Raw genomic sequence first — 256,422 nt, forward strand, 5'->3', positions numbered from 1 at the left:
TCCGGAAGGTGCTTTTAGGTATCCTAAATGGAGTGAATAGTACTTCATTTCTTGGAGGAGTTCTAAAGTATTCAAACTGGAGCGAATTTCATATGTAGCAAACATTGCTTCATTTCTGGAAAAGGTTCCTGAGGTGTTTCAATTGGAGTAAATACTATTCCATTTCTAAAGAGAGTTTCTCAATATCCTGCTACATTATTTGTATCTCTTTTTTCCTGCAATAAAATAAAGGTGCAGGTTTCGTACCGTGGTTTGAAGACACTTATTATTGAGCGATGAAGTGCTGCAGGTGCAATGTTCTGTACCGGTAACAACTTTTACCGTAACTTATTTCGTTTCCCACCTTTTTAATAATATTTTCTTAGAAATTGAATTTATTTGTCATACTTCACTGGAGATTAATATAGAATTGAAGTATAGTAAGAGCATTTATCTGCCCATCTAGTTGACCGCGCTTTCTCAGCTAGACAACGTTGTTCAATAACATAGATCGAGACGTGAACTCGGCACAAATATAACACTCGCATTTGCGCTTTCACGTTCTCGAGAACATGTGACCTTAATATGATTCAGTTTCGCACGACGAATTTTTTCTTGACACCATTAGCGAATAGAAACCTTAACAGGAATACATTCTTGATTATGTATTTCATGTTAGCATTTCAAATTGTGTTGTGATTTAATGAACAAAATAAAACTGACGGTTGTTAGGATAGTTGTATGAAGTGTATTTTATTATCTGTTTAGGGGAGCATTACAACATCACACGGGGGACAAAGCAGAGAGGAAAACATAACATTAAAGGAAAATTACGCATAATAAGAATGTGTTATTGAAAATTATGCATATCATTTAGCAAATATATAAAGTATTACCCTATGCCAGCAAGGCCAAAAGTTCAAAATGCGGCATATTCAATAAACACGCGCACACAAAAACAACACAATGCAGATGTACTGATAAAATGAAACGCTGACTACATTGAACGGAACGATGCGAAGCCAACTCTAACATTTTAAATACTCGAATGAACCATATAAAGTATCGCCCTCCTTAAGTTTGGGGGAACCAGATTTACATTAAGAAATGTCATCCGTGGATGAGAATTTTTCTTTTATATAGACAGCCTAGCGTGGCAGCCGACCTACAAACTTTTGCAGGAGATTTTTACTCAATATGCGGCATTGTGAAAAGTCCGTAGATCATCCTGCATTTCAAAATTGGATGGAACTTGAGTCTCCCTAAATCATTGACGACAGAATTACCGTAACTCCAGCAAGTGAACACGCTCAAAGGGCACGTACAGAAAATGTGACTGCCTAACCCAACATTACTAGACTATTCTAGTAACATTGGCATAACCGACGTTCGAGTTGCGCATCGCTCCCATTGGCCATACCGTTTTTAGGGTGCTTAAATGGTCGCCTCCTTGCCGGGTGAGGGAGAACGTGCAGGCACATCCTAGCGACAATGGCCACGCAGCATTCCGGTGGAGTCATTGTCCACAAAACCTGCCAAACGCGTGTCAGCAAGACGAGATACTACGATTGTTCCCGCCTCCGCAACTTGCTTGCAATCCCTGCGCCTCGCGTCGCCATGAAAGTGGCGCAGCTGTGCCTATATATGTCAATATCCCACATGCAAGTGCCAATACCCCGCAATGTCAATACCCCACAAGCAAGTGCATGCAAGCGCTGCTGCAACGAAACTACATGCACACGTATACACACATAAAAGCTTGTCCGGTATTCTATGGTATTCTTAAGTTGAATCAAATTGCTAAGGTAAGCGGTAGCGCCACAATAGGTACCTCCTCCTCTTCGTGTAACATATGTAACGCGACGACCGGAACGGTAAGGCTTATATACCTGATTCCCGCAGCATCGCCCGCCCTTCTCGCGTGATATTATTACGATAGCAATTATATAGACGCTCCAGGCGCACTTCTGCCGGTCGTCGTCGCCGTGATGTTCCGTGTAAAGTCCCAAGGCGATAGCATAGTCGCCGCGCTCCGTATGCTGTGTGTGCGAGTGAAAGCGTGCTAGGGTGAGCCGACGACGCGGCTCAATCTACTCCGGCTGCTGCGTATGGCTATTTTGAAAGCGATCTGCGATGGGAGCAGAGTGCGCTGAGTGCTGATAGCTTCGTGTGCGCTGTGCTTTCGCCGCTTAGTTCGCTTTGAAGCGAGAGGCCACACGAAGGTCAATTCGTTCGCGGCTGCTGCCGCGCTTTCTCACTCAAGCGTTTTGACAACGAGCTTCCGCGATCATCGAATGAGATGTGTTCATGTTTACTTGTGCGCGCGGGACACCATGCTTGTTAATTTAGTTGATAAGCGAATGGTTATAAGTGTACACGGCCGATAAAACTAGTATCCTTACTTCATATAGTTGTCTACTAATTTGCTATCGCAATCGACGCTTCGCCTTTCGGGCGAAACTGCGACTTTTTATTTTTGCACGCAAAGGCCAAGGCGTCCATAAGAGCACATAAGTAAACGACACAACTCCGAATGTAGGTGCCACTATAGCTATAGTAATCGCGCATGAAAAATCGTTTCGCTGCTTTTCACCTTAGGTGACTTATGCGAGGTTGGGTCCGCTGGAAGAGTCTCGTCGTGCGTGCATGACATTGCTGCTGACTGGCCTGGAGGAGGTGTCAATAGATGTTAGGCCTAAAATCGCGTCTTCGTGCCGTCGTCGAAGAGGTGGTCGGAATCCCCTTCGTGTGCGGCATGCTGAGGAAGACATCGAGATGTCATTGCTGTCATATAGTGACTCCGAAAGCTCCGTTTATTTCGACATGATTTAGTACACCTACGATTGTTGGGAATGGATTCGGGTTTTATATTAAGTACGCTTCCGGTGATGAAGTAAATATTTTGCGCCGAGGAGTTTAAATACGTTGTGCGTCGTATCTCGTACCTATACCGGCTATCAATTGTGTTTACAAGTGCACGGGGGAAGTACATTTTAACAGCGGAGCTGTTCTTAGTCGACGTCAATGACGGCGCCGTCACGCGGGAGCAGAGGTCACGTGATCCGCTCGCCGGGAGGAGAGGAGCCAACCAATCGGAGCGCGCGCCGGGGGTGTTGCAGCAGGTGTTTGCATGCGCCGCGCGCTCTTCGCATGATGGACGCCGCTCGTCCGCTTGGCTACAGTGTACTAGTACATTGTAGCTTGGCTATAGTGAACTATAGTCGGGTACAACTTAAGAAGACAGGAGAGGCCCCGCCCAGACGACCGAAGCGCGGCAGCCGATTGCCTCCGCGACTAAAGAAATAGTCCCGCTAACGCGACTCGGCTAGACTCGGCCCAGCTCGAAGCGCGGGCTGCATGCTCTCCGTCGGCGGTGTCACCGGCCGTGCGGCGCATGACGTCAGTCTAGAGTGTGCGCCCATTGGTGGAGGCTCGTGTGCATCCGCCTTTGAGGAGCAAATGCCGCTGCCTTCTAAAGTTGTACCCGACTATAGAATTCTAGCACACTGTAGCTTGGCTCCCGGTCTAGCAGTAAAGACCGCAAAACAGTTCATAGTTGATTCATTAACTTGGTTTGAATTGAAGTGCTATAGAAGCACTCCATTCATCCTCGTTGGGGACTCCAACGCGGATCTAGTTAAGGAATCTTGGCCTAACCGAAAAAAGAAAAAAAAAGCGCGAGAAAGAAACGTACGCGACAATCGCAGAAACAGAACGACCACAGCTCCGCTGTTTCGACAGATTTCACTTCGTGGAACTGGCTCCATCTTTTTTTTTTTTTTCACTCCATTTCACGGCGCAAAATTTTAACACTAATAAACGCTCTGGAGCGCTTAAATACCTAATTTGCTGTACAAGCTGTAACACGTTGGATTGTGCCTATACTCATACCGTGGGTACCGCTTATTTTCGCCCAACTGAAACTTTGTATAACATGTAATTTCCTCTGGACGCTGGGAAACATAGAGTATATGTATATCGGCCACATAATGCGTTCAAGCACTTGCTAAAGGGAGTTTCCGCAAAGGATGTATTTGATCCGCATACAGTTAACTTCGCACACGGATTAACCATATAGCCCCCCCCCCCCCCCCCCCCCCCGGTTTTTGTTACATATTTGATCTTGGTGGCGTCCGTAGGTCTGTCAAGGAGACGGTAAATTCTGCGTGTTCGTAAGACGCACTCATAACACTCGGATGCGCTCGCATGCGTAATTTACTGCAAAAGTGGCAATTAATCCATCCACATTGAACTTTGCCTAACCATCACCCATTGTATCTGGCTGTTATTTTCACCAAACATAAACAGAATGTTTCGTTTAGTTCCCCGAGGACACAGGGCGAGCCATCGTATAACGCTATTCTTTAATTGGAGTTCAGTAATTATTTGTAATGCTTCTACTTAAAAACGTTAGAACTGCGCTACATATCCAACTTCAGATGCTTCCCATGTCCACTGAATATAAACTTTGCGTAACGCAGAGTTGTTTCGGGTCATTAGGAAACGTAGCTTGGCCACGCGTAACACTTTCAAACAATTCATTTCGAAATGCTTTGCAAAAACTGCAGTTTATTCACACGTATTTAACTTCGTACACACATTTACCATACTCGCCCACCCTCTATTGCCAAGTTCGATCTTAGTGGCGCTTGTGGTTATTTAAGCGGGCTGCATGGTAAATTTTGCGCCACTCGTAAAATTTAGTCTGGAGCGCTTGAATACGCAATTTATTGCGAAGGCCTTAATTAACCCCGCACTTAAAATTTTGCCTACACAGAACCTATAATGTTACTCTTATTTTCGCTCAATACAAAGTTTGTGTAACGTAATTGGTTCCCTCGGGACACTGGGAAACAAATCGTAATAGGGCCAGATCGGTGCAGTTCATCTTCGTATAGAGGAATGTTTTACAAAGGCTGCATTTAGTCCATATGCATATAAGTTCTCACACATATTTTCCATAGCGTTCTCCTCATGTTCGCTAAATTTGACGTCTGTAGTTATGCCAAGGCAGAGGGCTAAATTTCGTGCCCTTTAATTTCGCCAAATATAAATAACGTGCCTTATTTAGTTCACCTAGGACACTGGAGTAACTCACTACGAACTTTGTATGACGCATGAAAATAGGGAAAAAAAATGAGGGTTCGGTAATTTTTTGCAATGCTTTTAATTAAGCAAGTGACGTGATCGAACGCTGCGCCACACTTACTCTTAAAATATCAAATTTATTTTCACCAAATGTTTGGTGTCTTATACAGTCGTTTTAGTATGGTGGCTCTGGTGCTATGGCGGTTCCTAGCCATCATAGTTTTGGGACTCCGAGAAACATAGAACCAGCTAGAACCCAGCTAGAACTATACAGGGTGTTTCAGCGAACACTTTCCTTTTTTTTTTTTTTTTATGGTTGCCTGTGGCAGATAGCACAATTCTAGTTCATGAGCTGGTCTACTCGAAGAGGCGGACGTTACTTGCAGAAAGAAATTGAATGCATAATCGACTAATTAACAAACATTCACTAATTAAGTTTTTAGCTAATTAACTTATGGCCCATATTGCAATTTACAAATTATAGCAGTGGAGTTCGCAAAGCGGATCCACTTGAAACGAATTCTCAGGATGACGCCACTTTCGAGATATTAATTCCCGAACTTTGCGGAGAACCTCGGCTCGAATTTGTAAATTGCAATATGGGCCATAACGTAATTAATTAAAAACTTAATTAGCGAATGTTTATTAATTAGTCGATTATGCATTTCACTTTTTTGTGCAAGTAACGTCCGCCTCTTCCAGTAGGCCAGCTCATGAACTATTGTGTTGTCTGCCACAAGCAACGTTTAAACATTTTGAAAGTGTTCGCTGAAACACCCTGTATATTGTGATGTGTCAAGTGCGCGAGTGCCGTGATCGGAGCGAGTCAGCCATGCGAAGATTACGGCGAGACGCTGCAGTGGTTGCACGAGCGCGCCGAAGCAATAATTCGAAGACGACGACAACAACGGTGGCACGCGGCGTGAAGTCACAAAACAGGAAGCGTTCAACCAATGAGTGGCCTACACGCGAGTGCGAAAAGATAATTAAGAGAAGAATCCGGGGAGTTCGTAGGGAGACGGCCAGCGTGGCAGACGTGGAGCAAGACGGAGAAGAAGGTGCCCAGGGCGCGGGAGTTGCGGCCAGTACAGGCTGCTCCAGGCTCCAACCTGGGCTCGACATCACGTACAACTTGTTCCTGCAGCCTACGGTTTGCAAATGTCGGAAGGGCGTCCGATCCAGGCGGCCCAGCGTCTCCAGCGCCGTGCCCGAGCTCGGGCTGGCGAACGCCGCAAGGGCGTCAAGCCGTGGTGGTCCGTCTCCACTATGCCTTTCTTCACAGCAGCGTCGATCATCACCGCCTGATGATAAGGAGCCTACCGACATGGGAGAAATGAAGCGCTTGCACCGAGAGCAGAGGTGAAGCCATTGGACTTGGTGCCCGGCGTCGAGACCTGTACCGTACCAAGGCTACCTACCCATGTTCCCAACGTCACAACGGAACGTCCTCCTGCGTAAATGGTTCCTTGGTGTTCGCTTGGGAGTGACCAGGATTTTTCTTCGACGGTTTCTAGTTTCGCCACCGCTACTCTACTCCGAACACCGTCTCCGTCGCCGCCTCTAGTCCATCCCGTAGCTCCAGTGGAGATCGCAAAACTGTAGGCCCTTTCTGAATTTGATCCTTTCCATATGTATAGCATGTTGGATTTTTGAGTATTTTGTAGAGTTTCGTTTTTCTCACTGTGCTGTATTTTCTTAAATGAATGATTTCTTGTGTGGTAATGAACTACTTCGTACCTTCAAATTTCAAGTTGGCCCACCCCGAAATTTAAGTTGGCCTACCCGAAATTTCAAGTTCACCCATCGCCAAATTTCAAGTTTGCTTCCCCATGCATTTTCTATGGAGCCCTATCTATTCGTACGAGTATTCTCTCTGATGAATTTTTATTGCTTTAAGTTGTTCCTAATCGTTTATAAAGTTTTTATAAAGTTCTTAGTCGTTTATAAAGTTACCAATCATCTACATTTACACTATTATAACGATGAAATGTTTTCGCTAATTACGTATTTTTATGCAGATCTTACTGTGACGAAATTGCCTCATGGCAAGTAAGATATTTATGTAAGATAAACAAATATATTTTTGTGTAATATTGATCGGGGAACCGAAAACGCACTCGAGTGCCGCGCGTAATCCGCGGTCGCCAATAATATGCTGTGCTGGGCCCGCCCTCTTTTGCCCCTGGCAATATGGTCACTTTTGTCTTCTCTTTCGTAGGCGGCCACCACCCTAGCCGCAGCGGCTTCCGCTCCAGCGCTTTTTTTCGTACGTGCATAAAAATTTGGAGGCGTTTGCGGGAATTTTTTAAAGTTATGCGGGGAAAAGTCATGAATATAGGCAATTTTTATGTCTAACCTATTTTCTTCCCTGAAGTACGGAACATCCCTCACTGACGCGAGCACTAGAGTGTACTCTAGCGAGCACTATTCGGTGCTTTCATCGACATCACCGACATGGCGCTGATCGCCGACGCTGTTCCTAACGCAGAATGTGTCAAATGTGTTACAAGATTTCTTTTTCTGTGAATGGAGTGCCCTTGTAATTCGTACTCGAACGTTTGATTCTTTTCTTTTTATCGGGTGCATTATTATTTACCCTCTATGTGGATTGAGCCGTGGAGTCCTCCAGCTAAAAGGCGAGTCGTGCACGGACCGTGCTCATCGCAGAGCTTTTCGACAAAGTACTGCTTGCCAACTGCATGTCTAACAGCGCGCTCGTTGTTGATCTTGAATAAAGTTGAGACGCGAGCGACGTGGCGACACAGTAGTTTCGGCGACCGACAGACGTCTTGCCTGTCGACCATCTGTTGTGCGATTTCCGTGCGTCTCTGTTCCGCGAATGAAGAAGCTGCTACGTTGACTGTCTCGGCGCGCGTACAATATTAAACATAACTTCTTGTGATGCTAAACGCCGGTACGCGCTTTGCTTCCGTTTCCCTTAGCTCTTGTGCAAGCATGCAGGACGTAATACCAACTCTTTTCAATTAAATCGGACACGGCGGGTTACCTTTCTTACTGGAAACGTCGCAGTATTTCGCTCACCTAAGGCAGAACAATTAAGTGAAGGCCACAACGAAGGGACTCCAGCGAAGGTAGTTAAAAACCGTTTCTCTTGGGTCACCAGCACAGGCGTTCTTAACCGAAGATGCGAGAGAATGTATGTGAAGTTGTCGCTGTAACAGCAGCAACTTTCATGTTACTGTAGCACCATTTTCTTGAGGGGTGAACTGTTCTTGTTTATTTATCCACACGAGGCTGCCTTGATCACGGTTTATAATAAAAATGGCAGATGCATTGCAGCACGAAGTGGCCTCTTGTAAATTCATAAAGTAATTAGCTAAAGACCAGTGGCGCAATTTATATTCTCAGTGGGTTAATCGTTCGAACTATGTGTTGTTAGTTTCCAGCTTTCATAAACCATTCATTTGTGTATCTTACGTGGATTGATGTGCGTGTGACGTTGTGACCTTATACATGTATAACCATGTTTGCTTGTGTTGTGAACAAGTTCGGTGAAGAGAGTAGTAAGTGTTTAGATGATGAAAAAGTGTAGCAGCTTGCTTCATTATTCGTAGAACTGGTCACTGACCAAAGTGACGCAAAGTTTGATGGTTTAGATCCCGAAACTGCTCAAGCTGTGTTTTTTTGACATTGGTCATTGACCTGTTGTACGAATAATGTATTTACCTGACCAGACAAGTGTTCCGTCAAATTCTCGATTACAGCTTGCTTCATGTGATTCTTGTTCATTATTCTTATATCTACCATGCTTTTCTAACATGGACGAAATTCAAGGTTCTTTTGTAATGAAACTTGGGTTAGTGTAATGTTCTATATGCACTGTGGCTGCTTTTGTTTGGTGTTTACATTGAATCTGTCGGTTTCTGTAAAGGTTTCTAGTACGTGAAAATGCAGGTAAACATCTAAGTTACACACCGCTAAGTGTTTGATGCAGCCGTAGCTCATCACGTTTATCATTGCACTGGCAGAAACAGCTACTTGAATACTGCTTGTGAAAATCCGTAATGATGTTAATATCATTACAGTGCATGAACAGTGGTGGGGAACTCTGGTTTTGCAGTGTGCAGGCCCATTCAGGACTTGTGATGTACTGGGCTCATAAATTCAAACGTGAACAATTCTTGGAACTACTCCAATGCATTGTTTCAATTCCAGGTTCACCAGCATATATAACAGTGGCCTAATTCAAACTCCAATATGTACACTTGCGACTACTCCATGCTTAGAAACCAGCTGCAGAGCAATTAGATGTTGCACTTCCATGTAATTACGTGCAATTTACATTCATTGCTATTTGTGTTTCAGTTTATGAACAGCGTACTTACTGCTTGCACTGGTTCATAGAGCCTTTTGTGTGTTATTTTGTCTTTTAAAATGTGTAATCGTGCAAAATTTTATTGACGATAGCAAGTTATACTTTGTGTTTGCACTGGTTCATTTTTCGTGTCGAGCCTATTGTGCGTCATATGTCTATGCCATCAGAAAAGAAAGAAAGGTGGAAAAAGGCACCAACGTTTACACCGAAATATCACAGGCAATAGCCTCCATTTTCCATGCACAAGCTAGATCGTCCCACCATATTGCATCACAGCTAACACAAAGGCTCCAAGGCATGTGGTATCTGCATCTTGCCCACGCAAATTCATGAAAGTGCACATAAAGCAGCAGTTGATAAGCAAGAGAATGTATGTACAACATCGTAATCATGTGCAAGAGATGTAGCTTGAAAGCTCTTTCAGCCACACTTGTGTGCGAACAGTCAGTTTTTTTTTTTTAGAGAACGAGTTTGTAGCACTTGGTATAAAGCAGTGCATGCATAAGAACATGAAGCATCACAGATGCCCAGCTATGTTACATGTTTAATGAAATCATTCTGTGGTTCTTTTGCTTAATGAAACGCAGCTGAACTCCAAGGCAATACTTTCATGGCTTTGGTGCGCTGATAATTGTAAAGCCTGGGATGCAACTAATATAGCTTGTAACGGTTATTTACACCTTTGCTGTTGTTGTGTACCATTGTAAAGCATTCATATATAACTTTCCACAATTGTTGTGTGACTGGTGCTCAACTTTCTGCTAATGTGTTCTTGTAAAAGTGAGATTGAAAATGTGTAAGCTTGGGAAGGGGGGACGTGAAGTGGCTTGGTAACTCCTCTTGTTTTTTTACTGTGTGTGATCAGACTTTTTCTTTAATTTCTTTCTTTTTTTGCAGCAAGGACTACAAAGAAGAGTCTATGAGGATTACCACTTTCTTTCCAAGCTGACCTCTGCACATCTTTGCGGCTTTTTGTGCCTTATTTAGTATTTGTGCCTTGTTCGCGGGTGGTTAGCAACTACTGCGCAGTCTGTTACTTATCACACAAGCTTGACCCTAAGGTGTTCAATGAGTGTGTAATCATATAGTGTGCACATACGTCATTCTCCGAGTGCCAGAGAGGTGAGAAGTGCTGAAAAGGAACACCTCAGTGTAAATTACAACCTGAGAACGCCGTGCAAAAGGAAGGTTGCATAGTAGGCGCAGAGAAACCAAAATTAACAGTGAAATGCCATCATGTCAGATGCAAACAGTGCATTAGATATACATGTTGTTTAACAAAATGTGTTCCACATAATGAAAGACGGCTTGTTTAATGGCACTCAGGGTAAAACAAAAACCACTGCGATGATGAAGGAACTGAGGAACGAGGTAGTCTTTTTGTCTGCACTCATTTTGTTTCTGCCACCACAAGTTCAACTGAACTCGCCCAACTTCCAGGCATCATTTCAAATTTTCTGTGCATTTTGATATCGTGTTCGAAGGATGCTGTCAGCTGGCTCACATATGCAATTAATCCCTTCCAGTTCCAGAAGGCAACTAGAGGTTAAAAGTTAGGTTTCATGGTGTTTAAATCGGTAACATTGCTTCGCTGCTTGTCCCAGTATGGTAGGAGGATTGTAAACAAGCTTTTTGATATGTGTTTGTGTGAATAAGGGACAATGTGAAAACAACAGGAGATGACCGGACAGCAAGAGCGCAGACAGGCAACACATGCACTCGCATTGTGCCATCCCCAAGTATTCACATGAACCAGTATGGCTATGATCTAGCTGCTTTGGCATGTTGGATGAGCAAGAAGTGCTTGGTTTATGTGTGACATGTGCTTTGTTATACATCTGTTTCATGTGCAAAATACCATGTTTTCGCTGTAGTAGAACTCATCTTCGCCATACTTTTGCAATGCGCCATTTTTTTTACTACTACACATGTGGCTGGTTCATTATCATACGTACTTGTATAATGTTTGTGCATAAACAAGCCAGTTCTTGAGCTTGCATTTGTGGTGACCTGATAGTGTGTGTATAGCTGTTCTGGTTTCTGTGCAAACGTTCAAACGAGTGGGTGTATGCCAGGTTACTTATATTGATAGAAACATACTTACGATCTGCTTCTCAGCATGCTATTTTCAGCGGTTATCTCATGTGCACTTATTAACACCCTCTTTTCTTCATCAGTGCTGATAGCAGTGTTGCAGAAAGAGAATATATTGTCATCCAAGCTGCAAAGGAAAGCCAATATGGGTTTTCTTTGCAGCTTCATGCTACTGTTGGGTGCAGTACAATTTTCCTTTTCATGAACCTTCTTTCACCTTGCAGGCTTCCGCAGAACTGATTTGTCATATTCAGTGATAGCACACTGCAGATATTGAAAATGTATATATTAAAACTGCACCTTAGCATAGGATATCTGCTAAATGCATATTTCTGCTCGACTTGTTGGACATGGACTCAAAAATTAATTACAAAGGCTAATTAAATTTTGATTATTAGCTAACTCTAATTTGTCTTACAAGCAGCATTCGCTTCTTCTAGTAATCCAGCTGGAGTGGCAGAATTGCCATATCTTTCATGGCAGCTCAACAGTCGCAGCACTGAAGTTTCATTTCATAATTTCAGTAGGAAACTATGCATTAAGCATTGAAGCTGAGTGTCTAGCAGAGGAACATGTGTTTATTTTACTCTGTTTTAACGAATGTTGAAGCTGACGAGCGGTGGGTTTCTTTAAAATGTGATGCCTTTCTGAGCAGAGCACTTTTGTCTGTCATTTCCAGTGATTACAGAAGCCTGGGCTGCTGACGAAAATCCATGGAGCACCAGGGCCGAGGTGTCTGATGACTCGTCATCGGGCGTTCGGAGTCCCCCAACGCCACCATGGTCAAGGGTGTCGGGACTCTGGCGATGCAACCGATGTATGTACACTGCCCCTGACATTTATCGGATCAAGCGACACCAGGTGACGCACACCGGTGAACGCCGCTACTACTGCCCCATCTGCCAGGCAGCGATTCACCGCAAAGCAGAGTGTCAAGATTCACATGCGTCGGCACACAGGCGAGCGGCCATATGCATGCACCATGTGTCCAGCACGCTTTACACGGCAACAACGTCTGGCAAGGCACTTAGAGACTTGCGGTAGTATGAGCTTTGAACAAGCTGTGTGACATGGACAAAGGTGGCCATGACGTAGCTTGTCATGTGGCGCATTAGTGAAAGAAGTGATTGTAGTCAGCAAGCAAGTTGGGACTTACAACGCCAACTGCAGTGAAATCTCACTTGAGCTCAGCTTGTTGAAAACGAATTGTAGATGTTTATTAGGCAGTTTTAGTTTAATCTTGGCGTAATAGCAGGGTTAAGAGAAATAGCATTACCATTCAGCAATCGAACTTTGCAGAAAGTGAGTTTTAGTATAGCGTGATAGCTATTGTTTACGTGCAGGAGGCTATTCCACTACGCTTTGATTTCGCATACATAGTGCGCCTAAGTGATTCTATCTATTCACCAAACTTTGTGTGTGCGTCCGAAAAGTGCGAGAGGCAGCGTAGCGAAAGCAGGGAGTGCGCTGTATTTGTACTTTCCAAGTCTGCCGATCCGTGGCGAAATCAGTGCAAGCAGTACAGGATGTCGACCATAGCCTCCAAGATCTTAGGATCTCAGAGACCATATGCTGTCGTGCCAATCTCCCAACTTCACCAATAGGTGGTGCCTGCCGCCTCTGAGGTTTTGTCGTTAGGCCTCGACATGTTCGAAATGAGAAGCAATCTTGAAAACACCACAAAGTTATTCATAATACAGTACTCTCTTGTCGAAGCGACCTGAGACTATGCGAAAGCCATTTACACATTAATTTGCTACATATGAAATGAAATCTACAAAAGCAACAACAAATTCAGTTCAGAGCGGGTGGCTGTGACTACCGCCATGTTTTACGTAAACTACATAAACCACCCAAAAATGGTAATGTTAAATCTGAGAAAGAGCTTGCGTTTGCAAAATGCTGGTGGTCGTTTAGCGTTCCACGCATGTGCATTTCGATCCCGCTATTCCGCTAAGCCCGCTATTACGCTAAACTAAACTGTCTATGAAGTATTTGCAGCTGAGCTATGAAGGTAGTGGTTATCTGGTCATGTAACGTGTTAGTGAAAAAAGATTTAGGTTGTCAGCAAGTCAAGAGGAGGCCAACTGCAACGAAGCGTCACTTGAGCTCAGCTTGTCATCAAAGTGACTGCGAAACAACTGTAAGGCTAGCACTCGCATGGCTTATTAATCGATAGTGTCTAGATTGCCATGTATCAGTTGACACATGCTCGTAATGAGAACATCACATGATTTCTTCGTCGATCAACACACTTTGGCGCAGCCATGTGTTTCAACTGAGCTCCTTGATGGTACTCCGCCGTCCCCCTCGCGGCTGCCAACCGAAACCTGACCTACCTCCCCATCTCGGACTGCAGAAAGCGGCAGTAGTTGTTGAGGGTGGCTGAGCAGGTATGCTGAAGGATCGGCATGCCGACAGCACGGACCCAGGAGACCAACAGACACCAGTCACATCCAGTGTGAGACCTGACTGCGCCTGCACGGGATCTTGCTTTATTACAACAAACCATGATAGACTGCCCTGACGCCATCTATGTTAAGCGCAGTACACTACAGTTGTCTGCTCACAGGAGCAGTCCCTAAAACACCTGGGCTCCTAACATAATACATCCTCGCATTATGCTGATTTCTGATGGAATCTTTGAGCCAGCAGTGTGGTGGCTTACTTTGTTAAGGCCAGTCAGCAGCTAGTGAGAGCTTGAGTAGCTCGAGTGGTGTAGTATTCCATTGTTTTACACATGCCTTGTGTCTTCTCATCCGTATTACTGCACTGTAGTAGCCACTCTTGTCTCTGTGCGATTGTTCTTCGTTCGGAAAATTGTGAACATTTCCTACGATACGATGAGTTATCGTATATGGTCCATCATACCAGGGTTCAAATTTCTGTTTTTGCCAAGGTCTCATGCCATACTTGATTGCCCACTTCAAACAGTGCTGGAAAGTTATACTTGGTTTTCATGCTACTCGACTGGTCTTTTACGTTGCTCAACACTTCTTGTTTGGCCATGTCGATGTCTTCTTGGGCTTCTTGGATGTTGACTTGCAGTTAGTTTAAACAACATTTCAAATTGTGATGTCTTGAGTCCAGCATGTTGACTTTGAATGTAGTTCTCGCCTGATATTCACTTTCGTGGTCGATGTCTCCATCTACATTCTTGCGCACAGGTGGGAGGATTTGAACGTTTTCTATGTCAACAAGTCCATCGGTCTGGGGGGTGTAAAATGCTGTGAGGATCTGTTCAATGTGACGATGCTCATTGTGGTCACTGCTTGCTCTTGACATGAGTGCTCTGTCATTATCACTGATTATAGCTCTCACAATTCCGAATTTCGTGATGATCCCTTCCTCGATGAACTGGATAACATGTGAAGCAGACTTGCGCAGCGGTACTGCCCGTGTTACAATGAATCTTGAAGCTTACTGCTGTGATGAAGTGCTTGTTCTTGTCCGCTGTGTTGATAGACTGTACTTGGTCGATGGCCAATCTATGGAAGGGCATTCAAGACGCTTCCCTCTGGTTGAGTATTCCTGGTTGCAGTCCACTTGCATGATTGTTTTGTTGACATGTGCGACATTTTCTGACATATTATGCAATGTCTTGGTCCATATTCTGTGAGTAATATTTTTACAGCTTGTATTTCGTTCGCATGGCATCTCCGTGGCCTACATTATCAGGGTGACTTTGCATCAAGGTGTTTTGAAGTGATTTGGGCAGCACAATGTAGTCGATTGGGTACACCAGCATGGCGTTGAAGATCTGGTAACTTCCTGGTTGACTACCTGGTAGTGACTGTTTGGTTATTTTCCGAAGTTGTAATTATTAGAACTCATTTCTTATCACTACGGATGAACATGTTTCTATGACATGTGTGCTGGATGTACAAGTGTCACTCTATCCCGGTATTAAATCATCGTTGGAAGTTAGCGCTGTGTGTGTGCCTTGTCTTTCCCTGCGTCCGTGTAACAGCTGCACCACACCGAAAAGCCTTCAAGATGACGTACCAACAATTACATCTCCACACTGGTAACCTTTCTCAGCTTCTCTTTGGCCTGCTGTTTCACTAGCAGTCTTGACTGTCTGTGATGATGACAACCACTTCTGTGTCCTTGTCCTGGGCGTTGCACAGGCAGAATCATTTGCTTCCAGCGTGTACACTGCATTGATTCTTGGTAGCACATCCGCCACGGTGTTTGTCTTGCGAGATGTATGGCGCACTGTGAAATGGTACGAGACTAGGTCAAAAGTCAGGCATCTGAATCCCCTCTTGGGGCTTATTCCTTCAACGTTATGTGCACTATGGCACAGTTGTCTGATAAACACTAAGCGGTCTAGTCCTTGCAGATAAGGATGAAAGTTTTGCATTATAGCCCAGTGAGCTGCCTCAAGTTCCGTAGAGAGTTTGTGGCTGTCGCTCTCGGTGACCTTCTTAACTTGCGTATTCCACTACTCGAGTGGTGTCACTTCGCACTTGAGTGAGTACTGCTCCAAGCACAGTGTGGGAAGCTTCGACGTGTACTTGAGTGGGTAGGCCTGGGTCGAACGATGCCAAGATTGGTCCCTTGATTAGTTGTTGCTTGAATGCACCTGTAGCGACAACGTCATCGACATTGTTGCTACCCGACAGCGTCCGGGCCAGGCCACGAACATGAGCGCTTGAGCTGGCGTGCCAACACGAGCACATCAAATAAAAAAAGAAGTGATTTATTCCCGGTACTGAACGAACGTCTTGTTGCATCTGTCTCGTTTGAGCGCCACAGCTGCTGACTGCGGGAATGTCGATCGAGGCTCAGCTTGTGTCCAGTATTAATGCGCAGCCGAAGAGTGAGGTGGAGCCATGCCTGGCACCGAGAACAAGAAGTAATTTATATTCACAGATGTCTCATCGCGTCTCCATCTTGCTTGAGCTCCACATATCCATGGCCTCTTGGCATTCTGGTGTCCACCAAGCTATTGCTTCTTTCTTCGTAAGAAGTGTCAGTGGTCATGTGATTCTTGCACAGCCTTCGATATATTTTCACTAATGTGACTCAAGCTCAAGGGATGATCTCAGCTCACTTTGATCTGCGGCACAATGCAGTTCGATATCACTGCGATGCGCCATGGATCGATCATCTCTCCTTGTGATATCAAGAATCCAGAAAATGGTATCCGTTGTTTTACAATCAACCAGAACTGTTGTTCAATCAACTGGAACTTTTGTGCAGCCATGCGCTCTGGCTGAGCTCATCAATGATTCTCTCCGCCATCCTGCAACCGCCGACAAAAACCTGAGCTGCTTCTCATCCTTGACTGCAGATGGCAGTAGTTTGTCTGCTCACTAACACGGTCCCTAACACATGTAGCAGACAAAGGGCACCCCTGCTGGAGATATGTGCAGCTACACAATAAAGGATGTGTGATGTGAATTCCAGTATTGCATGCGGCACATTGGGCGGTGTCCCAGCGATATTTTTTGACCTCAAACCCTGGGTTCTCGGTCACTTCAAGTGAGCTGTAACAGCCGCATCTTTTTACAGCTTTGGTACAGAAAGCGAGAATTTGTTCAAGTTGTTTCTGATGCATCGATTTGCATTTTGCGAACAGAATTCTGCACCAAGCTTTCTCTGTAGCTACAGTACCGCTACAACTATGTGTTACGCAGAGCGAAATTTCGCTGCAGTTGGCCTTTAATTGACGTTTTAGCTGCGTCCTGTATGGGTCCTGAAACATAGTTTTATAATAGTGACCATGATTACTTCTCTCCAGTTTGTTCGACACATGTGAAAGTTTAGTACGCTAGAAATGAGTCTTGAAACAGTCATTCATTAGCTGTTTTTCTTGATGAGCTTCAGCGCTATCCTGGAAGGTGAGCACAGTGCTAACTGCAGGTTAGGTTGTTCAAGAAAAAATAAGAAACCAAGATGACAAGAGCGGCAGCAACTTCCAAGACATTTCCAGAATTATGCTGCTGCTGGGTTGAGCGAGATCTGTAATCTGAGCATGCAGATAGTGAGTGTTGCATTTTAATCCAGTAGATGTGCTGCTTGGAAAGAGAACAGAGCTTTGCGGCATAAAATTGAAAGAAGCAATGTCTTCGAACTGCTCCAGAATGTAACTGTGCCACTGTCTGCTCTATATGTTGGATTGCAGAGTTGCAGCTCCTGGTATCGCAGTGATTCAGATGAAACCTGCTACATTGATAAAGTTTTACTTGGTGTGACCAGTGAAAAGGGTGTACAACTTGCTGAAATTGCTGAAGTGGATTATCTTCAAATGCTCAGCTTCATATCTCGGTGCTAACTTATAGTCTCGAATAGCCTCTGATACTGTTTTCTCTCATCCACATAATTAGTCTGTTGGAGCCATTTGACGTGCAGGTAGGTAGCTGTGCATCACAAGTACTGGCTGACTGTGAAAACATTCCTATGGTGATGAATGTGCGATGAGTGAAGTTAGTCAAAGTTGTGCTGTGTTTGCATGTTCTGCTGTTGTTTGTTAATACTGCCTATTGTTAATTGAAATTGACTGAGCTGCTATTTTGTGGATTATGTCCTCTTATAAGCCCTATGTTGATTGCCCTTTGTCATATTCGCCGTGTATGTAATGAATTGCTTGGCCGGTTGCACAGGGTAAATCAATGTGAGATCTCATAGTATACTTGTTCAGAGAAAAGAATTTAACCTAGGGCTTGAACTGTGTGCTTTTTTTTACAATGACGTTTTTCTTCATAAATATAAAACCACTTGGCCCCCAAGGCTTCTTGAACGGCTGTTTGCATGTGGCAGCTTTCAGAGTTTTACTCGAGTTTTCAAGTGTTTCACTTCCAATTATTTTGTCTGACCCCTTGTTGTTCACTGTTGTCAACTCAAAAGGCACAGGTCCTCAGATGTATTAACATTCACCGACCGATAATTCAGACTCAGCGGGAACCACCGAAAAGTCAGAATTATTGAGAGTCCAAAATATTGGATGTGCCAGAAAATAAGTGACTATTTCACGAGTAGCCAAAAGGGCTCATTACCACAGTCCTGCACACTAATACACTTGCCTGCAACGTGGTCAATCCATAGTTCGACCATTATCATGCTGTCGCTACAGATAGATGGAAGTACGGTCAGCGCATACACCAAATCTCCGTCCCCTGATAACATGACAAACGTTGATTGCGCTGCGATAGTCGAATGATCGCAGGTTTCTTTGCAATGGTCATTGTCTGGCACTTCCCTCACTTAACTGTCACCCTCGTCGGTGCAGACATCGAAGGTAGAGTCTGCACCACTTGAAGCTGCTTGATGACGCTGAGCGACAAAAATTCACAATGGCAATCAAGGATGTCGCCCAAGACAGTGCTGCTATTTAAAACGTAAACAAGCGAACACTAGACACTTGGAACTCGTGGGACTACTGAATCGACTAGGCTTCGGTAGATTTGATGACAAAAAAGCACATAAGACCATGCTGGCGGCATATCAAAAATATTGCTCTTTCTGCTTGACTCGATGGACACATGGTCGTGCAGGCGGAGTTTGAATTACTGAATGGCACACATAAAGGTGTCTGAATTTTTCGGTTGTTCTTGTTCCTGTGGACAGTGGCAGCGCTGCGAAGTTGTCCAAATAATTCATGTCCAAATTATTGGTCGGTGACTTTATTGGGGTGTAGTGTAATGATGCAGCTTTAATAAGACATTTGTGAACCTCATTTTGCGGGGAAAGGACTTCTACACAAAATGTGCACTGTTCCTGCACAGCTGTGTTGTCTGTCAGCTGTAGTTATCTCTCTTTATTAACTGTTTTGTGTTAGCTTAGATTAACAGCCTCACTGTTAGAGATGCGAGGTTCATAAAAAGCAATGCTGGCATACACGAGACTGTAGGATAAAGCTGCAAAGTAAACTAGTAGGACTTCTATTGCATGAAGAAAAATTTATCCTGGTGCAGGTATTCAACCTGGGCCCACAACCAAACTCTGTTGCAGATGTGAGATTTGCCTTTTGTGAACTTTGCGGTCTAGACTGAATTCTTCTAGTCAATCAATAGACAGCTTTAGCTTGACGCTTACCGCTCGCTCCGCTCACCGTTCCGCTTAATGTTCGATCCTAACAGTGCACAGAAATGCTTAGCGAGAAAGCTTAGTGCACATGTGTACAGCACTCATGCCAGCCGCAAAAGGCAGAACGCTGTACTCGCTCCTCTACAAAGCTGGCCGAGTGGATCGCGAAGATGCATCCACCTGGCTTCTTTGTCATTTCGGAGCCATACTGACTTCACATTTCTTGCGTCTCAGTGAGGTGCGTTTATAAAGAAATGTGAAGTCAGTGCAGCAGTTGAGCACATTACGTGGATGCGAAGCAGAACGTATGTGACGCTCAGCTAAAACTGTTGAATAAAGGCAACATGTGTGGAGTCAAGTCTGTATCTGTGTACAGACGTGAGTAGATGGTGATGAACACTGCTTATCCATTAAACTGTTTAGTTGCCCAGCCTAAATGTGAATACACGGAAGCACAACAATATTTGGGTTTGACAGGAAAATAAACTTGCAGGCCTGTTTTTCCTTTGATGGAGGTGAGGGTGCGTATGTCATTCTGGTGTTAATGGAACATTTTATTTAACCTAGAGATAGTGTTTCCGTGAAGGCGAAAAGATAATCTCATTCGGAGGTTGCTGAATGAGTTTGTAAACCTTGTATAGTACCTTTGCAGCAAAATTTAAATGCACAATAACAAAAAAAAAAAGATAATCCCCTCTTACAAAAAAGAAAAAACACGGGTGGGGAGAGGGTGGGGTTCCCTAGGACCCCGACGTTACTCTCAAATTTTTTGTTTTTTGTTGCGGATTACATGTGCAAAAATATGATATTCAATCATGAAAGGGAAAATTTTCAGCCTTCTGAAAATCCGTATTGGGTTCCTGTGTAGCTTTGTGGTACAGTCGAGTGGGTGACAGTTTTTCCCTTTCATGAATCTTTCACCACTTAGCAGGCTTCCGCAAAACTGGTTTGTAATATTCAGTCGTATTTAATACAGATTTATTATAAATCTATTTTCATGATTCCTGCCTGCTGTAGCAAATGGACAAGATGATGAGCAACAGTGTCTTGCTCTTTGCAGTCCTGACTGAGTTGTCACGTTGCAGTATGTCTATCTGTACGCACCCTTAGACGCACGTTTGTTACATTCTCGCTGTATACATACCGCGTGTTCTGTGTCATTCATTGTGGAAGGTTGTGTAACAGTGTTTAATCCTGCACAAAAAAAAAAATTATCATTCTTTGTCGCAGTGTGTTGCTGGAATAAAATGTTCTGCAGCTCCTCACATGAATCGAAACATTTCTTTACTAATTGAAACTCGTTTGAAATCCTGACAGGCACATTGTTTGTGCCACCATTTATGCAGATGCATTAATATATGCCACTAAATTATTTTACCTAGCACATGCGTCATTGCTCTCATTTGTCTGGAAGTGCTTTTGTTGTTTGTTTGTGTCCTTCATCTCTTTTTTGCGTATTTTGTTAAATGTTCCCCAGTTATGCTGGTTATAGATCGATTACTGGTGAGAGTTTTGGACTAAAATAAATAAATCTAACATCTAGTAGCCTGTACTTGTTTCCAAAACACTTGCTTGACTTGACGCCTTGGTTCGTTCATCGAACTAAATTCTCAAAGCTTGAGAACTGCAAGTTTCGAGTTTTTATCAAGTGTTAAGTCGAAACCATTATTATTATTATTATTATTATTATTATTATTATTATTATTATTATTATTATTATTATTATTATTATTATTATTTATCCCTTTTTTCCAGAGATTTTTACTTTTTTGCCATTTACTGTCATCTTCTTTTATTTCACAACTGATTTCACACAGCATATATTTCATAATTTTTCTATGGTTTCCTGCCACATTGTTGATTTATTGTGTTGGCCACTTGAGAAAGTTCTAGAAAAGTAATTATAGCAAAGTGATATTGTTTCCATCTGCAGTGCTGTGGAGAAATTAGCATGCTCACTGTGTGTTGTGTAACTTCCTTGGCCACTTCTGTGCTGTGTTGTGCATTGTTTGCTTTTTTTAAATTTAGATTTTAGCTCTGTTTTGAGAATACAGTTTTGAGTATGCTAGTCATTCAATAGACTATGCTATTCATTTAGCCACATTTTGCAATTTCTGAAATGCTTTCAACTAATAGTTTCAAATCAGCTTGAACTGCCATATGTTTTTGAGGTTGTTGTACTATTTTAGTGAAATTCGTCACATTGAGGTGGAAAAAAAATTATACTGAAGTGAATGGTACTAGCAGACTTTTACTCTATGCTTTAAGCTTTCAGTGTTATGTAAGGAATTTAAGAACCACAAAACTTGAAAGTACTCAAAAACTGTGTTAAGGACATGTTTAGAAAGTCTGTCGTGATACTAATACATTTAAACCAAAGAATATTGGCATTGTAAAATTACGCTGTGATTAGGACAGATGTGTCACTGTGTGAGTTTCGCCTTAGTTTAATTTATAAAATTTTCGTTTAACTTTGAGCCAATATTTTAATGTCAGATTTTTCTGGCCTGAATGCTGTTATCACTGCTCTATCAAGTGTGGTTTATTGAATTTCTGTATCAATTATTGCTGCATGAAAAGGAGTGTTCTGATTTGGTGTAAGGAGTGTTCTGATTTGATATTCAACTCTTCCAATTCTCAATGGCCTCTCATGGAGTGTTTCGGTTGTTTTGCAAGTTACTGTTCTTTATTTATTTAGAAGTACCAAATTTCAATTTAGGTTGGCTTAGTGGTTAGTCCATGAAAGTATATGAATGTCCTTTGGGGGCGGTGTAGAAAATGTGTAGTTAAGGTAAGTATATTTCCTATAACTTGCGTGCTGACATAATTAAAGGGAAGTGTGCTGTATACTATTTCAACCTGCTTCATGAGTAGTAAAGTGTAAGGGACAGTATTTATTACATTCTACAAGACAGTTTACTAAAATGTGCTTGTTTCTGTATTTGCAAACCTATGGCATTTGAAATTTCAGACTAATACATAGAATATAGCCCTGTTCAACTCGGTCTCAGAGTCAGATAGTCGTCATTCGCAAATTTGAGTATATTTAGAATAATGTTGGAATACGGTCACATCATCGAGTTGCGTGATCAAACAAACAAGAATGCAATTGCTTTCATGCTGGCGATAACGGCCGCAAAACATACCGAAATAAAACAAGTACTTCATTATTTGAACACTATTTGGAAAGTGTTTGATTTGTTTCTTAGCACTATTCAATTCTGTATCAAAATGTACTATCGACCAAAAAAGTTTATGGACCATGGGATCTCAGAAAACGCTAAATATCCGAGCAGCCTTTAAAAGTAGCCAGTGAAACCGTACATCACAATGTTGTTCGCATATACCAGTAGAGGCTGGAAATAGGAATATTAGGCTGTGTTTTGAGGTTGTGGAGATACTCAGCTTTTTGTCAGATCCCTTGGTCCGTAGACTTTCTTGGTCAATAGTACTTTTAGCACACCTTTCTAGTTGCAGCTGTATTTTACTACAAACCTTTGCTTGATGTAAGTTCTCTGACTGTATATGTCCAAAACTCCAGTAGCATGGTGAAAACATGCCAGCAGTTCTCACTGGTTATAATCGGTAAATTAGTTCTTCAATTTGCCTTTTTTATTTGGCAGAAGTCTCATGCAAAAATGTGTCTGAACATAGAATTACGGCATGGGAAGTCAGAGATAGTATTCGGCCTTTTCGTAGGATAAATAAATGGCACACATTGTTGTCATGTGTAGAACAAATTACATCAAAAGGCAAATTTGTCGAAAATAATGCAAGTGATTGAACTGGAGTGTTAGAACACGTCTCCTTAATTTCTTCACCACCCTTCACCATTTTATCCAAGCAAGACGACCGCAACCGATTTGCGAAAGAAAAAGACCCGTCTGTGCAGTAACTTTTTGGTAAATTCGTGTGGTATTGTTTTTTACCATAATGCAGGGGGCCACAGGCTCTCGTGATAAAAGGCAGACAAAGTTACAGTGGAACTCAATAATTCCTTCTTTCCTTTGTTCCAGGATAAGTAAAGCTGGTAATTATTTTTTCTCCAGCAGGAAGTTTTTAATCTTTAACAAGATCTATATTTTATCTCTAGCACGAGTTGCCTTGGTTCCAAAAAAGAAAACATTGAATCCAGCTCTGCAAAATCCTTTCATTATGCACATTTTCATGCACTAAATACAGAAAGTCAGCTGAAAAAGTTTACAAGACGTGAAAAAATGTTTAGATTTTTGCTCTGTTAAGGCATGCCGATTCTAATTTAATGGGACATTGTGTAGGTTGCAAAGGCTACTACAGATTGAAACTTTGAATTCAAGGCTATGTATTACAGGCTTCACTAGATTTCAGCACTTTTTGAAATCCTGTGTCTCATAAATTCTTGTGGCTGTCTGTACATTTTACATATTGTCCCAACGACAAAAGCTATTGACAATGAACGTGATAGTTATGTGCCTGGGCATTGCTAGTACTCAGCTCTTCCTCAGATTCTTTGTCCTGTAAACTTTCGTGGACGAATGTACATTTTGCGTCTCATCCAAACAACACAAATGTTGACAATGAAGGCAATAGTTAAGTGCATAGGCTTTTCTGGAATTAGGCTCTTTCTCATGTCCATGTCCCCTAAGCTATTGCGACTGACTGCACATTTTGTATCTTATCCAAGCAACAAAAGTATTACCGTGAAGGCGATAGTTATCAACAGTACTCTGAGATAACATTAAAGCTTATCAAGATTGTATCTAATGTCGACAACTGTCAGTGTTGATTTTTGTTGGAGCACATTTCGCTAGCAAGTGTGTTGCGTTATCTCTAGAAAATGTCTCTCATGCCTTCATCCTCTTTATCTTGCAGCTGGTGAAGCCAGTAGCGAGGCCAGGGCAGTTGTGTCTATAAAGCAGGAACCGTCGTCAAGCTCGGCACCTCTGTACAAACTGTGGTATCGATGCGAGGCGTGCACCTACGTGACCAACAGAATGTGGCACCTAAAACGCCATCAGGCTCTTCACACGAGAGATAATCGATTCGCCTGCCACCTGTGCCCGATGACTTTTGACCTAAAGGAGGACATGGTGACGCATGTGCGGACACACAACATGCAGCGATACCAGTGCAAACTTTGCCCAAGAAGCTTCAACCTGCTGAGGAGTCTTGCAAGGCATGCAAAGTGCCACACATTTCTCGAGTTGACTCCATAACTGCGAGCTCATATCTGGAAACTAACACCTGAACCTTGGCAAGTCTTCCCCCCCCCCCCCCTTTTCCCTTTTTTTTAACTCTCAACTCCCAAGTTCTTTTGGAAAAAAAAGTCCACAAAATTTACTGTTTCCTTTTTACTCCAGCAAATTATTGCATCTTATATCCCGATTTGATAAAGGTGTTACACACACGGTTTATCTATTACAGTAAACTCTTGTTGTAATAAGGTCACTTGGACAGGAAATTGACTTCTTTACGAGTGGTATTTCGTTAAAAGCAGAGAAGCTGTAATAGTCAGTAGACTCATAGTAATGTGGGAACATGAAAAACTTTATATTTCGAATAAAGTGATTTTGTTGAAGTGGCTGTTTACTGTATATTAATCCGAAATATTAACAAAAGACTTCTGCTCTGAGACAGACTTTCCTTCACCATGCGTGAAAGGTTTGAGCATAATTATCTGAGCAAATAACGAAAGGAATCGAACGCACCCTGGAATAGTGTGTTCAAGTGCCAGTACTCAGATGCATGACGCGAATTGAGTACAGCTTGTCTGGCAGTATTGGTATAACAGCTAGGACAAGTACAGTTCTGGATTGGTAGTTAAATGGTTAAAGAACATCGACACATTTTTTTCAAATCTGTAGAGGCTCTGTCACACGATTCTCATATGTGAAAGGCGTTAAGAGGCTGACACCAACTGCGAACGTAGGGAAGTACAAATTTGATATTAAGGTTGTCTGTAAACACCAGACTTTGCATCATCGACATTATCGTAATGTCTTGAGTCGGAGCAAAATTTGATGTCACGTAGCTGTAAGGCTAGGTGTGCTGATGTTGCTTATGAAAAATAAGCAAGGGTGCTGTGCATGGATCTTTTGGCTTGCGTGTAGAAACCACAACGGTTGCAGGAACGAAGCGAGCTAGCGTATCATGACGTGATGCATCCACCTCCTAAGTACTGGCACTGAAGCTGGTTTATAGAAACAAGTATTAAGCTACTAAATTTTTAAGAGTGCTTTGACAATTGCCAGTAATCTCTACAGTTAACTTCTGTTGTTCCTTTTGTTTTTAGCAAGAAAAAAAAAACACAATGGAAGGCCCGTGACAATATCCACCTGGCGTGCCAGCTGGGCTCTGCACATCTCCACGCACAACTGATGCCTAGTTCCACTTTGTGGCTTGTTCCGCAGTGTGCACTTTTCTTATTGAGTGAAATTCAGAAATAAAGAAGTAGCCCAAAGAGATTTTGGAAAGGAGAAGTTGTCAACTTTATTATGATCTTTGTTCCTTTATCATTTTATGCCTGACACTTGTCTTAACATGGCTGTTCTGGCAACCAATTTCGTAGATATGTTTGCTTGCAATTCTGACAGCAGTCCATTCTTTTGTCTGTTGTTTTTTCTGCAAGATAAGCATTCTTCATTCCAGTCTTCATAATCACTGATTATTGCCCAGTAATCATTGCCCAGTGATTGCTTCCCTCAACAAATGCTGATGTGTAGATGTGAGCATCCAGGGGATGATATGCTGAATACCATAACCAGGCTTTCCCACACATATAACTTGTCCTAGCAAAGATGGCCGCATTCCAACTAGTAGCCCTGTTAAAGGGCTACTAGTAGCATTTAAGAACTATTGACAGTGCAGGGAACAGAGGGCAGCAGACACGATGTCAGCCTGCATGTTGACTCTAGAGTAAGTTTATAGCATGGCATTCACCATCGTGGTCAGATCAAATGAAGTATTTGGAGAAGTTCACTTACAGGTTTAGCATATAGTCTAATCTTCACTGCTGGGTCATAAGCGCCCTTTTTTTCTCTCCACGATTTCTCGAGCAGAGGCGTACCCTTGCTTTCTTTTTGTCATTTTTGCTGCAACAGCCAATTTTACCCAACATATGTCTCAAAATTTTCATTTGTGGTTTTCTGGTATATTGTTGATTGTTTCACCGCCTTCAAAACATGCTGCAAAGCAACATTGTTCCCAAATCTCAATGCTTGCTTTGTTTTGAGTCAATCTTTTATGCTATCTTTCATGCTGTGCTAGCACCATGTTTGCCTTCTTAACAAAGTTCTTTTTTATATTTTTGTTGAATTTTTTATTTTTTATGCTGAAGATGGTGTGTAGGTATCTTTCAAAGTTTTCTTCATGTGCATGTATGTTATACCTATGACATAAAGTATCGGGAATGAAAGTTGATGTTCTTACATGTCATTTGGTCATGTAGGAAATTCATGCCATAAAAACAAGGCAGGACACCATCGAGAAAAAATAAATTTATTATACCATGTAGACTCGTGTAAGGGCTTAATTTTTTTTTTTTTTTCCCACTATTTTGTTGAGGTGCGGCTCGTACAGGGGACTGAACCTTTTGGTCAAAATAGTGCCAGTGCAGCCAGTAACTTGTGCACACCCTGGATCCCTGGATGTACCATTGCATCACAGGTCAACGGGCAGCTCTCGCCATCTAGTAGTGGCATGCGGAAGTACGCAGCACGCAACCATACACACGGCATCAAGGCATCAAACGCGATTGCTTCTCCATTGTAAATTGTGCTTTTCACAATATTGGGCTGCCATGTTGGGGGTGCGGCCCTTAAAGCGGCCCTTGCACGAGTCTTTACGGTACATCTCTTTTGGATGCTGCATGCCAAGGTATTGCATCAAAAACAACAAAACGCTGATAGAAATAATCTTATTTAAAATGTTTCACATACATTTGAAACGCTTAATACACCTGTTCTGCAAGTTTTAATAATATTTATAGTAAAGTGTGTCCGTAAAGTGACCTGGAAGGCTGGGTGTTTGCTCTCGTCCCATTGTATTTATGTAGTGGTTTAACTTCTTTCATTGTTTCTCAAGTTTTCCGCGAGGCGTATTGGTCACAGGTGCTTTCCAGCTATCCTTCATCTAACTTTCTTGCAGAGCGTTCCCTCACGGAGACCACATTCCGTAAACTTGGCAAAACTCACTGAAGAATTGAAAATTCTCAATTCATTCTGCAGTTGTATGGTTTTTATGGTTCTGGAGGTGCAAGAAATGTACTAGAACTAAATTTTCAATGAACAGAAATGTAATTGACACCTGAAGTGTATGTGTGTGTGCAAGTGCGTGGGTGTATGTGTGTGTGTGAGTGAGTGACATCCAGGTATTTGTTCTGATGAGAATGAAAGGGATAGTTGCCAATAGTGCATACATGCTGATGTACCTCAAAAGCTTGTCAAGTTTGTCTCTTTAAGAGGATGCTTTATCTCATGGAGCTCATATATAAATGCATAGAAACGTAGATGATGTCTTGCTTGGCATCTACTCTACTAGATTTGTTAAGGTTTGGTGCATTCAAGAGAAAAAGTTTAAATCTTTTGACTGAAGCTAACGCAGTTACAATTTAGGACGTCACTTTTTTTTAAACAAAAATTGTTGCAAATCTCAGAATTTAAAAATACTAAAGCATCCTGCTATGCCTCTGTAAGTAAGCTATAAAAAATTATTTTAAAAATTCTGGTTCTGTAAATCTATTGAGACAATGAGAGTGGACAAAATTTTGAGATAATATGCAGTGCTCTGAAATACACCAATGTTTTTATGAGTATGACTTCTGCAAGAGTCGCCTAAACATTGTAACAGTTTGACGAAAGCTGTAAAATCATACATCGCATGCTTCTTATACTGTGATATCTCTTTGATGTAGAGTGACAGATTTGTAATCTTTCTGCACCATTGTCAGTTTTTTTTTCCTTTTCTTTATCTCTCTCTCTCTCTCTTTTTGTCTTTTTCTTTTTTTGCTTACTAATATTCGGCAATTTCTTGCATAAGCTATGAGGCCTCGGACCAAAATTCTGCTCATTGCAGTTGTTAGAAATCGGATTTCTCTGTTAAATGCAATGAAGTTAATTCAAATCAGTTCGGTAATTGTCTAATCAAATCATTTGCACGTTTCGCATGTATTTGAACCAAAAGATCAAAGTTGGCTTTGAGCTAAAGTCTCCTCCTAAAGACTATCATAGTTCATTGTGCCAGAGCACCATTTTGTTGGAAGCATTTTCACTAGCAATCCACCTCTCACGTCCATGTAATCTTATTTCACAGCCGGTGGCACCATTGGTCGAGTAACGGCGATGACAACACGAACGTCGTTTTCGAGCTTGGAGGACTTGCGGCGAGACCGTTTTTTTCGGTGTGAGGTGTGCCATTACACGAGCTCCAGGTGGTGGCACGTCAAGCGCCACCAGTTGACCCATACGGGCGAGAAGCCATTCAAGTGCCACTTGTGCCCTATGACCTTTGCTCTCAAGCAGAACTTGGCAATTCACTTACCAACGCACACGCACCAGCGGCTCTATGAGTGCAAGCTTTGCCCGCGAACCTTCACCCGGCAACAGACCCTCAGGAACCACGAAATGCAGCACGAGCATCACCGATCAAATCCAGCGGTTTGAGGCGAGAGCAAGTGAGGAACATCAAAGGCTAATCGTTGCTGTTATCAAGGTCAGATGCCGCTAAGAAATCTTCGAGTGCCTGCACGAGACATTACGTTTTCCATGTGGAACACCCACAAAGTTTTCAAATGAACCAGCTGCACCACTTGGACTTTCTTCTCCACTTTTGTATGCCAATTGGACTCTGCCAATACGAGACCACCCAGAATTGTCAGATATGCTAGGCATGGCCTTTACAAATTCTTTTGCTTTTCGCACTGGAATGGCCAAAAGCTATTGGCCAAATAGTGTATTGACTGTGCTCACGAGGAGACCCTTCAACACAGTCTTTGTTACTGTTCTCACTGCAGCGTACGGAGATAAGGTCAACAGAAATGTGCAATGGGCTGTAGCCTGAATTGGTGTTCATTGTGCTTGCTGTGCTATGATAGTGTGCAGTGATCATGTGTCTCTGCTCTCTCTCTTGCTGTACATTCTTCTATCCATAGCCTCCCCGGTGCAGGGTAGCAAACCGGACTTTTCGTTCGGGTTAATTTCCCTGCTTTTCTCCTTTCCTTTGTCTCCCACTACACATATGTCCTATAGAAGGAATTTTGCCCAAAGATTGACAGGTGGCAGCACTGTTTAGTTCCTGCTAATTTGATATGAAATACACTTTTTTTCTTGCGGCATCACAGCAGGTCAGATACTTCTGGTTTATTCTAAACGGAACAGACAACTGATGGATGAAAAATTATAGTCAACATAACAAACACGGATATGTAACAAATTTTCAGATATGAAGAAGAAAACCTAAATATTTTGTACCAAGTAACTCACGAATATGCACCATCTGCTGCGATGTTATACGAAAAGAAAAATGGAAAATTTTAGGCACTTTCAGTGATGCCGTCTGTTACCTTTAGGGCAAAATATGGTGAATGTTGTGTTCGTAGTAGCGCAATCAACTACGACTGTCCCTTCTGTAATGCTAGCTTCATGAATCTCGTGATCTACTCAGTACTGTGCTTGCTTTGGCAGTAAGTCGTACATCTCACTGAGCAGTGTTAGGCAGAAACGATTGACTTCACAGGCATGAAACAACAATGTAAATAAAGCATGCCATTGGCGTAGCAGCGCAGGAACAGTTTGTCAACTGAAAGTTTGCATTTTGCAACATGGAAATGACAAATAATCACGAACATGCTCTCTAATATAAACAAGATTAATTGATCAGAGGAAGACGAAGTGATCATCCGGTGAACTTCGAAACCCTCAGGCGCTGTTTTGACTAGGGGATCTGGGGATTTGTCGAAACTTTTTGAAGGCCACTCTATAGTGGCATGTTACCATAACCACGGCAGTACAGACAGAAGCAACTTGTATCAAGTAATGAAAGCTCTTCAGTTCAAAATAGAGTTGTGTCAGTATAACGAACACAGATGTAAGAAATTGTTGAATATAATGAAGTATGGCTAGAGTGTTTACGGCTGATTGTGTGTAATGAATATACCAGGTGATTATTTTTAAGTTTTACAGAATTGGTTAAAAAATTACCCTGTGGCAGATAGCATGATATTAGTCCTTGAACTGGATTATTTAAAGAGGTGGGCATTATTTGCATGAGAAATTGATACACATATCCAACTAATCAACCAAATTCACTAGTTAACTTTTCAGTTAATTAATTTACAGCACATATTGCAATTTACTTAGTGTAGCTGGTGAGTTTGCAAGGCCACTTAGAATTAATAATCAGGATGACACCAGCTTTCAGATATTCATTGCCAAAGTGCAATGAAAAACGTGGGTGTTCCAGTGAACTTTGTGCTTCTATGCATAAAAGAGCATTTTCTTTAAAAATTTGGTGGAACAACAGTGCATTTTTACCACTAGTTTGGTGGTGCATATCTTGAAGCCCATGCTATCCTCAAAATTCGTTATATTGCCTTTTAAACTCGCCGGCTACAATGAGTAAATTGTGATGTGCCGTAAAGTAATTGATAAAGATAATTAGTGAATTTTTGTGAATTAATTATTTGTTTCAATTTTTCATACAAGTATAATGTCCACCTCTGAATAATTCAGCTCGAAGATTAGAATTATGCTACCAGCCACAGGTGACTTTTTTTAATTCTGTAAAACTTAAAGGTGATCGCATTGTATATCTCATGATAAATGTTGGATATACTGAAATTATTTTCGTGTTGTATGTGACTTTGTTATTGTGAGGTTTCGACTGTATTCTCACACACATTTTTTTCTTTAATTTACTGAGTGTCACGTTCGAGGAGGATTGTGTTTTTGGCTTGCTATTTCATGGTGGTTGTACTTTTTGTTTCTCGATTATTTCCTACAAATAAATCATAACAAACAGACGTGCGGTCTTTGACCTGTTTGTCGGACCACCTTGTCAAATGTGTCCTTGCTAAAATAATGAATGAAGCTTTACTCAGATTGCTAGTAAATTCACAAACATACACAAGATCTTTCTTCGGAACCGAGGTTTCTATGCATTTACAGCACCAAATGTTATTCATTCCACTGTCTGAAAATTTTATTGCCCCAGCAAACAAAGAACACACTTTCTACTACAGCAGATTACTTATGTATGTTGTAGTGTCCACTAAAAAGCAACTCAACATATCTTCTGCAGGATTGTCTGAAAACTTCGAAACAACTTTTAAAAAGTTATTCACAATCCAAGCAGCAAAGGCTAATGCACATTTACGCCCGAGTTCTTCAATGATCAACGTCAGGGGGCACTCGCATTAATGTAAACCTAAATGTAAACCAACCTTGAAAATAATAATAATAATAATACTTTATTATTTCTAGAAAACACAGTACATTCGTCAGGCCTGCCAAAGCCACATTGGGCTTGACTGGCAGAGCGTGACAGGCAGCATACAAACAGTTACACAAAATAGTATCTTTCACCATAAAAATAAAGAAAAAAAAAGAACAAAGTAAGGATAAATCCGCGTATATACGCCAATACACACAATATAGCCATGAATATAATACCTGTACATACATATAAATACAAGCATGTTTTGCAATGCAAAATTCGCGCGTACAAATTTCACAGTACCATATAGTTAATTAACATGGCACAATAGAAAGGGGATACATGATTACAAACATGAAGATTGAGAGCTGAAAATGGTCCTTTGACAACCTTTCGAGAAGCAAGCTTTTAGATCACATTCCTAACGCAAAGCCACTCTGCAGGTGTAATACCGAAAGGGATAAGTAATAAATGTTTGTTTAAGTATTGTAGGTACTCAAATCCGTATGTTTTAGTGCTTTCTTGAGCTTATATTTTGTTGTGGACTGCAGCACATTACAGGGTAAGTTATTGAACAATGCCAGAACGTAGTATTCGCGCATTCTTTTACGGTATTTCGTAGCTCATCGTAGTATTTGATAATGCCATTTTGGCTTAAGGCAATGGGAAGTTACATAAGGCACTTTAAAACGATTGTCCCAGAAATGTCTCGGCGCTATTGTATGCAGCAAGACAGAGGGAAAGTCCGGCATTGATAACACTTTAAAAATATCGGTGTTGCCTTCGAGACACAGGTCGTAACCTATAACCTTTAGAAGGGAGCGCATTAGTGAATTAATTCTTTTTTGCAGACGAAGAGAGCAATGACCGTAAGCAGTAATCCCGTATTGAACTACACTGTAGGATAACGCATGCGCTGTGGTTTTCCTTACTGATAACGGCATGAGGTGGTGGATTTTGTAAAGTAAGCACAGCACTGAGCGAAGCCTTTGACAAGCATAAGAAACGTGCAAATTCCATGAAAGGTCGCTGTAAAAACGCGAACCGCCGTAATTTACAGATGATGTGTAGTTGATAGGGTGGCAAGAATATGGATTGCATTGCGATTTGTGTAATATTATTCCACTAGTCAAGTGAACTTTCTTTAAGGGGCTTCGAAATCAGATGAGTTGTGTTTTTAATATGTTAATGTCAATTAAGTTTGATGCAAACCGCCATCCTTGCTGATTTTTGTAAAAGAGAAGCTGCATGAGAATAATGATTTGCACGAGAGACTAGTACTGTATTGTCTGCATACTGAAATATTTTAATGAGGATTGCATTAGACAAATCGTTGACGTAAATGTTAAATAGGAGGGGGCTTACTATTGAACACCGCTGCGAAAGTGCAAATGCAATGCTTGTGAGAAAGAAAAAAAATTTTTTAAATTGGACAAGGTGCAAGTGTGCGAAATGTAATATTGAGCAATCCGGTCCACAAGAATTGTGCAGAAGTAGCCCAAACGAACCGAGCAAGCGATAGTCTTCCACCATCTCCGTAACTCGCTTGCTAGGGAGCACGCTTCCTTTCTCGCGCTCCCTAAAGGGCTGCAGAAAATAGCGCCTCTTCCTCTTCACAACCGCAATCTCTCTACCGCGACGAGCGAGCGAGAAAACGAGCGACAGTGTGCACCCTAGAGTGTACTAGCGCACTCTAGTGCACCCCTAATGGCCCTCCTCCACGCCACTCGGTTACGCGAGAGCTCACTATTTCATAGAATAAAGAACCAACCATGAGCTCACGGTGGCTCACGCGCGGCGTCCCACTTCCACGTTTCCCCCCGTCCCCTCTTCACAACTTCTAAGTGGTTCGTTGAGAGAAAGGAACGTTGGCGCTATCTTCTGCAGCCCTTGAGGGAGCACGGCTCAGCGCCAGCAACTTCGTTGCCCCGAGACCCCGAGAGCACTCGCCCTTTCCCTTGGCGCCTTTTGTCGCTTCCTCCATGTCTTCTCTCACCCAATCCCGACCCAACGTTGGCCCGACCAAGGAGGCATTGGTCCTACCATCGTCGTACCGCGTACCACCCGTAACACCACTACAGTGGTTAGAACACCACTAGCCACTGTAACACCACCCAACCATACCATAGAGACTCTATACATTTACCAACCACGAGAACGGCCGAAAGAGCCAAACAAAGGTATTCGCTTTAAAATGCACGATTATAGCAGCGGCACGTTGGAAATATTTTTCTTAATGTTGAAGTACACCCACGCTAGGACGCCAACATTAAGGTCCCCACATCAAACAAGTTTTATGTAGGGACCTTTAGTGACCTTAGTCCTTAGCCAGCATTGGCCAGCACCATCACCCTCTTTCATAGACATCACCGACATGGCGCCTGCGTTGTTTTACGAGTTTCGCTGTCGCAGAGAGTGCTACAAATCGTGTGTGAAACTGGTGTCTCCTCCTAATTGTGCTCCCGGATCCAAACGCGTGCATCACTGATCGAAACGTTTGATTCACCAGGCGCATTATAGGGCTTTGTGAGCATGGAATGAACCGAAAAGGCCACCGGTTAAAAAAGGCGAGTCGGGGAAGCTTGCGATCTGCTGGTGAAACCTGCCCTAAGCTCTTAGCAGAGCGTCAGCAAAGACGCGTCTTGCGTAGTATAAGTGCTTGTAAGCAGATGCCTTATTGTACTCTCGGTATGGATCTTGAATGAAGTCGTTCATATGCAAGCGTTACGGCCACAGTATATAGTTCTTGTGAACGCTGACGTGCCTGTCAACAGCTGCTGTGTAGTGGCTGTTTATTTGCGTGGGCTGTTTGTAAGCGTGTTTGTCCCGTTTTAAATGGAGCTGTTTAAGAATGTTGTTGAACGTCGGTAGGTACTTTGCTGCTTTCGTTACGTCAGAACCCATAAAACGTCGTAGCAGCTGTTTTTCAATGAAATCGGCCCCGGAAATTCCCGTCGGGTCTATTTTCGCGCTGGAAACGTCGAAGTAGTTTGCTCGCCCAATGGCATACCCTTCAAATGAAGGCTACAGCGGAGGAATATAAGTGACTTAACTGTAGAAAAATATGGTTTTTGTCTTGTTGTAGCCGAGAGCGGTACCTCCTAATGACGTTATTACCGACGTGAACTGAGAGTCAGACGGTGCGTTTCGAATTGCGGTCGAAAATTCACTGTGCGACGCACGTATTAGAAAACATCTATGTGGTATCGCCGCTATCATACCAGCATATTTCATAATCCAGCGTACCATTACCATGAGCGGTCAAATGTGCTTGCGTTTAGTTGCTTGTTGCTGCTATTGCATGGTCAGAATTTGAGGGCGGAAGTAGTAGAATTGCTTAAGTGCAAGATAATCTAGTGCAAATGCATGCAAAGAGAGACAGATTCTCTTACATTACCAGTGCATTAGAGATTCAAACGGGCAGCATTGTTAGTTTCCAGCATCCATCAATCATTCATCTGTCTCAAGGTTACAGGAATTGCTGTGTGTGCACTGATGTGACATAATGCATGGAGCTAGACTAACCTTCTTTGCTTGTGTTGCTATCGAAAATGGTGAAGGAGATATTCAGAGGAATTACATTTTTTTTAGAGGCTGCTGGTGAAGACGGTGGTAAAAGCCCACATGGTATGAAATCCTAGCATCTGGCTTAATCTGGCTCTTGTCAAATATGTTTATATTTGCTACTTCTGTCTGAGAAAGAGGGGACGTTGGAGGCTTATATGTTCCTTCAGAAATTAGATATATAGATAAATTAAGGCTGCATTCATTTGGTGTTTAAAATGCACACATTTGTTGTTCCAAGGACACACTTATTCAAGTTCACCTGCACTTGCATTCAATATAGAATGCAAGTGCAGTTAAATATCCGAAGCTCTGCAATTATAGTGACCAGCAGTTATGATGCAGTCCGCTCTTGTGGGGTCTTACATTGCACAGGGAACAAAGATTTTAAAGATACTTGTGCTAATCTCTGACAAAGTTCAGATCTTTGCGAAACATTAAGCATGTTGTGGAAAAAGTGGCACTTAATTCTGCATGCCTGTTCATAACATTTTTTTCAAATTTCTTTCAGGTAACAAATTGCCAGACTGAATGACAAAATGTGCTCACAGGAGCCCACCTGATATCATTAACTCTTTGTATACTCGCCATGAGGGAAAGTGCCTTTCAGTTTGAACCGATGTTGAGTATATGTGTCAGCTTCTTCCTAGTTCCATTTTTCGGGAATAGATGGCGGTGATTGTCAATGTTATGGCATTGTGTGTAGTTTTTCTTTTTATTATGTTGGTTTGAATGCTTAATGCTTGAATACTGTAAATAGCGATACCTAATTAATCATTCAGTGCTGTTGCACAACTGGTATTCAGTTTGCCCGCTAAAGTGTGGTTTCAAAACTGAGGGAGTACTCGTAAGCTAGTCAAGCCTTAAACTGGTTGCAATTCCTATTTGCTTTGGCCAATGTACCATTAGTGTCTGTCTTCACTTTCTTGTTCTTTTCGCTTTCAGCAAGGAATGCAACAGAGAGGCCACGAAGATTACTACATGCCTTTCCAAGCTGAACTCTTCGCATCCAAATGTACATTTTGTGTCTTGTTCCATGTTGTGCTTTGTTCGCTCATGTGTGCATGGTAGTTAGTGGCTCAGGTGCTGTCAATAACGGATCACACCGCCAAGCTGACAGGAAGATGAATAATGAAGATGTAAGCATATGGTGTGCATACATATTTATATCTAGGTGTCATTGGGTGATGAGAAGCACTGTTGCTGTTGTGGCACAAGCATGTTGTTAGCATACGTGTCTACCAGAGAATGTTACATGAGGAAAGCTTTGTGTACAAGTTGTGGAGGAAACAAAATTGATGGTGATATTCCATTGTGTGGAAATACAAGCACTCTCAGTTGTCATGGTAACTGTGATGTGGCAATTTCCAATATCAGCCACTTGGTGGAACTAGTAGACGGTGCTGCTTCTACCTTCTGTGAGGTCCAAAGCTAATGGAAGCATAAACTTGCTGTCAATGGAGAGACGATCGGAATATTGGTGAGAAAAAAGAGCAGGAACAAGATCAGAGTGAGGTCATCATAGGCATAGATAACTTTACGAGATCAAGCAGGAATAGTCAGAATGCTAGAGTACTATGGAAATAGTAGTAACACATAATTATCTCATGCAAGCTAGTTGACTGCTTGTAGCCACCTCGATTCAGAGGGGATGCCACTAGCAATAATTGTCACCACTAGTGGCCATTTTCAGAAATGTGCATTGATTAAAAGCTGCTCCATGGCTCTGCCTAGTGTAGGAGTTAAGTGCTTCCACTTGACTAAACTACTTTAGTGTCTAGGCTTTGTGGTCAATCTTATGTAATATTATAATTAGACAGTTTCAGCAGTAATATCGTGGAGAAACACTTTCCCAGCCGGTTCTCATCTTGTGATTTTCTAAAGAGAGTGTCGCTAAAGTGAAGTGAATAGTGCGAAAAAGGTGTGATGTTAATTGATTCATGTTAGTAGGCGTGGGAACAGTGCAAAAGACGTGGTGCCTTTCTTGTCCACGTATCTTGCACTGAGGATCCCATGCCTTCTAAGAATAGTGCAGTCGATAGAACAACGCTACCCTCCACTAGGCAGAGCTGGAAAGGCATATAGAGTCAAGCTGTGCTTCTGAAGCTACATGCAAGTTGCCTCAACCATTTGGAACATCAGGCTGTTTCCCTGATTTTTCCAGTTCTCCTAAACGTCTCTTCTTCTGTGGAAAATGGCTGTGCCGCTTGTCTTTATTTGTACCAGCCACAGTGGCTCAGTGGCTATGGAGAGAGAGAAAAGTGGTAAAGTTAGGAAAGCTAACCAAGCTAAGCCCAGTTGGCTACCCTGTACTGGGCAAGGGGTAAAGGGATCATGAAATGAAAACCTTGGCCCTGGCTTCTATATCCACTTTTGGGCAGTGTGCTAAAATGTTTATGTACAGTCAACCACAAAATATTACAGGCCATGAAATCTGAGAAAAAGCTGAATATTGACCCGCATACATGTTTGTCTTTCACCGGTGGCCGCTTTCCACTGGCTAACAGACGTTAAACGTTATCGCTCGGCAGCTTCACAATGCAGCCTGGTTTTTGCATTTCGGGCTTTGACTAGAATATGCTAACAACATTGTCATATACAGTTTTACTGGCTACTGCTACAGGCTGCTCGGGAATTGAATGTTTACCGAGAATCCCATGGTTTGTAAACTTTTGTGGTTGACTGTACTTGCATTGTTGCGAGTATGTGAGTGCTTGCGCAAAGGGCAGGGGTTATGGTCCACTCATCTTCGATGCCACGCTATTATCCCATACTCTGACCAAATATGGTCAAACTATTTTTAAAAGACCCCCAGTCGCCAATGTGTTTTACTTCCTTCGCCAAAATAAGCTCTCTCCTGCTTGCACTGCCACTGCGGATGGGGCGCTGCCATCTACCAGAAGCACGACAAAGCATTGAGACAAAACTATCTCGTCCATGGCATTGCTAGAAATTGAAAAGTACCGTCGAGGAGCTGAGCTCGTCCTTGGTCATTTTTTACCAGAGACCCGTGGGCGAACCCATCTCGTCCATGGCACTGAAGGTGTTAAAGGAGTACTCGCACCACTTTTTCAATTTCAAACCCTTTAAAACCTACATGAATATTGAGAAATGACAGAGCACTTTAAATAATTTAGTATAATACTTTCTTCTATGAATCCATTTTGGTTTCACTACCAAGGAGGCAAATGTGTCGTGATATCATTATACAGTGGCTCGATTTGTTTCTGCATGTGCCAAACACAAGCGTAGCCTGAAAAAATGTGCGCAGCAATCTTGTTTATTATTTATTAATGAGCAGCAACATCATGTCTAGCCTTAATTGCTACACAGTGTCTGCTTTTCTTGTTTGATTTGAATACAATGGCACATATTGTTAGGGTTCTTTTTTTTATGCAAGACCAGTAATCTTTGCTGAATTTATCATGTTCTAGACTTCACACCTCTGCAAGAACATTGATGATTGTGTGTGTCTGTCTGTATTGTCTGGAGTAGAGCTGAATACAGGGTGTGTCCGAATTGTAATAAGACTTCGTTTTTCCTGCTGAGCGAAACAGCTGCATGGCGGCGCCGGCAGGTAAAGTGGGTAGAGGGGAATCGATATGCATGCGTGTCACAGCAGGTGGCGGTGAGGTGTTACAGGGAAAAAAGATCTATTGCTAACTTTGGTCGAAGTTGGAAATGGAGCACAACGTTGAGTATGCAATGAAGTGTTATGTCGAACTTGAAAAATTGGATGCAGAAATGCTTGCCATGATCCAAAAGGGAGGAAGCCTTGTCGAAGGCACTAGTTTACCACTGCTTCAAATTGTTCAAGGAGGGCAGGGAAGATGTTGGGGACGACCAACGCTATAGACAGCTGTCAATGAATCAAATTCGAGAAGATGTGGACGAAGTGCAGGTTTGAATACCAATTGACATGTAAGTGCTTGAATGGTAGCAGAAAGGTTGGGACTTCCGAAAACAGTTGCGCACAAGATCATGACAAATGGGTGAAAGGTGTGTGCCTGATTGATTCCCAAGGTTTTAACTTGGTGAGCAAAAAAAAAGAAAAAAAAAAACATTACTTTCCGCAAACTTTTGAAGCATGTGCAAAGTGACCCTAACTTTTTGGGCAGAGTACAACGGGAGATTATGGACGTGAACCCTAAACAAAGTTGAAGCAGCTGCAACGCAGGTTCTAAAAGATGTTCCAGCTGCTGCCTATCGGGAGGTGTACTACTCTTGGCAGTAGCGCTGGCAACGGTGTATCGATGCCAAAGGTTCATATTTTGCAGATAATATTAAGTGTTTGTATTAAGTTAATATAAATTAGTTTCCTGGCAATAGTCTTAATACTTTCTGAACACACCCTGTATAATGCAGATGTGCATTTCGAATTAAACTATTGCATTGTGTTTTACTGAGAAACTGTGTCCAGAACAAATGCTGATGCCTGAATGTAAACACCCGAGTGCATTCCCGAAACTTGAAAATTGCAAGTTCGAGCCTTTGTAGTGTTAAGCCACAAGTGTATTTCCATCTTCAGTACTGTGGATAAATCACAGTGCTTCCTTATTATTTCTTGTATTTAACTACTGTATTTTACATACTGTCTCGCACTATGTTTCTCCTTTTGGCATATTTTGGCCTTGTGGTCAGTATCAAATTTAAAAGAGAAGTATCCATTGTTTCTAACTGAGTGATTTTGACTTAGGCTTTCAATACTTCATAAGAAACTGCGAAGACACCTTGACATATTTAAATACAGTCAAACTTCGTTATGACGAAGTCGCATCTGATGCAAAAATACCTAAGGCATATTCTCTATTCATTATAAGCTTATGTTTATTGCATGCTGATATCAGCAAGAAACATTTTAGATTTACTTTGTTAATTAAATCCATGTTTGTTATATTGATATTTGACTATTGAGTCCAGAGCTTTCTAGCTCTGCTGTGAGAAGTGATATCAAAATGCCGTAATGTGTACACGTTTGGTTTGTGACTTCTTACTTGACCCACTTTACAGAATAATAGTATGAAAGTCTTGACCATTTTTGCATAAGCAAGTGTGAGGTTTACTTTACCAAACCATACCCTCCCGAATGCACATTCATTTTTTCCCCAAACATTTCAGTCTCGTCCCCAGCTAGTCACGTCACCGGCCGGGCCGAGGCAATGGCGAGGATGCGGGCGACGTTCCCGAGCACGGCGCTGCCGCGACATCGGCCGTTTCGGTGCGAGGTGTGCCACTACACAAGCTCCAGTCGTTGGCACCTGAAACGCCACCAGATGATCCACACGGGCGAGAAGCCGTTCAAGTGCCACCTCTGCCCCATGACCTTTGCCCTGAAGCACAACATGGCGACCCACATGCGAACTCACACGGGGGAGAGACCCTTCCGATGCGAGGTTTGCCCGCGAACCTTTAGCCAGCAGCAGGGACTCAAGAAACATGCAATGCAGCACACGTATTTTGGATTCAGCTCGTCGCTGTAGCGCAAGGATGCTGCGGGGAACTCTAGCATGGTACATAGCTGTTCTTATTTATTTTCTCTGCTGCAAAGAGCAGTTTATGAACTATGTACACAGTTTCACACATAGCGGGCAGTGCTACGAAAGATAGAGAAAGTTCCCTTACTGCTGGCATTCGCAACCCAAAAATACCAGTGCGTCACATATAAAACAGCTGTGCGTCACATAGTTCGATGTAATACTAAGTTTTGTACTTTTGTGTCGCCAAGTATGATGCGTTTGTTACTTGGAAGGTGTCACAGATCGAAACTTATTTTTCACCCAAACGAGCGGAGTCACGCGTCTCTGTGACTAGCGGCCACAGTGCGTCGTTTGCGCTCGCGACCAGAACATAGTGCGTCGCATACTGGGAGCACCAAGCCATACAAATACTGGCAAGTGGTTTGACGTAGCCTTACGCCCACTTGTTGTAATTGTAATATTATCATCATCAGCCTATATTTATGTGCACTGCAGGACGAAGGCCTCTTCTTGCATCTCCAATTACCCCTGTCTTGCGCTAGCTGATATCAACTTGCGCCTGCAAATTTCCTAACTTCATTACCTCACCTAGTTTTCTACCGTTCTCGACTGCGCTTCCCTTCTCTTGGTATCCATTCTGTAACTCTAATGGTCCACCGGTTATCCACCCAACGCATTACATGGCCTACCCAGCTCAATGTTTTCCTCTTAATGTCAACTAGAATATCGGCTATACTCGTTTGCTCTCTGATCCACACCGCTCTCTTCCCGTCTCTTAAAGTTAGGCCTAACATTTTTCGTTCGATCGCTCTTTGTGCGGTCCTTAACTTGTTCTCGAGCGTCTTTGTTAACCTCAAAGTCTCTGCCCCATATCTTAGCCCTGGTGGAATGCAATGATTGTACACTTTTCTTTTCAACGACAGTGGTAAGCTCCCAGTCAGGATTTGATAATGCCTGCCGCATGCACTCCAACCCAATTTTATTCTTCTGCATATTTCATTCTCATGATCAGGGTCCCCTGTGAGTAATCGAGAAATCTGCAGAGTACAATCATCCTCTCTATATGTCTTTCATTGATTATGAAAAGGTATTTTATTCAGTAGAGATACCAGCAGTCATAGAGGCATTGCGTACTCAAGGAGTACAGGAGGCATACGTGAATATCTTCGCAAATATCTACAAGGTTTGCACAGCAACCTTGGTTCTCAACAAGAAAAGTAGAAAGTTACCTATCAAGAAAGGGGTCAGGCAAGGTTACACAATCTCTTCAATGCTATTCACTGCATGCTTAGAAGTATTCAAGCTCTTAGACTGGGAAGGCTTAGAAGTGAGGATCAACGGTGAATATCTCGGCAACCTTCGGTTTGCAGATGACATTGTCCTATTCAGCAACAATGGGGACGAATTGCAACAAATGATTGAGGGCCTTAACCGAGAAAGTGTAAGAGTGGGGTTGAAGATTAATATGCAGAAGACAAAGATAATGTTCAATAGCCTGGCAAGGGAACAAGAATTCAGAATTGTCAGTCAGCCTCTACAGTCTGTAAAGGAGTACATTTATCTAGGTCAATTACTCACCGGGGACCGTGATCATGAGAAGGAAATTTACAGAATAAAATTGTAATACATGAAATAGTTATTCTTTAGGGAAACACGCGGTATGAGACTTCTCTGACCGCACTACTTGCATAGCATCTGCAGCGTTGCCTGCTAAGTATGAAACTGAGTACTATAGGAAATGGGCCAATTGTGTTCGGTTGTGCGTTCTCCACAGTTTGGGTCAGGCATGGCTCATAAGAAAACATATCCGAGCAGGCGGAATCGAACCAACTACTGACCATTGTGCTGTTTTTAAGAGGAGGCCTTACTGCGGTGGCCACCTCTGGTATCCCTATTCAAATGCACGTGAAACGTAGAAATGCTCTTGTTGGACAACCGCTGAACCGGTTCGAATGAAATTCGATGCATTTAAGAGAGAAAGCCAACTTCTACCAACTGTAGGCAGCATAATTTTTATTGCAGGTTGCATAGTTCCATAAACCACACGTTACATCATATTACAGTGTTGTCACAATGCTTACGAGGGCTTTGCGGAAGCCCTACGTGTGAATTAGTGGTATATTTCATAGTGGTGTATGGTACATCAATTTAGATGTCTCCATAGGTGGAGTTTACGGAATTGTAATACTGTTGGCATCAGAAGTTTACGGAACATGTGGCGCAGTGAAAAATGGATGAGACATATGCGACTTTGCTGTAATCATTGACGAAAGACCAGTGCTGTTGCTTGTTTTCACTGCTAAGAATCTTGCCACCATGACGCGATGCGCTCTCTGGCCATTGCTTCATTCCTGTGACTCACAGTTGCTCACGTGATCTCATCTGGCACTGCGGAGTGTATACCGCCGTAAGTAACGTGTGCAATAAAGCATTTAATTTGTAAAGCAATTTGCGATGCCCACATTGGCTGATAGAGGAATGCAGCTGTTGACTGTGACAGTCTAAGAAAGCAGTGGCAAACACACCGTTGTCCAATTCGAAAAGAATTTGTATGAGCACACCAGCAAAGTACGTTCGCTCACTTCCGTGACGTCACACCGCACGCAAATTTCTTTAATTACCGACATCTTGTGAGAACTGTGTTTTGCCCGTGAAGACTCTGGCATCACCTCAAAATTGCATTAAAAATTTTTGCAGCCATTTAGGAATTAGCTGTCCTGCAATGTAGAGACACAAAGGACAGGCACAAGTGTGGTTTTGTGGGCGCAACCTGTGCTTCTTAGGTTTTCATTGAGTATGTACCTTGCACAATGATTCAGATCCAAGTACTTATATTCCTGCTTTAGTGATAGTTCTTAAATGAACTTCACCCCTTTGCAAGATGTTTTAGTGGGCCCTGCAGTAACTGTATGTAATGTTCCATGCCTCGCAGAATTAAGCGATACACCTGAGATCTTCCGTGTGATGATGTGCAATGTTTTCTGTATTCCTGCAACGTTTTGTTGTGGTCTGACTTTTTATATCTTTATATGCATATTTTATTGTGTCTGCGTGATCTGTACATCGCACTTCCCTACTTTGTTTTCTCCGGTATGTCCTACAAAGTACGCACCCTACATTTTCCGACTTCTATTTCTGTAACGGTAATCATTCCAAGCAGCCCACTGAGTGTTCTTTTCAATTACTGAGGCTTTAATAACTGATTACTCCTCCTGTAATTGACCTGCGTCTTTACAGCTTCCTCTGTAGGTGAAATGCAGCGTCCACTGTATTCCTCCAGTGTTTCACTCTGATTCAACTTTTCGTTGTCTTGCAATTGGCTTGCACAATTTTCCAAGCGGGAAAAATTATTTTAGTAGCAGGAACAGTTTTGCTGTAAAGACAGAGTTTCCTCACCGCCTCGGCTCGCATCATCGAATTGAGTGATGCAGTCTGTCAGTCACACATCCAACTGAAAACTGCAGAACTCCGATTTTATCCTTCTACATGCTTCCAGACTGGTTAGAAAATTTTTATTTGATACACGTCCCTCGACTTGCAATACTTTGGTGAAGACAGCACACCCGGTGTCATACCTTTATAAACTAGCTGCAGTCATGTAAAAGGGAAACCTAAAGGTGATGGAAACTACTTTTTCTCGCATCTTAGGCACACGGTCTGTGGCACATGACCATTGAAAGCGCACTGCTCGTGCTGTGTTAGTGTGATGTCCCAAGCTATTGCCATTTGCCAACATGTGTGGCACATCCTGATGACGACATGCTGGCGGCAACATTTACTGAAGCCGTGCAAACCTTGAAACAGTGGAGCATGAACGATGCAGCTTTTTTTTTAACAACATTAGTACGTATTGCAGAATGAATTGACACACATTGCGCGCATATTACAAGATGGATTGATACACATTGTTAATTATGAAATGCTCATTTTTTCATTGACTACTGCTTTAAATATATGTTTAGTATGTCCTAGAAAGCGATATTACTCACATTATCTCGTCTTGGAACATTTTTGATTGAAGGTACTGTGTTCTCCCTTTGGCATGTCTCAAAGATGCGCAATGGCACGCAGCTGCATGGCCTTAGTTTTTCCTATAAGGGTATGATCCCTCACACTTTTTTACTTCTTATTTTGAAATGTTGTGACTCCTCAGCAGTAACCTTGAAAAGGTTGCAAATAGCAGCATGTTCCCAGGTGAAGGCTAGTTGCAAAACGGCCACGCAAGAACCACTGTGGAACTCCTCTTGACAGCTTTGCTGCAAAAACATGCATTTCATAAGTCGCATGAATGCCAGCATTCAGTTTCATTTTTCTGCATGGCGCTTGGTGTGGAACTTTAGTGGCATGGTGATACCATACCTGCCAAGTCTCCCTGATTACCCGGGAGACTCCCGGATTTGGACCATTTCTTCCGGTTGTACGGTTGACAGGAAAATCTCCCGGAAATTGCACTTGTGTCCCATTTCTACCCGCGTCCAACGCCTTGTCAGGTCACATTGGGAAAAAGAATCCAACCCAATCCAATCCAGTTGGAAGTTCTTCGTGCAAAACATTACGAGCACATCATAATTGGATTAGTAGGGAAAACCCTATACATGCGCTATTTCGTTAACCTCGGAGCCGCTGACGGGGTTGTTGGGTGCCCTAGTGGCCCTATTCTCATTAAGCTAGCGAGCGAATGCCGCGTTCCGCAACTAGCAACTCTCGACTCTCCATCGTTCTCCTCGGTGTTAGCCGCTCTGGCATTGCGTACGCCTACTGTCAATCATGACTTTAAAATCAAGGAGCACTAGCGCAAAAGGTATTTTCGAGTATTTTAATGCAGTGTTCAGCCGAAGTGACGCTGGGTATTTTGTTGATACCATAGAGCAATGCAGAGTGCGAGCGGCAATTTAACATCGGGAAAAATACGAGTGCTGCTCGTCCATGTGTTGCTCGTCTAAGACACTGGGAAACGGCATCCTCGCAAAATGTGAAAGAAATGGAATTTATTACAATCAAACATTATCTGCAGAATTTTGGAACACCCGCCATTGTGGCTTTGGCACCCACCCGCCTCAGTGGCTTTTGCATTGCGCTGCTAAGCACGAGTTCGTGGGATCAAATCTCGGCGGCGGCGGCGGCGGCGGCTGCATTTCGTTGTCGGCGAAATGCAAAAACGACCGTGTGCCATCCATAGGGTGCACGTTAAAGAACGCCAGGTGGTATAAATTAATCCGGAGTTCCCCACTACGGCATACCTCATAATCAGATGGTGGTTGTGGGATGTAGGACCCGAGAATTTAATTAAATTTTAAAGAATTTTTGAAGGCTAAATTAGCAACAACAAAATGCTTGCAAAAGTGAGACCTTGATGTTCATTTGGTCACTTGTATATCCGTAAATAAAATTATAATGAAGTTCCCCTGTCAGTACTTGAAAATATAGACGTCGGCGGGGGTAGGGCGTGTTGCGTAACTGTCGGTCGGAAGATCTCCCGGATTTAGTTTCTTGGAACTTGGCAGGTATGCGATCCAGTCGAACTCAGTTGTAACGAACAGGCATGTGCGCTAAGAATAGTTCGACATATCAGGCTATTCGATTTACCCAAACTCACCAATAGAGAACACAAAATTTTGGGAAACATTCCTTATATACAAATTTGTTATCTCCAGTGGAGATGATAAGCGAGGAAGGAATTCATTTGTTAAAAGCAAAGCTCTGCTTAGCAGGCAGTACTTTTTTCGTGTGTTTTTAAAGTGTACCTCAGTGTCACTAAGAATGACGTTCTTGATTAGCAGAATTTTGTAGACCTGTTCTAGTCCACTTCCCTTAATATTCTTGTAGTATTGGCGCAGTAAATCCACTGCAAAAGTAAGTTCAGAAACTTAAGGCGAGGCGGCTCTTCACCTGGCAGTGAATGCCCCCCCGAGTTCGATACGTCCAATGTCCATTTCATTGTGAGGGAGATATTTTGTATCTGTCAGTAAGTTTCATGCATTTAATGTAATGAATAATTTGCTTTATCCAGGTTTGTTATACTGTATTTGAGTTCGACTGTATTTAGGCGGTGGCACTCTCATCGCATTACTCACTTGTTTTTACTTTTTTAGGGCTAAGTGTAATGTTCTCCAGTCGTTTATTTAACCATAGTTTAGCCTGCAACTGCCTTTGTGGCTGTTGATATTATCTCAAGCAGATGGTACAAGAGTTGCATAACAGTCGTAGCACACATAATGTGATGATTGTGCATGTGGAATGTGAAATCCTTGGTACTTGTAGGTGAAACGTGATGGGGGAGAGTGATAAACTATCTCAATTTCGTTTGAGAGTTTCCTGATACACTTTTTAATAGTGTGTGCTGTTGTCTGCTGCAAGGTGGCTAACCTAAGCTTTTGTAAGTTTCTGTATCATATTAGTTTTGAAACTGCATTTAAGCCAGAGCTATTCCCCGATGTCGGTTTGTAAGGGTCAATTGACTGACACATCAACAGGGTGAGACAAAAGTAAATTTTATTTCGATGTGGCTGTTGCAGACATTGCCTATTGTCTGCTGAAGAGAAAGTGCTTGAAGTGGCAAATCTCACTCATCAAAAACATCTTGACTGGACAGGTTGATTATCTTGTTTCACTTAACTGTGCATGCATAGAGCTTTTATTATGTATATATTTTGTTATTGTTGTGGTGCTCGGTGAAGTGGTGCAGTTTTGCAGGAATGGCAATTTGAAGTTAGCTTTGTGCCCGAATATTGGCTATAATATAAGTATTTTCGTGTCTTATGGGTTACAAGGTTTGACTGTATAGGGAATCTGTAGTATTGCAGCTGCTCTTCAAGGGCTGCACTGCAGTTTTTACTCCATTGATGGTTGACTCACTACATTGTTCGCTTACTGGCTGAAACAGGGCAACAGGTTGTGGTTACTTCATTGTGATGGCCGTGGACAGGCAGAAACTTCCGACCCCCATTCTTCACTTAGCCCACAGTGTGCTTTATTTATGAGGGCTATGACTTTATAGTCATTGTGAATTATGAGTGCTATAAAGCACAAGTCATCTCAGCAGGAGTTTTCAAGATGGCTACTGATATAAGCAAGAGGAAGGACATTAAAGCTTCCTTCACAGGTACTCTTAGAGGTTGTAGTTTAGCTTTGTGTGTAAGAGCCTACAGTTACATCCTTGTGAAGGGTTTACAAATCTTGACGTAGTTGGTGTAATCTTGTCGCTCTTTTTTTATGCATTTCCTTACGCTTTTTGTTAAAGCAAAGGTTAACGAGGCTCCGCTGAAGCTTTACAGTGACATTGTTGTGTGAACTGTGTCTGGCCTCACTGATTGGTTGGCATTACACCAAAACTTTTCATTTGACAGCACCACCACACTTGTTTGTTCCATTTACTCCTCTGATCCCAGTGCAGGGGGCCCATATTTACCACATAGGTATGTTGCGATGTGTGCGTTGTGGTGATGAGCTACCATGACCTCTGTACCGTAAAACACTGCAGATCATCATTGACCTGCACACAAACATTAACCACTGTGATTGCAACCGAGACAGTGGCGTGGTGAAAGGCCAGGCACTAGCTAATCGCAAATCACACTTTGGTAAGAGAAATTGGGGAAATCTGGGCCCAGAGTTCAGGCCTGTATACATACACTTCTTCACGAAAGTTTAAGACACAGATTCCAAGACAAATGTGAATTTATGCTGTTAAAGGGACACTATAGACAAATATTAAGTCAAGCTAAAGTGATCGATTAGTACTCAAGAATCTCTAAGGCGTCAATATTATTGCGAACAGAGCCTTAGTAATCGAGAATTTGAGGTAAATGCAGGACACAATTTAGAGACTCCCTTGGGACATTCAAGTACTTGCACGATGATGAAGGCACTCTTTTAAATTCTCTCACTAGTACTGAACCACTCATTATAAAAACATAATTTTATTGCATTATGTAAGACGAAAGAAAATGCTGCTTGTTCAGTTCTATTTCATTTTTAGGAAAAACAACTAATTGACATTACCCTTGACGACGACATGGGCGGTCGAAAGGTCTCGTTTTCCTTCGACTGTGCGCCGCCCGCACTTTTGCGTTCCAGTAGTTTCGTGATCGCGTAGTGCTATGCTGGTTTCGCTGGATCGTGCAACTCGCACAAACTGCAAGTAGTGGAGAATTCCACTTCCATGTGATGTCGCGGGATGCCCAATCGATTCACGCCACTTGACCAAAAGCAACTGCAGCGGCAAATCCACTGCTCTTTCTTGGCTCAGTTTCTCCATGGCCGGATGTTTGCATTTTGTGCAAACAACCGTACCGCCGTCTGTCGGACACCGTTTTACTCACCGACGGCAGTAAAGGGTGGTGATGGCATGTGCAACATCACCACTCAGTTGGGTGACGGGAGATTTGAATTGTGATCAAGGTATTTAAACCTTCAGATGCAATTTCTCGTTAACTAAGCCTTTTCTTGGCACGAAACAAGCGTTGCAAGGTTTCTGGAATGGTATTTAAGAAGTCCACGGCGACTTAATATTTGCCTTCAGTGTCCCTTTAAGGCACGGTGCTACTAATTTATTTAATCGCTAGTGTAGGTTGTAATACTATTACAGATTGACACTTTGAATTCAAGACAATGTGCCATGGCTTTGCAGGAATTAAGGTCTTTCGCAAATACCACTGTAACTTCTGTGGCCGATGACAGAGCCCTGAAACTGGCCATATTCTCGTTTCGTAGGTGGCATGGCCACACATTTCTGGCCACATCTATGCTCAGCTGTCTTTTTCCATCTTCATATACGAGGTAGTGAAAGCGTCCTCTAATTGACTTCAAATGTTACTGTCTGCATGTTGAATGTATGAATGCCATTCTGATACGATTGCCAATGGATTAATGTTCATTCATGCTCTGCATTGTTTGTACCATGTACAAGCACACAATCATTTAGATGATTCCATGCTTCACTTCCATGAATTGTGGCAATCCTAAGTAGTATTTGAATTGTATAAATAAACCCTCCCCTGTTAGCGTTACAATTTTAATACTCTTGTCCCTCGCAAACTGCAGGACATTTCGCTCATTCTCATGCTAGAATGACTCACTGTGTAGTTGCTGGTGCTTTATTGGCCCTGTAAGAAAATGCATATGGGTCACTGATTCTGCATTTTGGAATGTTTTGTATAGTTATGATCTACTCACTGCTTTTTCTTTTGAGATTGTGTCCCACAATCTGTGGAAGACAGATTAAGACAGAAAGCCGATGACTTCGTTGGCATGAATATGTAAATACAATGTGCCACTGGCAAGCTCAGATCACGCCAACATTTTTTAAACTTAGTATTTGCAGCTTACACTCTCATGAGAGATGGAGAATATTTGCAAATGTATCTACTCTATGTGGTGACAATAAATGATAATAAAACCTGGCAGTTCACTGAAAAGAAACTGGAGTCTCGTGATGAAAACTCTGTCAGTTCAAGATGTTCTCATTTTCAGTCTTTGCATGTATGGTCACATTGAAAGCAGATCTTGTTTCCAGGTGGATGTTTCTTTGTTGTCATGCCAAGTGCTTCTTCCTTGGTCATTTGCTACAAATAAAAGCACTACAAATAACATGCAGCTTCTGTTCTATCTGTTTCAAGCCACGTTGTTCATTGCGGTCATACTGGAACTTGGCTCCAGTAATGGATCAAGCTCTAATGGGATGGCCAATGGTCTCGAAACCTTACAAAGTTCTCATGTGATTGAACCAAATTTCCACACGGTGGCATAACTGAAAGTATTGAAAGGAAAAGATTTTCATCTACCTGGGAGTTGCATGAAGCATGATTTTAAAGCTGTCTTTCCCTAACCCACCACAGTTTCATGCCCATTGGTTGGTTCATTGGCATGCTGCAGGACGTGTGTGGATACTTTAGACTTCCTATATGTTGACTGGCAAAGTAATGCAAGTGAACGCACCACTGTTCTGTGAAAGCAAACAATGTATCATGACATGAAACCTGTACATACAGTCAAACCTCGATATAACGAACCTCGATTTAACGAAATTCACGATGTAACTAACTTATTTTTATTTCCCCATCTTAGTTCTTTTGAATTAACGAAACCTCGATATAACGAAATTCTCGATATGACGAAGTTTTTCGCTGCAAGTACAACTTGTTATATGGAGGTTTGACTGTATAATGTAGCTACATAGTTATCTCCAAAGCACACAGACCTCTTAATGAAATAGCGCATGATATTGAACAGGTCATTTGATTTTCTTAATTTTGGCTACCTCTTTCGTAAACACTGCTGCGTGCCATGGGATGCTCCAGATTATATAGCACGGAATTTTGAGCAAAAAATTGGTGCCAGTGACTGCAGCTATGTTCTGCATTTAAAAAACAAAAAAGAAACTAACATAAAGCTTGCAAATGTAGTATTGGCTCATAGCTGTCTAAGCCCACGGACCTCTTTATGGAATAGCACAATTTTCAATGGCTCCTTAATGTTTTAAAGCAAAGCATTGTATAGGAAGCTCTCGGCAAGGTCATGCAAGGTCATTTTAATTTCTTGGTCCACCTTAAAACATCAATTTCCCACTTACAAGTCTGACAAAATAATGCTACAATATTAAACTAGACCTCATAATGTCTATAATATCCAAAAATTATGAGGATATATGGGGTAGGTAATAAATTTTTAAATAAAACTCATTCACGAGACCGTATTTTGGTTTTTTGAGGAGTGTGAAGTGATAAGCTAGCTTTGGAGTTTGAAAATAGCCGATCTGTATTTATCTAGTAAGGGTTCATTTAAGGCGAGTCACGTGAGCATAAGATAATTTGGGTGTGCAGGGTTCTCTGGGCACAAAGGCCACGTCACCTGCAACAAAGTCTAACGCTCTGTGCCATTCAGGTGCTCAATGGTGCAATGATTGGACAATAGGAGAGGAGGACGCCACTCTCCACAGCTGCTCCTGCTCTCAGACTCCTTAGTATATATATACATATAGATAGCTTGTATGGCTTTGTATGGGCAATACCATTTGACCCTTTCATATTATGTTTGGTCATTTAAATAAGGAGCCACTATATAATGTGTCGCAGCACAATACAGTAAAAGCTCGATGATACGATCACGGCTAATACGAATTTCCGGATACGAAATTTTCTGTGGTCCCGGCCGAGCCCCAATACTTTGCAACGTGCTAGAGAACGGTTGTTACGAATCGATTTCCGGCCTGCGTCGGTTGATGCGAATAAACGCCGCCCCACCGACGGCCGCGAAAGAGAACAGTGCGTAGTCACGCGCTTTCTCCCGTTTTATTTTGGTGCGGAGGCGCGGACGCGGCGCCGGACAGCGCGGACTCCGCGAATGGGCGCGAAGAGTTTGAAGCGGTGGCGCTTTTGTACTTTTCCTCCTTTTCGGCGGCCGCCCATCGGACGGAGTGGCTGCTGTGTTTCGGGCCGCGTTCTTTGTGTTTGCGCCATTTTACCTAGTCGCAGCGAGCTATGTCTACCGAGATAGGTTTGTCTACCGAGATAGAAGGACATTAGAGACTTTTCTTCAAGAAATAAATGTTTTTTACGTACATGTGCCTGAGTGAGTTCACCTCTGACTCTTTAATTTAGCTACAGTCGAATCTCGTTAATTCGAACACGCTTATTTCGAACATACCGCGCACCGACAATGCTCTTAGCAGCGCGCCAAATCACGCGGCGGCGCCTCCGACCGGCATTGCTCCGACACCGCCGTAGAGCAAAAGCTCAGGGGAGACCCCTCAATGCCGCGCGCGAAGGAACGGGGAAAAAAAAAAAGAACCCGCGGCGGAAATTTCACCCTCTCTCAAATTGCAAGGTCGCCGTTTCTGCATCGCACCGGAACAAGCGTGTTCGTGCCGACTAGTGTGTTCTAGACAACCGTATTCTAGCACACACTAGTGCCGACGTCCCAGCCACGGGACGTCACGCGGATAAAATGGCAGTGAACCCTTCTCCTCTATGCTTCCTCTATTTTCTAGTCACATGTTGACCTTGCACGCTGCGGCAGCAGCGCAGAGGGAAGCAGCGGCGGAGGCGCAGTCGGGCCAACGAAACTGCCCACGCCCGCAAACGCTCGCTTCCCGATAACGGCAGAAAACGAAACTTCAGGGAGCGGCTAAAATAAGCTGGCGCCAGCACGGCGGCGGGCGCGCACGGAGATGTGCGCACGGAGTCGAAGGTGAGAAAGCTGCGAGGGAGTTGAGAGCACGGTGGTTGAGAGGGAGGGCGAGGGGAGCCACAGAAGCGGCGGAGTTGACGCGGCCAAATCCGCTTCCCTGCCGCCCTCCTCCCTCACCTTCGACGGTCTCCGCGCGCACCCGTGTGCCGGCGCCGCCCGCTCCCTGAAGCTTCGTTTTCTGCCGTTATCGGGAAGCGACCGTTAGCCGGCCTGGGCAGTTTCGTGGCCCGCGCTTGCTATGCGCTTGCTCGCCGCGATATTTCACGACTCGCACCGTTCGTGCATCGTGCTATGGTGCACGAATACTTCAAAAATACGTCCTTTTAATTCGAACAAATTTTCGGGCCCCTTCGAGTTCGAATTATCGAGATTCGACTGTAGTTTTAATTGTTTCGATTATACGAATTTCGGCTAATACGAATATTTTTCGTGACCCCGTGAGATTCGTATCATCGAGCTTTCACTGTAGTTCCCCTTAAGTTGCGGCCGTAATTTCTTTACATTTCCTATATTTGGCCTCCCACATTCTAGGGCCTCTGGGTATGTCTCTCGTAGAAGCGTAATACAAGCCTTAAATGTATTTACTCGGGGTGGACAAATATTCGTCGTATTTGAAAAGTAACTAGTATTTGGCATTTTTTAATATTCAAAGCTAACTGAATATTTTGTAACAAACGACTGTTAAGGTGTGGTTGCTGTCTGCTAAACAAAGTATCGCTAATTATCAAGTGTGATGACAAAAATGTTGAAAGCAATGCAGAAACAAAATGGGTAATGCAAGCTTTGTTTATGGTTCATGGCAAAAGTCTACTACTTGACAACCTGCTATTTTCTCTTGTAGTCTCCAATGAGTGCTTCTGGCAGTACGGCTATGTCGCAGTTTTCTTTTACGTTACAACCATGCAACCATTTCCTTGCAATGAGCCATTTCACGTCTATGGCACAGAAGTCCTTCAGCAGGCATTATTTTTTTTTGCGCAACTCCTGGTCTTTTTTTTTTTTTGCCACCATTTATGTAGCGTTTTCGCGAAAGCTAGTCATACAGCAGCCATTCATTCTTGGAGAGTTTGTTTGCAACCAGGCACTAATGTTCATGAGGCTATTCATGTAGTTTTTTCTGATGAAAGATTGATGACCTTGTGTTTAAAACTGATTGTCCCTGATGGGCGTCTTTGTTGCACTAACCCGTAAAGGCGTGGACCCAAATTATACCGAAATGTATATTCCTGCTATAAATATGTGCGTCTGCATTAGGATGTTGTGTATTCAATGCTTACTATTCGTATTTGATTCATATTTGAAAAAGTTGATATTCGCCCACCTCTACTCGCCATTCTTCCCAACGCAAACATCACCTTCGTCCTCTCAACATTTCTGCATCAACCTCGCGCTGTGCATCCGCCTGATTTGCTGTTTGCATTTCGGTATAGCGCGTTAACGGTGTACATAATTACTTGGCACTAAAGTTGCGACCCGTTTGGTGCATAAACATTGCATGAGAATACACATTGCATTAATGTTGATTCCGACAAGCACATTGGATGTGCCGTAATTTCTTTTACGCTACGATGCCATAGAATGCTGGAGGGTGTCCGATGTTGCGATCGGTAGTCCTGCGACGTTGATGGATTCTTCCATGTGTCACTACCACAGCCAGATTTGTTGCAACCACCCTTGACACGATCACTCTCTGCAGGGTGCAAGGCAACCAAAAGCAATGCATTTTTTTTTTTTAATGTGCATGCAGCAGTGCGGAAGGTACTGGAACAATCACCACCCATCAGAATCAGCATTATCACCGTTGTCATCACGAAATAGCAGCAGAGCAAGTTTTTGTTTAAGTTGGAGACAACGCATCATTTTATTACAAAAACTCATAAGCAAAGTTATGTTACATGCTAAGCTAAGATCAATAGAGCCACATCACGTTTCCAGCTAATGATAGTCGTGTGTACGTCACAGGACAAACAGGTGAAGCAACTAGTCTAGGCATGGGTCATATCCCTGCTCCCGATAGTTCCAGTGTTGCTTAATAAATGTGGAATATCAAATACAGTGGTCCTTATGAAGGTTCACATGCGGCCATAGCAATGAAGAGCTGTCGGAGAGACGATGACTGACGTCAAGCATAAATTTACATTCAACAAAGGTAAACTCTGCAGGTATCATCCTCTTGCAATTACTATAATGGAAGGCATGCCACATTCATTTTGAAAATTCAGGTGCACATTACGTTTAAGTGTAGATTGTTTCCCGACTTGAACCGATAAATTATGAGTGTGCATTAGAATAAATACTGCAGTGGTGTTTGGGTGTTCTGCTTCCACTTGAATTTGCCGAATAATTCGATCAATTCCACTGCTTGCGTCAAGGTCCAATTGATGAAAGTCGGCTGTTCTTCAACCTAAATTTGTTTGAGGCCACCGTGCTGTCAAATGGAACTGAATTTTGCTTACCACTGCACTGGCTTTGCCACATGTACGAGTATGACCTCTTGTCATTTCCAAGTCTGGTCCAGACACTATGCAATGGACAATTTTAATGTTGAAAATATACTTTGCTTCAGAAGATCAACCTTTTTCAAAACTGAAAATTTACTGACATTTCTAACATTGCTCTACAGGAAGAGTACGGTGCACGAGGTCGCGGGATCGAATCCCGGCCACGGCGGCCGCATCTCAATCGGGCGAAATGCGAAAGTACCCGTGTACTTAGATTTAAGTGCACGTTAAAGAACCCCAGATGGTAGAAATTTCCAGAGACCTCCACTACAGCGTGCCTCATAATCAGATCGTGGTTTTGGCACGTAAAGCCCCGTAATTATTATTATATTAGGAAGAGTACGGTGGAACAGGAGAGAGAGAGAGAGAGAAAGAACTTTATTGAAGAAAAATAGGGTTAAGGGGGCCGGAGGTTGGGTAGCTCCGTCGATAGCTCGGTTGTTAGAGCGGTGGACTGTAGGAGTGCTATTGGAGAAACAGAGAAGGTGAGGCTCAGCATTTCACTGCTACTGTTGTTGCAATTAAATATTTGGACAGCCTTGACATACTATCAATGCAGTGTGTGGTGCCACAAAGTGTGTTCCAAGTCGCCAACAAGGAACAGTAAAACAATTCCAAAACAAACATCATAATTCATTTTTATTAAGTTTTCAGGTGCTTGCAGAACTCAGTCTATATCATCCGTGTGAATTGTTTGATGCTCTTCCCAGTCTTCCACTGTAAAAGATGAAAGGCAAAGGTAAAATTGCAGGTTGTCGTCACAACCAGTTCACGTGCTGAATCTTCTTCGGCATAGTTAAACCTTGTTAATACCGACGTCACACATGACAAAGTATTTTCGTTGCACCAGATGTTTGTTGTAACTGCATACACCGATATTGGCTGGAAGAAACCATTGTGATCAGGTCTATTCGAAAGAAACAAGCATGACGACTCCTCTGACAGGCCAAATAATGTCTCCTGTTGATTTTGATCTGTGTTGGTACATCAAACATGAACAACACTGAATCGCAAACACATTTTGCGCCATTGTGAATATTTTCATGCTATAATAATGATGATGAAAAATGGGAATATGCAACCGTGCGATTGCACAGGATCATCACGTTGGCTTGCCGGTTATGGACAAGCCATGTCGATCGGTATTAGGCAAAACCTGCATGCGCATCAAGTTGCTCTTGCTGCTACTTCTTTCTGGGGTTTTACGTGCCAAAACCAGTTCTGATTATGAGGCACGCCGTAGTGGAGGGCTCCGGATTCACTTTGACCACCTGGGGTTCTTTAACGTGCACTACAACGCAAGCAGACGGGCGTTTTTGCATTTCGCCTCTATCGAAATGCGGCCGACACGGCTGGGATTCGATGCCGCGATCTCGTGCTCAGCAGCGCAATGCCTTAGCTGATTGAGCCACCGCGGCGGGTTGCTCTTGCTACTTAGCAAGAGTAACTTGATGCGCGTGCATGTTTTGCCTAATACCGTATTTAATTTGACAAAAAATTTGACATTTTTTAACCAAAATGCATACTTTGAGCTGTAAGCAAACAAATACTTGCTTCGCTGTAACTGATATTGTCTCGAGTCTTCCATTTTTTTGTTTCGTTATAGCAGTAGAATACTCACTGAGCATGACCAAAAGGTTTACTCTGTTACACTCGTGTTCATTGCATTGAGGTTTAACGGTAGTGGAGAGGACACCTTAAACAAAATTGTCAACAGACTGTCCAGCAAGCAAGTACAAATGCTTCATTTGCATGGATTGATCAGGGTAAACATTCAGAGATGTTTGTCAGCGATCACCTCTCGTGAAGAAAACTTGAGTTGGTGATGCCTCTAGTTAGAGTAGTCTTCATTTGCATAGGTGGCACTCCCTGGTGGTGAAGCAGAGGGACATGACTCTCCTCTTTTCCTATCCTGCCTTTCACTTCTTACCACTGGCTCCCTTATATTCTTCCACCTCCACACTGGTTTATGGATAAGCTGTGTGGCATCAGCCAATCATTTTAGCGGGTGCTCAAGAGACCAGGCACAGTAGGGTTAACTCTTAAAGGGAACATAACAGCAACACTTGTTCTACTTTACCAAAAGACAGGGTCTCATATAGATGCCAGACAGATACCTGTGGATATGAGTACAGCTTGCACACCTTCATGTTACATCTCAGCTACAGTCTGGGATAGACTGTACAGTACGAGCTGTCCAGCAAAGTGACAGAACACTTACTTTGGCACTCTCTCGAGCAGTAATACACCGGGTCCATCTTCTGCTGAACACACCTGTCAATAGATGGATGACACATTTTAACCATATTGCAGCACAGAGACAGAAATGACAATGACGGCACTTTCCAAATAAGAAAAGCTCTCTAAACGATGGGCAGCACTAAGTTCACTTAGACAACTCCAGTGGAGTTTCCTGCGTTCTTTTACAATGTCATCATACCTCACCTTATTGCTATGCAAAGTCGGGAAATTTGGCTGTGTCATGATGTCATACGACAGGTGTCACATTTAGAGACCAGCTTTGGTACCGAACTAAAATACCATGATTGTTTCCCAACTTTCACTCTTTTCGAGTGACACCTTCGTTTACGCGGGAAAAGCATGCCCCCCCCCCGCCCCCAGCAGACTTTCTACAACTTCAAAACGCATGTCAATGCTCGTTTAAAGCAAACTAAGCCAACCAATTTCGAATTTCGCACTCAGACAGTGGTGCAGGAAAGACCACGGAGGTGCATCGCTGCAGCTGCCTGAGCTCCCAACGTGGCAAGCACTTACAGCGAGCACTTTTTGAGCTTGACGCCTTCGCTCTTGCTGCAGTTGGCACACTTTCGCTGCGTCGTCTTCGACACAGCGGCAGCACCATTGGCCGACAGCTTCTTGCCCGCAGCCTGGACTTCCTTCGGCGGTGCCGCCTTCGGCGGTGGCCGAGACTTGGCTCTCTCCTGCGACGTTGCTACCTCTTGAGGCTTCTCGGGCTGCTGCGGAGCGGGAGGCGTCCCGTTGCTCTCTATTTTTAGTTTGAGTCGTTCTAAGGCAGCAGCAATCTTGCTGGCCTTCTCGTCGTCGTCCTCAAAGTTGATTATCTCGGGTTGCAACTTCGACTTCGGCGGCGGCACTGCACCATTCTTCATGAAGACAGGTTGCGGTCGCTGCGTCGCCTGCGTGACATTGATGGAGAGGGTGACGCGAGGAGTCTTGCGCGTCTTTCTGTTCTTCCGCGAGGAGGCAGGAGCATTTGCAGCGCTCTCGCCAGTGTGGGTTTCCAAGGCGTCGTTCAGCATTCTCTCCCTGTACTTTCGCTCCGCGGCGTGCAACAGGGATAATACCTACCGGAAAAACCAAAAGAGAGAATTTAAGGTCACCACTTTGTGGCATTAGGTAGCCATCTTATGCTCTTTGCTGTATGCAAATGAGGTAAACTACATATGCTTGCCATTGTATCAACATTGAACTGTGATGCACAACTTTGAGCAGTAGTTGACAGGCATTCTATGTTACATTGCAAGATGATTAATTTTGCAAAGGCCTTAAGATTGAACAATACTGTGACATCGTAGGAGGAATATGCTGAATGCAGCCAGTAGCATCTACCTAAAGCTTTCAGTGTAGCCATATTGCCTGAATCAAAGTGAGTGTTAATTACTATGCTTGCTCAATTCAAATGCACAGATTTTATTTTTAATTTTTTCTACGAAAAGGGATTATAAAGCTGCCTGTACGTTAAAATCGAATACAAAGCCAAAACGTTTGCGGCGTCGACTATTGCCAGAGTTAGTGTCACCACATGATGATGACAGAAGTTCTTGCGCAGGCTGGCAGTGATGTTGTGCCACTATCATTTTGAGAGCTCATTTAACTAAGGTATTTTACATGCTAAGCTTCCAGTGACAGAGTTGTGTTACACGTATTTGGCATTCTGGAGACTTGCACGAGTCACAGGACAAACTGGTGAAATGCTTAGTCAAGGCATGCGCCACCATCTCGTCCGTAAATTATGCAGAGTCGTTAAAATGCGCAATATTAAATGCAGTGGACTGCATGGAGGACAACATGTGATCCATAGATAGCGATAGAGAGAAGTCCGAAAGACTGCAAACTTAAGTGTGGATAAATTTTCATTCCATGAAGGTAAACATTGCAGGCTTTTTATCTTGCTCCGATTGCGAAAATCACGTGATATAAGATATTACCTAAAAGAAGAGTGCTCGGGCTCTGCATAGGGGCGTGCGAGCACAGTCGAATCCACATATAATAACATTCAAGCGGCAAAAAAATTATATTGTTATATAGCCTATAATTGTTATAGCTGGGTTATACGGACATCAAAACATTTTAATTAGACAGGAAGAAGTACAGTCGAACCCTTGCAACATTACTGGCACGCTCGGATGCAGCAACGAGTAACCGCTCGTTGTATGTGGTCTATGGTAAAATAAACCACTTACTACAATGTTCCCATGCTGCGTTATTGGTTATAACGCTTAAGTCTGGCTACTGGGTGTCTGCGCCACAAGAAAAAGGAACTAGAAATCCTGGAGAGAAAAAAGAAAGAAAAAAGCAAGCCGTTGCATTTGTCTGCATGTCGCGCACTCCGCACGGCTTCACTTCATCGCCTGCCTTGGTTGCCTCTCTCCCGTCTCCTGAAACACAAGATGACAACGCCGATGGGCACCGCAAGGAAGGCCATTGGCGCAGTCGACTCGTGTTTCGGAGGAGTGGAAAGGAGACTGGAGTGGCAAAGCCGAGGCACAAGCGGCAACGCAGCTGGGTGCAACAGCACACATCTTTTTTTTTTTTTTCTTCTTCCAGGATTCTGTTTCTTTTCCTTTCAGCACAGACACCCAGTATACAGACTCAATTGTTATAGCCAATAACGCGGCATGAGAAAATTGTAGTAAGTGGTTTATTTTACCACAGTGCCACAGGCTGCTTACTGTTATATATGATATATTGTTCAAACCGGTATTGCTACAAGTGGGTTTGACGGTATGTGAAAATGTTTTAATAATGAATCAATCCAGCCTGCAAACCAAATAGTCACTATATTCATGAATAAGAATATGTTTTGAATAGTTTTAGAATATTTTAGTATCTTGAACTGTGCACAACGAAACATAAAATTGAAGCAAAAGTACGATAACTTCTATTCTTGTGACCATAGTAGACGTAGAACACGAGAGTATACGTAGCGGAGCAAGCTATGTCACTCAGGGTGGAGCCACATTTTACCGGCTAAACTGCGATCATTCCCACTCTCCGAAGAGTCCTGGGTATGCGAACAGACTGCGCATTTGTTGCTAATGCTTAATTCGTGAATGTGCAATGTAAGGAGAGAAACATGCTAATTACTAATACTAGGATGCAAACACTGTTTTATAATGGTTCATTATTCAAAAAGACTTCGACGTCCGATTCAATGCACTTCTGGCACCATTCGCATAGTACTCAATTTGGTCTCAAAACATTACCATTCACACACACCTTTATCCTGCAGTCACCACCTACAAGTCTAAATGACAGCTCTTGACCTGTTAGCTTAACGGTTTAAGCATATGGACGGGGCAATCGCCACACACCTTAGGCTGGTGCCAAAAATTATAGTCCTCCGATGCAGCATCTTCAGAATCGGAGTCTTCGTAATCGCCCCTGACAGAGATGGAATCGGCTGCAACAGCAAAAGAATGCATAGTTCGGGGTACAAGTGAATTGCGCTTTCTGTATGAAATCATACCCGGACACTGAGCACTCGTATATAAAAAAAACTTGCAGGTCCAATGCAATATTGGAATCTAAAACGATACAAGGCTCGTTTGAGTTGACGAGCTAGTGGCAGCAGCGGATGACTTGAGCACAGCCTCGTCGTCTGAAGCTGTTAGAGTCACGAAGAGCAAAGTGATCTATGATACTTGTCGAGGGAAGAATGTTGAAGAGATGCGTATGTGTAGAGAAGTACAACACAAATCTATACACTAAAGGCTTCATGCCCTTTGGGTCACAGTGGCACATCCATTCTGGGCAATCGGCCAAGGAAGGAAGGAAGGAAGGAAAATAAGAGGTGAAAGGCAAAGAGGTTAACCAGGTTAAGTGTCCGGTTGGCTACTCTGCACAGGGAGATGGAGTAGGGGCAGAAAAGATTAGAAAACAAGAGAAGATTAAAAAGAAAAGAAAAAGAAACGCATCAGTCCGCACATTGTATAGTTTTTCACTAAGTCCTGTTTCTTTAAAAAAGCGTACTAGCGCTTTTAAAGCAGTTCGTTCCGACGTCGGCTGGGACCAGGGACCAAGAATGGACACACACCCAGTAGTCCAAGTTTGTCTATATCATCATCATCAGCCTATATTTATGTCCACTGCAGGACGAAGGCCTCTCCCTGTGATCTCCAATTACCCCTGTCTTGCGCTAGCTGACTCCAACTTGTGCCTGCATTTCCCAACTTCATCACCCCCACCTAGTTTTCTGCCTTTCTCAACTGCACTTCCCTTCTCTTGGTATCCATCCTATGCATTACATGGCCTGCCTTGCACCATTTTTTCCCTCTTAATATCAACTAGAGTATTGGCTATCCCCGTTTACTCGCTAATCCACGCAGCAGTTGTTTTGTTTGTGCTCGGTGCAAAGCTTGTTGAGGATGAAGAGCACCGTCTACATGGCGATGGACGGACCATCTGTTGGCGATCAGCTCACGGGCGAAAACATAATCGGGATGTGCGCGTGGCAGTGCAAAGCGTGTCGCAAATGAAGGCGCGTGCCGCGAAGCAAGTCACGAGGCCTCGATCGCCGCTGCGAGAGCCAATGAGTCACGATACGACGAGAACTTCAGCTTCCACTCTGCTTTTCTGCGAAATAGCAACATGATTTGCTCCTTCATTCACTGAATATAGGTGTGTTGACGTAGTAAGCATTTGCTTATTGTTTTTTGGATACCCTCAATAATTCGACATTCGGTAAATTCAGGCATTTCTTTCGGTCCCATGAAATCCGAATTAACGAGGCTTTACTGTATAGTCCAGAAAATGTGGTAGACACAGAAAAAGAAAAAAAAAATTTAGGTACTTACATTCATCACCCGAGTTGTTCGAGACATCACCCAACATGCAAGTGGCACATAGCTGCTCAACATGAAATGGACAACTGAAAATGAGGTGGTCGCTCACGGCAAACATGATGTCATGCCAGTTCTTGATACCGTAGTCACCATCACTATCATCACTGTGCTCGCTACTACTGTCGTCCCTGCGTCACGAGAAAGACAAAAGAATATGGCAACCATTCATTCACTGTCTGGACATGTGATCGGACCGCTTACTTTTGAACCTCGTGGCGCATTTTACACCATGGGCTGGCAAAACAGAACTCGCATGAGAGTCACTAGCAATATAGTATTTATACCCTTTAACTTAGGAATCAATGACTCATTGAAATGATATTCAAGCTGGGATCTCTCGACTGGACTCAAACGCACAATATCAGACAGGGACAGACTCACTAGACATCATGGGCTAACACTCGCTCGAGCTCACTGTGATTCACGCAATCACGCACTCGACTTGGACTTGTGCAATCATGTGCTCAATCCTGCTCCTGGACAAAGTCGGATTAAACTGAAATCATGCATACTGACTGGGATGTAGATTCACTGACACTGGCTCTGACTTGCGGCTGCTTCAGCTCGCCTCGAATACTCTGATACAGATTTACGCTAGTGACGATTTGCCTCGACTTTGTGGGCGACTTTGAGTACACTTGTGAGTGAGTGTGCTGGCATACTTTTTTTGCGTGCAAACTACGTGAGCGTCCACCAAGCAACACTTTTCACACCGGCCAGCATATCTAGTTACGTTGGAGACAAATACACAGCTAACAAGTTCCAGACCTGTAAATTTAGGAGACTTGTCAAGCAGAAAATGGGAGAGGGATAACAAAAAGCAATCAAGCAGGCAAAAAGAAAGAAAAAAAAAAGCGATCAGGGTGTTGCTTATTGAACAGCTTAGATACCTTGTACTAAACATTTACAATGAAGTAATCCCGTGTACTGCCATCACAAATAATGAAGATAAACAGATATAACGTGGGGTTGCATTTGATAGCTTCCTGGTAGACATGCCGAGATATGCTGCTGGGGACACTTATTGGCTATCTCTATTTGTTAGTGCTATGAGACATGTGGGTGCCAGGACACTGTACTGGCTACACGATCGGCACACATTGCAAACTACATAAGTACTTTTGAGAGGACATACATTGTGCACTGGTATCATGATCAGCCCAGCTTCGATTACACCGTCTCTGTGATTGGCCCAGTTTTACTTGGCTGGATAGCCATCCACACAAAATGATGGGGAAGAGGCCAACGAAAACCTGGCCATAAAACGAGAGGTGCAACTCACAGATCGGCACCGCTGAAATCCATGAGATCACTGGGCAAGACTGCGACAACGTCCACAAATTCCGTCTTGCGGTCGGGCGCCTGGATCATGACCTGCTCGACTTCTTCACAGTCGGGGCTCTCCCATCCGTGACAACTTTCCTCGAGGAACTTGAAGAATATCTTGCGAGGGCAGAAGTCATCTGGGTAGGGCCAGTAGGAATTGGAGTGGAACTTTTGATAGAAGTCCTTCAGGGAGCAGTCGGTGGTGTGCACCCACTGCTTAAGGATAGCCACGACGCCCGCGGCGAAACGCCCGTACAGCGGGGCGGATATGTAAACCTGATGAGAGAGAAAGAAGACGTTTTCACCAGGAACTCGTTCTGGTTACCAATTCCCGATTCAATGGATCTCTTAGTTCCTTTACAGGAGGAATGTCAGAATTCATGGCAGTTTTTGCGGCAAAATTTTAATTGTTTTGAAATGTTTTCAAGGCCCTGACAAAGCATTTTCGAGAATTAAAGCACCACAATGCCTGACAACTTGAAAACCCCACACTGCCTTAAGAAATGAACACGCATTTTTCAAATGTAAAAATGTGCTCACTGACCCTTTTTCACATAAGCCATTACCCACCACACAAACAAGGTGGATCCCTACCACAAAGATGCTAATCTGATCAGATTCGCTTGACTCTTGTTTTGCGTAAACCTTGCGGTGAGATACACAAATCTACTAAGGTCCCCTGTTCCTTGTCATGTCAGTTGGTTTTTTCTAATTTTTGTGTTCACAGGTTGGCATGTATACATTTAAAACCAATGTAGCTGGCATGAAATTGCATGCGTTGGCACATAGCGTGCAACACACATGCATTAAAGGCCGAGAAGAATCCTTGGGAGCTACTGCAAAATGAAAGGGCAATATTAACAGTGTGCCGTTCGATAATTTGCACTCCCCTTGCAGGACTGTGTGGTGTTCAGTTACCGACTGGAGCCGTAAATTTTGACAAGTTGTCGGCGCCTCCTCCAAACCAGAACTAGCAAAGCAACAAGCGAAGTAGCCATCGACCACGTCCAAACCACAAAACAAACTAGTGGCAACATTAACTTTTTAATACTTAACATAGCTAGCACCATTAAGAGAGTATGACATATAGTGTTGCAACTGTGCACATCTTGCTATGTAAATGAAACTCCGGTAATCAGAACATATTTCTTCGGTCCCTCAATTTTCCATTTAATGAGATTCTACTGCAGGTCAATATGAAGTAGGGTACAACAAATCCACAACATGTCAGCAACCTAAGACAGACTTGCACAGATCTGCACCCAAGCTGGCTATCAAAGTAACGCACCTGTAATTGCATCTTGATTGTGGAAGTAGGTTGGCCAAATACTGTTCTATAAGAATCTCTGCAAAAAAAGTACACAGTTATTAGAATTCACATGCAAACTTACTAACCCTTTCTGGTCCAATGATTCCTGTAGGAATCACAATGCCTCACAAGGTGCACCTGATCTAGGAAATAGTCAAAATGAAAACTAATGTGAGAAATAACAGGCCCAACAGCTCTGATGGCATAATTTGTGAAGACTTGCCACAGACCCCTGGCTTTTTCTGGAATTTTGGAAATGTCCACATGTTGCGGCGCACTGCAATTAGGCCTCAGCACTGAAGCCTATGACCTAAGGCCGGCTATGTGACTCTGGAGGAATGCAAACGGTCTTCAAATAATTTGGGACCATAACGGCACACACTTAGGACTGCAAATTTTAGGCATCTGATATGTCACAAGCTGCCTACTTATGCACTTATAATGTGCAGAGTTCATGATAGCTGTAGGGGTGTGTGAAAATTCAGAACTTTCCAAAAATGAAGTGAATATTAGTTTTTGTTTGTCCGTAAGCATATTACTGTTTGCAGAATGCAGAATACCAGGTTACCAGAGATGTGTATGGCATCAACAATGCTGGTAGCGAAATCTTGTGACGCAGGGTTCAACCAGAAAGCATAGAAAGCTAATGCTACAGTGTGACCTAGGGTATTCTACTTAACTGCTGGTGTAAAGTGTTCGTAGTGACATTATCGTTAATATGCAGTCCTTTAACAATTTTTCCTTCCTTCAATTTTCCTCCAACAAAATATATTTAAAAATGCGCTGAAGTTGGACAAAGCGTCACAAGATGTCGCTACCAGCTGTACTACTGCCGTCCATGGCTTTAGTAACTCGGTAATCCGTAAACGGTAAGAAGCTTGCAAACAACCTAGAACTCTCTATTGGCCTATTCAATTCAGTTTTCCAATCATATAGTCACTATTTATATATGCAAATATTCTTGAAATAATTTTCTAATATTTGAAATTGTCAACTGTGCACAATCGAGCAGGGTGTCGGAACGAAATGTTCTGGCTTATAGTTTCGTTCCACTGAAAAAAGTTCCGTTACGATTCTGCTCCACAACGAAAAAAAAAAAAAAAAAATTATCCATAATGGTTTTGGTTCACACTCAAACTTTTGAAGCAAAATAACGATAAAAACATCGTATTTATTTTTCTCAATAAGTGAATTATGAATTCTTAGATCATGCTCAGTGCCTTGACTCGAGTCAAGGCACTGAGCATGATCTGAGAAACGGCACACTCACTGAAATGCAAGAGCACTATTCCAATGAAACGAAGTTGAACGAATGATAAAACTTTGGTTTTAAAGGGGCCCTGAACCACCCCTCAGGCTTGGTGAAATAACATAGTTCGCGGGTAGCATATAACATCTCAGCCAAGTTTTACTGTTGTAGGCGGTGCGTGGCGCTTTATTACGTAATAAAGCACATTCCACAACGCAGCTGCTATTGGTCGCTGCGGTCGGCTGCACCGCGGCCACTGCCACAAGTCCACTGGCTGCTCGCTGTGGACAACCACGTTCGGCTTACATTTAGTGCGTCGTAGGCACCAAAATCTGAAGTCGCGTCTATGTTAACATCCAAAATGAAATTTGAACTGCGTGCCACAGTGACATTTCAAAGGCGGATCATTGTGGCTCCGCCCCACTCCGCCGTAGCCTTCGTGCAAGGCATTGAAGGAGGAAGGGGAGCACAGCGGAGGCCGTGTTTGATTGCCAATAACTCCGCTTCTGCTGAACGCGTTTAAGTACTTTTTGCGGCCAGGTATTTCTGAAATAGCCTATTTTTTCACTTCAAATGTCTTTCTCCACTTGGATAAAAAGTGGTTCAGGGCCCCTTTTACTGCGGACTTCTGATTTGGAGCAATTTTTCGAGCATCAGAAATTTCATTTTGGAGCACTTTGGAGCAGGCAATTTGGCATTTGGGAGCAGCTAATTTTTCACATCCTGAAGTATTTCGAAAAAGCGAGTTGCAATTTACATTCAACGACCTGAATAATTCGTACGTTCTTACGAGAAGCTTGGTAAACATTTCCATCCATTGCAGATCTCGTGGAGAAAAAAAATGCTCTTCTGTGCATGCGACACACACAAATTGATATCGTTTCATATATTGCTAGTTTTGCCAGATGTCATTCGGTATATCCAGAAATAGCAATGATGGACACATTGGCGGCATGCAGTTATAATCACATGGCATGCTGCGCTTTAAACAAGCTACAGTAGAACCCCACTGTTACGTTCCCGGGTGCTGCGTTTTCCCGCCTGTTACGTCGTTTTCGGCCGGTCCCGGCATAGGACCCAATGCATTGGTAACCCTGCTGTTGCGTCGCAAATGTGGGACCGTTCCCGCATCACTGTGAACTGCCACCCCGCGCAGCCATTATTACTTTTCATATCGCTTGGCTTGGTAGCTTGACGATGGGATTGGCTGACCAAAGTGACGGGGGCGACACCTATGACGTATTTTCGGTTTCTGCCAGCAAAACCATGGCCTCTGAGATCCGTATTTGCTATCTAAAGATGGCGTCTATGACTCGTTGGGGCCCTAAAATTGGTTTTGGCGCATAGATGTTCCGTATAAAGTCCAAGGGCGATAACGCTGTCGCCGCATGCTGTATGTGCGAGTGAAAGCGTGCGAGGAGAGCCGATGACCGCGGCCAAATCTCGCGCGCAAGAAAGAAAAACAGGGAGGAAGCGTGCCTTCTTCCGTCCAGTTCGAGGCACCGGCGAGGGAGTGAGGGGGAGGCAGGGAGAGCTGGCCGTATCTTGAAGGCGATCTGTGTTTGGGGCAGAGTCTAGGCAATGTAGGTGCGTCGGCGGCTCGTAGCTTTGTGCGTGCTGTGTGTTCTCGGCGTTCAGTTTGCGTGGAAGCGATAGACACCTGTAGGAAGGTCACTTCGTTCGCTGCTCCTGCGGCGCATCCTCACGCCAGCGTTTGACAGCGCGTGTCCGCGCTTATAGAGTGTGATGTGTTCATGTTTGCCTGTGCGCGCTGACACCATGCTTGTTAATATAGTAAATAAGCGAATGTTTACAAGTTTATACGGACGATAAAACTAATACTTACTTTGTATAGCTGCCTACTAATTTGCAATCGCAATCGATGCTTCGGCGTTCGGGCGAAACTACGACTTTTTTTTCACACGTAAGAATTAAAATAATATTGTGTGCAGTTCAACACTACTCTCATTTCTCAATTTTTCCTGTTTCTCGGCTATTACGTTTTAATTTTTTTTTCTCGGTCCTGTGAAAAATGTATCAGCGTGGTTCTACTGTACTAGCTGCGTTTCAGGAGTAGATTACGTCCGCCGATGAATTGCCAATTGACCTTGAAGCCACAAGCCTCAGCAGAAACTGCACTTTGCCGTCGAGCTGCCTTGCAAGGCAGACGCTGCGTCGGCGTCGTGCGTGGCGCTGTGGCTTAATTGGGACGCACGCGCTAGTGCTGTTTCATCTCCTGTTCGCAACTAAGGCTCGCCCTATCATCACATTGCACGATTTAATTCCCCGGTGGTGCAATTGTCCGGCGATAGACACTGTCAAATCCGAGACTGTTTGGCGCAGTTAGACGCAATCTTCGTCGATTGTATCAGGATGGTGCAGTAAATCCCATTTGGCGCACTTTGGCGCAGGAGTGGAATCATTGCTATAGTATAGTTACATTTTCGTTTCGTTCTGACACTACAATCGAGTATGATATTGGGTCAAAAGTGCGCTAAATTTAATCCTGGCATGGCCCACAGTAGACATAGAAAGCACAAGAAGTTGTGCAGTGGAGTGCACTATGTTGTTCAGGAAGCCAAACTTTTCCTCCTAAGCTGCTATAATTTGCAATTCACTGAACACTCCAGAGTATGCTAACAAACTATTTGTTCTCAGAAATGTATGTGCACTTTTAATAAACAAAGCCTCATGATGTGCAATCTAACAACAGACTCTAGCTAACGTTGTTCCGTATAAAAAGCTGTGAACTTTGTTTTATAATAGTGGTGAACACAGCTCATTATTTGAATAATACTCTGTACTCTATTGCACTATACAATTCGTATTTCATTTTGTCTAAAAAAATTACTATCCACTCACCACCAGACAGAAGGCACTGGTACATTACAAAACTACACTGAAATTTTTTATGGTCATTCTAATGCACAAAATATACATTTGTGAAGACAAAAACGAAATCTGGACCAGGAAGGGTTAATTAAACTCGTGTTATCAATCAGGCATTAAGACAAAAAGATTGCGACAAGAGCAAAACCGTCACGACGAGCCACAAACTTTACGTACCTTGTAAATTTGTTGTAGAACGGGTCATTTGCTGCATAAGAAAAAATTTTGAACACTTCAACACTCACTTCTGAGTTCCGACTATATTTCAGCAAGCAACTTTATGAAGCAAAGAAAAAGCCACATGCTGAACTTACATAGGGGTCGTGTTCCTATCTGGCCCTTCATATCTTTGCTTGCCGTAACACTTATAATGGCCATTAGGAAGTCCTTGGCTTTCCCAAAACTATCTGAAAAAGCACATGAATAAAAATTGTTTTACAAACTACGCAGTATGGGAATCGACATTAGTCACTTATTTAAGAATACCTTACAGGCCCCCAGAGAGGCATTCAGTAGTGAGATCATTTTGTGGGTAATCGTCTGTATAGTCTCTTTTGGGATTTCACAAAATGTTACCAGATGGTGCAACATGACCATGTAAGGGGAGCAATTGTTTGCGTGATGCAAGTGTGCGCGTGTGACGACAATGACAAGATAGCAATTGTACGACGACGCTTAAAAAATGGCAGGGTGATGGGATTGATGACAAGAGCGTAACGACAGCAACATGGCGACAACGAAAACACTACGGCATGACGGATGATGACAATGGCAACCCACAAATCATTTGAGCATGGCTCAGATGATTTGAGCACGGCCGTTTTCTGTTCCACTTTTTTCTTTCATTGGTGTTCTACTTTCCTTTTCTATTCTTGTATGACTGTCGATTCTTTTTACTTGGCCTTCTCATTACATGCTTCAACTAGATTTTTTTTACTCGTGTTTCATACCTAAATACTATGTACTGACATATATGAATATATTCTGTATTGACAGCGTAGCATCACAAGGAACAAACACAGACGGGTCAACACAAGCGTTGCCTTTCAACTAAAGGTTTATAACCTTTTAGTAATAAACCTTCGTTGAGAGACACCGTTTGTGTAGTTCCGTCTATTCCTGTGTGTGTCTTTTCTTTGTGCTGTTACACAGTGAATGTAGCCCATCTTTCCCAGCTTTGTATTTTTGTGCAGTATATAGTGCATTGCCCAACTGCCATTCTCTAAAATGAGAGTCGCAGTATTGTAAATAAATAAATTTTCCACTATCTACACTAAACTCTATCTACTAAGTAACTTGATACCTTGTTATCTACAAATGGTGCATTCGACAGGTCGCTATCAAGCACTCCTGCAGTATGCTTTAAGTTCGGCTGGTCAAAATCGAATACTTGGAACATATTCTATTGGTTCCTTTGGAGTTCCACGCTCCAGCTCAGAGCCCTCAGATACGCACGGGCTCACCTTCAAGCCGGGACCATGACCGAGATACGACAGAATAACTTTTGTCACATGGCCCCTCAGACTGTTTTGAGAGCGGCTGATCATCTAGCTAGGCCAGGCGTTCCCTGGCTCCCATCCTTAGAGGGGCTCTGCATTGTTACTAACTCAGCCGGAGCATGGTAGACGCCGGTCAAATGTGCCAATTTTTCAGACTTTGAGGTCAACAACGCAACCAGCAACACCAGCAGTAATGACTTTTCAGCACAAATTATGTTGCTAACCTCTTCAGGCAATAGGAAAACCAATATGGCAGGCGTCTCGCACCTGAAAGCTTCAAGAAAGCTAGGCTACACAAGTATTCTCACTGTGGGACAAACCCAGCTTACAAGATTATTGCACAGCAGCTGACGGCAATCTGCCAAGGCACAGGCTTGAAAGAAATACTACATCTTCAGGCGGCAGTAAAATATGTGTGTTGCGACTCGGGCATTACGTCTCCGCGAGATTTCAAAGACTTTGGGACACCGGAATACCTGATGCTAATAGAACAGGCGCCAACACCGAGACTCAAATTTGTGCTTGAGGTAACAACTACTGCCGGAAATCGGAAGACTTAAAAGAAGAGAGCCTTCACTTACCTTGCGTAAAATTGGTGCAGATGTTTATATATGCATATTCTATTAACATCTCGAAGATTTCTACAGGAGCACCGAGTCTTTCCTTGAAGGGGCAAGAAAAACAAGCATGACATTTTCCGCATGTAAAGGCAGTGCGCCAGAAATACAGAGGAAATGGCAACTTACCAGGGATTCATATGTGAAAATGTGTTTTTTTACGTATTCTCTTAGACTTATGACCATTCGTACCCAGTAGTTTCGAGTCTAGGAAGAGAAGATGCGAACGTGTGTGAGCAGACGCCGGATGTAAACACGAGAAAACGCGCCACGCTTTCACAAGATGTAAAAGGTCAAAAGAAAGAAGAGAGAGTATACAGAATTCAACATGAGGCGAGAGCGACAACGTATTAACAAAACAAGCTGTGACAGTGTGAAATAAAGTACTAGTACTGCCGATAAACATGCGCACACAAAGGTATACATATAAACACACACACCTGTTCGTGCCACATACACTTGAAGGTGTCAATGTGTGAAAGTAAATATTCGCTGTCTTCGGGACACACTTCGCGGCTGAACATTCCGCCGACGGACGTGTCAAACTTGATCCAGCGCATCTGCGAGGAAAACACCAACTCCCGATAATTATACACCGCGACCGAGCAGTTGTTGCTGCAACTAAAAAAGGCTGCTCGAAACTATTCGGGCATCTTGACAAGCAACAAAAGGCACACACTCACAGTGACCGTGTAGCGTTTGCAGTCTCTATTTTTTTCCCCAGAAAGTTTAAACAAACAGCGATAGCAGGGGACAGTGTTGGTCCCGTAGGCGCCTATCCACAGATGTCAACATGCGGACCTCTGACAACGCAAGATCGACTTCACAGTTAAACTCGGTCACAATAGGTGGCGACGAAAACGAGCTACCTAATTTACGGCCTCTGACAAGCTGACACAGCAAATTCGTCGATTAAACAGACAAAACTTGTCGAGGAAACACAACAACTACGGTCGCACAACGAGTTGGACGCACGTTGAATCGGTTTTGATTTGGTGCTGTCACCTGGTGCTAACTTCCAGAATAGAGACAGTGTAATACAATGCCGTACTGCTCCGTTGTTCAATATTTATAACAAGCATTATAATAAATAGTCATTTGTTTACTAATGATAAACAATGCTTATCACCAGTAAACAATAAAAAAAAAAAACTTTTCAGCTAGCGCCGCCGCTAAAGCGTCCGAAGCGTCACATGACCCTTGTCACGGAATTGTCAACATGGCGTCTGCTGGTTGCGTGGTATGCATCGGTGGTGTCAGCGTAAACCCATGTTTTCCAAGCGTGCCGGCGTTCCAACCCTAGCGACAATGGGTTCACCGCGCCAGCCGTCGCAAATGGACGTCGTCAAGACGTCCGACCTTCAGGGCTTGCTGGAGTTTTGCACGAAAACCGTCTTCAGCTCGACGACGAGCAACGCGGAACAGGTGAATTGAACACTGCGACACGTTAATCAAAATATTGCTGCCGCAATATGTGGCTAGGGTTCTCTCGACCGCTCGCGGTCCGTGGTTTAGCGACTAACGCGCCGAGTCACCCCGTGCAACCGCTCCGACAGCAAACGTCAGCGTGCGCGTGACAATAGCGAGGTGTTGGCGACGTCTGTCATCCGCGGATCAAAATCGCTTTGCGCACATCTATCGCCATGTGGCCGAGTATTCGCGTGTATCAGTACATGATACGCGACCGAATACTCGTTACGCGTCTCTTCGTTCCAATCGGGCTCGCATCTGCCGTTGTTTTTTGCGGTATCGCTTCGTGGAGTTGGGTGTCGGTGCACCGTGAATTGCACATTGCGAACTTTCCGAAAACTGCGTTGGCAGCTCGTCGCACGGAGTTTCACGGAGCTAAGAGACGTGTTTACTCCTTGCGAACGCCGAAAACAATGATTCAAAGCCGCTATTACGTGTCAATTCGTCGCACAGCCTTAGCAGCCGGTGTCGATCGGTGCAGTTGAACCACACGTGCCACGATCTACCGTTCGATGGCACGCTGCCTCGAGGTCGAGCAACTTTCGTCGCTGGAGCCGTCGGTTAAAAAAAAAAAAAAAAAAAATGCGACCCCTTGTTAGCCTCTCTGAAGTTTCTGTTTACTTCGTCAATGCTTGACGCCGAAAGTTACTGTTGCCGCTTGCGTTCATATCTGGAATTCGGTTCGACTGTTTCCTTGTTGTTCGTTTTGCTCTTGTTTGTTGGTGTCATATTTTGTTTTGCTTTCTTTTCGCTGAAGCGGCGAGTCGTCGTGCTCGCGTTGTCCATTGTCGAATGTAGGTTATCGCTGCGGAAGGCACGCGGAGCGTTTTAATTTAGACCAAAACGAGTTCCTTTCTGGCCCGTGGGGCGTGCGCGAGAAAATAATTAAAAAAAGTGTACTGAGGCTTGTTAAAATGTTTTAATGCCACCCCCCCCCCCCCTTTTTCTTGGTACAGCTGTTTTCGTTTTTTACTTCGCCAGCCGCGTAGCGTATCCTCCCTCTCCCGTCTATTCGTTGTCACGTGACCTAGAAGCCCTCCTTGCTTGCGAACGTGCTTGCGAAACTACTACAGCAAAGCAGACGGATCAAAACACTAAGCAAAACAAGAAAAACGTCACATTTGCCTTTTCTCAAAATCATGCATTTTTATTCCCTTTCGGCCTTTTTGCTGTGGTTTTGTTATGACTCAGTTTTCATTTTTCTTTATTTGTGTCTATGAAAGCTTGCACAATGTTTTTATCTGAATGTGGACTCCCTTGTGCAACTAGATCATTATTTATATCGTGTAATAAATGTGCATAACTTGAGACTTGGTGGGGCGCAGAAAATATGTATTTATGGTTGTGAATGTGGCTGCAGAAGTTTACCGTTGTCAACATATGAAGCCAGAGTCACGAGACTCCTCTCACATGTGGGCGTTCTGTGATTCACTGGTGCCTCGTTTGTCGCATTATCAGTGCCTTTGCTATCATACTGGCCAGTGGCTGTTTGGAAACTGGCAGCCAATCAGGAGAGGTTTACATGTCATAGATTTGTGATTGGCCTGTGGACTTTAGCACGTTGCATAAAACTTTAGTGTACTTTGACTGGTCTGTATGTGCACAGACTCCCATGTTTGCATAAAGATGCAAGGAACTAGTTCACCTATCTAATCAGCTAAGAAAAAAATGTTCATAATTGCATTCAACATTGCCACATAAAAGATCACAAATATTGATAATTATAAAGGCAGCACTGCAAGAGAAAAGGCTTTGTATAGGCGAGCAAGCCCAGCACTTAAATTTTGTGTCCTATTCTGCAGTGTGGCTGCGTGATAACAAATATCACAACTTGTTATCTGTCAGACATGCTGGCACTTAGCATTCCCTTATCCTGTCCGTGTGTGTTGTTACTGGAAATTCGGAACACTGCAAGCATGTTTTTTATTTCATTGTGGCAGTTTTTTTTTTTTTTTTTTGTATAATTAGATGCAGAAACGTCGGGTAGTCACGTAGTATCTTTGGTTTCACTGAGCTTGAATCTGAAACTGCGTGAACACTGTGAATTTGAATCAAGTATGTCAATCTGTTAAACAAAAAATGTTTAGAAAATTAATTCTGAAGAAATAGGGCTATAGGTACAGCAAATGTTGATTGAAATTGTACATCTAAAAAAATGTTCATCGGCTGCTTCCATTTCCTTTTCTGTGCTTCGTTTATAATCAAATTTATTATTCTCATGTTTTCATTATACATTTTTAAATACAGAAGGAGGTCCCAGAGTCATGGGCTAAGTTAACCTCAGTTAATAGCAGCAGTAACAGAACAAACTGATACATATAGAAAATCAAAGATATCCAATACAGCGAAATATAAAAATATATGACATAAGATAGTGAACTTGAACGCAAAAGGAAAGAGGAAGAAAATAAAACATGCTATAGTAATTATACACATGTAGGAGCCTAAATACATAAAAAGAAATCTATGTTAGTGCAGAGTTTAAGCGCATATTTACATTGCTAGTACATGCTGCAAAAAAATGGGATGGATCAGATTGATACTTTTGTTTTTTAAGGCACATAATGGAAAATTTTATCTCCAGTGTAGTGGAACTTTGAGCGTGGAGGGTCATTTTGAAAAACCATTAGCACTTATATTGCATTCAAGATCAACTTTGTTCAAGTTACCAAGTTTTTCTCATTGTCTACTGTATTGGAAATCACCAGAAAGATGCGCATCACAACTTCCACTGAGGGATGAGGCAAGTGCGAACTGAAATGAAAGTTCAGTCGAGTCGAAGACGTAATACGAGAGTTCAGCAGTGCCAGGGGTTGTTGTAAATGTCTGCCGAACCAAATAGTTTCTTCGAGTGATGGTCAATCAAAAGGCAATTTGCCGTATTTTTGTGCCCTGACAGTAGAATTCTCAAATCCGCACACGTGATTGCTGAGGAGTCCCATGTTGCTTCTGTACCGTGACCTCATCTGTCGTGGTTGTGTTGCACAACAGGTGACCCTCAATGTGACAAGTGCAGTGCTGTTTTTGTTTTAACTCTAAGTCATTGTTCTTTGTCGTCCACAGGCTCGCAGGAACGCTGACATCCAGCAGAAGTGCGAAGACCTTTTTGCCAAGGACTATGTGCTCAAAGTAAGTGCCAACTTGCTTCTATGGGTCGTGTGCTTGACATCGCTTTGTTTACTGCGCTGTACTGTTCACACAAAGGACAAAATAAATGGAACGGGCACACATGTGCGCAATTGCACACGTGTGAACAGTACTGCGCAGTAAACAAAATGATGTCATGCCAACTAGCCCCAGTCGAAGCTTTATTGAACATATGCTTTGAATTTTCCTTGCTTGCAAAACTGGCGTTGTGTAGGCTTCTGTGTTTAAGGGACGTTAAAAGCAAATATTAAGTCAAGCTAAAGTGATAGATTCATGCTTGAAAACCTCTACGGTAACCATAATATAGAGAACAGAGATTCAGTAAGCGGGAATTGAGGTAAATGTAGGACATGATTTGAGACTACCGGGACATTCTAGCCCAGGGACATCGCCGCTTCTCATTGTAGTTATGTCACTAGTACTCAACCACTGATAACAAGAATATCACTGCGTTGCATTGCATTATAAGATTGAAGAAAATGCAACTTGTCCTCTTCTATGCGATTCTTTAGAAAAAAAAGGACTCTGACGTTACCCTTGACAGTAACATGGGCGGTCAAAAGGTTTCGTTTTTTTCTCAACCCCCTGCCACCTATGCTGTCATGTTGTGGTATGGTGTAATGCTGGGCTGATTTTGATGGCTAGCAAAGCTTGTGCCAACTGCAAGCAGAAAAAAAAAATGTTCTGTCCACGTGGGGTCTTGGGATGCTCTCGCCTCTGTCTTGGCTTGGTCTCTAACCGTGCTTTCGCGTTTGATGCTAAAAAAACTGTAGCGCCGGCTCTCGGGTGCCGTTTTACTCATCGATGGCAGTAGAGAGGCGGTGATATATATGCAGCATCATACCGCCTCACCTGTGGCGGGCGATTTGAATTGTGCTCCAGGAATGGCGGCCCCTTCAGTCACCATTTTCTCTGGAACCAAGTCTCTCTTTTTTTTTTTTTTTTGGCACGAAACAAGCTCTGCGAGGTTTCTGGAATGGTGTTTCAACAGTACACGTTGACTATAGTATTTGCCTTTAGTGTCCCTTTAAGCCTCGCATAATGGAGTTCTTTCCTAATAACCAAGTTCGCCATTCTACATTGCACTTGTTGTCATATTAGTTAGGACTAATACTGCGACAAAATTTTGCTTTGGCTCAGTTGGTCATGATTGAGTAGCATTTACCATTGAAGCAATCTTAGCAGAGGTATTGGGCTGGTATTAATTTTCTTATTAGCAGCCTCTAAATAGCACATGGCACGCGCACTTGGTGGTTAGCAGATATGACACTAATCCTAGACCATGGCCTCGAGTTTTTCAGCGCGCCGTGTGCGTCATCTAATCTCGGAGACCATGCCCAGGTGCCGCGCTGGGGTCTCAGCATATACTAGGTTTCTACGTCATTTCCAGAATGTGGTGGTGTTTTTCCGAGTTTCGGTATTAAAAAAATTTTTTTTCAGTGCTTTTAGTCATACGTTAATTTATTCATTGATTGGTTTGTCTGCCTTTCAAACTTTTTCCATGCAGGCTGTTCTGTACCTGCACTATCTGAAACTACTTTTTGTGAGGTCCAAAGTTTTCTTTTGGCTGGCCTGTAAGCAAAAGCAAAGTGCAAACTGTGCATTTTAGCGCCTTGCTGTTGCATGAAATATTATCATGGAAGCAACTTTGGTGCCTTCCACTTCAACTAATTGCGTAGCTGTGCATAATAACTCCTCACTTAAACATTGCCATCAGGTTGGGGGAAAGCTGACTGAACAGTTAGGAAAATGATTTGCTTTGCTGTGCAAGTGGCTCCTACAGCTTGTAGCTTTGTCAGACATATGGTGACTTGGCTTTCTCTCTTAATGAACTCATTGAATTTGGCTGTTTTCCTTGTTACTTTCTTGCAATGATAGTAAGATTGTTATATGTGTGCAGTATCTTCCACTTTTATTTTGCTCATTTGGATGTTTCTATAAAAAAAAATTAATTCCGTTTTTGAGTGTACTCACGCTAGAATAGCACCCTGCTATGGTGAATACTTTTCCAATGGTTAAATATTTACTTTTAGTGTTACTTGTGGATCACCCTGTGTATCGCTGCGAGTTGTTTCAGCAACATTCTTCTTTCTTGTGCAGGTTATTGAGAATGAGCAGGGTTCCATGAGCAGCACGTACCCGAACAGGATCATCCTTTTGGAGCATCCCATTGGTAGCCAAAACACCGACACTTCTCCCAGGCACGTTTTGTTCCTGATGCATGTGGTTTTAGAAAAAGCTGTACCTCAGGAGCTCCTATCTAAATCTTAGCCTCCTGCATATTCCGTGCGGGCCGGATCATTGGCGATCCAACGGGAAGCTGCCGTCGTTTGAACAATGCGGTGACGCCACTTACATAGTGTTGCCTAGGGCGCACTTTCTACGTTTTTGGTGCTGCCTGCTGACAAAAACAGCATGAGCATCAATAAGAGGGTGGTAATGTTGAGCATAGCATGAATTTCTTGCATATAGTTGCTTTTCAAGACGACATCATCTGTTACATCTCCTACTGTCACAAGGAAACACTATTGTTTTCAGAGCACGGACAACCTTTGCCCTCCACCGCCGATGGTGTGTGATAGGGCGATGGCAAGGTTTGTTGTTACCCTGCCCAAAATATCATGACTCTCGCCCTACGTAACTGGCGCCTCCATAGATGACAGCAGTTTTTTTTGTGATCCAGCAGGCACGTAGTGTATATAGGAGGCTATGTCTGAATACATGGGGGAGGAGGAGGAAACGAAGAAATAAATTTGCTTGGCATTCACTGCTTTGATGAGGTGTGTTGCATTGCACATTTATATTTTCAATGACAGTGGTAAGCGTCCAGTCAGGATTTGGTAATGCCTGCCGTATGCACTCCAACCCATGTTTATTCTTCTGGGTGGGAGTGTATACGGCAGTGTGAGGTGTTAATTCATGTTTAGGAAAGACAAGGACACAGGCAAAGAAGAACACGACATGACCAGTTGCCAATGTCGTGCTCTTCTTTGCCTGTTTCCTCGTCTATCTTGTGCTGTTATTTTCCTAAACATGAATTCCTACCAACTCGCCCAAGTTTCTCTTCTAGTGGGGTGCTAAATCAAGATTCTGCTTCCTACAGCTGCTAGAATTCAACTTTATCTCTAAAATGCAACAGATTTTATTGAAGTCGGTCTCGTGGTTGTCTCATGAGAGTATAACTGCATTTTAAATGCATTCTAATTGGGAAATCAGAGTTGACCCCGAGCTAAAGTGACCTCTCAATTGTATTTAAATATGTGGCATGCTTCTCTGTGTAGACAGCTCTCATGAACGTTCTTTTCTCGACAAACATCATGCATCGCCTTTGTCCTCTAAGTGCTAACAGCTACAGGCGACTAGGACTGTGCTTGTGTCGTCCATGACTGCTGCTGCCTCACTAACTCGAACAAGCTTCGCTTGATTCAGATTCTGACATTGAATTGTATCTCTATGTATTCTAACTGCAGCATGTGTTTTGTCTCGCCTCATGTCACTTTTGTGTCATCTAGTGGTGCGGTTTACATTGCTGATGTGTTTCCTGACGTCCTTTTGAAAGACAAGGTTCAGTACACTTAGCGTGGGAGTCTCACTGCTCAATTTGTCTTCATGAGTTAGAACTGGCTTGAATTGGTTTAAATTGTGCCTGAGACATAAACTAGTTGGGATCTGTTGTTTCTTGACTGGCATTGCACTTTTCTTGAGCAAGAGTAACTTGATAGGGGAAATTTCACTTTTGTGTTTGCGTTTCCTGGCAGCTTGCCAGTCTGCTTTGTAAGCTCTACATGTGCCAAGCATAAGTGTGACTGTGCTGTTGTTTATTATTCGCATCTCGTAAGCCGTCTCTGCCTCTACTGTATTAGGCGGCAGGATGGCACTTTGTCGAAGATGTTGTGACGAGGGAACAAGGCTTGCCAACCTCATTTGGAAAATTCCCAGACTTGCTTGCAGCTTACTTCATAACGCATTAGTGATTCCTCATTGACGTGTTTTTTTTTTTTTTTTTTGCAGGCCGGCCGGCGGGCTCGGGTCGCTGCCCGACGTGCAGGACTTGCGGGAGCAGATTCAGAAGGCTCGGATTGCGAGGTGTCGCACGCGGTTCCCGGTCCCTGTTATCCTGTATGAGGGAAAGGTATGGTGCAATGTCTGTTTGTTCTAATTTAACCCTTTCCTTGGCAAAATTTTCTTTTTCGGAAAACCCAACAAATTTTTACAAATGATGTTATAGCTGATTCATTGTGATTGTGTTGTTATTGTAATATCAGCAGTTCGCTATTTTATGTTGTCTGTTACCATCCATCTTTTTTTTTTTTTTTTTTCATTTTCTGAGCTACAGATAGGTGTGTCACGGAAAGCGTCTATGTAGGGTTTGACATTTCTTGGAATAAAAGCCAGGCGTGATTTTGTTGTCCTCACGCGATGCACCATACCTGGCGCTGCGAAGAAAGGCAGTTGTAGAGGCGCAGGCGGCAAGGTGCCTTCATCGAGCCGTGTCCATGCGAGAAAGGCTCCAGGAGCTCAAACGACTTCTTCGCAATCGTTGGAACTAAGTTGAAGCTCCAAACATGACTCGCTAGAGCTTTCCAGGGCTACTTCCTTGCTTTAGGTGAATAAACGGCCAAAGGCACCACGTTTCTGGCGTTGAAAAGGGTGTACGTCTTCATCGCAGCCGCTTAAGTCTACGCCACTATTTTTAAAATCAGGAGAGCCGTACTTTCGCTGCGCTTATGCCAACAACAACAAAAATCAATTTTCTGGGAAGCTTGCGCCATCTGGTAGCATGACATTTACATTGAAGTGATAAGACGACTGCCAGTTGTTTGTGGCATTCAACAGACGAGACGAAATCCCTGCGCCAGTGAGACTCATCACTTTCATTATGTTAGAGAGAATGTCAGCAAGAGAGACTTGCTCATGGCATGGAAAGAGTTAAGCGGTTATTGTCACTCTTATCACACCCTGCATGTGTGTCACACAGGCTTATAATGCATAGTCAGCTCGCCTTTATCAATAGAAAGCTTTAGTTTAACTTTGGTGTAATACAGTAAAAGCTCGTTAATTCGAATTCCGCGGGGATGCTACGAAAACTCGAATTATACAAAATTCCAACTAATGAAAGTCGGAGAAAAAAACGCTTGGTTAAGGAGCGTATATAGTCCGACGTAGCGTGAGCACGCACACGCTACATCACGTTGGCGAGAACAACAATGTCTATAGTTAGACGCACTGGCTCAGCCAAAATAACTGGACGCGGCCAACGTGTCCGATGTCGAGGTGGCTCTTGCTCTATCCTGCGTTCTTCTCGTCAACCCACAATGCATTACGTGAAGCGCAAAAGAGGTCGACGGTTGCAGACAGCCGTTCAAAGCGGAGCGCAGGTTCGGGATCATTCTACACAAGCTGCCGAAGCAAGCAGCCAGCTGCGCGCGCGTCAAAGTATAAAGGGGACGGCATTTCAGTTGGAGCAGTTTAGTATATTAGTATAGTTTTAGTATATTGTGATAGCGTAGTTTACAGTCTGGAACGCTGTTCAATTATACTTTAAATTTTGCAGTACGTAGTGCACGTGATTTTATCTATTTGCCAAGCCTAGCGTGTGAAAAGTGCGAGAAGTTGCGCAATGAAAGCCGGGAGAGCATTGTAATTGTACTTTCCATGTCTGCTGATCCACAGCAAAATCAATGCAGGCCTGTCCATGGCATCCGAGATTGCCCAATATCAGAGCTTAGCTCTCGACTTCGCTGATATGTGGCGCTGCCATGTTGGAAGTTTCTCTCATTATGCCTCGAAGCGTTCGAAATGAGAAGTGATCTCGAAAGCTCCACAAGGTTATCCATCATACTTTGTCGTCGAAGTGGCCTGAAACTAAGCTAAAGCCGTTTACACAGTCATTTGCTACGAACAAAGTAAATTCTACAAAGCAGTGCAAAGTTCAGTTTGAAGTGGGTGGCCAGGACCACCAACATGTTGCCACACTATGTGTGCAGACCAGCCTGTAACAATAAATCTGCAAAATACCGTTCATATGATAAAGGTTATGGGTCGTTTGCGCTTCTGCACATGCGCATTTCGAACCCGCTATTCCGCTAAGCATGCTAAACTAAAGCTGTCTAGTGTTTTCACGGAGCTGCTTGTAAAATTCTCCAGTCCCTTGTTGCATTCATGGGGGCTTGTTATCTCAGAAATGGGCACTGCTCCATAAAATGGGTGAATTCAAAATTGGGAGGCTTTTTTGTGCCATTGATGGGTACCTGACAGTAATTCTCGCCTTCTTGAGTCTTTTCCTGTGGTCAAATTACCGGTGTAGTCTGGACAGGCATATTCTTTTAAATTGTGTAAGTTTTGGCAGACATAAGAAGAAATATCTGTGCGAGAGCAGTCACCCTCACTACATAGCGTAAGGTAGCAGCTTGTAATTCACAATTATGACCAGTTTCCAACCATTTCTATCTTAGTGCTTCTGACACTTTCAGACATCTCTTAAGAAAAGACAAAATATTAAACATGTTTTGGGGTATGTTTAATTCTGAGATTAGGAAACTTGCTGTTGAGGGTGGGCTTGGTTGACGCAGAACAACAGTAACGGTAGGTCTCTTTGAGAGGCCCTTGAAAGGACACCATAAAAATAAATATAATTTGAGCTGTACTAGTAAATAACTCTCTACAATACCAGAAAAGCCACTCTTATCGCGAGAGTAGGCTTCGTAAGCCAGAAAAAAAATGAAAATACAAAAGATGGTTGATAATGCTGCCTTCATCTGCCCCCACCAGCTTATGTTGTCATCGATTTTAATGGCATCTACTTGGGCCTAGTAAATTTTTTTCTTTTTGAAGGTGAACTACATTGCATTCTAAAAGAGCCAGAGACTGAATTTTGCAAGTTTCGAGAACTTTCGAGAACTTTGTTTTCGAGAATTTCATACTCTGCCATAATGGCCCGAGTATGAAAGAATACTTTGAAATCTGTGATGTAACATTGACCTATTTATTGGCTTTGGGGTGCTGGCACACATGTACAATTTAAAAAATGAAACTTTGGCCTTCGTGTTTCCTGGGTTATCGATCTGTCATCACAAAATGAATGCAGAAAGAGTTTCTTAAGAATCAGTCTAAACTGATTTATTTATTGATTCTCTGTAGTGTCCCTTTAACCTACAGTGGACTAAAATGTGCTTATGATGATGCTACTGCTGATGATCAAATATTCAATTAAAATGACTTGGTTTGTGGAGTAGATCTTTTTTTAGATGAAATATTTTGCTTATTTCGGGCTATCCGCAGACTCTGTGAATTCAGGCTTGGTTTAATTGCACTTTCACCACTTGGCCAAATTCATCCCCAATGCTTGAGCACTTTTTTTCCTTTGGTTCCCAGCACATATGCAGGTCAGCGACGCTTGCGGGCGGCGCCGAGATCTACAGCCGCTCGGGCTTCGACTTCCTCTTCTCCGGTGTGTACTGGGGCTTTGTTTTTTGTCTCGATTCACAATCCAGGCTTTATCTCTATGCTCTCGTGTTACTACGTAAAGCGGTACTGACCTATAGACAAGTAGCACACTATACTCTTTTGCTGTAGAATACGTGGTTGTGGTCTTGGTTTTATGCCTTGACGGCTGTATTTCAATGAGTGCAGCATGCAGAAACACTGGCCTTTGTTGCGTGTCGAAGAATTTCGTGTTTTTGCGTTTAAATACAATTTAGAGGTTATTCTATTTGCAGCAAGCAATTTGTTGTGCTTAATTTTGAGTTACCGACCTTACGTGTCTTCACCAGCCAAGCTAATCCATGTTAGGCCTACAAGCCATGAAATCGACAATCGAATTTGGAATCAGTGGCGTCTAATGAATCAATCTTCATTACATACGTTAGTTGAGAGAAAGTTATAACCGCAGTCACTTCTCCTAGCTTACAAACTTCACGTGTTACCACGAATCGAGCCCAGTTTGGTGCTCGGCTAGAGCCGTCGCTTCGATGGGTGCCGCCATGTTTGTTGACGCAAAGCTTTTGGGGCTCCCACTAATACGGTGAAATAGCATGCCCGACGCAAAACCCAAATGCAGTTTGCGGCTCGCGCGTGCGCAGTGGCTTCAACGCTATTTCTTTGGGGCCCCTATTCTAAAGCTCTCTATTGGTAAAGGTAAGATGGTAGTGCTATGCTAAAAACTCTCTCCTGTCTGCCACCTTTAACTGCTGTCTTTATCAGCGAGTGTTTGCTAACATGCCCTAAAGTATTTTGGTTGCCAGGAAGTGGGGTCAGCCAGGTTGTGTAACCTGGCCGGTCTGTTATATAACCGGTGGCCTATTAGAGTGGCCGAATGAGGTGCCACTGGAAGAGGCATGGGATGTAATTAGCCGACGTAAAACAGAGTATGTATTTGGGGACCACTGGGAGAGGCCTTTAGCCTGCATTGAACGTGAAATAAGATGACGATGGTGACACTGCAAAATTTTTTAAGGTTTACACGGGAGTCAGCTGATTACAGTTAACCTTGTTACAAGAAAATCGCATTCGGCAGAAAAATACCTTCATTACATCCTTATATTGGCGGGCAATATTTTATATTTGCTTTGTTATATGTAGTAATTCGTTACATCTGCGTATCAAGGTTCGGATGTTTATCCAATGCACACACTTACTCATAAAATTATGTTATCATGCAGTTAGTCCTATTCAGGAGTTAGACAGCACTATAGGCACAACTAAACTGCAGTAAGCCAGCATGCAGCACGACATAGGTTTAACTGTACAAGCAAGTACAAATAACTGCACAGTACAAAGGGATCAGAGGAAAAAAAAAATGCACTGAACACACGGAACAGACAATATGCAAACATATGCACCTGCAGTAGGGCTTGCAACAATGCCCAGCAGAGTTGATATTCAAAGTGTTATGCGGTGCTTGTAATGAAAACATACTAGCTCTGTATCTGTGAGAAATGTCGACACAGATCCCAATTTAACAATGTTATTCCAACTCCACTGACCTCAAAGAGATGCAAAGTATTGAGCTGCTTTGGCATGGCAAGAAAGTTCGGTTAGCTTTTCATGACTAGTCATACTATATAGTAATTATTGTTATTCATGATTAGTCACAAGAGCTACAAGCAGTCATAAACAATAAGCTTGTCTTCTGTTTGTGTGGTTCTATCACACATTATGCAGTTTTGAACTGGAAGAAAAAAGATGACTGTTATCATTGATGGCGCATTTTGACTTGGTTATGTGCTATCTTATCTTGCGTGCATACTTTACCAGTTGCGAAAATAGAAATTGAGAACAGTAAAGTTAGGACTGAGGACAATGGAGAGTGTTCCCTTTTCTTTAATCTTGCTCGCTTTGGCAATCTCAAGAGCCTCGTCTCGTGCGTGTTGGTGTGCTTTTCCAGATAAGCGGTCGACAGAGAACAGGAGAAACGTGGACAATGGAAACACGAGAGCATCAAACATCACGGAGCCTTTGCAGCCGCACTCTTTAGGTAAACTGGCTCCAACGTGTGGGTCAAAGTCTATTGTGCAAATGTTTCCTAAACCAGCGTTTTACCGTGTCTGGTTGCTACTGTACATGCATATCTTGACGTTGGGTGGCGCGAGACTTTAAAAAACACGTAAAGTTACAGGCCACTGTAGCCCAGTGGCTGTAGCATTGTGCTACTGGGCTCAAGATTGTGGGTTTGATGGGGGCGAAATGCAAAAATGCTTGTGCAATTAGATTTAGGTGCAGGTGATCAAAATTAATCCCAGGTGATCAAAGTAAATCAGGAATCCCCCACTATGATGTGACTTATGATCAGTGGTTTGGGCATTAGAAGCTCAGCATTTAATTTTATATTTAAATAAAAATAAATGCTGCTGTGGTCATTTAGCTACCATGGGAATGTTCATCAGTCCAGTGGAATCCCTATAATTCAAAAATTCTTAATTTGAATTGAGGGATAATTTGAACTGCTTCTGTTGGTCCCGACAAAGTCCTGTGTATTTGAACAGAGAAGAACTCTCACGAATTCGAATTCCAAGAACCACACAACCACTATTTCGAACAAAAGCTCTCGCTCCCATGAACTGCTTTTCGTACACATCTGAGTCAAAGGTGAAGGTTCGATGTGTCGCTAGCTACCATAATTTCACGTGCCGTAAAAGTGACCAGGAAAGACGCGTGGGAAGTTTTAAACAGTCATTTTGTTTTTAAATTTTTAGTCCATAAAAGGGATAAGGCAGACTCTGTGCATACGTGTAATTATTGTAAACTGTTGCATATTATGCAATATTTCGTTGAATATGATGAATTTGCAAAATCACAAAGTCGTTTGAAGCCAGAAGGATGTACCGGTCAATAAAAACTTGTATTCAAATTTTCTGATAGTCGCATACCCATACATACTTTTTTCCTCTTATCGGTTGTGGGTGTTTTTTCGTTGCCATGGCAGCCGCATCTAATGGGGGGCAAAATGCAGGGACACTCGTGTACTCAGATTCAGGTGTACGCAAAGAACTCCAGGTGGTCAAAATAATGCTGAGTCCCCACTACAGTGTGCCTTATAATCAGATCATGGGTTTGGCATGTAAAAACCCAGAATTTTTAGTTTTTAGATTAATTTTTTAGATTTAGTCATCAGATGCTTGACGACGTGTGGTGTGAATGTCTTCCAGAACAAGAGATGTGCAAGTGTTTTGTAATGGCTAAACAAGGCGAATTTTTATGCTTTGTCCTTTCCTTGGTTATGTTCTGTCATTTTGTGCAGTTCCTTTGCGTGAGATAGATTCTTCCTACGACCCTTCCTTTTCACTCTGCATCACAGGACTGCCCTCGGACTATGCGGACACAGAATCCAACGCCAGTGTTGCAGCGGCTGATAGTCTTGCGGAAGACGAGAACTTCATCGATCTGGCAAAGGACAATGCACCGCCGGCCACTGCTGGGTGAGTGGGGGAAAATTTTTAAAAAAGCAATATGACGTGCCATTGTCTGACGTTTCATCTGTGCGTTGTTCAGTAGTGGTTGTGGCTTGTCTTTCATCAAAATGGGTGCAAAATACACCGAGAGTAAGGATATTCAACGAAATGAAAAAAAATATATATAAATAAATATTGAGTGGAAACGTTCTCAGGCGGTACCCACAGGTTTGCTGCCTGTGGGTACCGCCAGATAGAACACTAGAAGGGCGCTTCACCCCAAGCCATCTATGGTCTTCATGTTAAGCTTGCACAGTTGGTTTTCGTCGGGTGTGAAATATAGGTGTGCATTGCATTTCCTCTACATTACCTGCATGATGCCATAGAAGCTGGGGATCTTGCATCGAGCTTTCTTCCCTGACCGTGCTTTCAAAAGAGAGCGAGTTCTGTGTCCAACTTCTTTCTTGTCCTCTGTTCCTGCCCCAATCCAACAAATGACACTTGCTGCTTATCATTCTGTGTCAGCCAAAGACACTTAGCCAGACAGTTTGTTTTGAGAGCTTAAACTCCACAAGGAAAACATTTTTTTCTGGTGTGTTGCCGATAACACTTCTCCATACAGGGTTAACAATGTTGGTGCTGTTTCTTTATCTCTTATTTTGTTTATTTCTTGGTGGGGGGTAGTAGGGGGGGGGGGGATAATCATGGCAGCTAATTTGATACAAAACAAACCGTTAGTGCTTGCCTATTGCATATTCTTTTCCTCCTAGATGTACACTTCCTCTTTCGTGCTACATCATCAGGCACGCTCCATTCTGCCCTCAAAGCACAGCCATTGGAAGTTTGGGAGGTAGTGGATCAGTGGTTAGGGTGCACTTGGCTATTAGCATCCCAGTAAGCTGTTGGGTCAGCAGATTGAATCCTGCTCGCGAATGTTATCACTGCAACAGCAGTCAGCAGCTCAAAACACCTGTGGCTACGACACTGCACTTGTGAGCACAAGGTCATAGGTTTGATTTCCGACCATCACAGCCACATTCTGGTGAGGGGCGGAATGTAAAAACCTCCTTGTACCAGTGCTTTGGTTACTTCTTTAAGGGCCGGTAAGGAAAAAAAATATTAAGTAGAGGTAGATTGAAAGATTAAGCTTCTGTAATAACGAATTCATCGTTTGCAGTGAGAAACAAAGCTTTCGTAAGTGGTAAAATGATGAAAACGGAAAAAATTGGAGTGGCGCCACCTGTTTTGGTTTATGGTACCTCTCGTGTGATGTCAGCACTGGCTGATTCACAAAAGTGGGATCAGATGTACTTCTGTAGTGGCACTTCTTTATACATCAACCCCCGTGGTTGTGTAGTGGCATTGGCGTTGTGCTGCTAAGCTCGAGGGCGCGGGTTTAAATCCTGGTTGCGGTGGCCGCATTTCAGTGGGGGGTGAACGACCCTATTGAATGTAAACACCCGTGTACCGTACATTGGGTGCACATTAAAGAACCCCAGGTGGTCAAATTAATCCAGACTCCCTCCACTACAGCGTAGTACATCATAATCATATTGTGCTCCAGAATTTAATTAAGTTTAATTTTGGTATATACGTCACAAATGGCATTCATATAGTTTCAGTGTGACCTTAAAGGTCATTTGTGGATCCGATGTCTCAATTTGAGGTGCTTTGCGATCATGTCTTCGCAAGGGCTGTAGACGCGTTAAATGTCAAGTGTACATACATTTTGTACTTCTCAGTGCATATGCCAATATTTTCAGTTCTACCTGTACTGCAATGCCAACAGTGTTTTGGTATTGACAGTGTGACAACAGCCGTTGAGAAGCTGTCGTGTCCTCCGATTCCTGCAGCTCGTGGAATCAGTGTAATTTTCTGTCCTTGTTTCCTTCTTAGAAACTGGCCGCTGTTCAGCACTTTGCGCATGGAGGACATCCGGTTGCTCAGGCTGCTCTCTGTCGACCACATTTGCGACTTTATGGTGGAGAACAAGAAGGTCAAGTTCTTTCTCAAGTGAGTGTTCCAGTGGGCTGAAGTTACGTGCACTGTGGAGCGCACGCAAGAGCTGACTCAGGGACAGCTGGCTTCAAACTTTTCACAAACCAAGCGTTTGAGGTGGACAGAATATGATTTGGATAACTGTTTCTTCGCAGTGTTCAATATTTCAGCACGGCATTACAGTCGCCGACTGATAGTTCGGGGCTCGGTGAGAACTCCCTACAGGTCTGAATAATCGGGAGCCTGAAGTGTTGGATTTGCCTGAAATTTCGCGAATTTATTCTGCAACTCGCGAAAAAAAATTCCGGCAGAACCCGTCTCGCTGTGAATGCCGACATTAGTGTGATTGGCAATGAAGAAACGTAGCGACAAACCGTATTGCCAAATTATTCACTGACGCGTAGCCGCCTTCTTCTTTTTAGGTTACCACCATCTTTATTACCACCATCTGGATTTATTGAGCTTTGCTGCTTTTGATTTCAAGGTGGCACCTGCCATGTATCAAAACAAGAACTGCTCTTTCTGCTTGACTCGTTGGCCGATTCTGCACGTGACCGTGCAGGCGGCGCCTGAGTTATTGACCGGCACAAAAATCGGTCATAAATTTCGTTTGTCCACGTGCATTATGTCTGGGGCAGGTGGCGGTGCCTCGAAGCTATCCTGAGCATGTCTGAATAGTAGTTTTTTGGCGACTGTGCTAGCATTTTCACAAGTTATGCAAAGTCTGAGCAAGTGATCTTTACCTTTGCTTTTATATTCTTGCAAAACAAAATGTGGTTTGGCTAAATATATCATAGTGCTTGCTGAAGTTTAAAAATTTCATGCAACCGATTTTTCTTTTCCATTATCTTTATTTGTTGCAGAGTAACATCTTCTGAAAAGGTTGACAAAGAAAACAGGTACAACGGGTTCACCATCTACAACCTTCCTTACCCAGGTATAATATCTAGTATTTTGCCTAGGTTTATTGTTATTTTTTTTTTAAGATCTCTGCGGCTGTTTGTCAGTATTTGGTGGCCTGAAGACACGTTAATGACATTTGTGAATATTTCTCAGGTTGTGAGTTCTTCAAGCACTACCGAGACAATGACTATAGTGGAGAGGGACTCATCTACGACTGGGATCAGGTACGTTTAGATCTTTCGCTTTTGTTGCTCGTAATGTGTTGTGAATTCTCCCTGCCTGCCGCTTTTCGAAGCCGGCAATCCTAAGTATTGTGGTCTGACAAGTAAATTTTGTGGAAGTCACGCTAGCATTGCCAGATTCCAACAAGGAATCACGCATTCCTAGGCAGTGCACTTATTTCCCGCTTGTTATTTGCAGCATTTCGTGAATGCCCCCCTCAACATTCCCGACGACGCGATCACCTCTCAGCTCAACATTGACTGGCCAATGTACAAGGCAGGTGTCTTTTTGTAAAGGGCTTTTTCCTAATTGGTGACAGTACTTCCATTTTTGTTGTGCAGATGATTCGGCACTTGGGGCATGTGCAAGTGTTCACGTGGATTATTGCATGAACTTCCTTTTCTTTAAAGCCATTGTAATTTGCTGCTGCGAGTATTTACTTTTATAATACTTCGTATTTGGGAACCAGACAAAGGAGGCTGGCACATTGTGAAAAAATTTTATGTCTAGCCCTCAAGAGAAAGAAGAAAAAAAATGAGGCATAGGTCATGTGCGTGGATCTCACATGCCTAACTTGAAAAAAAGTTTTTTTAAAGTTTTGCATTAAGGTTTCCTGCTCTTGCATTTTGTTGCTGCTCTGTTGGTTTGTTCTCTTACTGATTGACTTTTTTCTTTTATTCATTTTCAGACATGGGACGTCGTGGTACTCACGAGAAATTACCTTAAGCTCCTTCTGAAATACACTTTCGACGGTGAGCTGTGCCTTTTGAAATGGTGCATGCCTTGAGCGCTGCATTACCGTACTGCGAGCAATTGTATTTAGCTCTTGCATGTATTGCTGTTCAACTTCGTGCATTCAGCGTGGGACTGCATAGGTTGTGGTTTTAGATGTGGCTGTGTTGCCTCCTACCATATTTACTTTATTCTAACGAACCTTGTCATTGTGGAAACATTCACTGAAATATGACACCCGCGTTAGAATCATCTACAAAAGAAAACGGCCATAGGTGGTGTTCAAATCCCACCCCTCCTTCTTGAAACCATCCTCTCGATTTCAAAGGCCATACTTTGCCATACTGTGAGTGCTGAACGCTTGTCATCTGAAAGCTTGTCGCCAGCTACAGATGTCCAGCTGGTGACGTCCGGTCCACTGTGGCTTGGGTGCAATAAGTTTAATATCTGAGAGCAAATCACCATTTCTCTCGTTTACCATGAAATACCTGGTGAGGGAACAATGAAAAGTATTGGTATTCACACATTTGTGCAAAAGATCTTGCTGGTGACGTGGCAAAAGATTTATATATATATTTTTTTGCTTCAAGCCAGGCTACCAACACAGCTTTGAAAACGCTTGAGATGAATGGAAAGGCCTATTTGTACCGTTTACAAACAGCTGTTCAACTTTGTAAAGAAAAGCCCACCAAATGAGCAGGCCCCTATTGGGGAGCTATCTTATAAAATGGATTAGCAAGTGCATGAGTTCGCCGAGTGAGTTTTTGATTTGTGAATGTCGGGGTGAGTTGCGTTATTTTTCAGGGAAGTTATGACTTTTTTGCATGCATGCTCACCACCCCGCGACAGTGTTTTGCAATGATTCCTACGCTGTTTTGCAAAACGTGCACGTTGATTGTGCAGCATGTGCTGCCTGCAAAAGCTGCTGTGTTTCTCTGCTGTTGCAATGCAGGCACGTCGGGGCTGCTGGTGCACTGCATCTCTGGCTGGGACCGGACGCCCCTGTTCATCTCGCTTCTGCGGCTCTCGCTGTGGGCGGACAACAAGATCCACCCGAACCTGTCGCCCCTCGAGATGGCGTACCTCACGGTCGCCTACGACTGGTTCCTCTTCTGGTGGGTCAGCATCCCCGGACTTTATGAAGACTACCTGCTTATTAAGAATTTAGACAAGGGGAAGAGGAGGAGGGGGAAAATGGCCGGGGGGGGGGGGGGACTTAGAGATGAGTGCTCTCAAATAATGTTGGTAGTGCTGGCACTGCTATGGGAGCCTGCCATAGTAGCCTTGACTTAGCTAAGCCGGTTATGCTTAGTGCAACCTGCATGCTTCTAACAGGAAGCTGTATTATATCCCAGTTCCCTTGCATTACCATAAAAAAAGTTGGATGCTGCATTCGTGCTATGATAGCGTGAATATAAATGGATAGGTAGTAGCTGTACAACACAAACTGACACATTGCTTGGTTCATGGTAGTGTGGGCAGAAGTGTTAAGCAAAGCTGAACAGCGTGACTCTGAACATGTATTTTACTCTGGACTTCTTTTGTTTTTGTTGCAGCCATGATTTGCGTGACCGGTTAAGCAAAGGAGAAGAGGTGAGTTATCCTCAAACACTACCGAGCACATTTTGTTACCTATTATGTAGATACCGCCTTGGCTGTGCAGAGAAATTTCCTGCATCGAGCGTACCACTCATATTTTTGCAGCAACCATTTGTGTTAGTAACTTGCTACATTCTACCTGGCTTGAATTTTCTGAACTTTAGCAGTGCGTAAGTTGAGGCTAGCCGTTGCTTTATGAACGCAAGCAGTGTAGCATGGAACAGACACAACAGGCGTGAACCAGGCACATGCAACGCTAACTTCCAGCGGAACTTTAATGATGATAAAAAGAGGTGCTGAAGTCCTAGAATAACAAAACTCGCACCAAAGCAAAAGATAGGTGGAAAGTTAGCACCACTTCGTCAAGGTTCACATCTGTCGTCTCTGTTTAGGTTACGCAACCTTTGCTTTTAATCCTGTAATGTTAAAACACAGTTCTACACCAAGGAAAATTAGAACAACTTGTCTCCCCTTATTTCTGGCTATGGAGACTATATTTGCACACACACAGAAAAATTAATTACTAATTAAAAAGTGTTATTTGAGTTGAAACTTTACAACAATAGTAACTAATTACTGTTTTTATTTGAATATAAGGCGAGGTTGCCCCCCAGAATTTTCAGCCTCAAAGTCGCCGTTTATACGCAAATTCTGCCTTTAAGTGTGGCTTCACGGCAGTGCAAATTTCGCCTTACAATGTGGCTTTACAGCAGTGCACACTGTGGTGCCGTGAAGCCACACCTAAAGGCGAAATTGGCATATTATCGACACTCCACGTGTCAAAGCTCTTATGGTCGCCATTTTGCGTTTTGGCTGTGTTCAGTATTTTAGGCGATTCTCGATAATCTGTCGGCTACTCTGTATTGCCTTGTATTGGTGTGCATACTCAATTTTTTTTTTGTCTCTTCAATTGCACCCTCACCTTATAATCACGACCGCCTTATAATCGAATAAATGCGTTACTAATTTGTTTCCTGAACTATTCATAATTAAAAACTTTCTCCAGTTTATCAAAAATGTGTCTATACTATAGACTATGCGTCAAATTTCTTGTGCTTGACTCCGAATGTTGAGGTGTCAAACTCAGCGTAGCATATATGATATGTTGGGCATTACAGGGTTAAACTTGCACGCTTTGTTTCTTAACATTTGCTTCTGTATCCATGCCCTCTTGCTGTTCATTTCCAGATTTTCTATTTCTGCTTCAACATGCTCAAGCACCTCGACACAGAAGAGTTCTCCGTACTCTCACTGTAAGTGCATCACTTTGGGTGACAGATGCAGTGTTCTGGTCGGCACAACTAAGGTTTAACAACTCGCTGCCCCCTTTCACATACCTTGCAGAAAAATGCCAAGGGAAAGGAGGAACACGTCGGAGAGCAACCTTGAAAGCATATTCCTGGGTAAGTCTAGAGCAAGCAGGTACTTTACTGTCACAACTCGTTGCCCCCTCAAATGCGCATAACTCGTCTGAAGAAGAGGTGTGTGTGTGTGTGAGATGTCTCAAGGGCAAGTGATGACTTGGAATATATACAGTGTTATTGCCTCAGGTTTTATAGTAGATTTACCTTGTCCTTGTTTCTTTGCTCTAAGGAAATAGTGCGCCTAGTTTTGGGCACTAAAGGGAGGAATTGCTGAAATTGTGTAGGTGTAGCGTCAAAAACAATGTTCATAGCTGATCCCGTCCAAATGATAGTACATAGCTTATAAAATACAGTCAAACCTTGTTATAACGGAATCTAATCAGACACAAAAGTACCTTCAACATACAGCATTTATTCATTACATGCTGTTAGCCCCAAAATAAATTTTATATTTACTTCATTATATCTGTGTTCGTTATTGTGTCGAGGTTTGGCTGTGTATTTTTCACTGGTGTCAAAATCAGTTCTAACTGTTCTATTTGATAACATTTTGATTTGTTGGACCTCTCAAGGTGTCTCAGTGGGTTATAGCATTCTGCTGCTGAACACTCACTTTTCAGTTTCAAGTTTCAGTGCATGTCAAGGAACCCCACCGGTTGGTCAAAATTAATCTGGATTCCTGCACTATGGCACATCTTGTAGCCCCATTGTTTGCCTCGGAACGGTAAATCCAAAGTCAGGCTTTGCAAACCAGCGCCTCTGTTCCCCGGATCCCCATCTAAAGCTCTGCCTTCTGCACGGCTTACCACAGTGGGAGGTAACTCTTGTTTGTCGTCTATCGATAGGAGTAGCATTCACTCCTTCCTCAAGTTTGTGGGTGCAAAAAGACGATTGTGCACCTTCTGTGCTACTGTCTTCATTTCAGTGCACAAAGAAACGTTCTCAGCACCGCGCTCCACAAGCTGGACAACTGCCTCCTTACAAAAACTACTCTTGGACCCTGCTGCCAGCCAACGCCAGCCCGAGTTGATCTTAACGTGCTAGTGTGCTTTTTAAAAGCGTCGTGACTGAATGAAGAACTGAATGCACTGAAATGAATGCATTTGCTGAGCTTGTGCTGATAGATTTTCTTGAACCTTCTTTTCTACTCATCTTTTCTGCCCTTACCCCATCCCCCAGTGCAGAGTAGCGAATTGGGCAGTTACCCAATTTATTCAAATATAAGGTGAGGTTTCTAAGAATCCTTGGCCTTGAAGTCACCTCCCGTAATTCATGCGAGGCTCGTAGATTCAGTTACTAATTCCAATATGGCGGCGGCAGCGCAGCGATCCAGGTTTTAAACGGCCGCGCAAATTGTACCAGCTAAAAAGCCTTGGCAAGTGAAGCAGTACCGTATTTTTGCATGTGTAACACGCACCGAGAATTTGAAAATTTTAACAATAAAGCGGGGTGCAGCATGCGCTACGCTTCAGGTGAAGGTGTGACTTCAGGTGCGAAGTCCCACCTGAAGGCGGAATCCACATATACCCCTGACTGGTTATTCTGATTATTACAGGGTTTTCCGATTATTCGGTATTTCAGGCAATCCCCACCGAGTCCCGATAGTCCATTGGATACTCTATGTCGTCTTATATTAGTGTGCGTATTTAAGTTCTTTTTCTAAGGGTCCCCAAACTGCACCCTCACCCCATAATTGTGACGGCCTTATAATCGAATAAATACAGTAATCTTGTTAACCTCTCTGCCCCTCACCTTTTATGTTTTCCTGGTTTCCTTGTTTTTGGAGGCAACGAGCTTTGTTCCCGGGTGCATTTTCCAACTTGCCTCTTATTGTTGAAAAATGAGAGTGCAGTGTTGAGTTTTCCATGTGCAGAGGAGGAGATGCGTGGTAGCAACACAAGCCTCAACAGCAGCTGCAGCAGCTCTACGAGTGGCTGGAGCCAAGATGTACCGCCGATGTACTTTCCAGTGCCTGTGGACTCTGGCGACGAGTACCCTTTGAGCAACGGGCAAGTTGATCTGTCTCTTTCTCGCCTATGTTCACTGTGAATTCACTGTAAACAACTGTAGTACCACGCGTCCTGGAATGTTCCACTTAGGAGTAACTAACTCGCCCTCTTCTCAAGTTGTACTGGTCTTGTTGTGATCAGAATTTAGGCAGCTGGTTGCCCATTTCTTGACAGCTTCTTGCACACTTGATGTTCTTACTTGTTCTTTTTGATTTTCGAAGTTCTGGCAGCCTGCTGGCAGCAATACCTTTGGCCAGACAGCAGCTAGCCAACAATGTCGTGGTCTCGTGGGCCAGAATTTCAAGACAACCCAAAGTTACCTGAAGGTTGCAAAATCGAACGTGGCGCAGCTGACTGGGATAAATGTAAACACGGGTGCCGGATTATATGGCAGCGGCCGGCGTGCTCGGCGTAGTCGGTCCATTTGTGCGTTGCCCGCTTGGCAATATGTTACATTACATCACTTTGACAAGAGTTTGCATGACTTTGGCACAATATGCACGCAGTGCCATGCTTATTATCTCTACAAAGCTCAACAAACTCTGTTGGAAGCATCCAGTGCCCAGACTCGAAATCTCACACAAGTGATCGATCCCCGAAAGCAATCGTGTAGCCCACTGGCGTTGATGAGTTGGTGTTCTGTCATCATTTGGCAAAACTGCAAAAGCACAGGATTGGAGCCGGGTATCTTTATATGTGTAAATTTTCGTGCTGACCTGCTTGGACATCAATTTCAGAAAGTCGTTTCAGCTTATGGTGCCTTTCTTCTGGCCCCTGTGCTGAAAGAGCTGGGGCTGTAGCTTGTATTGCATCTGTACTGTATTTGCTAACTATTATACGTACTGTATTTGCTAACCGCAGAAAGAGAAATAACCACCGCATAAGTGCAAGAGATACACGAGAAGGGGTACCACCACAAAAAAATAAACCCAAAAGGCACCGCAATGTGTGGGAATAAGCGTCTACAACCTGCGAGACACGGCACATAGCACGCATGATTGCACCGCATGCTGTTCAACGGGACGCAAGAAAACCATCTCGCAAGGTGGAACGGGCTTTAGAAGATAACGGCAGAAGTAATGAAAACCGATGGTGACTATTCCCAGTTGGCTGAGTAAGGTGAAAGTCACCAAGTGCCCGTGTTGCAATCTGTCCAGTAATCACAAAAATGGTGGCGAGCACTTGTCACTTCTTTTTGTAATGTGCTACTAACCAGAGAACTTCCAAAGAGCTGTCAGGTCAGAGTCGTTCTGGCAAGTTCTGGCAGCCCACGGGTAGCCAGAACCACCCAGCCCCAAAAAAACGAACGCGTGGCAGAAGTGCGCCATGCAGTGCGTGGCAATAGCTAGAGAAAAAACTCGCCGGTAATGCAGTTTCACTCAACGTGAAAGCTGGGGAAGTGCGGAGCAGTGATTTGCCAATGTTTCCCTTGTGTTTTCCTTGTGTTTGTCTTGTTTTACCCTGTGTTTATCTTGTGTTTAGCTATTCTTTTCACTGTGTTGGTATTAGCTTGTTTCCCTTGTGTTTGTCTTGTTTTATCCTGTGTTTATCTTCTGTTAAGCTATTCTTTTCACGATGTTGGTATTAGCTTGCCTGGGCTGGCGAACAACTTGAGCTTCTTGGGCGCGCACCGCTTGATTAGCCCTGCGTTTGCGCTGTCTTTCATGAGCGAGCGCTCGCTGTCGCTCCAAGCATGCTTGCTGCTCCACATCCATGGCGGGAAAGAGCGTCCCGGAGCACGGGAACGGCTCTCTTTCTGCGCACCCTAGCGGAATCTTCCCACTTGTGAGGCTGTGGCGCCCTCTCAACTCGTTTCGGTATCAGCTTGGCGTTTTCGATCTAGTTTTCATTCATTTGGTTTAATGAATGCGTTAATTCATGATGTTTTCCTTATTTTATTATATTTGATACTTATTTGGTTTAATTTTATCCATTTTTAGTGGAACTTTATGAAAATTTTATGTCTTACGTAGACCTTGTGTTGTGCATGACACGCACTGACGAGGGACGACATCCCGGGCCCCTAAAGTGCTCCACACTTAAAATCAATTTCTGGCTGCGACACTCTGACAGCTCATGGGTATCCAAAAGAGGGAAATCGAAGAGGCCCACTAAGTCTTGGTTCACTCTTCAAAAATACAGGCCCGTCCTGTGTTGTAAAAGGTGTATCTCTGTGAAAAATTTTGCACGGATGAAAACATTTGTTGTGTGCCATGCTTTCTTGTCTGTGTATTTTTCGTGCAACTCACAGTGGGAACCAGTACCAGCTCGCCGAACTTTCGGTTCTTCTGTTGAATCTCATTACAATTGGAACAGACAGCCTGCACAAAAGTGTCAAGACCCATACAGTTTAATTTGCAGTTATCCAGCACTGTACCTGTTATAGCCACTGTACTGATTTTATTTATTTATTTATCCTCGGAGCTGGAGCAGCATCACAGTTGAGGTTGCTGTTATAGTTGTCAGAAAAAATTTTTTAAAGGATACAAATAAAAACAGGAACATAAAAATACATAAAATAAAATGGATACTACCTAGATGGAACAGACAAGTGATAGAGTTGACCCATCGTGGTAGCCTAGTGGCTATGGTGTTGCGCTCCTGAGCTCAAGGTTGCGAGTTCAATCCCGGCTGTGGCGGCCATATTTAAGTGTGGGGTGGAAGGTGCAAAGTCTTTTGTACCGTGCATTGGGTGCTTACTAAAGGACCCCAGGTGGTCAAAATTATGTCGGAGTCCTCCACTACTGTGTGCCTCATAATTAGATTGTGGTTTTGGCACGTAAAACCCCAGAATTTAACATTAATATTTAATTTAGTGATAGAGAGCTGCAAGGTTTGCTTCAGCCTGTTTGTAAGGCCACGGTGTCTGCAGGAACTACGTGTGCCCCGGTACAAACGGAGCTGCCACACCTCCTACTATGACAAACAGCAGCGAAAGTTCGGCCAGCACAGTGACCAATGGCCGAGGCTCCTTGCCGCCCAGCAGCCCTATGGCGGTGCCTACGTCGTTGCGTCATCGGTCTGAGAGCTCCTCTTCCGTCAGCGCCGGCAGGTAAGGCACTTGATTTAGCTTCCATCAGAACTATCATTGCCTATGCGTCATAGGTTACCAGGGGCAGTATACTCAAGCAATCACTTTCGGGTATACAATCACTCACGAGATTTTGCACCGAATGCATCAGTGTTCCTGGCACTGTGCAAAGATAGTGAGCTTGGCACAGCACCCAAAATCAATGTTGGCTGCGTACCACAGATGTATCCGGTGCAGATCTGCACGAAATATTGCGAAAGGGATCGTATTCCTGAGAGTGATTGCTCGGAAGCACAGCCCCAGTGCTGAACGGAAAGGACGGGAAAGGAATTCACTGGACAATTGCCGATGCGTAGTTCTAATTAGCAGGACCACATTTCCGCTTTAGTTACGATGCTTTCTGGTGTAATGAGCCCTGTTGTTCTCGCTTTTATTTTGTGCGAGTCTTTCATCTAGCTTTTATCAGAAGAATTTCGTATCTGTCCAGCGCTTTCCTTCCTGTGTCCTATCTGTTTAACGTTGATTAACCATGATGTGTAATTGTTGTCACCAACCAGCGAAGCTTTCCGCCTTTTAATTACGTCAACGAGTTTGGAACTTGCGTAGTCCATGCAGTTATGACAACTAGATAAAGAGGAAGACCATTTTCCATGAAAGATATGAAAGAAGCGATAGGAAGGAAGATGAAAAAGGTTCATTAGATATGTTCATTTAATGCACTATATCTAGCAAGTCTTCGTGAACAGTTCTGCACTCCATGCGTTAAATAATAGTTTGCATCATTGGGCTCAATGGTGGTTGTATGGCAAAGGGCAGTTGGGGGTGAACTCATTGGGATGTTGTGCTAGCTTTGAGTGCTAAAGACGACACAGTTGTGAAAGAAAGCTTATGTCCAGTCCCCTTCTTCTTCTTCTACTTTCTAGGGTGTTAGGACTGTACATGTTTATGTCCAGTCCCCGTTTTTTTTTTTTTTTTTTTACATGTTATAATAAGCTAAACTTTGTTTGCACTGGTTTGTCATCTTGTCTGAAGCCTCTTGTGTGTCACATGTCTAATCATGCATAAAAAGAAGAGAAAAACAAAAACAAAGGTGGGCACCAAAATGTGAGAAGCAACAGCCATCACTCATATTTTAATTGATTGATCATTTACCAAGTGCATACTAGCCCAAGTTCGTCTATGTGTGCCTAAAGTGTCGATTGATGAGCAAAAGCTTGTACGTCAGTGGCACCATGCACAAGAGACACTTGAACTTGCTATTGCTAGTCATTTCAGTTGCAGCTTATTGCAAAGAGCCTTTAGGCTTATTTTTTTCCCAATTCTGCACAGCTTCATTGTTGCCTGCCAGCTTTCCTTGAACTGGTTTGCTTTTTTGTCCGTGCCTTTTCCCCCCCCGCCTCCCCCTATTTTTTGCCTCGCCAGTTGGCAGATCATCAACGGCACGGGCTCTGTGCGGAGCTCCACATCCACCCGAGACTCTCCCACAGCTTGGGAACTCAACCGGAATTCCTCGAGCAGCCGGAGTAGCCTGTGAGAAAGCATGCTTGCGCATCCACCTCCCCCTTCCTTCCGAGTTTTCCTTTCCATTTGTCTTTGCCCTTTCTCTTTATGGACTCTGAGCAGCAATCACAATCTTTCATCTTCATTGTCCTCTGCAATGTAGTTCCCGCTTGCCACTCTCTAGTTCTTTTGCTCTGCTTCCTACGTTGTTTCCTATGTTGTTTCCTTCCTTGTGCGCTATCTTTCTTCCTTACCCTCATGTTACTAAGTTGACTGTGCTGTTTATCCCAAGGTCATGGATTCGATTCAAATCCATGGAAAGTGCATTCCGCTGGCATGGTATGCAAAAACACCAGCATTACTTAGATTGAGGCATATGTAAAATACATCCATGTTAAGTCAAACGAAGTCAAGTGAAGTCAGGTGAAGTCGTATGGCTGTAGTAGAGCATTGTGATCTAATTTAATGAAGACCTTTTCGTTCATGGTCGGGCTGTGTTTCTGCAGACTGCCGTCACGACTTGTGCTTGGAGCGCTCAGCCCACTTTCATGACGCTTTCTATTTCCTTCCTTTCTGCACGCTTTTCTGTTTGCCTTGTTCACCCGTCCCCTTGGCATGTAACGACTTAGCTGTCTGCTGTCTGCGACAAGTGTTCATAGTTGTTCACATTGAACAACACAGTTGTGGTGCTTGCCATGGGAGTCTGTTGCCTGTGCAGCCACTTTGGCTTCTCCGAGTACAAGTTTTGTGATGGATATCTTGGCAGTTAGTCCTTGGCTCACTGGGTCTTGAGACAGTTTATGGGCAACCAGCACTGAAACTTTGCATGCCATGAGCAGTGCCATAGCACACAGCTTAGTGGGTGGAGGGAACAGTTTTCGGTAGCGTATGCTGCTATTTCGCATCAGCAAATTCACCACTTATCCTGAGGCCCATGTATCCAGCGTCTGACCTGATTGGGCACTGGTAAACTAGAATGTAGGAATGCAAGCGCTCATCGACACATGCGCATTAATAGACAGTGCTTGGCTGGACGTGTCAGGTGTTACCAAGCGTTGATACAGGCGCGTGTCTTATCGTTTGAAATGTCCTCCGTACTTGTGGCGTCCCTACCGGGCAGCATCAACTTATTTTAGTTGCATGCTCAGACTGCCGCAGCGCCTCCTAGGCCTGTACTGGTTCCCTATGGGCCTTATTTATTGTGCAGCATGCAGGCTGAGGATCTTCTTTCAGTTTACATGCCAGTACCTCGCATGTAATGCAGCTGCTCTCAAGGAGTGCCATTGAGTGCCTGTTTGTAAGTTTCTACGTCTTTTCTTAATTCACCTTCCAGAAGCAGCCGTCACCAAGACGCACCCGCAGATCTTCCAGACCGGACGTTACCGCGCAGCAAGTTCCTGCAGCGTCGCCGCGACCGGTTGCAAGAGGTCCGTCGCATTGTGAGCAACATCTACCTGAGCATCGTGGCAGACAGGCTCGCCACCCCAAGGACAGACGGCATCAGCAGAGTTTTACAGAGCTTCTACTCCTAGTGCTGCCATGTCTGTCACTCAGCGAAGACGCGTAGTGGGAAGACCTTCCACTTGGCAGTGTTATGGGTTCTGCCGTACGCTGTCCGCGGCCACACACGAGTGGAGGATGCGGTAGAATGTGGTTGTACAGCGCAATGTGCAGATAGCCGTTCGTCACTTGGGCTTCTAAGAAGCAGACTGGCATCTGCCAAATGAAAACCGGTGGAGTAATATGCAGGCCACCTTGTACAATTTCTCTAATAAGGAAGGACAGTCCTTAAAGGTGGCCTGTGTATGCATGTGTGTGCGTGTGTCTCGTGCAAGGACAGTGAAAAGAGACGTTGTTATAGCTTTGGTTGCATTGCGCGAATAGCTGTGCATTGATTGTGCTCCATGGACTGTGGTCCGCCGATAGCAGTGCACAGATGGTGGTGCACAGATTGCAGTCTACGGTCAAGGCTTTCAGCCAACTGCGAAACATCGAATAGGCAGAGTTTGAGAAATGTATAATAGAGTGATGCGTGGACCGCCGTTCCAGTTCTTTGAAGCAGTGTGCGGGTAAGAAAGATAGACTTGGAAAATGGAACCTGTACGTCTCAGACAGGAGCATCAGGAAAGTTTGTGGGCGTCTGTTTCTGTTTGTCCAAAGTTTGTGGGCGTCTGTTTCTGTTTGTCCAGCGGCAGACAACACAAGTTGCTTCCCATGAAATTGGGTTCTCGTCATTGGAAATTTGAAATAATTTTGTTTGGCTTTTGCCTTCAATGCTGCTCAATGTTATCGATTCATATGTGACATGGGTATGCGCCATCAAGAGAAAGGTGTTTATAGACCACTCAGTTGTACATGCCAAAGATGGATTCTGAATTAAGCAGGTGCAATTTATATAGCGTTTCTGCGTCTCTTTTTAAAGCTTTTTGCCAGACAATGCAAGGATCGTGGTAACCACTATCTTGAGAATGCTCGCTATTCTGAAAGTTTTTTCTATTTACATTTTGCGAGTTGTGGCATTAGTGTCACGTGTGTTTAGCTCAGTTGGTGCGCCCCAGTTTGCTGCCGTGCAGATATTCGTGACATTCGTGTGCGATGTCTGCCGTAACGTTGCGTTATCTCGAGAAGTTCTACTGTCTACTGCTCGTGATAAGTGGCTGGTACGTGTGTGTGATTTAGGGTGTTGAAGTTTGAACAAATGTATGCGTGCAAGTTTGCGCGTGTACACAGAATGTGCCAGAAAAGTTCTTCCCTTTGTACATGAATGAGTTTTGTAGTATTTCTCCTTTTTATCACACAATCGTCTCAGCCGGGCTGTCTTCAGCTGTGCAAGTATACTAGTTGCGTTGATATAAGTGTGCAAGGGATGATAGAGTCGGGGCCGTGAATCGTAGCGGGCAGTGTGCCCGTCGGCTTTCTCGTTTCGAAGACCACGCTGTTTGTGCTCAGAGTTTTGTATGTAACAGCAATGCAATTCCCTTGTTTGTGTTTATCTCGAGGACTGTTGATGAGTGCCAAAGGATTGCCCGGCTTCGGGCTGTCTATCGTAAGCCTGAGCCTACAGCTTGTGATTCTCGAGTGAAGTGTTCCAATGCTGGATAAGCCCATGCGTGTCGCACATGTTTTCCAGTGCGGTCCGGGCGGAGGTGTGATATGTCCTCGAGTGTGTTTTGAACTGCCCTTCTCCCCCCTCCATAGGAGCCTGTCTGTCCCACTTGGCATCTTAGTGTTTCTTAACATGGGTACGGTGTTTGCCGAAAATTCTGAAGCCGCTGCACATGTGACTATAGAGCTGTCGTCACGCGATCCCTGTTTCTTCGATATGGAGTGCTTGCTGTGAACTGATGAGAGCGAATTGCAGGCCCTTCTAGGCTTAACTACCTAACCATCAATCATCATAAATGCCTCTCAGTGATTGCTGAGCTATAGTTTCATCGCGGGGCACACTCAATATGCATTTGAATGCACTGGAGCAGAGTGGTGTTTCTCAAGCCACTCCTCTTTGGGAGACATTGCTGAGGGGAGTTCTTGAATTACCTGCAGTGTGCGTGTATTTGAAGGCTTTATAATCAATTGGTGCTTCCAAAGCTACTCCGCATCACAAACATCACCAAAGAACATCATGAAGTGCCTCTGCTATAGATTGGCATGGTATTTCTCAATGTACTACTCTCTTGGAGACATTGTCGAGGAGTGTTCTGGAGTGTGCACGCTTGAATGCTTTATAGAGGAGTGCTGTTTCTGAAGCTACTCTTCATTGTGAGCGTCACCAAGGAACATCACTGAAGTGCAAGGGCTATTGGTTCGAATGGCATTTGCCAAGCCACACTTTTTTTTTTTTTTTTTTTTTGCACATCGCCGGGGAGCGTTACTAAGCTCAATGACTGCTCGGCAAACACCTGAAAGTGCTGGAGTCGTTTGACCTTTTCGAAGGTACTTTTCATCGCTGAGCAGTTGTTACGATGAGCACGCTGACTACTCCAGCTCAAAGCGCACATGGAGTGGATGATCAGCAGAAGTTACAGCCAGGAGCCAGTTCGGCACATGCAGCGGCTTCCAAGCTTTCGACAAATACTGCACACCTGTTGTTTGCCATGTTGCCTTGACAGATGTTTATGGGTCCACACAAATCTCGCTTCCACGAAGGGGCCCTTTCCAAGAGGTACAGTGCCAGAGAATCATGGTTTACCACCAATCATCGCGTGTTTGTTATGCACATTTCATGTTCACAGGTGTCGCTGCTGCTACGTTGGTGCAGTCTTTCCTGCAGCGCATCTGGGACCGCCATCATTTTCATTCACGTTGCACATTTTCACACACTGCCATTTCGATATCAGAAGCATCGTATTTGCACAAATATGACGCAAGGGACAGGGGCATCGACTTTTTGACAATTCGGACATTGTGTAATGTAATATACCAGGATTATGTCACAAACTGACCGTATGAGATGCAGTCATGGTTGCAGGCTCAAAATGGACGTCACTAGAATTGTGTGTTGCAATTGCATAAAGTGCTAAAGTTCTCACAGGACCATGAGATCTCAGCCAATGGGCGTGCACCAGAGTAGCTGCACTTGCAAAAGTATCAAACCATGCAAGCGTATATGTAGCAATGGACCGCCTTTTGCTGTTCATTGTTGCTTTCAATTCCTTGACTGCCCCGCCCAACCCCCCCTCACGCACGCACACACACACATCTAGTGCACACATGTCTGTGTTCTCTTCTAGGACATTTGAGGGGCTGGCTCTCCCGTAAAACCAAGTCACTCAATGAAGCTAATAGTATTTTGAAGTACAAAATCAGAGGAAAATAAAGTGCCACATTATCTTTAAAACATGGCTTCGAACATAACTTGAGGTCGTTTCTCAGGCTCATAGTTAAAAAAAAAAAAAGCCAAGGGATAACTGTGCAAGTTTGAGCGATTCCACACCAGACACAGCACAGCTGCTGTCTATTGTCATTTTGACTACGTACGTTCCTTTGCTAGTTTACAATAGGGCCACTGTTAAGAAGATTAGGGTTTCAAGAATTTGTAGGCACAGATGGAAAGGGGACGGGATTGGTGCCGAGCCCACCAATGACAGCTTTCACTAAGAGACAAAAGAAAGTGTTGTATTTGTGCTTTTACGGTTGTCTGAGTGCTGTAATCCAGCTGCTGCCAGCGTTGTCGCAAGCTGCGTCGTTTTTCGAACGAAATTTGAGCGCCTGACAAGCCGTCTCATAGGAGTTGGCTGCTAACGAGGTTTGGCTATGTAGCACGTGCCTGGACTGTGCAGTTCATGCCTGGTCAGTGTGTTTTGATGTGCTTTACAAGCACCTCTGTTTAAACTGTAGTGTGGCTTGAGAAGCTGTAGGTTTTCATCATCAACCAGCATCGGTCGTGGCGATGCGCGTTGACCAAAAAAAAGTGAACCTCCCATTTGTGAATATGTTCAGTTCGACTTGTACCCATACATGCAAATTACCTTTCTGTGAGAAAGTTTGTCGAGCGACTTGTCACTAACTTTGCAAAAGTCTTGTGTGATGGTTGTTTTTTTACACGAGCGATTTGTAATAAAGGTGCTTGAGCAGTGGCTCACTTTCTTAAGAAATTGCCTGGCAGCCTTGTTTGTTTTCCAGTACAGTAGGCTTCCGTTAATTTGACTTGGGCTAATTAGATTTTTCGGTTAATTTGATCCTAACTGCTGCCCATGCATTTCAATGGCGGAGCTTAGGAAACAGTGAATGCATTGACCACACGTCGTCTCCCATTGGAAACGCCTACTTTCAGACTGCCCTGGGAAGATTTTCAAGCAGTAAAGGTAGCTCACAATGCCTCATTTCGGTATTTACCCAATTCTAATGCTCGCCTTTTTTTTTTTCCAAGAAAATAGAGCCGGGAATAGCCGGCCCAGTGTAGTCGGATACGAAACCTAAACCGCATTCGTGGCGTTAATATGCTTTGCCGCATAACACGCGGTTGTACTGCGGCAAAGCTGACCTTAAATATGACTGTACAGCGAAGCTGACTTTAGAAACCCGGCCGCCATTGTGCAACACATACCATTTTTCTTCCTAAACGATTGGGTGTGCGTTACATTTCTACTTTGTTTAGCAGCTTTAATAATAATAGTAATATTTATTTTTCATCATTGCACTGATAAAGGAAGCTGTAGGTAAAAGCTGCTCTTCATAGAGGCAGCTACCTTTGTACAATACAGTCGGCAGCGGCAATTACAATAACATGCAACATACAGCAAATCTTATTAAAAAAAAAAAAGAGGATGTGTTACTCTCATAAACAAAGATTTAATTTATACACCAGTTTTCTACTATAAACAGGAAATGGGCACACATTTAATACAGGGGCATGTTAGGGATGAGTAATTACGGCAGAATGTGTAGGTTTCAACGTTTTTATCGTTGTTTAATTCGACCCGCCGGTCGGTCGGTGCCGCAAGAGTCGAATTAACAGAAGCCGGCTGTACTACCAGCTTTCAGAAGGGTAATACAGAACATGACAATATCTTGGTCAAAAAGTGCATGGTCGTCATCATTTTATTGCGCTTCATTCACAAATATAGTTTTGCCGTTCCACTCAAGTATAAGCGCTTTCATGCAGGACTTGACACCAGTTGTTGATGATGTAGCATTGACATATAGCTGTACATGAAATTATATTAACTTGCATGACCATACTTTCTGTACAGTTTGATTCATACACGGGGTCTGAATAGTACATCCGTTTGAATTGTAGAAAAATTATACAGAAGAGTAGAAAAGAAAACAGAAGTGAATACTTTTCTACTTGAATGCACAACACATAGCCCTGAGAAGTAATTGACAATTACCTATAAAACGGAAAATCATTATAAATTGATAATGATCTGTACACTGTTGAACCTATTCTATATACATATATATATATATATATATATATATATATATATATACATATACATCCTTCCATGACAATGGACAAGACAATGCACATATTTTTCTTGTTTATTAGGTTCGCTTCTACGCAATTTATGTTTTACATAGTTAAGAAATTTGGGGGCTGTTTATTTTATTGAAGTAGCAGAAAATTAGAAATGATTCATGCTGTCCAAGGTTTCTTATGTTGTTGTCATTGGTAGCATGAAATTGTCACCCACTATAGCGCTGTGAAGGAAAGCAGGTACATTTCAAGTATTTTGTGATTCCTGCACAGTCATCTTTGCGGAAAACTGTGAATGGAGGCAAACTTTTCCGGCACTGGCATTCATTTGCAGTCGGTGCGATTAAAGGAAGCATGAACTCTGCTCTTTGGTTGCCAGTGGTGGCATGAAACTGCTTTGTAGGCCTGCCAATAGTAATTTTTCCGTACTGAATCGAATAGCGCCAGAACTAAATACGAATCGAGTACTTTTTGAATTATAGACAGCTGTTTTCACCAGTAATGCAGGGTTTTCTAAGCTGCACCAAATTAAAAAAAAATTGCCTGTGGCTAATAGCACAATCCTAACACTTGATCGAAATAACTCGTTGAGGCAGTCATTAGTTCTATGAGAAATCAAAATACTTAATGAACTAATTAACACAATTATGCTAATTAACTTTTAAAGAAATTGACAACATATTTCAATCTACAGATTGTAGCTAGTGTGAATTCTCAGGATTATGCCTGTTTCAAGGTACTAATATTGAAAGTGTTCGAGGAAATGCATTGACGCTCCAGTTACTTTTGTGTTTAAATGCATAAAACGGCATTTTCTTAGAAAAGTAAGAGGAACAACAGTGCATTTTTACAAGTTTGACGGCATATATCCAGAAACCGGTGCCATCCTCGGAATTTGTTCCAAGTCGATATGCATGCATACTCAATAGCTACAATTTGTAGATAGAAATATGTTCCGTCAAGTAATTACTTGAAAAGATAATTATAATTATGCTAATTATTCAAATAAACATTTTGATTTGTCATAGAAGTAATGGCTGCCTCATCAAGTAATTTAGATCAAGAGTTGGAATTGTGCTGTCTGCCACAGGCAATTTCTTAAAATTTGGTGTAGCAAAAAAAAAAAAAAACACCCTATGTAAAATGATATTTCTGCTCTAGTATATTCACAATGTTAGCAAGTTTTGGTCATCACGTCGCACGTTATGAAGTGTTGTTTATTAAAAAGCACAAATGTAGCATTAGGAGCAAATAAGCAGTTTATTTGCGTACACAGGACTCATTGGGGAGTGCGAATGATAGCAGTTTAGCTGGGAAAGTCTGGCTTCTTGAGCGATGTAGCGTGCTCCAAGAATTTTCTTGTGTTTTGAAATTCGTTGCACCAATGCTCCTATGTTATGCACACAGTTCATGATACGAAATATTGGAAAAATATTCGTACTTGCGAATAGTGTCCATCTGATTTGAAGACCGAATCTAATAGGGCAATATGGTCGATTTGTTGTTTAAGAGCTTCAAATATTCGCATGCCCCTACTGTTTTGTAGAACGGTGTTGCTAATTTGAAGGTAGTGTACACTTTGCTGTACGGCTGCCCCCTTTGTGAGAGTGGCAGTGAATCACATAAAAACTGGTTATTAAGGTATTCTTTCAAATCGTGTATATGAGTTTGATGGAAACTGGTCGATAGCTAGCAGAAAGAATGATGGTCAAACTCTTAAGCCGCAGCTTCATAACGTCAGCATGACGTAACGGATTTTGATGTAATTCCTCGTATTTGGGCCGTTTCAGCGCAGAAAAATATTAACAAAAGTCGTCGTCTTCTTTCTGGGGTTTTACATGCCAAAACCAGTTCTGATTATGAGGCACGCCGTGGTATAGGGCTCCCGATTAATTTTGACCACCTGGGGTTCTTAATGTGCACTACAACGCAAGCACACGGGCGTTTTTGCATTTCGCCTCCATCGAAATGCGGCCGCCGCGGTCGGGATTCGATCCCGCGATCTCGTGCTAAGCAGCGCAGTGCCTCAGCTGGAACAAAAGTCGACAAGACCTTGACATATACGTACATATATGTATATATATATATATATATATATATATATATATATATATATATATTGTGAGACGTCGGCCGATGCGATGCCTTTATTTCTGAGCAGCCGCCCGAGTCAGAGACGAAGCACCGCACGAGACAAAAGATGATGATGAGTCGTATGTACAAATGAAGACGACGATATGCACAAATAGCGCTCACAGCAAGATGATGAGTCGTATGTACAGATGACGACGACGATATGCGCAAAATGCGCTCACACTAACTTCCCCCCTTCAGGAAAGCGGTCAGCAAGACCGCAAGCTAGAAAGGGTAGGTACGGCGAATGTAAGGTTTCAGGCGAGAGACGTGAACGATTTCAGTAGAGCGGCGGCGGCGGTCAGTAGCTGAGCTGACAGGAGTGACGCGGTAGTTAACGGCCGAAGTTCTTTGCAAAACGGTGTAGGGGCCGAGATATCTCTGGAGAAACTTTTCACAGAGGCCCGGTGCGCGAACAGGTGTCCACAAAAGAACTTCGTCGCCTGGGCGGAACGAAGCAACGCGACGCGTCGCATCATAACGAATTTTCCTTTTGTCCTGAATGGTAGCGGTGTTGGCGCGAGCAATTTCACGGCAGCGGGCGATGCGAGCAGCAAATTCTTCAGGAAGAGACGCGGATGGAGCCGCAGGTGCTGAAAGGAGTGTAGTGTCCAAGACGAAAGACGGCGCACGACCGTACACAAGGAAGAAGGGACTGTAATTGGTTGTACGTTGGACGGCAGTATTGTACGCAAACGTCACGAAAGGTAGGATGGTGTCCCAGTTGGTGTGATCGGGTCGAACATACATTGACATCATGTCGGACAAAGTTCGATGAAAACGCTCGGTAAGGCCATTTGTTTGCGGATGGTACGCTGATGTGGTCTTATGGGTGGTGTCAGAGGCCTGGAGGACTTCACGAAGAACATGCGAAAGAAACATCTTGCCACGGTCACTCAGGAGGACACGAGGTGCGCCGTGGCGCAAAACGATAGCGTGCACGAAAAAGTCGGCGACTTCGGAGGCAGTACCAGAGCGGAGAGCAGCTGTCTCCGCGTACCGCGTGAGATGATCCACTGCGGTAACGATCCAGCGGTGACCAGCGGGCGTGAGTGGGAGGGGTCCGTACAAGTCTATGCCCACAATTTCGAAGGGGGTGGACGGGCATGGTAGAGGCTGCAGAGGACCGGCTGGAAGGGATGTCGAGCGTTTTCTGTGTTGGCATGACGCGCAGGAGCTAACGTATTTGGCGACAGAGACGGAAAGACCCGGCCAGAAACAACGCGTTTTGATGCGGTCGTAGGTCTTAAGAAAGCCCAAGTGGCCAGCCGTCGCGTCGTCGTGAAATGCTTCTAATACTTGGAGTCGAAGTGAGCGAGGTATGACTGGTACCCACCGGTTACCGGAAGGATGGTAGATTAATCGAAATAACGCTCCACCCTGAAGCTTAAAACGTGAAAGTTGTCGTCTTAAGCGACTGTTGGGGGGTCGTGCCAAGCCAGTAAGTCGGTCGATCAGCGTTCGGCAGTATGGGTCAGTACGCTGGAGTGAGACGAGGTCAGTGGACGGAAGAAAGTCAACTGAGGCAACCGCCTGTCCCGGGCTACTGGACGTGTTCTGAGACGTGTGGCTAGATGGGGACGTGCAGACCGAAGGTGAAGCATGGGCGTTTGGAGACAGCGGGCAGCGTGACAAAGCGTCGGCATCTTGATGTTGTTTGCCGGACCTATACGTGACAGTAAAGTCATATTCCTGCAAGCGCAGTACCCAACGGCCTAGGCGTCCAGACAAGTTTTTCAGGGACGACAACCAACAGAGGGCATGATGGTCGGTCACAATTGTGAAATGGCGGCCGTAGAGATAGGGTCGAAATTTTTGTATTGACCACACGATGGCGAGGCATTCCTGTTCTGTAATTGTGTAGTTGCGCTCAGCAGGAGAAAGCGTACGACTTGCATAAGCCACGACTTGCTCTTCAGATTTCTGATTCCGCTGCAGCAGGACAGCGCCAAGTCCATGCCCACTGGCATCAGTGTGTAGAATAGTAGGGGCGGTTGCATCGAAATGACGGAGCACGGGCCCTGACGTGAGAAGTCGTTTGAGGGTCTGGAAGGCGGCTTCACAGTCGTCCGACCACACAAAGGACGCGCTCGAAGTCAGAAGTTTGTGTAGAGGAGCGGCGATGGTGGCGAAGTCACGGACAAAGCGGCGGAAGTAGGACGCGAGTCCTAGAAAGCTGCGGAGTTCTTTAAGTGTGGTTGGTGGCGGAAATTGCAGCACTGCAGCGATTTTATCGGGATCAGGCTGGATGCCATGCTTACTGACGACGTGGCCCAATACTTTAATGCTTCGGCTTGCAAAGCGGCACTTTTTAGTATTGAGTTGGAGACCAGCCTTTGCTAGACACGTCAGAACTTGGTCTAGACGTTGTAGGTGCTGGGAGAAACTCGACGAAAAGATGACAATGTCGTCCAAGTAACAAAGGCATGTCTTCCACTTTAAGCCACGGAGTACTGTATCTATCATACGTTCAAACGTAGCTGGCGCATTGCACAGTCCAAAAGGCATCACGTTAAATTCGAAAAGGCCATCAGGTGTAGCAAACGCAGTCTTTTCTTTATCTTGCTCATGCATTGGAATCTGCCAATATCCTGAGCGCAAGTCGAGGCTCGAGAAATACTCGGCACCTTGTAAGGTATCCAAAGCATCGTCAATACGAGGCATAGGATAAACATCCTTGCGGGTAATTTTGTTTAGCGCCCTATAATCGATGCAAAAGCGCACAGAACCATCCTTTTTCTTAACAAGCACAACAGGAGAAGACCAAGGGCTTGCTGAAGGCCTTATAATGTTGCGTGTCAGCATGTCGTTCACTTGTTCTTCTATAACTTTTCGCTCCGAAGGTGACACACGGTACGGGCGACGGCGAATGATGCGAGAGCCGTCTGTTTCAATTCGATGAGTAGTTACAGTGGTCTGACCCAGGCCTCGCGAAGAAACGTCAAAACAAGCTGCATGCTTCATTAAAATGGTGAGGAGTGCATCCGTCTGGGCCGGATTGAGATCTCCACTCAAGGTGGCCTTAATAGCACCAGTGTGGCCTTCTGCGGGCGTACAATGCGCGGAAGATGTGGCAGGCGAAACACTGACGACACATACCGGCGCAGCGTCGGTGAGCTTGGCGACGGTAGACCCTTTGGGCAGTAGTAGTGGCTCAGGAGTCGTATTAAAGGCTGTGAGGTTGGCATAGCCACTCGAGAATCGGACCAAGCAAGAAGCGATGGCGAGTCCTCGAGAAATGCAGCGCTGAGAAGGTACAACCAATGCGTCTCCGTCGACAATGTCTGTTGACTCAAGGGTAAGAACACGTTCTTCGTCTGGTTGTATAATAAAATCCGCTGCTGCAATGAGGTTGGGACACGGGGAATCGAAAACAGGATAAGTCTCGGTGTCGCTGATGTGGATGCTTGGGTCGCCGCACGAAATTAGTGCAGAAGCAGCAGACAGGAAGTCCCATCCTAATATCATCTCATGAGCGCACGTCGAAAGCACCGCAAATTGCACATGGTGACGAATACCGTCTATCAGGACGCGAGCTGTGCACTGTCCGGTAGGAAAGATGGGAACGTCATTGGCACCACACAGGACCGGACCAACATACGGCGTTTGCACTTTTCGCAGACGGAAGCACAGTTCACGATGTATAACAGAAATAGCGGCTCCAGTATCTACAAGGGCGTCGACGGAAACACCTTCCACACAAACTGAGAGCAAATTGGCGGGGCGAGCAGGAGGAATTGGGACAGTCCGATACGATGCAGTTTCTCCTCCGAAAACTGCAGCCTCTAGTTTTCCGGACGGGTGTCCACAACGTGGGAAGCAGCACGCAAGGGCGATGAGGAACGGCGGTAAGGTGAAGGAGAGCGACGCCGGGGCGAGCGGGATGCTCGAGCCATGTCCTGGGAAGGTGAAGGAGAGCGACCGGAAGAGGTTGTGTACGGTCCGGGAACGTACGAATCTGGGCCTGGTATCCTTTCTCGCTCAAAGGTGTCATAGCCTCGCCTTTCACCTGGGTGACGCCCGGGAACGTAGGAGTCAAACCTATGTGCGCTGTCTCGCTCAAAGGTAGCATAGCCCCGCCTTTCATCTTGCTGACGCCGACGGCAGAAGCGAGAAATGTGGCCGCGAATACCGCAGTAGAAACAAACAGGGCGCGACGACCGCCACGGAGAGTAGTACGGCTCTGCAGGAGTATTCGCTGCCAGCGAAGCTAGGGGGTCGCGGTAAGCTTCGGCACGTGGAGACGGAACGGTCGAGGGAGGCCGGGAGGCAATTTCGGCATAACTTGGCGGACGAAATGGTGCAGTAGACTTGTCCATTTGGACGTTTGTCATCGACGCCAGTTCGTCCTTGACGATGTCACGCAGTCCAGGAGGAGCGGGGCGAACGGTTGCAAGCGTCGTAGGTCCAGAAAGATGGCCGTGAAGCTCCTCCCTGATGAGAGTGCGTATCAGGGCGCGCAGCTCAGCATCACCGTTGAGATGAGGGTCGGTAGAGGCGCGTGGCAGGCGAATAGACTGGAGCGTGTCTAGACGCTGGCAGGCCGTGATAATATCCCCAACGCAGTTTGGGTTCTGCATGACGAGAGCATTAAAGGCGACCGTGTTGATGCCTTTCAGTATGTGGCGAACGCGATCAGCTTCCGCCATGTCACTCTGTGCGCGGCGGCAGAGAGCGAGGACGTCCTCAATGTAGGACGTATAGGACTCGTCTCGCTCTTGTATGCGCGTTGCCAGCTTCTGTTTCGCGACGGCGGAGCGTCCAGAGGACATGCCGAATATCTGGCGAAATTGCTGGGTGAATGATGACCAGTCCGAAAAGTCACTTTCGTGGTTAAAAAACCATGTCTTCGCAACTTCGGTCAAGTAAAAAGCGACATACCGCAATTTGTGCGTGTCGTCCCAATGATTGGCGTCGCTGGCTCTGTTGTAGTGATCGAGCCAATCGTCGACGTCGTCGCCGCGGAGGCCGGCAAAGACGGGAGGATCTCGGTGTGTGGTGTTCACCGTCCAGGTAGGCCCAGCGGGCTGAGCAGAGGTGGTAGCAGCACTGGTGGACGGGTTGGTTTCTGCCATCACCGTGGTAGGCGAGAGCAAACGACGACCGGATCGGAGCTCCAGGGGAATCGGGAAAGTAAGAGGACGTGGGAATCGAAAGCACTCTCCACCACTTGTGAGACGTCGGCCGATGCGATGCCTTTATTTCTGAGCAGCCGCCCGAGTCAGAGACGAAGCACCGCACGAGACAAAGATGATGATGAGTCGTATGTACAAATGAAGACGACGATATGCACAAATAGCGCTCACGCAAGATGATGAGTCGAATGTACAGATGACGACGACGATATGCGCAAAATGCGCTCACAATATATATATATATATATATATATATATATATATATATATATATACAGCGCTTATATAGCCCTTGTGCACCGCAGCGCCCCTAGCGGTCTCCGTGCAAACCAGAGCTACGGACGACGATGAGGGACGTATAAGGCTCGGCCCTAAGGTGCTTCGCCCCTAAAACCTAAACTAGCTCTGAGCTCACGCTGCAAATTTCCGTCATGTCACGGGATGCTGGTGTGAGAGCTTCGAGGTGGCGTCGTCACCTGTATTGTTCTTTAGTCTTCTCAAATGGTGTTCTAAGTAAAAAAAATTGCCTCAATTTAGCTGCAGCTGGTTAATTGCTACTGTTTTAGTCGCGCATGAAAAAACAATCTGTCTGTCTGATCTGGAAACTGGGTGAGGTCGTGCTTTGAACCAATGTTTTGCAAGAACGTTGCTTTGTAGACATTCCGCAACTATTAAGACGCACTTACTATCGACCAAAAATGTTTACGAACCACGGGATCTCAGAAAACGCTAAATATCCGAGCAGCCTTTCAAAGCATGGAGTTTAAAAGTAGCCATTAAAACCGTTGTTCGCATATACACGTAGAGGTTGGAAATTGGGATTACCAAGCTGGCCTTTTGAGGCTGCGGAGATATTCAGCTTTTGTCAGATCCTTTGGTCCGTGAATTTTTTTGGGGGGCCGATAGTACGTTGTTGTTCGCCCATACCTAAACATTTGTTGTACGAGTTGGCGCTCTGTGAAGTTATTTCCCGCTTTCGTGTGAAAAGCTGGCGCGTTCGTTCAAAGGTTCGAAGTTACCGCCACGCGAATCGATGTTGATGTCGATGCAATATTCACAGTGAGGCATGAGCGAAAATTGGTGTTGCGTGATGCGTTTACCATTTAGGGTAGTTTAGGAAAAAAAAAATAGTACGCAGTGCGTCAATTAAATTGTGCATATTATTACAACAGAGTCATTGTAAAACTCATTTCGAATAATTGACGGTGTCAACTAGAGGGCGCTATACATAACTTTGCTTCGAGTGCTTTGAGGTTGTACGGAAGTGTGACCCGTAGATCTAGCGCCCTTGCATATGTGTGTCATCTCTCCTGAGCATCAAACATGGCAGACGCATTCCCTGTTCGTAGGATATGTTGCGGACTGCTGTGATCGTTTTATTGAAGCAAGTGCCTCGGAAGCGCCTTGACAGTGCCATAAACCGGCACGGATGTGACTTCTGCGAGTAATGACGAGGCCCGCAAGCGTTGACAAACGCATCGTTCATGGCGTCAGGTACGTTCGTGTTGCTCCGTTTTTCCGCGTATCTCGCCCTCTCCGTCCGTCCGTCCGTACGTGTTCGGCTGGCGATCGTCCTGTGTTTATATAATGTTATTTCCCTGGTGAGCGCCGTGTGGACCGGTCAACATAAGCCGGTGCGTCCCGCTGTGCCGTGCCCTTGCTGCTTGATTTTTGTCCGAGAAGGTCTCGCGATCAGCGTGGGGACTTGGCGCCTTCGAGCATTAGTCAACGGGACAGCTCATGCGACAAGTAGGTGTGATGTTCCTAGCGCGCGGATGTGTGCGGAGGGTGTCATCGCACAACCGAGAGGGGCGTTTTTCGAATCGCTGCTTTCGAATTCGTTCATGCGAAACGGGGAGGAGGCCCCGTACGTTCGCGTGTTTGTGTGCCACGCACGAACGGCTGCCGGAGATCGTTTCGAAGAGAACAATGCCGTTAGCTTAGCGACCTGTAGTCAAGAAGACATCTCTGTCCGCCGTTTGGCAACGAAAATTGCTGTCGTCCAACACACGCAGTGCTGCAGGTTGGGCGAGCCTTACGTAACCCGTTTCGACGACAGGTGTCCGACTGAACCGGAAAAGAAACACGAAAAAAAAAAAAAAAAATGTATAGAGAAACACGCGGTGTTCGCTTGCAGCGCTCTGGATCGTAGGACGGGCTGGGACAACTTTTTTGTTGCTGTTCTTGTGGAACTCCCGAAGTTTCGGAAGGGAACACCTGTGACTATTCCGATGCTTTATTACCATTTGTGAACGTTGAACAATGTCAGCCTAACGATATGTTCAGTGCATGTCCAAGGAAAAAAAAGTAAACGAGTTCGTGGATCGAAGAAGACCGGAGTTTCTAACGTCGTACGTACGTGCCGACGAGAAACCGAATACGCATGGTCTGTGTCAGCGTTTCTAGATATAGCTTGTCGAAAGCACACAGAGCGGCCGGCGATAGGGACCAGGCAGTTTGTTCGCGCGGGGGACGCCTGCGTTATCTGAGCTCTCGTTTTATTTAGTTGTTCCGCACTGTGATAAGTCGTGCAAAGGCCATCTCTCTCTGGCGACCTGAGGTCACGGCTTGCGAGAAAAGAGCACTGCTAGATAAAAGGGATCGAGACAGACGAATCCTAACTGACGATAACTTTAGTATAGTTCTCTCTTAACGCCGTTTTATTTCAGACGACTGTCAGAACTTTCACAGAACATCGTCCCGCGATACAGTGACTCGGCGGATGGACCTTTCGCGGAGTTAGAGGTGGAGTCAGTCGACTGTCATCTTCCGGCGTCTCTTTTAATGCGGATGAGATTGAAATTACAGCTGCTGTCCGGATGATTGGACGCGATGCAGCGTCCAATCATCCGGACATCCAACCCCCCCTCCCTCGACATCCTGTTTATCTGTCGATCGGCCTCGTTTGCTGCCTGCGCCGAAAGCGATAGTTCACTTCTCGTTACTATCAGTGGCTATTTAGAAGAGCACAAAATCACCTGTCCCGCGGGATTTCCCGGCGGTTTCCTCGCGCTCAAGTTTTTTTTTGCGTTGTGTTCCTCTGACGGGGGAAAACTTTTCGGCATTCATTTGCGTTCTTTTCCGTGTTTATTGAGTCTTTTAAAACAAACAAATAAATCAGGAAGTTTTGTTCCGAAGAACGTACGTACGTGCTATATATATATCTGATGTGCCCTTGTAGGTAGTACCAACTTCAGATACGTTGGAAGCTTTCCAGTCTTTTGTTTACTCGCATCGCACTTATCGCCATGCTGCTCAGCATTGTGTGGCGCTGCGTGACTCAACTTTTACTACACGCCCCGCTTCCATCACTGTCATTTGAAAGTTGTCACCCCTACCCCCGCCAGCGTGAACGCGAATACTTTTTTTTTTTTCTCAACTCAACTCGGATGATAATGAAGTTGCTTGTTAGTAGTATTTCGCTAAGTCGAGATCTCCTGCAGTGATCCTTGATTTCAGCGTAATACAACTCTCTGCTGAATTGTCACGCGTTCCTTTTTGTGTTAATAATTGGAGCACACTGTACCGACGTTACTACTAGTAGTAGGAGCGAGAAGGATCTAGTAACGTTGCGCTGTACTTCACCTATGACGTTTCTGTAGTTTCCGTCGGTTGCGCTCTTTTCGCGCGTGCATCGCACTCTCTCTGGTCGAAATTAAGGCCCCATCATCAGCTCACGCTTGGTAGTACTACGGAGGGTAATTAGCCGAAATATTCGCCCCCTCCCCCCACCCTTCCCTCTCTCCACACCTGGTTCCGAGAACCGAGTCCGAAGCTAACACACATCGCACGAGCACGCCGGGCTGTTGATCGAGCTTACGCTTCGTTCAAGTGCGCAGTTGTTACACCTCATGTCATTGGCCTGCTGGTCGGGTGGTACACACACAGCTGTCGCACGCCGCCTTTGTTGGCGGAAAGAGCGGTTTCTCCCTCTCTCTTTGGGGACGGACACACGCACTCACACACAATGGACCTATTGCGCAAGCGTCGTACAGTCGTCGTAGCTGCCGTGGATGTTTTATTGCTGTCTGGCGGGAGAGGAGGTGCGCGATAGTGAGGGGGACCGACCGCCAGGGGGTGTGCACCGACGAATCAAACGGTAAACTGCGCGAAGCGGGCACGAGCGCACGGCGTCTATTTTTAAGGCGGGCCTTCTGCAGGAGAAAAAAAAAAAAAAAAAAAAAAAATGCGGATAGCGCACCCAGACGGTTATGACCCCTCGCACTCCCCCATCGCAGTTCGTCGGCACGCCGTAGTCGTATTCTAACGTGGTGTTGGGGAGAAAGGTTCATTGCATTGATGATAAAGTTGTGGGCGAAAGTGATGTGACGTTCACCATCATGATATGTTTTTGGGGCTTGCAGCTGTTTCTTGGCCTTTGGTTTCGCCGGCAGTCTATTGCATATTGAGTGAAAATTGGAATAGCCACGCCTGAACTTGGGGCATTTGTGCATTCATCAAATATCTATTTCATCAGCATATATGCATACATCATGTACGCATATATATGGAATAAACATTCGACATCAGTGTTGGAGATTCAATGAGACAAACAGTATTTGTTGGGCTCCATTGATACATTGTTTGATCCTTTTCTACTGTTTAAGGTTCTCTCTCTCTTTTCATTACTAAAGGTATTGAGTGGCCACTTTCTTATTTTCTCCTTTTGAAACCATGGCTATTGGTGTGGTCTTTGAGGATATCAACACTATTAAACGATTAGCTGACCTGCTGGTTAATAACAGCAAAACAAAAAGTAGCCCTAGCTGTGGAAATGGTGCCAGGGGCAAACTGCGTGTTGTGCTTTCCAACCATTCAAAATCAACCACCCCTCGCCCGTGTTACGTAGACATTCCCGCATATTCTCACTGCCTCGAGCGTGCCGCTGGCTTACCTCTGCGCCCTCCCTCCCCGCTGACACGTGACACCACATTTTCGGATGGCGCTTGCAGTGGGGGAGGGGAGAGGTTATTTTGGGCCACCTGGGCTCGGAGGAGACACATGCTCGACAGACACAGGGGTTCTCACCCCCTTGTTGCTCCTCCGAGGAAGAGGCCGCACCCGCCGACCCGATGGAGGAGTGTTCGGACGGCGTGGTTTTCCTGGCGGGTGCAGCCTTGCTGACCATCTCGCTGTGTTGCCTGTCGTACGTGATCTCGCTGTACGTTCAGGTGGCCAGGGACAGCCACTGGGTCAGCTCCTTCCTAGGTGATGTCTCCTCTTTGCCTGTCGTTTCTTCGCCCTCTTAGACTGTCAGTCACATGTGCTGACAGCCATCTCTTGGCAATTTTAGCTGCCCCTTGATGACCAGATTTCAACTTGGCATGCTTAGCCTTGTAATTGCTTGTGAGCTCTTCCTTAGAATAACATCTTTCTCCATGCATACTTTTGCAGTGAAGCGGTATTTTTTCACTTAGCTGCCGTCTGATGATGGGTTGACACTTTGGTGGCATGGTTAGCCCTGTAGCCCTGTAAATGCTTGGGAGCTCTAATGACTTTTTGCATGTATACTTTCGCAGTAAAACAGTTCTTTCGCAGTCTTGCCACTGTGTGTTCAGTTCACTGCATCTTATTGTGCTAGCGGACTGTCGTGTCGATGCTCAATCAGCTGCTTTTCTGACAGACCTCTCTGGAGTTTAATGTGTTTAGCCTCACCAGTGGTACCTCCACTGTTGCTTTGTTATGGTGGCATGCTTGACTGGTGTTCAAAAAGCATGTGCTTGTCAGTGCATCCTTAAGGAATACCTAATTTCACGTAACTTTTTTTTTTTGTAATATCCTCATTGCATTGAAAATAAAGCTGTTTGATTTCTTGAATACTTGCAGGTAGTAAACTATTAAAAAAAAGGACTCCTAAAGAAGATGGATTGGTATCTTAGGCATGTGGGGTACTTGCAGTGATTGACAGCGGGTGAATGAGGGAAGCTTCAGCATGGAGCCAAGGTTTTGATTAGGGGACTTCACTTCGTTAGAGCGCATTTTCTTATGGAGCTTGCGAATAATGTGCGAACGCTTGACTAGTGAGCTCTCGCTGTGGTCTTTGTTACTTTTCCAGTTTTAAATTAGACTATTTATGAATCTGTTACAACTCTTCAAGTGAGCATTGAGTCTCTGTTTTGCTTTCTTATGAACCTGTGGGCTCGTTAAATTTGTTACATGTTCAGCTTGAGACATTGGCTAGCTGCCTCACTCCTAAATAATGCATCTAAGACTTTTGTGTTGATTAGTCATAGTTGTATTAGTCTGCTGTTTGTGACCCACTGGTCAGGGCCACCGCCAGCTCCTCTATTGGCTTATCGTTCCCCATGTTTACACTTCAGCGGCCTCTCTTAACTGCATGCACAGTATGGTTCACTTTTCAGGGGAAGACCCTGTTAGTCTGTGGCTACTGATTATAGCTGAAATATAGCATGATGACACATCAGTGGCGCACCGACGGGGGGGTGGGGGGTAGGGTGTTGTAACCCCCCCCCTGAGGCCGAGTTAACCCCCCCCCCACGCGTCCAGTCCCACCAGTCCAACGTGTACCTTCAGTGCTCTGTTCACATTGTCATTACAATTCAGGAGGTGGCTCGAGGTCGAATTTTCCTGATTAACAAAAACACTCTATCACTGTCTTGTATTTACTCATTCACTCTTAAATTTGAGTAAAGCGCTGAAGAAATAAACATTGTCATCATCCTTGGTGTCATTATTATAATTATTAGGCATTTTATTTGTTGTTGGATTCCTCTTGCTAAAGCAAGGCAAATTGCATATTATGCAAAGTGCTTGCATCCCCCCCCCCCCCCACACACACAAAAATTTCACCCCCGACTGGCAGAGATCCTGGGTGCGCTACTGTGACACATTGAGCATTTTTGAATTCATAGGTGTTAGCCTAATGCATTTTCTCAGCGATTTTTGTCTTTTGCAGTGTTAAGGTTATTGGCTTTGTTACCGGCTAGGTGTTCCCTTTAAGAGTGGACCGTACTGATCATAAGTTGATAGATTTCGTGTCTCAGTGCGTGTCTCATGATGACTGAGAGTCCGTATGCAAGATCTTTCAGCGATGGCTGTCTCTAGTTAGTATAAAAAAACAGGAGGCTTGAGACAGAATGGTAATTTATGCTGGCTGATATTTATAGCAGTAGTGGACATCAATTCATTGTGTGATAGTCACCAAGTCGCAGTTAACTCAATTTCGCTAACAAACTTTAGTGGTTCATATTAATACTAGTTCTAAGTGGGCAAGACAGAGTACAGGATATCCGGGGTGTATCTGATTTTACTGTGAAAAGATGACAAGCCTAGCAAGGCTCGAAACCGTGGGGAAAAAAATCTGAAATAGAAAATGTCGCTCGTCACCAGTCATTGTGCTGGCATGCCATGCATCCTCTGACTCAAGTAATCAGTTTCCTGTTTTGTTTTTCCCTTGTGACTGTTTGCCTCGATATTGAGTCTTGCCACATGTGTAATTCTCTCTCAGTGTCTACCACCCCCCCCTGTGTACTTTCTGTATTGAGTCCCGTCCATTTACCGTCATTAACATGTTACACTTTGTAGGAGCCAATGTAACAACACCAATTTTGACATATTTCTCTCCAAAATAAGCGACAAAATACATTGGTGTTTCGCGTAATTTTGACCTGTTGCTTATTAAGGACGGTTTTGTGGAGGAAAATGTGTGCACGCGTGATTTAAAAGTCGGAATGCCACAACCACCTGCATGAAAACATGCAAGCAAAAAAAAAAAAAAAAACCCAACAACATGGGACCACTTGTATCTTTGGGAACTTTCCTGATTAGATAACCTTGTTGAAGTGGACAGTTATTGCGTCAAGTTATGTTCATCTATTTATATCGGAGCGGTTTTCTCGTGGATGTCAACACATTTGGTACCTTGCTTCCCATAGAATTTTTAATTAATGCGTAGATCTCGTTATATTGCTGCACCCGCCACATTGACTTAGCAGCTATAACGTTCTGCTGTCGAGCAGGAGGCCACTGGTTCGACTCTCGACTGTAGCAGCTGCATTGCCATGGGACAATGTGAGAAGACGTCCATGTATGCTTATGTTTAGGTGCACGTTAAAAACTCCCAGGCAGTAAAAATTCATCTGGAGCCCTCCACTTGTGTTCCCATATCCCTTGCATTACTTTGGGAAGTTAGGTGCAATCAATGAATGAATTAATCAAACAACAAACTCTTGTGATTGACTCATTTGGATGTGTGGTTTGCAAACTGTCTTGAAGATGTATTGTTGTTTGTTTCATAGATTGCATGAGCAGGATTGTTTGGAGGGTTGATTATAAAGAAAAAGAAACGTGGCTGCTTTTTTTTATTATTATTATTTTGTTGCGTCACGGCAGTTTTAGTCTGGTTAGCTTTTTTTTTTTTTAATGTAGATTGATCCAACATCAGTGCTTTCAAGATGGCCAATGCTTTTGTAACGTAGCATTTTTTTTCAGCGTAACCTGCCCACTCCTCTCTATAATGCTCCTGCCTTGAGAGAAAATAAATAAATAAAAGCTGGCATGCATTGGCATTCCCAGTGCTTTCCTTTTGCATATCTTTGTCGTGTGCAGCTGTCATCTTACAGATCTTCATGCTACTGCTTTATAGTAGTGCCCAAAATTGTCTCTTAGTCAAAAGTGTCAATACATTGTACTACCCAGTATCATTTTGTTAATTCTTTGTCTGCTGTGATACAAACTGTGAACAGACACAGTATATTACCACTGATTCCTTGGTTACAGAAGTTGCTAGTTAGACACCAACACATAAAGTTGCTGCTCACACTCAATTGTGACACACTTGCTAGTTTAATGATGATCACATTAGATAGACATTATTATACTCATGCAAAATGTTGGACCAGAATGTTAATGTTTATTTAGTCTGGTTCCTGGTTTGCTTAGCATTTGTCACTGTGCAGGGCTTTTATTGTTCTCGCTTACTTGTAGCTACTGTTATAAAAAGGTGATGAAGAGGGTGTTCTGGGTGATTAACACGGCTTAATCGGTAGGTTTTGTGCATGCAGGTCGCATTGAACCAAGTTCATATTTGATGCTTTTATGATTACAGTGGCACGATAACTGTCTTTTTGTGAAACATTTTGTCTTATAAATGCACACAGATATAATGTAATCAAGGGTGAGATGAACTACCATCTGTTTATTTAAAATCATGTCGAGCAGAAAGTTGAATTACTGACCAAGCCTGAAGGAACAGCCCCATCAGGGGCTCCGTAAGTATCTTCCGAGTGTGGGGGCAAGAGCCAGGCTTGTTTTGCCTGTGTAAACTTTTTCTTCTTTTTTTCTGTTACTGTAAAGCCAAGGTATTACTATAGTAGAGGGGGAGTCAGCCCATACGGCTGGGCGGGCCATGCTCCCTTACAGGTTTCGGAGCTCCTGATACTAATGTTTTAAGTACGCTATGGAACCCTTGTCCCAACACTTTTTCCATGGGGAATAGAAATGTCAGAATGTGAACAAGGCGTCCCTCGTCCACCATGGGAGCATTTGGAAGTTCTCTATGGAACCCTTGCTCGCACAACGGCTCCATAGGGATGCAAGAGTTCTGTAGGGAATGCGAAACATCAGAACGTTCATTTGGGGAACAAAGGTTTCACAGGGAGAGCAAGGATTCCACCAGGAACTTGAAACAAACATTCATTTTTGACTTGGTTGGCGGCTCAATCTACTACTCGACATATATGTATAATGCTGTATGAGTAGTCATCTTAAGTATTACTCCCTCCTCAAAGGAAATGCGCAATAATAAATTCTGCAGGTACGTAAATAGCTTTCAAATAGAGGAAAAAGTATGCTAAATGTAATGATAATATAATGGTTATGTTGAATAATCTAGTAATCTAACCTAACGTGCAAGGTAGGCTGTTAGCTTAAGTTTCTTGCTCTCATGGTCTTTAAGTAAGCTGCATCTGAGTGGTTTACAATGTTAATGACAAGTTGCTTTAGATCCTCTGTCTCCTGATAAGTCGTAGATGAGTCGTAGATGGGGGCAAGTGGACAGTAAGCGACCTTCTGACTAGTAATGCAGCAAGATAGCTAATGCCTGTCTGTGATGATAAAGTTCTCACAGGACTGAAAACAGAACTTGCGCCAACAGGCAGGACCAAAGAAGTTAATGGTTTGATTTTATATTAAGACATTTTAGATTGATGCGCTGTTAAATGCTGGACTAATGAAGTTTACGTGAATTAAGGATTAGTGTGTTAAATCCAGAATTTCATTGATGAATGAACCCTACAAGAAATCAAGGAAATAGCATATTTGTGACTGAGCGAAGTAGCACAGGATTTAGGAGCAGCGTGCACATCACTATCATCGTGCGCAAGATTATTTTATGCATTATCAGCTCCCTCATGCCTGCCATCAGATAGGCTTGTGAGGCCAGTGACATTCAACTGCTGGCTTGGTGTCGTCATGAAAGGCTTGGTGGTGACTGAATGTAGTTGACACTCGCCAACTGCTTGGTGCTGCTAGCTACTATGTTTAACAGTGTCCACTTGTCAGCAGCAACAAGTTCTCTTGATCTCTGTAGTTTTCACTAACAGGTTCCAATGACCTCTAGTTACACTAGCAGCCAGTTCTTGTAATGTCCCCCTTTTTAGAGCGAAGCTGTATATGGCTAGGCTTCCAGGATGTTCTTCGTATCCGTTGACAGAAAACTATCATCATCAATGGCTCATCCCCCCCCGTAAACACTCATACCCTCGTAAGCAAGCAAAAAATGCAATGGCTCATAGCACCGTTAGGCGGAGACTACAAGCACTCAGCAAAGTGACGTGAACAGTGCATACATTCTTTGGAATCGCGCATTCAAAATACAGAACATCATGTTGAAAACCATCATCATCAATGGCTCATACCCCCGTAAGCAACGGCTCATAACCTTTATAGGTTACCTGCTTAAGGCCTGGTACCCAGGCTAGCAGTATGGAATAAATAAATAAATACCCCCGTAAGCAAGCAAAAAATGCAATGGCTCATACCCCCATAAGGCCGAGGCTACAAGCACTCAACAAAGTGACGCGAACAGTGCATACATTCTTTGGAATCACGCATACAACATACAGAACAGCATGTCGAAAACTATCATCATCAATGGCTCATACCCCCATAAGCAATGGCTCATACCCCCATTTGCAAGCAAAAAAGGCAATGGCTCATACTCCCAAGGCCGAGGCTACAAGCACTCAGCAAAGTGAACAGTGCATACATTCTTTGGAATCACACATACATCATACATAACAGCGTACGTTTCAATAAAGAGCAAGCTCAAAACAAGCATCTGAACCATGTAATTGATGATAAGGTTCTTGTGATAGCAATGCGAAGCACGTAGCGCACCCTGCATATGTTTCCCGGTAAAGATTAGTGTTGCGCAAGCTGCCGCGGCGACACCTGCTTTCAACGTGTGGTGGGACGTCCCTTGCCTTTCGTATATGAAATAACCAGCCTAGCAACTGATTTCAATGTTGCAGCACTGCTATGGGCAGCGGGGTGCTGTCAATATTACCATTACTCCCATTCCTACCATTGGTCTAAAATAGCACTACTACCATTAATCTAAAGCCATAAAGCATTTGCATACCCCCCCTCAGCACTTGTAGTGGTGGTTTTCAACAGCTTCACTGGACATTCACTTTTGCAGGGCCGGGATGGCGAGCTTATTTTTTCTGAGGGCCTCTATCACATCTACACTTCTGTTAGCGTGATGTTTGTAATGCTAACGCTTATTTATAATACCCTCATGGCATACAAGGTGTTAGAGAAGGGACATGCTCTAATCAAATACATACAAGCAATAAATGTCAAAAGAGCACAAAACAACATAACAAGCAAATAAACAGCATTGTCACTAAATAATTGCACAGCAACTGGCAAATAAGGCATTATAATGCAAAGAAAGAAACAGTAGGAAGCTGAACAGCTGTGCATAAATAAAATGGTACTGTTACTCGTGTTATGTTGGTAAAGGGACCTGCAAAAACAATCAAGTTTCTGTTGTGCCGATTAATGGAGAAGGAAGGTGGTTCCTATCATAACATATTTTAAGGAAGAAGGACTTGCAATACGGGACGGTGTCTGGATGCAGACCATACAGGGAGCATGTTGTCTAGACGCGGTAAAGTGAAAATAGCAGGTTTGATGCATTATGCCGCTGAATGTGTTTGCATATATGCTGGTGATGAATTTGGAAGCATATGAAGCGTTGCACATTGGCAGTGACTGGTTTATATTTATTTTGTCAGCTTGTCACTTCTCTGTTGTGCTTGTTTTCAATAAATATCTCCAATCTCGTCTAGTTGATATCGCAGTGTTTCACTTCTGCATTGTTAACAAGGCCGATTTCAGCACTGCCAAGCTGTCATCTTGTGCCCCTGTACCTCCAATCAATAACTCCTACCAATGGCATTGTCCTTTAGAATACTGAACATGCTGAAGGGTTATCTGATCTAATCAATAGTAATCTAATCATAAACCTAAGCTTCCTGCCCATGGCTTTCCCACGGGAATCATCAAAGGCAGCCTGACGGATAGTGCGGAGCCAGTGTGCGCCGATGCTTGCTCTCGTTTTTTGCAATGTAGCACACCTGGCAAGAGGAGTTCAGCAATGCATGGTGAATGTAAGGGGACAGGTGTCATTGCAGGGTGGCAAGGCGTGACGTGTGGTTGTGTGCATCTCTTTAAGCAGGCAAGCCCAAGCCTCCCGTGCCTCCGAAGCCCACAGCGCTGCTCTCGGAGGGAGGCACCCGCCGCCCCATCATCACCGTGTCGCCGTTAACCGAGACGACCGAGCAGAACCATGCCAATGGTGCCACGAAAGAAGGTGACAGTTTGGAAGACCCCTGCAAAAAGGAGACGGCTCACGAGTAAGTTCGGTTTTGCAGTTGCTGATGTGGCCAACAGGCTCAGTTTTTTTCCTTCCTTTCTTAATTTTTCCTTCCTTTCTTCAATTTCGCACTTTGGTAGCAAACATTGCTTTGAGTATCCTTCTGTAACCTGTCGTATAAGTTGGTACCTTTAATCGATCATTTGTGACTCACTTTTGCATGCAAGGCATTTGTGTACTGCGCGCCATATAGTTTCCTACTACAATTACTAGAGAAATCCCTTGAAGCTGCGATCTTTCAGCTACCACAGCAATGGCGGGTTGTGCACGGATGTGTCTAGTCGTCGTACTTGCGCCTTCAGACGTTCTTGTAGCATTATTTGTTGTCGTTGTAAATTTCAAAGAAATTATATTTTCTATATGCGAAGGCAATAAGACTGTCCATTCCTGGGCAGCGCACATAAAAATGAAACACGAGAAAGAATGCAGGACAAGCGCTGGGTGAGTGAGTGAGTGAGTGAACTTTATTTGGTCCACGATAGACGCGAGTAAACTCGACGTCACCTGGCTAGGCCCACTCGATCAGACAAGCGCTGGGTCACACAGAAATAGAGCCCGAAGAACACTTTAACTACACTGCTCACCGTGCGCACGTTCATAATCGTTGCAAATTGTTGCTGTTGTTATGCAATATTTCATTGAATGTGATCATTTTGTAAAGAGCCGTGAAGTCCTTTTGAAGCCAGAAGGACGAAGGATAGGCAAATGCACGCAGTATACCCATCATCCGCATGCTCGCTCAACTGCCTATGCTTGCTGCACCAGCAGCAGATTTCTCTTGATAAATTTTGCAGGAAACTCTACGCTGTGCGCAACCACGCAATTTCATTGCAGTCAATGATACAGCAAGGTGCTTAGCTATGGGGACCAGACAGACAATGTTGGTTTGGAATGTTCATGTCTTGAAAGTCACCTTCTCCTTTCAATCGTTTTCACATTTCGTGAGGGAGTCATCAGTACTTCATTAGGTAATAAATTTGTTGATTTCTTCGTGAGCATTGACACCAGAAATGTGAGCAGTGTAGTTATAGGTGTCAGGAGCCTCCTAAGATGATACAAGGCACCTTTTGTGTCACGGCTGTTCAAGTTGTTGCATTGGGCAGTGCGGCAGGCTCAAAGTAATTAGTCCTAGAAACCTTTTTGTTGGTAATGCAGCGATACCGAGCTCTATTTTCCGTTCTGTAGGCTCAGGCAGATATCAGTGTAGACTTCTTTTTGATAGTCATTGTTGAGGAAAGCAGACATTGCAAGAGTTTTAGATAACAATGATGGCGTGAGACCATTTATTGGCCGCAGCATCTCGTGATTTACTGATTAGATTTTTTTTTTTTTGCGAGACATACTGCAGTAAGTTGTTCAAAAGGTATTTTATGCATTGCGTAACTCTTATTGGAGTCTGGGGAAAAAAAGTTTGTGGACTGCAGGTGGCAGTGAAAACATTTCATTTTGTTGCACTCAAGGTGCAGTCAGGAGCCAACTGGTGCACTGCGATGATCAAACCTAAAGCTCAAAGTTGCACTCCTCACTGCCGCACTGTAGATGTACACCAGAAAAAAAAAAAAAATTACTTTCTCGCTCTGCAAATGGTCTCCAAATATTTGTCCCAGACTGTACCTTCACTGCACCATGAACTGCACCATCAGCCTGCCTCAGCATGCCTGATTTACAAATTTCAACCCAATCTGCACCTATAATGGAAACTGGATTTGATAGCAAAACAATGTCATAGAGGAAACAAATTTCATAAGCTGGATCAGCGTCTCGAAGCCCCTTCCTGTGCTCAACCACTACTGCAATATTACCAGACTGTTGCGCACTACCGCAGTGTGTGTCTTTGCGTGTCTGTGTTCCACTCGGTCAGTGTGTCTGTCGGGCTCGAAAAGAGAGGGAGCCACTTGTTCGCTCAAAACTGTGGCGCCGTTATATTTGCAGCGAGCGCGTCGCCAGCTTTCCTGGCATCGTGCCACCTTGAGGCTTGTCTGGCCCCCCCAGTGGCTTCGATGGGCGCGGGCCGGGTTTTCAGGCCTCCGGCGGTTCTATTTTGGAGCGCGCGCACCACCTCCCAGCATTCGGAAATAGGGAGAAGTTGAAAGTCGTTTCGCTCGCGTTTGTTCTAGCTACGGGGGCCGGCCGTGTACAAACCTGCATGGTGAGTTAGCCGCTGTCCAGAGGCACAAACATCGCACGTGTGTGTTTACCTTCCTTCTAGCCCCGTTTTCCTTTGCATGCCAGTGGCCCCGCTAGGTTTTGCAGACTCGGTTGTTTTTTTCGGGCACGGAAGCCAGGCTTGCCGTGTGCCCTTCGCATGTGGCCCTGAAGTAGTGTTTTTCAGGTTCCTTTGCAGCCTCAAACCCTGTGTGATGGGAACACAGTCTTTAAACATTAATGATGTGCTTAAAGGAGTGAATGAATACAGTATAGTAAAGTACATTTGGGTTACAGACTGTGCACACATGAAAACTTCGCTTTAGTTAATGAGACAGCTCATCCTGGTTTAATTCCTGTGCTTTTCGTGGTGGAAAACATCGTTGTAGTAAACAGCTAGTCTCTGCAAAGCAGCCGTAGGTAAATGTTAGCAGCTTTTAAAGTATGTAGCATCGTGCCAGCTGAAGTGACCACTGGGCCGAAATCGAAGCTTTAAGCAATAATTAAAGACATGTTGCGATGTGTGACAGCAGTCTTCTGAATAACTCTAGACAAAGATATAGCACATGCCCCTGTCGCTAGCTATTGTTTCCAGTTTTCAAGCTTGCTGCTTCTCTGCCTGTGCTCAGGTGTAAACAATGTTAATGATCAATAGGCTGATAAATTTTGTTGAGTTTTTAGGAAGTACTATTTGCTAAACACAGTATTTGAAGTAAATCTGCTTATAGTAAATCCGCAAGTGTAGTGCTAAACACTTGGCCTTGTTCCAATGGGTAATTGATGCTGCTGAATCTCTTTAAGATAAAACACATAGAGACCTTGAACATCTGCCTTGTCAGAAGTATAGCTTAAGGGGGCAGCCTGGTTCTGAAAGTGATATTTCCTTATGTCAACCCATCTGGATCAAATTATGCATACTTGTTTAGTTTTGCATGCTTGTTTCAAATATTTTGTTTTTTACGCAGGTCAGTTATTTGACGAGTTGATTAAAATTAATTAAAAACCACATGCCATTGTTTCAGGCCTCTATTATGAGAAAATGGCGAAATACACATTTAATTTTAATGCATGGGTCAATAGCCCAAAAGGTTAAGAAGGCAATAATGCAAGCGTTTTTAAAAAGTGGTCAATATAAGTGTCATCATTATACATTCAAGTTCACATCTTGCAGTGTAGGAACAATGTGGCAAGAAATAGAGGAAAATAGTTGGAATTTTAAGTGAGAACCTTAAAATCTTCTTGCATTACACCACTTATCATATATGCAAATTTCAGCTGCAAAAAAACTTTTGATTCTGCATGCTCTGGGTGTCTGAGATATCATCGCTAGCAGATTGCAACGAATAAAAAAAAATGTATTTGCTAGAAAATTGCAAAAACAACTCAAGATAGGAGGGGCACGGGTTTATGGAGTTAATTTTAAAATTGTTATTACTTGACCAAAATATTGATCCTTGAAGTGAGATACCTTATAGATTAGTGAGAAAATAGCTATAGATTTAGAAAATGTCAGTTTGAAGAAACTTTTTCGCGTTTTTCGGTCTCCTAAGACCAGGCTGTTAACAGAAGTCGACTGAGCCCTTTATTAAGACAAGTCTACTAGCCTATGGGGAACTCGACCAAGGCTCCCAAACTGTTCTATATTAAGCAGTAATGGGTTCCACTGTCCTTGTGTTTGCCTATATTGTACTGTGCTTAAAAGTGAGCTCTTTTCACCTAGATAACACAGTTTAAAAGACATAACTCGCTAGATTGGTGCTTAAGATTTTATAATCTGCTGTTTAACATTGTCTCTTGTTTCTATGACTAGGCAAGCAATGTTCTGTTCTATGAAAAAGTGTGTAATCGCACAACAGGATTACACAAGCTGTAAGGCAGGAAGTGACTCAGTGATAGAGTCAACTGTGGAGAAATTGACACAAGCACTGTCGCTTTCTTGTTTTTCACAGGGGAAGTGAGAGTGAACAGGCAGGCGCTCGCTAGTGGTAAATTTAGCTGTTCAACATTACAGTTTGGGTTTGTTTGCGGCTATTTATAGTTGGTGCCAGTTGTCGCTTGTTATTTACTAAGCACTCATGGCACCAGTTTTACATCCTCCTGCCTTCTGTTCATCTTGCACGACTGCTTTGGTACCCAGGATACGTTGGCAGGATTTATACAGATGCTTGTCAGAGCACTGCCTGGCATTTTCAACCAGGACTAGGACAGTGACAATTGTGTTCCTGCTACATTCACTCACTATGGTGGCTCTGTGGATGTGATGTCGTGCTGATCGGCTAGAGGTCATGGACTGAATTCCTGGTCAATGTGACTGCGGTGGCATTTTGATAAGGCAAAATGCAAAACTGCTTGTTCATTTTGATTTCAATGCTCAAGAACCCCAGGTGTTCAATATCAATCTTGAGCTCTCCACCATGACACCTGCTCTAGCTCAGCTGTTGCTTTGGGATGAACCGATCAATGAATGAGTGAATCAATCGACCAATCATTTACTCATTTACATTGCATTCCAATTCATTTTTTCCCTTTCTCTTAGCTCAAGTGGGAGCGATATTCTTGAAATCGGCAATTTGGAACTGTAAATGTCACAGTAAAACAAGATTGGGTGATAACAGTTAAACAGTATGTAATAAGAACAATTTTATTATATAAACTTGGGCATGGATTAAATGAATTAAGGCTTTGGAATTTGTGTGATTATTGAAAAAATTGCTCTCTGTGCTTGAAGGCATACAGTGTACCATTAGTGCACAAGTTTGAAGGCCGTTCGTTTCTGTGTGCAACTCACAAAAAGTGTGATATCACAGATTTCCTAGTATACAGGGCTGCCAAGTGCTGATCCTGTGAACGCAACTAGGAAGTCCCTGTGACAGCTATTGATGCAAAAGTTAAGGCACACAAATGTAAACGTAAGTAGACAGTGGATCCACTTACAAAAGCACTTTTCAGGACCAGTGTGCAAACGTAGACTTGCATGTTTTCTGCATTAATTTTGAAAGCTAAGTCACCTCAGCGTGCATCACGGACAGAACTGACATTTCAGCGTTTCACATTTCGATGAAGCTTCTGTGCCATCATTACAAGGTCTTGCATGCTTGCAGGGTGACGGTAGTCATTGAACACCGAGCAGAAGCGGAGGCCCTGTGCAACGGTTCGAACGACGCAATGCCTGCGACCGATGACAAAGTCGACCCCACTCCGAGCACTAGCGCGCAGCCAGTGCAAAACGGCGAGTCCGAAGCGCAGTCCAAGGACACGCAGCAGCCATCAGACAGCAGCAAACGAAATACCATAACAGAGGACTGGTAAGTGTTTGTTGTTTTTCTTTTCTGTCAACTGTGTCCAAATTCTACATGTGCTTGGTGTTCTTGACTGTGAGCTTTGCCCTATCAGTCATCTACTCATCCCTCAGGCTCTTGGCATTTAAACCTTTTGTGGTACAGTCAAACCTCAATATACCGAACATGAATATGATGAATTATTGGATATAACGAAGCAAAATTATAATATGTATAAGCTGTCATCTTGTTCATATATTCATGTATATATGAAAAAAAAATATATATATATAGACTTATATATGAACACTTAATGAATACTGGTGCTGACCGATAATTCGGACATACTTATTTATAAGGACAGCTACGCGGCACCACCACTGGCCTCCTATCCTAGATTTAATGTATACCAAAATTTCGGACACCTTACAGAGAGCTTTGCGATAATTCGTACTCCGACTGCACGGCCATGTGGTGATTTGGCCACCGAGTCAAGCAGATAGTGTAGCGATTATTTCGTTTTGATATGTCGCCGGCATGGTCGTGAAAAGCATGAAAAAGAATATCATGAACGGCATCGCTAGAAAATCACTGCCACGGATTGTCTGGGTGAAAGGCAAGCGTGTGTGTGTCTAGCAATGCCTTGACAAACTTAGGCCATAATCTCGGGCGATCATTTTCGAAGCTACTTTCACATTCGTGATATTTTGCGTGACTAGCACTGGACGCACTAACGGAAGGCAGCATTTCCGCACAGTTATAAGACAGCGTGCTTGGCACTATGCCAAGAATGCTGCCGCTCGGAGACGCCAATGCATCTTGCGCTAGTCATGCGACAGATAGCGTGGTTGGCATTGTGCCAAGAATGCCATACTTGTAGACCCTGATGCATGTTGCGGTAGTCAGGCGAAATTTAAGGTATCCTCGGAAGGGTGACGATCTGAGAATAGAATACGGAACACCGTTTTTGGCCACTTGTGGAATAAAGTCACTTATTTTCTGGCGAATCCAGCAGTTTGGGCTCCTTATTTTCAGACTGTTTGGGAGTCCCCGTCGAGTCTGAATTATCCGTCAGTGACTGTAAATGCTTATCACGAAAATTAGATGTTTCCTTTAACACTGGACCGTATTGTACACCATTTGCCAACAGATTTACTTGTTTATGGTCAGAGATTTTATGCAGTGCTTAGCCTGTTCAAGGTACTACTCTTTACTTTTGCATTGCTTTGCAGTTAAGTGCATTTAACCATGTTGTGGTCATATAGGTAAGTGTTAGATTAATACTAAAGTTTGAGAGAGCCTAAAAGGACACTTCTTGCCACATTTGCAGGTCCATCAAGGACAATGTTGAGTCGGGAGACGAAGCATGCTGCACACGACTCTCGCAGCTAATTCACCGCAAGGCGAAGGAGCTGTCCACTCACCTGACGAAGCCACCAAAACCGCTCAAGCCCCTCAAGGAGAGCAAAGGACCACCAGCGCAACCAAAAAGCTTCGGTGACGAAATTCCAGGAGGGCGGCACGGCATTCGCTACGCTGACGAAGACACTGAGGCCAGCTCCGACTATCAAGACGTCGACTTTAAAAAACTCACAGTGGCGGAAGTGACTACTGTGTCTGTTCACAAGGAAGGCACGCCCAAGCCGGTTGTTGAAGAAAACGAATACGAAATAGTTGAAGTGCCTCGTGAAGAAGTCAAACCCACACCCCTGCCCGTTGCCCCCATTATGGTCATTATAGAAGACGAAGCAACAAAGCAGTCCGGCGTCATTCCCGAGGAGACCCAGAAGAAGACACGGTCTCTGGAAAAGCCCAAGAGGCCACCGCCGCCTAAACCAGAAGCAGCGAAAAAGCCGCGCGTTCGATTCGGAGTCGAAGTATTTCCCTCTGACATCATCGCTGCCATGGCTGCGAAGAAGAAAGGTAGCGGTGCCACGACGGAATCTAATGTGTCTCAGTCCGCGGCAGCCAAAACAGAAGCAGCTTCAGCAAAGGACACGCTTTCCGACAAACAGGTGCAGGAGGAGACTCCTCTGGAAAACCCCATTCTTGTCCGAGTCAAGGAGAGGGAGGAGCCAAGTCCCGTGCTTTCGACCAAGATGCCAAAGTCAATGTTCCCCGCCTCATCTCCCGTCAAAAAGGTGAAGCCCCAGCGACCTCCTCCTCCGAAGATTCCTCCCGCCGCTTCGTCGCCTCATCCCCCTTGTTCACCTCCGCCTCCCCCTTCATCACCTCCCAAATCCCTAGAGGAGACAACAGCGTTACCTGCTAGTGCTGCGCCGAGTACGACCTTGGAAAGCACTCCTGTCGCAGCAGATGAAAGCAAGAGTTCAGAACCTGTCGAAAATGCTGTTCCCAAAGATTCGGTAGTTGTGACGGAAGAAGCTAAAGTCATTCCAACAGAAGTGCCTTCATGTTCCCCCATTGTTTCTGAAGAACCTGTGATAGATAGCGAAGTGGTTGCCGCTGCAGCAAAAACCGTTGCGGATGTTTCCAAGTCCAGCGAAACTCCACGAAAGAAGCGAACACCCCCGCCGAGGCCGCCACCTCCAAAGTGCAAGCCAAAGCCAGTGGAGACAGCGGCGGTGGCCACAGTGAAGCCCACAGTTTCCCAGAAGCCAGTGGTTTCACAAAAGCCTGGGACCCCGCAGAAGCCTGTGCCTTTGCAGCGGCAGGTCGTTTCGCCGCCGATGTCCAAGCAAGCAGTTCAGTCCGGCATGAATGTGTATAGTCAGACAGATGACCTCGTGATGTTTCGTGCGAAGAACATCGTAGCCGATCTCGATGCCCTCTTGGCTCAGAGGGAAGCGGAAGAGGCGGCACGGGCAAATAATTTGTCCTGCATCGAGGCATCTCTCAAAACAATGGCGCGGGAAGCCGCACATCAATTTAAACCATTCGAGGATTCAACGTGCGGAACTCTTGACTGCAAAAGAGAAGACGTTCCACAGGCTCCACCACGAAAGCGGCGGCAGCGCTCGAGGACAGTGGAGGCAGTCAGGGTCTCGGGAGAAGAGCAGGCCAGGCGACTACGGAGAAGCCGCTCGCTGTCGGACGCCGATATCCGAATCAAAACGGCCCAGAGGCTTGGCCACGAAGACAGTTCTGATGTTGCAGCTACTATAACCGAAACATTTGTGATGGTCTTGGAGTCGCCTCTTACGAAAAAGGAGCTGAAGGACCTGTACACTAATGTCACGGTAGCCCCTACAAAAGAGCGTCGCTTCAAGGACGTCCCACATCCGGTACCTACAACAGGAATGCGTTTCAGACCTCTTCCACCGCCTCCACCTCCACCGCGAGGGAAGTTGAAGTTGCCAACATCATCTGCGCCAAGTTCTGCCGACGACAACCCTTCAACTCCACCAGCAACAGCAGCAGCAGCTGAAAGTGAACCTCCAAGCGCTCATCCGAGGGAAGCTCCTGCCCAGGAACCGAGTGAAACCCCAGCGGTGCCCGAGAGAGTTGAAATGAGGACAAGTCCAGCTAAGCGTGATTCCAAGCGCGATTCCAAGCGTGATTCTAAGCGTGATTCCAAGTCCGAATCACTCAGCCGGCAAAGCACCAAGAGCGGAAGCACATCTCCAAAGGTTCAGCAGAACGGGGAAGCGAAGGCATTCCGGCTTTCCAACAGCACCTTCTACGGGCCGCCGCTCGAAATCCCGCCGGAGGCGCAGAGGGGTGCCGAGTCACCGAGCACGGAGCCCAATGCCAGCAGCGAAAAGTCACACTCCAGCTGGTACGACGACAGCGATGCGTCGGGCGACATCGCGGATGTTGACTCGCCGGCAGTGCCCAGTGACACTGACCCCACGGTCAGCTCGCGCCGCTCGGACTCTTCTCCCGGGTCGGTGCAGCGGTCGAAGACGAGGCTGAAGGAGAAGAAACGTGCGAGCGCGAAGTTTTACTGTGACGTCGAAGCGGAGCGAGGAAGTTCGACGGATGGCGACGTGCCGCCGCGTGCTTCCTCCAGGGCGAGCGGTTCGGACAAGATGGTTGAGGCAGCTGAGAGCAAAGGGGAGGACACTGACGAACTCCTCGAGATGGCTGAAGGTCTGCAGAAGGAGATGACTAAAGTCCTGGTTGAAAGACAGAAGAGGCTGCTGGAGACATTCGACAGCGAGCTGTCAGCGCAGAGGGGTGAGTGCCCACTTGGCAATGATTTTGCTCTGCACTTGAAAATGAGTTACCAAGCGTGAAAGAGAAGTGCGCGTTCGCTGAAACTTCGTCTTGTAGGCTAGTTGATGTGTATTTGTTAGCATAATTGTCTGCACGTAAAAACACAACCATATGTGGACACACTGGCAGTACAAGCGCAAACTACTAAGTTTATTGCCTGCATCGCCTAAGAATGCATACATTGGTGCACCTTGTAGTGCGCTTTCGCAGGTGGAAGGCGAAATAGCACTTAATGAACCAGAAACGCGATTCCAGGGAGGATTGTGTTTTTGCTTGTCTTTTGGTGTTATTGGTTGTGTTTTTACACACAGACAATTCTGCTATCAGAAGTTCACATACACCAGCAGGAATGTCTGATGTGCACAATACACTTAACGAAGACTGAGTTTGAATGTACTCATTGTTCTATGTCTTGGGTACTGTCGTTTGCTGCCTGCCCTCACCAAGCTGTATTCTATTTCTTACAACTGTCTGGCCAGTGTGGCCTTCAACACTGCACTTTGTGCATGTTGTGAAAAAACAATAATTCAAAATTTTATTGAAAGCGGTCTGATGCATTCTAGCATTTGAAAGTGTACTATCACATCAGAATATACCGATGAGCATTTACAGCAAGGAAGATGGGCACTGAATAGCTTTACAAAAAACAAAACGAGGTTCAGGATTTACAGATTGTTTTTACTGAAATGCAGTTTTGTCAGAACAGTCAGCTCTTCAGTTACCTTCGAAACAGTCAACACACAATTGTTGAGTAACCTTCTTTTTGTTATAAAACAGTCGATCACTACCTCCTCTCTAACCAGCACCTCAGCAATTTTGTCGACGTTATTAAGATGCCTGCCAAACACAGATTACTCAACACTAGGTGCTATAGCTGTAAATTTAGTTTTACTTCAACATGGTTTATGTTGAGGTGCTTTAAACTACGTTCTGAGGACATGCAGTGATTTTTCTGCACTAAGAAATCACAACCGTCTTGTCAGTTTGCCACACCTTGAGTCAAGAGAGAGCAAGTACTTGAAATATGTCATATACTAATTATTAAGGCAAAAGCCTTATATGTCTCATCGTTCAGTCGACCTTCAATGTCCTTGAGCGAAAACTGTGTCGTCAAAGCGAAATTGTACGCGATGATGACTCGGTGTAGTAATTTTACTTACTACACTGCCCTCGTATCGTGTCTTAACTATATGCAAACGCTCACGCAACAATTGGGATGGTGTGCGGGTCACCTTCGTCATTGTGTTAAGAGAGAGTTAATTCAGGACTTGAATCCACTACCTTCAGTGGGAGTCGAACCCTCGAGCTTATGTGGTAGTCGAACCCACGACCTTTGGTGTTAAGGCGAAGTTAATTAATACAGAGTTAATTAAGGCACTTGAACCCACGACCGTTGGTGGGAGTCACACCTATGACATTTGGTGTTAAGGCACAGTTAATTAAGGTAGCGTCAATTAAGGCACTCGAACCCGTGACCTTTGGTCGGAAAAAAACAAGTAATAAGAAGTAACAATTCATTCAAATGACAATGTCAGGTAATTAAATGAATGTCTCCTGAGCGCACAGGCTTTTGCCTTCACCCTCTTTAGCGTACTGCTAAAGTGACTGTCATTTTTTTTTTTCTTGTTGCACTTATCTGTTGTGGGGTCTCACGTGCTCTTGGGTCATAGGAACGACAACACAGTAGTGCAAACAGTAAAAAGGGCATTTATTGCACCTTTCATACACTAATGCATACTAGCCGAATTACTACGCATAGAACATTCACATGGGCGCGCGACAAATCAAGGAAGTCTGACTCACCGCGACCGGATAGCGAGAGAATATGTTCGCCCCATGCTATCACACCATCACCTAATCGTTCACGTGTACGGTCACGGGAACGGTGGCGCATTCGAACGATCCGTGTTCGTCCATACCCGTGCCCGGCTCCTAGCCGCGCGAGACGGTCTCGCGAAGTGTGGATTGGTGCACGTGTGGGACGTCTGCATCGCTCACCGACCCCAACCCGAAGAGGAACAGCCTTCTCTCTGTTGCGCCCGCATAACCCCCCGCCGTCAGGTGGCGTTAGCAGCGCAACACTAGCGCCATCTCTCGTAATATGCTGCAACTCCACTGCCGTAAAGCTACGTGGCAAAGCCGGATTACAGGAGACGGGAGCCATGCGGTGAAAACAACATCAGGGGACGCGTGAGAGTCGCGCATCCCCACACTGTTGAGCTTCGAATGCATTACGCCTCTGCTTGTTAACAAAAGTAGCAGACTCCTGCTTCCAGACTCTGTCCTGCTCAACCGGTACATTTACACAATATTTGGCATTCTGTTATTTTTCATTTTTTGCTTTAATTGTTCTCAAGCTTGGCTTCATATTCTATGAAGAGAAAAAAAAAAAATTCTGTGCACTAGCTCTGTCTAGTCTGTTAAAGGGCTAAGGAAGGTTACTTAACGAAGGCTGTTTTGACCAGTTTTTCTAATGAACGAGGGATCCACTTGAATCCCGAAACGGCACTTTCTATCTGTGAGATTCGTCAAGTGACCTGTCTGTCCACTGACAACACAAAACAGTGTGTCCTATAGATTTAACAAAACGTTTACATCCCAGAAGACACGGAAAAAGGTTAGCCAGTTAACGTAACAGGCCGTGAGGCATGTTGTGAATTCCATGAGATAAGGCAGGTGTGTCACTGACCTTATATTTTAGGTGCTATTGTCTGTGAACATTAAGGCGTAACATCAATGATTTCTGCAGTAGGAAAAAAAAAGCAAGAAAATCAGCCGTATTTTATTTATATTCATATTCTGATGAATTGTGATTATCTGTTTATTTTCTATGACTGACCACGATTGACCAACATTAATTGGTGCATTACCCATCAGGGTGGCGCAGTGGCTATGACGTTCTGCTGGGGAGCACAAGTTCGCGGGTTCGATTTCCAGCTGTAATGACTGTATTTCAATGGGGCTGAATTGCCGTGACGTTCGTGTTATCCAGATTTAGGCGCACATTAAAAACCCCAGGTGGTCGAAGTTATACGAAGATTTATGGGTACAGTGAAACCCCGTTGATATGTTCCTCAATGCCGCGTTTTTCCCAGCTGATACGTCGCATTTTTGTGGTCCCTACCTAAAGCCCATTGACTCCTATGTTATTATGTTCCCATTTCGATACGGTGTCATTCTGTAACATTCCTGCTTCTTACGTTGCATTTGAATGTGGCGATCATGCAAATTTAGTAGTGCAGAGGCAAGTTTGGAAGTATGAAATGCCAGAAGTACGCGATCGTCAGTCTCGATAAGCCTGCCATGGCGTGGTTGCAGCTTTTGCCGGCTCCCTAAAGTCAGGTTTGCCACAGAACATTGTACATGTTCATTAATTATACATGCATACAGAGCTGTTTCTGATGTTGCTGTGGGAATTTGCGGCTTTCATTTACGTTTACCCGGCTGTGAAGTTTTTTCCCCCCACTGTTCCTTTGAGAAATGTATCAGTGGGGTTTTACTGTAAAAGTGCGCCTTTACTGTCTCTGAGGACACTATATTGGCGAGAGCCAAATTGACAGCAGGAACGCATTATCCACATATGTGTCAGGACTCAGTATAGAGTGAGGCTGCAACCTGGGGAAATATGCTTGGGCAATCACTTTCGGAGATGGTTTCACTTTTGCGTGATATTGCGTGACTCGGCACTGGACATGTCTGCATATACGGCCGACAGCTTTTCTGCCACTGGGCCAGGCTATCTTCACACAATGACGAGCGCTGTTGGCTGTGTACTATGACGCGCGCAGCGCTGAGTCTTGCAAAATCTTGTGGAAGTGGAAACTATCTTTGAAAGTGATCTCCCGATAATACTGCCGCTGTTCTCATGTTTTGCCTTTATATGTTCCGGCGTGTCTGGAAGCCTATGAGGGCTTCATTTACTTCCTTATCAATCTTTTGCTCCAGATGTTCTGAACCTGTGACTATACTTTGTATTGTACAATATTATTATTATTATTATTATTATTATTATTATTATTATTATTATTATTATTATTATTACAACTACTACGTGAAAAGGAGTAGCTGTCACCATTACAGGTGACAAAATGTATTTTTATTTTTGTTTCAACAAAAAGACGTAATTAAAAAAATTTTTCTTCTTGAATTTGTGAGTTTGCTAGTACACAGATGGGGCGTTTATGGGAGCAGTGGTATAATCAACAGGCGACATCCTATGTATACCAGATATTAATCAGTAGAAGAAGCTGCCGAAAGGTCGGGAGTTGATTCAGTTCCATATGCCACTGCCACGCTCCGGTAATTGAGAGGGCAGTAATAAGCTCAATCAGCATCATGCTGTATGGTTCGCTGATAAGCAGTCCGGAAACAGGCACATTTTTCTTGTTCGGGAGAGAGAGAAGAATTATCAAGGGCTGAAGAGGCTGGCCTAGCCATACGCCTGGCATGCAGCTCTGAGTGATAGGGTAAAAGGTGATAAGGAACAATAAAATAGTAAGAATAGTTGATGGATGGAAGAAATGTTTCATTTTTGACGGGATGACTCTCATAAAGAAAGATAAGTAAAAATATTATTGCAAATAAAAAAAAAGAGAAAAAGGAACCAACACATAGACATTCATTTAATGAAATTGATGTCAGGACAAAGAGAGATAAGCGAACTTGGTGGACTCGGCAGGGCCCGGTTAAGGCCTGTGTCATGCCAAAAAAAAAGTCAAAGGTGACTTTGTACCACATAAGGTATATTGTTCATGCATTGCCTGAGAACATTCTGCAGTTCAAAGTCTGCATTGCAGTGGAAGTTTAAATAACTTTTTCAGGCTGCCCTTGAAGCTATTGAATGTTTATAGGTAATAACCATGTGAAGCCATCATAAAATTAAGCCACGGAAAGCTTAGGGAAAACTAACCGTTTTAATTTTTATTGAACTGTAGGAGTAGATATAGAATGACAGTTAAATCTGCAATCAAATTTATATTTTTAATAGGAAAAGGGTAATGAATGTGAAAGAAAGCACAACTTTTTTGGCCAGCGGGAGTTGAACCTGCAACCTCTGTATGCCGCACACAGTGCTCTACCAATTAAGCTGCGATGATGATTGTGCCTGTCTCTGACACTTTCGCAGGCATTTAACTAATTAATTGATTTGTTTGTTTGCTAACATACCTCAAAGGCTGTTACGGCATTACAGAGGGGAGCGGACATAATACAAATAGGTAAAACAATCTAGCCTTGGGAGTACAGCCACACGGTTGTTACTAAAGATCGAGCCCCTCGGTTTCCATAATTCTTTCTCACTTAGAAGTACAAATTATGTGAGCCGAGTCTTCGCTTACACTGAATGTGTAGCACATTGGAGTCAGTACTGCACTGTGAAAATTAAAGTTATGCAGCACTTTCAGTTTCTATTGTTTTTCGAAAAAGGAAACAGGTTACCTTCAGTGTAATGACGTTCTTGCTTTTAGGAAGTGTACGTGTTTCAGCAAATCACAAGAAGTGCATGTTGCAGTACTCGTATCAATTTCTCCTTCAGCTTAAGTATGAGATGAACCCTTCTTATACTTTCGTTGCTTTTGATAAACTACAGCATAGGGATGGGTGACATGTCTTTTATCTTTGAAGCCTGCTGTTTATGATGGCTGATTGTCATTTGATTGCAGTTCTGCCTGCACGCGCAACCTGGCATATTGCCCGTCGATGTATACTCAAATGAGAACCATAGCAACCTCCAAGAAGCACTGAAGTGTCTCGTTGAAATGAGATTACCGAAAAGCCGCGAAAAAGTAAACGGATGCTGTCGAGCACACCGCTCGTATTCCCCCCCCCCCCCCCGACAGTAGTCTCTTTATTCATGGCCTCCTTATCTTATCACCACGGGAGACCATCGTGTCAGGTAGGCCTGCAAGGTCGTTCCTGCGTTCGTTCGGAGGGGGGGGGGGGGGGGGGCAGAAAAAAAACCCTCGTCCCAAGTGCACATCCCGGTTCGCGGGTACGTTTGTATGTGGCGTGTACTCTCCAGAACCTGCAACTTTTTTTTTTTTGCTATCATTTTTGAATTCCGATTTTTGTGCAAATGCCTGCCTGTCGTAAAGTTTTTGCGCGATGCTTCGACCACCTGTTACCGGCTCGCGTTTGAATGTTGGGGCATATCTCACCGAGGCTTGAGTGCCATCTGTTATGTGACGGGGGCGTCCAGCTGTCTGCCAACGAGGAGCTGCAAGGTGCTGTGTCGAATCTCTGTGTGTGCAGCGGAAAGTGAATCCAGGGAGCAGAGGCTGACGGACGAGAAGGACTCGCCTTCGCTCATGCCTCGCAAGGATCTCCCCAGCGTCCACTCATCAGCCTCAGAGGTGAGAAGCTGTCTCGCATCTAGTACCTCTTATCCACTTTCCACAAGGTCTGCGTGCATAGTGATTGAAGCCGCTTGCTCTCACTGGCTTTGCGTACTGCCTGGAATCGTTTTCTGCTAATCTGTTCTCTGGAGCTTCTAGCTTATGCTGTGCAAAAACAAACACTTTGCTGTGCTGCTTGCCTACTGTTGTTGAGAGGGCAATGGTTATTTTATCTAAATCAACTGAGCAGCATTCTATGCATGTACCAGTTTGTTTTGTAGCAAGATTATAATAAAAAAGGCATGTTGAGGTGGTCCTCTGTTTTCCAGATTTTAAATTTTGGTCCTGTGCTTGCACATATAAATGAGATAAGGTTATCTTTATAACTTAATGTTACTTTTGGTAAACTGTTCACTGGTATGCAAACCTGTTGTATTTCGAATTTTCATGTGTGCATGACTCTATATTGGAGTGTTGTGATGGTGAGCAGTAGTTTGCCTAGTGACCAAATTTTCCCTATGAAGTTGGAAATAAAACAACTGTGATCTGCTCAATCATTGAGTGTCTGTACAGTAAGGTAGTTGATGTGTGAGCTTTTCAGTCTTCACTTGCTTTGTGTGTTGACACCTCCCTTACTTTGGTCGTGATGGGCATTAAAAAAAGGGGGTGCTTATACATGAGAAAATATGGTGTCATTGTCTGTAACACTGTAGCAACAAGTTTTGTCAACAAGTGCGGGTGATAGTGGTCAAGTGGTTATATATAGCCGAGCTCACTGATCTGCCTCAATGCGGGTTGCTGTAACCTTCAAATTTCCTTTGTGTTGATTGCAGGATATGGTGGTTTGTTGCTATTTTTGCAGCTCCCGTTTACATTTATTTTGAACTGTTGACAATGCTTACATTTTCGTAGCAGTCGGAGCCAATTCTTTATCACAATAGTAAGGTTTTTTTTTTTTTTTGCTTAGTATTTTGGCGTTATTATTCTCAAGAACCCTGGGACACTGCTAGTTACATTGAAAGCTTACTGGCAACTGGGCACATTGTTTGGTGCTGGCATTTCACTTGAAAAGGCCAGTGATGACTTAAGAGTGTTTGTGATGCGTGAGACGATGTCAGTAGAAGTTGTGTTGCACCAGAATATAGATTTCACATAAAAATTAAGTGCTGATTCATTAGAAAATAACCTGCTCCGATGCATCGTCTTGCATAAGAAACAACAACATCCTGTACTTACAGCTGCTACAGACATGGCACGTGTTACCGAATTTTGCCTCCTTGGCATGGACATAATGCCTCTTTGTAGCTGCTTTACTCTCCTGAGCAGAAAATACTACATCTGTTACTGTTACTACTACTTACTGCTACTGTTGCTACTGCTAACTGCTACTATTGACTGCTACTGCTATTACTACAGTTGCTGCCACCTCCGATTACTACTACTAGCTGCTACTAGTTACTACTACTACTACTACTACTACTACTACTACTACTACTACTACTACTACTACTACTACTACTACTACTACTACTACTACTATACTACTACTACTACTACTACTACTACTACTACTACTACTACTACTAATATTGAATGCATCCTGTTAATGTAACAGAAGAGGGGTAAAGCTTGTTTTCTCTCACTGGGGTTTCGCTTACTTTCTCTTTGTGGTTGCTTTGGCTAGTGAACGCTGTTCTCCAAATAGGGGCAGCAAAGGCTGCAACATGCTGCAATTGAAAGAGACCAGACAGTGGCATCGTCACTGCCTAATGTAACCGCTACCCCTTACATTAGAGCCTCCTAGTACATGCTGATATCCGGGCATTCGTAGCTGTGGTGGTTGAGCAGGTGCCGTGGGAATGAGAGATTCTGTGGCTCAACACTGGCTAAGCACAGTGAGTTTTCGTACTTAGTTTTATATGTAGCAGGCAAAGTTACAACGGCTATTGACTAGACTTTCTCTCACTGCTCGCGTTCACGACCAAAAAACATAGCCAATTTCAATTTAATTCAAATTCAATGTATTGCTGCCTTCGTATAACACACACATATGAAACATTCGCGTGTTAAAGAAAGATACAGGTTTGTATCATGCAGTTCAATTCACTCGCTGCGCATCTGCAGGTGAGCTGGCAGGGTTCATCGGAAGAGGAGAGCGATGGGGAAGAGACGCGGAACATGTCCCTGGACGAGGCCGCCCGACACCGAAGGAAGCGCAAGTGCATGTACATTGCCCGGGAGATGGCCAGCTCGGAGCAGGTTTTCGTCGATGCGCTGCACCTGCTCAACAAGGTGATTGATTTTCCATGATAATAGTCGACGGTGTTGTTGTGTTTTGAAGCTACCGTTGGGCAGTGAGAAAGAGGCCAAAATTACCATCAAAAGCCCTCCACCGTGGTTATCACATAACCACGGAAGTGAGAAATTGAGATGGTTGTCTGTGATGGGCAACAACACACTTAAAACAAGGATATATTGTGTCCACAATGGTAAAAAAAAGCCACAAGAAGTAAGGATATATCCTGTCCATAACTGGCAAGACAGCATGTCAAACAAGGTTATGTTCTGCCCACAATGGTAAAAAAAAAATCATGTAAAGCAAAGATATGCTTTGTCCATAAACGGTGAAACAGCACGTAAAACAGCATATGCCTCGCAAGCATATGAAACGCAGGCATGCCTTGGCAAAAACAGGCAAAACGAAATATAAAACGAGAATATGTCCTTTTCCGATGGGCAACACAGCATGTAAAACAAGGATATCTTCTGTCCACAACAGGCAAAAAAAAAGCGCATAAAATAAGGATATGTCCTGCTCAGAACGGGCCAGAACATCATATAAAACGAAGATGCGTTGCTGTCCATAATGGGGGCAAAACAGCACCCAAGAACAAGGATATGTCCTGCCACAACTGGCCAAAACAGCACACCAAACAAGGTTATGTCCTTTGCATTGTGCACCCTTATTTGCCTGTCATGAACTAGCTATACCCCGAGTTTCCACTTCATTTTGATTGGGAGGGATGCCATTTTGAAGAACTACAGATTATAATTTCTGTCACCTCGGTTCCATTAACTAGCAACTAAATCCAAGTACATGAGTGTTTTTGCATTTTGTTCTTACGTGCAACTGCTAATCCAACAGAAAAACAAATTGTCCATCAGGCGATGGATTGCGAAACCTACCGTTGACATTTTTACGATTTCATTAGTTGTGAATAGTGCAGCAATACCAAACCGGTTTTGCATCTGGTTATTCGACTCACCGGTTATTCTAATTTGAAAACTGGATAACCAGAGTGATGGGTTATTCAGTTAATAGTATTCAGATATTTGGATAGCCAGATATTTGTTCTTCTGTACTTGCGCCGAAATTGCCTCTCTCTCTTGTGTGTTTACAATTGTAGTTATTTTTGCAACCGCTCGTGCAAACCTGATATCTGCTCTGGTTAACCTTCTTACCTTTCCTTTTTTAAACATCAAATATTTGTGTCCGAATATTCGAATATCCATCCAACCGGTTATTTAAACCAGATATTCTGAATATCCATTTCTTGAAATCTGGATAACCGGTTTTCGAGACCAGTTTCACTTTCCTCTGGTTGAACCGGATAGCCTGTTTGACGGATATTTGCAAGCACTTGTCGTGAACCTGCACTTGGTTGCAGGACTTTAGAGAAGCCGTACGAGCAGCTAGTGAAGAACGCGGTTCCCCGATCGTCCCCGATGATGTTCTGGACCAGATTCTCAAGCACCTTCCCCACCTGGTGGACTTGAACGAGGAGTTGCTCGGGCAGCTGCAGGAGCGCGTTGACAACTGGTGGGTCTTTTCTTCACCCGTGTCTTTCCGGTTTATTCTCGGCACTTCATAGGCGTTGGCCATTTACGTGCTGTGGCTCTGCGCCAGATGACCGTGAGGCCTCGTCAGCTTGCCTGCCTAGCGTGAAAGCATTTCAGGTGGCATAGCAGCTTTATCTTTTGATTTTCTGTTGTCCTGTGCCATGCACTGCAGTATCCTTTAAAGTAAGTGTTGGGGGGGGGGGGGGTGGGGGGGGGGGGGGTGAACACGTTTCAGCTGCATAGCCGATATTCATACCCGATATTCTAGATGACATTAAGAGGAAGAAATGAAGCTTGGCAGGCCATACGTAATGTGTAGGGCAGATAACTGGTGGACTATTGGAGTTTCAGAATAGGTGCCAAGGGAACGGAAGTGCAGTCGAGGACGGCAGAAAATTAGGTGGGGGGATAAAATTAGGAAATTTGCAGCTGCAAGTTGGAATCAGCTAGTGCAAGACAGGGGTAATAGGAAATTGCTGGGAGAAGCCTTTGTCCTGCAGTGGACATGAAAATAGGCTACTGCTGAGGATGATATGATGACACGTGATGTTGGGCCACTTGGACGTTCCATTGCAGAGCTTTATTGAATGAATCTGTGTATTTGCGACCATGTTACTTATATCATTGACAAGCTTCTAATAAATAGCCTTATAGAGCTTTTTCATTTTCCACCACTTGATGATCTTCCTCTTGATCGACCGCAAGAAAAAGTTTTGCCTTTTTCTTTCCTGTATCATTTTTCTTTCAAAGGGAAGGTAAGGAGCAAGTAGCGGACGTGCTCATCAAGATGGGTCCATTCCTCAAGCTGTACTCATCCTACATCAAGGACTTTGAGGCCATGACAGCCACTCTGGAAGAGGCCAAGCGGAAGTACCCCGAATTTCAGAAGGTTGTCCGCAGTTTCGAGGTCAGTATTTAGTCCACTGGGGAATTGGCAGAAGCCTCGTGCCAATCTTACTAGACCAGTCTGTGCTGATGGGCCAGATTGTTAAACTTTTTAGCCAAAGTTCAGACTATGTTTCAATATTTTCCTAGACAGATTGTTTTCTGATTTTGCACCACGAAGCTGGACATGATTGTGCATTACCAGACATCTAAGTTGAATGTCATGTAGCAGGCACAATGTGTGTTGGTCAAACAGGGTATCTATTGTATATTGAATGTTATGATTATCTTGAATTCTGTTTATCATTAATATATTTGAATAACCCTTTTTTTTCCCTTATGCAAGTAAGCCAGATCTGCGAGCATAGGATTGATTTCTTGCTACCTTAATTCAGGTTTTTTACTTGTCTTCTACAATATTTGTGTACTCCGTTATTGCAGTCTCTCACTCTGTACATTTCATGTTAAGATGTGGGGCCTCAATGTATTGCATGATTGCTGTAAGCTGCATAAGTCACTGTGTTGTTGTCTTGTGAGACAGCACTCCTAGAAATAAACTTGTCATTAACAAAGAGCAGGCAGAGGTTGGCCTAGTTGGTAAATGCCGAATAGTAGCTTGAACCATCGGAAGAAAGGTGACAGAAGGAAGGAGAGGACATTATACCAAACTGAACTTACACGGAAATCTCTGCATGCTTTATTGCATCAACCGTTGCGTCGATCTTCCTTGAATCGATTTTCTCCTCTGTTGCTTTCTTGCACAATATAACCGCAGTTGCAAGTCCAACACTCATTTTTCTTTCTTCTTCTTTTTTCTTGTTTTTTGTGTTGAATTTCTTCCACTGGTTTGGGTGATCAGTAGTGACCAGACAAGAGAGACCTCAGTCCACAGAGCCAGCGTTTCGAAAAGAGGACTTGTCTTTTCCTGGTGACAAATATACGTCTCCTTGCTGAAACGTTGGCTGCAGTCTGAAGACTCTCTTGTTTTTGGTCATTGCTGATGACTTCAAAGGTTTCTTGTGTAGCTTCATGCCACAATCCAGGCAAACGCCAATTTCTTTTCCTTTCATTAATATTCCTCCACCTTGCGGGCCTCTACAGAACCGATGTGCCATATTCAGAGTCACTGCGCTTAGTGTTGTCGATCAACTTCGCCTCGACCTGTAATCTGCTAGCCTTCTGGTTAGCTCAGATGGTAGAGTTACTGCCCCGGGAAGGTGTTTGTCCTGGATTTGATCGCCAAACCAGGACGAATTTTCTTCAATTTCAGAGCTTTCCTTTTGAGAAAACCAATTGGGACTTCCTGTGTAGCTTTTTTCTACAGTCCAGGTGGATCCCAATTTTCCCCTTTTATGCGAATCACTTCGAGTCCACATTTTCCTCTGAACTCTTTTCCAGTGGTTCAACTTTTCTTAACGCATTTACAACATGTGGTTACGACACTTGAACGTGTGTGAAACCCTTTTGGTTGGCACGACTTGTCTTGCTGCTAAACAATAGCAAAGTTAGACAGAATAGAAAGAATTTTTGGAACATTTTTAAAACCTTTGATCATGAAGGTGCATTACCGAGGCATCTCTCCTCGCAGCTAAGTCCTCGCTGTCGGCAGCTGAGCCTGCAGCAGTACATGCTTAAGCCAATCCAGCGGATACCCCAGTACCGGCTTCTGCTCACTGACTACGTCAAGAACCTGGAAGTAGACACGCCCGAGTACCGCGACGCCTGCGCAGCTCTCGAGATCGTGTCCCAAGTGGCCCAGCACGCCAACGAGAGCATGAAGCTCGGGGTAAGTCTTTGTCCCTCCCTAAGACACTTCACAGACCCGCTGCCAAGAAGGAGGTCGTGGGTTCGATTACCGCCTGTGGCCGATGCATTCTGACTGGGGCGGAATGCGAAAAATGCTCGTGTGCTGTACTCTGGGTGCATGTTAATTCTTGAAATTAATCTGAAGAACATCACTAGTACAATGTCCTTTGTAGCCCTATTTGCAACTTGGCATCGTTAAACCCCACAAATTGTTTTTTAAAACACTTCACTGAAACTTTGAGGTCTAGAAGGCGGTCTGCTTGACACCAAAGAGTGATTTTCTGCTTTTTAGAGAGCTGCACCGGAATGCAAAGCATGCCCTCTAGCGAAAAAAAAAAAAGGAAGAAAGAAAAAAGCTGGGCTAGTTATAAGTATTGTGACTTGTAACTGACTGGTCTAACATATAATAAAGTTTGGCCTTTGTGCATGTGTTGTCCTATTTACATGTTCCTTGGGCCTATCTGTTTCTTTTTAGCACCAGTGAACTGTGAATCGCACCTGGTAGGTTACAATTAATGCTTTGGAAATGGTGCTAGTCTGAAACTTGACAGAGAAGGCACTGCAACACTGCCATTCATTTTGCATCTTTCTGCTTGAGGTCACCAGGTGCTTGGCGCTGCTTGCGAAAGATGAACTCGTACCTATTGGCTGTAGTTGCTGTTAGGCAGGTAGCATTTGCCTCAGCATTTGGTCTATCTGGTACCAGTCTAATCAGTTGCACTCACAGATTATTTGCACAGACAGGATAAACTTCATCGTATGTGGATACAGTCAAACCTCGTTAATACGTAGTTGGCCGGGAATGACGTTTGGGTACGCACTAAGCGATGTACGAATTAACCGTCAGTGCCGGTTTAGCGGCTACTTACCAGCCAGAAAAGAACGCCACGATCCCCACAAACACACTCTCACGCACACACAGGCATGCTAGCTTTATTCACTGGCAGGCAGCAAAAAGTCAGTTATTTTCACTTGCCGCCGTGGTGGCCTCGCCGCGACGACGGCATCTTCGAAGTCAGCAAGTCCAGCAGCCAGTTTGTCCATTAGGCCTCGCTTCTCTGCGAACGCTCGCATCACTGCCACAGCACGCGCCGCGTCGGATAGTGAAGGGCCGTCGTCCACTTCGACATCGCTGTCCTCCTCACTTTCGCTTGAAGCTGGACGAGGTGCGACGGCAGCAACAATGTCGCTGTCTGAAAAGTCCGGGGAGGTGGTCACGTCGCCGTCGACATCTCGGAAGGTGCCGAAGTTCACCTCCTCATCTGCTGCACCTTGCCGCTCGAGCACTTCAACCAAAAGGTTCTCGCAGTCCTCGGCGTCTTCACCGTCCGCGTCGTCGTCGCCTTCAAGTATTTTGAATTTCGCTCGCGCGAAACAATTCTGTATTGTTGCCGGCTGGACCTCCCTCCATGAGTGCGCGAGTAGGTGTACAGCGCCCAGTAGGTCTATGGTGTACGTTTTGCCGCTATCCATAACGAGCAACATCCTCCGTAGCAGATTTTTGCGGTACGTCTGCTTCACTGAGCGGATCATGCCCTGATCGAGGGGCTGGGCGAGCGCTGTCGTGTTCGGGGGCAAAAAGAGCAGCTTAATTGCCGTCAGGTTGTCCAAATCGACATGCGCCGACACATTGTCGAGAACGATCAGGACATTCCTTTTCTTGGCAGCAAAACGGCGGTCCAGCTGGCGCACATACTCCTCGAACAGATGAGCAGTCATCCACGCCTTTTTGTTGTGCTTGTAAATGACATCGGATGGCAAACGGGCGCCTTTGAAGCAACGCGGTTTTCCGTACCTGCCGATCACCATCAGTGGCAGCTTCTCACTACCGGTCATGTTGACGCCGAAAGCGACCGATACCCGATTTTTGGCATGTTTCCCGCCTGTGCACTTTTCATTCTTAAATGCCAATGTCCTGTCCGGAAGCAGGCAGTAGAAAAGTGCCGACTCATCAAAATTGAAAATGTCGGCGGCATCGTAGGCTGCCAAGGCTTCCTGCAATTCGTTGTGCTGCCACTCATCAGCGCCTTCTTTGTCCGCTGCAGCAGCCTCACCGCAAACAGCTTTCCCCACTATGCTGTAGCGAGCTTTAAATCTCGACAACCAGCCGTTGCTGCAGGCAAAACCGGTGCAATTCAGCTGAGCTGCGAAAGTTAGCGCTTTCTCAGCCAGAAGGGGTCCATTGACTGGCAGGTTCATGCTACGCGCCTTCTTCAACCAAAGCAGCAGGGCCTTTTCTACTTCGGGAAAAGCAGAGTCTCTGATGCGGCACCTCTTCAGATTGCTGCCTGAGCCACCCCGCAACTTTTCGCGAGCGTTCCATATTCCGCACACAGTCGTCAGAGGCAAGTTCTTCTCACGGGCTACCGCAGATTTCTTCGCTCCATTTTCAATGGTGCGAATGATTTCCAGTTTTTCCTTTACACTCAAAACGTGATACGGCATAACAGTCTTCACGTGCAAATTAAATCGCACAATACGCGCACCAAACAATGCAAAAAAAAAAGAAGGACACGCCGCGCAAAAGAACGTTGTAAAAGCACACAACATTACGCAAAAGCACACCACCACTGCCGTTAGCACTGGCGGACACGGGAGAATGAAAGAAAAGAATAAAGAAACGTGGCGTTTGAGCCGTTACGATGCTTGGATTGGATTCCAAAGTGACAGCGAATTCCCCTACCCTCAGCTCCTGCGGGCTACCAGAAGCTAATCTCGAAGGCCACGCTTTTGCGCCCTTTGATCGGCAACAACCGTACGAACAAAAAATACGTCGACGTGGCCATGTTGTGACGTCACTACGCTGACAATTGTAGTTTACCAATCTCGAAGGCCATGCTTTTGCGCGCTTCGATCGGCAACTCCTGTCATCGCCACTGAAATTTTGGCGATTTTCTGCCCGGGAACATATAAAAACAAAGAAAATGGTACGTACTAACCGTATGTAATGCAACAAGCGACTACGGCTTAAGCGGTCAGCCAATACATGGGGTTCAATGGGGACCGGGTGGGGGAATCTTCGCGACTACGTTTAAACCGGACTTACACATTAAGCGGGTACGTATTAACGAGGTTTGACTGTATCTGGCAGCAGCTACTCCAGGACACTTCACACGTTATAACGTACAGTTTGTAATGAAAGTCTGAAGATTGTGGCCATCCCTCCTTCAAGTTTGTGCATTTCGATTTAAAAAGTGCTCATACACTGCAGTATCTTAACGTGTTCAAATTTTTACAGGCTGGACGTTCTCCCAAGCCTTCGGCTAGCTCGACCGTAGAGCTAAAATGTCAGTACAGCCTGTTTGCTGTGTTCTAAATGACATAGTGAAATGGAAAAAATTGTCATGCACCTGAAAGCAGCATAAAACTGCAAAGGAAACCCATGAAGGTTTTTCAGAAAAAAAAAATCTTCGTAATGTAATTCACCCTGGTCCAGGTATTGAACCAGGAACCGATCTCTTTTCAGGGCTGTCGCTCTTTGAACTGAGCTAACCAGGAGGCTAGCAAATCGTAGAGCAAGGAACTATCGCAAAGCTACAAAAAAACCCATATGGGCTTCTCTGAAAGGCAGCTTTGTACTAGGCTCTTCATATTTTATTGTCAGGGTATACAAGTCATTATTATGAATCGCATTTTCTTCTACGTCTCTTTCTAGGACAACTTCTCCAAGCTGATGTCACTCCAAAACAGGATCTCTAACCGCTACGAAGTGCTGAAACCAGGAAGGGTGAGCGAATTTCCTTCGTGAATGTGTGCATAATCCAGCGCACACTGCTCAGTGTTTTATCTCGTGCCATTGCCGTTTTCTCTTTGTTGACCTGCAGACTTTCTTGAAGGAGGGCGAGCTGATGAAGGTCTCTCGGAAGGAGATGCAGCCAAGGTACTTCGTTCTGGTACGCTTTCAATGATTATTAACTAGCAATGCATGTGGGCATCGGGCAGGGTATGCATAACCATTAGTGATAATCTGTTATTACTCATTCTCACCCGAGCTTTTCGGTCGAGCAAATGCGCAAGTGCAATTCCCCTCTCCGATGGTTGCTTCACTGGAAAAATCCACCTCTGAGTCGATCGTTCCGAGGCCAATTCCCCATCACTCACAACAGCACCATCACACTTCGCTGACCAACTAGAATGCATCTGGAAGCCGTGTTTGAATACGTCACTTCCGCTATGCCTATACATCATACAGAGCTACGCTCGCTATGCGTACACTGAACTTGCCAGCAAGGGCGGATGGAAAATTGGAAATGGTGCTCTTCATCCTTGACAGCTTTACACTGAGTCAAAACAAAACTATTGTTTGCCGCAACCGCAGCTGATGTCAACGCGATCATGGACGACGACCTTGTGCTTCTGAATGCGTGCAGCCGACACGCGTACCGAGGCAAAACGAAACTACTGTTTGCCGCAACTGCTGCGGATGAAATCGTGGCTGCTATCGACGCGATCATGGATGGCGACTACGCAGTCATGAAGGCATGTGGCCAACGCGGTGCTATGCGCTGCGGTAAACGCAAAAATAAAGGCTTTAAAGGCACAAATAGGCACGAAGCGTTCCGGCATTGCTGTCATTCCAGTACGATTTTCACTGATGACTATGGCGATGTGAACTCTGTCGCTTCGTTACGGTGGACGCTAACGTCATTTTGGCTCTATTACGTCGCACATTTGCAGTGCTCCGCGAGCCCCAGCGCTATCAGCGCAGTTGGCGCAGTCCATTCGTGCTTCGGAGGGGTGGAAGGGCAATCAGACAGAGGCGTGCGAGGCTGGCGATGCGGAGAAGGATGCAAAACAGCGCGCGGCAATGACTCAAATCTTTTTTCTTTTCAAGAAGTCGCATTTCATTTCCTTTTGGCACGGACACCAGTAGCCAGACTTCATCGTTATAACCGATAATGCGGCATGGGGGCATTGTAGTAAGCGGGTTAATTCACCATAGAAAACATACAAAAGTTGACGGTGCAGCAGATTCACATTGTTATAACCAATATATTGTTAAAACCGGTATCGTTATAAGTGGGTTTGACTGTACAGCAAAACGCATCTTCGATGTCGATTGAAATTCAATGTCGCTCGTAGACACAAGTTGCGCAACAAATGCGTTTCGAGGCCTTTTGCGATGTCTAGTAGAGATGAGCCAGAATCAGTGTTGTGAATGTCAATTTCACGTGCGACTTTATTTTACAGTGACTGTTTTGTGCTGTCTATTTGTGCAGGCTCTGCTGGGACCTCGCATTAGATTGAGCACTGTCTTAGCTATCTTTCTCTTTCATCTCTGACAGTTCAGCGACAGTCTCCTCTATTTGGTGCCAACGCCCCAGGGCTTCTACAGGGTCAACTATGAACTTCCCTTGTCTGGCATGAAGGTGATGGTGCCTCCGCAACAGGACTACCAAAACGAGTTCAGCGTCTACACCACAAAGCGTTCCTTCATCTTGTCTGCCAGGTGCGCAAAAAAATAGCTCAGTAGTATCTTCTGTATGCTGAGGTGTGGTTCACGTTCAGCATTTGTAGTCCCATGAACCATTGGGTACAGTTGAGCTTCAAAATGGTATTCTCAAGGCCTTGAAAAACCGATAAATATCATTACAGTTTCAATTAAAGCAGCGATGACATCAAATTCTTGCTCTTGAGCGAAGTATGTGTCCCATGGCAAGCTGGCAGCCCCTCCGCCCTTCTTTTTGGGGGGGGGGGGGCAATGGTCATCTTGCATAACTTTATTGCTACACATTGTCGGCTAAACTTTCTTGTGTGTCTTGACGTCATGATAACATTGTGTCGTCTTTTTTTTTTCCTTTTGTCCCTGTTTGTTTGCACCATTACACTTTCAAAATAAGTGCCGATGATGCCTGGTCCAGCATTTCGACACCGACTTTGGTATCAAATTGAAACATTTTACAACTTTCAAGCTTACCAAGTGCCTTCCTTTCACATCCAAAAAGCATGTAGTAAAGTTTCTGCAACTTGGAAGGATTTAGGAGCCGAGCACGCTTCCTTTGCACCGACCCGGGCTATGTCAGCATTCAAAGATGAGCCAGTGTCCTAAGCAGCCGTTGCCGTATAAATAATGACAACAGAGCCTAAAAACGAACCACGGCTTCCACCGCACATTTTGCAATGCATCTGTGGCTGCTCCTGGCAACTAGTCGAATTCGCCATTAGCGTCCTTGAGACTTTTTATGTCCACTTATCGCACTTATGGCTGAATCATGTCCATATCGCTGGACGTTTTTATGACTACAAAGTGCGTCCTCATTTTTGCATTTTTCTCCTCCTATAGCTCGCCTGAGGAACGTGAGGAGTGGATATCGGCCCTGACTAAAGCCATCGAGGACAACATCCATCGCAAGAGCTCCTTCCACGTCCTGAAAAAGGCACGGCATGTTTTCTTTGGTGTCTTCGGCCGCGTTCACAAATGCGTTTAAACTCAAAGCTCCTCTGCAGCTGCTGATGCTGATTATGACGATGATATGAGCATCCCCTTTTAAAAAAGCAAGGTGGTTTTCACATGCCACCAAAGTTCGCTCTATTGGTTGAATTATTCATTGGATGTTAAACTGTATATGTGTTGCACAGCAGGCTGGCAAAATTTTAGCGCATTCAGTGTAGTAGGAAATTTGTATTCAAACTTCTTTATGTCACAGTTGAACAGTGCAACCATCTGGAAACAGGAACATGTGACAAAATTAAGCGAATTTTGCGTAATAATAGGTGGTGTCCAAATCCACAATCTTATTGACGGCTCCTTCAGAGTAGTGGAACCCTATCTCAAAGGCATTGCCTTTGTGTGCAGCAAACGCTGGAAGCAATTGCAGCAGGTGGAAACATGCCATGGTTGCTGTGTTTTGGACACTGCCTATGAGCGCGGTACGCATGTGGTTTCGTTTTTGCATGCGTTTCTCGGCGGTCTGCCCTGGTTGCCGCAGGCGTTCTCTGGTTTGTGCCATTTTCATTGCACGAGTGAAATTTCATCGGACCCTCCGAAGAAGGCAGGAGATGTTGCATGGTGTGCACATTGTTTCAAAGCAGATGACAAAGTAGGGGCCTTGCACTTTACCTCGCACTAGCCGTCCTAAAATGGTGGCCGCTGTTGGTGAAAGTAGCTTAGATGCGGAAATTTTGGGATTTAAATTTTGGGTTAAAATGTGCGCTGGGAGCTCACTTCATGCGTTTAACCATATTGTTCACTCTACTCTTAGTTGCAATGATGAACTGAAAATAGTTGGATGACCGTGGTGATGGCCACTTCAACCATTCTGGTATACAGTCAACGACCAATTTTCCGGACGCCCAATTTTTTGGACATGTCCGATAATTTGGACGCTCTCACGACACCGCCACGTACCCCATAACGTTAATGTATATGAACATCTGAAATTTCAGACACAAAAAACCTTTGAAGTCAGATTTTCCGGACTTTTTGCCATGACCGCAGGTCCGAACGGCAGTAATCGAAGCCATGACCACTGCCATTTTGATTATCTCGCCTCTTTGAACCGGCGCTCTCGCACCCAGATTCGCTGGCAGCCGCTGCGCAGCTACCACTGCGCTAGCGCTAGGCCTAGCTACTTCGACGTCCGCTACCAAGCTTCTTTCTGTTCGGTGTAGTGTTTTTCATTGAAACAATTCACCGCTGTTAGCAATGGCGCTGACTCCGCCTTTGTAACCCTCGCCAATGTCTTAGAAAGCATGACACATTGCATAATGACGGTTCCCGGAAGTCAGCTTAGCCTCAACACAGAAGTGTTACGCAATGCAGCATACGTGAAGTATTGCGGTGAAGCATACCAAGAATGGGAAGGGGCAATTGTCATAGGACACGGTATGTATTCTGACGGATGCACACGGGTGCGCCCGCCATCTCCCATCGCAGTACAAGCACCAATACGCCTCATTAGTGTACTGGTAAGCCTTCAAAGCTATTTCAGACGTGCCTGTGGCGATTTGAGCCCTTGGGGGCAGTACAAGGCATGCATTCGTTTTTTTCGGACTGCCCAATTTTTCGGACGTTTTCGTGGCCCCTAGGGAGTCCGAAAAATCTGACATTGACTGTATATCTGAATCCCATAAATACCTTAGTACACTAAGGTACAGTGCTCAGTGATTTAAAGGCAGCACTCGGAGTGCATAGCTGCTGATAATTTTTGTGGTACCGGTAGACACTGGGGATGCTGAACTGTTACACTGTGGTACACAATTAAAGCAACAGTCTTTGTGACACATTGCGACTGCATTAGAGTTGCCAGGGATCGCCCAGCGCTCACCGATGAGACAAAAAGCACGGGCAGCCATGCACTCCGAGTGTTGTGTTTCAATTGCTGAGCACTGTACATCCTGTTCATTTACCAATGGTCCTCTACAATTCCGGAGCTATAGTTCTAAAACAAGGCGCCTTCAGCAGTTGTTTGAAGGTGCAGGAATCGAGGGATATGTGTGTATAGACCGAAGCAACTCCTCATTGTGAGGGTTGTCAACGATCACTAGTGAAACACAGTGTCTGTTTCAGCTGAGGAGTGGTGCTGTTCCTCTCTGCTTTTCATAATTAGAAGAAGAGTGTTGGGTTAAGGCACATTTACGCACGCAGAAGGACACAGAAGGTCAGAGCCTATTAACCACAGAACGACGAGCAGAATGACACGTGTGTATGTTTGCACTACTGCACTCATTGCATGGCTTCCACGGCACACTGCCATCATTCGCGGCCAAAATATAGTGTATTACATACTAGGACAATATGCGGAAGACAAAGGTTATATTCAGTAGCTTGGCAAGAGAATCAGAATTCGTGATTGGCAGTCAGCCTCCAGAATCTTTGAAAAGAATACGTTTGTCTAGGCTAACTACTCACAGCGAACCCATGATCATGAGAAAGAGATCTACAAAAGAGCAAGAAAGGGTTTGAGCGCACATGGCAGGCATTGCCAAGTTGCGAGCGGCAACTTACCGCTATCCGTGAAAAGAAATGTTTTGCAGTCATTGCATTCTAGCGGTGCTTAAGCATCAGCCAGAAGCCCGTAGATGAACTAAGAAGCTTGCGAAGATGCTAGGGACAGCATAACGAGCAATGGAACGAAAGATGAATGGCGTAAAACGTTAAGAAGCAGGAAGACTGCAGTGTGGATTGGAAAAGAAATAGAGGAAGCCGATGTTAGTTGACGTTAAAAGGAAAATATGGAGTTGGGCAGGCCATGGAAGCGTATGGCTGACTTAAGACAGGGGTAATTGGAGATCGCCGGGAGAGGGCTTCATCCTGCAGTGGACATAAAAATAGGCTGCTGATGATGATGTACTAAATGTTCACTCTCTTCGTGCACCGCATGCAGGAGGGTTCGCAGTCCTCAACGAGCTCCGAGTTGGGCCGCGAAGCTCCCGTGTGGATTCCCGACCAGCGTGTGACCATGTGCCAGCTGTGCACAAGCGGCTTCACCTTCACCCACCGGCGGCACCACTGCCGGGCCTGTGGCAAGGTGGTCTGCGCCACCTGCTCCTCCCACCGGCTGCCGCTACCCTACCTGGGCAGCGACAAGCCCGTCCGCATCTGCGACGACTGCTTCCGCTCCCTCCAGTGTGGTGGTGAGCGATTCTGACCACTTGTGGGGCTTGTTAGTAAGTTAAATTGTAGGAGGCCAAATGCAATTAAATTTAAGTTTGGCTAAGTTTGTTAAACGCGAGTAGCATTTAGTACTGCCGAAGCAATATCAAAGCTGCAGGACTGACAATTGCATAGTTTTCTTTTAAGCAACCTTTAACAGCACCTAAGCAGACGATGCGTGCTCCTGGTGGTTGTCACTATGACTAAGTCTCGGCACACTGCCTTCGAGATTTTTCAGCACAATGCGGGCTGCCACGAGCGCTGCCTTATCTCAGAGGTCATTCCAAAGAGCCGCTCACTCTACGTCATGCATCAGTTATGGCAAGTGGTAATGGCAGCGTTGTCTTTTTTTAAAATGGCTATTTAAAAATGGCAGTTCTTGCGTGCTTTTCAGAACGCGTCCACCCATACTTAAAACGACAAATTGCGGACAGCGACTCCTGTATGTATCTAGGCCCATTACACTGTCCAAGATTTTGTTCGAGTTCGCTTTTAGGTTTTAACTTAAGCTTAAGTTTTAGCGTCCTATATTCTCTCGACACCGGGCATAAGCGTGGGTGCGGGTATGCTGCAGTGAGGGAGATGAAAAAATTATGCAGATCTAATGCACATCGTAGAAGCAATGTGAAGTGAAGCTTTTTTAATGAAGCAGCTAATGAAATGCTATAAGTTGGCCTGTTTTATTCCTGCATCTTTGGCATTAAAGAAACTGGCGCACATGCATGTGCTTTCGCGCTATGCAATTTGACACATGTGGCGATCATCTCAAAGAGATAGTTAGCGTTAGAAGAGTAGAAATATACGTGCGATTGTGGCCTAATGTTTAAGAGCATGGTGCTGCTGTACAGGGCGTTCGATCCCACCATAGAGTACGTAATTAAATGTATTTTTAAAGTTTGAGCTATTCAGTAAGACAGCAACAGCACTAATCAGCTATAGTCAGGAACATCCAAGAGGGTTTGCAAAGGAAGCTTCGCTTTAAAACAAAGTTGCCTCATAGCTGCACTTCGCTGTTCGTAACCCTGAGAAACAATCACTGCAAAGCGAACAAGACCTGCCAAATACGTGGAAAGGCAGCAGTGATCTTGATGCTGCATCTGTACTGCCAATTAGCGGGGTATGATAGGTTGCTAGACTAGTTGGTAGGACTACGACCATGAGGGGATGTTTTGTATTGGCGCAGTAAAACGCCTCCTATCTCCTGACAATGTTTACGTTCAGCCCCTTGGCCCCGAAAAGTTGTGAAGTTGTCATCACGTGATGTCTGCTCCCCGCTACAAAGCGAGGCGTTCCGCCCTTTAGCGAGGCATTTCTCACTGCAATGCGAGGGATTTCTTCCCCGTGTAAATACTACATTTAGAAAGTGGGGCTGAAGGTTATGCAGGAATTTTGGAAGGGGAGGGCTGTAAGTTATGGTTTCACGGCAATGCAGAGTGCATTGCCGTGGAGTTGCATGTAGAGCATAATTTGTATTTCCATGAATACACACCTGAAATTCGCATTGTCGTGACGTCTCGCTTGAAGGCATAATGTGCATTGTGCTGAAGCCGCACCAGCTTTAACAGAGAGAAGTGGTGATGACCGAATATACTAAACTAAAATTGTTTTTGGAGCCTGGCAAATAGCGAAAGAGGTAGAGCCAGAGGGAGCTGCCATGGCAAAGAAATTGTGGCAAAAAACAAATTGTGTTCAAAACGTGAGTGCGTAAGCCTGAATCACTCTCCCTGAAGTGTGCCTTCAGCATGCTTTAAATCCTTGAAATGTTCTAGGATTTGAGTTGAACATTTTGAACGAATCACACGGCGGTACTTTTTTCAACCACGTGGCCGTTTTTTCGTTTTGCCTTTTCTAGGTGAACTGAGGGACCATCCAGAAGCAGATGGAGATGGCGACCAAAGCCAGGCAAGAAGAAAGAAACATGGCGGAGTTCTCCAGGTAGATTTTTTGTGCGCTTGCATGTCCGTGTGTAAAATGGGATGACTCGTGCCAGCAGTCATGAACATTTGGTTGAAACAACTGTGCCACTAATACCATAGAGAGGTGTTTAGGTGAAACAATTGGTGGCCAGGCACACCAGGCGGTGTGCTGGCAGTGTACAGTGATCGTCGCTACACACCACCACCAGCTCGCCATGAATCTGTTTGGACTTGTGTTCATTGAAATGCAGAAAGCAGGTTGCTGCCCGTGCTTAAACCATCTCTCTTGATGAATGCTGCATATTTTGTTTTGATGCCTAAGCAGTGCCCTGTGGTGGTACTATTTAGAATGCACTTTTTATATTCCATTAAAACTAGAGAGACGTGCACTCATTTATGGTACCAATAGCATGAACTTTATTAACGCCCCTCATAATGCATGCTTCAACGTAATGCCTTCCTGTTTCATCCAGAATAAATTAAATGTACCTGTTGTCTGTGGTGATGTCAGCCCCCCAAAAGTTTCTCCCTAACAGGATTGGTAGCTCCATCTCTCGTAGAAGAGCATAACAAGGGACCATATTCACAATCAATTGCTTTTGATGCGTACTCCTTAGATAAGTCAGTGATTGCGATTCTGGGCTGAGGTAATAGACAGTTTTAGAATAGCGTTTGTTGCGTTACGTACGTTAAACATAAGCCGCTTAGCGAGACGTTACGGCGCCCGTCCTTTCAAGACTTCGTAAGTTTAGCATACGTAAGGAAGACGTTATAAAACAGGGCGCCATCTGGTGCCTCGTGCCAAATGCATCCAAGCCAAGACAATCCATTAGCAACCATCTTGTTATTGCTGTGCAGACGCATCTTGTTAGGCCTACGGGCACCGGAACCACCGAACGATCTCAGAAATTGGACACGCTATGCGCTCGAAACTAATGCTTCAGGTGAGTTTAGAGCAAGCGAAAGCCCATTTCTATAGTTACTGGTGATCTACGCAAGTGAGCACTACCATCACGAGAATTCATGCTGACGGGAGCCAGTTGTGCCGCCATGTTTGACAGTTATTTCTTAGTGTCTGTAAACATTACGTACGTTAATCTCGCCAAATAATGTACATTATCATAGCACACGTAACCGGAGAAAACGAATAACGTTCAGAGCATGTGCAGTAATGAAAACGCATTTCTTTATGTACGTAATGCGTTTACGTTTGCTTGCAAACGCTAAACAAACTGTCTAATGTAGTACTGTAGACTTCCGTTGTTTCAACTTGGGTTAATTCGATCCTGGCCAAAGGTCCCGGCTGGCGCCCATGCCTTTCTATGGGCCCAAACTTTCATTATTTCGATCCTAAAATTTTCCTTCGCTGGATAATTTGAATTTGACCAATCGGCATGCAGGTGCCTGTCCTCTATGGTGACCCCAATAGCGACCCCTTTACTGGCAGCGTCTGTTTCGGCAGAGCTTAAGTCCCAGTGAATGTATTGAACGTACGTCAAAATTTCCCATCGAAAACACCTATTTTTAGCCTGCTCTAGGAAGATACCGCAGTAATGGTCGCTCACATTGTCCGATTATGGTGTTTACTAAATTCTAACTCTTGCCTTTCTTTTTTTCCAGGTAGATTGAACTGTTTGTATGCTTTGCCGCATAACACGGCTGTGTAACGGCGAAACTGACTTTAAAAACCGTGCAGCGAAGCTGACTTTAGAAAACTGGCTGCCGCTGTGCAACACGTATTAGACACTTATCCATTTATGTCGCTAAATACCGGGTGCGCATTAGATTTCTACTTTGTTTAGGAGCTTTAATGTTTTATGTTAGTCTTCTACTTTGGACACATAGATAGTGGGCGTGCACTTGTTTCAGGGGCGTGTTAGAATCAGACAAATAATTCCAAATGAATAAGCTCATTGTTTTGAAGTTTTTTCTGCATCTTGCTTAATTCGACCCGCCGGATAACTCGATCAATTTGGATTGTCTCGCCAGGGTCGAAAGTCGAATGTATTTACAATTCTTTGCATTATCGCTCATTATCAGTGGTTTGAGTGGCACTTTGCCTGCTTTATCGTCAGTACCAGCGACTCATGACCAACTGGCAGTAAGAAATAAATAAAGTCGAACTAACAAAAATATGGCCTAAGGAATGTGAAAGGGGTTTTGCTTTTGATGTGACAGGTGCTAGTGGCACTGTTCTTTTTGCTGAGAATAATTATTCTTGCTCTGATTTGGCGCCCATGAAGAAAAGACAACATATGATGACAGATGTCTGTCCACTGTTCCTGCTGTACTTAGAAATATGGGGAAGCATTGTGTTGATGCTTAAGATGGTCATCCACTGTCCTCTGCGTTGCTGTCGCAGGAGGTTGCAGCCAATGACCTGGGATCGTCGATCAGCGGCTACCTGCATCATTGGTCAAAGAAAGCCTGGAAGCGGCAGTGGTTTGTCGTTAAGGAGCATGTGTTGTATGTCTACAAGGCAAGTGAGGACGTAGCTGCTCTTCGGACGGTTCCACTTCTCGGCTACCAAGTGGGCACAGTCAAAAAGGTTCATCACTTCTTGCTTCTCTTTCTTTTTTTCGTTAAAAGAAGCCTACTTCCAAGGACATTTAACTTAAATGAAAGGCCAGTAACTAAGTCCCGTGGTTCTCTCCACAGGATGAACAAGAATAGCTCAATCTGCTACAAAAAAGGAACTCTTATGAGGGCTTTTGCTGGTGTCAGCGGTGCGGTTCACGCTGATAAGAACACTTTTGGTGTGCTAGACATTTTGGTGCGCTGAATTTGTTAATCTCAGTGCAATTTCTACAGGCAAAGCAACGGTTTGTCCTAGTCAGGGACTCGGGGTTTATAAGATTACAGTTCAACAGCTCTATTATTCAGTGAACAGAGAGTCTGGAATGATCATTAGTTGAACGTATTCAAGCATTGTTCCAAACGACTGGCTTTCTGCGACATGGGAGCACTTGGACACCTTCTGTGTCTGGGCTGGTAGCTGTGTAGATTTCATTGAAAGAAATATGTCTAGATTTGCTAAAGTGTTAGCAGGATGAGGTTTCCATGTACATATTTTGTCTTCTCTTACTGCATGAATGTGTAGTGCACCACTTTTTGGAAGTGTTTTTACCAAGACTACACCATTTCTGATCGGCATCTTTCGGCTACTATATACAGTATAAACCACGTATAACGTAACCACTTATAGTGCAGGAACAGATATAATACAGTCTTTTTAGACTCCCGTTAATTTTCCCATAGCGCACTCTATGTATACGCGTATCGCTTATAGTGCAGTTGCGGGACACGAAATACCGGTTACAGTGCGGCTGCCTGGAAGTTCGGCAGTCAGCTTAGATGGCAAACACACCCCTCAAGCCACAAATACCGTATTTACTCGAATCTAACTCGCACTTTTTTTTACGATAAAACAGGTCCAAAAATTGCGTGCGCATTAGTATCGAGTACGATCCTAAATCTGCGTTATCATATAGCCGTCAGCATTTCAAGATGGCCACCTCGCACGTGTGTCGAGCCTAGCTACTTGCGAGCCTAGCTACCGTAGCTTCCTCCATGTGCTGCAGTACACGTGCTTAGGCAATAGTCGACGAAGTGGATCACCGCAAATTACATCCTGCTTCGGTCCACTGAAACCGTTCCGCATTGCTTTGCTGGCAATGAATTCAGTGAATGCAGTTAAGTTTGTTTGCCAATTTTAATAGCATCAAAAGTAAATTATTTAGCAGATGTAAATTTCCAGACATTGCACTGAAAACATTGGGCAGCATATTTCATGGAGAGTAATTTCTGTTTACTTCAGAAATGTGTTTTTCCGTTTGCAGCCGTAATGCTGACATTGTGAGAGCACATACTTGATAACTAAATGAGTTGTGCGAGAATGCACTATGCCGCAAGTGATGTTAAGTTTAAATTCCTTTAAAGGTGTAAAACTCGTCACTGTCTTCACGTTCTCTGCGTCTGCTCTATCGGCATGAAGTACCGAGTTCATCATGATGCCGCATTTAAAAGGAAAGTGATTTGTGCGGAGATGGACGGAAATCGGGCTGCATCACGGGCGTTCGGAGAATCCGAAACTTGTGTTTGGGACTGGCGCAAACAGAAGGAGAGGATTCTCGCCAGCAAAGCAATGCGGAACGGTTTCAGTGGACCGAAGCAAGACGTAATCTGCGACGATCCACTTCGGCGATACGATCGCCTTGGCCCTATTTTGAAAGCAATTTGCGACGGGGAAAGTCCGCCGCGCGCCGTGTTTTCGCCGCTTATAGGTCGCGTTGAAGCAAGAGGCATGATAGCACGAAGGTCAATTCGCTCGCCGCACTTTGTCACTCGAGCGTTTTGACAGTTCGTTTCCGCGGTCAACGAGCGAGATGTGTTCATGTTTGCTTGTGCGCGCGTGACACCGTGCTTGTTAATTTATTTAGTAAGTGAATACGGAACCTATAGCACGGTGACAGGGATGGCAGAAATGCGCCTGGAGTGTCCATTATCGCAATAAAATAGTTGTTTTGGTTATAGTGCGGATATTCGCGACTCCGGCGACTTACGTTATAAGCTGTCTACACTGTACTAGCTAATACCCACACCACACGGCCGAAGTTAATGTCATTGTCTGGGACTGTAAATTTTCTTATTACCATTGTATCTAATATTGCTGCTTGCATGCACACTTTGAATGACATTAAAACATTCTGAATGTGACAATTTCAGTGAATGCAGTTAAGTTTGTTTGCCAATTTTAATAGCATCAAAAGTAAATTATTTAGCAGATGTAAATTTCCAGACATTTTACTGAAAACATTGGGCAGCATATTTCATGGAGAGTAATTTCTGTTTACTTCAGAAATGTGTTTTTTCGTTTGCAGCCGTAATGCTGACATTGTGAGAGCACATATTTGATAACTAAATGAGTTGTGCGAGAATGCACTATGCCGCAAGTGATGTTAAGTTTAAATTCCTTTAAAGGTGTAAAACTCGTCACTGATAGTCTGAGTAACTGAGCTTTGTTGTGTAACTTACACTCTTTTTTTGCTATCTGTGTCCGATTCTTGCAGGGCTACGAAGAAGTTCCACGAGAGCAGCTCTTTCTTCTGGAACACACGGGCCTTGACCCGCTTATCTTCTATGCAGACACACCAGATCTTGCAGCAAAGTATGTTTATTTTTCACAGCAGCAGTTGTTATAGGCTTTTTTAGCAATGCTTTTGGCGTCCAGTGCGTCTGTCTTACAGCAACCTCACCCGTTGGCATGGGAATGCACAGTCGAGAGCAAAAGTCTAGCGACCAAGGAATCGGGCGAAAATTTTGGATTTCTTCCACTAAAGCCATGCAAAGTGGAATAATCGTGCTGTGTTACGTTAGTCTAACGAGCACACATATGCTGTACCGCTTGAATTGTAACTTTCGTGCTATAGGCTGCGACGAAAAAATATATTTTTTGTGCTCCCTTGGTCTGCAGACTTCTTCTCGTGATTGTACTCGTGAGAAAGAAAAGACGAATAAAAAATATAGCTTGCTTCCTCTGCACAGGTTGCTGGGACACCAAAAAGAAAAGAAAAAAAAATTACGATAGAACAACAACAAAAGAAAATTCTTACCAGTTACTCAAGTAATTGCGATACGATAGCATTATGGTGTCCTTCATTTGATAATTATCCATCAAGTTGCACATAGACTTCTACTCCCTCCCATGGTCATCTCTGAACTATTACAACCTCTAACTGATGCTGCTAATCTATTCCTAAATACCGTATTTTCCGGACTATTGTCCAGACCTGGTGTGTAGTCTAAAGGAGCAAATTTCTGCTTAGCAAGAAATTCTTCGAGTAAGGAATTTGCCTTGCAAAAGCCTAATGAATGTGAAGAAGTGCTTAGTGCTGTGTATGTGTAATGGTGAAATAAGTGCTACCCTTTGGCCTTAATGCAGGTGGCGGGAGGCAATGGAAGAGGCAACAAAACTGAGCTGAGACAATGATCACTGCGAAGAATTGACAAAAATATGAACGCAGCAGCCACCGTGCTTCGTGAGAGAAGGCGTCTGGTCCAGCCACAAGTCGGAGACAGTTTCGAACACTGAAACCACGTTCAGGAGTTCCTTCTGCAACTCGCTGTCAAGCAACCAGCCCAGGAGAGCCATTCATAATCTCTGGGTGAAAAAATAAGTTGATGCTGTGCCGAGTGCCTTATCCACTTACCTCGTCTCTGCTGCAAAAGTTGTAATCTCATTCTGCAAAATAAGCGCCAGCCGGTTGTCGTGCCTTACAATCGAACCGCCATGCCGTCCACGTGGAAAGAAGGCATACCCACACTTGGTGAGGGGCCTGAAGATACTACTAGCTGCTTGCAGGAAAATCAAATGGTCCTTCTTTCGTGAATGTCATTTTGTGTGTGTGTGTGTGTATGTGTGTGTGTATGTGCACGTGTTCAGACTTGAAAAATGCCCCGACATCGGGGGGGTTCTTCACATTTGCTCTTATTACGTATCTGCCTCTTTTTGATACATTTTCATTTCTCCTTGTAGGTTCCTCGTGCGAGACCTAACATGTCATGTTAGCGCATTGTGCCATTCCCTAGGCTCGCTTCTTAATTTATTGCTGCCATCGCTGCTTGAAATCGCCACAAAATGTCGCGTTGCCTCGTTAGCTTGTGCAGGATGTGCAGCCCTCCTAGCTCTGTTTGTTCCTCGTACAAAGTTTTATACTTCAACATGTTTCGCGGTGCGCACTGATTCTTTGTGCGATGATCCGGAGCTAAGTGCTCCTTGTGTGTTCTTTTTTAGAATGTTGATCCTGTGTGGAGCCCAATTTCATATTCAGCGAAGTTGTGATGGATTGTAACAAAGCATGTCACTTTTTAAAAGGAACTTCAGCGTCAGCAATCTTGTCAAATACAGTCTTCTCCCGTTACAGGTTGATTGCATGCCAAGATATGTAGTCGAAAGGAAAAATTTGGAACACGTCCGTGTTTCATTGTAAGCTTTGTGATGAAGCCTTGCTTCATAAACCACGTTGCCAAATGAATACGTCAATTCCTCAGGTGCATCCGACTGTTTTGTAGCCACTTCGAGGCCACACTAATTGCTTTGCGTGTGGTCGTAGCCGTGCAGTTTTATCGGTATCAGCGTAGTGATGCAAGAAAGGTGCTCTACTGCATGGGTTTTTACTGCCTTGCAGAATGTTTGAAAGGTGGAGGTTTTTTTATTGATTGTTGTTACGAATAGCTCTGCACCACTCCGTGCCTTTTTTGCATTGGACGAGCTAAAACATATGCAGGCAGACTTGTGATTGCCATTGTGCCTTTTTTTTTTTTATATAACTTAACAGGATATCATGTGAATCCAAGTTGTTAGGGCTGCGTGCAATGTCAAGACGAGGAGGACAGTTGTTGATTTTTTCCAACTAGTTTGAATGTTCAATCTTTTGATAGTATATAATATATGTATGGTATATATATATATATTTGCTTTGTAAATAAAACAGTTGCCAACGAATGTGTTCTCACTTTATTGTGAAGCCAAGCAAGTGTGGATGCCTTCTTGATTCTACAGATAATGCATATTTGTTTCCGAAGACATGCTTTCAAAAACAGCAACAGACAACATGATCGATACTATTAATGGTATGTTAATCGTTTTTAAATATTGCGCTTCTGTCAAGCAGCACAAATTTGCTGAGTTTATTACTGACCGTGGAAATGTGCTTGGCAGGTTTTTTTCAAATTGAGATATTATTTTCCAGAACAAAACTGATCTATATTTGATAGTTAAATTTCGCAGTATATTTGAAATCCCGGGCTCTTATTCTGTTAATCATCTGCCGTGCTAAATGACCAATTTCAGCGGGGTTTGAGCTAGTGGTGGATGATGGAAACAAGAACCGATAAAGGAAAGCAAAGTGCTACGACATTCGGGCTTGGGAACATCACGTAATCTGAAGCAGCTGATAAGTTTAGCAAAACAGTGGGATCGATGCAATCAGCAGAGCTGGTTTTCAGAAATACCGTACTTCTGAAAAGGTAGGTACGCATTTCCGAGATCGGCAAGTGGGGCGTGCCATTCTGCGATGTATTTAGGCGTGCTACGTCGCATCTAGTTCATCGTGACTTTAAGACCAAGGTCAGGAAGCCATTCAATATCGCCGACGAAACCCTACCCACCATTATTGCTGCGCGCTTAGCAGCTGGCTGTCGATAACGCGTAGGTTTCGGATTGCGGTTCGTCGTTCGAAGTCAGACTAGCCATCTTCTCCGTCTCGGGGCGCTTGAGACACCCGCGTAGTTGCGCGAGGACATGCAGGATTCCGCGAAACGCGTACATGCGGTGCAAATCGCAAGCAAAAGCGCGAAAAAAAAAAAATGCGCTCGTAACGGAACAAAGAAGTCACGTGAGGTGTTTGTTTACATGCACCAGCTGATCGGAGAGCTACGGGCAACACTGAGTGAGGCTGGGCGGGGCTTCGCTCCTTCTCCCACAGAGAAAGGCAGGAGGGACCCTCGCAACTTCATCGTTTTGTTAACGCGCGTATCTGTTTCTTTCGAAGTTGACGTTGTCGCCAGGTTGGCAGCTCTCGAAAATTCCGAGCCGGGGGATAAATCGGGCACGTCATATGCGTCAGAGTGACGCTTAAACCTGCGCGTGGAAGCCAGGCAAGGACTCAAGGACCCTTTCGCTTCTTCGTGTTTAGCTTTCTCTCCCCCTAAAGAAAAAAAGACGGGTATGTTCACGTGACGTCTACGTCACGTGTGGTGTTGCAGCAGAGCAGTCCAGCCAGCCAGCACCAGCCAGCAGTTCGCCATTGTGAGCCGAAGCATTGAGCAGCAGCACTCGACAAGCGCTGGTAACCGCGCGAGTCCGCAGGCGGTTTTTCTATCGCAGCTTCCTGCCGTGAGGTAAGACAAGAAGATGTCTTCTCCAAGCGCTGGGAAGAGGCGTATGGATACCGACGTCATTAAACTGTATCCTTTCCTTGCTGCTGAAATGCGTGTACAGCGAATGGGATAAAAAAGCGATACCCAGCGCGTTTCACGCCCTGAAGCGTTGGTTTGCTTGGTCGCGTTTCGCTGTGCTCGATGTTGGATTGGGTTGGGGAGGAGAGCCGATGTGTGCGTGTTTGGCACCCAGTGCGTGGCTTGTTTGAGGACCGACACAGCGCGCAAGCCCCGACTGACGATGCGAGACTGCAACTACACGCTCGATATATGTCGTAGGTGAGTCTCGTCGTTACGGGCACAGGCTGCTGCGACCACCGTATTGTTGCTTCGCTAGGCATGTTCCTCAGCTGGGTCTAATCAGGTTTGAGGGCCCTCTGGTGTGATCGGAGTCTCTTTGTTGTTGCTGCCCACTGTCCGCTGTGGTACCAATTGCTACGCGCTCTTGATTGCCTCACGCTGCGTGTGTGTGTTAACCGTTTGAAAAGTACCCAACCAAAAGTGTGGCCCGTGACCTCCAGGTGATTTGAGCAACCCTTTCGACCACGCAGGCCCCGACGCGCTGCCTGTTTCCAGGCGCTCGTTCGCGGCTGCTGGTGTTGCGCTTGTGTATTCGTGTTTTGTTCTTGGGCCTCCTGGGTAAGGTGAGGGGGGTCTAGCTGACGATGGTTTTATGACTGTCCAAACGCAACATCTGGACGCGAGTTCTCGCTCGCTCATTTAGTCGACGCTTATTTTCGCGTTACGTTGCGACGAGCGGAGGAAGTGACGGGAAATTCTCTCAGCCAAGAATATATATATATTCCTGGTTCTTTCGCTGTTCTCTGATCAGCTGCTGCGGCAAAAGCACACACCCCGTTGCGAGCGTGCGTTTCTGACCTCCTTTTTGTAATCGACCTCTTCTTTCACTGGTTACAGGTTGTTGCAGCCTTCCGCGTTGCTTGTGACTTCCCCTCTTTTTCTTTTTCTTGGGTGTTCCGGAGACCAGGTTACGGAGGCAGGTTTTTACCTTGGTCATGACATCCGAACGCGCGGCCGACCGTTCGCGTCCGCTGCAGCTGTTCGCTCGCACGCCTGCTTCGTAGCGCGTGACGTTTTCTCGACGTGTAGTTGCCTCTGCAGTTCTTGGAGCCAGAGTGTCGCGCTGTTGGAGTAGCGGAAACATTTCCGTCTATCCGCACGCACTACTAATCGGTGTGTTCTGGCCGTTACCTGCCCCGAGGCGAAGCCAGCTCATTTGTATCGGACGCTGTGTTCAACGTCGGCTACGCGTTTTTATGTAGGTTTCGCTTCTCGTAATTCGCTCTTGTTTTTCCTGCCTGGCCCAGTTGTTGGAGTCAGTGGTTTGGTCTATGCGTGTATACCCCTGCGTAGTAACCTGTGTGAAAAAGAAAAAAATCAATTGTTTTTTTTCCCCAGTCTACTTGCTTCGTAAAAACAGTTTTTGAAGAGTTTTCGTCGCGAATGCAAATTTCGCGAGGTTAATTAAGCTGCTCGCCTTCTGGGCATCAGCTTTAAGTATTTGCCCGAAGAATCGCATTTGGTAGCCAATTTTTTTTCCTGCCTCAGGCGATTGAGTCACGTTCGTCTGTGCGCCGTTTGTTTGTTCCTAACGTCCTCGCCCAGAGGAGGGAGAAAAAAAAAAAAAAAGGGAATACCGCAGTCTTCGAAAAGGCCGGCGGCGGCAGCCCGGACGACGTAGGCGTACAATCCCCTCGGCGATAAGAACGTAAAAACGGGCGAAACAGAAAGTGTCCGTCACATCTGGCGGTGCACCAAGAGGCGCAATTGCGAACAACTTTGCGTCGTAGCACGCGTTCCGCAACGGCCACCTACGGTTTCCTAGGCGCGTGGTTTGGCTGCTATCCCCGTCTCGCTAGTTAGCCTGGCTTTAAACTGGCAAACCTTTATTAGATTGTAGCTTTGTCTCGATTCCACTCTTAGTGTAGATATGTCGTCATCCGATGTGTAACCAGCGCCTCATGCAACTTTTGCCAAGATTCTAGCCGAGCTTGAGGTTATCGTACGCAAATATACATTTGGTTGTTTGTATTTTGATGTCTAAAATTGAAATAAAAGCAGTACATTTCTTAATAGCTTAGTGTTGGCCATTTTAGTTTGCACCAGCTAGTGTGCCCATCAGGTTCCCTTGCCACCCAAGCAGCTGCTTGCACTCTTGGAAATATCCTTATCCCATATCTGTTCTTATCTTTGTTCAGGACAGCTGTTGTGGTCTTGCTGATAAATGCGTTTGCAGTAGCCTGTCAGGCCACAGAACAACACTCATTTGCTTGCACATAACCTTGCATGAGTTTTTTGCTCTTATTCTGTGAAATATTGTCAACATACGAGACACACCATATAAAACATACACACCTCTTTTGCCCAGCCTTTAACCTTTAATGCTGCTTAGCAGCAAGCCTGTTTTCATATCTTCGAAGTCCCCGGGGGTTAGTTCCCGAAGTTGTGAATTACACTGTGCACCCTGAATGTGTTATGCACTTTGCAGGTGGAATCCACTGCACCGTGTGCACTTGCACCAAGTTTGTGCAAGGTTTGTGAAGGCAGTGTAGAGTTCACATGATGCACTAAGAGGAGGCTGACACTGTTGTTTAGCTTATGGCTGAAAGGCTGAAGGTCAGATTGATCAAATGTATAATCCTCTTTATAAGCCAAGTGCACAAGAAATCAGCACACGGACAAAAACGCTTAATTTCTCTCCAGATCTTTTATGTTACAGGGCATCAGCTGCTATGTTAGCCGAAAATTTTATTTCTTGCAGCACTTCCATGAAGCTATACAATGGTGAAGATGTAAGCAACTCGAGGATTAAGCCTCAACTGTAGTGCATAAATTCAAACTGAGGAAGAATGTGCCTCATAATGGACTTAAATTTTCGAGCTGTTCCTGGTAAATGAACATTGTTTCCTGCATTCGTGGGCCAGCTTTGTGCAGCATACACTTTCTGCTTCTGTGTTCGTTGGCTGTGTGGGATGTTTTTCTGTCGACTTGACTGCTCAACTGCTTGGCATGTTCACTGCTGAAAACATTCACATAAAAACTAAACACCATGACGAAGGCACTGGGCTACTTTATTGCACCCGCTCCTGTAGCTTGGTGACCACCTTGGATGAAATGGGCTGTTTGGTTTCTCTGAAGCATCGCAAAAACTACAACTTGGTATTGATTTTACTGGGGTACAAATGATGGCACACCACTTCTCAACTAACGCATTTGTACCTTTGAAAATGTTGGTTGTTATATGCAAATTTTCAAGTAACTGTCAGAAATGCTTGCTTTTTGCCGCATGCACTGATACTGTGGTGACGGTGCACTGTTCCTAATATGCTAGCGATAAAGGCACCCTAGCCAACAGCTAAACACATTGTCATGCAAGTATTTAATGTAGGTGCACCTGTATCAACATACTGTGAAGTTCAGATCATTAACAGTCATGAAAGTAAAACTTACTGACACTTGTACTACTAGAAGCTCACTGGTGCCCTTATTTCGAATACTGTCAAACCTTATTGTAATGAGTTATAGTATGGCACAAAAATGCCTTAGTTTTATCTGTTATTCGTTGCATGCCAATATCGACAAAAAACATTTGATTTACTTAATTTTATCCATGTTCATTGTATTGAAGTGTGACTGCATTTAGCTTCAGAAGTGAAGACTGCTCTTGGGAAGTGCATTTTTAAAGATTGTGCTCCCAGTTGCAGCTTGTATGCTTTCTCAATCAGTATACCATCACTGGCCTGTAATATAGCACTGTTTGAGTACCTTGACTTGAAGCCCAGCATTGAAAGCAAGCACGAAGTCACCATTCTCGGAGGGCTGAATGAATTCTGCGTCAAGTTCTACGGTCCCAAAGCGAGTGAGTTGAACATGCATTCTTTCACTCTATTTCATTTGCAATGTCTCATTTTTTGCCGCAACTGAGGCGGAACTGCCAATGATTGCTATTTGTTTCTGTATTCTATTCATTGATGTACCAGTTGGAAGCTGTTGGTTGTATGAAATATTCCTGTTGAGAGTGTACAGGAAACAGTTTGGGCATGCAACATAGTGCGCTTCCATAATACATTCCACTTCTCTTAATCCAACGTTAATTAACCTGCCTTTGGTATTATTTTGAACCTTTTCAAAAGTCACAGAAGTTACTCATATTTTGTAATCACTTTGATTCATTTGACGTTGGATGATCCAAAAATCAATTCTGAATGTCTCTCCCACTAGCATCGAGTTTAGCGGGGCTAGACTTTATTCGGACCAGGGGTGTGGGGCTTACATAATGCTAGTGTCTTGGTTGCCCTGTGTTCAGAAGTTTGTGAAGGTCCTATAACATAAGCCACATTGCCTGCAATTGATTAAGCTTTGCGTGTGCTGTATTTCTGCAGCTCCAGACTTCAGTTCTTGCATTTACCCAAGTTCTTCTTCTTGCTTGATTCACTTACAGCAGCTGCTGTAGCTGAGTGGCTGTGGCATTGTGCGGAGTTCGAGGTTGCATGATCGATCCTGGCCGCAGCGGCTGCATTTTGATGGGGGCGAAATTAAAAAATGCTCATGCGCGCTTTAAAAAACCTCAGGTGGTCAAAATTAATCTGGAGTCCCCCACTATGGCTTGCTGTGTAAGATTGTGAGTCTGTCGCACAAAAAAAAAAAAAGGAAATATTTGCTTTTTGTCTCTGTAACTGTTGTTGACATGAGTCAGTCCAGCAGAGTATGTCTCATTCAAAAAGGCCGTCTTGAGTTATTTTTCTGTTTCCACAAATGGGGCATGACCCCTTCCCACAGTTTAGGACAAGATGCTGCGGAAATAGTTTCAAGAGGGGTCTTGACACAGCTCAGTAGCTTGTATAGACCGTTTGAATGAGAGTCGCCTGAGCGGGGCATTGCCATAATAATCTCATGAGCTGATGAGAGCACCTGCTCAAAAGCGCTAGGGACAGTGGTAGCATATGTGCTTTATTGACACGCAGCCATCCAAAGATGAGTTTTTGCATTTTCGTGGGAAGTTCTCTGAAGGGGCTGCAAATTTGTGTGGTTTCACACAACAGGAAAGGTACTGACATCTGCTTAATGTCGAGCTAGTCAAGTCTGCATTCACTCCCTGTATTCTGTTTGGGAAACACCGCTGTAACAAACAAGTTCTCTTTGATCATCGGAACAAAGATCATTTCTACCAGAATAGTTTGTTTAGAGCTGGTTTCTAGCCCAGCTGACCTAAAGTACCACTATTCAGCATAAAAGATTTTATCGCATGTATGTGTGCGTATATTGCTTCTCATTTTACGGAACCGAGAAGCTTGTATATATAGTGAATTGCCAGTTGGGGGATGGTCATGTTGCAATGCTTTAACTGCAAACAGTGAATAGGCTGAACCTGTCCGTCCATTCACAAGTATTTCAAACGATTCTCATTAAACATTTTTAAACATTGCGCAGTGGTGTGGGGAACTGAAACAGCACTTATGACTTTAATCTGAGCACTCTATTACTCCAAGCCCGTATTCTACTGCGATCGACCATCATAAGCTAGTAAATGTGCATTTCTGTCCCTCGCTGTGAGTGAATCCTCCAGGTTGTGATAATGACACAGGAGGGAAATGGCATCAGCATGGTGGTTGTGAGGCCAGAGACGAGAATTAAAAAAAAAAAAAATTATGTAGATCCAACAGATACCCTGGAATTATGCCAGCTTTAGTAAAGCATTAAACGGTATTTAACTAAATGCAGTGTGTACAATTGTTTACTTTCATCCTATGCAACATGTAATGTCCATGCAATGTTTACAACTTCAATGTCAACATGTAATGTCATGCACTGCAATGGTTACAACTTCAGTCTTGTGCAATTTTTATGTTCACTACACCGCTTGCAAGCTATGCTGAAATTAAAGCACCAAATCGGGCAGATGCACAATATCAGATGTCTATACAGTGATGTCACAAGCGTGAAGATGGTCTACGATGCTTGTGAAGGTAAGAATAACACACATATGTAGCTACATATACCATTTGCGTCACAGTGGCACACACCCGTTCCACAGCATTGACCATGAATGGGCGTACACCCAGTGGTACATGTTGAATGGCTAAGTCAAAGAAAGCCAAGTAAATGAAAGAATCAATTGAGTATAATTAATGCGCTATTTTATTAAGAGGTCAGTGTGCTGTAGAGATATTTATGAAGCTTGGAATGACAGAAAACTGAGCTAGTTGGTAGGGATTCGTGTTTCAAAAAAGCCAGGTATGCAGACATGGACACACGAAAAGAGAAACAGACAATACAAATGGCATTTGTGGTGTCCAGTAATGTTCAGGTGATAATGAAAAAAAAAAAAAATTATTACGAGGAGCAGAAGTGCGCTTACTGGCACTACTTTGTCGGTAGCAGACAAAATGAGTGCGTTTGTTTGTAATGGGATTCGGCACACATATAACATTCATATATGTAGTCAGAAATATATCTGCTTAGATACCGCAGCTAAACTTGGGATGGTTGGCAAAGAAAGCTTCGGGTAAAAGAAAATCGCAGTTCCGCCCGAAAGGCAAAGCATCGATTGTGATAGCAATTTAGTAGACAGCCATACGAAGTAAGGATAGTAGTTTTATCGGCTGTATAAACTTGTAAACATTCGCTTAATAGCTAAATTAACAAGCTAAGTGTCAGCGCGCGCATGGCAAACATTAACACATCACACTCGATGACCGCGGACACTTGCAGTCAAAACGCTGGCGTGAGAAAGCTGCGGCGGCGGCAGCAGCGAGCGAAGTGACCTTCGTACTGTCTATCGCGTTAACGAAAACTGAGCGGCGAGAGCACGGCACACGCCACGAGCCGTTGGCGCACCTAGACTGTGCCCCCAAAGCAGATCGCTTTTATGATAAAGCCTGCTCGACCGCACCATAAGCAGTTGCCGCCGAAGTACACCCCCCCCTTCCAGTGCCGTACGCGTGGCGGAAGGCGACAAGACGGTGTGCTTCCTCCCCGCTATTCTCCCTTGCGCGCGCGAGATTGAGCTGCGATCGTCGGCTCACCCTCGCACGCTTTCACTTGCACATACAGTATACGGCGCGTGGCGACAGTGTTATCGCCCTTGGGCTTTATACGGAACATCATGGCGATGGCAAAAATGTGCCTGGAGTGTCCATATAATTGCTGTCACAATAAAGGCTGTGTGCTGGCTCTTGCTACGAGTGTAGTATGCCTCCATGGTACGGGAGGACTCCCCATTGGACAAGAAGACCAAGAGCCGTAGCGAGGGCCTTCGCATAACTGTTCACGGTAATCGAACTAAGGGAATCAAGAATCGCTGGAGACTGACAAGCTTTCTTTAGTTCTAGTGGGCTGCGAAGTTGCAGACTTCTTACCGTTGCCTTGCATGTACTGCCTTGCAGCACCTTATGAGGGAGGCATCTGGAAAGTCAGGGTTGACCTACCTGAGAAGTACCCTTTCAAGTCGCCATCAATAGGTGAGCTTGGCCTTCTTTTTACTGTAGGAAGTTGCCCATTTCTAATATCTAGTGGGCATTTCTTACAGCGAAAGGAATAGGTGTCTCTTTGTAGCATTCCCGCTACAGCCGGATGGATGGAAATCATGCCTTATGTGAAACTTCATTTACCTTGTAGATTTTTACAGAACTTATTGGAATAAAAAAAAAGAAAGAAAGCGTGGACAGATGTTGCAGTCCAGCCAGTGTACTGTCCTTTCCTGAACAGAGCTTGCAGCACGTCACCATGTTGCTAAGTACTGTTACGCTTAACTTTACGCTGAGTTTACTAGAGGGAAATCTGTTGCCTTCATTCAACCATCGTGGGAACGATCACAGGTTGTGCATGAATTTCTCCTATTGGGCATTGTTTCATTGACAATGTTTGCTGTTCTTTGTGGCTAAGTTATGCTTTTTCTTTGCAGTGTTTCTTTAAAGCAGTCTAGTGTTCAGCATTCAGTTAACCCAGCACACTTGCACTAAGGCTGTGGTGTTTTGCTGCCAAGTGCAGGGTTGTGGGTTTGAATCCCAGCCTCTACTGCTGCATTCTGATAATGAAATGGAAGATTTGCTGGTAAACTGCATCTTAGCCACACTTTAAAAGAACCCAGGTGACCATGATTAATACGGAGCCCTCCCCATTAGGCCATTTTGCATATCTTGCTTTGGGATGTTCATTCCCATCGCTCAATCAGCATTCGCAGTTATTTTGAGTTTCATGCCAGCCACTTTTTTAGTGCCAGGTATAGGCAGGGAATAAAAGTTTTCTTGGAGCATGATGATGATGGCATAGCCGTTCTGTTTGGGCGACCGCATAAATAGCCAAAAGAAGCCAACACTGATATGACGTCTGTGCTCTTAGCATTCACCATAGCAATGGGGAACACATGAACGCATTATTCATGGGCTCAACGTTGCCAGCTTGTTTGCATGCTTCCTCTACGCTTGAATCTACTTGGAATTAAAGAAATTGACCCATGTCAGTTAATCTTGTGGTGCATCGGCATTCATGCCATTTGTTGATGCGCTGTAGATGTTCTTACCACTCCTTCAGCAATCTCATTGGCATTTTGCTCAACTTCTGCAAGAAAGCTCGGAATACTAGGAACATCGGTGTTATTGCCGATTTTGTTTCTGTTGCGAATTGGTAACTGTAATGCTTATCCATTGTTCGCACGCTTTTCTTTTTCTCACCAGGGTTCATGAACAAGATTTATCACCCAAACATCGATGAAGTGTAAGTGCCTTCATATTTGCCCATTTTGTGAACACGGACTGTTAGAGTGACAAAATGGGGCATGCAGTTGCAAACATGTGAGACCGGTGATGCTATGCAGCTTGTATTATCATGGTTCAGTGCATGGCATGGCATCTTTTCTTGACTTGAGAAAGGTTGCATTTGTGTGGAAGTTAATTAGTGCACCTTTCAATGACAGTGTGCACGCATGTTTGTACTTGACTGTGCAGGTCCTATTATAAGTAAAAGTTGATGGCTCAGTAAGTTTTCAAAACTTGCTACGTCAAGTCACTGGCTGCTTTAGAATACAATGTAGTCGGTCTTTATTGACGAAAAGTTGACTAGGCCCAGTCAAAATCCATGACGTCGCAACAGCGTGGTGTGGTAACTTCAGTGTGGCAGTGCCACCTATCTTTCGTGTTTGCTTCTTTCCTGGCTTATGAAGCCTCCTCACACTTTGAGTGGCTTTTTTGGATGTTGTAGAACGCTAATTTACTAATACTGCTCAAGCTATTTTTCTCTTTAGTGTCCCTTTAAACTCAGTCAGTCAGTCTATTATAGTATGTAATCTTAACGTTTGTGTCGCTTGCATCTGTTCTTGTTCCCGCCTGTAGGTCTGGCACTGTGTGCTTGGACGTCATCAACCAAGCATGGACGGCACTTTATGGTGAGCGATAGCAATGACTAGGCATTTCCACTAGGCACTGAATCTCTGCACTACATTCTGAACAGCACACAGAAAACGGCAGGAAGTTGGAAAGCACCTTATTTTCACAAGATTCCCAAAAGTTTCAAGCATCTAAAAAATGGGTTTCATGATAACAAGACTGTGCCGCTAGTGTGGGCACCACAAGTCAAGACTACGCTTGACTTGTGGTGCTGTTTGCCAGTCCATTAGATGATTGTGTTGATAACCCTGATAACCACACTCCGCTTGAAAAAATGGATATCGGCCCCAAATGTGAACAAGCACTGAAAAATTCAAGGGCAAGTGCAAAGGATACATTTCAATTCAGAATGGAGTGTAAACTATTTTTGGCAGCTGTGACCAAGAAAATACTGGAACGAAGTCCCTTTAAATCATCAATGGTTAGAAACCTGGCATCTCTAGACCCCCGGCTCATGTCCTCGAAGTCGGATCAGTGCCTTGTGGGCCTAAGGAAGGTGTTGGGCGTCTTGACCATGGCAGGAAGACTGAGTGACTGCCAACGGGAAGGTGTAATGGCAGAATACGCTGAGCTACTGCAAGAGGTAAAGCACGAGCTTCGCCTATTGAAGATGAGCCTTAGCAGGCTGGATGAGTTTTTTAATGACCTCCTGAGCTTCAATCCCTCCTACAAAGAGCTGTGGAAAGCAGTCAGGCTCTTGCTTGTTTTGAGCCATGGGCAAGCAATTGTCGAACGGGGGTTCAGCGTCAACCGCCAGATCTCCGTAGAGAATCTGAAAGGTTTGTCATACATTTCACAGCATATCATATGTGACGCGTTGGACAGGGCAGGTGGAATTTTGAATGTTCCTATAACAAAAGAACTCGGAATAGCTGTGTCCGCAGCGAGGCAGCATAACGGTGCACACTTGGAATCAAAGAAGAAACGGTACCAGGAAAACTCAAAGCAGACAAAAAGGCACACAATCACGGAAGAAGTTGAAGGGTTGCAGACAAAGAAAAAGAAGCTTGAGCATTTGTTGCCGATTTAACGGCCTCTGCAGATGGATATGCAGAAAAGGCTGAGAGAACTGGTGACATCACGTACGTGGTGAAATCAAACAGCTTGAGAAAGACCGCAGAAGCGAAGGCTGAAGAACTCGGCAGCATTAAGATGCAACTAGAAAAAAAAACTGAAAGACCTGCCCTGAGCTTCAGGATTTCATCTATTCGAATGAAACTGTACGTGCACTAAGTGAAATCACTTTCCTTTGTTCTGTCCAATAAAATGTAACATTTGTGAACTACCGTAATAAATAGTTAAATTTATTGAAAGGTCCTTGAATTTTTTGTGGAAACCTGTACGAACCTTGTCGTATTTGCCTGTACAAACAAGGAATTTAGGCAACCTCAGCAGCTGATTTGTTGCTTTATGTTAAGTGCACATAGCTTTGCCACTACAGCCCTGCGCAGCTGCCACTGAGCCGCAGTCAGTGCTAGGGATGCACTTGACTAATAAAAGTTTTTCTTCAATGAATGTGCTCAGCCTGCTCCATTGAGAGTCGTATGGTGTGCAATCTTTAAAATGGCCTATATAATGGAGGATTGTGGAAGTTCCAAGCACTTCCTTGAGATATACTGGTGGGCAAGTTGGTTAATCGTAATGTACTATGGCAGTGCACTTCGGTACAAGGACATAACACAGTGTACAAACACGAGTGCTGTGCTGCAGCTTTCAGTTTATTGCTGGATAACCATACATGAATATACGTTCCAATGCATGCGTGGACCACGATGGATGCGTTAGAATGTATATTTACGTATGGTCATCCAACAATAAGCCGATACTTGCAGTACAGTGCTCGTGTTTATTCACTGTGTTACGTCCTTGTATCGAAGTGCACTGCCATATTACACCAAGCACTTCATTATAATAACGTCTGTTTTTGTGAGTCTTTCATCAGCATCTTTGAACCTAAGCTGACTTCGTAGATCTTAGTGTTGACTTAGATTCATTATCATATTTCGTCTTTAATGGTGGTAGCTGAAAATATGTGCAACAGATGTCCCAAAGAAGCACATACTTTGCTTTTGTTGTCCAGGTTTGTGTGCACTGTACAGTACTTCACAAATGTGTGTGCGCGTGCGTGCATATTGTTACACTAGCCAAAGGCAGCAAGGATCTGTAAAGTGGAGAAGAAATGCATATGTTATTTGAAACGCGAGCTTAAAGGCATACTGACATGTCATTTCCAACTTAGTTTTCTTGCGTTAAGTGGATGTCCAATCCATCTAAACCCTAGAAGAAATACTGAAAGAGTTCAGAGCATCCTGGGAAATTAATTTATTTAGGAAAACCTTACAGGCCTTTCAGAAGGCGTTGATTAAGGGGGACTATGGTTACATAAATGCAGAGCAAGCAGTATTCAAAACACCAAAAAAAGGCATCGGCGTAACGAAAGCACAATAGAAGGCACCATAAAAACAGTGAATACAAAAATTCAATTAGAAAACTAAAAACAGCAGCAAAATACATGTGGAATGATACACTAAACATCACATGGTCATTGTATTTACAACCACTAGGGAAAACATATCAGCTAGTGAAACCCTGCAATGCAAAGTGCATAAAAAGGAAAGAACACAGCACATAACAATAAACTGTCATCAATAGGCTTCAGGTGCACAGATTATGAAAAATGTGTGAACTCAAACGAGATTTGTTCAGAAAAATAGATAATGAACATAAGACATGCATGGAATTTATGTACTTAAATCAATGAAGATGCTTGATAAGGATATAGACAGCTACAGGAGAAAAATAATGGCGCAAGAAAAAAATGAAGACACAGAAGGACGAGAGGGCTCGGACGGCGAAGTGTTTGACCAGTTGACTGCGAAATTTGTAGTGGTTGGATTGGGAAGCAGTGTTATCTGGGAGGGCATTCCATAGGTTGATAGCACGAGGCAGAGCTGAAAAATTGACTCGTACAGTAGACGTCCATTCATTTGACTCCAGTTAATTCGATCCTGACCGAAGGTCCCGGCCGACACCCATACATTATATGGGACCATACATTGGTCATTCAAACTAAAATTAGCATTCACTGGACAATTCAAACTTGAGCAATCAGCACGCATGCACCTGACCCACATGGTGAACCCAATACGACCCCTTTAATACCAGCATTTGTCTCGGCAGGGCTTGGGGAACAGTGAATGCGTTGAAAACACGTCTCCTGTCAAAAATGCCTATTTTCGTCCCGCCCTAGGAAGATTTCCAAGCAGTAATGGTAGCTCACAATCTCTGATTACGGTATTTCCCCGATCTAACGTGTGCCTTTTGTTTTCCAATGAAATTCGGTTGAAAATTGCTTGTGCGGTGCAATCGGATATGAAACCAGAACCGCGTTCGCGGCATTCGTATGCATTACCGCATAACATGGCTGTATTGCATGCGAAGCTGACTTTAAATAAAGAACCGTGCAGCAAAGGTAACGTTGGTAAACTGGCAGCCATTCTAAGAAATCTGGTTCGCGTTAGATTTCAGCTTTGTTTAGGAGCTTTAATGTCATTCCTACGTTGAATTTCTACTTTTGACTCGTGGAAAGTAGGCACACATTTGATTTGGGGGCATGTTACTCGGGCAAATACTGGCAAATGAATCGGCGGCGTGTTGTAGCGTTTTTTTCTTCATCTTGCTTAATTCAACCCGCAAAATAATTCAATTAATTTCGTCGGTCCCATGGGAGTCGAATTAACGAAAGTCAGCTCTACGTATTCCTGTGAGCCAGTCTTTTTCGATTCACAGGAGGCATATGTGTTGCGATGTCGCATTACACTGGCTCACTCCATTTTTTGCGATCGCTGCAGCACTCGTATTTCTTGATGTGCAATGTAGTCCTACTTAGCCTAATTGCTGTGCAAGTTTTGCTCTGGGTCACGTTTCAGACTCCAGGTCTGGCATTTCGAGGCCAACTTTAGCATCAAATTAATGTCTTGAGGGCATTTCTAAAGCTTCATACTTGTAATTTTTTGCACGTGAGAAGCACGCAGCTGAGTTTATACAGAAAGTTCAAAAATATGGGTCCGCTCTTCCTCAAACCATCTGTTATGTGCAGACCTGTCCAACATCTTCGAGTCGTTCCTGCCGCAGCTGTTGACCTACCCCAACCCCATCGACCCTCTGAATGGCGATGCAGCAGCCATGTACCTGCACAAACCAGAGGAGTACAAGAAGAAAGTTCAAGGTGAATATGTACACAACCCTATCTACCAGTCCCATCCAAGATGCCAAGTAGACCTAATATTTTGGGACTTAAGGAAAGCATTCGACGTAGTCCCACATAAGTTAATTTGTAAACTAGAACAGACTGGACTTCCAGATTTTCTTCTATGCTGGATCTCTTCATATCTAAGAGATAGAAATCGGCATGTAGAAATTAATCAACAATCGCACTATTCCGGTAACATATGGGTTTTGCAGGGTAGTGTTCTGGGGGCCCTTGCTCTTTCTGATATTTCCTAATGATATTGTGAACGTAATAGATCATCCTGTAAAAAAATCATGTATTTGCAGATGACTGCATACTTTGTAATCAGATAAAAACGATCGAAGGTCAGCTGGTTCTAAACTCTGGCCATAAACAACATTCGCTCACGGAGTAAAACATAGGGAATGGAACTGAATTCGGAGATGTTTGGTAGTTTATGTAACAAAAAAAGAAAGCTTCTCTTAATTTCTTCTACTCCATTGGTTGTGAACCACTAACTGAATTGACAGAATACAAGTATCTTGGCGTCACGATAACAAATACCTTGAGTTGGAATACCCATATCAGTAACACATGCCCATCCGTTTTTCAAAAACTATGCTTAATCCTTCACAAGCTTAAAAAAGCTCCGCTTATGTAAAACAGTTAGCTTATGCATCCTTGATAATGTCAAAACTTGAATATGACTTGTCATTTGAAACCCATTTGCTACAACTAACATCAATGCATTGAAAAGAATTCGGAGGAGAGCTGGTCATTTCATTTTCTTAATGTACAGCCACAATGATTCTGTCTCAGAATTAATCCAGTCTAACAGTTTTAAGATCCTACAGTCGATTAGGAAATTTTTATGCCTGAAGTTTTTATGCTTACTGTTCAAACACAAGCTCATCCTCGACCCTTCCTTCTATGTAGCTCCATTAATAACCTGATGAACCCGTCATACTCATCCTTTGGCCTTAACTCCATACTTTGCCAGATTCAAGTTTCAACTTTTCCATCTTTCCCCAAACAATTGCTGAAGGAAGGAGCTTCCTCACGCAAGCCTTCTCTCTATAAACCTTATCTGTTGTATAGTTCTGTATAGAATTTTTTTTTCTTTTTCTTTGGTTGCTGTGAAATGTCGCAAGAGTATCTGAAACATTGTATTATGCATTTCTTCCACATTTTGAACTGTTGTTGTTATAATATTGAACTGTTATTGTGCACGCGTTGTGCTCTGCTTGTCTTGCCTCTCCTGCTGGGGCGTTCTTGCCTGCAGTATTCAGTAAATAAATAAAATAACATACAAATTACCTGCCGTGGTAGCCCAGTGGTTATGGTGCTGCACTGCTGAGCTTTAGGTCGTGGGTTTGATCCTGGACGGTGGCGTTTGCATTTCAACGGGGACAAAATAAAGAAATGCTTGTGTACTTGAATTTAGGTGCACGTTAATGAATCCCCAGGGGGTGAAAATTAATCCGGCGTCCCTCACTACAGCGTGACTCATAATAATGTGGTTTTGGCACGTAAAAGCCCAGAATTTATTTCCGTGCATTGCACGCTCTGACCTGCAATGGTCGACACTTTGCACTGAGGGACATATTTAGAATGTCGCTTTACCCACACAATGACACATTTCAGAACATGTTATGTGGAATTAGTGCCGAGGTTGATTGGTACATCTAAGGAAACTTGAGACGTTACAGCACCGAGAAATTCTGGCGAAGCTGTCCGTTGTAATTGCATGCACTCTGGACTTGTCAGCTTTGCAGCAGTACAGCTGTGTTATTCAGTGAAGCATACCTAATTTATTGCAGTGAAGCGTATCAAGAACGGAAGAGGGACATAGTACACGTTTCTTAATTATACTGGTGCACACGCACCTTCTCTGGTCAAAGTACGAGCACCTAGATGCCCAATAAGCATACCGGCAGCCATTCGTAGCTGTTTCCGACGTTGCCGTGGCTGATTTGAACCCTCGTTTCACCCGCCATGTGCGCCTCGTGTAGGAGACCTTTAACGGACCCTAGTGCGCTTTACTAATTACACGCCTGCGCACTCGCATTGCACTGAGAAGCGAAGAAAAATCCTCCATGTTTTGGAAAAGCTAGCGAAAAGGAAGGTGGTAAGATGGAAAATCTCAGAATCGCGATGTTTAAAACCAGCAAAAGAACAGGGATTTTTCTAAAACTCTGAAGGACTGTAAACTTATCGCACGTCTTGGTGCTCGTACTGTGGCCTGAGACAGTGCGTGTGCAAATTAAGGAACACTTGCTATGTCCCGCAGCAGTAGCCACTTTTCCCTCTGCTTGGTATGCTTCACCGCATAGCGCGACCGTATTGCGGCGTGGCTAACTTTAAAGGCAAATACTGCCAAGTGAATCAACGGCGTGTTTCGACCCACCGGATAATTCGTCCAGTTTCGTGGGTTCCGTTAGGATCAAATTAACAGAATACCTCTGTACTGTCGATCCAAGATATATTGAAGTCGAAAGGGATTGCGAAATAGCTCGATACCGTTAAAGGGCCCCTAAACCACCTCAGCTATTAGAGAGTTTTAGAATAGGGGCCCCAAAGAAATAGCGTCGACACCACAGCGCATGTGCGAGACGCAAACTGCGTTTGGGTTTTGCGTTGGGCACGCTATTTCACCGATTTACCGGGAGCCCCAAAAGCTGCCCCAAAAGCTTTGCGTCAACAAACATGGCGGCACCCATCGAAGCTAGAGTGTACTAGAATAGAGTACTAGAATTCTAGTACACTGTAGAAGCGATGGCTCGAACCGAGTACCAAATGGCTCGATTCGTGGTAACGCGTGAAGTTCGTAAGCTAGAAGTGACTGCAGTTATCGCTTTCTCTCAACTAACGTTTGTAATGAAGATTGATTCATTAGACGCCGCTGATTCCGAATTCGATTGTCGATTTCTTGGCTCGTAGGCCTAATCTGGATTATCTTGGCTCGTAAAGGCACGTGAAGTTGGTTACTCAAAATTAAGCGCAACAAATCGCTTGCGAATAATGTCTCAATTGTAATTAAACTGCAAAACCACGGAAGCCAAAATTAATCTTGTTATCATAAAATGGTATAGTTTATATTAATATTTATAATAGTTTTTCTTTGACACCGTGATGGCGTTGCAAGCGCAAGAAGCTATTCGCAACCCAAAGCCCTATTCTAAAACTCTTCACTCCTGCATGCATGCCCCAACGCTAACACCCGCAAAGCTCTTTGGGGCCCCAAAATTTTGGGGCCCCTATTCTAAAACTCTCTATTTTTTGAACATTTGAAGTAAACACGCTCATCGAGTTCAAAATGCCGTCACGATCAACTATGCCAAACGCTGCAGCGCTACGCGCCGCGGGCGCTCCACAAAATAAAAAAAACTGCCGTCCTCCTCTCCTGGCCTTTCCGGTATCCCCAGCAGTCGTCACAATGTCAGCAGGGTGAATCTGGTGATGTCAGCGGCGATGATGATGCCCTTTGGTCGAACAAGAACCTACGACTTCCGGTTTGTCTGCTAGCAGGTACGCGCGCTCCCTGCTCTTCCTCGTCATGTTGCTCGCTTGTGCGCCCTTGCGAATCGGTAATTACAGCCCGCAACGCAAGTGCCAAATCACTCGCATTCCAACACAGTCATGCTTAGCGGTCTGATTAGCTGCCCAAACTGAGTGCGACAGTGTTGGCCTTTCCAGATTTGTGCGCAACACAGGGTCTATAGCGGTACGCTTCGCATAACACGGGCCGGCACTGCAGCAACAGCAGATAGCCGAGAAGCGTTGAAGCGCACGTTACCGACACGGTAACTCACTGCACGTCATTTGCCATTCGTGGGCTGCTGTTCGACAGCGGTTTTGCTCGCGAACGGCGAGATTTCCTTGCCGTACGTAGAGAGGATGAGACCGGGACTCATTTGTGTAGCAGCCTCACGGCCACTAATCGCTCAACGGTGCCGGTATCGACGCTAGGCCTTTCCGGTTGCTTTCAAACCTAAAGCGGACGGCGCTTCGAAATGAATTACCGACGCTCACAAGCCGCAATATTTTCTTATCGTTGTTATCCCTCTTCACGATAATTGTACACAAAGAAAAAAATTACACCGATATTAGTGGCACCGTCGGCTGCGATGCGAGCACAGCCGAGCCGGTCGTCTCCTGTCGGTAGCCATGCACTGCAGCTGAGCTGCAGCCGATGTTTTCATTGCCGGTGGCGGAGGCGCGCATCTTTGCGGTCGTCGATTGGCCCGTTGATCATGCAGCGGGCGGGGTGCCGGCCGAACTGCCGTCTACTTTGGACACCTCTCGCGCGGCAGACGTTCTACGGCACTGAAGGCCGGTTTGCCGTCGGTATGTGTGCCGCTAGTGTGGGCTTGCCTTAACCGGAAGTAGGCAGTGTTTTGAGAAGCGCATTGACGATGACGTATGTCACGTGACATTTCGAGAAGCACTCAGCGAGGAGGGGAGACCAGCCGACGAGGAGAGTAGCGAAGGAAAGAGCGAAACGAGCGAGGGCTGTTTTTCGATCATCAAGCGCGTGTAACTGCACTACTACGGCACCATTTCGAAAAATTCTCACGGCTACGTGTTCGTTGTAGACTCGTGCACAACTGCAACACCACAACTAAATTTTGACCTCTGGGTGGTTTAGGGGCCCTTTAACGTCCAATTTTTCGGACTACCTAGGGGCCGCAAAAACGTAGGAAAACAATCGGGCAGTCCGAAAAATTGAATGCATGCCTTTTACTGCCACCAAGGGCTCAAATTGCCACGGGCATGTCTGAAATAGCTATTATACCATAACCGGTATTGGGTGCAACGTCTCGTGCTTTCTGAGTTTCCAAGACATTGGCGAGGATTACAAAGGTGGAGTCCACAGCCAAATCTAGCAGCGGCGAATTATTTCAATGAAAAACGCGGCACCAAATGCCAAATTATCAGGCATGTCCGAAAAATCGGGCATCCGGAAAATTGGTCGTTGACGTATATCAATAATTCGAAATGAGAAGTTTTTCGTGCCACTTTGCCAACCACTTTGCCACTTTGACAACATCAATTTTTTTTTTGTCCCAATGACTTCGTTACGACTGGTTAGCTGTATATGCCTCTCTGAAGCTTATTTTAAGACTCCGCATGTCTTGAAGAGTTCCCAAAGATCGTGAAAAGCGCCAACTTGCTGATTTTCTTCTCCAAGTCCATGTCAGATGCACAAAAGTTTGCTTACTTGTTGCATGCGAATGTCACAAATCACTCACACTGCCAAGTGGTCTTTGATTATACTGATCTGATCGCAACACTAATTATAACCCTAAATGCCTGTTTTGCCTGGACGTGAAACCGAGCTATGCCTTGTGCGCGTCAAGTGCTTGCGCGTCTTTATTCAGGATAAGGCAAAATTGGAAGCAAACCAGCCTGTATGGATCTGTGCCAGCCCACCATTAGCGCCCTTGCTTGTACTGCTAAACCAGCTGTGCACGTGTCTTTCCATTTAAGTACGCCATTTAAATGGCTGATTGTCATATGTTGGCAAAGAGTCAACCAGGCAGACTTTTGTGTCAGGTGATGGTTTTGGTACTGGCATTCTTTTTAGAACCAGTTGCCCTTGCTTCTACTTCACGCATGCCACCTGGTGTTTGACGCCTCATGGTTCTTTCATTCGCAACCCTTCCCCATCGGCATCTGTGTCTGTGAACACTGCACAGACTCTGTCAGATTCAGAAGTAACTTTCAGCTGGCGAAACATCTGAGTTCATTCGCACTCCTATGTAACCCTGTGAAGACGAACTAAGTGCATTCAGTGCCAGGGTGCGTACAGGTCCTTGAAATCCTTGAAAACCCTTGAAATTGAAAAGTGCATTTTCAAGGCCCTTGAAAGTCCTGGAATTTTTTTCCTTCCTTGAAAATCGTGGAATTTCGTGAGCAATGCACTCTGATAACAACATTGCGACCTCCTTTCTGTGGTAGATCGGCGTGGAACTCCCCATTTCGGAAACAATACGCCGGCGCGAGCGCACATGGTTCCGTTTTGCAGAACTGCACGTAAAAAATAAAAGGCTTCACCGCGTCAAACCGCGAACGGAGCGAGAGACCCGTGCCGCGCTTCGGTGCTGGTTCAGCTGGGAGGGTTTATACGCTGCTTTCCTCACCCTATCTATCGTTCGTTTCACTCCTCACCCGTCGGTCTGGCTTGTGCCACTTTCACTCTTGCGCGCGAGGTGAAGCTATTGAAGCTAAAGAGAGCTATAGTGGAGAGCAACTTTACCACTGATGCTCAGTGCCTTTGGGTGGAGGTTTGTTATAATATTATTTATTATACTCTAAGTGCAATAGCATTACCGTATTTTCTGTTCTGTAATTCTCACCTTTGTATAAGACGAACCCCCTCAAAACGACAGTTTTTCTGAAAAAATAAACAAAACGCGTATAAGTCGCACGGGTGCACAAGACGCACCTGTTCTTTCGGTAAGCGATTTAAAAAAAGTTACAGTGACGTTTCGCTCTTTTGAACGCGGGTCACGCGTAAGCGTATGGGTGCCATATATTTCCACTCCAGGCGCATTTCTGCCATCGTGGTTGCTGCAATGCTCCGTATAAAGTCCAAGGGCGATAACATCCTCCCCGCGCGCCGTATGCTGTATTATGTGCAAGTGAAAGCGTGTGACGGTGAGCCGAATTGCGCACAAGGGAGGAAAGCGGGAAGGCAGCCCGGGAGGGAGGAGGGGGGGGAGGGCTGCCTGTACTCTCGGAGCAACTGCGTAGTTTGCGCAGCGGCGCGTGCCTTATCTTGACAGCGATCTGCAGATGCGATGACTTCGCGGTCGGCCTACCGCCGCTTGCATTGCTTCACCATCGTTCTCGCACGGCGTTCAGGCCCGAACTTGATCACGAGAACCCGGCACCTCGATAGCGCGCACAGAACCCGTAGCAATTAAGTCAACCAGCGCGCCTCGCGTGACCATAACATTGGATTTGATTTTGACGGCAGTTTTTCCGCAAGAAAAAAAAAACGTACATAAGACGCACCGACGAAAAATTAAGAAAAAACCGCGTCACCAGAAAATGTGGTATGCTGAATGTTTTGGAAATGTTTGATGAACCAACCCAGCTAATGCTGCAGAACCTGAGCAGCTGTTGAGTGTTCGTTGTGTTAACTTTTAATATAGCGGACTTGAGAAATGATCAAGACAAGGCATGACAAAATGACAAGACAAGACATGACATAACAAAATTGCAATATACATCTATTTGTTATAATATAATGGATGTGTAGCAAGACTACACCGAATGGTTTGGAAATGAGCAGTAAACTTGCCCAGTTAATACTGGAGAAGTCAATACTGGAGAGTAGCTGTTGGGAGCATTCATTGTGTTTTGTGAACTTTTTTTGGCATCGTTGTGAACTTGCAAACTGATCAACGCTAGACATTATTAACGTCATTGTGATATACATTTGTTTCTTTTTATTTTAGTGCAATAACCCTATGCTGAATGTTTTGAATATTTTTGGTGAACTTTACCCAGGGGCTTATACCGGAGAAATCTTAGCCGCTGTTGTAAGCATTCATTTTGTGTTGTGATATTGAGAAGTTATCAAGGCTAGACATTTTTATTATAATTGTGATATACATTTATTTATTGTAAGTGCAATAAAACTAGTCATTTTTAGAAATGTTAGAGTAAAGAAATTCTACTTTGGATGCCACTTTGAGTCCTTGAAAAACCTGTGACAGGTCCTGGAAAGTCCTGGAATTATCCTTGAATTTTTGCCTTAGAAACTTGTACGAACCCTGAGTGCAGACTCGGTCAATAACTCTCGTAGATACGAGATTTTGTGTGACTCGGCACCGGATGCAGTCAGTGCATATGTGTGCCAGCATTTCTGGTGCTGTGGCAAGCTCGCTGTTTGCGCATTGCTCCAGGAACGCTGTTGGCCTCATACTTCGAGTTCGATGCAGAGACTTGCGAAAATTATAGTTGTTTCTAAAAGTGATCGCCCAAGAATACCGCCCCTGTGCGCTTGGTATCTGTGGCCAATGAAGTGCAAATGCCGATGACGCATCGCTTTAATTAGGAAAGCTCTTTAAAAAAATTACAGTCGGTAAAGGTAAATTCTGCACGTCTCGTTTTTTTTTTTTTTTGATCCGAAATGTAAGGGGCATGTTTTATTTCTTTTTAAAATAAATCGGCAGGATATTGCATTCAGGCTCATTTTTATTTTCTTACTTAAAACTGTGCAAATTAGGCGCGCGTTAGAACCGGGTAAATAAAGTGCTTTTCAAGGCTGCACATTTAGATCATTTAGTACAGTGATGGCTCATTTCCTTTCCACAACCCTGTCATGCTGACATGAATGTTCCGTTTCACGCGCAGAGTACGTCAAGAGGTTTGCCACGGAGGAGGCGTTGCGGGAGCAGGACAACGAGTCGTCGAGCAGCGAGAGTTCCATGAGTGATTTCTCGGACGACGAGACCAAAGACATGGAGCTGTAAGACTTCGTGCGTCTGTCTGCCCGACAAAATCCACGGACACACACACACACACACCACTCACACACAACAGAAAGCACAGAGGCCGGGAAAAGAACGAGACAAGACACGAGAGCTGCCATTGCCTTTTTCCTTTCTCTGTCACCTCTGCCACCGGAGCGCCATCTTCTCGCCTTCCCGACCACTCCCTCTCCTGGCCACTGCAAGTTCTCCGCATCTGATCGTCACCTCCACAACCACTACTGTCCTTTTCTCTTCTTGCACCTGCATAGTTTGCAAGAGAAGGACTCGGCCGCTACCATACAGGGAAGCAGCGCGTATTACGCTGAATTCAATCCTGTGGCCGCGTGAATTTTTTCTCCCCTACTTCTGTCTGGTTTCAACGCAACACAACGTGCCGATGCCACCGCCTCCCTGCCAGCGAGATGTGCCAAGACGGTGACCGTGTGGCGGGACTTTCTCTGCTCCCGGTGCAAGAAAAGTGTTGCGTCTCGTCGTCGTGTGTTTCTCGTGCGTGTGCCGCCTTGCTGTCGTCGTGGTGATCCCTGCACCCTCCTTGCTACTGGTTTCGTCGGGTGGTGAGAGAAGTGCCAGCTGAGCTGGGGATGTGCGTGTGTGTGTGTGTCGCGTCTCTCGCATGGACGCGCTCGTGTCTCACTCTCGCCCCCTCTGCATGCCTGTAGCTGTGGCAAGAGAACGTCCCGCTTCTCGATCGGTCACTTTTAACTTGTTCGTTTTTTTTTTTTTTTTTAATTCTCTCGCACTGTGTTCGCGCTTCTTTTAAGGGCCGCAGATTCGGTCGATCACTTTCGGGGAATATCTCGTTTGGCGTGCGCCGATTGGCTGGGCTGGCGGAAGTGAATGCGAGGAAAGGAGCGGTGGCACCTTTCATTAGCGCCATTCTCGCATCGCAGAGGTCCTGACTGCGTCGATAGGATACCTGTCACGCTTAATGTTGCGCAACGCAAAAGTTGGAAGTACCCCCGAAACGACCGGTTTGAGAATAGGGGTTCCCGCTGTTGTGCGTGCAGTCTGTAATGTTTTATTGACGAGCGTTCAGCAAGATTAGCTGTGCGGCAATTCGAGAAGGGGAGAGCTCGTTTTAGAGAAAGCTTTCTCTTTCAGTTCTGTTGCACTGATTGTTCTCTATAGTCTGGCGTCTTTGTGAGCACTTTTGTCTGATTCGTTTTCTTTCTTCGATACTGCGTCTCATTTTTCCCCTCAAACCATCAATTGACTGGTTTGCTTTCGAGCATGAAGGCAGTTCTATTAGCTGAGCGTGTTTGATGCTGAAAAGTTCAGTAACGTTGTGCTTCTCTTCGTCAGTTTTTCTTTCATTGCTGCACGAATATCTTGTCGTGTGAAGTTCTTCTCCATTGCTTACACTTTTAGTTGCGTGGCCCAGAGCCCTGGTTTTTATTCATTTGCACAGTGTGTAAATTGTTTTGTTTTTTTCGTCACTATGCTGTGCGCATGTTGTTAGCTGTTGGTCATGCAGGGTTTCGCACGGGCCAACTTCATTGTCAGCACTTGAGTAGAGCACAGCGTGTGTATTCGTTGGTAGTCGTATAATCAAAATGAATCGAGGAACGACTAGCTGTTCTCCAAGGCTTTTGTATAGCTATGGTGTCAGTTCGTTGCTTCCAATTTTTTTTGCTGTGCATTAAGAGATTGTATGTTCATTGCGGCAGATGATTTCGAATGCATGATTGTGCCTTTTTGTAGCAATTCTTTGATCTAGCATCACCTTGGTATTTCTTTAACCGAGAATGCGGTGTTCCACCCATTGCGTTTGCAACTGGTGGGCCAGACGGTTTTCTTTCGAATAGTTAGCTGTTTAGTCAGCGACTCTAAGCGTGATCTTGATACACAGTTCACAAACATCAGATTCGACCAAAGCGCATCATCAAGCGTGTCATGCTGTTTTACCATGGCTGGCGCACATTGTTAGCGCCTTGGTCTCCGCTCGTCTTTCCGCTGCGAGGAAAGAGGGAGGTGTTTCTGGGAAAACGGTTCATTCAAGCTCCATCATAGTCACGACCGTCCTGTCCGAACGGTCACATGTGCACGCATTCTTCAAATGCCTGACCAAACGAAATCGCGCTTCTCACCATTTGTGAATGTTCTTCATCCCGGTACTCGACACACTCGCCTGGGTGATTGATGGGCAGATAGAAAAGCGGCGTATCTGCAAACAAGAGTTTTGTGCGTGTTTCTTTTTTTTTTTTGTAACTTATTGCAAAACACATCACACAACTCATGCAATGGCTCTTCAATAAGGAACGGGAGAACATACAGCATGTGCTGTAGTTATTGTTTCATTACCACGACGCATGACACTGAGTTCATTGCAAAACCGGGCACTTTGTGGGGATGGGGAACACCTTTGTGAAAGCTCTAGGGAGGATGATTGACGATGTTTTTTCTTTGTGCTCGATAGCGTCAAACAAAACAAACTGTGATAACTTCACTAAGAGTGCCCACTTGCAGGGAAGGGATTGCAGAGCGTGCCCTTTTTTTTTTTTTTTTTAATTTCCTTTTACTGTCGCAAGCTGTTGGGAGTCGAGCCGAATTGTTGTCGTTTCTTGCGTATTGCGCAAAAGTTGGACATTGGTACTCAGAGTCGCTGCGTATCGGTACTTTCGTTTTTTGCTCGACTGGTGTGACGTGTCTCTTAACAGTGCAATCTCGGAGCAGCCAGTGGAAGTGTGCATGTGGCGGATGCGTTGCCAGATTTATCCTCATGGCAGCTGTTGGCGGACTAGCCGTAAAGAAGGTGTTTGCGTTTTAAGCATCCGATTTCTCGCATGTGTTTTCGAGTAAGAAGCTGGGGAAAGTTCTGGACAAGCAAATTTTCTATCTGCAAGAAACAGAGCCGACATCCCTAAACACAAGCTCTAAACATGATGCTGCCTGTAGCATGCATTAGTGTCAGCAGTATCCTAATGCATGCTTTCACGATTGAGATGCACAGGACACGTTTACATAATATTTTTGGTGTAATGTGGCTCGCTACTGGTGAATTTACGTTGCACCTCACAATAACCGTGCTTTTGTCCTCGCCGAAATTATTTGCGTAATTGTCAACTACATATAACCGATGCTCCGTATTGACATATGTTACTGCTATGATACGGCTTGCGCAATTTAAAATGTACGTACTAAAGACGAGTGATGCCTTGTCGAAAGTGCGTTCCATGTGGTTGCCTCTTTACACAGGAGCTTGGGAGGGGGGAACCCATTGATATTGCCGTTTCAGCGAACGACTTTTTTTTTAGAACGATCGTTCTACGCACACTGGCGTTGTGCAAACGCAAATTTGCACATTTCCACTGGCTGACAGCAGGCATCTCGAAGGCAACAACTAAACAAGTCTTTCTGACGCACAGTTTGCCACGGAGGCGTGTTGGAAGCTGTCAGCATGCTTTTGAAAGGCAGCAATTGTTTCGTCCTTGCTTCCATGTTGCAAGCTTGCGCTTGGAGGCCATGTATGTAGGATTGGTGCACCAGTGTCGCGTGGCAAAGCTGCCACTGTTGCAGTTTTTTTTTTCCTGCCATTACCCGCCTTGTTTCCGGAGATTTCCTTCGGCAGTTTGCAGCAGTCAGTTTGTGAAAAAGTAGTTTGATTTGGACCGGTCCCGCAGCACTTGTACAATGCCATTTTGGACCGGTTTCGGCGACAGTTTGCTTTTGTTTTTCTTTGTCTGGCAGGGGCCGTGCTTCTTGAGTAGTATTGCCAGTGTGAACGTATGCATCTTAAACCATTGCTTGTCTCAATCACTATAGTCTTTTTTTTTTTTGAGTATGGAGACACCATAGTTCTATATGAATTTATAAATAAAGCTATATCCATCTTTTTTGCAATGTCTTGCGTGTGCTTCTCTGAATATTTTTTTTCCTTTTTTTCCATATAATTGTTTGAGCAGTTTGTGCAATGACTTGTATATTACTGCTCATGTTTCAGATGGAGATTGAAATTTTTGTTACACAGTTATAACGTTATAATATAACGAAATATATAATGTTATAACGAAATTTCATTATATGTAGTAAAATGTGACCTTTTGTGCAAATAATTACAGTTGTTAAAGAATTTTACTTGCATTTTTCTTTTTTTTTACTTACATTTCTGAATTGCCAAACAATTAGGAACAAATTTCAATTACAAAATAATGATTTTGTTGAATTTGAGAATCGGCGACCAAACATGCCATTTCGTGGTTGTCAACATTTTCAAATCGGCGGTACAAAGTGAAGCCTGTGACGCTTCCATATCCACTTCGGTGCTGTGGCCAATAGTGTTGCCTGCAGTCAACGCTATCATTAAGAACGCAGGCAGAGGGGAGCGAATGCTTTGTCTGCTTCTCGCCTCAACAAGTCTTTAAAACTCCAGATTACGCGACGTCAAGTCGTGGCCATTTGGACTCGCCTAGACTTTGCGCCAGCCGCAGGTCACCTCCAAGACTGGGCGGAGTGCATGGGCCGCATACGAGCTCAGCTGCTTGGACAGATGGAAAGAAAACACGCCCCCCTCAGTTTCTGCCCAAGCGCTGCCACCCTTTTTGGCTCAACGTCACACGCTTCCCCTCGCACCCACAACGTGCATGGTGCGATACGATCTTATCGCACTTAGACTTTTTACTGAACACGATGGTGAGAGGGTCTTGCTACTACCGTAATGTTGCTGTGCTTCCTGTGACCTGTCTCTGTCACGCGGCACACAAATTGAGAGGTGCATGTATTCGCAAGCAGCCGCATGTAATGCAAGCATTTGATGATCTGCGTCTGCTGTGGTTTACCTTTTCTTGCCTCGACATTGTTTTGCGGTGGCAGTGAAATTTGGTTATATTTAAATAATGTATAAGCACACTTTGTTATATTGAGAATCAAAATGCATGGTGTTCTATGGACGAGAAGTTATAAGTGAAATACTTCGTTATATCGAGAATTTTGTTATATCGAAGTTCATTGTATCAAGGTTTAACTGTAGTGTTAAGGATCTGGCAATGGCACTTGCTTGGTTCCTCCAGTTGAACTAGTTCCGTATGGTCTCATGTAAGGGCCTACCTTCTTGTTTTAATTGGAGCCTGATGTTCCTGGGTGGTGGGGGCAGTGTTTGAGCAAAATATAACAAAATGTTAAAAGTCATGCATGCTGCTACAGGCAATGACTATGGGAAGCCTTTATTGAGCTTCTGTTGCTATCTTGTTCATCATTGCTGGCACGCAAGTGTAGAGCCTGTAGTAGAGTTTGCTTCATTGTGGACGCGCGCTGTTTGTGGGTGAAGTCGGCCTCTGACATTACAGCATGTGTAATGCTGCACGATGGGGGAAAAAAAAAAAATTGTGGAGATCCAACAATACCCGTGTTGGAATTATTGTCAAGCAGTGTCATACACAGATGTCACGAGGACTAGGGTGATGCGTAATGCTTGGCTAGGAAGAATGGTGATGTGATATGTATGCACGGAGAAGCGAGACATGTAACCGTTCTGGAGGATTGTTCAAGAATGGGCAAGTACCAAATGGCGCGCATGCACTGGCCAGAGAAAGCCGTTGAATATTGTGTGCTTTAGAGACGCCCATGAGCTGACATATATACAGGTTTTATCTGTTTATTGTTCTATTTCGCAGAACAGAGGTGCATTGACTGGCACACCCCGTTTTTGGTCAAAATTCTGTGCTAAATAGGCTGGTTTGCTGTGTTCTACTAGGCGAGACTGGGCAAGAGGATGTAAAACCCGGGATAGTAGGCAATGAAAAGTGAACTTTAAAAACTAAAGTTTTCACACGAAATGACTTTAGAAAGTTACGGTTGGTAGCGCCCATGCACATTTCGGGTAGCAGCGCCAAAAACTTGCTGCACAAATCTACGCACGCCGACGTGCAACGGGAGAAACCATGGTCTACAGAAAGTGGCTTGGGATCATCTTGCTGCACGAACACACATGCACAAGTCTACAGTGTGCGAGGCACGGACCTTGGGGCGCGGGTATGCATATTTTGACTAAAGGCTATGAACAGAAGGCCAGTATGCTGCGTCTGACCAATACCATTGTTTGCCTCTTCGTCCGAGATAACTGGCCGTGAGCTCTTGTCTGACCTTGAAAATGGGATTTTTCTATGTTTGGGAAGGGTGGTCATCTCCAAGCTGGTGTGTAACTCTACTTGGACTGCATGCGGATTCGTCTCCTGCATGAGACCTGAAGCTGCTGCCCTGTGATAAACATGCCAGACAGGTGACAGGATCTGTCAAGACAAGTGAAGCACCCAGGCTGAATAAGGTTAAATGTGGCACTGTTGTACGCTCACTTGGGGCATCAGTGCTCGACTACGGCCATTGCAACGTTTACTTTAATGTTCATGATCCCCTCTGCAAAACAAAGATTACCTTGCTAACCCAGTAGCGCTCAGGTGTACTTTTGAAAGTATGTCACCATCTTTATCTGTAAATAATTATTGAAGAAACCTATTGCTTTCCTTAGTGCGCCCTTTTGCTAAGAAGGGTCTTGCCAAGACGACTACATCGTAATGTTTCGTCAGCTGCTGGATGTTTTTTGATCCGTTCATCGCCAAACTTCGAGAAGTGTTGAGCATAGCAGGTACTGCTGTGCACGTGCACCTTCTTTATTCTTTGTTGTACTTAGTAGATGCTTCTAGAAGCTGACTTTTGTAAGTTTTGGAAAAGAATGGCATAAAAGATGAATTCGTGACATTTCCATATAAAATGCATCTTTTTAGCGTTGCAAGAAAACGAATACTGGTGTGCTTGGTATATTGGGTCTACGTATGCAAGACGTAGACCCAACAACCAAGCACACCAAGTACATGTAACGTACGCTGGTATGCAAGAGAGGTTAGCTTGTTCTCAATGCACGCACAGTGGTATTTTACCTGTATTTCGGGAAAATGTTTTTCAGGCTACACATACATATTTTAGACTGTTGCAGGTATATATAAAAAGTAAATGATCAGACCAACATTGTCATTATTTCTCTCCGTCTCTTTCATGCAGCCAACAAATATGACAATGTTCTGGTCTTCTCGGTCAATGAAATATGTTACAGTAAATTTACATATTTCGTAAATATTTTTTATTAGCAGATTTAAATATACACAATTTTATTGCAAATTGGAAAACAAGCGGGAGGCGACAGAAAACGCTGTACATTCCTCTTCTAAGCGAGATGGGCTATGCAATAAAGGCAGTGTAACCTGCACTGAGGAAACAGGTTGGCCCAATCGCTTCACAAGCAGGAAAATTCTCACAAAAATGTCGCCAAGCAAATCGTACAACACGATTCTAATGCAAGAAACAAGACTGTCATCGGAGGAAAGACTATCGGCATGTTGAATGTTTCAACCAAATTAAGCCAAATGCTGAATGCTTTAGTCTTGTATGCTTGCATCTATTGTAAAATATCGTATTTATCGGCATTTATCAAAATATCACTCGGCATTTATCAAAAAAGCAACACCAAAGCTCTTTCCTGTTACCTGCTGAAGTCTTATGTCGCACACTTGAATAGTATAAACTCCTCAATAAGACAGTCCACTAAAATTACGTGGACATTAGTCAAACGTAACGTTACGTTTGACTCTGCTGCAAGCCTTTTGTTTTGTTAACGAAGTTGCAAAATATAGCATACCTTCGAGAACCTGCACCAGGTTTTCGTCCCATGTAGGGCCCTGTATAATTTGGAAAGTACACCATCGTAGCGTTAGAAGAAATAAAACGCAACTCGTAAAACCATCACAATGCAGTTTGAGTGTGAAAAGATCATTGTGGTACCAAAAATCAATAAGATCTCGCTGCTAGATTTTTCTTGGGCCTTAATGAGTTAATGTTTCCCTATTTTTGCATTACCACGATGTAGCATAAAATTTGAACATTGACGTGCCAACAAGAAATTTAAAAAAATTTAGTCCGAAATCTGATACCCTTTGCTATGCTTACCCTCAATTTTCTTTAAACTTTTTTAATTTTTTTTTTGTAAGGGTGACTACTGTATTACGCATTACTCTTTAACCTGCTTTATTTTATCGATTCATTATCCTTCATTTGAATCGTTTCTTTTGTATTTTCATGTATCTTTTTCTGATACAACCAGAGGTTTGGCCTATCCCCCCATGCAGTGGGTTTGTGCCATGTGTTGATGGAGATCATCATCATCATAACTATGGTGAATCGAAGCCGTGCCCCCCCCCCCCACCTATGCCTTGCGTATCCTGCACAACATGCTGCAACTGGCGATGCGTGCACTTGGGAAGCAGGGGGGTGCATATTTTTGAACTGCTTTTTTTCTTTAACGTCAAGACCCAGATATTTAGGGTTTCAACTCTCGTTTAAGAATATATGGTACCCGGCCCTCAGAAAAGCAAGTCCAGCCAGCCCTTCCAACTAGAGGCTGATGCTGACAACCATCTTAATGCAGTAGCTTTTGCATGTAAAATCTACCGTCTCTATAACAAATTATTGAGCATAACAAAGTAAATTATTCTCGCTGATATCGGCGTGTAACAAATATATGCTTATAATGAAAATTAGATCCGATAAGAATATATAGTACTCGCTGTCTTTGACTCTGCCCTCAGAAAAGCAAGTTCAGCCAGCCATTCCAACTAAAGGCTGATGCTGAAAGCTTGACTAGCTCGACCTTCTAAATGCAGTAGCTTTTGCATGTAAAGTCGACTCTCTAACAAATAATTGAGCATAACGAAGTAAATATTCTCGCTGATTTTGGCATGTAGCAAATATATGCCTATAACGAATATTAGATATAATGAAGGTATAAGTGCACAAATTGTCATTGCTCTCGAAACTACTTGTAATTGGGCCAAGATTTCGCTATGCCGGGCGAAAAGGTGTCCGTGTCTAATCGGAAAAGGTTGCATTCAAGTGATTGCATAGGGAGCATGCTACAGTGCTCGACAGTGTATTTTGGCGAGTTGCAATTGGAATTTATTATGCTTCTGGTTGTCGCAAACATGCAGAGTGGCACGTATTGGTATGTAATGAAAAGCAAAAATGATCACAAGTGAAGCCAGCCTGCTGTCCCGCTTGCAAAAGACTTAATGCCTTGCAGGTAGAGAAACAATTGCACCAGTCTTCGAGGGCAGCAGCACCAGGGAATAAGTAGGAAATGGCGCTCAACATTATGCTGTTGGCTGCATTAATGTGTTTGTGAAATGTCACTTGGCATTTTTTTTTTTTTTTCAGGCATAAGATTTTGCTGCCTGGCCAAGTATTAACATTAAAAAAACATGCTGTACAAGCGGCTTGGCAAGATGACTGCAGTTCAGGTGCAGTGCGATCACAAGAATCTGCCATGGCATGAGCATTTCAGCCAACTGCTGCCCCATGACAACAGATGGCACATTGAACTGGCACATCACTAAACTAGACCACACAATTCTGGCCAAGCCAAACATGAACAGTGTCCAAGAAGGCTGTGAAAGAGATCTCTGTTCTACGGTTGTTTAGCCGATGGATGGAATGGCTTGATCACCAGGAACTGCTTTGCCACGAGCATTTGGTGGGAAAACTGCCAACCGCCTCTATACGATGACAAAAAGTAGCATCCTCGGCTGGCACATTTGCAATTAAAAACTACAATGAATTATTGCTATGGAGCCCAACACAAATGCTTAAGACAAGAAACTTGGGGGAAAAAAAAAGGTTGTGGACTTTTGCAGTCGATAGCAGGGGGTGGAGTACTTGCAGCCTTCTGTCCATTTGCATCGCAGCTATCCTGCAAAAACGCTCGGACGACGTGCCTCGGCGACAGAATATCTAAAAACAGCGAAGCCTGCTTGGAGATTGCACTTCGAGAGTGGGAGGTCACCGGCACACATTATTGTGATGTTGCCTTCGCCATTTTACCGGCAGATCATTCTCAACAGTTGTGAACAATGGAATGGCGGAATGGCATAACTGGGAGCGTCTTGGAAGGTGCCTCATGTCATTTCTAAGAATCGTCCTCCTTCACTGGTTGGCAACAGGTGTACAGATTAAGGCTTGATAAAAAAAAACTAAGAAAGAAAAAAACTTTAACATTGTGTTGGCGCATTGACACAAGTCCCCAAGGAAGGCACCCCCGGTGTGGTCAGTTGATGAACAGCTCTTCCGATTTGATATTTCCTGTTGACAGCGTCTGGGTGCTAGAGTTGACCAGTGTTGGGGCCTTGACGTATGCCCTCGACGAGGTAGATAGCCAGCGGTCTTCATCGCTGGTCTGCACGCCAATGTCGCGGAGGACGATCCGCGTCCTCTCCCTTTCGGCAGTGATTTCTGCTGCCACCATCTTCGCCAGTCGATGCAGCACATCGTCCTGAAAAGCATTGAGGCAAGAGAAAAGAAATGTAGAAGGCGGAGACTTAGTTTTATTACAAACAGCAACGAGGTAGGTTGGTAAGGATTCTATTGACTAGCAAAGGGCTCAAAAACAAAAATATGCAATACACACGCCATATTCTAGTGTTTATAACCTTTCCCTGCGTACTATCCGCACCACCGCCACCTTAGTAATGGAGTCCAAGTGCGAAGTAAAGCTGGGTTGATGCAGGCCCAACATTACGTATACCTGACCACGCATGCCTAGCTAGTACTAGGAAGAAGAGGGATTTATGGGGTGATAAAATGGTAGAGGCATCCCATTTTGTGCTACATAGTATAACACATTGGTCGAATGGTGTGGGAACAGGTATGTTGATGCGGGATTAGCGTAAATGCTAAGGATAGCTAGGTGCAGGAAAAAAAAAATTTCCCACTGTCAACGCAGTGCTGGGCATATAAACTGCATAAACATGTGCACAGGAAAAAACTCAAATTATGTAAAAATCCCTGCACAATTTCTCCTGCTGAGAAAAACTCTAGAAACAATTTTTTTAATGCTCGGTCATTGCTGTTATCACTGCTGCTGCCTGCCAACACACAGTGTGGCTTCAATGCGAAGTGGAGCATGTTGCGGTGAAGCAGCACGGCAAGGCAAAGTTTGTGTGTAGCAGTAAAGTGAGATATGAAGCTAAATACATAAACCAGCACCACGAAAAGTTCAAGGCATCACTTCTGTTCAGAACAGAGCTCTTGGGAGTGAGAAAATTGTTCAGGGGAAACACCCTTCTGTGGGTAATGGTAATGTGGCACGAACTATTGGCAAACCACAGCTACATATGGGTGGTATATAGATTGCACGTGCACAAGAGGTTTTAGCAGTCACATTTATTCACTAAATTGCATTTCTAGTGCTTTAATGTATGCTAAACGTTTCAAAAGAAACATTCTTCTTCAGTTTCAATTGTAAAAGAAAATTAACTCGGAAGGGCTTTAGCAGCCTTCTTGGAGTGAACTTGCAGCAGGGTTGCCATATTTGAACACGTGTGAGAGTGTGCTGATGTTTGTGGAACACTCTCTTACACTAATCAATGTGTAAATGGAGCAGCAGGAGTAATAAGAGATAGTTGGGTTGCATAAGATAGGCTGCTGCTATTGTTGATGAACTCTCGCTGTTCTGTAATGAATGTCGACGTTTAAATGATTATCATTAAAGCAATGCAGCGTGACACAACACATTGCTACCGCAGACACACGAATCTGCATTCTCACTGCCAAATGATACCACATCACAGTGTATAGCTTTTTTAAATCACTGCACCCCAATTGAAACTTCTTGGTATCCGCAGTATCTTGGCTGTTACTTAGTTGCAATGGCTGTCGATCAAGTGGTCGTGCACGATGCAGAGGTGCCTGTTGTGGATGAAGTGCTCTCGCGTTAATATATTGCAAGGCTACATACTCCTTGCGTCACCTTGGCACATAAATTCCGGGAGGGCGGCCAAGAATGGGCACACTTGACTATCGCATATGCAGCGCTGAGGTCTTGATTAGGCACATACACCGTGACTCATGCCTACTCGTTAAAGCAGCAGCCAGCACATAACTAACGGCCCAAGCTAGTAGACAAATTGGGTCACTCGGCGAAAGAGGTTAGATACAGACATAACGCAAAGAATGATAATGGCATTAAAAAAATTGTTCTTAGTGACAAATCGAATATTCTGGCAGATGAACAGAGAAAAACTTGGAACAGGCCAGAACCTGACCAAAACAGCAGCTACAATGCACATTGAGATGCTTTAAACTTAGCATGTGTTGTGTTCATACTCAAGGTAAGATTGATGAGCTTACTTTTACTCATGAAGTAATAGAAGAGAAGAAACAGTGACTCACATTTACGTCTGACATGAAGAAAGAGGCCCCTGGAGCGTCACCTGAAATAATAGAGTGCAAACAAAATAAATTTAATACGGAAAGTCATACTGTCAAGACATCGACTTCCGTAGCCCACTATATACGGTATAAAGACGGATCTTACTAACATGCTTCACTCCTCAGATCCTCTATAGAGAATGATGCACAGAGCATGCAAAATAGGAGCACATAAATGCAATACATACAGATAGTAGTTTTTTTTTTTTTTTAATGCACCATGCAAATGTACAAGTGCATGACAAAAACTTAGATCACAAATGTGCATATGTGCATGATGAAGTTAGAGGTCCTGCAATAACATTTATGCATGGTGTGGAACTTCTTCCTAAAGGGAATCTTTGTTACTCTTTTCCAACGAAAAGTTTTTAATGGGCCATATTTGAATGGAGTAATCGGCAATGAAATGCTGCTGCGGCCATGGCCTCATTGCTTTCCCCTTCCTTTCTCAGATTTTGAACTGTGCTTGAAGCCGTGCACTCGCAAATCATGCCTCCCATACTCCTCTTATCATTGCAACAAGATTTCAAATAATGCGGCTTGATCCCGTAGGGCACAGTATCAGTGCAGTGGTATCATTTTCTACCACCAGATGGCACCACCAATCTATCAATCATGAGATTTTTTTCTTCACTTATGCCATAGGGACTGCTCTGCCATCACGTCATACAATGCGGTCAGTGGTGATCATGTTTAGACCTGTGTACATATGAAATGCCTCAGGGATTTGAAAAAATTTGAAGGCAAAAGCAGGTTGTCATTTGAATGAAAACAGGTTCCTCACTGCAAGAACAAGAATAATTTTACTCATACGTTCATGGCAGTGTTTTCCAGCAACTTAGCACATTTATTTATGAAAAAACATTGCATGGTTCTTTTAAAAATTACCACTTAATGCAGTCTGTTTAGTTCCTATGCTAAATGTGCACAATGATGTCCAGCACTAGACTTTAAAGGGGCCCTCAACCACCTCGGGCTTGGTGAAATAACATAGTGCGCGGGTAGCATACGCTGTTGTGAACATCTCGGCCAAGTTCTGCTGTCGTACGCGGTCCGTGGAGCTCGCAAGCAGAGCGCGAAGTCACTTTTTTCTCACACGCTCTCGTTTCAAAAACCCTATGACCCTCGCTCTTTTCTGTGTGCTTTATTTCGTAATAAAGCACACTCCAATACGCGGCTGCTATTGGTCGCTGCGGTCGGCTACACCGCGGCCGCCGCGGTATGCCGCCACGAGTCCACTGGCTAAGCGCACTGCGGCTCTCTGAGGACAGCCGCGTTTGGCTTACGTTTAGCGCGGCGTAGGCACCAAATCGAAAATTTGAACTGCGCGCCACGGTGACGTCTCGGATGTCACGGTGACGTCTCCGCCGTAGCCTTCGCAGTGCAAGGCATTGGAGGAGGAAGGGGAGCAGAACGGAGGCCGTGTTTGATTGCCGATAACTCTGCTTCTGCTGAACGCATTGAAGTACTTTTTGTGGCAAAGTGATTTTGAAATAGCCTATTTTCACTTCAAATTTCTTTCTCCACTTCGATAAAAAGTGGTTCAGGGCCCCTTTAAGTGGCAAAGCAATTCCACTCCACTTACCTAGCAAGGTCAAAGTCACTAAGCCATGTCACAGAAATTTAAATGTGATGCTTTCATTCTATCATTGTGCAGTTGTTGCTGCTGCTGCTGGTGGTGGCAGGTAAAAGGAAAAGGTGTAAACTAGTAAGCGACACCTATCACACCTGGAACACATGACTAACTATTGCTTGAGTGCTTGGCTGCCTGTTTTGCAATACAGTACCAGTTTGACTGAGAAACTAATCTAAGAGCTACAAATTACTTTTGTGCAAGCTTGCAAAAGCGATGAAACGACAAATGATAGGCATAACAATGAGATGCAGGAAGATGGTGGCACGGACTAGAAAGCAAACATGGGTAGCTGACATTTGAGACGAGATGAAGCGGCGGAGCGGTGTGGGCTGCCTGTGGATGTTTTCCACAAATAACTTGGAAAGGTGGATTCAGAAGAAAAGGACTCATTGTGCGAGTCGCAGGATGTACGAGGCAACCCAGAAGAAGATGAAGACAGATGATTAACATTTACTGTTGAAGACACAGCTAGCGTTGTGCAGAATTGAACTTCACATGAGCTCCCACTGCCATCAACCTCCGTCAGAATTCGACCACACTGAGAGTTGCGAGCGCCATTTATTAGCTTTGCCGAGTTATGCACAAATGTCCTCACAATGTCCCCCAAAACATCATTTTTGATATGGAGTTTGATACCTCAAAACACTGATTTAAGTGCGGGAAACTTAATGCAAAAGCCATAGTTGCGTTTTTGACATGCTGAAGTGAAGTATCAGTTATGAATAACTTAGCAAACGAATTGGTAATTACTTACTGTACTAATTTTTCACTATCTTTTATACGCCGAGTTTGATACCTAACATGCTGATTTAAGCGCATGAAACTTATGGCAAAACCTATAGTAGTGTTCATCACGTGCTGAAGTGAAGCATCAGTTAGTAATTACCAATTAGTAATCAACTAGTGTACTAATCCGTTATTGACTCAAGAAACATTTCATAGAATTTTGGCACACATTTTTCTCTATGGCCAGAAATAAAAGAGGACAAGTTCTTTTAATTTTATTTGGTGTGGAATGGTGTTTAGGCTTTGTAGTGATTTGTACGTTTGTTTGTCGTTATTCCTGGCTGGACAAATTTCTTAACGCAGGCCACATAGCACGTAAAGCAGGCAACCAGTGGTTTATTAGAGTAACACAAGTGCTGGGGTAAGGAAAAGAAACTTTGAACAGCAAATGATAAGGTAGCGTGACAAGATTACAAATATTGCAGGCATAGGGTGGAGTCGGGTGACAAGGCAGGCATAATACAGCACTATGCAATCCCCAAGTCCGTGTTCCATATGAAATTTTCCCGCACATCTTAAGTGCACAGAATGCAGATATATCTTGTGGCAGCTTTGGAAGGGGGGGCGATGAGTTGGCGTGAAATGCTAGTGCCAGTTCCACGTTTTTTTTTTTTTTTGAATACCAGAACTACAGAGCAGTTTGCCTGAAATTTCAGCATCACTATTTTATTAAATAATTCTTTTAAATGTTGTAGGGGCAAATTAGCTCATTATACTGGGGAAATTAAAAAGAGTGCAAATACAAAGCGAGCAAGACAGACAACAGCAGTGGTGTTGTCAACAGTGCTGTTTTCTGCCTCGTCCATTTTATTTGTTCTCTTAAGTGTTTCACTAGATTTCTGAATGATTTAGATAATTCCCAATGTCCTCACAAGGTAAAATTCAACTCTTTGAAGCATTATATTGTTATCCTAGATACGTTTCCTCTTTCGCTTGCATTAGTTTTTCTTCACTGTCCCAAGTCTGTGCTATTTTCAACCTTATTGCTTTTAATTCAAGGTAGTACTAATTTTGTAGCTTAGCCCCGATGCCTTGTGGATAAGAATTTTCACTAGCTTGACAAGCCTCTTGTGCATTTGAATGCAAAACTGCAAAGAAGATGCTGAAAAAAAAAAAAAGAATATTGTTAAGGGTGAAGCACAAGGGCATGGAGAAGTTAAAATGGTGGTTGTCTGTTGGAGAAAAACGAAATCCGTTTTGCTCAGTTCTTCAGGGAGCTTGGGCAACCGTTCCAGTAATGTGGTTACATATGTTAAACACCTAGAATCATTTTAGTTCACATAAAAACATTATTCTTTTCATTCAGCTGCGTTTTCTGTCTATCTATTTTCTTCTTTAAATAAGAACCACTCATTCAACGCAATGTTACAATTTAAGTGAAGCGAAGTTAGTTTGAGTCGGCAAGGTAGCGATGATAGTGGATTACACGTGCATGGCCTTGTCACCTGTAGCCGTTATATGTTGTATGTGCCATGAGGATGGAGGCAATGTATGATATGCTTGTCAAGGGTAGAATATTGATTAAAGGTGTACACACAGAGAAGTACAACAGATCTGCAAATACATTTAAGGCTTCTATGCCCATTGTGTCACAGTGGCACATACCATATTCTGGGGGGATTAGCCACGACTGGGTACACACGCAGTGGCCCCAATTGTCTAGCTAAGCAAGCGAACCACAATTGAACGCCAAACACCGCAGCAGAGGCAAAGAAAGGTTCGCTTTTAAATATTTTAGTTTTATCATTGAAGCAAAGCCTACAAGCTCAAAAGCTGTATTTGCACATAAGTCACTCACCGCAACCTCCGCTTGGACTCCCTGGAATGTGCGCGAAGTGAATGGGGCTTGTGACATTGGGCGACGGATCTGGCGGGACGCCTGTCATGGATGTGGAGCTGCTAGATCCACTCAGTCCGCACGGCTCGTCGTCCTCCAAGACTGCCTCGTCAGAAGGCACCCGAGATGGAGTGTGAGACTGCTCTTCCTCCCGGTCGCTGCTCAAAGAGCAAAGAGGCAACAGATGGAACTGACACTTGGGCGGGTTGGCGCAACTTCATCTTAAGTAACAGCGTAAGAAAGACGCAATACTAATAAAGGAAGCAACGGGACAGGAGGTGACCTGGAACAAAAGCAATGGGACAGTGCCTGTCCCGTTGCTTCTTTCATTTGTGTCCGTGTCTTTCTTGCACTGTTTTTAAGACTAGGCAGCAGAGTTTGCAAAGGAGGCAGGAAGGTCATAATTGAAACTTGCATAGCTCTCACACAAGCACAGCTTGACACCTCTTTCGGAAATTAAACACAATACTATGTGCAGCCAGACATGTTTCTCGCAGCATCAGTGCTGTCAATAAACTCATCAGCGAAGTTCACATTGCATTACAGTCTGCCACAACAGTAGCATCCGGCTTGAGTGTTAAAGGGCAACTGCAAAAAAAATTTCACTCTAGCTAAACTGATTACAAACGAGTAGTGGATACTATTAAACCTATCTTTAAAAAGCTGAAATGGTGGTAAGTGTCCAATTTTCTTATTAACAGCGCTAGAATAGCACCCAAGCATGCAATGCATACATGGCAGTTCGCGGATATGACATACCATCCCAGCACATTGCCTTCCGAGATTTTTTCAGCATGCCATGGGCGTGTCTCGGAGGTCATGCAAATGTGCCACGTTGGTTTTCAAACATGCTGGGCTAAGAGTCGAGTCGCCTCTGGCGAGTGGTAATGGCAGCATTTTTTTAAAATTCATTTTTTTAAACATATTTTCATCACCATTTTGTGCCATCCACTCGTATTTCAAGCTTAAAATTTTGTACTAAGGCTACTCTATACCTACATTACCTGAAATTATGGTTCTTGCATAGTACAAGATTTTGTTGCAGTTGGAATTTAATGTGACACTTCATTTTTCGTTCCGTCACTTCGTACCATGCACAAAAGTAATTGCTGATATGTGTGATCAGTGAGTTACTGCACTGTAGTGGCTTCACTTCACCTTTGACAAAGAGTGCACTTTATGAGCACATCTCTGAAATAGAGTGGCAGCTGGCACCAACAAGCTTGCACTCTTTTTCGCTTCTCACTGCATGTATTCTTGCCACTTAGGTTCAGTGGCTGGGTCATGCTACATGCCTCAGAATCTTTAAAATACTCTTATACTGCGTAGAATGATGGTGTACAATTTGTAAAGAACACTTTGTAGCATATTTACTCTCAACGCTTTATTTTATAAGCAGAAAGGAGCCGCTTACAGGCTGTACACAAATTCAGTTCAAGAAGCAGAGGGCAGTAGTATGTCTTGCTTTGAACGCAGATGTACAGTTCTCAGATCTGTCAACAATGCATGAGCATGAACGAGGCAGCACTTTCTGTGCTTCCTAGTGACAGTCGCCAGGATTAACTGCAAGGTGACTTGCATGTGCCTTGGATCAGGGCATGTTCCATCTGCGGTTGAAGATGCGGTGTATCAGTGGTGCCACACTGCTGAAGGAACTGCTGTCAAATAACTGCATGAATCAGCCACGTGACTGCGCAATGTCACATGAGTGCACAGTCACAGGTAATGTGCAGCACTGCGACACTGATGTCCCAGCGATTTTCTTCAGAGCACAGAGAAAATGCGTCTCGGGCTCTGGTGCACACAGAAACGGTAATGCTGCCAGCAGTCGCCAACAGGAATATACTGCTTTGTTGGCACCTACTGGACATTACATTAAAATTAAATTCTGGCGTTGTATGTGCAAAAGCCACAATCTGACTATTAAGCATGCCGTAGGAAGGGACTCTGGATTAATTTTGAACTACTGCGGCATGTGCTACTTGACATGTTTTTTACAGATCCAAGGTCTGTACACGCTGTACTGCGATAACATGGAAATTGTTGGGTATCACCTAATGAGGAAAAGTGACAGGTGGAGGAAACACATGAAAAAGGAACCCTGCTTGGTGCTCTTTGGCCAGACCTGGCCCTTCTGCCATTAAAACACATACATCATCATGATCATCATCAAGGAATGAAGGAAACGTGACAATATGACATGATGACAATATGTCATGTTGTGACAGTATGTCGCCTGGTTTTCTGCCTTCAATGCAAGCACGGAAAGATAGCAAAATACCAAACTGCTCCACTTTAAATACTGCTAACATGTTATAATTGTAGGCACATAAGCCCTTTGACTGCCGGGCTTTTTCCCTGACGTCTCTTCAGCCCCCCCCCCCCCCCCCCTCTGCCGTGTTTTTTTTTTCATGTGTTGGCTCAGTGGACATTTCAGGCTACATAGTCGTTTTCTTCAATTTCAGTATTTATAGAGTTCATTCATTCCTCCAGGCATACTTCAAGTACCTAGAAATCTCAGCTGTTCAATCTCGCAGCAGCAGCACTGCTGTGCAAATCTAGACATGGCTGACCAATTTCCTGGAAGTTGCCAGAAATGTTGCACATGCCTCTAGATCCCTTTCCTACTTTGTAACAGACATAGGCACCCAAGGACTAAATCACTACACAACGCCAGTTTCATTCCATAATTAATAACCTAGACAGTGTTTTTATTTTTTCCAATTGTCATTGCTTGTTATCATAATTAAAGAAAATGGCATCTTTCAATGGAACACCATTACATGACTACACAATGTATATCATATAGCACTGGAACACAGGTGACGCAGCTCTTTTCTTCAGACGTAATATACAGTCATTATTTAAGTACTACTTGCAGTCGTAAAAATGTGAACAGCATAGTGCATGGCTTTTGTGCAACTTGGCGGAAACAAAAGGACACAAGCGAACAGGCACAGGCCAACTGTGATGTGTAATAAGTGGCGTTTGACACATCAAAGTAGGTCGTACAGCTCTGTGCTTTTCGTTAGGTTGTACAAAAACCATGCACCCCATGCTGCATGACCACTGTTTGCATTTGAATGACTACAGGTAGTACTCATTATCTTGGCTTTCATTACCGAAGTATGCACCAGCCGGTCGAAATTAGCACTCTTTTGTCATTGTTGCTCATGCTACACTTACAAACTTATATGATCTACAAACTGTGCTGTCACTTCTGTATCTGTACATTATTCATTGTGTGGTTTCGCACTGCACACGAGACGAAGTGCACATCCCGTCAAGCCTCTACAATGTCATTTTGTCTACACCCCAAGCACACATTACCAATTGTTAAAGGAAAACTGAAAGAAAGAGTGGTAGATTACATGGTTAGCCAGAAAGGACACAAAATTGAGTGAGGCCACAAAAATAAGTCGGAGAAAAGGTGACAAAGTCTTGACAGAATACCTCATCAATCTGCACGAATTTTGTGGTTCTCTTTATAGTAAACCTGTATTAAAGACTCAATCTAGTTTGATACTTACACTTCAGGCCCGAAGTCTTCGAAAGAGCTGGTGTTGCCCACGGTCTCTAAATCCCTTCGGAGCCTCTGGCTAAACTCCTCGGGACTCAGCTGTCGGACACCTCTTGGTCTTCTTCCTTGCCAGACAAGATCACAGCGCACGATTTCTTGCCCTTTTCTGTTGATGCCAACCATATAGTCGAGGCACACTGTGCTTCCTTGATGAAGCACCTCGTTGAGGTCACCCAAGAAGATGCTTCCATCTTTGTAAAAACAATCACTTGTAAAGTCTATCTTCCTAAAGGCTCCAGACTCGTTAACCTCACACTTTGCGATGCACTCCATGCTTTTTAATATGATGGCCTTGGCATTCTCGTAAATGGAGACCGACGGCTGGATTGTATGGGGTGGCGATAGTGGGGAAGCCCCCCTGAGTGCCGACTCTTCGCCAAAATCGTCCTGTGATTCCTGTACACAGTCGGCCTCTTCTCCGTGAGTGTCTATGCCTTTGTTCACAATCTTGTTGAAAATGTCCTCACTGTCGCCCACGTGTGGCACTGCGGGCCTCTGCCCCATCCACACTAACGTTGCAACCCACTCGTTATCTCCGGCATCTACGGCATCAAAGCAAACTTCTTGTCCATCGCCAACTTCCCAGAGCAGGTTGTCAAGTGGCTCTTTGTCCCGGAAAGTCACGTCAACTGTTGCACTAGCCACATTTGCCTTCTTGATGCCAAACTTTATGGTTCCTGTAGTCTCAGATTCTGGGTAGAAGAAGCCGCGTTCTCCAGACAGTTTCCGTCTGGCTTCCCACCCCGACAAGGTCGAGCTAATGAGATTCAACTTTCCTTGAATAGAAGTATCGCTGAAATCTGCCCTGGCCGAGTTCGAATCCCAGTCTGGATAGCCTATTGGAGATTCATCTATGTCTGCGTCACAGCTGCCGGTATCTTTGTCGTGGAGAATGTCTTGGATGTCCGACTCGTCATCAGACATGAAAACCTCGTTGCCACTTTCATCATCAGTGTCAACGGTCCCCTCCCGCCCAGATCTGCGGGTCAGATACACTGTAGTGGCTTCCCACTTGACCTTATCAGATGGCTTCTTGCTGGGCTTGGCGTTGAAGCGCACTTTGTCATCGACGGTGAAGACGTCTGGCAAGTTCTTGATGGATCTGCCCAGAGATCTGTCCACATTGTTGGAGTGAAAGAAGGCGCGCTCCCTCTGGTTGCGGCCGAACTTGATGAATCCGTAGTTCGCCTTCACCGTCTCTATGACGCCGTCCTGGTTCACAATTTGCTGCGACGTCGACGACGACCGCACGCTGCCGCCGCCGCCACCGCAACTGCCACTGACACTGTGCGGAATCGGCGACGAGCAGGTGGAGGACGGGCGGGCGCCCTTGATGCGTGCCACGCGGCTGGCCCGAAACTTGGCCTCGCACTCCCTGGGTCCCGCCTTGGCATCCAGGATGACGGTGTCATTCACCTGGAGCCCCGACGATGGCAGGTTGCTGTGCTCGCCATTCTCGAAGGCCTGCACGTCGAAGTAGACGCTCGTCTTGATCGGGTACTTGACCGCGATGAAGCCGTACACGTTGAATATGCGGTACACAGTGCCCACGACGTTGGTCAGACAGGTGGCGTCGTCGTCGTCAGTGCCGCGATCCGAGTTGGAGGTCGGGAAGCTCTCCATGCTGCCGGTGGGCGAGGGGACGGTTGTCGTCAGCCGCCGGCTCTTGGTCCGCACATACACGTTGCTCTGGTTGCGAATGACGAACACCTTGGGGAACTGTTGCAGGAAGATCTTGAGGGACTTGACCGAGCAGCCGTACTTGGTCCGCAGGTCGGACGGCAGCTGCGACAGGTGACCGGTCAACTTCTGGAGCGAGATGCCTTGGTTCGACTCTACTCGGTCCTTCAGAAACTTCACCATAGCCTCGCTAGAGTTGCTCCGTTGCCTAGCCATGGCTTGCGCGCTGAGGTGAAGCGACAGAACGGAAGAAGGAAAGAGAAAGCACAGCGGTAAAGCGTGCAGCAGGAGAGGAAAATCAGGCTGAGTTAGCGCAGAAAAAGAAAAGACGGGAAAGCATAGCCCAAAAGCGGCGAGATCGCAGGGAAGGGGCACCGCAACCAAGACAGAGCAGCTGCCCGGAGCCAGAGGCGCGGCCGAAAGCGCAGGCCATGCGCGCACTCGGTGCATGCATTATAATCACGCGGCAAGGCGGGCACCCACATCGCAACCGACAGGCCGCGCGACATCGAACTAGCGCCGTTAAACGTTAAAGCGCAGGACAAATGACGCGAGAAAGCCATGCTGACAAGCCCGATCCCTCCATATGGCATGACTTACCCATGCACCGATGCGACCTCGATGCCCCGACCACGACCGGCGTGTTCAGTTTCTGTTACCCGCTGCTGAGAAACCGTCCGCTTGCTTATCCCCTGTTGCGGCTGGGTCAGTGGCCTTGCTGGCTTGAACTGGCTTGAACGCTTTGACGAGTGGCGCGCTCTACTCGGATACAGCTGATATCCCCGCTTCCGGTTTTTGAATCAGCGCTTGGTTTTGCCTGGTTGCTTTTGGCGCGCTTTTAGCGGTCTGCTGCTGCTGCTGCTGCTGCTGCTGCTGCTGCTACGTTGAGATAGGCTCAGAGAACGTATAATAACACGGAGAAACCGGATGACAGTCATTTGCAGTAGTGGCTTTTGCTCTGGCCGTCTGTAAAGGCTGAGGTTTCGTGTTGTTTGCCGCATGGCGGCGAGGCGGCGATTTGCAATTGAGCTCCGGCGCGCCCAAGTCGCGCTTTCTTCGGCTATCGCAAAACGTGCTAAAAACTTAACGATAACGATAGTGTGAGAAGCGCGTTACGCTAGCTCATCATATTATTTTTGCTTATGTTTAGTTATTAATTTGTGACCGTGCAAACACCACATGCTACTTGCACGACCACAGAGGGCGGTTTATTCAAAACACTGCTCACAGACGGCTCATTCGGTCGGGATAGTTTAGGCACAGCGGACGCGTTAACACGTGTGGTTCTCGAAGGACGTCAAGCTTGAGCATGATATTCCTCGGTGAGCTTATAGTTGCACTATTGCAATTTTCTTTTATATTTTGCTCTTCTCATTTTCGTTCACGTATAAGTACGAAAAAACAGGAAAAGGTTACGTTCTGCTATAGCTTCCCTGGCTCTTGTTAGCTGTCGAGCTGTGTTCGACTCCTGGTGGTGCCGTAGATAAAAATTCGCGTATAAAGGTGCTTAACACGCGTGGCCTGATGAAGTGCCTCTTGTGTCCAGCTCGTTTTTAGCGACAATTATTTTTATTTATTTTTTGCTCCATTCCAAAGGTTAATCCAGCAGCACAGATTCAATGATTGTTCGTCGATGCCAATTAAGCAACAATCGCGACCACGTCATCGCTTGATTTTTAAATCATTCGATGGGGTTCCGTATGTGCGTCCTCAGCGCTGTCTTATTTCATCAGTACAACTATAGACGAACTGTGACTGCTTCGCGTAAATTATTTCGCAGGATATATATGGCTTTCTTATCTAACTGGCTGCATGTACCTCCCACGTCAGTCAAATCAAAGCACTTTATTTTCAAACGCGTGGAAAGCAAATGACCCACTGCGGTAGCTTAGTGGCTATGGCATTGCAAGGCTGAGCACGAGATACGTTATGTTTGATGGAATGTGTTCTAACGAGGTTGCGCGGGTTCCATCCCGGCTAGGATGCCTCGATGTCCTCCTCCTCCGCCACGAAGGAGCCCGGCAGCAATCCGATGAGGACGGAATGTCAACAACGCTTGTGTACCATGCATTCGATGCACGTTAAAGGAACCCCAGGTGGTCAAAATTAATCCGAAGTCCCCCACTACGACGTAGCCCCATTAGCAACTTGTTGTTTGATACTTGGGAATTTAATGTACTCGCATCCGGACCGATAGGCGAGGAAGGCGCTATACATCGGTCGCCATTGGTCTTTGCGTTGTGGCGCCAGCGTTTCGTCTAGCTCGGCTGAGAACGGCTTTAGTGTTCTAGTAGATTATAGAACGGCGGCAGCATCTCCCACGTGGCCAGCCCGATAAGCGCGTCATGAAAAATGCACAAGCAACGGTTGACACCTGAAAATTTCTATCAATTCCCCGATCCGTCAATACTTCGCACAGTGCTTGTGCTCGCCAAGTTTTCAGCTGTTCGCGTTAGCAGCAGCGGCGTGTTCGAAACGGATCAGACACATGGCCCATTTAAACGAGCTGCTTCTGCTGCCAATACTCCTATCAATCCTTCTACTCCCTTAGTACTCCTATCAATGCGAATGTCATTCTTGGCATTGTATTGTCGGGCCAGTTTTCTTTCTGGCTAACTGGCTATCTCACGAAAAAAAGTGCTTCCTTCTTTCTGTAGTTTTACGTGCCAAAACCAGTTCCGATTATGAGGCACGCCGTAGTAGAGGGCTCCGGATTAATTTTGACCACCTGGGGTTTCTTTAACGTACACTATAGCGCAAGCACACGGGCGTTTTTGCATTTCGCCTCCATCGAAATGCGGCCGCCGCGGCCGGGATTCGATCCCGCGACCTCGTGCGCGCCGATCCCGAAGATAGTGCATTCTAAAAATGTGGGCCGACCCCGAAGGTCTAGTGGGTAAATATATGCCACAATGGGTACGTGCCGCTATTCAATGGTGGAGTTCATTGAACTCGGAACGGGAACTCGGATATGCGCTCTTCCAAACGTTTGCACCCTTTGGGGCTCAACTCGACCCACGACCAACAATAATCGTCATCTGCCTTGCTCGCGTTTCCTTTCTTGAAAACTCTGCGCTCGTTACTTTCCTGTCGAGAATGCTATTTCACGGTAATAACACGCGTGCCGTTCGTGACCTGCAGGGAATTGTCGGGCGCGCAGCGTTAAGAGATAGGAAGCTTTAGCTCGGGCCCAACTCCGATGCTGCCTATTCAAATACACGTAAAACGCAGAAACGCTTTTCCAAGATAACCACAGGGCCGACTTTAATGACATCTGTTGCATTTGACAGAGGACGTTAAATCCTAGTGACTGTTGGAAGCGAAATTTTGATTGAAGGCCAGAACTTTTCAAAAATCTTTTTCAAAAATTGTTAAGTTAAAAAAAATAGAAGCAACAAGTTAACAAATTCGTAGCTCCGCACCAAGAAGAGGTGGATGCAGTTCTGTAAACTGCACCCGTTAGAGCAGTCAAAGCGGACAAATTTGGTATGTCAATTGATTTCTTACGTGAAAAAGTTACATATTGTTTGTTTACAAGGGTCTTGCAAAAGTCCTATTCACATATTGCATGGTGGCATACTTGAGAGCCATGTGTAATGCATCAATTTTGTCCGATTTAGATGCACTATTAGATGCAATTTACATAATTGTGATTCGTTTTTTTTTTATTGCTGAGTTAGAGTGGTAAACCTGATAGTTTCGTTTTCTAAAAGTTTTCAATTTTCAACAATATTTATCAGAATAATGATGGCCTAAATCGAAAATTCGCTACCAACAGTCACTAGATTATAACTTTTTCCTTCAAATGCAACAGACCACATCAAATTTGGTGCAGTGGTCCCAAGGGTGCAAACTTTAAGTGTGCTTCTGCGGGAGAGTGCATAAGGGGAGTGAGTCCAAAGCGGGCTCCCCGCTGAGGCGTTTTAGAGCGCAGCTCCTAGGCGCCCTTTCCTGCGTTGAGCGTCGGCGTCCCTCGGCGTAACCGAGCGAACGAGCACAGCGAAGGATGAAAGAGCGAACGCGGAGCCGAGCGGGGGATGAAAGACGGCGAGAGCGCGAGGAAGAAAGCGGAGGAGGGTGTAGCGGTACCATGAGGGCGGAGGAGGGTAGGGCGAAAGCGTATATAGTGCTGTGCAAGACGTGTTCTGCGGCAGCGATTGCTACGAGATGGCGCCAGAGTAGCGCGCGTCGTCTGTTCACCGATGAGGCCAACGATAAGACATATATATGGAAACAAAGCGCTGCATGAGTGGAGGTCTGTTTCCGGCTGCTGCTGTGAATCGCGCCCACGCGCTGCCTCTCGCGATCTCCCGATTAGCGAAGCAGTCGCGCCACACTCCGCTCCGTTTGCAATGTGCAGCACGAGACAGATTGTCAGCGCCAGCCAATATATCAGGGAACGAAAACACGTATAAAGCTACGCTCGAATTTTGCATTATGGAGTATTGGAATCGTCGGTGAACTGTTTTTTTTAATTGAAATGTTGGTGGCGCCACCCTGAATGAGTGGGCCCGCGCGCCTGTCGGACGCGTGTCGAGTCGGAGACCCTACAGCAGCTGCATGGAGCTTGGAGAGGCGTTTCACTCTGCTCTTTCTAGTTATGTTACTCGGTGGCGGAAACAGTGATTCTATTCTCTACCGACGTGTTGTAAAGAAAATGGCGAAAGAGCGACGGAAACAACGGTTCGTCGAGCAGACGACAGCGACCCGGCCCGAAGCAGCCTTAACTTCAGGATAAGGTGATGGCAGCGCCGCCGCAATTTTCTTTAGGTGCGAAGCACCTTATGCGCTCGGGCTGTCGGCGTCTCCTGTCGTCGTCGTCACGGTAAGCAAGCGGCACGCGCTCAGCACTATGCGTTCGGGCTGTCGGCGCTCGTCACGGTAAGTAAGCGGCACGTGCCGAGCGCTCCCGCGTTCTGTCTGAAAAACTTTATTTAAAATACACGAAGGAATCTTGAGGTGGCCCGGAGGGGGCCACCTCTCACACTCACTAGGTAGGCTCCTCATTACAGGGCCCATTGGCGACCGCATCGGCTTGTGCTCGGTCGACCAGGGCCTTCTAGGCTCGCCAGGTCGGAGCAGCCGAGCAGGGCTGCCTCCCAGTCCTCCCGGGTGGGGTTTGGTTTTGGGGTGAGGTTCGGGGTTGATTGGCATGCCCGCACCACGTGGAAGATGTCCGAAGACTTCTCCGCACAGTGCGGACATTTTCCTGTACAGGCAGGATATCAAAGTGTTTCGAAACTGCCGGGCACAGCAGTGTTTTGGTGTAAAGGCGGAGGAGTGTGCGTTCCTCTGCCTTTGTAAGGCCCTTACAGGGCTTTGGATAAATTGCGTTACCGAATTGGTATAGTTGAGTAATTTCTCGAAAAGTGAGGGCCGGATTGGGTTCGGCATCCATTTCGGAAGGGTCTGAAGGCGTTGCCCGGAGAGATCGCGCGGGCAGCGGCGTCTGCCGTTTCGTTGCCTTCGAGGCCCATATGAGCAGGAGCCCACACGATCGTTCGGGACGCGGGGGCCCCGAGGTAGTCGCTATTTTGAAGGATGCGAGACTTAAAGAGAGGAATGTACCCCTGTTCAATATTTCTGCAGGCCCCTCTCGAGTCGGTGATGATGGCGCTCGAGTCCTGGTCTGCGGCGGCTAGCGCGATGGCCACTTCCGCATGTGTTATGTCTTGAGCTCTGAATGTTAGGCCATTCACCGCGACGTTTTGGTGGGCGACTGCGGCCGTGTGCCACCTCCTATGGTGAGGGCCGGAGGCGTCCACGTAGAAGATTCCGCGTTTGTTCCCATAGTGGCGGGCCAGTGCCTCCGCCCGCGCAAGGCGCCTGCCACTGAGGTCGTCACGTGTCATGTTGGCCGGAAGAGGCCTCACGTGCAGGGCGTATCTCCAGACTTCGGGGATGTGTACGCGCTCTTCCGTCAGTGTTAGGTGCTGCATGTGTAGTCGGGCTAATAGGCGGCGTCCCGACGGCGTCTTTGAAAGTCTTGTATATTGATTGGTGAAGTGTGCCTCCCGGAGCTCCGCGAAAGTGTTTACCATCCCCAGGCCCATGAGGCGGTGGTTGGCCGTAGTTATCGGGAGATCGAGGGCACACTTGTACATCTTCCCGAGAATCACCTCGAGGGCGTTCTCGTTATACTTGCGCAGGTGGAGGTAAGGAGTCGAGTAGAGGACTTGACTGGTCACGAATGCATGCGCCAGCCGCAAGGCGTCTTTGCACCGTAATTAGCCCTCCGCGTTTGTTGGAAACCCGGCGGACCATCCAGCAGTGGCGTACCAATTATTTCTCGAGTGGGGGGGGGGGGGGGGGCACAGCAAATCGTTGAGGTACGCGGGGCTCTCTCTACTGACCCCATGTGCGCCGGAAACAAGTATGTATAGTATATATTAAGCCGGTAACAAGTATACTCGCGAGTCACTGAACACCGAAACTAATCAAGTAGTGCTAAAGCAATAGTAAAATGTGAAAATAACCGTCGTGTCAGGATTTTGTATGCTCTTGCCATCCGCCTCCCTACATTGTGCACAGGGTGCACATTCCGTGATATTGGTCCGAAGGTTAACGTTTTGTAGCCGTGCCCCATCGCGCGACACAGCCACCGATTCTCCGATTGACTCTAAGATATGCCTACCCGCTTTACCAAGCAACCGCTCACGCTGAGCCTCGGCAATTTCATCTAAAGTCACACGCGTTTGACGTGGCAGACCCAGCGCCGCTTTAACGTTTGCAAACCACCCGGCGGACCATGCATCCAGCAGTGGCGTACCGAATATATATATATATATATATATATCATCCAATTACTAGTACAATAAGTGATCAATCACACGCGGTGAACCACGGGGGCCCGAAAATTATTTGAATTTGCATTTATTTCTTAACACTATATAAAATCTATCTATGGTGCAGGGACAAAGGGCAGTGAGTGCACAGAAGTCCCTGATCCCGCCCATGTAGCACCAGTGCAGCGCACATAAGAAAATGCACAATTGTTACGGACAATTTTGCCAATTAAACAAAGAATTGTACTTGCTGTTTAAGCCTATGTACAGCATAAATGTACTGCTAGTTAAGGTAATAGTATTGTCGACGTTATACACAATGAAGTACAATCAGCATACATGATCGACTTGCAATATTCACAAGAAAGAAAGACAGCCGATGTGTACGACCTAGGAGAATTACAACGAAATTTCCAGCGAACTTGTTCCTTTCGAACAGTTTCAACAAAATTTCACTTTCCTGTAATTATATCGCATATTTAAAAAGTAGCCCGTATGTGACTTTTCCGTGTGAAACCTTGCCCGCATGTAATGCTTTGGAGCCCTTCTTGTTGGAAAGTTTAAAAAAGGCAGTAATACATCAACACACATGTGACTTCGCCATAACATTTGCCATGGTGTCTCCCTCCCTACTCTGCTGATCCCCCCCTCCGCCCACTCAAATTTCGCTTGATTTGATAACGGTTGAGTCACAGTTCTCCCAGGGCAGTGGGATAAATTCTGCTTTGTTCATAAAACACATTCATAAAGCCCCGCATCGCTTGCTTGCGCAATTTACTGCAAATATCATAATTAGTCCCCGCGTTCTGCAGGACCCAAATAAAGTTTGTCCAGTCCAGTCCTCTGTCTTTGAAGTTTACTTAAATAGCGCCCATACTCTCGGCCATACTCTCGGCACGGCCGTAGTACATGAATAAAATCGACAAATTTCTGTTAAATTAGGGCTTATCTGCAAAGTTCGAAGAAACTAAATCTGGGCGATCTTCCGACCCGGGGGGGGGGGGGGGGGTCGGTTACGTCGCCCCCCCCCCCCCCTTTCGACGTCTATATTTTCAAATACTGACAGGAGAACTTCATTACAATTTCATTTACAGATACACAAATGACCACATGAACATCAATGTCTCACTTTCGCAAGCCATTTCATTGTTGCTAATTAAATTCTCGGGTCCCACAACCATCGTCTGATTATGAGGCACCCCGTAGTGGGGAACTCCGCATTAATTTCGACCACTTGGGGTTCTTTGACCCAATGGACGGCACACGGGCGTTTTTGAAGCGAAAGCTTCATTACGCTACCTCGGGCAGCCGTCGGCGACTCAACAGTTTTCACCTTGAGAGCTAGAGGTCAAACCACAAGAGAGCATGGTGCGTTTATAGTCCGACGTTATCGGTGTGTGTGCGCGCGTATGTGCGTGCGTGCGGGCGAGCGTCATCAGACGCCGGGCGCGTCGGAGCGCATTGGCCGCGCGTCCGGTTACGTTGGCGGCGCCAGCACGTCGAACCATCGGTCGAACTATAGCCGCTGTTGTTCTCGCCAACGTGACATAAAGTGTGCGTGCGTTCACGCTACGTCGGACTATATTTAGGCCTTTCCGGAGCCCTGAAAGGAGACATTGCCGCCGTTGCCCGAGTAGAGTTGGGCCCAGCTGCGAGTTGCAACCAAGTCTCACTACTTTACTGATCACCGCGGTGTCTTCATAGGCATAAAAAAAAAAAGATGAATAATTCAACACTGTATTCATTGCAAACATGTCTGTATATCATTGCGAAACCACACCTCGGCCACAGCTCGACAATGGGCCTAGCTAGGGCAGTGAAGCTTTCGCTATCAACCAGGGTTAACCAAAGCTAAACCACACCAATTTTTTTTTTGCCTTTCGCCCCCAACAAACGCGGCCGCCGCGGCCAAGATTTGGTCCCGCGAACTCGTGCTTAGCAGCGCAATGCCGGAGCTACTAAGCAACCACGGCGGGTGTTGCAAAAATTCTTCAGATTATGTTTGATTGTAAGAAATTCCATTTCTTTCACATTTTGCGAGGATGACGTTTCCCAGCGTCTTAGACGAGCGACACATGAACGAGCGGCACTGCGTCCTCGTATTTTTCCTGTATGTTAAATTGCCGCTCGCACTCCGCATTGCTCTGTGGTATCAACAAAATATCCAGCGTCACTTCGCCTCAGTACTACATTAAAAATACTTAAAGGTACTTTTTGCGCTAGCGCTCCTTGATTTTAAATCCACGACTGACCGTAGGCATACGCAATTCCAGAGCGGCTGACGCTGAGGAGAACGATGACCGCCTACGGTGACGCTAACGTAAGTCAGCTAGTTGCATGTCGTTATAGGGGCCACCAGGTTTCCCCGCGGTACGAAATACTTCCCTACTACTTCCTTAACAATGTTTGGCGCGATGAACTTCCGACTGGACTGGATTGGGTTGGATTCTTTTTGCCAATGTGGCTTGACAAAGCGCTGGACGCGGATAGAAACGGGGCACAACTGCAATTTCCGGGAGATTTTCCTGTCAACCGCACAACCGGAAAAAAAAAAAAAAAAAAAAAAAAAGGTCCAAATCCATGAGTCTCCCGGGTAATCCGGCATACTTGGCAGGTATGTTAAGGACACTGTTTTCATTCCTGAAAAGTGCTGATAGTATTCCTACCGAAAAAAAGATAATGTTATGCATCCACCTAAGGCTCGCGCCGATGTAATCGTACCGACTCACCAAACTATAAATAGCTACGGTTCGACAGTAGAAAGTCTCCTATACTTCGTCGCATGTATTAAAACACACACACACACACACACACACACACACACACACACACACACACACACACACACACACACACACACACACACACACACACACACACACACACACACACACACACACACACACACACACACACACCATTTTTTTAGTCTATAGGTGGTCGGGATTTTACGTGGCGTGCTTACCCAAAAAACCGGCAGCTGGGGTTAAGGGGTTTGTGTTTGCGTTTCCGCGTAACACATTTTTTTTTCTCTCCTATATTCGAATTGCAATCCAATGCTATCATGTCTGTAGGTTGCGTGCAATTGTCGTATACTTTACGAATTTTCTGACCCATTTTACTTTGAGAAATTCAATTCATAACGCACTTGCGCCTGGCGGAGGGCCTACAAGAAAGAGGATGGACCTCAAACGGCAGTTTGAAAAGGGCTTTGTCTTTCAGTTTCCGCGTTTGACACTTTAATTTAATTTCATAATTTACTTTGATAACACACTTGCGCTTGGCAGACGGCCTAGAAGAATGAAGATGCACGCTGCACTTCCGCACACGTGTGTGCGCCCGTGACGTATGTCGCTCGTGTTGTTGTTGGTGGTTGTGCTTGTGTAACGTCGCCTAACGTCAGCTGGGGCGGTGGTATACTTGTCTAGTGTCCGCACCAGCTTCGCTGTGGTACATCCACTTTCACAGAGTGGAGTGGAGGCGGATTTTTTTTTATGCGGTATCGGACGATGACACGCACGCACCCACCTAATCTAAACACGGGAAACAGGATGACGCAACCGATAATATCGAACCAATTATCCATTAAGCAAACTACTTCACTGCGAATCGCTAATCACCAGATCGGCGATTTCCTGAAACAAAGGCAGCTTGGTCGAGTTCTGGAATAACGACCTGCGTGACATGGGTCACTAAAGACGAATATTATAATTTATTAAATTATAGTCGTTCTAATTATAATTTGTAGTAATTTACTCTTCTGCACTAGCAAAACGACCATTCTCCTCACACCGTGAAAAGGGGGTGGGTGGGGGGAGGGAGCTTGATAAGCCACAAAAGACGCAGGAACGACATACGGGTGGCGCCGCCGCCTCGAAGTTCCCACACCAGCTGACAGTGACGTCACAGATTCTGGCAACGTCTGCTCGAGTCTAATCGAGTGTTTATCAGTAAAAATCCTACTACACTGCGTTCGAAAGTAAGCAAGGGATGAACGAAGCAAGTTTTGAAAACATTTCCTGCGCCGAAACGGCCAACATACGAGCAAGCACTTTAAAATAAGTCGCGTAGTCACGTGACGTGCTCAGGTTTCAGCGCGAAGTTGAAAGAACTTCGGTAATTTGTTTCGGCAATCAACCCTGTTTTCTGTCAAATGAACAAAAATCGAGTTTTGGAAGCATGTTTTATTGGCTTGAACTGACTCAGGTGCCCGTAAGTGCCCCCTCAATGACTGCGTATAGAGGCACGGCTAGCCAGAAGTTCAGAAGATACTTATGGGCACAGAAGAGAAGATACTTATGGACACAGATTCGTCCATATCCGTCCTTTCTCTGTCCGTCGCTTAGGCAATATGGTACAGTCGTGAGTGAAAGTGTGGAGACCACAGAATCCGCGTTTTTTTTTTTTTTTTGTGCAGCCTTGACATATACGCACGGAAATCGAGTGGTATGCATATTCCACGCATTATTGTGCGACCAATGCACTGTCACAATTCTAAATTTCACGGCTGTATTTGCAAACAATTTAATTTTTGCCGCTCTCTCTAAATTTTTGCCCCAGAAAGTACGCTCATCGCTGAATGGTCCCGCACACATCGCAAAACAGGCCTGTCGGGTACTGACTGGAACGATTGAAGAAAACTAGTGTTCGCGATGAAAATCCAAAGCCATATCGTTGTATGGCACTATTGTTCTTCGGTCTGGGTGCTGGCGTGCCGAAGACTGACTCGACTGTTAGGTTGGTGGCTCGCCCTTGCCAGTTGCTGAAGGATCAACCTTGCGAAGGCGGGCACTTGCTTCTCCTGAAAAAAATAAAAAATAACAGCGGACGTCGACTTCAGAGCGTGCAAGCATTCCGCTGACGTCAACACATGCAAACGCACGCGGCGCCAAATATAACTGAGCACGGCGGAAGGTACGAGTTTCGTCTCTGGGTTTCCCTGCTGCATTTTTACTGAAGGTTACAATGTGACCCGATAGTGAAAAATAGTCTATTACCATCTCCTCCTTTTTCTTTTGCATGCGGGATCTAAAGCCAAAAGAACCACCCTGGACATGGTCGCCGCCCTCTGGTCGTTGCACAGCCATCGGACGGTTCCCTTTGACAGACGATAATGACGCCGAAACTCTTCATTTGTCAGCTCTGAAAACGCGTCTAGCACCTCTGGTCATTGACGGGTCAGGGAGAGCAACCCGAGGCAAAGAATGAGGGGCGCCGCCATGCTTTCAAGTGTATGTAGTCGTACCTTAGAACGCACGCGCGCGCGCGCGCGCGCGCACCGCCCGCGAGTCTCCGAGGAGGCACGGCCCACGCGCGCTGCCAATAAGTCGCAAGCAAACAGCCAAGCCACAGCAACGGAACCCAAAGCGGACTACCTCTACTCCCGGTTCCACTCATGGCCGACGACGGGATCGCTTTGAAAATGATTGACAGATGCGCGACGGTGTTCAAAATTTGCGGTACCGCCCCGCTTTCTCTGACGGCCGCTGACGCAACCACGATTCTGACCAATCACGTGAGCGCGAGCGAACGGTTCGCATTCGGAACCGTTATAAGATTCCGCCCCTGTGCGTCTACGAGTTCGCGATCATGTCGATGACACCAAGTCTGGCATTATAACGATACCAAATTTAGTAGCAAAGTGACATATGCGGTGTTTCCAAATCTTGACACTTGCTGTCATTCTTTCACGTTCGAGAAAGGCGTGGATATAGCTTTTACAACCTCAAGAACGCGTGTCAGTATTCTTTTAGGAAAATGTAAAGTCATTGGAGTCCAGAAGCCTTATAACAGACATTTTTTTTTTTAGAATTTTGTAATCACAACTGCTGGTGAAGCCACGCAAAAGGTAATACACGTACCGTAAGCACGTATTGTTTGTCACCGTCGCAGGTCGTCCCTGCGAGAAGATAAGATACGGAGTTATAATACATGCGAGATAAGGCACGCACACTCGGAAACAAAAGCATACGGAGCACAGGCTTGTCGAAACTGAATTCATTCTTAATTCATACGCTCAAGACGACAGCAATGAAGAGTTCGCAATGTCAAGTTTGGACTGCAGTAATCAATTTTAAGGTAGGGTCATCAATGCCAACAGTCGCAAACTTGGCGCTCGAACGCTTGCGATTTATTTTTTTTTTAAAATTGGAGGCGCTTCAATATAAGAAATAAGGTCATTTATCGAAATATTTCTCTCTCGAAAAATTAAGGCGTAAGCACACGTGAATTTTGTCGTAAGGAACCAAACTATGCGTCATAAATGACGTTGCGAAGGGAAAAAAAAAAAAAAAAACTACGGTTCCCTCATTATGAGAACAAAACAAATTTTTATCGGGAGAAGAAAGAGGCGCCTTACACCAAAAATTGAATTCATCAATTATTAGACATTCTTATATATTTTATGGTTTTTTGAAAGATTTTTTATACATACATTACACTTTTATGTAATGTAATGTATGCATGTATGTACGTACGTACATACATACATACATACATACATACATGCATACATGCATACATACATGCATACATACATGCATACATACATACATACATACATACATACATACATACATACATACATACATACATACATACATACATACATACATACATACATAGTCATAACACAGGGCACATTTCGAAATCGGTGGGAGACCATTTCAAGAAGTTTTTATCGCTTCACGTGAATATCGCTTTGGTGAATATTTTATACAATACTGAAAGCAAGCTAATGGGTCTGTAATTCTTCAATTCTTTAACGTCTCCCTTATTATGGATTAGTATAATGTTAGCGTTCTTCCAGCTATCTGGTACACTTGAAGTCGTGAGGAATTGCCTATAAAGGGCCGCAAGTTTTTCAAGCATGATATCACCTCCATCTTTGATTAAATCGACTGTTATTCCATCTTCTCCAGCAGCTTTTCCCCTGGTCATGTCTTTCAAGGCCCTTCTAACCTCATCGCTAGTTATAGAAGGAGCCTCTGTATCCTGTTCATCACTACTTCGAATGAAGGTAGCTTGGCTGCTCTGGGTACTGTACAGGTCAGTATAGAATTCTTCCGCTGCTTTTACTATGTTATCGAAATTGCTGATGATGTTACCTTGCTTATCTTTCAGTGCATACATTTTGCCTTGTCCTATGCCAAGCTTTCTTCTTACTGATTTAATGCTGCGACCATATTTTACGGCTTCCTCAATCTTTCCCACGTTATAATTTCGAATATCCCTTACTTTCTTCTTTTTGATCAGTTTTGACAGTTCTGCGAATTCTATCTGATCTCTTGAGTTTGACACTTTCATGCTTTGTCGTGTCTTTATTAGGTCCTTTGGTACTTCGGGGATCTTACCTACTGGTTGCCTTGGTGCTGCACACACACACACACACACACACACACACACACACACACACACACACACACACACACACACACACACACACACACACACACACACACACACACACACACACACACACACACACACACACACACACACACACACACACACACACACACACACACACACACACACACACACACACACACACACACACACACACACACACACACACACACACACACACACACACACACACACACACACACACACACACACACACCTTCATGACGATGTGCTTGGGGGCCTCCGAAATAATTCGTTATACGGGTCACTTCATTGTAAAGGTCGCCCACCGCACAGATCAGAATAGGACTGGAACTGAATCATTGCTTCACTATACAGGCAATTTCGTTGTACAGCCGTTCGATGTAGATGCGCTCGACTGTGCATAAATACAGGGCGACGACGCTGAGTCCGTGCAACGTGGGGCTTACTTTGCACGCCGTTCACTGAAACTTGGGCGAGGAGATCGACCTCCATACTGGAGTCCTCTTCAGTGGCCTCGCTCGCACCGCCTCGCTTGCCGCTGTCAGGCACGGACGATTCGCCCAGCAGTGCACTCAATTCGTCGTCATCGATCCTGTAGCAGAGGTGGACAGGAATATGTATACGGACAGCATAAATTCGAATGCCAATGGGTCGATAACGTCCAAAATAGGCGTTGTTGAGGTTCCAGGTTCGCTTACACCCAACTACAGCAAATCCTCGTTATGAAGAAGTCATCGAGACAGGAACTGTTTGTACTTCGTTAAAATGAATATTTCGTTAGAGGCGGAGATGCTTAAGAGAAGCATAGTAAGGTTGCACTCGAACAGCGTGGGAGCCCGTGAAACGTATGCGAAAACAAGTACAGTCGTCATCAATATGCAAGGGAGCACCTCATTTTTTTTTTCACACGCCCATAGGGGTTAAACACACATGCCCTCCATAAAAGTGTGCTGTAAGACTAAACGTTCAACAGGTAATCTTAATGTTGTGTATCAAGTTCCTAGGTTTGAACCCATGCATCACCAGTTATCGCCGTTTAAAAAAATAAATAGCCTTTCCCTTTCATACTGCTGATGACTGTTTACATCCGCCTTGATAGTGAATACATCGCAGTAGACAGGGTGTACTGACCACCGTGAGCCACTGCCTCGCCTTTCGATTGTGATGATATTACACAGTTAGATCCAAGAAGCGGCCGCCAGTTCCCAGAGATTACACAATCTTCGGCCGATCCTGAAGATTGTGTATTAAAATTGGACCGATCACGGAGAGTGAGTGACGTGTAATCAAAGGTGCTGACTTGGTGGGCCGATCCTGACTCCAGCGCACGATATGTACAAGACGTATTGGCAAGTTTTCTCTTCTTCTCCTTTAATTTAGATTTTTTTTCACTGTGGTTTCTAACGCTTGATCCTGGAGGCAGTGCAGTCCTGACAATGCTGATATTTATATCGCATTACAGTTGCTCAGGTGTACGTAGTTACGCGGACAGCTTCTTTGCATATTTCTCCTTATTTGGCGTCGGTGTCTCGCCAAGTGGGTGTATAGAGGTGAAGCCTCCCACACGGCTGTGGCGCGGATAACTAATTAAGTAGGAAACTACTGCAGGAACTAATTAAGAGTAGGAAACGCGGGTCGAATGCTGCCAGAACAATGAATGCTTTATCCTGTGGCGGTTATCTTTTTATGGCCACCAAGCCAAACGAAAAAAAACAAGCGCAATCGTACCACGTGACTTCACAATGCCAAACGCGTCAATTGATAGCTTATCGACTTTGCAGCCGGAAGAAAAAATACAATTGCACACGTAACAAGTGTATCTTTGCGTATCATTTTATGAGTACGTTATGTCTGACTCGCTATTTTTTGTCCTGTTTGTGTTTCAAGTTATACACTCGATACCAATGCTAAAGGAAACAAAGGGTTTACGTTCAGCGCCCTTAATTTTCATCGCTCTTTACCTGACACCGGAAATGTGCCATGCGATAGATTCTTCGCCATAACGAATGCATGTTTCGACCAACGCTTTCAAGCAATCATTCCTTCGAATTGCCAAGGATAAGTGGAGTAAATTGCTTAATACAAGAGGGAATGAACATAACCATTCAGGGTTCTGCCGAGCGTTGTCAAAGCATCTATGCATTCAACCACACAGACGTTCCTTTTACTCGAGGTACTTATTGTTAGACAACCACGGTGTGTGATCGTCCAATTGTGTTCTCTGCATTACGTGAGTGACATTTTCTGCTTTTCTATGCATGTTGCTATAGTTTTTTTTTTTTTTTTGCTCTGGCTATATTTTCTTCCGATTATATAATGACCATTGTGTATTACTAAAGAGCGGCACATACGCGCGAGGTGACAGCCCACATTTTCAGACTGCACTGTATACCTTCGAGGTCTGCCTACATTTTCAGACTCCACATATACCCACGGGAACGGCCCACGTTTTTAGACTGCACTACCTTCTGGATCGGCCCACGAAAACGGCCAGATAGTCGTTACAGAAAGTTGGGTCGAACTCGCCAATAACGCTTCGCACTGAAAAAATAAAAATACCCGAGTGGTCGTGCACGGAACAAGCAACTCACGTTTCGTGCAGAAATAGTTCATCCTCGCTCGTCGGCTGTCCACCACTGACGTCCAGTTTGTCCAGCATCTCCTCGGCGCTCATCCGAGGCACCTTGCGAGGCTTTCTTCCCTGCCAGGCGAGGTCGCAGTGAACGATGTCGCCACCTTCGCGCCTGGTTCCCACCATGAAGTCCAGCGTCACCGCGTCCCCTTTGCCGAGCGCTCGTCCGAGGTTCCCCGAAGCGGGCTCGCCGTTCCTGTAGAAGCAGCGAGCTCCGAACCGCACCGTCCTCGTCGAACCCGACTGCTCGACGTAGCAGGTCGCCGTACTCGCTGTGACGCTTGCCACAACGGCCGAGACGTTCTCGTAGATGGAAACAGACGGCGTTTTTTCCTCGATCGCACGGCATGGTAGCGCAGGAAAGTCGTCGTCGTCGACGAGATACGGCGATCGCCTGCAGTCGTCAGAGACGTTTTGTCTGCAACGGGTATCCGTCACGTCGGTGTGGACGCTTGTGACGTCACAACGATCCTCCTCCTCCTCCTCCTCCTCCTGATCCGCGGCTAGGCGAGATCGGGGTTCCAGGGGCAAATCGTAGAGCTCGGTCGGCGTCGCCCGTGCCCGATAATCCATCCGCGAACAGCTGAGACATTGCGAGCGCCTCGAGGCTGACGGCAGACGACGGCACGGAGAAAAGACTCGCGCACGAGCTCGAGCCGAGAAGTTCCACGCGTGTCACGTTCCACTTTCCGCGGCCGTATTGGAAGCCGTTCGCGTCGGCGTTGAAGCGTACCCTGCTGCCTTCCTCCAGGACGTCCCGCAGGTCTTCGACGTCGACCCCGACGGACTTCTCGACCACACTCGCGTGCAGGTAGGCAGTGTCCGAACGATGCGCGCCGTACCTGACCACGGCGTGGTCTGAGAAGACTTCTAGGACGCGACCGTGGCGTCCGACGAGCGTTCCTGCAGCTGTACCGTTGGGTTTGGAGTCGCGTGGACTGACCGTACCCGCAGCAGTAGCCGACGAAACGCCGTCGACCAAGCGCAGTTTCTCGACGATCCACTTGGTCTTCGACCGGTCATCCGGGTTGCGCATTGCGTCGAAGCGAAGCCGGACGCCTAGTTCAAGCACGTCCGTCAACATGACGACGCGACGCCCCATGTACGCTTCGAGGTCGCTTTTCTGAAAGCTTGCCGTGACTCCACGGAACCTGGACACCCTAACGAAGCCGTGCGAGTCCCTGAGCACGCATACGACGCCTTCTTCGTTGTCAAAGTACGAGGGAATCTTCTCCTCGGCTGTCTGTTGCCGCTGAGGAACGTAGCCCTCGCGCCGAACGCTCAACGCGCGGTAGAGGGCAGTGCCGGGCCTCTGGCTGAAGTCCACGATGACGCGGTCGCCGACCTTTAGACCCGCGTCGAGCAGGTCTGCGTGCCGACCGTTTTCAAACGAGTCGTGGTTAAAGTAGACACGGTCATTTAGAGAAGGCTCCTCCACGTCTATGAAGCCGTAGATGCGGAACACGCTGTAGACACGGCCTTTGACATTCCGATACTTCGTCGTCATACCGTTCGCCTTGCTGGTGGCCATCGTATTTCAATTCTTGCGTCTTTGTTGACGAATCTCGGCGTTGACGCTGTCGCCGTCGGGTCCTAGGGAGGAAAATGAGCGCCGAAGGTTAGCGTCAGAGTTATTGAAACGTGCGGACAAGGCAAGCGTCTGGCAATGTTGACCGGTTACAGGCAGTTAAGGAGATAGATCTCGACTTGTATTAAATGTCCCCAACTTTCGTATCAGAGATTTATAGCGCTGCAGGAGGAAAATAATTCAAGCGGACACAGGAATTAAGCACGTCTATGATTGCATAACGAGCACGGAGTAGTGGTAGGGGGGAGGGGAGCAGTCGCTACGCAACCGGATGTACTATCGTATGAATGAATGACATTCGAAGTTGACCATGCAGTTTATTTCATCTCGACCGAACTTGCGTATCCTACATATACAGCGGCTGACTAAAGTCAACGATCGATGTTCGTCGGTCTCTCGGTGACATCGTGAGCTACAAATGTCCGTACATTCTTTTAACGGTAACTCGACACGCACGAGCGCCACTACACTGAAATAATCTACACCCTTAAAAGCGAATGAGGGTGTACATTATTTGGCTGTCTATGCACCAACTGCGCTTGTGTCGTGTTCTCTCTGTGGCGTCTGTTCTCGCGCCGTTTAAAGAATCTGCGTATGCAGTAAACCGCGCCAAGTTTCCAATAGCAACATAATATACATGTTGAGTTTTGGCCGCTGTTAAAGAGAAAGGCTTGTATTTTTTTTCTTATTTAGAGCGTATACTGCGGTCAAGTAGACCACGCAGGTGGGGGTTTACATGAAAAAAAAAAGTTTTGGTGACAACAGCCAACGGATAGAACTATCGATAACATTCGAGAAACTTCTGATATATGCAGGCCCGTCGTGCGTCGAGGGATAACGTTTAACATTTGTTAGCCGGTGAAAAGCAGTGACCGAAGAAAAATAAAAGTGAACACACGACGCGCGTTACTCCATGGCGCCATCTCGTAACGATCATCGCAGAACACGTCTCACGTGGCACTACGCTTTTTATTCTCACGCTTTCGCCGAACCCTCCTCCTCCGCCTTCCTCCTCGCGCTCTCTTCGCTATCGCAGTCTTTCATTCCCCGCTGCGCTGCGCGTTGCTCTTTCATCCTTCGCTGTTGTGCTCGTTCGCTCGGTTACGCCGAGACTCGCCGCAGGAACAATACATTGCGACATCGTTCATATGTTTACACATAGGTAGTACCAATGTAAATATAGGTAATCGAACACGGTACAGGATCGATCCAGATATAAATGCACAACAGTAACAGCAAAAACAAATGATAGGGAGACAAATCGTCAATTGTAAATTTCTGGTTTTACATGATAGATATGTAGCGTCGCGAAAGAACGCTGCTGGGGAAAAAGTGCACGCTTACACACACGCTATGCACGTAAAGCATGCATGCATAGTGTGCGCCGTAGCGGCATACGTAACTGTTTCAATTGACTTTTCCACGATGCTCGACTTGCACTTGGTGTATTCGCTTTGGCATTAGCATAACGAATAAAAATTCATTGAACGTCTGTCAGAAGCGTACCATACTAAAAAACGCGTTGTCTGAATAACTGCAGCGCAGCCAAGGAAATCGAGTGAGGAATGCAGTTCGGGTGCTATACAAACTGTATACCTGCACCACGGAAATCGCGCTGCACAATTTACGGTCTTCTCGTGCACCGCCGTGAACTGGTTGAGAGTGCTGCAGGCGAATCGAAGGGACTCTTCGTCGCTACACGACATCTGCACTAACAATCACAGCGGTTCAAGAAGTTCACGAACATGGGCCTGAACTTTTCCTGCACTTTTTGAAAGGAACGCGTCGCCGTGCAGAGGTACCGGGCTTGCACCGCTGAAACGAACGGTAAAGTGGAACGCTGCCTGAACTAGTTCATGAAGTGCCAGGCGAATCGAACGCAGCTTTAGTTTACTACGATTCATCTTCCTGTATACTGGCCTGAATTTCGAAGCAGTCGATTGTATTTTTGTAAACACAGAATGCGACGAGACTCGGCGCACACCCATATTCATTGCCTGTTGTACTTATAACGCAATATCTTGTTGAAAATGATCAATTTGCGAGGTAAGAAAGCCGTTTGAAGCCAGTAGGACGAAGTTTAGGCAAATAAAATGCACTCACCACTGCTGTCTGAACTGCCGTGCGTGCAACTTCCGTAGGCACCGGCGCCAACTGTTCCCGCTATTAAGTTTTGAAGGAAACTCTATGCCGGACACCATGCATGCGCTAGCACGTGAATGTACTTGCTTCGTATAGGAGACCCTTCCAAGGTCGTCTGCTGGCGCTACAGAAGTCGTCGATTAGTCGCAGTCGTGGAAGACGCATGCATGCGCGCAATTACGAAACTCTGGAACGATGGTAGCATCGACACTTGCTTATATTGCATGCCGTGACGCACAGGCTGCTGCAACTATGTCTCGGTATACACTCGGGTGGTATTTGATCGAGCAATCCACTCGGCGTTGCTCACCTGTCCCACGTACCTTTTTTCTTTGCCAGCACGCACCAGAAGCCGTCCTCGCGTACGTGCTAGCTGGCTGTTCCTTGTGACGTACACAGTCGCATATAGCCGACGCACAGAACGCTTTTGCGGAAAGCGTCAAGAGTCGACGATTGATATGTCATATCTGTCGGCGCGCCTATGCAGGCGTTGTTTCTTTTTCTTGCGAAATAGCTTTTATCGAGCATATATTCTAGCGAGCGTGTATACACTTATCGCCACCTCATGTACTGTGAAGCCGCAAGGGTCAAAGGCTCGCCAATGCTGTGTTTACTGTGGCCCCGGCGTCCTGCCTCTATTCATTGTATATACTATATAAGAATGCGCGGGTTCCGTGCCTTTGCCAGGTGTGAGCAGGGTTTCGTTGCAGCAGGTCACGGATGACGCAATCGCTCGAGGAATAAAAATAAAAAATACGCTCCGTCTGCCAACGCCTGCAAAGGAGATAACGCTTTCATATTTCGGTTCGTGCAGCGCTCACAAAGACGGGGACAAAAGGAAGAAAAGCACTTGACATGCGCCGCCTCACAACTATCTTTTCATCGCACTGGACAAGCGCATGTCCAGTGCTTTTCTTCGTCCTGTTTCCGTCTTTGTGAGCGCTGCACAAACCGAAAGATGAATTCATAGCAACTTGATCAGTTTACAATTTTAGTGAGATAATGTTCATTAAAGGACCCTTACAAGACATTTTCTTCGAAACTGAGAATACAGTTGAGCGAGTGCGATGCCTTTTAACGAATATGATCTTGACTTTTGGGCTAGGCTAAGCACTACCAAGTCATCCCCAGCATTTTCCGAAATTTATTTTTCATCGATTAGCTATTGATTGGCTATCGCAAGGTATTGACCACTTATTTGGGCTAGGCTAAGCACTACCAAGTCATCCCCAGCATTTTCCGGAATTTATTGATTATTGATCGATTAGCTATTGATTGGCTATCGATGACTGACTAAGCTTAAGTAGTCCCGACCACGCTTAGCTAGACTTAGCGAGGCTCAGCTTCGCTAGTTCACAGGGCTATGTGCCATTGCGCTCGGGCCCTTTCTGCACTACCTCCAGGATCGGCCCACATTTTCTGTTAACGCGTCACGGACTTAACGGCCGGCTTAAACAGCTCCGCTTTAAAAAAATTCACCGACGATTAGGATAGTCCCTAACGCGAAATTTGAGCGCAGCTCTATACGTGTTTGCATTTCGCGATATATTGGCTGGCGCGGACAATGCCTCGTGCGGCACGTTGCAACGTGGTGTGGCGCGCCATCTTCCGTCGCGAGCAAGGCTCCGGGGGCAGGGAAGGGGAGGGGCGCGTTCTACTCACGGCGGCACGGGCGGACGCGCCCGCCCGCCCGGGCGGCTGTATTTTGAAAGCCATCTGCGACGGGGAATAGCGCCTCTTCCTCTTCACAACCACAACATTTCTCTCTGCGATGGGGAGGCACGAAGGTCACTTCGCTCGCTGCTGCAGCCGCGCTTCCTCACTCCAGCGTTTTGACGGCGAGTTTCCGCGGTCATTGGGTGAGATGTGTTCATGTTTGCTTGTGCGCGTACCCACCGCGGTGGCTCAGTCAGCTAAGGCGTTGCGCTGCTGAGCACGAGATCGCGGGATCGAATCCCGGCCGCGGCGGCCGCATTTGAATGAAGGTGAAATGCAAAAACGCCCGTGTGCTTGCGCTATAGTGCACGTTAAAGAACCCCAGGTGGTCAAAATTAATCTGGAGCCCTCCACTACGGCGTGCCTCATAATCAGAACTGGTTTTGGCACGTAAAACCCCAGAAAGAAGACGATGCTTGTGCGCGCGTGTCACCATGTTTGTTTAGTTAATATGCTATATGTTTACAAGTTTACAGGGCCAATAAAGCTACTATCCTTACTTCGTATAGCTTTCCACTAATTGCTACCGCAGTCGATGCTTCGCCTTTCGGGAGAAACAGCGTATTTTCTTAACCACGACTTTCATCGTGCACTGGAATTGTAGAGGTTTCATATGCAATCTAGGTGACATCAAATGACGTCATCAAGAAGTTTTCGCCAATGGAACTCTGTCTTCAGGACAGAACTTAGGTCCAAGAAATAGTCAAATTCGTCGTCCGAAGGGACCGCGGATACTCCAGCCGCTTGTCAGGATGAGTCGCTATAGTCGTGCAGGGTGGCACTCCTACCCGAAATGTCTAACTGGATACATCTTTCGAGGCTGTAGCCGTCCACCGTTCTGTCTCACAAAACCATACCACTTGTTCACTGTGCATTCCACCTCATGCGGCACATATGGAATGTCAGATACCCGTGACTCAAGTTTGCCCGACGATTGCTTTCGAATCCGGTTCCCTGATCACAGCAGCGCGATGCCGTGAACCACTACACCATAGACTACCCAGTGACCCAAGTTGGCGGGATATCCTCAACTCCCTGTACAGGCGCAACTTATTGTTTTTGCTGCAGCGGTCAGGGATCACTTCTACTGCCGCATTCACATTTTAGCTATCTACGATGCAATGACGCATCGAAAGACACATATATATCCTCAAACTGAGAAGTAATCACCAGCTTCGTGACAACATGCGATGAACGCTTGTTCCTTCGAAGCTGGGAGGTGGCGGGTTCGAACACGTTGTGGTGTATATTGCGAACCCACTACCGGTGAAACCGTGATTACGTGCAGCTGAACTTTGCGTCTCTGTGTGGAGAGCACTATTAGCCGCACGCCGAAATAGGCCTGGGCCACATCGGTACAGTGGAGCCTGTTCGACACGGTGTCACTTTGATTGCGGCTGCAGAGCCGAATCTCGACAGAAAAACGTGCGTGGCATTTGGGTAGGAGAGACTTGGGGTGGGAATAGGTGTTAAGGGTATGGTGCCGCGCAAACGACAAAGTGTCTGTTGAGAAAAAACACACGTTCACGGCTTGCATGCAGCTCGAGCTGCAACGTCGAACGCAACAACAAAGTAACTTGGCTAGCTGGTTCTCCCAAGCCCCGCCAGCGACACACAGGTCAAGTCAGCGACACACAGGCGACACACACACAGCAATCCGTTGTGGTGGTTCAGTAAACCGTCGACGTCAACGCAAGGTGGATTCGGACAAAGTTATTTTTTTTTCTCTTAATTGTACAACATGCAGGAATCATGCTTTACAATAGTAGAGCAAATAGAACATTTGTACCGTTCATACGTGGGCTGAGGGAGAATGTTCTTTTCCGAGCAGACGTCTTTCTTTCAAAAATGTCGAATACGGAGCCGAGCCATGCTCGGCTTCAAAATTGCTTCAAAAATTAAATCGTAAAGTACGACTTAACCACAACCTGCAGACATGGTAGCGTCGGATTGTAATTTGAATGTACGAGAAAACAGAATTCTGTTACGAGGAAACTCTAACACAAACCCGTTTTCGAGCATGTCTACCATATAACAGCGGCGCGCCCGGGTAAGTTACTTGCTAAAACACCATCCAGATGGCGCTCGCGTCCTTGGCAGGTCGAACTGGTACTTAGTCTGCCTACTGCGACAAGCGCACGCCTCGGGGCAACAACAAACAATTAATAAAATAATAAGAAAAGGTCCTAGGGCCCTCACATTTTGATTTAAGACGGCTTATATTGCCCCTGAAAGAATGTCTTCCTAGCAATGCATTTTTGTTTAAAAGCGAAGCCGACTTTCCCACGTTGTGTGTTACAGTGAAGCCTACTCATGAAGAAAAAATGCGATGCGAACGGGGCCCGATAACGCTATCACGTTCCAGTCTTAAACGCGAAGCTTAAGCGTCCTCCTTTTTTTTTTTAATTTTGAGGTTTGATTTGAGTACGAGGCACGCGGTGGTGGGAGAGTCCGTATTAATTTTGATTACATAGGGTTCCTTAACGTGCACCCAATGCGCGTTTTTTTTTTTTTTTTTTGCATTTCGTCCCCATCAAAATACGTCCGAAAGTGAGGGGAGGCCTAGCTCGCTGACCGTCGCAGTCACGGCCGACGGCGCTTGCGATCTGGTCGCAGCTCGTCATAGTGCGCTTATTTCTGATAACACGGTTAACGTGCGCTTAAATATATTGGTTCTCTCGGTGTCGTCGGTGCGAATAGCAAACGAAACATACTACTTGCAAGTCAGCCGAGCCGCCTCGCTGAGACGGTCGGTGTTTGTCTTTTCATCTACGAGACGAAATGCTGTCGGATCGCTACTCGCGATCACGCTAGTGGTTTAGTATACAGGGCGCTGCTTTACGGAACAGGCGCATAATTCGACATAATTTTGTTATATTAAGTACTATTTCATGCAAAAAAAAAGAAAAAAACTTTAGCAGATTTCTATGTCGCCGTGAATGACGATAAAAGCGATCGCCTCGGCCGGGTGATGGGAATGGCGACGTATCGGCAACGCTGGCTCTGTATATCAACCCGCGCAATCTGCGCTGTTGATTACAGCCGCCCAATCGCTCCGGTCATCGTACAAGCGGATTGGTTGCACTATTTCACCGTCGAGCGACGCCACATGTGACTCTTGCACCCACTTTCAGAGCCGAATGAGAAATGTAATTCCTTGTTTATGGGACCACAACCATGCTCGTTTTTATTATAATTTATTACGCTCTATATTTCCAAATACTCAATAAATAACATTTTTATATACCCATATGACAGTTTTATTGCGATAGCAATTATATGGACACTCAAAAGCAGATTTCTGCCGTCGGCGTCGCCGTCGCCGTCGCCGTGAGGTTCCGTATGACGTCAATCGAGATGAAATCGTCGCCGCGCGCCGCCGAACGCTGTATGTGCGAGTGAAAGGGCGCGAGGGACGCGCTCTTTCACGGCGAGGTGAACGCACGGCGGAGAACAAACGCGCGTTCTGCGCCGTGCTTCCTTAAGGGCTGCAGAAGTAGGCGTCTCTTTCCTCCTTTACAATCATCATATATGTAGAGCAAACGCGCCTTCTTTCGACGCGCGAGAGGCCGTGGGGGAGGGGGGGAGGGGGAGGGAAGGGAGACGACGTTTAGCTGCGGCACCAAATGCCTATTTATATCAGAGGCTCCGGTAACAGTCACCAACGCCGCACGCATTTTTGAACGAACGCGGGCAAAACGCCGACGGCGTCGACAACAGTTCTGCGCGTTGCCGGTGCTGCTGCATGTCCAAATTTATACAGCTGATAAAGCTAATATCATTACTCCGTATAGCTCTCTACAAATTTGCTATCGCAATTGATGCTTCGCCTTTCAGGTGAAACTGCGACAACTTTTTTTTTGTAAAACATTGTATGTTTCTGCCCACGTGCACTTATAATCACTGGGAATCGTTACACTTATAATGCAATAGAGCGGAATGCTTCCGCACCGAACGCTATTACAACGAAGCGTACCACTGCGACGAAGGATTCCGTTGAGTCCCAGAGCTGCTCCGACCTTTCATGGGAACACCTCTACTACGAAGACCACTACAAATAATTTAGGTGTACCCGACGGCTGATTTGTTCCTTTACAACGGATTCACCTATAGCCGCACTGCCACGTACTGCCCTGCGCAGCCGCCACTGAGCTGTGGTCGGCGCTAGGACTAACGATGTGCTTGAAAAGCGTGCAAGTCGCAGCGAGCATTTTATTCCTGCTGCACAGGTCCAGAAATCTCTCAACTCAAACCACAACACAACAGCGGGTGCTACGGCTGACGAATACGTCATGGCTGACGACGACACTTGAGTCGCTATGGCTACTGATGACCGACGATGTCGTATAGACGTCAACGAGGGCGGGAAAGAGGCGGAAGTCGACAAAGGCAACAGTGATATGAACTGCCTGAAGACGCAAAAAAGCTTCAACGACAATGGCGGCATTCGACGCTCTGCAGCCGTGCCTTAATGCATCATTTCCGGGTTTTGCCGCGGATCGTGCATGAACCATCGACGACATACAAGGTCAGCCGCACTTGCTCATTCCGCAGGAGGAAGTGTAGAGAAGACAATTAGCGGCTTCTTTCACTCTGAGTGTCTGTTGAATTCACGCTAAATCAAGGCTTTATTTTGGTGGATGTGCGCAGCCTGCTCTATCTGCAGCGGTGCGGTGCCTGATCTACACCGAAGCCTCCTGTATAACGAAGAATTTTGGAGGTTCCGAGCGCGCTTCGCTGTAAGGGCGTTTGACTGTTGCAGTGTCGAAAATTACAAATTTGCAAAGTCACATATACCCACTTAAAGGCAGAAAAACAAAGGCTAGACAACTTTACGCAATTTATTATAGCGATCATTTCATGCTCGCTGAACGCGTCCATACCCGCGCGGCTTTTGTAGACACTATAGCGTCAGATTTCCCTCCAATTATATGTTTTGTAGGAAACTGTGGCGTGTGCTACTAAAAAGTGCTTCCTCCGCTCGCTAGGCTGCGCGCAACAGCGCGGCTTAGTGAAATTTCATATCTGACTGAGTCCGGACGCCATTAGAGTTCCTATCAGTGCCTTTACTAGCGTTTACCGCTACTACTATCGTAGCTTTGCACCTGCAATAGGGTGCCTCGATGCCAGCGCCGCCGTTCAGGGTGGTGCCAACCTTTGACCGCTCCCGCGCCGCCGCTTTCTCGCTGCGACGCCATATTGTGTCACAGCGAGCCGTTGCGATTGCTTGGTGCCGGTGCTGAGTTCGAGGCACAGTGCGTGCGGATGCTTCGCGGACGCTTCTACTTGCTAGACAGTGTTCAGCCGCATGACTGACAAGCTATCAAGTGCATCGTGTCGACATGACGGGCTGTTGTGTTCCCAAGTGCGCCTGATTGACGCGTAAAGGACTGCGTTGTTTTCGCTTCCCCCGGGACCCAGAGCGACGGAAGAGATGGGAAGCCCAAGTAAAGCGCGATCACTGGAAGGCAACGGATAACTCCTGCATTTACGAGGTAAGTGTCAAGAATGTTTAGACTACCGCACCGTGTTTTTCATTTAAATAAGAAAGTATTCTCTGATCCTCGCTCACGTACCTACGTTCGCTCACGAACTAAGTAAGCGCTGCACCGATGCTGTCTGAGTAGCGTATGGTTTGCGAGCGCGCGTCGCATAGGCTTTTTTCGTTTTGATGGGCGCAGTCTGTACCTATATTTTAAGGACTGACGAAGATGCTTAGCCGCGAAATAGTCTTACATTAGCTACGAATCGTCACGTAAGCCACCTATTTTCCTTTTTCACGGGAAGCACACATCGTGTGTGTCTCTTGATTTTTTTTTTTTTTTTTTCGGTACTGGTTATTTGGGACTAAAGAACGCAATGCTTCGTCTGGGGAGAGCGGCTGTTTTGTACGTGGTAAGCGAAACATTGTGATTTTCTCTGATTTTTCAGGAGATATCTTGCGGACCTCAGGGTGTTACGTTACATAGCTGATTTTTTAGACTTGTACATATTTGTAGCGTGGTGATCGTAAGCCGATGGTCATTCGTGCTCATTCCCGATCGTAGTGGGTACTGTGACGGTCTTTAAATGCCTGTGCACGGTATGCCCAGGTGTAGTAGAGTTAAGGGGCATCATGGGACCAAAATGTTTCGGCGCTTTCTGGCATGGTGTCTGTTGTAGCCTGTGCATTTCTTCGAAACGTGTGAAGCGAGGTAATACAGCATTGCTTCTGCTAAAATTTATTTTTAAGCACTGTAATGGGTTCTCTGTATTTACAAGGCAACTTTTCATATCAATAATCACTTTTGTTGTTTTACCTGTACTTAGAAACACTTTGAAGAGGACCAGTACGAGGGAAGTCGACAGGATGGGCGCCGTCTGTTAAAGTCAACAGCCCTACATCATCATGGACTATATTTTCGAAGTGAAAAACATTGCTAATCTGTATTTGACTGTCTTAGTTTCATTTACGGTTTTCGTACGTGATATGTATGTAGTGTTGTTTATTTTTTCAATGTAGTTATCAGTGTTCTAATGGTTATTTATGAAATGTTCTGTACTCGCCATCGATGTGTTTGGCTGATGCGACGTATTCGATGGTAGCTGATGTATGTATTCTGGGTGGATATCTGGCTGGATATCTTGATTAATATTACCCGCGGTTGCGTTTTCTTGTTTGCATTCTTGTTTTCGATTTATATTGTGTGTAATAAGGTTGATGTACTCACTTGAACCCCCCCCCCCCATATAATGAATTAAAAAAAAAAAACTCTCACTATCCCGAATTGTGTGTCGAGCCTACCTTGCGAATTTTTTTTTATCTCGTCTTTCAACATAACCTTCAGGCGCCACACAGTACATATCATTTTTCATGTACATGTCTCTTTCATGATTGCTTGTACTAGACATTATAAGTAAATGTATTTTGTGCATCGTTTGGTTTCTTGTGTGTACTACGCAAGATTGACACAGACAAGTACTACGTTGCATTTTTCTCTACAGCACTAACTAAACCTTATTTTCACATCGCAGTTATTTTTACACCAGCTTAATCCTGTCAGCACACAGTTCTGTGGGCAAAAATTGCGCGTAGATATCGTCAAATAATTGCAACGAAAGAGCACGCGCAACGCAAGGGAAACTAACCGCCGTGCGCGAGTGGCTGGCTACGGTAAAGGAGGCGTGACGTGTAAACCAAAATACAACAGCGAAAAAGAAAAACTTCCACACACAGGGGGTCGCAAACCTTATATACCAAGCATCGAAGCGCAAAAAAAAAAAAAAAAGAATAGTGCGTATTTTAAACATACACACGGCATATTAAATGTGATTGAATTAGGCAACTTGGGGCATGTTCCCGGCGCCATACATTTACGTCTTCGACTTTCGACGAGTTAACGGCTATTGGTTATAAAGATATGCAGATGGGACACCGATAAAAAAATCCTCATCAAGGCAAAGCACTTGGAAGCGCGTCGCGAGTAACACTTTATGAACGCAAGCGTAGCTGAGTCTCAGCTCGTGTGACACAATATGGCAGGGCCAGCGGGGTTGTCTCCACCCTGGACGGCGGCGCTGGGCATCGAGGCACCCTAACCTGCAAGCGGCAGCAGCGCCGCACGAGCATGCTCAAATATGGCACGTGGTTTCATGGAGACTGAGTAGCGGCGTCCTAAAACTCCATATAGTAATCCAATATGTCAATGCCAATAATTACGCAGGATTATAATTTTTTACTGCTTGAACACGTCACCTTTCCGCCTTCCTCCGGGTATTTTAAACATCTTTGCAGATGAGTGGATCTTGACAGTCTGACACAGACCGGTCGACGCATGCGTTTATAGAGAAAAACAAACACATTATGTGCCACCGACAACGACTGGACGACGCTTTTAGCCAAATAGAACTTTCTCTGAGACAATATTGTCACATGTACAGACCGCCAGGAACTCCAGGAAGTGCTAACACATCGTTTCGGGTACTAAAGCATAACACATCTACGAAATACTTTTGAAGGTGTACTGTGTACGTGCTTCGAATCCTGTGTAAATTGTTGTATGAACTACCGTTAATGTTTATAATACTGTCAATCAAATTACGATTGTGTAGAATTATCTTGCGCTAGAACTGCCTAATTACTGTCACAATCGAACAAAACTCTTTTGACTGGTATGATGTATCGACAAAATGCATTCCCCCGCTTCCGAGTGTCTGGTTTATTATTTTTATTGTCTGGTTAATTTTACGAGCTTCTGCAAAACAATTCAATGCTTCCCCTTATGTAGTGCTTTCACCACTCCGTTCCGTCGGGCAGAGCGCGCCATTATCTGCCTTCTAGCAGACGCGATTCACTGAATACCACAGCAGTGAACGTTTGACACAAGGCGTGTAGAACGTCTCGTTTACATAGCGTGACGGAGACATAATATAAGTCTAACTCGTATAACGTCTGCTCTAGTCAAACATGCTACTCGACAACAGTTAGTTTTTTACAAAAATTTGCACAACTTGGGGCTGAGTGCCACTGTCTACAGTGCTTTGTTTCAGACACGATACCAACTGCGCAGCATGCACTTCCTAAGCAAACTAACACGTGCGGACGCGCCGAATGCCTCCAGCTTTCTTTCCACCATGCCTCCGACATAATCGGACACCGAACTGCACGTATCGCATCGGCTCTCACTTACCTCGCGCCGGCCTTGGCCTTGGCGGAGTTAACGGCGGTACAGTGGCTAGAATGGGGCCACTGTAACGGCGGCAAAGTTTCGTTTCCTGACGCCAAGTTTCCTGCGTGTCCGGTGTAACTACCGCGAGTGTATATCCAGAACGCACCACGGACGACTGCAAGACACCAAAGTCTTCGTTTCTTCGAGCGCCAAGCGCAGCACGATTCAGCGACGACCGAACTACACAGATCAACCAGCTCGCGGTGTTGAAGCTATCAGCGAAACCCAATCGCCGTAACGAACCGCTGGCGCTTTCGCGCTTGGACTCGCCCGCGGATATGGCGCCTCGTAGCCTCCGAGATCCCACTGGCGCAACGATCAAATCTCAGAGGCCGCTTGGCGTATCCACTATCTTATCTAATTGTCTGCAGATGGCGCTACACGTAAAGGTAGCTCGCGTCGTTTGCTTTGTGGCGCTACGTTTAAGTGTACCTATGGGCGCAGAACATAATTATGGCGCAGAACACATTACGCCTGCTTTCCTACAGTGTCGTCGCAGCAAGTTTATGAGAGACGCGCTCGCCTTTAAACAGTATACTGCGTTTATGCAGTGGACTGAGTGGGGGGCATAATTAGTGCAGTGACGTGGCCAGGAACTTTTTTCGGGGCACGTACGTGATCGGGAGGGGGGGTTGAGGGACGACGAGTGCTCTTGCACGTCGATTTATGCCACGTATCCTAGTAGACAGAAATCTGGTGGAGGGGGGCGGGGAGAGTTCCCGTAAGAGTCCACCTAGTGGACTCGGTCTGCGTAACCTGCAAGGCAGCATTACCCAGCATTACCCAAGAGGCAAGGAAGCTTAGCTTTAAAATGATGTCTTGCTTACCTCTGCTTTGATATTTCTCAAATTTCAACGCAAGATCACACTTTATGGTCCGGGTCGTTCGATTAACCGCTTGGCGCTGTTATTTGCCCGCTTTGTAAAAAGCGAACATGCCTGAGTCTGGGTCCCCTCGCAGCGTTTTGTGTCGCTATGAATATTGCGGCTATGACGTTACCTTGTCACTTTCGGCTTATGCAATGCGGTAAAGTATAGCCTTCGAGATCTGCTTTCAGTGGTAGCTGGTGGGTTCAATGTCGACACCAGGAAAGGCGTAGACAATGCCAAATTAGAATGTTCTTCTTGAGGAACCGGGCGAGTAACAGCGGTAGTGTTGTAAACGATCAGGAACATAAGATGCCGTATCGCAAGAAAATTTCGGGAAGAATAAAACAGCGGTAAGCGCGAAATCTTCCTTAAAGAGTTTGTAAGGAAACAAATTACACTGAGCGGGAGCCCTGTTTTCCTTGTTGTCGCAACGTAATTTTGAGTTTCCTTCCAATATTCCAAGGTCGATAACCCTTATTTTTTATTGAAAGTGATTGATCTGATCTGACCTCTCGAATGGACACCAGTCGTTTCTTCCCAGTTTTGCCGTTTCCAGTTCATCATTCGTTCCTGCAGTTGTCATACAGGTAGAGAGCTGCGCATACACCAACATGGTTCTTGGCCGATCATCCATTGTTAACTTCCTGAAAGAAAGATCGTGATTGTGATTAGCGAGTGTTTGATGTGTGCATGTTTTCTGAGTATGTATAAAAGGGTTGGTTTTGTTGTAATAAACATTCAGTTGGCAGTCGGCGCTTGTCCTGAGGTCTTCGTTCCTTTGTCGTCCTTGTTCCTTTCGCGCTGTTACTTTATACGTTTTGCTCTAATTATGAACCAACTAGCCCTCATTAAGTTGTTACTGATCCATTGTGGGTTTGTGCCATGTCTTGAAGGCTCATCATCGTCCACTGCGTGGTCTGTGAGTTCGTGCAGCTGCACTAGCAAATGAATTCACTATAGAGTTTCCTATTAAAGTTGTTAGAGGAAATACTGGCGCTGCGACCATTTGGCTACAACGGAAACGATGGCTAGTATGCGGATTTGTCTCATCTTCGCGCTTGTGCACTTCAGGTGTTCTCGTGGCTTCATTTACTACGCTTTATCTGCCGTTCTTGGCTTAAATTTGCAAGCGATCCCATCTTTCTAAACGCAAAGTTAACAAGACTGCGCTCATGTATGATTATAGCGAATATCGTTGCATTCGTAATGTTATAGTTTGTTGAAAATTATAAATTTGCAAAATCAGAAAGTCGTTTGAAGCCGGAAGCTCTAAGTCCGTGCAAATCCATTTACTAACAATTCCGACGCTGTCCGAACCGCTACGCTTTCTTCTTTTTTTTTTTTTCTTTCATAGAGTCTGAGTTTTGTAATTTTTGTAAGGAACTCCATGGAGTTCAGTATTATAGAGGAACCACTGAAGTCGGCTGTTTTTTTTTCTTTACCTTTAGCGACGCCACATGACGTTACCACATTACGATACAAACCGCGAATGCCATTCTGGACAAAGAATGATCTTATCTCGGCTGTGGCTGGCCAGGCGTCACTTATCGACATCAGCGATAGTGCAGTCTCGCGGCGTGCACTGCTTATGAGCTTGCATAATCTATCTCGGTGATATAACGACCAAGAGTACGGTACTGGAGTGGCGTGGCAAACAATTAAGCAAGCGTGTAGCAGTTCTGAAGTGATAACTGTAGCTCAGGGACAAGTGATTGGAAGTGATAAGCTTATCTGTTGTGCAAATGTGATAAAACACCATCGAGTCGCTGGGACCGGTTATCTCCTTCATAAATAGCGGTGTATATACGTGCGATCTGCGTAATCTGGCGCGGAGATTTGGGGTTTATTACGATGGATAACGCTACAGGAATCACCTTTGTGGATCGATAACCTTGTCGAGGTACTGTTAGCTCCTTCTGTCAGTAATTAGGACTGAGTGTTGTGTAGGCTTCCACACGTATACATTTTTTCTGGCAACACTGTGCAAACGTCTCAGAAAAAAACAAAAACAACAAACAACAACTCTAGCGGGAATATTTAGGTCACATTGTGGCAGTGGTCAGTCATGGCTGTGAAAAATAATAATAATATACAATTTTTACTAAATTGCCTGAAAATAAGCCAGTTCTGAGCATAGCTAGCTGTACACTGAGAGTACATGAACTCCAGAGGTTACCTAGAACGCGAAAAAACCATGGCGTTCAGTTGTTAAAATACCAATTTCATGTGATGCTTAATAAGTCAGAGCTACATTTATAATACACTTACTCTCTTCATGTGCCCTTCTGTAATAATCCTAGCTATTGCTCGATCTTTCTTTGGTTTCTTTTTTTTTCTTTTTCTAAAATTAATTGCATTGCGAAACGATGTGGAATTGAATTTGTTGTTCGCGTACTTATGTAAACATGTTTCCATGTGCAAGCGTTTCCTGCACACAGACTTTGTGTTTCAGGCATTCTTTTCAATTAAGACACCTGACTTCTGTATGCTCTTTAGCTCATGTACTGTATTATCGCGCGCGTTTGCTAACGTTCAAGGTGGAGACGCTGCCAAGCCTGATGATGGCTTTTTTTCAGCAACCACCAAGTGTCCCTGGGCTGAAATAAATAAATAAATAAATAAATAAATAAATAAATAAATAAATAAATAAATAAATAAATAAATAAATAAATAATAAATAAATAAATAAATGATATATTGATTACAAAAAATATTTGATTACTGATAGTGAGGGTCAGGTAAAATTAACCAGACAAGAAGCAAGTCCCTGACCATAGTCAAAACAAGATGACGTTTCTGGACCCGCACGGATGCCATGTTCACAATCTTCAATTATCATGAAAAGAACTGAAATACTTGTTACAAGTTAATTCGCTGCGTATTATTAAGTTGAAGACCTTCTGACGCAATAAATAATACGACATAAACAGCAGTGATTAAGAGGAACGCGCCAAACTTCTCGTCAAACCCTGTAGTGTACCTCTTAAAATACCACTGTTCTGTCTTTCTCTTTACACTAAAGTGACTTAGGACATTGTTTTTGTTTAGCACACGGTGACGTTAAGCGTTATGTTCAAGGTTTTCATCTGGCCGTCACTAGCCGTAACACTCAAAAGTTAGGCCTCCAAATGGAGACAGTGACTCAGAGGGTTAACGCAGCGCTGACATGACATATCCGACTTGTCACTTATGCGGTATAATGAAAATCCAAGTCATATAAATCCTAGAAACATGTTGGTAATCTAAGAGCACCTCAAATGATTCTCCGTACTGCATGTTTCTACGAAGTAGTTTCGGTTTAGGCATTCAGGGGGTGGAGTAGTCATGACGTCGTGATACACTGGCTCGCTCCGTTCCGGCTTTGGCTACGGCTGCGCCTCACGTGAGTGCAGCCACAAGGAACGCGCGCCGCACTCTTGTTTAGCTGAGGAATCTAATCGTACCCACTCTTATATGCTGCACCACGTCCGCACATCTTGCGTTGCGCCATGATTTCACAATGACGTCGTTGACGCCACGCCCGAAACTTCGGGACCAACCTCAGTATAAAATTAAAATCTCGGAAGTTTCGCCGTCCATCGTATACTTGCCAAGTGTCATCATTTTATAGAGTAAGAGGAGTACGTGATTTCTACACCTTCGGAAATGTGTCAGTACTCCAACATGCGTATTGATCATTAGCATAACGACGCATAACGAATAAGACCTAACAGCATAAAGATGGACGTATACCGCCATTTAATTTTGCTCAGAAAGTTCTCCCCCCTAGTCTTGATCTTGTTTCAGAGGCATGGCACTTACCGACTACATACATAGCCCATCGCCAGCTTCAACTTTACTATATACGTACTATATAGGCTAGGCAGGCTAGAACCTAGACGCTATATACTAGACTAGAACATAATATAGTGTAGCTGTGTCCAGCTTCATTCTTACTCTTCTTTTGCAGGTTCAACGCAACCCGCATGTTATTGCCCTAATCGAGGCAAAAGGTCCCCATTTCCATTTCAGCGTCGGAGTTAATAAGGAGTTAGCGGTCACGAGTGCTCTACACTGCTCGCGCTGGTTTCAACAATGATTGTTAACTATATTGACGACATCTAGCGGAATAAGTTAGAGTGAAGAAAATGTTAATGGGATTAGCATTATTAGCCTGCTTCCCCCATTTAGTCGTGCTCCTTCTGTCTGCTATATAGCCCCTAAAACGCCGCTCTCGCTAGCGAAAGAAAAAAAAAATCACCAGCCCAATTGCCATGTCGAGAAAATGGGGGTAAGCGAAGCCTGTGGCAAGACGACACTGTCGCAGGCGTTCCGCTTCGCTTGCCCTAAACTCAGGGTCGGCGGTTCTTCGCTGACGTTTGAGCTCAACATCGCGATGCCGTAACTGGGGGTCCGCGGCTCTTGGCTGACGTTTCGCCTGGGCTTGGGAAGCCCTCACGCTAGAATCGGACGACAAGCTTCGCTTACCCCCATTTTCTCGGCAGGGGAAGGGCTGATGATTCTGTCTCTTTGGGTCCCACGTGTGACAAGGGTAGTTCAAGTGCTTGTTACAGGTCCCCGAACCAACAGGGGTATGTGCCGTTGAGCTTGGACCCTTTCGGCACTATCGCCAGAATTGGCTCACTTTTCAGCGTGACACGACCACCACCACCGCCGAAGCTTGTGAGCCTATAAAGCTTCGCTTAAAAATAAGAAATTACCTGTCAGAACTGATAAAAGGGAGAACTCGCGCTATAGCTGACAATGAAAATCAGTCTTACGCCTGAAAAGTAGGCTTATGCAATGGTGCCGTAGTTTATTCGAAGTCAGATATGCTGAACCCAATAGAGGCTGTGCAAAACCTTGTGTATTTGGCGTGTTTCTGGCTCGCGCAGTCGCTTCCGCCGCATGCAACCAACCAAAGCATAGCCTTTGAGATCAGCACTTTTAATCCCGAGAGCGCCACCATTTTAACGCGACATCGTTAAGGGCCCCGTGTCGCAGAAAATCCGGCGTCGGCAACCGGCGTCGGCGAGCGATGCGGCTGGCGGAAAAAATTATCCCCAACCACGCCGACCGCGCAGGCCCTCCACGCGGTGCAAGGTTTTGGTGAACAAAAATTGAATTTCTTACGGTGAAATCCGTCAGGAAAATGGTAAAGTACGACTTTACCATTCGGCGTCGGATTCGTCGTCGGATTGTAATTTGAATGTAGGAGAAAAACTAATTCTGCTACGAGGAAACTCAAGCACAAACCCCTTTTCCAGCATTTCTACCAGACCTATACAGCCGCGCGTTGCGATGCGAACGGGTCCCAATAACGCTTTCGCGTTCTACTCTTAAAGACGAAGCTTAAGCGTCCTCCATTTTTTTTATTGCGATAGCAATTATATGGCCACTCAAAAGCAGATTTCTGCCGTCGCCGTCGCCGTCGCCGTGAGGTTCCGTATAACGTCAATGGAGATGAAATCGTCGCCGCGCGCCGAACGCTGTATGTGCGAGTGAAAGGGCGCGAGGGGCGCGCGCTTTCACGGGGAGTGAACGCACGGCGGAGAACAAACGCGCGTTCTGCGGCGTGCTCGCTTAAGGGCTGCAGAAGTAGGCGTCTCTTTCCTCCTTTACAATCACCATATATGTAGAGCAAACGCGCCTTCTTCCGACGCGCGGAAGGCCGTGGGGGAGGGGGGGAGGGGGAGGCGACGTTTATCTGCGGCACCAAGTGCCTATTTATATCAGAGGCTCCGGCAACAATCACCAACGCCGCACGCATTTTGAGCGAACGCGGGCAAAACGCCGACGGCGTCGACAACAGTTCTGCGTGTTGCCGGTGCTGCTGCATGTCCAAGTTTATACAGCTGATAAAGCTAATATCATTACTCCGTATAGCTCTCTAGAAATTTGCTATCGCAATTGATGCTTTGCCTTTCAGGTGAAACTGCGACAGTTTTTTTGACGTGGATTTAGACACCACCTATTACTCTACAGTGCCAGTGGGACAAAACTGGCTGCAGTTGGGAGGTAGTGTTCAGTGAAGCTTTCTCTGTGGCGTTCGAAGGTGGAGACGCTGTGGCTCGTCAGGTAGTGTGCTACAGCAAATAGCATTCCTAGCTTGCAACCCAATAATAGCCGCGGGCCAACGCGAACTCCGTGCCCCCTGCGGTAACGTGCAGTTGGGAGCTGGGCGCCCTGTCCACAGAGCTATCGCGCAGTCTTTTGGCTCTCGTTGTATTTATTGCAGTGCGTAAATTGACACGTGCGCGCGAGTAAGAACACCCAATTAGCAAGCTAGCGACACCAATGACGGACGTGGTGATGTATTAAAACCAAGGTCGGGGATTCTTGCTAAAACCACCTGCCCACATCTATTGCCCAACTGACCGATGTAACTGCATTTAAAGCTGCAGTTTAATTTTATTGGTACTCTTGGCAGCTGCATTATTTAGTTCTTGTTTAATTGTGTTTATTGTTAATATATTGTTCACTGCGTATAATTGTTCCCCACTCTGTAACGCCTTCGGGCCTTGAAGGTATTGAATAAATAATAAATAAATAAATAAATAAATAAATAAATAAATAAATAAATAAATAAATAAATAAATCGCCATGTGCGCATAACTAGTTACATAACGAAGCACAATGACACACAGTCATACGCAAGGGCGCGACGCAATCTTACCCCGCGCAAACTTCCAGGGGAAGTGACTTTGTTCCAGATGCACTCACTGTAAACTAATTACCACCCATAAGGGTGCATAAGGGTTTAAATCGGCCTATAACTCACACTTTTATTTCCGAAAAGGTAAGATGAATAATGTCTTTCACTGGTGGCAGCTTCCATTGGTTGCGGCTGAAACTTCGAAGCCGGTATGCAAGGTCTCCAAGATCACCGGCACGCTCTGTAGGATTTCGCCGGCAATCTCGAATGCCAGTAGCGTCTCAGCACTAGGCGCGCAATTTCTCGAGCGCGCGTGACATGAAGATTCGAAGGTCGTGTGCTACCACGACCTTTCTGCTGTAGACTACCGCTACAAGCAGCGACGCATCACCCCCCTCACTCCAACGACCTTGGACGAAGAACCCCGTCATTGGACGATGGAAGCGGTGGGCATTCCCATGGACGACGTCATGCTCCGTTTCCGGATGCACAGCATTGTGTACCTGTCCTTCGGCCTGCGTTTCTTCGGCCTCCTGCTGAGCTTCGCCACGCCCATCCTGCTCTGGGGTGCCACGGCAAGCACGAACTCTTGCGTAGTAAGCGCTCCGATATTCTTGTCATATCCGTGTGCGATTGATTTATTGATTGCCCCCCCCCCCCCCCTTCACTAGTTCGCGAAGACATAGTGTCGCTTTGGGGAGCGTAACCCAATCAACGGGACATCGATCGACATTGATCAGTGACCTTGAATGATGAGGCATTGATTGATGAGACGTTGGAAGAACCAGTTATGGTCAACGTTGTTCAACGTCCCAAACACTGGGAATTGTTGCCGTACAGGGGGCTCTACGGCGTCTCTCCCAGACCCAATTCCTTCACCGTGCGGAATTCCGCAGAACTAATTCGCCGTATCTATTAGACATCAGTTGACTGATTAATGAATCGGTCGATTGATTGATTGATTGTTTGATTGATTGAGACTGGCGGACTAGGATCCTGCGCCAGGCATTTCTCACGCACCGTGTTGTTTTAGGACGTTAAACCCGATCACTCTTCATTGATTCACTTATTGATTTGTTTCTTTTATCTATTCCTACAGTATGGATGAAGAGATCTAGCTATTTACCGAACGGTCGCAACCCGTTCCTCGGATGCAGGTCTACGACCTCCTGCCATCGGTGGACCTGGTGACGGGAGTGGCGCCGCAGCGTCACGTGTGGAGCCTGGCGCTGTTGCTGGACCTGAACCCGCGGCTCGTGCTCGCCTTTCTGCACTGGCACTACCTGGGCCGGCGCTCCGTGCTCGTGGCGCACCCGGAGCGCTCGCTCTTCACGCTGGTCACGCATGCGGGACTGGCGCTGCACGTGGCCGAGACGCTGTCGCTGAGCCTCGTGTCCGGACTCCGCAACTACCAGGAGTACCCGGCGCACGAGCGCCTCTACACCCACTTCGTCGTCTCGTCGCTGATGTTCATGCTGAGTGCATGCCTGTCACTCCGCATGTGCCAGCACGAGCAGGGACACAAGGTGAGCGTTCGTCGGACGGTCATTCAGGTCCGTCGTACAGAATGGACAATCACCGTTCGGGTGAAGCAGCGCACTGACCAGGACAAAGCGGAGAGACGCAAGGACACACAACACTCGCTGATCTTACGTGTTGCTCCTTTCTGTCGGAGGTCATCGTCCTGGAATGCACATCTACGCACTCTGTTATTAAGCGTGGACGCTCCTCCTCAGCCCCTCGACGCGCCATCAATTTGATCAGTGCTACATTTTTCCCGTAGCGTGAAGGCCGGCTTGAAGCAGAACTTCGGACCGAGGCCAAGAGTCCTTTGTCCTTGTGTCTCTCCGCTTAATCCAGGTCAGTGGGCTGCTTCACTCACGTGGTACGATGATTAGTCACCAACTCGCCCAACGTTCCAGATTACAGATACAGAATAGAATAGAATAGAATAGAATAGAATTGAAGGTTATTCGTGACTGAACCATGGCTGCTTCAAGTTGTGTGGGCACTACATTTCACATATTTTTTGCATAAATGCGCCGAAATGATCGCAATTTCAGTGAAAGCAAGCTCGAAATTATGAAGCTGCATTAAATGTTGAAAAACAAGTATCTTCAATTCAAGGAAATATGACGTTGAACGTTCATATTTGTTCAAGCAATAGATAGAACCTATTGCGCGCTTGTGTAGTATGGCAAGAGTAGCAATATTTCGCTGCGTGTGAAAAAACGACACCGAGAGGCAATATTGCAGTCGGAATGCTATAGAAGTATTCTAAGCCGCACAGGAAGCAAAGGTTTATATTTACGCATAAATGTCTCCAATTTTTTCCCTGGAAACGCTGGCGGCGAACGCTGTGCACGAAGGCGAACTTTCTGGTTCTTTTTTCCCCCGCCACGGCGGGCGCCGCCGCTGCCGCAGACGCGCGGAGGCGAGCGCCATCTGGATGGGGTTGCAAGGAACCGAGTGGGGCGCGCCGCTTCCACTAAGACAGCCCTCAAACAGCAGCTGGAAAAGGGGTTTGTGTTTGAGTTTCCGCGGAACAGAATTATGCTTTCTCGTATATTCAAACTACAATCCGACGCTATCAAGTCTGTAAGTTGTGTGTAAGTTGTACTTTACGAATTTTCTGATGCATTTTACTTTGAGAAATTCAATTAGCTCAGTAACGCCAATGCCCCACGCGGAGGGTCTGCGTGGTTCGGATGAGGTTTCTCTAACGGACTACGCCGCCGACGCCGACACCGACACCAACGCCGACACCGAAGCCGGATTTTCTGCGACATGGGGCCCTTACGCTACTGCGTTAAAATCGCTTACAGAAAAAATAGTATGCGGACTGACGCGCGTCTGGCAACCTGCGCAGGCACGCCGGTCGCTACGCCTCAAGCTGTGCCTGGTTACCTTGGCAGGGGCAGTGGCTGTGGCCATGCTCGTGTACGTCAACGAGCACCGTGCCAACTGCTCTGGAAAAAGTGAGTCCGCAAGTACCGCGCTGTGTCCGTCACGGCACGTTGGAAGCTTAAGTTTATTTCTTTCAGTGAAAGATGGCATCGAGAAAAAGGCTGAAAGCAAACGTCTAAAGCTGTATCCTGTAACGATTTACCGCGGACGAGAGTCTCGATGTCAATAACTATCATACTTGAAGGGAACGACAAGCAATTTTTATGGCACCCGCTTTTTTTTTCTGTGACACGGAAAGCTTACTGGTCAGTGTCCAATTCTGCAGTGGAAACACGAAAAACGTCGTGTGACATTTTTTTTATCAGAACGTTTCGATCTGTAGTCTCGAAAATCTCTATTAGCACACCTTTTAACGTTAGTACCGAGAAATCATGTCCATGCTACATCATCATCATCATCATCATCATCATCATCATCATCATCATCATCATCATCATCATCATCATCATCATCATCATCATCATCATCCTATATTTATGTCCACTGCCGGACGAAGGCCTCTCCCTTTACCTTTACCAAAGGGTCGGATGAAACTCCTCCCTGTACGTG

General features: G+C 45.0%; 8 protein-coding genes and 1 long non-coding RNA gene across 20 annotated transcripts in view; 6 read left to right on the plus strand and 3 right to left on the minus strand.

Moving 5' to 3' along the window:
- Nucleotides 1-40,662: 40,662 nt before the first annotated feature.
- LOC119431248 (early growth response protein 1) lies at nucleotides 40,663-40,983 on the plus strand. The gene has a single exon (XM_049657506.1). It carries the CDS (start codon nucleotides 40,663-40,665, stop codon nucleotides 40,981-40,983), a length of 321 nt encoding a protein of 106 aa, XP_049513463.1.
- A 3-nt stretch (nucleotides 40,984-40,986) lies between these two features.
- Nucleotides 40,987-50,400, plus strand: LOC125940637 (uncharacterized). Its single transcript, XR_007463833.1, has 2 exons — nucleotides 40,987-43,619; nucleotides 43,693-50,400. It is a non-coding gene; the product is annotated as an uncharacterized LOC125940637 (long non-coding RNA).
- Nucleotides 50,401-56,287: 5,887 nt separating this feature from the next.
- LOC119432020 (uncharacterized) lies at nucleotides 56,288-72,661 on the minus strand. The gene is made up of 13 exons (XM_037699468.2): nucleotides 72,346-72,661; nucleotides 72,103-72,222; nucleotides 71,792-71,869; nucleotides 71,627-71,708; nucleotides 69,861-69,953; nucleotides 69,724-69,754; nucleotides 65,388-65,445; nucleotides 64,056-64,375; nucleotides 62,726-62,901; nucleotides 61,244-61,332; nucleotides 58,443-58,993; nucleotides 57,889-57,941; nucleotides 56,288-56,384 (listed from the first exon to the last, which is right to left on the minus strand). Exons 2-13 carry the CDS (start codon nucleotides 72,220-72,222, stop codon nucleotides 56,335-56,337), a joined length of 1,701 nt encoding a protein of 566 aa, XP_037555396.1. The 5' UTR covers nucleotides 72,346-72,661; the 3' UTR covers nucleotides 56,288-56,334.
- Nucleotides 72,662-72,872: 211 nt separating this feature from the next.
- LOC119432019 (myotubularin-related protein 14) lies at nucleotides 72,873-106,120 on the plus strand. 2 transcript variants are annotated; one of them, XM_037699466.2, is made up of 20 exons: nucleotides 72,873-73,087; nucleotides 76,196-76,261; nucleotides 78,380-78,480; nucleotides 80,291-80,411; nucleotides 83,654-83,729; nucleotides 85,665-85,754; nucleotides 87,075-87,195; nucleotides 89,065-89,181; nucleotides 90,030-90,103; nucleotides 90,223-90,293; nucleotides 90,490-90,567; nucleotides 90,980-91,043; nucleotides 91,976-92,138; nucleotides 92,580-92,616; nucleotides 93,811-93,875; nucleotides 93,967-94,025; nucleotides 95,860-95,995; nucleotides 98,868-99,047; nucleotides 100,449-100,556; nucleotides 101,860-106,120. In XM_037699466.2, the coding sequence occupies exons 1-20, from the start codon at nucleotides 72,905-72,907 to the stop codon at nucleotides 102,056-102,058; spliced, it is 2,109 nt and encodes a 702-aa protein (XP_037555394.1). In that variant the 5' UTR covers nucleotides 72,873-72,904; the 3' UTR covers nucleotides 102,059-106,120. The 2 variants fall into 2 exon arrangements, with proteins under 2 accessions (XP_037555394.1, XP_037555395.1); XM_037699467.2 differs by lacking the exon at nucleotides 100,449-100,556.
- A 9,891-nt stretch (nucleotides 106,121-116,011) lies between these two features.
- Nucleotides 116,012-169,100, plus strand: LOC119466240 (FYVE, RhoGEF and PH domain-containing protein 1-like). 6 transcript variants are annotated; one of them, XM_049656949.1, is made up of 18 exons: nucleotides 116,012-116,210; nucleotides 127,420-127,600; nucleotides 132,867-133,070; nucleotides 134,374-137,183; nucleotides 143,472-143,572; nucleotides 145,679-145,846; nucleotides 147,223-147,374; nucleotides 148,145-148,301; nucleotides 149,868-150,065; nucleotides 153,741-153,812; nucleotides 153,910-153,978; nucleotides 155,371-155,534; nucleotides 156,369-156,462; nucleotides 159,412-159,661; nucleotides 161,533-161,615; nucleotides 163,959-164,144; nucleotides 166,666-166,763; nucleotides 167,538-169,100. In XM_049656949.1, exons 1-18 carry the CDS (start codon nucleotides 116,201-116,203, stop codon nucleotides 167,575-167,577), a joined length of 5,037 nt encoding a protein of 1,678 aa, XP_049512906.1. In that variant the 5' UTR covers nucleotides 116,012-116,200; the 3' UTR covers nucleotides 167,578-169,100. The 6 variants fall into 6 exon arrangements, with proteins under 6 accessions (XP_049512906.1, XP_037582648.1, XP_049512903.1 ...); XM_037726720.2 differs by having other exon boundaries at nucleotides 127,423-127,600; XM_049656946.1 differs by lacking the exon at nucleotides 116,012-116,210 and adding an exon at nucleotides 119,702-119,924.
- Nucleotides 169,101-170,150: 1,050 nt separating this feature from the next.
- Nucleotides 170,151-196,518, plus strand: LOC119466242 (ubiquitin-conjugating enzyme E2 H). Its single transcript, XM_037726726.2, has 7 exons — nucleotides 170,151-170,563; nucleotides 174,340-174,416; nucleotides 177,943-178,017; nucleotides 179,233-179,272; nucleotides 179,887-179,939; nucleotides 184,040-184,168; nucleotides 192,539-196,518. The coding sequence occupies exons 1-7, from the start codon at nucleotides 170,511-170,513 to the stop codon at nucleotides 192,655-192,657; spliced, it is 546 nt and encodes a 181-aa protein (XP_037582654.1). The 5' UTR covers nucleotides 170,151-170,510; the 3' UTR covers nucleotides 192,658-196,518.
- Nucleotides 196,519-201,592: 5,074 nt separating this feature from the next.
- LOC119466241 (uncharacterized) lies at nucleotides 201,593-215,185 on the minus strand. Of its 4 annotated transcripts, none has more exons than XM_037726722.2 (5): nucleotides 215,041-215,185; nucleotides 212,711-214,666; nucleotides 209,142-209,338; nucleotides 204,883-204,923; nucleotides 201,593-202,984 (listed from the first exon to the last, which is right to left on the minus strand). In XM_037726722.2, exons 2-5 carry the CDS (start codon nucleotides 214,654-214,656, stop codon nucleotides 202,760-202,762), a joined length of 2,409 nt encoding a protein of 802 aa, XP_037582650.1. In that variant the 5' UTR covers nucleotides 214,657-214,666; nucleotides 215,041-215,185; the 3' UTR covers nucleotides 201,593-202,759. The 4 variants fall into 4 exon arrangements, with proteins under 4 accessions (XP_037582650.1, XP_037582652.1, XP_037582649.1 ...); XM_037726724.2 differs by having other exon boundaries at nucleotides 212,711-214,545; nucleotides 215,041-215,184; XM_037726721.2 differs by lacking the exon at nucleotides 215,041-215,185 and having other exon boundaries at nucleotides 212,711-215,034.
- Nucleotides 215,186-225,394: 10,209 nt separating this feature from the next.
- LOC119465796 (uncharacterized) lies at nucleotides 225,395-231,829 on the minus strand. Of its 2 annotated transcripts, XM_037726249.2 has the most exons (4): nucleotides 231,209-231,829; nucleotides 229,064-229,209; nucleotides 227,087-227,124; nucleotides 225,395-226,026 (listed from the first exon to the last, which is right to left on the minus strand). In XM_037726249.2, the coding sequence occupies exons 1-4, from the start codon at nucleotides 231,820-231,822 to the stop codon at nucleotides 225,910-225,912; spliced, it is 915 nt and encodes a 304-aa protein (XP_037582177.1). In that variant the 5' UTR covers nucleotides 231,823-231,829; the 3' UTR covers nucleotides 225,395-225,909. The 2 variants fall into 2 exon arrangements, with proteins under 2 accessions (XP_037582177.1, XP_049512855.1); XM_049656898.1 differs by lacking the exon at nucleotides 227,087-227,124 and having other exon boundaries at nucleotides 225,909-226,026.
- A 21,415-nt stretch (nucleotides 231,830-253,244) lies between these two features.
- Nucleotides 253,245-256,422, plus strand: part of LOC125940569 (post-GPI attachment to proteins factor 2-like) — a 52,155-nt gene continuing 48,977 nt past the window's right edge. Inside the window, exons 1-3 of one of the 2 annotated variants that reach the window (XM_049656900.1) lie at nucleotides 253,245-253,502; nucleotides 254,064-254,432; nucleotides 255,776-255,884. In XM_049656900.1, coding sequence (XP_049512857.1) covers nucleotides 253,344-253,502; nucleotides 254,064-254,432; nucleotides 255,776-255,884 — 637 coding nt within the window. In that variant the 5' untranslated portion in view covers nucleotides 253,245-253,343. The remainder of the gene's footprint in view (nucleotides 253,503-254,063; nucleotides 254,433-255,775; nucleotides 255,885-256,422) is intronic. The other variant, XM_049656899.1, reaches the window with a different exon arrangement.

This window comes from Dermacentor silvarum, chromosome 10 (assembly GCF_013339745.2).
Source record: "Dermacentor silvarum isolate Dsil-2018 chromosome 10, BIME_Dsil_1.4, whole genome shotgun sequence".
NCBI classification, from domain to species: Eukaryota; Metazoa; Arthropoda; class Arachnida; order Ixodida; family Ixodidae; genus Dermacentor; species Dermacentor silvarum.

Bases quoted from the DNA above. Each gene is read 5' to 3' on its own strand.
- LOC119431248 (XM_049657506.1), top strand. From the start codon at position 40,663: ATGGCGAGGATGCGGGCGACGTTCCCGAGCACGGCGCTGCCGCGACAT.
- LOC119432020 (XM_037699468.2), bottom strand. From the start codon at position 72,222: ATGCGCTGGATCAAGTTTGACACGTCCGTCGGCGGAATGTTCAGCCGC. The intron at 71,709-71,791 runs GTAAGTTGCCAT...TGCCCCTTCAAG, and splicing joins TTTTCACATATGAATCCCTG to GAAAGACTCGGTGCTCCTGT. The intron at 61,333-62,725 runs GTAAGTACCTAA...TTGCTGTTGCAG, and splicing joins GAACAACTCGGGTGATGAAT to CCGATTCCATCTCTGTCAGG.
- LOC119465796 (XM_037726249.2), bottom strand. From the start codon at position 231,822: ATGGATTATCGGGCACGGGCGACGCCGACCGAGCTCTACGATTTGCCC. The intron at 227,125-229,063 runs GTAAGCCCCACG...ATCTTCTCGCAG, and splicing joins TTCAGTGAACGGCGTGCAAA to GGACGACCTGCGACGGTGAC. The intron at 226,027-227,086 runs GTACGTGTATTA...TATTTTTTTCAG, and splicing joins ACAAACAATACGTGCTTACG to GAGAAGCAAGTGCCCGCCTT.
- LOC119466241 (XM_037726721.2), bottom strand. From the start codon at position 214,890: ATGCACCGAGTGCGCGCATGGCCTGCGCTTTCGGCCGCGCCTCTGGCT. The intron at 209,339-212,710 runs GTAAGTATCAAA...CTCTTTGAGCAG, and splicing joins GAAGACTTCGGGCCTGAAGT to CGACCGGGAGGAAGAGCAGT. The intron at 202,985-204,882 runs GTGAGTCACTGT...AATGCTTTTCAG, and splicing joins TCTTCATGTCAGACGTAAAT to GACGATGTGCTGCATCGACT.
- LOC119466242 (XM_037726726.2), top strand. From the start codon at position 170,511: ATGTCTTCTCCAAGCGCTGGGAAGAGGCGTATGGATACCGACGTCATT. The intron at 178,018-179,232 runs GTGAGCTTGGCC...TTTTCTCACCAG, and splicing joins TTTCAAGTCGCCATCAATAG to GGTTCATGAACAAGATTTAT. The intron at 184,169-192,538 runs GTGAATATGTAC...TTTCACGCGCAG, and splicing joins GTACAAGAAGAAAGTTCAAG to AGTACGTCAAGAGGTTTGCC.
- LOC119466240 (XM_049656946.1), top strand. From the start codon at position 119,789: ATGGAGGAGTGTTCGGACGGCGTGGTTTTCCTGGCGGGTGCAGCCTTG. The intron at 145,847-147,222 runs GTGATTGATTTT...ACTTGGTTGCAG, and splicing joins CGCTGCACCTGCTCAACAAG to GACTTTAGAGAAGCCGTACG. The intron at 147,375-148,144 runs GTGGGTCTTTTC...TTTCTTTCAAAG, and splicing joins CAGGAGCGCGTTGACAACTG to GGAAGGTAAGGAGCAAGTAG.
- LOC119432019 (XM_037699466.2), top strand. From the start codon at position 72,905: ATGCATCGGTGGTGTCAGCGTAAACCCATGTTTTCCAAGCGTGCCGGC. The intron at 91,044-91,975 runs GTGAGCTGTGCC...GTTGCAATGCAG, and splicing joins TCTGAAATACACTTTCGACG to GCACGTCGGGGCTGCTGGTG. The intron at 93,876-93,966 runs GTAAGTGCATCA...CATACCTTGCAG, and splicing joins GAGTTCTCCGTACTCTCACT to AAAAATGCCAAGGGAAAGGA.